At 40.3% G+C, this 255,506-nt stretch overlaps 5 protein-coding genes across 16 annotated transcripts; 1 reads left to right on the plus strand and 4 right to left on the minus strand.

Annotated features, from left to right (window-relative positions):
• Positions 1-5,436: 5,436 nt before the first annotated feature.
• cenpw (centromere protein W) lies at positions 5,437-6,592 on the minus strand. The gene is made up of 3 exons (XM_086061355.1): positions 6,392-6,592; positions 6,206-6,319; positions 5,437-5,644 (listed from the first exon to the last, which is right to left on the minus strand). The coding sequence occupies exons 1-3, from the start codon at positions 6,476-6,478 to the stop codon at positions 5,618-5,620; spliced, it is 228 nt and encodes a 75-aa protein (XP_085917481.1). The 5' UTR covers positions 6,479-6,592; the 3' UTR covers positions 5,437-5,617.
• A 175-nt stretch (positions 6,593-6,767) lies between these two features.
• Positions 6,768-8,616, plus strand: hddc2 (HD domain containing 2). The gene is made up of 6 exons (XM_086061421.1): positions 6,768-6,912; positions 7,273-7,394; positions 7,458-7,560; positions 7,620-7,688; positions 7,980-8,118; positions 8,212-8,616. Exons 1-6 carry the CDS (start codon positions 6,850-6,852, stop codon positions 8,316-8,318), a joined length of 603 nt encoding a protein of 200 aa, XP_085917547.1. The 5' UTR covers positions 6,768-6,849; the 3' UTR covers positions 8,319-8,616.
• On the minus strand, positions 8,193-18,881 carry tpd52l1 (tpd52 like 1). Of its 10 annotated transcripts, XM_086061420.1 has the most exons (10): positions 18,736-18,866; positions 14,734-14,751; positions 14,050-14,168; positions 13,798-13,946; positions 12,036-12,137; positions 11,186-11,200; positions 10,819-10,857; positions 10,198-10,258; positions 9,834-9,952; positions 8,193-8,250 (listed from the first exon to the last, which is right to left on the minus strand). In XM_086061420.1, the coding sequence occupies exons 1-10, from the start codon at positions 18,752-18,754 to the stop codon at positions 8,193-8,195; spliced, it is 699 nt and encodes a 232-aa protein (XP_085917546.1). In that variant the 5' UTR covers positions 18,755-18,866. The 10 variants fall into 10 exon arrangements, with proteins under 10 accessions (XP_085917546.1, XP_085917542.1, XP_085917538.1 ...); XM_086061416.1 differs by lacking the exons at positions 8,193-8,250; positions 11,186-11,200 and adding an exon at positions 11,589-11,621 and having other exon boundaries at positions 8,427-9,952; XM_086061412.1 differs by lacking the exons at positions 8,193-8,250; positions 18,736-18,866 and adding an exon at positions 15,288-15,354 and having other exon boundaries at positions 8,427-9,952.
• An 801-nt stretch (positions 18,882-19,682) lies between these two features.
• usta (uronyl 2-sulfotransferase a) lies at positions 19,683-76,121 on the minus strand. The gene is made up of 8 exons (XM_086061859.1): positions 75,567-76,121; positions 51,327-51,370; positions 45,129-45,284; positions 39,443-39,522; positions 39,212-39,365; positions 24,830-24,927; positions 24,593-24,750; positions 19,683-23,931 (listed from the first exon to the last, which is right to left on the minus strand). Exons 1-8 carry the CDS (start codon positions 75,805-75,807, stop codon positions 23,639-23,641), a joined length of 1,224 nt encoding a protein of 407 aa, XP_085917985.1. The 5' UTR covers positions 75,808-76,121; the 3' UTR covers positions 19,683-23,638.
• Positions 76,122-76,722: 601 nt separating this feature from the next.
• sash1a (SAM and SH3 domain containing 1a) lies at positions 76,723-240,108 on the minus strand. Of its 3 annotated transcripts, none has more exons than XM_086060755.1 (20): positions 238,962-240,108; positions 121,717-121,845; positions 114,314-114,364; positions 113,922-113,971; positions 107,081-107,121; positions 106,903-106,992; positions 106,719-106,831; positions 105,149-105,247; positions 98,509-98,647; positions 97,448-98,394; positions 94,956-95,030; positions 94,731-94,874; positions 92,784-92,916; positions 92,066-92,235; positions 91,139-91,348; positions 89,794-89,944; positions 87,294-87,422; positions 81,887-82,854; positions 79,805-79,936; positions 76,723-78,813 (listed from the first exon to the last, which is right to left on the minus strand). In XM_086060755.1, exons 1-20 carry the CDS (start codon positions 239,451-239,453, stop codon positions 78,559-78,561), a joined length of 4,518 nt encoding a protein of 1,505 aa, XP_085916881.1. In that variant the 5' UTR covers positions 239,454-240,108; the 3' UTR covers positions 76,723-78,558. The 3 variants fall into 3 exon arrangements, with proteins under 3 accessions (XP_085916881.1, XP_085916882.1, XP_085916883.1); XM_086060756.1 differs by having other exon boundaries at positions 98,000-98,394; positions 238,962-240,105; XM_086060757.1 differs by lacking the exon at positions 105,149-105,247 and having other exon boundaries at positions 98,000-98,394; positions 238,962-240,105.
• Between the last annotated feature and the right edge of the window lie 15,398 nt (positions 240,109-255,506).

Genomic DNA, 255,506 nt, shown 5'->3' on the forward strand with positions numbered 1-255,506 from the left:
TTTAGTTTGCGATTCTTCAATTTTGTTCAAAATGGTGAAAAGGTCCAAAATTAAAGCACTTCGTTATGTCGGACGCTCTCTTTATGACAGGTGCCATCATAAATTTCTCAATAATTTGAAATACACTAGGACAATTTTGGATGAAATGTCTTAAGGGTCAAGGTCTTTTTGGAATCTGTCGATTCCCCTCCATTTCCCATTCAAGTCGAGAATCACTGGTGTGGATTATTGGGATCGTTTTACATGACTGTTTTGCTGTGTATTACATCTACACTCACGACTAAGGACTGTTAACTACTACAGACTCCTAAAAGACCAGCTTCAGACCAAAAACAAGACAAACCGAGACACCGAGAAACCGGTTGCTGGTTTGTTGTTGAACAAGGTCAGCCTTAAAACCAATCACCAGAAAGATAACATCTTCTTCCTCCTCCAGTTGTACTGAATCATTTCATTGCCGGAGGCTCGGGTTCAAGTACTGAGACCTGCGCCAGGGACGGTGTCACCTTAATATGGTCTGTAATTCACTTTGGAAGTCGATGTTGGAGGCTCGTATTAAAGCTGACGTGCAGACGGATCAAGTCACACGACCTAGCTTGAGCCCCACTGATGGAATGATCAACACGAGCCCCTTTCACACGGCTGGCTACGAGTAGAGCTACAGATCTGCCAGCTTTGTATGCAGTATCAACCAAGCGGACACTCACATCATCTGCTCTGTTGCGTTAGGAGCAACCATTTTCCCCATGCATTCCGTCTCAGGCTCTCAGCAGTGTGAAAGTGGCAGTGCACACGTCGATGGCAATACACAGTTTCTCTGGGTTCTGCATGAGACGCTCAAGATCCCTAAACTTTAAGTGCTGAGAACAATCTATTTGTGTGTCGGAGACAATGGCGTCTTAATATGGTCTCTAAATCACTCAGCAAGTTGTTGGACGAATCGGGTGGCATCAACCGGTTTGAGTATGGCAAACAAGAACCCCTTTCATATGACATGTCGAGACACAGCAGATGTGTGATACAAAATCGAAGAAATCAGAAGAGGAACTCTCACCTATACTGCGGTATTTTATTTCACACATTGCGGGGATGATGAGGTTTCGCTCGATTTTGTGCGAAAGACTCGGGCTGATAAAAACACTGATATCGACTCATAAAGCTCCGATTAGCCAGTTTTCAACATGGCTTCTTTCAGGTCCAAATGACATATGTGGCTAATTATATTAGCGTTACCTACACTGAAAATGAATAAGAATAACGTATCATAGAAAGCAAATATAAGGCGGCGGAACCGGCGTGGGTTGTAACTCGATGATATCGGCACCACGTTGTTCTAAATCCAGTGGCTGTAAATACTCAGTTTGACAGATTGATGGGACTCATTAAAATACGACGCCGCCAAAGACACCCAGTTAGTGTCGCTTCGCCCCGGCCGAGCACTCCTGCCAAGGAACGGTTACACTATGTACCGATGCTACTAAACCAATAAGGCTTCTCATTAGTATATTTACATAACACATGAAAATGATCTGCTCTTTCTTGCGCTCAAAGAAAATAATACATTTTCACTTAGTTAAACTATGGGGAAAAAAATCAAAAATGGTAATTTTTTTTGCCGCCATAGATCGGAACTTAGTTGACTGGAATCCTCTTGGGAGTATTTTGCTGAATGTGGTTTTTACATACACAGTTAATTTTGTAGAGTGAATTTTACAAAATGTATTGTGTAGTGTTATTTTATATCCAAATGATTACACTAACAGAAGTCACGGCTTAGTTATTTAGAACTAGATTTAGCTCCTCAACGCACTTCCGCAGAGATCCTAGCTTCCGAGGACTTGCCGCTCGTGTTTTTTTGGGTTTACTGAAGTCATTCCCGAGCCGCACATCAGTGTCTTAGCCCACAGAACACACGTGGCCCAGAATACGTGTTGCCATCATCACTGTCCATTCTGTGAGTGCTATGCCCAGAATATCATCTTTAAGATTTTAGATGTCATCATAGCGGTGATACATCGGTGTTATAAATGGTTCGGTAGCGGCCGGCTTAGCCAGGCACGTCACCTGATAGGCGCCGATGCCGTTAGCTCGATGATAGTCACGGTGGCCACAGTGAGGTCATTCCTGGCTTCTGCAGGCGTGAGACAGAACCCCCACCGCCTTACCAACACCCTTGACATACATTTAACATACGCACACATTGTTTTTAAATGCTGCAGCGATGACAGACGTAAAGCAGTTGAAGCATTATGGCGGTCTATATATGTGCATAATGGTGCATGAATAAAGTCATAAATAATCCTGCACAATAAAGCTATATACAGTACACACGGGCCTCCAGGTGGCGAAAGACGCGTGACAGGACTATTTGTGGGACGTCTGGATATTCAATACTGTGGATTTTCTGCAGTGTGAAGCCTGTGACCACAACATGATGGCCCCTTGGCTTGTAAAATTGGAGAAAAATATGCCTTTAAAGTCACTTAAAAATTCTGTGGTAGGATTAAGTATCAACAGGTGCATCGCAATAATGGTGGAGAGTCAAGTTTATTTCAGTAATTCAACTAAAATTTACAACACCGAATAATTTGATTAAAAAGAAAAAACATTCAGAAATTAGAATATTAGAAGAAAATCAATTAAAACTCTGGGGGAGCCGTGCAGCATTATGTCACCTCAAATTTGAAGTCCGGATTTTATTTTGTTCAGACAGTAAGTAAAAACAAGTAGGTCAGACATTTGTGTAAGCCAGGTTTGTTAAAAAGGGTAATTGTAATACTTTAGTGCAAAAGGAAACACATCAGCCACGAAGGGAAATTTGTGTACAGATTAATTTCTGCCTGTTACTTTGCTTAATCAGCTCGTCATATTCAATTGGCTCATTCGTGGCACTTAAAAGTTAAATTTTTGGAAAGGACTTTGGAAAGATAATACGGCGACAATTACTCCCTAGAACGCTAAATCCTACAGCTTTTGTCAGTTTATTCAGTAAATATTTGCACTTGAAAAGAAAAATGCAGATACTATTTTTAAGAGTGATTGAGTGATATGATTTAGAAAAAGTGCAATGTTCCAAGTGGATTCAAATGAAGACTGTTATAAACATTTAGAGCTTTACTCACATTTTCAAACACACTGCATTTCAAACGCAACTTTATCGATTTCAACCCAAGATTCAAGATGAATGCAAATACAGTACTTATTATTCCACATGGTATTTTTTTTTTTTCAAAATCAAAAAAAAAAAGAAGACATGCTCAAACTTAAACATTGCACTGCACGCAGAGCGCAGACGTGGTTGTGATAGTATGCGTAAAATGTCCCCTGCCTGTCTGTGGATGTTGGCCTATCATATATTACTGTACTGTGAATATACCGACATACATCACATAGCATATAGTGCAGACTGGTGCACTCAGCTACCTCGCTTATCATTCCGCCATTTTGACTGGGCTAACCCATCATGTCTTTGTCCCTTCTTAAATACCCTGACATCACGTGTCTGCAGTCCTAACATGATACCCACCTCCCCACACCACTGACCCCCCCTGTCAATCCTCCTCCCAATACGTTCTTCATGCATGAAAGCATCTGTTTTTCCGTAGCCTATACGTGTCAAGCCACACAGCAGGGAGTTGCTGATGTCCTGGAGAAGAAGAAAAAAACTGCACACCCTTCACTCTCTGTGGTAGTGTATGTCTGCAGGTTTGCTTTCGCTTAAGAGCAGAAACCTGTTTAAACTTTAGCATTAAAAGTAGGAGATAAAGGAAAAGAAAATGATAGAATTTGATTTTGAATGTCTGACCACTTTACTATATTTTAAGACAATATGTATATAATTTTGTATACATTTATTATGTTGTTCTATGAATTAAAATGTAATTGGGGGAAATAGCCAATTTAAAGTTGAGTACTAGCAAGACATCCCCAACTAAAATGACAATTGACTGAGTTCAGGCCTCATGACCAAATGCTTCATTTGTTTAACGGCACCATCTAGTGGATACATAAATGTATTGCGTGTACTTAAATCTGAACGCATATGGTGGCGTTCTTGGTGAATTAAGACACAAAATCAATTAAATGTGAATAAACAGGACACTAGGCTAGTTTATTTGATGGCTATTGAAATTGATCCCACGCTATGATTGCGCAGTGAACAAATCCGCCTCAGAGCTCAAGTTCCGTGTTCAAAACTAAACTAAAAGATTTATGCTCTGTGTTTCTATGGGCATTACCCAGGTACACTGGCTTCTCTTCACATTCTCCATGCATGCATGTGATCATGGAAACAGTAAACCATGCTTTTCCATCACATCCTGGCTGTATGACTGAAATGCACTCAACCATTCCCCCTTGACTTACCCCAGCAAAGGAGGCCGCCTTCAGCTTTTGCTGACGTGGTAGTAGTGGCATAGAGGATCGCCGGACAATCTAGCTCTCCGCTGTCAAAACAACACACATACTGTCAGGACAAACGATAGCTGACAAAGCTGTGCACTTTGATTGAGCAAAAAATTACATATAATATAATTTGAATTACAGTATGAGAGAAAACATGTATTACTATTACCAGACGACAACATAAAAAATAAAGTTACAAAGAAAAAACATAATTACAAAAGCTACATTATACACAAATAGTCATATGAGTCATGTATTGTATGAGAAAGTTTTAATTTACAAGATTATATCATATGATGGGAGAAAATGTATTTTACGAGAATTCACAATACTACATGAGGGAATTGGAAACATCACTATATTACTTAAGATATAATTTTACACAAATTGACTTGAAAGTTTTATAAGAAATATTAAATTAATAAGGAAGACATACTGCGAGGATTTCCAGAAATCAAGGCACTCTGAGCAAAATAGTACTTTTAGATCTGACAATACTGTCAAAATGTAGTAATAATCTTTTTTTTTAAAGCTTAAATAAATGTAGGCTATTTCTGCAATTAAATCATACTCTGAGAAAGAAAACTGTAATACCAAAAATCTGAAAATTGCAAAAATGAAATTGAAATCTTAAGTGAAAATGCATTATTTACTACTTTAAAAAATGCTACGATATTAATAATTTAAAAGAGTCCGACAGCAACTTGATCTAAGCTAGCTACTAGTGTAAATCAGACATACATAAATAGATCCACATTAATCTGCACGCTTGTCTCAGTTACATATATTACAGTAAGCATATGTATATAAAATTACTCACATTGTAATCTAACTCAGTTGGGCTAACCTCAAAGCTCATTAATCGATGTCGCTATCATGCAACAAAATGTCGACTCACCCCATCATGGGAAACATCTTGACAAAGCTCCCAGCAGGCATTATTTGTGTTGGATAATAAATTCGGGCAAGTTCTCAAACATATCACCGGAAAACTTATTAAGTACAACAATAAAAGACACGACAGAAAACAGATGCATTTAGCAATTGAGGAACATAGAAATTCTATTCATGGTTTAAAAATATACACAAAATAAGAAAACAAGATAAGGAACAGATATGTTTTCTTGTGCAAAAAATAAGAATGCAATTTAAGAAAGGGGCTGGGTGGCCTCACGGTGCCTCAAAACTATGATCATAAATACACGAATGGTCATCATCCTCTGGCTTTTTTCAGCACTCTCTGCAGAAAAAGAACAAAGCACGAGTATGAGACTTAACATTCAGGCTGTGTTGCAATTTAGATGATCATTCTTTTTCTTATGCCAGATTTTCATCATGATTACTGATACTAGTAGTAAACATTAATTTTTCCTTTCCAAGTGGATATTTTGCTGTGACCGGCAACTCACCACTTCGTATGTTTGCCGTGAATCACACGAGAACTACAAGTACAAATTCTGCACCAGTGACAAGTACTGGCTTGTTGTACAATGGTTAAGGTAGTCACCCCATAAGTACGAGGTGACGGGTTTGAATTCTGATATGTATACTTTGTAATTATTTGTACTACAATATCTTGACTACAGCCAAATGCTCTGTGGGTTATTGTTACATTAGTAATGGCAATAGCAGCCCGTGTTCTGACGGTTATGGTTAGGATTATTGTTAGGCGGGTATATCCACTGCCTATTCCTTTTTTACTAAGTACATTTCAGTCTGTACTACATAAATGTACTTTTAGTCAAGTAGATAGTGAAAATCAGTATCCCTGAATAAAATGCATGGCTGAGTGCGAAATTACCTTGGCGACTGCTTTGACGTGATGAGGCCTGATTGTTGAAGATTTCTCCTCAAACGCTTTGGTTGTTGCCTCTTGGGCCAAATTGTTGAGGAAAATCAAAGTGAGGAGCTCCATCTACGAACACACAGTTACCTTAGCAAGCTAACCATTATAGCCCACGTAAAGCGGTCACAAATAGCGCCTTACCATTGCTTCGGACGCGGGCCTCACGTTCATGTTAGTTTTCATCTTTGATTTGACTCTTCCCTTGAGTCCCAACGGTTTGTTCAACATGACAGAAGATGTTTTGAAGGGCTGAAACCGCGAAAAGGGGCGAGTTTACGGTTTCAAACAGCCCGCTGCTGTCGACTTCCGGGGTGAGGCTTGCTATCTTTCTTCTTCTACGGTTTAAAAGACGTCCTGTTTTCTCTTTACCGCCATGCACCCCGTTCAAATTGAACATAATACATTAACTTACTATATATGATGATGTATTCTTAACAAAACGAAAGGCGATATAAATGAAGGTTGTATTTATACGTATACATTTTCAAATGGAGGCGAAATGTTTTTTTTTTTTAATTTAGTCCCTGTGGTTATGCTTACTTTTCATGGACGACGCTGTGCATTCTGTGCTCCACATTTAAAGCGTAGAAGAAGAAGTCATGGCGGCGCCCACAGACAACATGAAAATGCTCCAATTTTTTAAACTAATTGGCCAGCTTAAAGTAAGATAAGACAATAATAGTTAATAATTATTTACATTTGTTCCAATGAATGTATTTTAATGTGTTTGTATTTAACTGTGCAGTGATTGTTGTGTTTCAATCCTAGTTTTTGTACTTTTGAGTTTCTGCTACAACCTCATATACTTATATTAGTGTAATACCCACAATAAAATGACATTCTTAAATATAAATGTTTCTTTTAAATAAATTATTTAAGATACTACTAATATGTTAAAAATACATGTTTTTTAAAGGACACAAATGTCAGTCTAATCTGCCCAGACGCCAGTACTGTAGTGAAGGCTGTACGTGGCATAGTTGTATGCACAATCAACAACTGTAAGAATGTCTTTCTTGTAGAGGGTCCCACGAACAGGCTGGGTGTACAGAAATGTGAAGGACCCCGAGAGTGTGTCGGACCACATGTACCGCATGGCCTTGATGTCTCTGCTCATCACAGACCCCACAGTGGATAAAGACAAGTGGGTTCATTTGCCGTTTGTTTCCTGTCAGCAAGCTATCATTAATCTCCTCTTTGTTCTCAGGTGTATCAAGTTGGCTCTGGTTCATGACATGGCTGAGTGCATCGTGGGAGATATCGCACCGCCGGACAACGTCAGTAAAGCAGATAAACACCGGCGAGAGGAGGTGAGCGAGCACCAAAGCTTTACTGATGTTTGTTTTTATTAAAATGTATTTTCCTTCAGGCAGCCATGAGGCATCTATCAAGTCTCACACCAGATAGCCTCAGAAAGGAGATCTATGCACTATGGGAGGTAAAGTTTGATTTTTACTGGCTTAATCTTCACACTAGGTCCCTTTTTTTTTTTTTGCCAAGTGGGCAGAATAAATTAACGATAACGGATTACTAGACCGTTTAATTTTGAAAATACAGTATATCATGATTATTTCCTCTACATCACATCTAGTCAGATTTTACTTTTTTTTTTCGAGACTGAAGACAGACACACTATCAGCACTGTTGCCGATATTGATGCATCCTCAGCGGGTTAACATTCCCAACAATCGGTTAGTTCAAAATGGACAAAATCTTTTTGGGTGTTTAGGAATATGAGCTCCAAAGTAGCGCGGAGGCCAGGCTGGTAAAAGAGTTTGACCGTCTGGAGATGATCCTGCAGGCTCACGAGTATGAAGAGCTGGAGGGAACGCCAGGGAGACTGCAGGAGTTTTTTGACTCCACTCAGGGTGAGTTCAACATCTCTGCGCATAAAAGGAAGCATTTATTTGTCGAAGCGGATGAAATTATATGATTAAGGCAATCATTTTGTGTCTTTGCAGGTTGTTTCCAGCATCCTGATGTGCTCCAGCTGGTCAGGGCTTTGAACGATGAAAGGAGAAGTCACATGAGTGAAAAAAACAACTCTGGGAAGTCACAATCTACTTGACATGCATCATGACCACATTTTCCCACAAGTTTTAATATATCACAGCATCAACAGTCAGCAACGTCAAATGAACACTCGTCTGGCAAAACAACGCTCCATGCAATTAAGTGCTGTATTTGAATAATGTTTTATTATGAAACGGGACCTGAGATGTACTTGATTTCAGTTCAACATATGAGACCTTCATTGTTTTAAAGTTCTGACCACCACAAACAATATTAAATACAGAAATGACTTCAAAATTGGATTGTAGGCTTTAACAGGTTTAAATAAAAAATAAAAAAGTTCTTACAACCTATACCAATGCATAACATTACCTTTATCATGCCAAGAGTTCTTATTGTTATATTCTGTTATAGAATCATAATAAATATATATATATATATATATATATATATATATATATATATACACACTGTATCAATTTGAAATTGAAATATTAAGTTGACCAAGACCATTGTGTACAACTCTTTCCTTTTCAGCATTATCTAATTAGTTTGATGGCTTGATTAGATTCAGCGTTCTCATGGTGGCAGTCACGGGAAATCCTCTAAAAAACTTTAAATGACACTAGAGTAGCACAAAATGCTCACAATTAACTTCACATGGGCCATTAGGGAAGACTCAAACACCATCCAGCATTTGAAAATGGATTTTGTATGTGCATTGAGGTCTATTCGTTACCAAGAATACTGTATGTCGTATTAGAGCCAACACTGAACCATGAACGCTACAAGATTGAAGTCATACTCCTATGAGAGTAAAGTCATATTTTTGTGATAAAAGGTTATATCATTCTAAGAAAAGAAAAAAAATAATTTAGAAATAAAGTTGTAATATTATGAGAATAAAGTTTTTAATATTTATTCTTGTAATTTTATAACTTTAATCCTGATACACAATTTAATTCCTGTAAAAAAAAATCCAAGATCACCCCCCCCCCCCCCTTCTGAATGACATTTTATATCTCATGTGCATTTTTTTCTCTCAAATAGACTTTATTCTGTAATATTACAACTTTACTTACGTTATTCTTAATAATAATAATAATAATTAGAAATGGTATTTGTAATACACATACATTCTCAAAAAACTACAACTTTGTTGGTCCAAATAGCCATCTGTAGTTACCGAAAATGTACGCATGTTCAAAATGTGTTTTGCTGTCAAATATGATCAAACTCAGGTCATAACTGTGCTCGTCACATCATATCAGGCTATTTACAAAATTGTGCATTTTTCAGAGTTAGTCAACGTATACATTGATAAAACTTTTATAATAGCAGCCGATAAATGTTGCATGATAGTTTGTTTATTGTTTCTGTTCAAAAGAAAACAATTTGAAAAAGTGAGGAGACGACCACTGTAATGTGGCTTAGTGGGGAGGAGAATTGCTGACGGTACTGTATGATTATTATGCAAACCAATCATATGTACTATATGTATTTATATGTACTGAAACAGGTTCCTATAAAATGATGCAAACATGAATACTGTTAGTGCTACGACTCCTGCTACGGCCTTTCAGGTGTGTCCGTCAAGGTGTTAGTAGGCGTGTCCTGTGAGCTGGCCTTCGCCGTGGAGGAGAGGACGTCCTCAAAGCTTCCTCCTGCTCCGGGACCTCCAACTTTAGTCTGGGAAATGCATAAGAAAAACGTACAACTCTATTTTTCCTCCATCTGAGGTACAGTACGAGTGTCTTAACAAGTTAAATGTGTATAAAGCATGTGAAAGGGGTCAAACTATAAAAATGTTTTTATATCTCAGACTTTCACCTATTGCATGTCTTCTTGAACGCATCTGCTTTGGTAAATGTGGGTTCACGCTGCTATTATTATTATTTCTTTGATTGTTTTTCATATAATTTTAAAATGTTTACCTTGACGCTCGTCACTGTATTCTCAACTTTCTCCTCAAAAGTCCTGAAGCTGGGAGAGTTTCTGAAAAGAAAAACCCATATTAGTTCATTTTATTTACTCTAGCCTCCACCAATCAACAAAACATCTTGTTAAAATCCTGATAATGGCTGCTTAATTTAAAGCAACCGCATGTATTAATCTGATGCAAAACGTCGTCATTCTTACGTACATGCTACACTGCATCAATGTTACAACATTTAGTAGTCTACAATATTTGTGGACCAGCCAGGAAAGCCCTCGTGTCATTTGCCCTAGCATCACTGCTAAAATTACTGTTCAGAGTTGCAAGCGGTTCTTATAGAAACAAATACACTTTTCAAGATCAATCTCTCAATATTACAGCCACTAATGCTGTCTTCTTCAAGCAACTATGCGAAAAATGCTAGATCATCTTAATTGAAGCATAACTAGTTGCAATGTGTCAATGCTAAAACTACTGTACAGACTAGAGTATCCAGTGCTTGGATCAGATGCATGGAATTTGCTTTTGCATTCATTGTTTATAATTCAAAAGAGGATTTATTAGCTTATTCAGTTTCTTAAAAAATGGTAGCACACATACTGTACATTCATACAATTACCTCATGGCAGGCATGCTCATAGAGTGCGAGATGGAGTAGCTGTCCGCACAGAGAGGAGTTAATGATTAGCTGAGCTCACATCAGAGTTAGCAGTTAGCACACAAACACATGCACATGGAGGCAGATGAGGGGCCTAATATGTATACACACACAAAGTAGAAAGAGGAAGGAGTTTATACTAACAGTGAACAGTGGTACCTTGATTCGCCAATCATTGAAATGAATTGAAATCCCCCCCCCCCCCCCCCCCCTTCACATTTTACCCCCTCCATGGAACTTGCCAAGAAAACTAGCATTGTATTGTATAAAACATAGTAAACTAAAATGTACATGAAATAATTTGATGATAGCAGCTGCAGGTTCTTACCCTATGGAGCCAGACCTTGGGAGCATGCGGAGGAGGCAAAATGTCATTTAACAGTTGTAAATTAGACCATTATGGTGTTAATAATTATATTAGAGGTTTGTCCATTGTTAAATCAGCAAGATTATTATGGCATAAGAAATTAGGCTTGAAAAACACCAAGACAAAAATCACAACAAAGCTGAATCTCAGATGAGCACTGCAAGATGAAGTTGTGCCAGAATTGACAATTGCGCGCTCGCACGGACACACGGCGTTGAGAGACTTTTAATCACTTATTACGTCTTTGTGCTTATGCTAAATTAACTGTGTAAAATATGAAATGACCTTAAATCTGCAACACGTCAGGCAAAAACAAAAAAACAACACAGCAGAAGAGTTATCACACACGCACACACACACATACCTCCTAGGGAATAGTAACTGTAGACCAGCAATGCTGTATGAACAACATTAATACATTGGTTCTTTTATGATTGATTGACAGACAGACAGACATACGCTATTCTAGGTGTTAGCTAAACAATTAGGACAACCTGCTAATGCTAACTTGCAAAACGTTCATTAAAATTCTGTGAGGGCTGTGACATGCGGCGTGTACATTATGTGATGATTAGCAACTTAAGCTATCTTAGCATGCGCTTCAGTTATTTTGTTTGGGATGTTGAATGCCTTTGCTTGTCTTAAGTCATTTAATGCGTTTAGTAACTTACTGTAATGTTTATCAGTTTATTTATATATCAATGGCACCCATCTTAACGATCATTTAAAACAAGGCACCATCTTGAGTAGTTTATCACCTAAAATCTCTGCAGCTATGCAAGAAAGGAAGCCGATAAGTGTTGCACTGCACCTCATGTCTCCAAACTTCCTGTTGATGGCGCTGCCTAGCGTACTGAACGCCGCCGTGGTCTTCTGTCCTGCTGAGGTCAATGTCCCCGATGTTTTCTTGTACCTGGAAAGCACAAGAGAAGATGCTTTGTTTCCAACACAGCGAACCACATATTGGCGCAACCTTGGCACAGTGGGTGATGTAGATGACGATGAGTTGCTCAGCATGAGTTGTGGCTAGTGGCAGCTCTTTTAAGCATTAAATGATATACCAAACTTTAATCTGAGACTAGGGGTGTCAGGCGATTAAATTTATTTTCTTTTTTTAATAGTTAACTCACGATTAATCGCAAATTTTATATCTGTTAATAAAATGTACAATCAAATAAGTTGTCATACTCTTGTTAACATAAAAGTGGAAAACATGTTAAACTAAATATGGCTGCATCTTTTAGTCATTGGTGCAGTCATTTCATAATAATTCATAAAATTGAGTTAAAATTACAAAGATGTACTGTAAAAAAAAAAGAAGTGATATTGATTTGTGTTGGTCATTTTTCTGCCACGAGATGGCATAATTGCATTTGTAAGACATTGGTGACAGCTCAGTGCACTCTTCTTATCGTATTAACTCATTTGCTCCCAAAAATGAATAAACATGTTCTATTTTAAATGTCTAAGACATATTTATACGTTTAAAAAAAAACAACTTTATGCTAGATCATACAGAAGGCTTTGATGCCACCTCTGAACTGAAGAGAATACTTGAAGCAATGGTAGTTATTAAACAAACTGCCAGCAGGTGGCAGCATAGCTAAATAGATCAACTAGGCCCATGTTGAAAAAAAGCTCATTTACTAACAATTCTTAATAGATTTGTGAATAATGATGAAACTTAGCTATACTCCAATGCTAATTGCTGCAAAACAGAAACAGATAGAAATACACTTTTTTTTCCTGATGAAAGAAGTGACTAATCTTTCTTTTGGTAGGTTCCATGTTCTTATAGCAATAGAATAGAATATTCTGTGGGCCTTGCAAAATCAGTCAAAATCTAGTGCTCGAGTGAAAATGGCTGGGAGTGAACGAGTTCAGAGCCATCTCATCTTTAACATGAAGTAACTTGGGAAATTCTGCACATTTATAAAATTATAACTTACAACTTGACCCGAGTATCTACAAATATATGCATTATTATTATTAAATGTATTACTGCTAAATTTTGGCGTGGACGTGTCTGCTGCGCTGCGGCTGTTATTCCCCCAGTACAGGCTTTCCAAGTAAGGTGTGCCTGTGTTTTTAACCACTAGCGCTAGTGCTACCCTACACCCGTGTGGTCACTGTGCTTCATTATTGATGAGGATTTTGTGTGTGTGTGTGTGTGTGTGTGTGTGTGTGTGTGTGTGTGTGTGTGTGTGTGTGTGTGTGTGTGTAATCTGCAGGTCGGAGTGTAACCAGAGAATGGGAACACAGCTCTAATTCATTTACTGCTTGACAGGCTTCTTTTGGCTGCAAAATCAATTGGATTTACTGGACTTGTGCTGCACAGAAATTGTATTGTATTTTCCAGGTAGGCGTAGCCTTTAGCAGTCTATTATCTTACATTGATGGCTAAATCACAGCGTGCGTCAGTGTGTCATTAAAAATGGGTCGCATGAGAGACAGGTCAGAATTTGACGACAGTGTGAACAAACACGCCACACTTTAAAACAGATACAGTAGCAACACTGAGCAGCCGTAACTTTGTGAGTAGTGCATAATGACTTGGATCGGTTTGCTCTTACGCGGTGGAGCTCTGCATGTCGAGCCAGCCTCGACTTAAATTGTTGCGTAGCTCGCTGAGAGGAGTGATGCCCAGCTTGTGCTTCAGCTCGGTGTGCCGCTTCTCTTTGGATGCCAGCACCTGCCTCAGTGTACTGATCTCATCCTCCAGCTAGGCAGGGGCAAAATAAATCGAATGTTATAGTCCAAACAAATAATGAGACTCCCCCGTATGATGGCCCACAATGCAACATGATATATTTGTGTGTTAGTACTTTGGCTAACTCCAGTTGGATCTCCTCTCTCTCCTCCTCTGTCATGAGGGGGTTGCTGAGGTTGACGTCCGACGTCGTGTTTTCATCTGCTTCCCTCAGCGGCTCCGAGTCAAGAAAACCTGACATGCACACACAGTCGACATGTGTTAATGTGCCACCCAAAGGTGAATACCCCAAAAGTGGCCCAGTTTTGACAGTACTCCATTTCCAACAGTTGTTTACATTCCTATCTTTATGAACATTCTGATGTTGTGTTTCCCAGTGTTTGGATGTTTTCTGAATTCCCCCCGCAACAAACTGTTACATAATGTCCGACTGCAGCTCGCTGTGCTGTAATCCAGATTAACAGACGTGGATTACGTAGTTGACAGACACGTATAAAACGCCTTCAAACAGCTGTGTGCCAGTTGAATTTTGGACCTGGACTTTGTGAACCATTGAGGCCTCAGTTTAGCTCCATGTGGAGTCCCACATCATACTTAAAATAACGCTGAACATTTACACTTTTAACACTGATAATCTGAAATTGATGGTAAGAAAAAGCAGATTTATCATGACAAAAAAAAAAAAAGTAGGATCACATGACATCAAAAATATAATGGCACATACTGTACCTCTACAACACAAATACAACTGTCAAACTTACATTCACACTAACACTAAGATTTTGGTTTTAAAATATACCTGAGAGATGTCCTCCATCTTGAGGCAGCACAGTGTAGAGCATCAACATTAGTGGCACTTTTGAATACCGGTACCCACATTCACGTACAAACATCACTAGTGTGACAGTTGAAGTCGCCATTGAATTGACCACAAAAGAAGGCCACACACAGTAGACAAAGGACAACACAACAATGGAGGCCAGCCAAGTGAGCATTTGCATTGTGTCCTTTCCCCCCATTTTTGGTGCCATACCCCCAAAAGTGGTCTAACATCTTTCATTTGTGGACAACTTATATTTTACATTCTTCTTTTGTCCATAATGCTTGTTCTCATGGGTACCTGGACTGATTGCCATTCAATCATAGGGCAACCAATATTTACATTCAACACATCTAAGGACAATTTCGAGTCATCAATAAACCTATCATGCATGTCTTTGGAATGTGGAAGGAAACCAGACGGAGTCTCTGCAGGAAACACACACAAGCGGAGAAAGAACATGGAAACATCACAGAGGCAGGCCCAAGCCCGGATTCGAACCGCAAACCTCAGACCGGTCGAGGGTTTCTTACCCTGCTCCCCCTGGGACGAGGTTGAGTTAACCCATTCCTCCCCAGGGCCCATGCTGCCCCAGTCCACCACTACCTCGTGGGTCAGAGGGGACAAAACAAAAAACAGACAATACAGTACAATTTTCCATTGATCAAAAACACCTGACAAAAAAGGTGGCGGTTTTTTGGGGGAGCAAACAAACATTTTGAAGCTAATGACTGTTAGCATGGTCACACTCTTATTCAAGGAAAGGAAATCCTACTTTTTCCCCAGGAACGACCAAAGGAAACATCACACTTCTGAGACATTTAATTTGCTGGAATTGTCACGTTGGCGGTTTTAAACAAAGTCCCGTGTTGAAATGTCGAGAAGAGGAAGAGTTTAAGGTTTGCAGAAGCACAAATGTCAACTGTGTGACAATGTATTGCAAGCACTTCCAGGAAATGAAAGCTCCTAATTGCTTTCAAAGCAGAAAAGGTGCAAGTCTAGCGATTCCTGAGGATTTTTTTTAGAATGAAGTGATGATATTCTTCATTAAAAGACGACATCGTATGGAAAGTTGGCTTTATAGGTTTTTAAACAAATACAGCGGTACCTTGACTTAGAAGCGCCCCAATTTAAAGAGGAACTGAAGTTTAAAAAAAAATTAATAATAAATCCAGTCCAATAATGTTCAAAGCACCCCCACACGTTCATCCATCTCAGGGGGCAGACATTTTGACACTCTACCACCCACTGAAACTGACGTCCAAGCGCCCTCGGGCTCACATTGCGAAGGTCACGTGACCAAACCCAAAAAACAGATGAGCCCTAATGAAAGTAAAAAAGGCCAACAAATTATGATGTGGGCGTTAATGCTTTTGTTAGGTTTTTATTTTGAGCGCCAGAAGCGCGGCTGTCCTGTTAAGGGACCAATTAAGCACGGAAAGAAACCCTGTATACTGTTGTTTATTTAATGTACATGTGCTTTTTCTTTCTTTTCTTTTTTTCTGTAGATAAATGAACTCATGGTTCATTTGCTCATTTTCTTTTTTTTTTTTTTTGCGGAAGGCTAACCTAACCAAAACATTTATGTAGAATAATAATAATATTTTATTGTAATAAAGATTAATTTATTGCTTGTGTTTGTAAAAACAAAAATAAAACAAACAAATACATGGGAAGAGGACTTTGAAAAAAATAATTGTACATTAAATTGCAATTATAATATTAAGGGGAGAAAATTGCAATTAGATAATTTTTCTAAATCGTTCATCCCTACTATAGTCAAACCATATTCAAATTAAGCCTTAAATTTGTTCACTCCATCTGTGGCATATCTGAAGCTCCTTCGTAACTCAAATTTGGGCTTGCAAATCAAATTGTTCTTTAAAGGAAAAAAATAATCTACACAACAGCAATGGCTCCTAAGCTTAAATTTGTTTTTTGTTTTTTTGTTTTTTAACTCCCACGTTGGGGTAGTTGACTGGTTAGCATGTCCGCCTCCCAGTGCAGAGGACGTGAGATTGAGTCCGGGCTTCGGCCTTCCTGGGTGGAGTTTGCATGTTCTCCCCGTGCCGGTGTGGGTTTTCTCCGGGTGCTCCGGTTTCCACCCACATTCCAAAGACGAGCATGTCAGGTTAATTAAACACTCGAAATTGTCCCTAGGTGTGTTTGTGATTGGTTGTTCATCTCTTGGCTGGCAACCAGTTCAGGGTGTACCCCGCCAACTGCCCAAAGTCAGCACCCCCACGACCCTTGTGAGGATAAGCTGTTAAGAAAATGGATGCATGGATGGATGTTGGGGTACTTATAAGTCAAGCAAGCAAGTATGTCTCCTTTAATTTGAAAAGGCCAGATCGGGAGTCTTAAATGTAGCACTTTGAACCGTGTACAGTGCACTCATTTATTTCAACCTCCCTCCACATTCTTTTTTTCGTGGCCTCGGATACCTCGCTGGTCACAAGGTTCCTAACTGGGTCATGTGGTGAAGCTAAATCAGAGGCCTGGGGATGGTCATATGGCAACCGGAGTGCAAGACCAACATGTGCATATTTTAACCTAATAAAAATTGCCCATTCATCTCAGCGTGTGGAAAGTTTGAAAGCTGCGGCTCACAACCTTGTTGACAGACTGTTTGCCACCAAACAGGGAGTCACTTATAACTGGAATGCAATTACCTCACTGGATCAACAAATAGTGCCTTGCGTCCGACTGATTTGAACTAACCAAGGGGAGCAATAAGAAGGAAAGCAACACAGACTGAAGATTAAAATTATCCACTTGTTCCGGTTATGTTATCTATGCCAGCAATTTGTACAGTAGTGACAGATAGAACAAGGAAATGCTCATGCACTCAATGGCAGACGGTACACAATAAACCTGTCTATCAAGTTTTTGTGAACTCGCGGCACATCACCAAGCAAAAATGTCACAATTTACCTCGTTTCAATTTACTCACAAATGTATTTTGTGTCAATCCTGCCTGTGGCTGTAAGGTGCTGGCATAGATAGACAAAGATTTATCATATCATTATTATTTTTGCAGTAAACAAATCTTAGTTTCTGGAGCATATAAAATCCCCCAAAATGTATCTTCTTTGGATAGTCACTGGTGTGGCCAATTTAGAGCGCCGCATTTGTTGACATTAAGTGCTCACAGGTCATGCAGAGATGGTCGAAGAGAGAGAAGGGGAAAGAAAAAAATGTTCCCCAGTTTTCAAAATCGTAGAAAATGGCTTAGTTTTTCACAATTTTGAAGCCTCACTTCATACGCTTGTTTTTTATCTTAATCATTCAAATTTGACAGGCTTGTTAAATTTAGAAGACATTTATTTTCATTTTACAGATACATTAAGTGATACAGTGTTGGATCATTTCTCCAAGATTATTTTATAATCTAGAGAGTAGATTTATCTTGTTTTGTCTGTCAATACTGTATACGTTGCTGGCATTAACATTAACAGCTGAACTGAGTCACACAATCTGTAGTCAATATCCCGGGCAATTAGCCTACATGGAATTTGATTATTTCCTGCTGCGCACCTCCAGAACGCCACTAACTTAATCACGTTTACTTTGTAGAAAGAGGAAGAAGAAAAACAACTCTATACAATCACAAACGTTGCTTGATAATGACATAGCCTACAACGCAAACATGAGGTGAAGTGTTTTTTTTTTTTTTTTTAGCGATGACGTCACTTCCATTTCACCTGCACTCGGTTTAATTGAACGCCATTTCCAAACTGAATGAGGCATAATCTATGAAAAATTTAGTCGGTTTTAATAAGAAATACAGTCGTGAATATAAGACTTTTATCTTTTGTGTCGAACTCGTGGACAGCGTGGTGCGTTCACATTCCACGAGAAGTACTGCTAATCCGAGCAAGTTTATTCAAAACAAACAAATAATAAAATAAAAGGGGGCGGTAGGGGTTCTCTCCACTCAAATAAGCCATTAAAGTAATATATGCGCCAACATTGACTGACCTTGTTGTCTGGTCTCCATGGCTAACTTCCACTTGCGGTCCCGGACACGTCACGGTGTCGGCAGGAGATTGGCACCGGTATCCGGGTCAGTTTGCGGCCGTCGACTTCGCCACTGCCTTGCTTGCCTGCTTGTCACGAGGTTAGTCAGCCAAGGGGCGGGACGTAGCATATGCGCCAGCCAATGAGCTTGCGCGCTGCTGGAACGTACATCCAGTTATATCCGGGTACTGCTTTGAGCGTGAGGGCATCCTTTTTTTGTTTTGTTTTTGCTATTAACAATTTTCAAGTCCTTTTAAATAATAAGAATAATAATAATAATACATATTTCTACTGTATGCATTTTTTTAGGTGGTGAAAAGTTTGACAAAGGCTACTCCCGCACCGGATATAATTGTCTGTAGCTGCGGTGCTTTGCTGCTCTCTGCTGACTACTACTGTCATCACATAAACAAACTCCTGACGGGTCATCTCTTTGGTCAAGTTCATTTGTCTTCGGAATTTAAACTTTCTTCTATTTACTTCGAGCAACCACCATACTCTTTCACTATGTCGCAGTAAATAGGGTTACAACAGGGGGGGACTATTAGGTACATTTAGAAATGAATGAACGCTACAATTTTGAAACTATTCCAAAATGTTATCTTTTTATGGGATTTATAATGGGAACGATTATAATTTAATAACACAAATATCTCGTTTCGTCATAAGCAGACATCCATGCACAACAATACGATTAAAACAAAAATAATTTCAACAGATTATGAGTCAACGCTCAATTTTGTTTTGTCAATTTATTCGCATACGTTCCCTTTAATTAAAATGGCAAATATCCAATTTTGAAATTCCCCAGAATTTTGCAATCATAGCAGTAAGTTCCTTTTCATTCAAAAACACGCACGCACGCACACACAAAACAAAACAAAGAAAACGCACACAAGCTATTTTATTCTGAGGAAGTTTATTTTTGGAAGAAATACCAACACCAACTCAACCAAAGCTCCCCAATGGAACGCCAGGATATTTTTTTTATATCATAGCCGCCATTTTGGAAAGGATACAATTATTATTACAACAGTTTTGTCTTTCCTTCCTGAGAAATTGATGCGGAATGCATAGAAATGAATAGAAAATAAGAATAATAAATTAATATAAATGTGAACACAAAGCAGGACAACTTTGGGAGAGGACCGAGTAAGGTTATCGTATACATGAAGGAATACTTTGTTTAGCTGCTGGTGGAAGTCAATTTAGCTCAGATTTAACGCTGCAATAAACACATACAGTGTTTGCCCCGCTGTATCTAAATGGTTTCCAAGCGATATCTTTTTATGTGTTTTTTTTCTTTTTTACAGTATACAGGCACTGCCCTACTTATGAACATTTCGGATATACAAACAATTCTGCGTTAGTTCTAACTTTTTATATACTCCCCGACAGATACATTTTGAGACTAGCGCCTTCAGTGTAGTACCACGTTGTGCTGCAACATGCCAGGCAAACACTGAACTTTACTGGCAGAGATGCAGCGTAATTAACAGCAAGAAGAAGAGGCAAAGAAGGTCCCCTACTTCAGTAACAGTCGTTCCCACTTTGCAGAGATTATAAGACTGTGAGTATTGTTGTATTCACTGTTTGTGTTAAAGTAACAGTTGTTTGAAGGTTTATAATCACTATCTATGTTAATGTACGTTAGCCTGTCTATGGCATTTTGCATTATGTGTTAGCATCAAGCTAACAGACGTGTTAGACAACATTATTTTACAGTGAGCGAGTCTTCTTTTCATTTCTTCAAAGTGATGTTATACAATAGTCTCCCATTTCTTGACAGCAAGAGGCGCTAAGGAATACTTTTTTTTAATACTGCAGGTTGAAGAGTGTTTCAATAAGTTTAAATGTGTTTAAAGCCTGTGGGAGGGCTAAAACTATATATAAATATATATATATATTTTTTTTTTAATTTACATGGTCTATTGCAGACTATTTTCTTAAAAAATATAAATATCTGATTTTTCTTCATGTAACTGTCTGAATGTGATCTGAAGACTTGTTTTCTTGTAAAATCACAACTTCCTCCTGTAATATTTCAATGTTATCCTTGTCTTAATCCTCAAATTAGGAGATTAAAGCAAAAGCGTTATTTCGTTGCAGGAACTCTCAATTTAGGATTTTTTTTTTGGTTCTTTGTTGCAGTGAAATTACTTGTATCAATTGGACAATCTTTTATTTTTGACAAATAATTCTGGCCAACTTCAAGTCCCAACAAAGTGAAAGCAAACTATAAATCTCTGCTAAACTAATTCTCAGTCATACTTGCGCACTTTGCTGGAATTCTTTGAATTCATAATGGAGTGCATACGGTTTAACCCTCATTTATACCTTTTGTAACAAGAATAATATCTTTTAAGAAAACGCACGTATCACTCATAGCCACGTTTCCACCAAGCGGTACAGTTTGGTTTGGAATGGTATAGTTTGATTATCGTGTGTCCTGATTATGGCAATTTGAGTATTTCCTTGTCGGATGCCTAAGATTATCTTTAGCGATTATCCTGTGGTGTAGGGTGTGTTGAGAAAATGGACGAGGCTGACAATCGTAAATGTTAAACCTGTCCGATATTTACGATCACAGGCTTTACATGTCCCGACAATCAAGCCCAATTTAAGCATTTTCTTCCTTCTCAATTCAAAGTCAGCAAAGGCCCGATTGTTAAACTCTGAGCTTCAGGTACCGTATCACAACTGTTGGAAAAATATACCACATGGAACTGAACCAAATTGTGCTGCTCAGTGGAAACACGCTTACATACAGCTTTGGATCTCGGCAACGTTTGGCACTGATATACAATATTGTACACTACTCATAAAAAGCTCAGGATATTGGGGTGACATTTCAGGATGAACCTAATTTGACCTTGTGTAAACACTAAAATGCGCGTCCGACTTTTTTTACAAAAACTGATAATGATGAATGGCCAAATTTACAACAAGATAGTTAAGAGAAAGTCAAATCAGCTGTTAACATTTCATGCATTTTAGGTTCATCCTTAACCCTCCTGTTATGTTGTGACCGATTTGAAAGGGAACGTAAATGTTGAAAGTAGTTTTTCGGTATAGACTTTTGCTTAGCTTATTAAGTATAATCAACATATCCAATACAAATGGAATTTGTAAACATCTTTGTTTATGCATTTTTGTTACTTAAAAAAAATCTCTGAAGCGTGAAATCTTAAAGGGATACTTGACTCATTGAGCCATTTTCAGCAGCAAAAAGTTAATATAATATTATTTTTCATGTACAGTTAATACCTTTAAATACTAAATTTTGTCCAATCATGGCTCAGTTTGCTGACCAAAACCAGAAAACAGATGAGCTATGATTGGTCGTTACCTACTTCCTCAGCACATGTGATGTCTTCAGTCGACAGCAAGTGGAAACATTTGTTTTTAAAGGTATTAATTGTATATGAAATATATTGAAGTTATCAAATTCATCCATTCTTCCTTCCTTCCTTTAGTCTTTCCTCTGGTTTCTTGAGGTCTTCCTAATCTGTTGGAATTGAGATGTTTCTGGAGTTGGTGAAAGATTTTGGTTTTGTAACTCTGGGTGGTTGGTGCTGGATTTCACTTTGTTTCATCTTTCTTTCCTTTGATCCTTCCTCTGATCTCCGGTCAACTTCACGACTCTGGCGGAACTCTGAAGTATCCGGTTAAGGTGAAGGGTTTGGGATTTTTAACAGGTTTCAGGTGAATTAAAGAGCACAAAGTCACACGCACGCACGTATACACACGCAACCCCCCCCCCCTCCCAACACTTTTTACTGCTGAAAATGTCTCAATGAGTCAAGTATTCCTTTACGTGATGACGTTGAAGAGAGATTAAAAAAAAAAATGTGTGGGGGGGGGGGGGGTGATTTCCCTAACTTTTTTTTTTAAATGAAGCAAAACTCGGGTCAAAATGACCCAAGATTATTACAGCTGTTCCTGAGAAAATACAATAATTGGTAGAGTGTAAATGAAGTATTGATTTGGTTAGTTAAGCAGGATTACGCGCACAAAAATAAATCTGATACTTTTGGATAATTAGTTACACATGAACCTGGGCCAAATTGACCCAGGATGTTATTACTACTCCAGAGGAACTAAAGTAACACATGGGTTGAAATTAAGTTGTGGCTTCGTTATTAGTAAGTGTGTGTCCACAGGTTTCTGACACTTTTGGAAATTTAAATATGCCTCAGTGTAATTTTGACCCAGAAACATTATTGCTGTTCCAGAAAAATTTACATAACAGACTGGTTAAATGAAGGATTGAATTAAGATTGAACACATTGCTGATACGTTTGGATGACTAAACAGTAAACACGCTCCGGGTCAAAGTGAACATTATTGCTCCTCTTTTGATATTGTTCCTGTCAAGCAAACACAGCAGAAGGGTTCAATTGCACCCGCAAGCCTGACATCCTGAACTTTTTGTGGGTAGCGTAAAACAATTTTGGCACTCTTCTATTCGGTGATGTTTGGCTTCTCAGCTTACTATAATGTACCTTCCTATCCTTTAAGGCTACTCTGTGCAGCCGCAGTCCACAAGCCGATGCTTTATCTCTCCTGGAGAATACAGCAACAACCGCACCTGTGTTGAAGAACAAGCCGGGAAAACAAGCACAAAAAAGGAAAGCCTTGCTTCATGTAGAACCGAATTAAGCCTTATTCCGCGTGACTTTCAGTCAGCTTTGAAATAATCTCGTCCTTTCCCGTCCGAGCCGTCCCCAGGGCTGAGCCCGTCCACAAGTCCGGTATCCAAGTCCACCCTCACCTTCTATAAGGGCGCAACGGTCATCGCCCTCAGGCCGCCATCTCCACAACGAGAGGGGGCTGGTGTCCACCTGCTTTAAAAAAAAAGTTTTTATTGATGGATTAGCCAGTTGTTTGCGTCCTCCAGATCGGTGTCCAGCTCTTCGTCCTCGTCCAGGGGCTCGGGAGTCCGGAGGTCTAGCTCCCGAAGGAAGTCGGGCGTGTAGGCGGGCGGGTGGGCGTCCGATTTGAGGCCGATTTTCTTCTTCATCAGGTGGAACTGGTCCCGGATGAAGTTGTAGAATTCGTACTCGTAGCGCATGCGGTGATAGAGCACCTGCAGGGCCTCCAGGGTGGGCGTGTGCTTGCGTACCGTGCCCGTCATGTTGCCCATCTTCCTGTGGTCTGCATGCAAACACACTTGATCAATTTTTGATAAGAACTCGCAACGAAAAGCAATAATAAGTTAGACAAATTGAACCCTGTCCTCTTACATGCCAGTCATATGCTTTAATTACTGTACTACTGCGGATATAGAATTGTCAGTGAAATTATTCTTTTTTTGTCCGTGACATTGTATATAATTGTATTTTAGTAATAGAGTGCGGTAGAGCTGAAAAAAATTATTAATATAGCATAAAAGTTCATGTCAAATGACATTTATTAAAATGGGACATTTTTACCAGTAAGCTAAGTGACTTGTTCAAGGTCATGGCTAATGGCGTATGTCATCTGATTTTGAAGTATGCATTTAATAATTTCAGTGACATTATAATGCATTTCCTGATATGATAGTCAGTTGGTATACATGTATCTCACTTAGTATAACCGCCATGGCTATATTTGCAATGTCCAGTCGAAGGTGGGATTCGAACCCGCGGCCTCATGGTTACTGGACAGTGCACTCAACTGCATCACCGAGCAGTATGAGACACCCGGCAATGATGATCAGTTGTATGTATGGAAGTGGGCGTGGAGTACTTTCAAAGATTTCAGGCTGTCCCATTGAAAATGAATGATATTTAATGTTAAATTGTGCGAAAACTGTAAAAGGACTTTGGCCTACCCGGGCTTTTGTAAATGTTGATCACGCCGGTAAAATAGTGTGGTAGAAGCCTCTCCAACAGGAGCAGCACGTCTTCCAGCTCCTCCAAGATGCCCACCAGCAGGTAGTTCTCTAGTACATTCTGTTTGGCCCGTTCCAGTGCCCATGGGCCCGGCTCTCTGATAGACAGAGGAAAAAAATATTTAAGACTAGATGTTCCTGACAAGAAATGATTGAGTGTCTTGAGGCTGCGGATACCTGCATTTAGGGTGCTGCCCGCAAAAGTATGGGATGATGTAGAAGACTCTAGGGTTGGAGCACTCCGGGTAGTTCTCCAGAATGCACACATTTATGTCCTGGAATTAATAAAAACAAAATAAAAGTTGAAGTTTGTGTATTATCGTTGTGTGATGAAAACCTAAGAAGTTAGCAGCGTTCATATCATATCACCTTAAAGACAGCAAAATTTAACTGTAACGACTTATTTCGCCCACTAGAGGGAGCTCTGCACCAATGCTTGCTGCCATCTATTCAATCTCACCCGAGCTGCACTCTGGCCCTGGTAGGAAGCAAAGTAGCACCACACGCTGATGGTACAACCCCCCCAAATTTATATATATATATATATATATATATATATATAAAGCACAGTGAACTTTCAATCACGTGTGCTAGAAGTACACATTTGTGCTGCTATTTCTGTCCTTTTTTGAGTAAATAAAAACAGCTCTTTCTTTCATTCAACACAATCTATTAAATTATATAAATTAAGAAACGTGTAAAAAAAAAAGAAAAGAAGAAGACTTTTTTAATAAGTCAGCAACCCAAGGCCCAAGGCCAATGTTGTGTCTCATTCCTCCATGCCGACGTGATCGGAATAGTGAAAATAACCAAACTTGTGTTTGCTAGGTGACTTAACAACAATTGACTTACCACATAAACAATTTCAATCTATACTTGTAGCCCTTACTATCGCAAAAAAAACAATTCTTGTTAACTGGAAAAATAAACAAACTTTGAATATCGACCAATGGTCTAACCTCCTCATAAATCATATTTTAATGGAAAAAATATCTGCCTCAAATAAAAACCAAATGTCAAAATTTAAAGAAACATGGTCTACGTATATAGAATTTTTTAACCTAAACTTGGATTTTAATTCTGCCTGTTAGCGAGAGCCACAGCAGCGTTATAACTGGCATTGATGTTTCTGTATTAGGCAATTTGTAACTAATGGTTGTGTTTCCATAGTCAGGAACCCGGCTGCTGCCAGCGGGATCGAGCGGATTCACCTCCGATGGGCACCAGGGGTTGATATTCGGATTCACGGCATGCCAGTGGGTTAATTCTGTGGGTGCTGTCCCCCCTGGCGGGGAGTGGGCGGGTCTGCCCCTCTGTTGGCTGCTGGGTGGCGGCTGCGTCTTGGCCGTTCCCTGGGTCTCTTGGGGGGTGCTGCGTTGCGGGGCTTTCCCTGGTGTCGGGGGCGGCGCCGTTCCGGCGCGGTCCGTCGCTCTGGGCCCGGCGACGCGGTTCGGGGCCTGTGGGCCGCCGGGGTGCCCGGTGGTTCCCTCTCCCCTCCCCCTTCCTCCCCCTTGCTGCCTCTCCCTCCTCGCCTCTCCCCGCCCGTCCTCCGCCTCCCTGTCCCCTCTCCCTCGTCGCCCTTCCTCCTCCTCTCCCCCTCTCCTTGCGTCCCTGCCGCTGCCCCCTGCCCTTCTTGTCGTCCCCTTCCCTCCTCCCTTCCCCTTCCCCGGTACGCCTTCCTTCCCCTCCCCTGGGCCGGGGGCTCCATCCATGGCCCGGGTCTCGGTGCTATGGGGGCCGGCGGGGGTGGCTGGGGTTTGGTGTCGTGCCCGCCCCGCTCCGGTGGGCGTCCTGACACCTCGGGCGGGACCCAGTATCCGGGGGGCGAGCCCTATCGCCCCGCCGGACGGGTCCCATATGCCCGCCGGGGTCCTGGTGGGGTGGGTGGGGGCTTGGTGGGCCGGTGCGCCTCCTGCCCCCGCCCGGTTGGGGGGGGCCCCGCTGGTCACACCTCTTAACTCACTACACTAGGTTTGCACAATACACTTTTATAGACATATAGGGCACATAACACACTTTGGGGGGTGGGGTAGGGTGGAAACACCGTCTTCACCCTACAACTCCCCTCCAATTTTAATACACCACACAACTTGTGGGTGGGGGGGGGGGCTTGGGGGCTTGTGGGGGTGCCATCGGTTGGGGGCCGCAGTATAGAGCAGTGCTGCGGTCCCCTGTCCGTGTCGCCCCCCCCCCCCCCCCCCCCCCCCCCCCGCCCTATCTATTTTTTTTAATGCACCACATACACTCAGCAACATGCTTGGGTGGCGGGTGGATCGGAGCGTGGGAATATCATTTCCATCGGCTCCGGTTCACCTGCTCCTAATTTTAATGCACCACACACACACACTTGTATATACACTGGGTGGGGTCACATTCACGGTTTAGGGGTAGAGTTCGCCAGTCCGCGAGCTGGCGGACTCAGTAACAGGGGTTAATTTTCACAAAGAACGCTGGGGTGACGACCGGGGCCTTCCCCCGCTGGGCCTGGGGTTCGGGGGTGTCGGCCGCCCTCCGGTGCCCCCATCTCCCCCTTCTGCCCCCGGTGTTCCGTCCTTCCACACGGCGGGGGGTGGGGTGGGCGCGGCTGCCCTCTCCGCTCCGCTGTCCGGCCCCTCTTCGGCGCCGGTGCCTGGGTGCGGGTGGTCCCCGGGGGCTGGGGGTCGGGGGTTGGGGGGCTGCCGGTTGGTCGGGGTGGGGTCGGGGGGGGGCGGCTTTGTTGGGGGGGGGGGGGCGGTGGTGGGGGTTGCGGGGTGGGGGGGTGCTGGGGGTGGGGGGTGTCTGGGGGATTGGGGGCATGGGGGCGGCTGGGGCTGGGTTGGGGTGGGTGGCGGGGGGTGGATGGGGGGCGGGGGGTGGTGGGGGGGGCGGGGGTTGGGGGCCGGTGGGGTGCCTGGTGGGCCTGCAGTGCCCCGTCCTGCTGCGTTGGGCCGGGGGCGCGGGCCGTGTTGGGGCGGGGGGCGCTCCTGCTCCTGGGTTTGCTCTCCGGCCGGTGGCCCTGGTGGGGCCCGGGGGTCGTCCTTTGGCGCTGCCGCGGCCTGGGGGGCCCTGAGGTGTTGCGCTTGCTCTGTTCCGGCGGGGGTCGACGGCTCCCCTCTTTGGTGGAGATTTTCATGCATGCCAGATCCACCACACCAGCATCTACCGAAACTCAGACACAATCTGTTTCCTCCTCAGGTTATTGAATCGGTGGAGGCTGGTGTCTCGGATCTCACGCGGCTTCGTCTGTCCTTCCTTCCTTTTCTCGGTCTCTCCGTTGGTCTCTTGAGGCCTCCCTGACTTTATGTTTTTTGGATTTGTTGGGGTCTGGATGTTTCTTGGGCTGGGGAGGAGTTCTGGTGGGGGGTGTCTGGTCGGTGCTGGATTTCACCTTCCTTGGTTTTCTTCGGTCCCCTCGGGTCTCCTGGTGTTCGATTTAGGTGAACGGTATAAGATTTTTTTTTTTTCTAATAGGTTTTCTGGTGAGCTAACAAACACACGCACGCACGCACGCACACACACATACTCAAAAAAAAAAAAAAAAAAAAAAAAAAAAAAAAAAAAAAAAAAAAAAAAAAAAAGGAATAGTGAAAATAAATTGAAAGTGTGATGAATAAGAAGATGTATGCCCCGATAAGAAGGCAATGGCTGAATTAAACGGAGCCATTCGTCAACGCCAACACCAAGGCCCACATAGTCCATCACCCAGATTACAAGCAGGCAGACGGGCCTCAACCTTGGCGAGGGAGGCAAACACCAGGCACAATGTTCACCATGATGCTGTTTCTTTTTTTGTGGTATTCCCCTAGAGTTTTTTTGGTTAATTGAATTGTACGCATGCATGATTAAGAATGTAAAAAAAAATAATAAAAAAAACGAGAATAGTGATGGAGTTCAATGTAAGCGAACACACATACAAAATAGTGCAATTTGACTAGAGGTGTTGGTAATTTTTACACATGTATGTATAATATGTAGAAGTTCCCATAAGCAGCTAAAAGGTCTGAAATCCCTTTCATGTGTTTGGATTCTATGCAAAGACACTCTGTTGGGATGAGGGAATTCATCAGGAAGAGGAAGAGTTGCTACTGTCACATACTGTAGATGTGCCAGGTGCATCTGTGAGGATTATGTTCGTTGATTTTTCAATTAAATGTACAAACCCAATTCCCCAAAAGTTGGGACACTATGCAAATTGTGAATAAAAACTGAATTCAATTATGTGGACGTGCCAAATTTCAATATTTTGTTCAAAATAGAACATAGATGACAAAAGTTTAAACTGAGAAAATTAATTTTAAGGGAAAAATATGTTGATTGTGAATTTCATGGTGCCAACAAATCTCAAAAAAGTTGGGACAGGTAGTCAATTGCACTTATAAAAAAAAAAACAGCTGGAAGACCAGTTACCACTAATGAGGTCCATTGGCAACTTGATTGGAGTATAAAAAGAGCTTCTCGGAGTGGCCGTGTCTCTCAGAAGCGAAGATGGGCAGAGAATCACCAATTTACCAGCGAAAAATTGCAAAAAGGTCATCTACAGTGCATAACATCATCCAAAGATGCAGAGAATCTGGAACAATCTCTGTGTGTAAGGATCATACTGGATGCCCATGATCTTCGGGCCCTTGAACGGCACTGCACCGCAAACAGGAATGCTTACTGTAAGGGAAATCACAGAAAGGGCTCAGCAATACTTCCAGAAAACATTGTGGGTGAACACAACCCACCGTGCCAGCCGCCCTTGCCAGATGAAACCGACAGTACAAAGAAGAAGCCATTTCGAAAGCAGACCAAGAAGCGCAGGCGTTTCTTTGGGCCAGGGGTCATTTCAAATGGAGTGTGGCAAAGTGGAAATCTGTTTTGTGGTCCGACCAATCACGATTGGAAGTTCTTTGTGGAAAACTGGTACGCTATATCATACTGACTGAAGAGGACAAAGACAACCCAAGTTGTTATCAGCACTTAGTTTATAATCTTGCATCTGTGATGGTATAGGGTTGCATGAGTGCGTGTGGCATGGGCAGCTTCCACATCTGGAAAGGCATCGTCAATGCAGAAAGGTATATTCAGATTGGAGAACAACATATGCTCCCATCCGGGCATCATCACTTTCAGAGAAGATCTTGCGTTTCTCAACACGATAATGCCAGGACCACATCCAGCACCAATTACAACATCATGGCTGCGTAGGAAAAGGATCCGGGTATTGAAATGGCCAGCCTGGAGTCCACTTCTTTCACTTCTAGAGCACATTTGTATCATCATAAAGGGGAAGAAGCTACAAAGAAAGCCCAAGACAGTTGAACAGTTAGAGAGACGCGTGTTAGACAAGAATGGGACAGCGTTCCTATTTGTAAACTTGAGAAACTTGTTTCCTCGATCCCCAGACGTTTGCAGAGCGTTGTAAGAAGAAGAGGGGATGCCTCACAGTGGTGAAAATGGCCTTGTCCCAACTTTTTGGAGAGTTGTTGACACCATGGAATTTAAAATCAATATTGTTTTCCCTTAAAATGATGCATTTTCTCAGTTTAAACTTTTGACCTGTTCTCTATGTTCTATTTTGAACAAAATATTAAAATCTCCACATAGTTGCATTCAGTTTTTATTCACAATTTGTATAGTGTCGCAACTTTTTTGGAATTAGGTTTGTAACTCCCTCCCGCCTTATCTCCATGAAGAAAGGCAATGGGGGAGATCCCATTTGAAGTTCACTGTCAACACAAACTGCGCCGCAACAGATGGAGACAGACAATGTAATTTGTAATATTCATCTTTTTTTTTTTTATATCAGGTCTTTTTCTCATCATTTTTGATTTTCGAATTTTTCTGCATACAATTACAACTTTAGTCCTGGTGCGTTACACGGTGTGATAATAAATTTGGACGGTATAATAACCATGAGCAAAATATTGCAATATCACTGTATTAAAATTACAGTTCTAAAATGACCTTTAAAAAAAATAATGGCGTAAATAAAAACATTATTTTTTTATCCCCATAGAACTCAAACAATTTTATTTTTAACAAAATAAATAATATTAAGTGCAGAAGAAACAAACTTTATTTTGGTTTTTTTTATTGTTTTTTTTTAGCAAGTCATAGTGTCCAATCACTGGTAAGCTATTTTTAGAACAAGGCTACTCATGTTGTCCTTGGGAATAACTACTGGGTACCCGCTGGCACCGTTAAATAAATAAATAATCTAAAAAAGGCCAATGCACATTAATCAACAGAGCAAAACGATATCCGTGTTTGCTCTCCCTCCCTCCTCCTCCTCGTGTTAATGCTGACCGCTCCCCTCTCTAAGAACGAGAAAAATAGATAATTAAGGCAATTAACTTAAAAAAAAAGCGACTTGTTTACTCAACTCAGCAAACAGCCAATCATATTGTACCTCTTGAGTTCATTACAAGTGACATGCTACTCATGTTGTCCTTGGGGCTAACTCGTGCCCACTAACACAATTAGAAAAAAACAACACATTTTTTCGACTTCAATGTGACGCTTACTTTAATTATTTCTTGTGAAACTGGACAGGTTTTTTTTGTACAGTATTAGGCATTTATCTTGTAATTCTTAACTTCATTTAGACATTTGAACTCATGACAATTGTTTCCATTCCCCCCCATAATCCCATCCTGATTGTTGTAATTCAGTTTTTTTACGTCCTCAGACTCCTTCCTATCTTGGTGACACGTGACCCCATTCATAAAGAGAAGTACTTTGTGGACTTGATTGCTGCACATAGCTCTCGTGCTGCACTAAATGTACTTTTGAGGAATCCAGTTGGGGGCTCATTTATATACAGTCATGCACGTCAGTTGCGCACACACTCGCATGCAAACATAACACAAGACCCTTCAGAGAAGTCATTAGTATTTGGGGGAGAGTGCCAGTGTGCACACTCGGGCTCATTGTCACTGTTCTGTATGGATTAGGCCCACTGAAAAGTCTTTCAAAGTGGAGCAAAACAGGCGCTAATCTGTCAAACAGCCTCTCGTTGCACTTCGTGGAAATGCCAGTGTGTGGATGAACTAAACAAGCAGGGAGCAATAGTGGAAATATCTCCTTTTTTAATTTTATTTTTATAAGATTATTCCTTTTCGTTTTTTTTATTTTTTTTTACCTGAGGCAAAAAAAGATTAGATCGATGTCAATGGGAGGGAGGGAGTAAATGAGACATTGGAATTATATACTGCAATTCTGTTTGGATGAACAAGCAAAAAGAAAAGAAAAGAAACACATAAACAAAAAATTTTCATTTGTTAATATTCCATTCCTTTACAAAACTCGTCTTGTAATATTAAGGCTTTTATCTCGTATAATGAGGATTTTAACTGTACTTTGTACACACTGCGTCGTTCCAGTTTCAGTGTTGTACTTGTAATTTTGCATCATCATGTATTGATCTTATTCTCAACATTTCAACTCTTTTCTCATTATACATTGTTTTCACCTAATATTTATATATCATACAGTTTATGCATACTATCTCAAATAATATGTTTTTTTAGTAATATTACAGCTTCCCTTACATCATCTGCTTAAATTTAGAACTTGTACTACTATTACAGTCATATTATAAAAATGTGACTATAGAAGTTCTACTTTTTTTTGTATGACTGTAATATAATTTTCACCTGTTGAATATGGAGGACCAAAACTGCCAAAATAAAAAATAGACTAAAAGTGAAAACAACAAATATAATTAAAAAATTAAATAAAAAATAAATAATAAATATAATTGGAAATAAAAACACCAAAATATATATACTGTATATATCCATGAGTAAAAAAAAAAATTAAAGTACAAATAAATAAATCTAGATTAAAAAAATACAAATAAATATAAAAATAAAAATATAAATACAAATATAAATAAATATCAATCAATCAATAAAAACGCTCTGCTCTCACATTTATTTAATTCATGCTGCAGACGCTAAGCCAGGACGAAATGTTATTCAAATGACTTCGCCGTTGCAAACTGCCTTTCATTGGTCGAGTGAGCGGCTCGGCGAACAAGGAAGTCTCACCGACTTGCAAGGAGAGCTTCAGCAATGGACGACTATCTTGTCCACTGTCACCTCAACTTGCGACTTGAGCTGCTCGACAACAAGCTTTATATTTAGTTATTATTTTTTGAATAATTTTTTGAATACATTTTTGAATAATTCTTTGAATAATTATTTGAATAATTCTTTGAATAATTTTTTAAATAATTTTTAAATAATTTTTTGTATTTATTTTTTTTATTTATTTTTACTTTTTTATTTATTTATTTATTTATTTATTTATGTATATATATACAGTGGAACCTCGGAGATGTAACGTCTCGGAACTCGTACAATTCGGACTTCAACCCAAAAATCGGAGTAAAAAATGCCTCGGAGTTTAAACTCATTTTCAAAGTTCGAATACCCAAGCAAATGAAGCTAAGCCGAACATTCCTGGAAAACAGTTAGCCGAGTGAAGCCGAGCAAAGCTGAGCAATGTCGAAGGCTCACGTTGCTGTAGTTGAGACGACGCACTGCTCATTTCTAGTCAGGTCGTAAATACTCCCGGGGGTGCTCTATACTCGCGAGTGCATTTCGATTTTTCCACGACAATTGTCTTCGCCATGGGCTCAAAGAAAGACAACAGTTCCAGTGGCAGCAAAGAAAAACATACAGTGCTACGAACCACAGTGGAATTAGGAAGGAGATTATCGCGCCGTTGTAACTATTGTCACTACTTCTGTAAATACTGGCACGAGGACCCCCCTTAGCTGTTCAACAACGTGCCTGACGTTAAACAACAATATGCACAATGTAAGATAAACAAACTCAGCACTGAACTAAAGCTAGCATTAACATAGCATTTATCATCCACTGATGCCATCACACCACAACAAATAGGTAAGGTATTTTTTATTGTTTAAATACTGTACTGTACTGTAAATGTAAAAAACATAAATAGAAATCAAAATAGGAATTTTCTGTTTTGGGAGCTTGGGAACGGATTAATTGCATTTACATTATTTCCTGTGGGATTTTTTTTTTCAGAGGTTGAACAATTCTGACTTTGAACACTTTGCAGGAACGACTTATGTTCAAACTCCGAGGTACCACTGTATATATTTTGGTGTTTTTATTTCCATTTATCTATTCAGGTCTAATTTTTCAATTATATTTTTTATATCTGTTTTTATTTTCTCTTTTAGTCATTTGTTGTTAATTTTGGCAGTTTTGGTCCTCCATAGTTGAATGTGTAAATGGACTATTTATCTCATCAACTCATAGGCTGTAAAACAGGATGCATGAAGGGTAACACCCTGGTAAATCATTTTATGTATGCTAATGAGCTTTTTTTAATGCCCAATCATGTGTCGGACCTTGTATGGGCTGTGGGGCCTAGGAGACTGAGTTGTAATTCTTGTATGAAAAGCGCATTATAAATAAAGTTTTGATTGGATTTTTACAAATAGTGGATCTGGATGATATCCCTGCTATAAATGGGAGTTCACTGTATACTGATGACATAAACACACAACATCACACTCAGTAGAGTGCAGATCTGTGCCAAAGCAAAACAAACTCATTTGGATGAATTCCCAGACTTCCAGATTTGGATCAAGACCCACAGCTAATTAATTCACATTCAGTTCTTTCTGCACCACCGAAATCCGTTTTTGTGTTTGACGGGTAACAAACAAACAAGATTTGTGTGAGATGGTGTTTACATTCTTATGTGGCAGGTCCTACCGGGGTGTGTGCACAATATGCATCCAAATGCTGCGCACATGCTGTTGCAGTGAGCGGCCGGGGTAAAAATGCACGGCGACCGCAGGAATGTCTCGGGAACACGTGCGTTGGGTTCCTTGCGGTGCCGTTGAGACAGATGACAGCTTCTTTCGTTGACACCTCACGGGTGCTGCCTAATGCGGTCTGGACTTTTGGCATATGCCTTCAAGGACACTTCATATGTTGGATGATTTGGGATAGCAACGCTGATTAAGACGTGGACGTTGAAAAAAAAAATTCTTTAAAGGGCTCTTTATGGCAGGGGCCATCAAGGATATACTTCAGGATTACCTCACACACTGCTGAAACCCTCACAAACAGACAATTGAAATGTCTAACGAGAACCACTGAAACACTTTCACATAAACTACTAAAACACTCCCACCCACAACCAAAATGTTCTCACAGAAACTCATGAAACACTCTCACACATACAACTGAACCACTCTCTCACTTAAACACAACTGAAATATCTCGCCCAAACCAATGAAACACTTTCACTCACTTCAGAAAACACTAACACACACAACCTAAATGTTCTCACAAGCACTACTGAAACACTCTGACATGTACTACCGAAAACAATCTCACACACTACTGAAACACTCTTAATGCCACACAACTGAAATGTATCACCACAAAAACAGAAACACTTTCACACAATTCTGAAAACGCTCTCACACACAACCAAAATGCTCTCACAACACTACTGAAACACTGACATGAACTACCCAAACACTCTCACACAATACTGAAACACTCTCACACACAACCAAAATGTTCTCACAAACGCGACTAAAACATTTTGACATGTACTACAGAAACACTCTCATACACTACTGAAACACTCTCACCGCCACACAACTGAAATGTCTCACCAGAATCACAAAAACACTTTCACACAAACAAAATACTCTCACAAACAATACTAAAGCACTCTCAACATACAACTGAAACACTCTCACACAAAAACCTGAAATGTCTCACCAAAACCACCTAACACTTTCACACGCAATACTGAACCACTCTTAACGCCACACAACTGAAATGTCTCACCACAAAAACAGAAACACTTTCACACAATTCTGAAAACGCTCCCACACACAACCAAAATGCTCTCACAAACACTACTGAAACACTGACATGAACTACCCAAACACTCTCACGCAATGCTGAAACACTCTCACACACAACCAAAATGTTCTCACAAACACTACTAAAACATTTTGACATGTACTACAGAAACACTCTCATACACTACTTAAACACTCTCACCGCCACACAACTGAAATGTCTTACCAGAATCACAAAAACACTTTCACACACACTACTGAAACAACACTTTCACACCCAACCAAAATGTGCTCACAAACAATACTAAAGCACTCTCACATGTACAACTGAAACACTCTCACACAAAAAACTGAAATGTCTCACCAAAACCACTTAACACTTTCACACACAATACTGAAACAACACTTTCACACCCAACCAAAATGTGCTCACAAAACCTACTGAAACACTCTGACATTTACTACCGAAATGCTCTCACACACTACTGAAACACTCTCCCTGTTACACAACTAAAATGTCTCACCAGAACCACTAAAACACTTTCACACACACACACACGACTGTAACACTTCCATACACAACCAGTGTTCTCACAACCAGTATTGAAGCACTCTCACAACACGCTCACAATTGAAATATCTTACTAACAGTTTCACATTGAAATCCCATCAAAATGATCTCACAGGAAAAAACACTGGAAACACTCTCACACTACGGAAACACTCAACCACACTACTGAAACATATTGTATTTCATGAAAGCATTGTGTGAGATTATTTCAGTTTATGAGAGTGTTTTACTCATGTGTTGTGTTGTTCATTTTCTTGTGAGAACATTTGACTTGACTGTAAGAGTTTTACTTATGCATACAAAACTATTCAGTAGAGTCTGATAGTGTTTCAGTAATTTGTGAGAGAGCATTTGTGTGCGTGTGTGTGTGTTTCATTTATGCACGTTAACTCACGTTTATGTGTGAGTGAGAGCAGATTTAATTTGTGTGTGTGCGTGTGAGAGTGTTCTAAGTTGTATGTGTCATAGTGTTTCCGTGCTATGTGCGTGAAAACAATTTATTTGTGTGTGAGCATGAGAGCATTTCAGCAGAAACCACTCAAGTGCCTGGACAATTTTTCAGTCAAGTGTGTGAGAGAGTTTAATTCGTGTAAGTGTGAGACAGAGATTCTTTCATTTGTGTTGCAGTGGTTAGCATGACCCTAAAAAAATAAGTGTGAACAGGAAAAAAAAGTGTTACAGTAAAGTGTATGAGAGGTGATCGAGAATTCTGCCCCTGACAGCCTCTCATACATTTCGCTTTGCATTACTATTAACAATAAAAATGGTCAAAGTTGGCCTTAATTGTGCGCACTTCCTTACTTAAAAGAGGATTATATAGCGTTATAATCTATGTGACACTTGTCATCCACAGGTAAGCCGGTCCTGAACTACACGACCTTGACCTTTACCCCCTCAAATGTGCCACCCCGCTGGTCTGCATACTTTAATAACGTGACTCCGGACTTCCGAAACTCCGGAAAGAAAAGCAGCGCAATGTCCGAGCCAGGATGACAGTGTGTCAAGCCTCTCATTAATACAGCTTCAGATTATATAGTAAATGTGTCATCCCATAATATTAGGGCTGTAAAATTGCTAAGGATAAGAGACGCAAAGTCATTTCTGACACAAATGTATCCTGATACAGGTAACGAAAACAACAGTAGTGATATTTGATTTTAGCATATCGCAATAGATGCAGTACAATGTTTTGCCTTGTTGATAATTAGTACTGAAAATGAGCTTTATTAAAGCACTGCAAGCTTTATACTAAAATGTAACCACTCAACAAGATGACAGTTATTATGGGCAATTTTCTATTTCTTTGTCTGGTTCAGCAGCACAAAACGAGACCAAATGCCTTCTGAACAGGTCTGCAAGGCACATGTCGTCTGTGATGTGGTCAAACTCAAATCGGCTCTCTAATCGAAATCAAAGCCAATTTAATTATTGGGTTGACGTCGGGCGGCTTTGATGTCAGAACTACTCTTCTTTCAATCTTTAAAATAAACCAGGTTCTACTTGAGTTTGAATGCAGGAAGTGGCCATTATGCTGACAATGGGAACTCCCTTCACTTTTTATTTGTAAAAATTTTAAACATAAAATAAAATTAGGAAATAATGTTTTTTCTATTTACAGTAGTAAACTATTTACTTGCTTAGTTTAGCTTAACATGCTGATGACCTTGGAAGCCTCTCTGCGATTTTTATCAATTCTTGAAATGTTTAAAATTAACTCATTTGCTCCCAAAAACGCATAAATATGTTCTATTTTAAATATGACTATGCTCTATGATTTATTTATAAGTTGTTGTGTTTAAAAAAAAGAAGTTTTTATGCTAAAGCATACATACAGAAGGCTTTGATGCAGCCTCTGAACTGAAGAGAACGCTTGAAGCAATGGTAGTTATTACAAAAACGGCTAGTAGGTAGCAGCAGAGTATAAGAGATCAACCAGGGCCGTGTTGCAAAAAGCTCTTTTACCCACTGTTTTCAACAGATTTGAGAATAATGATGAAATTTAGATATATTCTGCTAATTCCTGCAAAATGGAGACAGATAGAAATATTATTTTTTCTTGATGAAAGACGAGACTCTAATCTTTCTTTTGGTAGGCTCCATGTTTTTATAGCAATAGAACACAATATTCTGTGGGCCTTGCAAAATCTGTCAAAATCCAGTAAACTGCCAGGAGTAAAGGGGGTTGCTTGAGTGAAAATGGCTGGGAGTGAATTAGTTACAGAAAAAGTATTTTTTTTAATTATTTTGTTGCTAATATTTTCTCTTTTGCTGCACATGAATATCAGCTCGGAATATCGGTTATCAATCTCCTTGTCTACTAATAATCGGTATTGGCCTTGAAAAAAACATATCGGCCTATCACTAGTAACATGTCAGCTAGCCTTCGTTGCTGACGACATCTCCTGAGAGGCTATTTATGTGCTTCGGTACTGCTGTTTTGATTAGCAACAGAGGTCAAATTGGCTCAGTGGAGCAAGAGTTTATGTAATGCGGTAAAGGGGGCATTTAGATGTGTTCGGGTGTCTATTAGAGCAGTGTTTCCCAACTTTTATATATATAATATAGACTGTCTGTCATGTGTACATGTGTTGCTGGACTGTGTTCGAGCAGTTGCTGAAAAGGATACAGCACCGCAACATAGATGCTACTTTGCGGTAGCATTAAGCTAGCCGACTGAAAGGCTAATCTATGTGCTTATTTTAAATACGCAGGGTGTAATTATCAGTTTGGTTTGACAGTAAATGGGAAATGGGAGTGGCCAATAAAATTAAAAAAAGTTTCAAGCCTCTTTTTGGAAGAATGGTATTTAGTGGTAGCATCAAGCTAGCCAACTGAAAGGGGTAAGCTATGTGCTTATTTTAAATATGCGGGGTGTAATTATCAGTTTGGTTTGACAGTAAAAAGCCTCTTTTTGGATTTTTAAATCTTTTTTATTGTGAAGTGACTTGAGTCGAGTTCACTACCACTCTACAGCATTCGTATCGCAACTATGAATTTGCAAGTCAAAGTAAAAAAAAAATCTACGGTGGCTAAACTGGTTTGTACCTTCTGACATTTAGTGGAAAGGCATTTAATTAGTCTAACTGACACAGAGAGGTGAACAAAGACATTATTTCCTGCGGCCCATCAACCTGATGATGTGGTTGGGACTTACCAGGTATCGCTCGTCATCTGTCATCTGAGGGGTGCGGATGAGGTGGTTCTGCTCGCCCCTCCAGTCGCCGAAGCGACGGAAGAAGTAGTTGGACAAGAAACGGTTGATGGGGTCGCGGATGATGTTGATGTAGACGGGCTCCTCGATCTTAAACCTAACCAAGATGTGTTCAAATGTAAATGAATAGCAGGAAGAACAACAAGAAAAGCACATGTTAGTGTATTTATTCACCTGGTAAAGTTGAGGAAGTGAACATGACGTGTGTAGAGGAACGGCTGAGGGATATTACTGATGTTCTTCATAAGATCCACCTGAGGATTGAAAAATAAAAAAAACAAGAAATGAAAAACTCTCCAAGAAGACCTCACAGATAAGGGCCAATTAGCTTAGCTCTAAGCTAATGCAAGCTAACTGAAACCACATGCATCCCACTAATAAGGGGCTTTATGAAAGACAAACACACACACAAGCGTTTTTATAAACTCAAAAAGTGACATCATAAGTGATTAATCAAATAGCAATTTGCTCTCAGGACTGACTTCAGTGCAATCTAACCCTCGAGTGCTTCATTATGTCACCGTTAGCTTCCTCTTACAATATTCATCACTGGTGAGCTTTGTGATTCATTTCTACGTAATATATATTTTTTAATGAATAAGGTTGGGTTCCTGTGAGGATATATTTTCTCTTTTGCTTTATAGGTGTACTTCTTAATACAATACACTTTCCTCTGTCATTTCAGTTGCGATGGCGCCATTCTTCCTATTTTAAAATAAAAAAATGGTACAGTCCAGTTGTCCTGTGCTAAACAGGAAGTAGTAAAATGCCGGATGGGCAGAAAAACACAAATGTGGCACAAAATAATAATGATTATTTTTTAAAATCTTTTATTAATTGAAATGTGCGTCAGTTCCGTCAAGAGAGAAAAATTCCCACACGTGAAGATTTAGTTAGAAGAACTTAGCTTCCAACTGTCCCAGAGAGAAAAATGGTACAGTCCAGTCGTCCTTCATGAACCAGGAAGTAGTCTGCTTATGTGAGAAAATCAATGTTGCAACTTTTGGCTTTCTCTGTCAATAATGATTTATTTCACTTTGGATAATGGAATTTGTTTTCTGGTTTTCTTATCATTATTCACATCCCGGAATAAAAGAATGGTACAAGTTGCCCACTAAACTATAAAAGGACAAACAGCGCAATAACGGCACTCTTTTTTCCCCCTCTTATTTTTGTCAACCTTGGCTGAGGTCTGCAACGCTGAGTGCCATTCTAACTTTCTTCCCTTCTATGTGAATGAAAGAACCTCCTGAAGGCTTTCAAGGTCTGCATGGAGCGTGCGCTAACGGCAGCCAAAGCAAACGTGAAATATGACAGTGATGTCATAGGCTGCACAAACGCCAACTGGAGGTTGTGCAAGTCAAATACTTGACTCGTTTTTTTAACGTTATCTCCTTCACACGTGTATGGCGAGAAATGGTTCACTTGCTCACAAGTTCTTGTTTAACTAGCCCACCACTGTAACTTGTCGGTACTTTTGTTTAATTACAATCACAACAATAAACATTCAAGATGTGACTGAATGCCAACTGTAAGCACCGCCCCTCTACGAGTGTGAGTCACTGGAAAAACAATGACCCTGTATTGGGTTTTGAGGCTCCACTGAACCGCAAAAACATAGCTTGATTGCCAACAAAGAAGTGGATAACCAGAAAAACAGGAAATGGGCGAGAATGAAGGAGAGTCGTGTGGATATTTTGAGAGGCAGTTGGCAATGATCGAACGCCTTGCATCGTCTTGTTAGGTGTAACCACGTCCACCTGTGTGTGTCTTCCCTTCCCCAGTTGTGTCTCATTAGTGTTGGTGTATTCAGGCCACGTCCAGACGGAAGCAAAGCCGGCTTCGTTCCTCAAACAAATCTCGTACACGCAGCCAAGTAACCATTGTCACAGCCAAGTCGTCTACGTCACAGCCAAGTCGTCTTCGTCACAGCCAAGTCGTCTTCGTCACAGCCAAGTCGTCTTCGTCACAGTCAAGTTGTCTTCGATAAAAGCCAAGTAACCATTGTCACAGCCAAGTCGCCTTCATCACAGCCAAGTCATAGTCACTCCACAGCAAGTCAAGTCAAGGCAAGGCAAATCAGGTCCCGTCACGCTCGTTCCAGTCATGGCGTCCAGTCTAGTCATGTCCTGTCCAGTCAAGGCGACCAGTCTAGTCATGTTCTGTCAGTCATGGCGACCAGTCTAGTCACGTCCTGCCCAGTCACGGCGACCAGTCTAGTCATGTCCTGCCCAGTCATGGCGACCAGTCTAGTCATGTCCTGTCAGTCATGGCGACCAGTCTAGTCACGTCCTTCCCAGTCATGTCAACCAGCCTACTCACGTCCCGTTTAGTCATGGCGACCAGTCCAGTCACGTCCCATCAAGTCATGGTTTGATTCCTATCCCACTGGCTTATTCTCCTGCACTTGAGTCCGCCATCCCACAATTACTCACGCCTCTCATGACATTATGGTTGAAAATAGGATTTTTTTTCTCCCAAAAGGATGAATAAATGTGAAATGCATTTGCACGCAGTTTATCAAAACTGTGAACAGAAACGTAACTTTCCAAATGTTGGCTTCTATGCAGGATTTTTTTTGAAATTTGACAGGTTAAATTATGTTTATCGAAGAAAAAAAACTCAATTATCTGGTATTCGTTAAAATGTTTCATTATATTAATTTAGTATGAAATAGTTTATAATGCAAAAAGAAAAAAAAATAGTACCTAAACAAGTCGGGCATTCAAATATCTTTCATATAAAAATATAGTCCAATACAAGAAATGTTGATTCATTGTTTGTATTGGATCTCATGAGATTAGGTGTACTTAATGTTGCCAGTGAGTGAGTGGATGTACAGCATGTTGACGTTTCCAACATATTAATAGCACTTTTAAAGCACCAACTCAGTAAAAGTGTACCCGGCTCTGGCACCACTCGCGCCATAAGCCGTTTTTTTCCCAAAACTGCAGCCAATTTTGGCTTTTATGGCTGCCTAGTTTGGCACAAAGAGCTAATATTCCGTCTTTTAAACCTGAATGAGTCTTCTTATGGGGAGCGTTCAGTGAAGGGCGGCGTTTATCTACCTGACTGTTTGAATGCACTGCTCTTATAAACTCACAGTTATGTCATAGCAGCGGCAAAATGTATACTTGTTTATGTACACAAGGCTCTTAATCTTGGGCCTCAGTCAGCTTTGGGCTTTTTACCCTCCCACTCAGTACATTTCCACTTGCTCTACTTCAACGTTTGGGAATCGTTTCCAACCTTCATTAAAAGATATATAATATTGAATTCCTTATCCTGAGGTATACTCAAGCGTCTGCATCGACTCCATAGTGAGTCCAGACCAATTAGCCCAAAGTTAACCCCTGACGTCCCCCTCCCCCCTGTTAAGTGCCAAAATCCCTTCCCTGGTTTATGTGTAGGCCCTAAGCACATTTGGCAGTGAGTGTGTCTGTTTGAGTGTGTGTGTTTTCTGACCTAACCCAAAGGCCGTCTGGCCAAAATGCGGAGAGATTCCAAGCATACCTGCACCACCTCCCCGCCCCTCCGCTCTTCCTGCGCCCCGTGGCGTCCTCGCAGGACTCATGAAGGGAAAAAGGGGAGCGGGGGTCTTATGTTTTTTGCTTTCAACTTCTTGAGTGGAAATCAAAGTTATTTTAGTTAACTAAAACTAACAAAAAAAGTATAATTCCCAAAACAATTTCGTTAACGAAAAAAAACAAAAAACGAAAATGCTTTAAAAAATATATTTTTTTAACTTAAACTACATTTTATGTTTACAAAAAAACTAAAACGAACTATAACGAAAATGTCCTTAGTTTTAGTCTTTGGTAATTCATTTAATACATGAGCCTTTGGGGATGATTTTAAATGTGATTTTAAGTAGATTTATTTCAACATGTGACCCGCTCCAGCAAAATGGTCCACATGTCGGAGAGTAACAAGTGGCATAATTAAGAAAAATAGAGCAGGAGGTCGATAATGTCGATTTTGAGATTTCTCCAAAAATAGCCTCCTTGAGGTCTCCATTTTCATTTCCCAGCAACACTAAGGTAAAACATGTAATAGAAGTATATGAAAATAAGCAATTATTAGACAGTGTACATCGTAACTAGGGAGTATTTTAGCCTAGCTGCTAGCTAGTGCCGTGTCTTAGCGATCTATTGAATAAAAACAGCATTTTTTAAATAACTTAAACTAATAAACAGAACTACCCTGAAAACTAATTAAAATGAGTTAAACAAAAACAAAATAAAAACTAACTAAAATGAAAATTCTCAAACTATAATAATTCGTTCAGTGGCACAATTTTGCTGTGTAGGAAATGTTTGTATTGTGGAAAAAGAAAAAGAAACAATAAAAAAAAAAGAATGTAAAGAAAGCGTTGCTTGCATAAGGTTGTGGCGTTGTTTAAAGGTTTTAGGGTTCAACTTTATTTTCTTCTCAAGTTTGTTTTTGGGCAAGTCGTCCACCCGTTGTCTGTTTCTGGAGTTTGGGCAGGAAGTGAGTTTCACGCACCCCGCCAATGAGTCCACTTGCCTGGATCCTAAACAGGACAAACGGGTCACTATACCGCAAGTCTACTGGCGCAAACCATAGGCAGACCCACTAGTGCACCACTGGGATTGGTTGGGAAAGGGGTCACCAGTGTCTCTAAACTTAGCTGGAATGGATGTGCGTAGCTTGATGACCACTCAAGTATGCACGCAACCACTGGACTTCGGTCGCCATCCTGCCGCTGGAATGCCCTAGATCTCGGCCGCCCAATCCCATCTAACCGATTGGTGTTTTGCCACCGTGTGTGCTGCCAGGCTTTCGGGGTTTGATGAATGAGTAAACAAGGAGCAGTTTCAATATTGACATTTGCATAGAATGGCTCGTAGCGAGCGCGCCTTGGGTTCTAGCGGCATGGTCATCATTTTCAAGCTCAGGTCTACAGAAATGAACTTACAGAACTTTTTTTTTTTTGGGCACATTCATCCAAACCTTTTCAGAAATTGTGTATAAATGGTTCAACCGGCAATAAATAACCCTCTCGATCTGCTCTGCAACCTTCTGGAAACTTCGGCATAATAAATCCTGCTAAAAGTCGAACTTTCAAAATAAAGACATGCTGTTTAATTATAATGTTTTGCCATACTTATTTGGGCCACAAGAATGATTATTTAATAAACAAGTGCAACACAGTTTGAACCTGACCAAAGAAAGTGCAGTGAAACTGTTATTATACTGGTGTGCCTTTATTTTGAAGGCCTGTCTTTTGACAGGATTTTATGCCAACATTGCCCCAACTTGTCTGAGTATTGCCGAGCAGACCGGGTGGGTTATTAATTCCTTGAGCTGTTAAAACCATGCATTGTAGAATATGGCTTGCTGACTGTTGAACGAGGGGTTTAGCCATTTGAGAAAGAAAGAAGCACGAAAGAATTGTATTTAAAAGAAACATATTTTTAGTTTAGCCTCTCTACATTGCAGATGTTCACCATTTGTTGATTGACATTTAATTAATTATATTTATTTTTGTATTTATTTCCCACATTTACTTTATTTATTTTTATTTCTTGAAACTAATTTTTTACTTTTGTTTATTTTTATTTAGTTATGCATATTTTGTGTTGTTGTCTTTTTGTCAATTTATGAATGATGTGTATTATATCCATTTTTATTTTCATTTTTATTTATTTATTTTTTATTTGGGATTTTTGTGGTGGGTGTGGAACGCATCCCCAGCAATAAACGCAGTGTTTCCCACACCCTATTAATACTTGGGCGCGCCACCCAAGTAAATTGGCCACCGCCCAAGTAGATTTCAAATCTGTGGGAAACACTGCGGCATTCACTGTACGCGGAAAAACAATATCATCATCATCACCTGCTCATGTTTGGTGAGTCGTGTTTTATTGTGGATGTCCGACGAGATCAAGTTGAACTGATGCTTCTCGGCCAGCAACCGCAGCAGGATGACTACTGTACGGCTGCCACATTTGCCTACGCGGTTGTACACCACCTGACTTGGGAACGGGAGCACCTGAAAACACACACAGAGCTTGTAGTTTGCAACGAGTCATACTGAGGGACGCGGAAATGACACGCTGATTATGACGCACCAATGAAGCAGCCATGAGGGACTCAGTGACTCAACAAGAGAAAAGCATGTCAACATAATCTAATGCAATTGAACCCAAGTGTCAGTTAAGCAGAAATACATGGAAGAATACGCACACTTCAGTCAATGATCATGTGTAGGAAAAAACACCACGGAAGCAAATGTAACAGTGAGAGTAACACAGATTGACAGGAAGTGAGCCAAAGATCAGGAAGAGATAAACAGTTCCATTAAAATGATGCCTTGGAGGAGTTAAAAAAAACTTAGATAGAGATCTAAAAACAAAGGACTAAAAAGTGTGTTCCCTGTATCTCCTTTTCCTGATGGGAAGAACATGTAGGGAGCGATGGATTCTTGTTAACATTCCCAGTCTGGAATTGTAATAATGTTGTCCTAAGAGAGGGGGTGGCGAGGAGGGGTGGTCTGTGTGTGTGTGTGTGTATCTCACAGTCAACCTACTCGAAAAAAAAACAATTCTAACGTTTTTCACCAAACACAGAAAACTCAGCTTTGATATTCTTCACATTTAGTTGATTAACTTATTCACTCACAGCCATTTTCACTGAAGCAATCCCCTTCTCTCCCGGCTGTTTTACTGGTTTTTGACTGATTTTGCAAGGCCCACAGAATATTGTGTTTGAATATTATAAAAACATGGAACCTACCAAAAGGAAGATTAGTCTCTTCTTTCATCAGGAAAAAAAGGACTTTTGCAGCAATTAGCATTAGAATATAACTAAGTTTCATCATTATTACAATTTTTGTTGAAAACACTGACAAAAAGAGCTTGTTGCAACATGGCCCTGGCTGATCTCTTATACTCTGCTGCCACCTGCTGGCCGTTTTTTGTAATAACTACCATTGCTTTAAGCAACCTCTTCATGTCAGAAGGTGCATCAACGCCTTCTGTATGCTCTAGCATAAAACAACAACAACAACAACAACAACAAACATATAAATGCGTCTTTGGGAGCAGGGTAATATTTGAAATAGAACGTATTTACATGTTTTTTGGGAGCAAATGAGTTAAATAAGCATATGGCAGGTAGCCAGTAGGCAGCAAAAATGTTAGTCAAGTTGACAATTTTACATGGTATACATTTTGTTAAATAATTGCTGAATGACTTTTAAGAAGACATATTATTTTTATAAATAGTCGGGCAGGCTTGTCTCATGGGAGAAGTACAGTACTCTGGTGCTGCAGACGCACTTACGTTCTAAACGGAATGTTTGCCAAATGAGAAGCTCGTGAAAGCAACAACAGGAGTGAAACAGCGAGGTGAACCATGACAAGGAAAAACACAGCCAAGTATTAGCGCACTTCTTATTTGTTGTTTTGACTGGCGTGTGTGGGCTAAAATCAAATTGCCTCCATGTGGGAGCAAGGTGTGAACGCGCGTCTGTGTAACTTGTAAAAAAGTGATTCACGGATCATGTCGGCACTTAAACAAGTTCACACACGTTTTGTCAAGCGTGGTGCTTCACTTCGAACTTGTTGCGACGTAGCAAAGTTTTTTAAACCTCTGTAATGACTGATATTTATTTGTAAATCAGCACAGCTCAGCTCAGGAGATAAGGAGGACAAAAATGCCAAAATTACAAATAAATAAGTAAAAGTAAACATATACAAATATAATTCAAAAATTAAATACAAAAAAATTAATATAAATCAAAATAAAAACAACAACAAAAATATATTTACATAAATAAATGAATACAAGTAAAAATTTAATAAAAATGACATTCAAAAAATAAATTAAAAAAATAAATACAAAAATACATATATAAATATAATTAAATGTCAATCAATGAATAAAAACACTCTGCTCTCATATTCATCTATTTCATGCTGCAGATGCTGTCAGCATGAACTGCATCATGAAATGGTATTCAAATGAGGGGGCGGTCCTAAGCGTCTTGGGTTGGACTCCGCCGTTGCAAACTGCTGCAGGTTGGCAAACAAGGAAGTCTCGATCACTTACATGGAGAGCACTAGCAATGGACGACAATCTTGTGCACTGTCACCACAACTTGCAACTTAAGTTGCTCGACAAGTTCCTGTAAAAGACTGTTGATCAACCAATAGGTGAATAGTTCAACCCAAGACACACTTTTGGACCACCCCCTCATTTGAATAACATTTCATGACGCATTTCATGCTGGCAGCGTCTGCAGCATGAAATAAATGAATATGAGAGCAGTTTTTATTCATTGATTGACATTATTTTCTATTCATATTTTAATCTTTGTATTTATTTCCACTTTTTTTATACCTATTTTTATTTTTTGAATCTCGTTTGTTTTAACTTGCATTTGTTTATTTATGTTAACATATAATTATTGTTGTTTTTATTTCAATTAAAATTTATTTTCTTATATTTAATTTTTGAATTGTATATTTTATATTTGTTTTTATTTTCACATTTATTTTTATATCAATTTTAATTTTTTGAATCTCGTTTTATAATTGTTTTTATTTTTTACTTGCATTTATTTATTTATAATACCATATAATTATTGTTGTTTTTATTTCGATTTCAATTTATTTTCTTATATTTAATTTTTGAATTATATATTTTATATTTGTTTTTATTTTGACTTTGACTTTGACTTATTTATGTTTTATTTTTGCATTTGTGGTCCTCAATAAAAGTAGAAGCTAGGGTTTGAACATGAAAACATATTTGTGTGGTAAAAAAAAAAAGAGCAATGATGATGACATTTCCGAATGAACAATACTGAGCTCTTAAAAAAAAAAAATATATATATATATATATATATATATTTGTGTGGTATATTTGGACAATAAAAAAAAAAATCTTGAAGATACATTCCTTTTCCAGTTATCGTTACTTTTACTAAAGACATGCTTAAAGATGTTAAGTGCAGTTTACGGCCTGCTTCCATATTTATCATCATCTTCCAGACAGTCACGTTAGCGGCGAACGCTGCATCCACCTCTGCGGGCATTTTGTCAACGCCCTGCTTAAATTAAGACTGATGGTTTGGTCGCATTGCAGTATGCATGCATGTGTGTCTCTATGTTTGTGTGCATGCAGATGTGTAGGGATTCAGGGTAAATGTAGCCAAAGATTATAACTTTCATACAACAGTTTTAAGCGCAATGTAAAAATGAGAGCGTATGGAAAAAACACGCAACGCTAAGAATATCATCTTTACGCGTAAGCAGGCATGACAAGAATGTGCCCCACCTTTGGTTTTGAAAATATTTCTTCATTGAGTACATTGTTTATAGTAAATGTTATAAAGTCATAAAAAAAAGAAATTAAAGTTTTGAGTTAAGTTATCCAACTTGGTGTTGTCCATTTGGGTAGTTCATGTAATTTAAATTCCGTAGCAAACTTACAAAATCTAGTTGAACAACCTGGAAATGGCCAAAAATGACCCTAAAATGGCCGCTTCAGCCCAAAATGGCTGCTATGTCGTTTTGGGCATGGATTTTGTGATTAAAAAAAAAAAAAAAAAATATATATATATATATATATATATATATATATATATATATATATATATATATATATATATATATAAATTCTACGTCTGCTATTGAGCAAGTCTGATTTTCAATCTCAACCAAACACAAAAGTTCACCAGGGTCAAAATTGTTGCAAAAATTTGTTTTGCCGAAAAAGCAATAACAAAGAGCACAAAGCCGTATTTATGACACACTTAGTGTAGTTGTGTGTCAAATGTTGGATGTGCTGATCACAGCTTTCCAACATTAAATGTGAATCCATCAAGACACTTGAATGGAGAAGTGGCCTGTCACGGCTGCTTGAAAATAAGTAAATCAAATCTTCCCCGGACGCGAGTCGAGCCAACTAACTTCATCTATGAAAATGTGTCAAAACATTGTGTGTGACTGTGTGTATTGTATAAATGTGTGCTGGCAAGAGTTCATGTTGAGGAAATGGCGAGTGTGTCTGTCAGAGCTGTAACGCAGCGCTGCGAGATAGAATTTGAAGGTGGGTGGAAAGCAGACGTGTTACGCAATACCTTTATTTTGTCACAATCATCTTCCTGGTAGTGTGTGATGGAATATTGACTTTCACTTTCTTGGGTGGTGCAAAATATTGCTGAATAGTAACGTAATCAAAAATATTCAATGGGTCCAGATAAAAAAAAATTGGGGGCTGTTGAAATTTTTTTTTGGGGCATTCCAATCAGATTTTACGACAATTTTATTTGGATCATGTTGAAACCTCGTTTTTGTAACGATACGGAAAATCGACGGTATCATTAATGATTGGAAGACACACCAGTTTTTATTCTACAGTATTTCAAGTTTTTGTTGAGGAGAATCACAGGATTCGTTAAATCGTCTTTTTCCTTCATGAACTTGTTGAATTTTATATATTAAATCTTTGTAAATAGAACACGCGGCAGTGTGTGGTTAAACACCATCTCCTTCCAGATTAGCATATTAACGTTTAAACACAAGCAAGCGCGGAATGTTCAAGAACTATATCAGCTGCTTATCAAGTCCTGCTTATCGGTCGTGTTCTCAAACACGTTCACTTCTCATTAACATGACACATTTCAGCCTTGAATGAAAGCCAGTGCGAGCCACAATTGCAGCCACGACGATGACCGGTGGAAAATATTACTAATTGCTCATTTTTCACTCAATTTGAGCTGGAGGTTTGACTTTGACGTTACTGCGTTGTAGTTCACAGATGTTGCAAATATCTTTAGACACAATCGGCAATAATGCAAATGTAATTCATGTTTTAAAGGGTCAAACTGTCGCCATCATGAAAACTTGAAAGTTATGAATCTATTTATGACGGGACACAAAGAGGTTTGGTCAAGGTCCGACCTTGTGGGGATATTAATTAAAGAGTTTTGTGATTCATGATGAGTCATGACATTTCAAAGCCATGCTTCACCGACACGGAATGACAACTAAAAAAAAAAGTTCAAAATTTAGCATCATTCATCTGTCTAGTACAAACATTTCAAATTTGGTTGTAATCTTAATTTCAAACACCCCTGGAAATGGCAAAAATCACCCTGGTTGCTTCTAACCAAATTGACAGACTTGCTATGTATTTTTAAGCATGGGATTTAGAGACTTTTGGGGGTCTACCCATGACAGACCCATGACATGACTTCCTGCATCTTTAAGATTAGGGTTCATGAGATCTTTTTTGTTATATTTTGCGGATGCCTCCCATATCTCATTTTTCTAACTGAAACTGTCTTTAGGGGCTGAATCATCAAAACATACCAAAACAATAATGAATAATAAATTAAGCAATCTAAAAATGGTTATATAACCTCTGGGTTAGTTGAAGTTTGAGGTAGGAAAGTAATTAGCTTAAGAAATTGTATAATTTTGAAAAGAAAGAAATGAAGGACATTTTGAGGGTTATAGGAATTCACAGTTACGCATAACACAAATATGTCCCCTTATGTCACAGGTATGTAAAAAAAAGAAGAAGTTTTTTGGGGGGATGAGAAACAAAATAGCAAACAAAACCTGTTTTTATTCATAGATATTAGCACTAGCAAGCACGCTAACTCTATCGGCAACAATGCTGACGCGGGATTAAGTTGTTTGACTCAGATTGCTCGTCTTCAAAGTAATCAAGACGGAACACTGGTTGTTTAGTTCGGGTGGATTTCTTCTGTAAACATGAACAAATGACACTTGCATACGACGGGCTATGTGGCTAATAAGTTAACTCGGTCAAAGTAGCTTGTATGGCTAGTGTTGCTACTATGGCTAACGTGGCTGGTGATGAACAAAGTGATGACTTGACGGGGAGATAATGAACAAGGAGCAGGAAGAAGCTGGCACAGAAACACACACAGCTGGACATGTACAAACCGTTAGCGCTAACATTCTGTGTATGAATACATGTGTTTATGAGTGTGTACAGATGCATAATAGAATAAACCAAAGAAGAATAAATACCAGGGGGAAAAAAAGTGACTCACTCTTGGAACAGGAGGTCCGTGGTCGTCCTCGTATGTTGATGACCCTGCAAAAAACAAAAACACAGACGTGCACACGTTAGCAGACAATTAGCATAAAAGAAGTAATCCCTTTGGCTGTGAGTTATTTAATATCAGTACAGATAATTATTTTGTCACTGTCCAATCGAAAGCATTTATCTCTAAATGTTGTCAATCCGAAACAGCAAAAACACATTTCCTTTGTGATACGGATAAAGATTCATGAATTTTGCCTAACAACAAGTGGCTATGCTAATGTCAGTTTTACAATAAATCACAAACATTCCATCAATGTCAAGTGAAATGCATACAATACAATATCTCCAAATGTTTATAAGTTTTGTCTTTTTCGAACAAAAAGACACAACTTTTGTTTGTTTCCTATCAAGAAAACTCAATTCTTGTTAGCAACAAGGTCAATGCTAACGTTCGTGTTTTTTAGAATGAGTCACAACAGTCAGTGTCCAATGAAAACATGCGTACCCAATCGTTGCATTTCCATGAATATGTTTTAAGACAAATAAATAAATGCTTTTCAGCGTTCTCCAAACACTCCTCCCAACGGCAGCAACATGGAGGCCTACGGTTTAGCAGCGTAAAGATGCTCAATGTGGGAACAATTGAGCTCTTTCAAAGCTTTTTCATCACCGCCTCTGAATGGAGGCGCTGACTTAAGACAGCAGCCTTTTCTTGTGGCCATTTTTTATTTTTTTCCGTGACATCCAGGTGGTGCGGCCCTGGAGGAACGGCGTGAGGGAATGAGGGAGACAAATTAAGAGTGAGCAAAGGGAATGAAAGCTGCGAGGCGAGGACATATTACATAACAGAACAATCTCTCCCTGTTTTTCTGAAACGAGATACACATAAACACACACGGTGCTTTACGCACAGCCAAAGTTTCCCCATTCGGCTTCTAATGCGAGTATGCTGGAGGTGCATTTTATGATAGCATCATGACTGACAGTAGGGGTGCACGGTATATTTCACCCCATGGTATCGATTTGGACTCCATTATATGAACTTTAGGCCATCTCACCCAGGCCTGACAGCGACCTTTTGATTTATTAGCAGTTCTGCTAAATTGGCCTGGTGACAGGAACACGCTGTTTGTTGTGTTAACGTCGTGTGAACAGCAACAGTCAGCCTTGTTGTACTTGAATTGTGGTTTGTAGAATGTTTCCACAGGGGGCTGCGTGGGAGTCCTTCCAAGGAGGGACCATCTTCAGTCACACGTACGAAATGTAACCCCGACCCCTCCACATGCACGTTCCCGCCATGTGGGCTTGTCATCAGGAACTGGGATTGAACGCATACTTTCTCGGGAAATAAAAATCCTTTAATCTCGACAGCTGACCAACTACCCACCTACTGGGAAACTTTAAAGGGACAATTGGTAATAAATGGACCTGAAAATAACAGACTGAATTCTGTGGAGGAAAAGTGTCCCTGTGGTTGTTGTAACTATGGATCACTTTCTTTAGTAATTTATAGTTGGGTGGACCAGCCAGGACATTACATACATTATTACTGGGAGAACATTTCCCCACTTTTTAATTTATACAGTTGCATAAAGGCAATATTAATTCAAAAATAGAGTTGTGCAATAATATGTATACAGTATATAGGCCTAAAATGTATTGTAGAGATGATATAAAATGTCCACCGTATGAACGGTATATTGTTTATATATAAAATGAATGCTATGTACTTGATATAAATCAAATCCATATTTTCTATGTTTCCATTTTCTACACAAATAACCCAATTATGGGTCAAAAATGGACAGCTCGTCTACTTGGTCAATTCGACTCAATTTTTATTTTTGAGACAAATGAACCAACAAAACACAAACAAACAATAACACAAGTTCATTTTGCATAAACCAACCCAGAAAATTCGGTCATACTCTACTCGGGTTAATTTTACCCAACTTTGGGTCAAAAATCAAGCCATATTGCATAAAACAACCCAATTTGGGTCAAATCCTCTACTTGGGTCAATTTGAACCAATTTTGCGTCAAAAACTAGGTATTTTTGTATGAAACAACCCATGAAGTTGGGTTAGATCCTCTTCTTGGGTTCATTTCACCCAACTCTGGGTCAAAAATGTATAAAAACAACAGAGACAATTGAGTCAAATTGACCCATAAAGTGGATCGGTCCAGTTTTGATCCATAATTGGGTTACTTTTGACCCAACTGTTTTTGGAGTGTATACAATAAAGTCTATTTCCAATAAAGTATAACCTCGAGACAAAGGTGAGACTATTTACGTTGGACGTCTGAATAAAACCCTTCAAACTAGGCATTGTCTTAAATAAAATGAATGTGTCTCATTCACTCAAAGTCACCTGATTCCACCTCGTTTGACAACCCCGGGGAGGAATTCAGAAATCCCGAGTTCACCAAAGGTCTCAGAACTTCCGAGTAATCGTCCAAAAAGACCCGATGGTGTTAACGTGATTTCTTCCCGTTGGGTTATCATCCGTAATAATGCTAGGGTCAAAGGTAAAAAGGGGAAAGGGCCGCAGGTTGGATAGCCTGCTGTTTAAAATTCCTGCTTGTTTCCTGGTTATCGCCGGGCAACTAATGAAGACAGATTGAGCCTCTTAGTATCTTTTTAAGGGGGGGAGACAAGTCAAACATAAACATATTTGTGTGTGTGTGAGAGTCAGGAAGTGACTGATGGCCGAGCTAAGTGGAATGTAGCAGCGCAAAGGCATGTAGCTAAATGCTTAATTGGATTATTGGGTCACAAGATCTGTGGCTTTGCTTCTGGCCTGCAGCTGCACGGCCCAATTAGTATCAATATGGCCACATAAACCACGACAGATCATCAAAAAATAAAATCAAAATGCAGTACATCATTTTTAAACTAGCCGTTAAATTCGATTAGTACAAATTCGGGAGTACTGCGGAAACAGCCAATCATGCGTGTTGCCAAACCGTCCTTTTCCTTCAGCCCGTGGAATGCTACGCTACGCTCGGGAACCGTAAACGTCTATGAGAGTTGGCGAGGCCACTAAGGACGACGCGGGGACATTTGATGATGAGCGTGATGAGGAGAGATGAAGCCAAAGGGACTCGGAAGGTCACCAGACTGCTGCCCTGGAATGTTCCGGTTATGTAAAAGTAGATTACAGGTTCAGTGAGTGTCAAGATCAGGGTGTGTGCACTCCCTGTTTAGATAGACAGACATGTGCGGAAGATCTTTTTCGGATTCTTGAGAACTATTTTTATGGCGGAAATGATAGCTTTCACGAATATTCATGCTCCAATGATCTGAGCTGTCTCCTAGTGCGCGCCAGCCACCATCCACTACTTTTTACTGAACAACAGTCATCAAACTATTTAATGAAAACACATTTAATCAGAATCTGTGTTTTTAGGCACTATTCTCGTGTCAATCTCACCTAACTTCTAACATAACTCATATTTTCTCTTATAAAATAAACAGATGCTAGCACAGCATGCTAGCTTTGCAAAGTTTAACTCCATTGGCAGCAAAAAATGAAAAAAAATACAATTAACGTCGGCAAAAGTTTTAAAAGTCAGTATTAGATTAAGTAGTACAGGATATTATGCAATATAGTGCTGTTTCCTGTAATCGTTTGACATTAAGCATCATATTAGAAAATTATATTTAAAGATATATCGTATATTTATTTCACTTGAACCCTTAAAAAAAACTTTTAGTCAGAGGTGGCAAATCGAGGTCTAGAAAGTAAAAACCCTGTCACAGTTTGGTTTTAGCCCCTGATGCTAGCTAGCTAGATCCCTAAAAGGTAAACAAACACCATGGGAGCTAGCTAGGAAGCTAGCTAGCTAGCACCTAACTGTGGCAGGGTTTTTACTTTCTGGACCTGGATTTGCCACCTCTGCTTTTAGTATATGTATATAGACTGTAAAGACACATGTAGCTTTATACACTTACGCAGTTAGACTTATAAACATGAACATATGCTTTTACTAAACATTTGGTCCACAAGTGACACCATATGAAAACACACTAATAATATACGAGCATGTGCATGTGTGTGTTGCCACCCCACCCATTGATTAGGTGCGTTGGAGAAGCGACCCAAAACTCCACCCATCTCCCTAATTACAGAAGGGTCCCGGTCTTGGCCTACTCCTCCCCGCTTTGCATCACCCCATTGCCATGTCAAGGGAAGTAAAAGTTAGATATAAATAAAATACACCGCGCCGCTCATTTGTTTTTGCAGGTGCTTGCGACCACAGTGTGGAACTGAGACTATGAACATTTAGGTTGGGGACATGGATGCAACCACCAAAACGGACCACCAGTCAAAGCTGTGAAATAAAATCTATGGGAATTCGAAAATAAAACTTCCATTTGAGGGACGTCAGACCATCCTAATATAGACACCCTCCTCCTCCATATGCCTATTTTCTCTTCTTTCTGAGTTCAGTCACAGACAGACTAGCATTTGGACGGCTAAAAGCACTGACGTTTTGCAAGTTTTCAACAAAATCTGGTCAGTAGTCTTGCTGACTATGACGTTTCCAATCATTAGCATCAAGCTAGCGAACATCTTGAAGCCTCTTTTTTGAAAAATTGTTCGAATCTAGGTCTTGTGAAATAAGTTTGTGTCTTATGTTTGAAGCGGCAAGTCAAAATAAACAATTAGCCAAACGACGGCACACATTTCTTAAAAACTAAAACGTTTCTATACTGGCGGCCTGAAGAAAAGTAACAACACTAGGGTGATTAGACATTCCGTTTAAATAGGACAGTCCCGTTTTGAGCCTTATGCTCGATTGCGAGCCTGGTGTAGCAATGTTTTGTCTCACTTTTATGCAGGTATATGTCCCAGCGTCCTTTTTTTTTTTGTTTTTTTGTCCAGTCAGCAAGCCAATTGTTGGGGCCATGTATATTTACGTTGTCATAGCAATTCATACGACTAATCTAACTACATCTAATCGCTAACAGGCGTGTTTTCATCATACCGCAATTAGAACCACTTTCTGTTTCCGTGTCAAAGAATCATGGGAAATGTTGTCCTACTAGCCTGATGCTGCAGTTGGCCGTCTGAGCTTTTCTTGTGGCATATTTCCAGAGGTGGCAAATCCCAGTCCAGAAAGTAAAAACCTTTCCACAGTTTGGCTTTAGCCCCAGGTGTTAACGAGCAAGCTCCCTAGCTAGCTGCCCGGGTGCTCGGTTACCTGCTAGGGAGCTAGCTAGCTAGCAGAAGGGGCTAAAGCCAAACTGTGGCAGGGTTTTTACTATCTGGACCTGGATTTGCCACCTCTGCTTATTTCCAATGTTACAAAGCGGGACCGGTGCGATGTACAGCTGCCGTGACCAAGCAAAAAAGGTTGGATAATGGCGGGTGCATTGCCTTGTTTATCGCTGTTAAACTGTCAACCAAGATAGCGTTCGTTTAGCATTAGCTAAAGCAATAACACTACCAGCGGTCAAAAGATTAACTAGCGATTACATTTGTTCTAAATAGTTACTTCCTGGTGAGAATTTATTGTATGTTTAATTTTCAGCCAAATTGTAGTCTCCCGGTTTTTAATTTGGAAGATGTTGTCATGCTAAACAAGACTAACTGCCACCTTACAAAATTTGGTTACATTTCTGTTCAAGCCATCATGGGGTAAAACAAATTTTTGCTCAGTCACTTTGATTTCCCCAAATTCAACGCTGAAGCCAAGTCATGCAAAAAGGATCAAATCAAGTGAGGTGTAAAGGAGGCATAAAATAATCGTCATTGGTTACAACCCGTAGCTCCAGTCACTGTGCATGCGTCAGAATGCAAAGCACTGAACCATTTGATAGGCAAACATGAAACAATCAATCGCAACTGAGCCGGAAAAATTCAGACAACAATTAAGTCAACAATAAAATCAATCGATTCTTGATTTGACATACGTCAGTATAATGGGGTTAAAATTATGTCCCTCCCTTGCAAGATGTGTCCTCATCTGTTTACTGGATCCAGCAGTTCTGCTGCAGAGTCACAAGCATTTTCAGATATGCCAAACAATACACGCACACGCTGGGGGCCATTTTTAGACTGTTGGTCAACCAAAATGTGCTTCATATGCTGGGAAGACTGAGCTTCATTAGCAACAGGGGGAAAAATAGAGAAGTAGCAGAATTCCCCCTCGGTTGATCACATGACAAGTCAGGAAGTGCCGTGAAAACACCGCGAGACCGACGGGGAAAACAAGGAGGGAAAAATCGTGTTATCGAATGGATTTGTGCGCTGACGTCAACATTAGACTAATTACTGGCAGCTTCGTCAGTGGCTTGACATTCCTCGAAGCGAGAAAAACACACACACACACACTTCACCAGAACATGGAAGACACACGGATAGGCACACTGAGTTAGAGCACTAAATAAGACATTCTCTCAATGTATTTGGTTGTGAAGTGTCACTTAAGAGTAACATGAACAATTAGTAACAGTCTTAAATCACATTAAACAGGGTGGGGAATTCAGTGGCTACAATCCCTAGCATCTCAATTGATTAGCATGTAGGCTATGCTAACACATACAAAAGCCAATCTAAAAAAACATATAGCTTAAAGAAAGAAAGAAAAAAATCGAGACTGCTGCAAAATTATGATCGTCTTTGTCAATTATTTGAGTCAAATGAACCTTCTTGTTCTGATTTATTTGATAAACTACTGACTACATAACTCCAAAAATCTAAATCCATACATGAATTTTATTCATCACTTCACCGCCATTGACATGAATAAACATCAATTGGAATCGAATCATTTACAAATATGGCAGCGGACATTTTGAAAGTCGTATAGGCTGCGTTTTGGCCCCACACACTGCAGGTAAGGATGTATGGCAGCAAAATACATCTTCGGAGTGAACAAAGTTGTTTTTGCAAAAATATCGGCCGATCTCGATACATCAGATTGCTGTGAAGTCTATTGTTAATATTAGATACATATTTTCTCATCCCATATTAAGGACTATTATGATGAAACCGAGTCATGTAGCTTCTAGGAACATACCGCACAAAAGCACACATGTTTTACATGTGTCCTGGTGCTGCTGTTTTGGTTAGCAAAGGAGTTCAAATGGGCTCAGAAGTTCCCGACTGTGACTGAGTCAATGCTATGTTCTTGTATTGCAGCCACTCTCCATCAGCAGTGATGGAAGACAAAAGAGAAGAAATGGGAAGACAAAGGGAGGAAAATATGAGCGGCCAGATGATGAAAAAATGGCAAAGGATAAAGGAGCAATGGGACACATTGCAATGATGGAATGCGATGACGGCATTGGAAGGGGGGGGGGGGGGGGGTAGTAGTTCTCCGGAATGGCTTTACAAAGAGCAGCATGCGCACATGTGAGTTCTTTTTGATATGTAGTCAAATCCATTGGCCTGTATAAGGTAGAATAAATCAAAGTTACACTAAAACAGCTTAATAAAGTCGTGCAGGCAATGAAGTGAAATGTCTGGGTACTAATATGCAATTGAGGTACGCTCATTTTGTGTAATGCTATGAAACATCAGCCTCAATTTATTGAATTGGGATCCATCAGCATGAATTGCAGTTTACACCAAAATGTCATCTTTATGTTGAATGATGGAAAATAAAATAGCTTTTAAATATTGAAAAAAGAAATGTAATTCCCTGTTGCCGTGGCACATTCAGCTAGTACACGCCAGCTAACCTATCTTGCATGCCTTAACTATAAATGCACTACTTCAAAAAAACATATCCTGGTGCACGTGTGTGTCAGCGTGAAAGCCCGCAGCGTTCGCTAATTACACGGTGCGTGGTGGCGCAGGCCTGGCTTCATCTGGTGCTTAAATTCACATTTGATGGAAAGTGCTGTCAGGCTCCATGTTGGCCGATGCCAGGTTAAACCGCCTTTGGAGCGAGAAGAAGACACGCCCTTGATTTTCGGCTGTGCTTCTTTAAGACCACGCTCAGGATAGCAGATTAGCATGTGCATTTTGTACAGGACTGTTAGAATATAAAGGAGTTTGCAGCGCACGTGCGCAGCACACCGCATTTCAACATCTCGTGGCTTGGTGCGGCTACTCAACTGCACAGAGAAACAGGCGACTATTCGTGGCAAGGCATTTGGTTTTAGAAAGGACTTTTCTCAAAAATAAATGATACGTCATCAAAATTATACACATTATTTACAATATAATTCTTGTTCTATAATTACTTGTCAGGTCAATGTTAAGAATGTATTTGAGGTAAAGCCTATATATTTTTTTGTTTTTGTAGTAATGTGGATAATTATTATTATTCCACAAATAGTTAATGACACTTAATCAAAATACAGACACGTTTATATGTATACTATAATACGTTATGTATTTTTTTCTCCAATCGCTTATATATATTTAGGTTATATGTTTTATTTAATATATTATTTTTTATAGGTTTTATATATGTTATTTAATTATGATAAGTGTATATATAACCTCTATTCATGAGGTTAGGCCTTCATTTTTCAAATTATTTTTATAACAATAATACAAAACAAAATATTAAACAACAATAAATAATGACATTTAATAAAAACAGTGATGATGATAATCTTCATCATTATCATAATAATTACAATAACAGCCATAAAATAACAATAATCATCATAATCATATATTTTAATAAATGGTAAGACAATTTAATGATGATCATTTACGATGTACTTGTGTTCGTCCAAATTAGATTATTTTTTTGTCTGAGCTTTTATTCTTGTCATATTAAAGTTTAAATTGTATTCAGGGTAAGGCTTTTATTTTTTTGAAAAATATCACATAGTATTTTGAATATTGATTTTTTATATTATTCCTTTATGGCATGTTCCACTCAATTTTTTACTGATCCCTTATTCTTAGTATTACAATTTTGTTTGGGGTATGGCCATAATTTTTTAATCATTTGAAATATATTATACAAAATATAATAGTAATTATATGGTATTCCTACATTAAATCCTCCACTCCATTTTTTTTTATTAATCCCTTATTCATAGTGTTAAAATTTAATTAGGAGTTCAGCACTTCATTTTTTAATCACTTTTATCATTTGTAAAATTTTGAAAAATATTTCAAATAATTATAAATTATGCTTAATTCCATTACGGGTAATATACAATTATATAAAAAATTATAAATTAAAAAAATTATAAATAAAAAAAATAAAATGACACTTACATGACAGCCAATAATTCTATTCCTCATATAATCTGCAGACATTGTGTCATTGTGCTATAGACGTGCTATTAGACTTAATTACATTCAGCCAGAAAGGTGGCCAGTATTTATTGAAGTGGAGGATGCAGCTGGCAATCAAGTGGGGCATGGCATCTAATAGAGCGGAGGCCATTATTTGAAGCAATACATTGAGCCTGTACCAGGAGCCCACAGGATGTGAACGTGTGTGCGTTTTCACCAGAAGCACCTCGTAACCCCCATGACTTCATCGGAAAGCCTCCTGAAAAAGGCCCACATTCACATTTTCCCGCCCCGTTATTTTCCTCATCTAGTGCATGTTCCACATGTGGAGCACATGTCCGTGTTGGGGGGGACACTTATTTTGGGGGAAAACATCCGAGTACTAACGAGTCAAGGACGAAACGGTCTCAATCGAAGATGGAAGGGAGACTGCAGACTTGAGAGCAAAAAAACAACATCACCAAAATAAAACAACAGATGGCAGCTCTCACTTCCAAGAACAGCAAGGACATATTTATAGACAAAGCCTTTGAAGAAGGGCTGCGAACGGTCAAAGTGTACACTGCACTTTGGAACATCCATCTGAATTAGAGGCGCAGGAGGCCGTCAACTTTGCAAACTATGCCCATAAACAAGGACGCTATCTCTGTTTTTAACGGACGATTAAATACGAATTGACAGTTGGCTCCAAAAAGACATCAATCAGGCATAAGCGTTTTTAGCAGTGCTCGACAAGAAATCCACTTGTGTGACATTAACAACACTATAATGCATACGCTTAAATTCATACAATGACATGACACAAGTTGGAAAGTGTAAATGCCTCAAAGAAACTTGGATATACAGTGGCGTCTTGGAATACAAGTTGAATTTGCTTTGTGACCACGCTCAACTCAAAATACTCAAATCTGTATCCCATATCTCAAATCATTTAAGCCCATTGGAATGGTAATGCCATTAATCCGTTCCAAAATATATATTTTTAATATACAGTATACAGGGGTGCCTTAAAAGTGCACTTTTTATTTTTTTATCACGTTGACCCAGGTAGTAATTTGGACCCTCCCCCTTTTTTTTTGTTACCCAACTATTTTTTTTAGAGGGAATTAACTCAATATCCATCTGTCTGACTCACTCAAAACACTCAAATCTGTATTTTTGCATCTCAAATCATTTTACTTTATTGGAATGAATGGTAATGCCATTAATCTGTTCCAGCTCCCCCCCAAATATATATATATATTTTTTAAATAAAATTGACCCAGGTAGGTAGTAATTGGCCCCCTTTTTTTGACCCATTATTTGGCTATTTTTAACCCAAATATTTTTAGAGTGAATTAACTCAATTCATCCCACTTCATAATAATCATCATTTTGTCAAATAGTGGAATTTTTTTCACAAAAAAAGGAGGAATCAGTGAATATGCAAATCTGTACTAATAGTTGTATATTAGCGCCTTACTGACGAGTTAATAGGGTTGAGACAGCTCAAAGACCAGAATATCCATCTGTCTGACTAATATTGCCCCCACATAGCCAAAGGTGAGCAGACTAGAAAGAGCAGAATTGGCCATTCAACTGATGCAGCGTAAGAAAAACTGTTCAATTATTTTTTAATTCAATTTAATTACTAATATTATTATTATTTAACTATTCTTTAATGAATGTATTATTAATATTATTATTATCATTATTATAGTATGTTTTTGAGGATAAGTTCAATAGAGAATGGATGGATTCTCGTATGCAAAATAAGAGGTTTCCTCCCCTTCACCCTGCACCTGACTGCATTATATTATTCAAAGAATGAAGCCAGGAAGGTACAAAAGGGGGCAAAAGGGAAAAAACAAAACAATAAACCAACAACACCACACAGAGCTAGACATCTGTGGAGATTCACACAATGTACAGCAGACACTCATTACGGAGTGAGAAAAGACAAAGTGTCGTAAAAAAAATCCTTCTCACTTTATTTTCCGTACTTAAAAACGAACAACACTTCTTGTCAAACCCGACATTTTCACATCAGCCCCTGGTCTTACTCAATAATCTTTCAGTAATTCAGACAAAACCGTGGCATTTCGCTAAACCTAATTTGAGGACGCCATGCCAGACCGCATGTACGAGGGAAGAAATATGACTCTATGGAGGGTCATGAGAAAGCTTAGTGTTGCGTTTAAAGCGCGACAGAACTCAACTGAGCTCTGTTTCGGGTCAAGGCCCAAGGTGCTAAATGTGCAGCCTCGACTGTGTTAGGGCAGGGTTTAACGCCGTACGTCACACGTGCACACTGACACACTGTACTGTAGGCACCACTGCTCTGACACAGGTGGCTTGCTCAGCCCGTATACGCGCGTGCAAAGCAATGGCAAACAAACACGGCTGTGGATTCATGCTAATGTAGCGCTAACAGATACTAGCACTGTTTTTACATACAGTGACAACTGTTTATCGCAGTGCTCCATTTCTACGGAAGAGGATTAGGGCCAGTAAAGAGGTAAAGAAGGGGGGGTGGATTCTGACTTTATTCTCAGAATTCTGACTTAAGTCTCAGAATTCTCACTTTTAAAATGAGAATAAGTCAGAATTCTGACTTTAAATTACGAATATTGACTTAAATCTCAGAATTCTGACTTTAAAGTGAGAATTCTGATTTAAATCTCAGAATTTAGACTTTAAAGTGACAATTCTCACTTTAATCTCAGAATTCTCACTTTAAAGTGGTAATTCTGATTTTGTGACGTAGAACTATGAAATGTGGGGGGAAGTCAGAATTCTGAAAATAAAGTGAGAATTCTGACTTTTAAGTCCGACTTTATAGTCAGAATTCTGACTTTTAAGTCAGAATTCTGAGAATAAAGTGAGAATTCTCAATTTAGAGTCAGAATTCTGAGAATAAAGTGAGAATTCTCAATTTAGAGTCAGAATTCTGAGAATAAAGTGAGAACTTTCACTTTAAAATTTGAATCCTGATATTAAAGTCAGAATTCTGACTTTAGAGTCAGAATGCTGAGAATAAAGTCATAATCCTTTTTTTTGCTCTTCACTGGCCCTAATCCTCTTCCGTACATTTCAATTAGTAGTACGCTTTATTTTTCTATATTTATGTCTGTTTCTACATACAAACAATAACTGCAAGCAAAAAATTTATAGAAGCTACCTGCTCTTTATGTTTAGTATATACTGTATAATTGTTCAACAACAACAATAGATACACGCCACGAGAGCTTACATGGCCTTGTGCCTCCCACAAGTTTTGATCCAGCGTCGACGCTCGCAGGGCTTGCGGCTTTCCTGCTTCTGGAAAAGTCAGGAAAGCCGCGGAATATTTGCGGTGATAATAACCCACGAGGGCCCCGTTCAGACTGATCCGACAAACCCTTTATTTACCTACCCCACTGGGAGCGCTCAGACCTAAAAAAAAAAGCTCGGGGATAAACTCAATGGAGGGTGATGACTACAAAGTACAGCGACTCACTCGAAAGCATTAAAGCTAAGTGGAATTGGAAGGCAATTTCTTACATATGTAACTTAGATCGGCATTCCAACTATTCAAAAGCTTGTAGAAAAAGAAAAAAAGTGTGTTAAAGACTTGAAGTGTTGCCTTCCAAAGACTTCTTGTTCTTTTGCTTTTCAGGGGGAGTAGCAGAGAGAGAGAAATCACAAAACAAAGAGCATGTTCAAAGTTATCTTCTTGGCATTCTGACGCACCAAAATGAATGTTTAATTTCCTCCAGGCATGCAGACAAAACAACATTTACAAGAAGGAATTGCTTCATTTTCTCAAGTATAGTATCTCAAATAGTGTTCCTCCACTATAGTGTACATAACCCAACATCCACGCTTATTTTTACTAGCACGTCTATGGTGTTTTACATTACATGGTAGCTTTAAGCTAGTGCACAATCGTTAGATGAAATGATATGGTCTGGCAGAACGTTTTGCTGATTAAATGTACAATGTTTGATTTGTTTTATGTTTTATGTGTCTAAAAAACAACAACCTTAACCTCGTATGTGGAGAAAAGCGTGAGCAATTGAATTGTCAAAGTGAAGTTATTGATATTCTCCCATTTCTTGGTAGCAAGAGAATGAACAGAGAACAGGCGACAAGGGATATGTTGCAAAGTGTATTTAAATAGGTTTTGTTGAAAGAGTGTGGGTTTGATACAACAATAAAACAATTAAAAAAGAATTGGTGACTATTTAGTGAAACAACATTTGGAGGGTAAAAATAAATTTTTGACAATGAAGACCAGATAGATGACATGTGTTGGTAGAGCCAACACCAAAAACTGATTATTATTAGTAATTAATAATTCAATGTCAATCTAGGGTGTTAATTAGCATTTTCCTTATGCCTACAAATAACTACATTTGAACCATGAAAATACATCGATCGAAAGCCTCAGGTGGCTGGAGCGTATCCCTTATGTGGCTTTTCCACACCACCACAACGAGGCGCTCGCTCTTAAGTGGTCATGCCAGGACATCTGGTCCTAATGCTGGCTGTCAAGTGAGACTTAAAAAAGAATAAAAGTCTCCATCCTTGCTATTCTCTGCAAAACACGCTCGCACTCACGGTTGACAACGAGGCACTCTAACGCGGCCACACCAGTGGACTATTCTGGCGCAAATATGCATTTGGTACGAGCGAAGGCATTCAAGTTCTTATACATCGGACGAGGAAGGACTAATGCCAGACTCCAAAGTGCGTCAAATATTTTCACATGTTCACTATGTATGATGTATTTAGAAATAAATCTAAATGCACTTTCCAGGGTCTAAAAGGAACTACATGTACTACATGGTCTCTCCAGATTGCACATTTTCACTAACAGTATCGATCAGGATTTTATCCACGGTTCTTCACTGCCTGCTAATTGATTGCAAAGAAACAATATTGCGCACATTGACAGACCTCAGGTTTCAGAGTGCTTGTTTTGGGTAAATCTTGCGGTTGTGAATGTAGTGGAAGTATAAGTAAGGATTAAAGAACAGCACTCGCGGGCTTTCCATCTAGGAAATGATCGACGTGAATATTTTGTTCTTGCAGCAAATTATTCCGAGGAATTGTGGGGATGGTGGAAGTAGAGTGGAAGGAGTGACAGATGGCTCTTGACCACAGCCAAGGTCTTAAAACCAGACGAGTGGAGCGAGGGGCTGCCAGGATGTTCTGGGACAGACCGCTGGAAACCCTCTAGAACTGTCAACCTGACACAAACTCGTGAAGCAATGCTGAAAAAAGCCAAACATGTCCTAGAGTGACCCTTGACTCCTTGCTTAGAAAAGATCAGTCTTGGAAGTGACCGCGTTTGTTAACTTTGGAATTGCATTGAAGACGTCTCCTCAGAACATCTGGAAAATGTGGTTTCCTCACAAGTGGAGCAGAAAAAAACAAACCCCAGTCACTTGTGAGCGTCAAACAGAAGGCGGGTAGGGAAAAAACATCTCCGTCCTGAAGCGTTCCTAAGTGTGACAAGTGATGGCCGGATGAGGATTTTAGCACTCACCCTTACATGGAATAGGTAATGATGTGTCAGGGACATTTTTTTCGTGCGTACCACAAAGGTTGGTTTCAGAGGAAGGGAGAGGATGCATTTTGAGACCGAGGTGCGAACTTTGCTTTCCACGGGGAACGTCCACATTCCTTCGGAAGAGTTAAAAAATGCACCTCGCTCCCTTCTGTCATAACACTCTGTCCCTGCACTTTCACACCAATGACTGTACTCCAGTAGAATGCTACGCAAATGGACAATATGAGTCATGATTGCCTCATTATGCAGTTTTTTTATGAATAAGGTGTTAAGTATTCGCTTTGCCTACTAAACGCATGGTTCTAGATGACCGGCAGACATCTTTTGTTTATATATAAAATGTAAGGCTGTAGTAAACCATAATGTATAACGTGAAAGCCAGGGTTGCAGATGGCCACAATGCATACGACCACATGTTAATGGTACTGCATGGAACATAAAACCTGTTCAACTAAACAATCATAAAATTCCATAATTGTGGTCATGAATAAAATGTAGCATAAAAGTTGTTCAACCAAACAATCAGAGTTGAGCCTTTATTTCTGTAATTAAAAAAATAAAAGAAAAAATAGAACTGCATGGTTGTCAACCACAATGTATCCCAAGAGGTGTCCTGAAATTGTTTAACATCCTGACCACCTAATTACGGTCGAGCCACTATTTTCATTTCGACAGAACATAAATGTTGGTCGTATACACACAATGTATCCCACAGTACTTCCTCCAAATGTGATATAGTATATGTACCATACAAAAACAAAACAACCTGAGAGTTGAACCTTTATTTTCTTATTCTACTGTCTTGAATAACTCGCTCAAAAGAGTGAGTAATAAGCAAGTTACCATGCTAGCTTGTCGTGCTAACCAAAAAATTAGGAGTCTCAGCATTTTTTTTTTTAATTAACAGCTTTGACTTTTGGATCGTCTATGATAGGACTGTTGTGCATTTCATTCCATCGGACTGTATGACAAAAGAACACCGAGTGAGAATGTAGACTACCATACCATGCTAGCTTATGCTGCTAGCTGCCAAAGTTTGACTTTCAGCCTGTCTAGTGCTGCTTTTTATCAACAAAAAACTTAATGATTTGGATCTTCTGCCACTGGTGTGAGGCCATTCGAGTCAATTTGAAGTATTGCTGAGTGAAGATGCCGTCTGTCACGTTAGCATATGCTAGCCGCATACGTTTGTGAGCAAAATACTCTGGTTTAGACATCCTGTTACTGGTGTCTTTCTTATGTTTGAGTCCATTCGATTGTGTTACTTGAGCAGAACAAGCAGGGACTAAAGATGTAATATGCTATTTTAGCTTATTGTGCTAGCCGCCGACCATTGTCATGGAATGGATTGTAGGGATACATTGTTGTTTACCCAGTTTCCTGGAAGGCGGTGTAAACGTTGCTCCAGTCACAACTCAGCTGAACTCACAAGGCATGTATGCTATATAAAAACTTAAAAGCCAGCGCCTTGTGGTTTTACCAACATGGGCGGGGCACCTTGGTTCCATCTGTATATTTAAGGCCGCTATAATGAAAACCACTACTTATTTCTCCGTGGTAAACTCAGCTGAAATAGAGACGGAATGACAACAAGGTATGCCCGCTGTGAGTGACCACCATGTAACACGCTCCAAAACACCGCCACCCTGCACTGTGAGAACCCAATTAAGGGAGAAATGAATGCCTTCAGACGTTTGATGCTCAAATAACAAACGGACAGAACGGAAACAAGCGGAAATGGCAACGTGTTGTCGGTGCTGCGAAGCAATAAACGGGAGGAATGTTGAAAAGGCAAACACAGAAAAGTGACGCTAACGTGCAAGAAGGAGCTGCAATTATTGGAAGTGTAAACGAAGCTGGATGGACATTAAAGGTCGGAGGAGGCCATGGCAGCGTACACTCAATTTACATGTTGTAAGCAAACACGCAATTTTCTCACAAGAACACTAGTTATCCTGGCTCTGATCTTCTAAATTATGGGCTATCTGTTTCATGCAGACATCCAGTCATGGTACCACCCCACGGTGGCCCGACCAGCCACCCACCAGTTTCACATCCCAGCCAGCTATGAACGGAAAGCCTTGAAAGCAACACTGCTTCTAAAAAAAATGTTTGGACAGATGTAGGCCAAGGGACAGGACCATACTATTATTTTATTTAAGGGTGGGGTGAATGGTTATGTTTATTAGGTGGTCCGTTCATTAGCTAGCAGGCTACTTCCTGGTTCACAGAGAATGATGATAGACGGCAGGGCAGTACGTACTAAGATTCTAGAGAGTGGAATTGTTGTTTGTTAGTATGCTAATTCATAGAGAATGACACAAACAGGAGCTTTGTTTTTTTTTTCAATCATGGGAAATGTTTGGTTTTCTATGGTCGACCCGTATGATAGTTAGCAGGTTACTTTTTGCCTCACAAAAAGTTACATAAGATGACAAAACTGTACCTTTTTTCTGGAATGGAGGGGCGAATGGTGTTCTGGTTCCTACTTCGTGGTTCATGGAGAATAATCTAAGAAAAGATGGGATGGTGGCTATGGTTCCGTGCATGGAGACATCAGACCAGTTTTTAGGTACTTGCATTTGTTAGTTAGCAGACTACTTCCTTGTTCATGGACAACAACAACAATTAATAGAACCATACCATAAGAAGGAATGTTTGGGTCTCTTGGTCTGCCCGTTTGATAATTAGCAGGCTACTTCTTGGTTCACGGAGAATGACGTAAACTAACAGGCATAAGGGAGACTGCCTGTTTGGGTTTCTTGGCCCACCCATTTGATAGTTAGCATGTTAAGTCCGGGCTAAGATGACAGGACTGTACCTTTTCTGGAATGGTCAAAGATTGTTGTTATTAGCTTGATAGTTAGCAGGCTACTTCCTGGTTCATGGAGGATGAAGGCAGGACCATACCATATTGTATTCTGGGGTGGTGGGTATGGTTCTGTAAGTTTGCCACTTTTTTTTATGTTAGAAGACTACTTCTAGGTACACAAAAAATAATGTAAGCCATGAGCTTTTTTTTTTTTTTTTACTTGGGGTAGGGGCCAATAGTGAACTTAAGCTAATTGCCCTTGGTGTTTGATATCAAATGATTGAGTGCACTTATTGTTTAATCAATCAAAGAATTATGGAAAAAAAACATTTTACCTCAAGCCCCATCAATCCTTCGCATCTCCAAATTAGTGCACAATGCTCAGTCACAGTCCATTAACCACTAATGCATCTGGGCTTTGTCCTTAATTCTAACCCATCAATGTGCATTCACTCTCTTTTTCCAAGAGGGGAAAACAAACATAATGGAGATCTAATTGCATCATTGTTGCTACTGGAGGGTAGCCCCTTCTCTGGCATGTTGATGCTGGACACAAGCGCTAATGGCAAAATGGAAATGCTATTTTACAAGTTTATTTGAAACTGCATGAGTTCCTTACACATGTTCTCATTGTGTTCATGCTAGTGACCCATTGTTTATCTATAGCAGACGTCGTTGACGTCTTTAGACAACAAATTGGCGAGTCAGTAAGTCAATTAAGCCAAGTGATGCACTCAGTTTATTTTTTATTTTTTTATGAGAAAAATAGCTCTCCATAATGTTATACCTCATAAAAACGTATTGACCCTTAAAATCCACTAACAACTGGAGAAAGCAGTACAAAAAAATGGAGGTATAGACCATAGCATAGGGGAGGGGGGGACGCGTGTTCTATCCACCCCGAAGATTTTTTATGAGCCGTCTGATTGTTTTGGCATTTGCAAAGGACGTGACGGCAACTAGTAACCTGTCGGTTCCATGTCGGGAAAATGGAGTCTGGAGTCTGACCGTGGCATGGCAGACTTCCATCCTTTACGACACCTCTGCTATAATCCACTAAACTAAAAGTGTCACTTGACTAATTCATTTGGACCGCTTTTTTTTTTTTTATATCCTTCAACAGGAAGTGGGTGTAGCGGTGTGTGAAAAAAGGCGTTTGCCAGTTTCGCTCCAAACGTGATTTCATATAGCGGTAAATGAAATGATATGGTTTGGTTGAACGTTACGACTAAAACGCAGTCAAAAGATGTCAGGTAGAAGCTTGTAGACGCGTCTGGATTGGAATGGGTTACTAAACTATCAGCAACTACCACCAACATTATTCCAATGTGAATACTTTTAAACGACCATCAGTTGATTTCAGTCTGGAGCTTCGTGTGCAGGAACTTGTTCATGAGATTAAGGCATTATGCGTCGTAATGAACTGAAATCTCGACGTGCCAGCCTGCTCACGATGCCATGTACAGGCCCGCCTGACGTTTGCTAGCGAACATGTAAATGACTCAGAGAAGGCTTGGGAGAAAATGTTGTGGTCAGATGAAACCAAAGTTGAGCTGTTTGGCATCAATTCCATCCATTCGTGCTTGGAGGTTGAAATAATAATCGGGAGTATAGGAATCAAATACTGCCCCAAGGTATCATCCATACTGATGATTGTCCACCTGCCAAGGGCTAGCTACAGTTTTATGAGTCGTTTGAAAGGCTACATGGTCGTGTTCTCTGCGAAACTGGCACTTGCGTCTTCTTCTTTTTACGACTTTTGGAAAGGCGAGTGGACAGTCCAACTTTCAAAAGGGTTTCTTGAAAATGTATTATGTTCGAAAATGATGAATGTTTTGCGTTTGCTGACCGGTTAGCGATCCCCGAGGGAGCTTCACCGAAATATTTTGGAAGGACAGAATTGTGGAGTTGATACTCTTTTATTGGTTTCATTATGAACTGTTTGGGCATGGAGTAGTAGTCAGATCAATTCCATATTTGTATGGATTTACAGCGTCTCTGATTCAAACTAAAGATTACACAATACCAATAAGTAACAGTTTCTCACTTGTACGGAGGGCCCGATCAAATTATTGTCTAACTGGTCAAATATTTGTCATCTGCAAAAACAATCAGCCTTTCGGCTTCCTTTTATTCCCTGAAGTAAATGTTAGCTTTTAGCTATCATGACCGCATTACAGTAAACATGTCAAGACTCAAACATGTTCTAATGCGAAATGAATGAATACCAATGTTAAAAAGGTATTTTTCCATGTTAAATTGTTCTATTGTGGTTCCAATTGGACAATAAATATAATTAGGATATGAAAAATGTCTTGCCAACACTCACGGTATCAAATCTTTCAAATGATTGCTTCCCAGAAGGTTTTTTGACATGCCCTAGGTAAAAACAAGTGTAGCTCGAACAAACTCAAAGAAGCCTGTCACATTTTATTTGACTTCTCTACAGACAATGAACCACAAAAAAATGTCCCCGCAGATTACTACTACTACTACTTGTGGCTAAAAAACAAACATAGCCGCTAACGCTAACTGACAATGTGCCACTTGCTTGTTTACATACAAACTAGGGTGAAGCACAATACTTCTTGAGAACGTAAATCTCAAACTGATGCGATTCATCACATTGATTAAGACTAGTTTGGCTAACCCATTAGCCTAGCGTTTGACATACTAAAGGCTCATTTTAACAGTGAAAAGAATACGAAGCATCCTGATTTCCTTTTATACGCAGATGTGTTGCTAAAATGCAAAACAATACAAACACGCGACTCGTTCACTAATTGTTATTACTCACACATTGTCTCGTTTAATCTCGTGGCTCATTGAATAATAATAACTGCCCTGGGTGTCGTTTCAGAGCAACTGGCAATGCCTCAGATCATCACAGATGAGAGTCGGTGAGGGACTTTTTATGGCAAACACACACAGACACAGACTGAGACACATGATGTCGTCATATTCTCTCCGTTTCAAGTTTATTCTCTTACAAAAAAGACTAAGACTATACAGCACTTGTTTTGTTTTTTGGGTTGTTTGTTTTACTCAAAGTTCCATACTTGATCATTTAGGTTTGGGTGAGTTATCTACTGAGGGAGGCATTTATTTTTGAGTGGATATTGACTAATTGAGACGTGGCATCTATTAGAGTAGGGATCACTAATTGAGGAAATATGCTTTGTGTTAAGTATGTCACTGTTTTTAGTTAGGCATCTATTTGAGGGAGGCGTTTATTTTTTTCCAAGTGGACAACACAAAAAAAATTAATTCATTATTATTAATTTATTAATTAAATAAATGCCCCCCTCAAATGATTATTTCTAATAGATCATGCACAAATGGACACTAATTGAAATGCAGCGTCCATTCGAGTAGGTGCTACTATTTTAAGTTTGTGTGACATATGATGCCGTTTTTAATCATCACTATTAAAAGTAAAGCATCTCTTTGATGGAGGTTTTTTTTTTTTTTTTTTTTCGAGTAGACAACTTTCACTTACAGCTATGTCTTTTGGACTACAGGCTACAGTTTGAGGAAATAAGAGTTTGTAAGATTTACAACAATATTTTCCGTCGTGACAACTAAAAGTGATGCATTCATTTGAGGGAGGCGCTTATTTTTTCAAGTGGTGATGCATCTGGAAACTACGTGAGACTTTCTTATTGGATGAGGAGCTATGCTTCGAGGAAATACAGTATGGTTTGTGAAACGATGACACTATCTTTAGCCATTACCTTTTGTCCTAACATCTATTCGAGGGAGGTATTTTTAGCACCTGGCGACTAATAGAAACTATGGAGACTAATAGAGCCACAACACTTTTATGACATATCACGTGTTTTTAGTTGTTACTACCTTTTCTGTCTTGTGGGGAAACTGTAGCATCTAATTGAGGGAGGCGTTTTTTTTTTTCACCAAATAGAGATGATTAGTTTAGAGAGGGGCTACATGAACTAAAAACAGAGTTCCCCTGCTTAATCTCAGTTTAACCTATCTCACATTTTCTAAGCAATCATTTAATTAAGTTTCTTTGCTGATCGTCTTACCCGAACCAAACACACTTTTTCTGCCGAGCAAATGGCCACTTGAGCACATACTCTCCTTTTCTAACAAAAGACAGACGTCCATACCACCAACAGCCGGGGTCAACAGTCAAACACTCCATCCGCCTTCACCCTAAAAGTCTGCTACCTTTCTCCCACTACACGTTGAGTGACATCCTCAAACCTCGGCCTCCCCTGGTCAAATGGAACAAAAAGGCCTCTGTTCCACTTTCCTTGCCGTCCCCGGCGAAACCAAGCCACTATTCTCTAGCGCTTACACACACACACACACATTCACATTTGCCGACCCTCGCCTTCATCTTGGCACGCTGCGGCCAAAAGTAACACGAGCTGGCAGAAGGCAAATAAATCATCTAATCACTGGATGGTCTTAAAAGACTGCTTGGCGTCCGTCCATCACATATACTGTATGTTTAGTGCTCATATTATATAATATTTTCATTTACTGGATCGTCTAATTGATAACACACTGCAGTCGTATATCAGTGCAAAAGTGACAGTTGTACACTCATATCAGTAGAAAAATGAAATGTGTTCACATAATAAATAAATAATAAATGAATATATAAATATAAAAAATATTATAAATACATATCAAAAATAAATAAATTAATATATAAATATAAGCAATGTAATAAATAACAAGTAATAAAAGTAAAATAAAAATAAATGTATAAATAAATAAAAATAAAATAATAAAAACAAATAAATTAATAAATACAAATAAAGTGGTAAAATAATATTTGTACAACTGACAATACTGCAAAATTGATAGTCGTGCATGCGTATCACTCATACACTTGTTACCAATCAGGATTTTATGTTAAAAATTCCAATCATTCATAAGTGAAATTGTCTCTAGTTGGCTGCAGACTGCAAAAAGTACAAGCTGCAGGTGATCATTTTAGGTGATAAGCAATAACAGGCATTGATCAAAATATGCCAATCAGGTACTTTTCCACAGAAATCACGATGGGTGGCAGAGCACCACGAGTAAAAGTGATCTTTGTTCAATCCCAATAGTTTTAAAGTGATGGTGGTACAATACACACATTGTGGGATACTATATATCAGGGGTGTCCAAATGTTTTCCTTCGAGGGCCACATTGAGAAAAATCAAAGAATGAATGGGCCATTTGATATATTTTTTTCACCTTAATTTTTCAAGCACACAAAAATCTGTGAATCAAGCAATTTAATATTGTTTATATCGTCAAAATAATTTTTGATTTGATAAGATTTGGGGAGGGTCAAGATCCTGTAGATAAAATCCATCTCTACATTTAGAACAGAAACAGGTGCAATCTATTGTAAACAGACCTTCTTTTTTTTCTTTTAAATAAAGCAGTTACATGGAAATAATTCATGTGATAATTTCACAAGTTGGTCCTGTACACGGAGGAGTTTTTTGCTTGTAAAAATGTATTATCTTTAATCATCACAGTCTTATGAAAAGAAATGTTAAATTGAAAACAGTTCATTTACACATTTAGAAAAGCTCGACAGTATATACAACAAAATGTATTAGTAGCAGATGTCATTTTTAATAGGTATGCCGTGGGCCGCTTAAAAATTGATGACGGGCCACAAATGTCTCACCGGGTCATAGTTTGGACACCACTCCTATACAGTGTCATGTTTGGGTTCTGTTTTTCCTTGTGTGTCTCCCTTGGTCTTGTTTAAGAGTAATCCTGCCCTTCCTCGTGTCAACCAATCAGTGCCATCAGCCACTTGTGTCTTGCCCCAGGTGTGTCTTGTTGTGTCATTAGCGTGTGTGTATTTAGTCTCCTGTCTCCCCTTTGTCCGTGTCGGTTCATTGTCATTTTCTCCCGTCATGCTACCAATTTTTGCCTTGTTGTCCCCCCCACGTTTTGTTTTCACTTGCCATTTGGAGTTAGCTTTTGTTTTGTAGTAATTAAAGTATTTTTTTTATACATCACCTTTGCCTCCTTGCCCTGCTTCACTGCTACTGGTTCATCCACCCATACTTCTTGACATACAGCATTTTGCACATAAAGTGAAAGTTGTAGATACAGAACAGAACTGTGTAAATTTGACAGCTGCAGATAACACGTGTACACACGTGATTTGTTTTACATTATGTGAACGCTATCATCACATAAAAGTGCAATGGTGAGATGTGTACGCATACGACAGTATAAAAGTGAAAGTTGCAGATCTAAATCAGTGTACATAAATGGAAGTACAGTATAAAATAATGCTTAGTAGCCTAATGTAAAGTGAAACTTGGAGACCTAGTATAGTGTAAAAGTTGGATAAATGCACACAAGTTACGGTATAAAGTGAAAGTTGGAGACAACAGTTAAAAATGGAAGGTTGTAGACCAGTCGTGCACGCGTGACAAAAGTGAAAGTTACCGATAAAGTGCAAAAGTGAGCATTGTACGCACGTGACAGTGCGTCAAATTGGAAGGCTTCAGCTCCAGCAAAGCGTCAAAGTAAAACTTTTTGACGTGAATCAGTGCAACGGTGAGTTTTACGCACAGCAGATATTTGACCTATCAGCCTTTACGCACGGAAGGCAGGCAGCCAGCCAGCCAGCCAGCCAGCAGAGCCCCCCCTAAAAGAGAGAAGAAGAAGAAAAACTCTCTTACCGAGATATTGTCGTATGTCCAGCAGGACTCTGGGGGGTCCTCCGTTGAGCTGGCAGAAGAGGGACGACAGGCAGAAGACGAAGAGCGCCGCCATGCAGAATCCATACGCTCGGAGGGGCAAGCGCCAAGGAATGGAGGCGAGCGAGCACAACTTGTGGTGGTTGCGGTGGTCCCTGAAGTGGACGAGATGGGGGCTCTGGCTGTTGCTGTGAGGCGGACTGCCGCTGTAATTCTTCATCATCTGCTCCTCACAAGGCGCCGTGCGAAGTCACCCATTGGAGAACCATCGGAAAGTCCGACTTTTGGAGGAGCGGAAGGGAAGAAAAAAAATCCCCCCCCACCCGTCACCGGCTCCTCTCCCGCGCTGCAGTCCGCTCGAGGTGGCTCCTCGCTCGGCTTGCCTTGCTGTGCACGCTACGGCTCGCCTGTCGCGGCTCTATGCAGGCTGCTTCAAGGGTCCATCCTTCTCCTTCTTCTAGGCCGGCTTCCTCTTTTTTTCTTTTTTCAAGGGTGTCAGATTACTGGACGTGGAAAGAGAGAGAGAGGATAGGAGGAGGGAGTTCCGTACAGTCAAAAAGTTTCAACTTGCATCATTTGCACTTTTCGCTGGGAAACAGCGCCATCAAGTGGTTCCCAAACGAAATACATAGTTGATCCCCGCATACTCGCGATTCGGTAACCGCGGATTAAAACATTTTTTGTTGTTACAATATTTTCTATTTAATATTTTTGTACTTTTTTGTAGAAAACATTTAAGTGAATACATGTATTTATCAGCATTTTTTGCATTTGAAAAAGCAAAACACAATGAATAAAATTAATACTAAAAGTACTAATGGTAGTGGTACTTTGTATTGCTATCGGTGACTAAGAGTTGAGTACTCGTACTGGTATTGTTCTGAAAAAAATATATCAAAATAAAACCATTGAAAAAAGGCTAGTAATGAGAATGTGAAAAGGAAAGCCCGTTACCTAAACAATTTGCTTACCTGGACGTCCATGTTCATAAATTGCAGATTTTTAAATTGTTCTGAAACAAAAAATGCCTTTTCACAAGGCTGATGTACATTAAAATCACAACTTTTACATGTATTTAAGCAAGCATTTTTTTGTTCATCTTTTGTGTATTTTGGCATTTCAAACCACATCAAAGGGGCTGCGTATGACAAGAAACATTTTATTATCATTATAGGTGTGAATGACAAATAGTTATGGACAAGTTTTTTTTATTATTTCAATACACAAGCAAATATGCATGGACAATCATAAAGTAGATGAAAAGCAGATAAAACAATCATATGTACACATATGTTACAAACTGTATGCAGCTCCTCACTTGCTAAAGCAATATGCATTATGCAGAAAGGTATTGCTATTCGTATAGTACAGCTAATTACAGTCCATATGGAAAGGAAAAGAAAAGGGAGAAAAATAACTTATTTAAATATCAATTACATATATAGAATGTGCAAGGCCTGCATAGCATTTCATATATGTAATTAAGATGGTGCAAACAAAGTGGGAGTGATTATAGGAAAAAAAAGGTGTATTACTCATTTACACTTGCCATTCATTAAGGAGCCACTAAAAACTTTCACAAAAACAGCCAATGTCGCAGCTAGATTAAGTCACCCTCTAAAGTGCATTTACAGTGTCAGTATCTTTATTTTTACTTAACACTTGTCTCGCCTCTCCCAGAGCACCAGCATCATGCCGTCTTCATAAAGAATAAGACCAAAAAAATAGTTGGCGTGAAATCACAAGTGTGCCCTCAGTTTATCCCTGATTTTTTTTTTGTTTTGTTGCTTCACACTTCATGTCATTTGTTGTTATCTGCTAATTTGTTTAACGTATATTGGCAATATATTTGATATATAGTGGAACCTCCAAAATTAAGAATTCTCCTCCCGAAATAATTGAACCGCATGTCATATATTTTATTTTATTTTCAATTATTTTTATTAATATTGAAACTGCTTACATCAAGCAAACAATTTTTTTTTTCATCAAGGATGGCCCGTAATGGAAGCTAAATGAAAAAATCTTGTAAACTTAACTTAAAGATGACTTAAATTGTCAACCAGTTGTACACAATTCTGTTTTGTTGTACCATTAAACTATTGAGTCTACTTAAATAAATAAAAAATTCACATGGCATGTGTATATTCTTGAATAATTACATTTTTATCCCAAATTTTGCCCGTTTTCTAAATTGCACAATCTCAAGGTTAGTCAATTTAGAGGTTCCACAGTTTATAAAATAGTGCTTCATTCCAAACAAACATCAGCTCCGGCCGTCTCTTTGGATATTGTAACCAAGATCTTAATGATGTGTTTTTAGTCCGTAAAATTAAAACAAATTAGCTTTGCGTAGTTGAAATAAACGGGTTGTATTCACCTGTCCACATTATCCACTCATCTGGCTAAGGGAAAATATATAAAAATGTGCGTGGGTACGTCGGGAATGCTGATTGGTAATGACCCGACGGCAACTTTCAGTACACACATGAACAAAATGAAGCTATAATACAGAAAATACAGTCTCATAAAAGTAAGCCACGTATCACGTCTTGGTGTATTGGTATGCATCGAGTGTCACTTTGGCGGCGTAAAATACACGACTCACAAAAGTGTTCCCAAAATTGGCCTCTGGGGTGAAATTTCACGATGAGCTAAAAATGCAGCTGTGTGAAATTTCAACTCAAAGTTTTATGAGTTGTGTACCCGAGAAACAAAAAGCCACTTTTCACAAGCGAAGCACTTGTGAAGCGTCCATTTTACAAAATGGTGGTGTGCTTTCTTCTGCAAAGGCAGTCTTTAGTTGAACCAATAGGAGGCGTATTTATTTATTTTTTAAAAGGCATCCTTTTAGCATCCAGGATCGACTCCAAGTTGCCGTAAACATTAGAGAAAAGAGTGCTGGAAAAACGTCTTGACAAACGGGAAGTACTCGCAAATACTTTTGAAAACACCTGACCACGGCGAAGCGGGTTCACGCGTCCCGGCGCTCGGCGACCAGCTGGGCCTCGCCGATTAAGCGACGGGCGTGTCCGCGGTCGCGCACGCCCGCCTCCCAAGCGGCGCTCTCCGTTAGCGAGGCCACGCCGCTCAGCGAGTCCACACCGCCCGCCGCCAGGGCGGACGCGTACATAGGCAGGCCGATGGACACCAGCCAGTCCGAGACGGTGTGGACGGTGCCTGACGGCGCCGGTCTGCGGCACATTTCTGTCAGGCCGCCCGAAGGGATCTGGGGACAAAAAAAATCTCCGTTAGGCTATGCTTTTTGATAAACATATTTTAAGAACCTGCAAAGTGAATTTGAGAGCAGTAAAACCGATTTGTATGGAATGAGCCGCCTCTCCCACACTATGTAAGAACTGCTTTAGAGCGCCTCGTTGTCAGCCATGAGTGTATGCACATCTTGGAGAGAATAACAAAAGGGATAATTTTTATCTTTAAAACAAAAAAAAAGCCAAACAAATGCGGCTTGACAGCCACCATGTGGACCGATGCTTCAGGATGGTGTGGCCACTGCTCACTTTAGAGTGCCTTGTTGTTGGCCGTGAGCGTGCGTATGTCATGTAGAGAAAGGCAAAAAAGCAAAAAAGGAGGGGGAAAAACTTACTTGGCAGCAAAATTTGACTTCACAGCAAGCATGTGGGCAGTGGCTTCAAGCTGGTCGAACTACTTTGGAGTGCCTCGTTGCTGGCCATGAGTGCATGCATTATGGAGAGAATAAGAAAAGGGATTTTTTTCCTTTTTTTTTTAAATAAGGCAAATCAAATTCACCTGATGTCAATAAAGCAAAACAAAAGCTTGACAGCCACAATGTGGGAGGCTTCAGGATGGTGTGGCCACTGCCCACTTTAGAGTGCTCGTTGTTGGCCGTGAGCGTGCGTACGTCATGTAGTGACGGCGGAAGAGCAGGGAGGGAAAGAAAAAAATAATTGCACTTGAGAGACAGCATGTCGACAGGGGCTTCTTGCTGGTGTGGCCGCTTTAGAGTGCCTCGTTGTTGCGGCGTAGAACATGTGAAAGCATTAGATGCTAGACTAAGCAGCATCCAGTCAGAGACATTTCTATTTATTTTTTCCTGGTTGTGAAGCCTCATTCAAATTGGCTGAGTTGTTCACAACACTCTTCTGTGTGGTGTGTCAAATTTTCAAGACATTATTTTCACTTCAGGGTCTTTAAATGACTATTTGAGAAGCAACACAATTCTAGCTGTGCGTCCTTACGGCCATTCGGTGTTGTTTGCGCAGCTCTCGGACTCGGAGCTGGTCCATGGTGGAGGCCACCTCCTTGACGGGCTGCTGCAAGTCTTCAGAGTAGCGCTGCATCAGAGGCTGGGGGATGCCACAGCGGCCGTGCTGGGGGAATAAAGACAGGACAGATGATTACGAAAGAAAACATTTCCTCATGGCAAGAAACAAACCACTGAGCTGTGTCTTGTGTTATTTATATAAACACATTTGGTATGTAAATGAAATGATTTCCAACAGGTATTCTTGTTTTGGTTGGCTCCTTTTAAAAGCTTCGAGGGGAGAGAAAGCCAAAATACAAATAAATATTAGCTGCACTCTCGAGAACTAGTAAATGGCCGAAATGACCTTAAAATGGACGCTTCAAATCAAAATGGCAGACTTCCTGTGTTTTTTCAGCTGATCATTTTTTGGGTGGGTCAACTCATAATAGACAAATCTACCAAATTTTTTGTTTTCTCCATCACGCCTGAGGTCTGACGGGTGGTACATAGTTTTATAACCCGTCTGGCCAAAGTGCAATTCCCCAATAAACTTAACAGTCTGTACCACATTACAGTCAGCCTCTAGTCTTCACCCTGCAGCTTTTTATTGCCGTGTGCATTCACACTCAACGCCCGCGGCATGATGTATACCAACAAGCCATCACTTCTCTATTTTTGTACATCAAAGCAAAGTTGATGTTTTTGGCCTCCTAACTAAAGGCAGGAAAAAAATACGAGTTAAATACGATTTGTCACCGAGAGGATGACGTGTTTTTGTTGGCACAGATATGATTGTATTTAGAATCCCATACCTCATTTATTTACCTTATTTGGAGTTTGCATAATTAAATTAGTAGTTCAAAACAAAATCTACAGTGTCTATATATTAGGGGTGTCAAAATTAGTATGTTAACAGATTAACTCATCACATTTACACGACACATTCTTTAATGCCAAGTAAGACACACCCCTTATTTGGAAACCTCACCTCAGTACAAATTTGGGAATTTCGGTGATGCAGGCGGCACGTCCACCTATCCATTACCCTCTAGAAATGCTGCACAATGTTTAAAGAAGCTACAGCAGAGGAGCCATTTGGACCGTGAAGCACCACCACCTCTTTCCTGACACACTTTGTAGGCTGCCGGTAAAACGTTAGAACCCAGAAAGGTTGCTAAACTTTCAAAGGGGTCTGCATGGGCACTGCCAGACCCCTTTGAGAGCCAAGTGTCTTGTCTCTTGGAGTGACTCAAAGTCACTTGCTCTTGAGACATGGGGCATATTTTATTCAGAATATAGCTCATCTTCAACAACACCAACAACATCGTCTGTATTATTTGCAGGACAGCTGCATCATAATGACATTGCACCATACTATCACCAATGTTCAACATAAAACGCTCACGCCACCCAGTGGCAGAAAAAAAAAAACTCATTGCAAATCTATGACTGAGTAGTATTGCACACACCTCTTAACAACGTACAGAGTTTTATGAATGAGTATAAAAATTACTAGGACAAAAAGACAGATTAATCCCAGGGGATTAAACGTGCCTAGGACATAGGTTAATCTATCCTGGAAGGGTTTAATCTGTCCTAGGACACTTTGTCCTAGGGCAGATTCTAGGTTAATCTACCCTAGAGGGGTATTAATCTTTCCTAGGACCCTTTAATCCCCAGGGATTAATCTGTCTGTCTGACAATATGTCCTAGGACGCTTTAACAGATTAATCCCCAGAGGTTAAAGGGTCCTAGGATAGATGATTATATATTATTCTGTTAAAGCGTCCTAGGACAAAATATCCTAGAACAGATTAATCCCCGGGGGTTAAAGGGTCCTAGGACAGATTATACCCCTCAAGAACAGATTAATCTATCCTAGAGGGGTATAATCTGAAAGACGAATCTATCATAGAGGGGTATAATCTGTCCCAGGACCCTTTAACCCCCGGGGATTAATTTTTCCTTGGACACTTTGTCCTAGGACTCCTTAATCCCCCGGGTTAAAGCGTCGGGTAATCTGTCCTGTGTTATGTTGATTACAGGTTTTTGCTCTCTGTCAGATTTAGACTACCTTGTCCGAGTAAGGCTCCTCCGTGAGATCGATGCCCTCAGCCTCCAGCCGTTGCTCCAGCAAGGTGAGCAGGTCAGGACCCATCTTGGAATGCGAAGCCTTCCTCGTCACGGCCACCTTGCCACCCAGGTCAGACAGCCACGGGGGTGCCACCGATGTGCCCGTCTCTTCCCCGGTGGACGAGGCTGACGAGGAGTTGCGGGGGCTGCTGAGGGTGCTCGGAGTCTTGGCGGGAAGGGGTGGGGCGGGACTGGTACCGCACCGTGTCATGGGGCTGCTCGGGTGAGAACGTGTGAGTGAGTGCGTCGGTGAAGGGGTGGGAGACGGTGAAGAGGGCCCGGAGAGTGGGGAGTGGCAGACCCCGTTGGCGAGTCTTTCTCTGGACTTCTTGGCAGGAACGGGAGGTGGTACCGGCGGCTTCTTGGCATGAGTCCGTATGACCCTCTCACCACGTGCGTTGGATTCCGGGGGACTTGGGGCTTGGGTTGTGGGACAAGGGGGTCTCAGAGGCAGCTGCGAGGGTACAGGTGGTCTGTCAAATCTGGGTTTCGGACTCACTGGTGGACTTTTAATACAAATTGAAGAACTCTCCTTAATAGGTCTATTTTTGTCCAAACTGGGCTCTTCTTTTGTTAGTTTAACCTCCTCATTTTCATCCTCTCTCTGCTCCCAGTGCAGGTCTCCCAGGGAATGGGAGCGTTTCCAGGACCCAGTGGGTTGGAAGGGCTCATCCAGGTCCTCGCAGCTACGACTGGCCGGGATGGGGGAACGTCTATGGGTTTTGCGGCGCCCCAGCAGGTGGAATCCCTTCAAGGAGGGCTTGCTGAATACGTTTTTGGGGAATTTGGAGCGCTGGTTCTTAGCATTCTGCTGCAAGGCCTCACTGGAGATGGTCATGGGAAGCGTAGGATAGTCCGGAGATTGTCCTGCGGAAGAGCGACCTGAGGAGGAGGACTTCTTGCTCTTGCCTGCAAAATAAAAATAGTTTCACTTATTTTTGATATTTTTTTTTTTATACTCTCCCCGCGAACAGGCTTGGGGAGTAACGGAATACATGTACCGCCGTTATGCAATCAGATTACAAAAAAAAAGTAACTATTCCGTTACAGTTACAGGAAAAAATCAGATTACAGGTACCTTTATTAAAAATGGGGATTACAATTTCTACGATGAGTGCGAGGGCATCATCGGATGACTATCCATCTATCTGTCTGTCTAAACTGTGAGGTGTGGTTGCTTTCAGTTGAAAGCAACCACACCTGCTTTCAGTGACAGTTCGAAAACAGCATATGGCCTTCAATCAATCAATCGCCTACATGCTTTTTAATTACACATAGATTTTTGCTATTTGTAGGCTGCCCGGGTCCCTATCACCCTCCGCAAATAACGGGCACATTGTATAGGATATATATTGTGGTGATTTTTATTTTGTCTTCATGATCATACTCGGTATTGGAGTAATCCAAAATAACATTACTTTAATATGGTACTTGGATTGAGTTACTAACTAAATTTTTTAGCAGGTAAATTGTAACTGTAACGGAATACATTTTAAGAGTAACCCTCCTAACCCTGCCTGCGAATAAGCTACAATTCGCCTTAAAATGGTGCCAAAGTACTACTTTTCTATGAGACAGGGCTTTGGGAATGTTTATTAGAAGCTCCTCCCTTCACATCAACATCATTGCCGCTAAGATTCCACAAGACGGTGTCAAAACACTCATTATGCGTTAGGACAAATCGGGTGGGTGAACACTACTACTGTCATAATACCTAACTACATTAAAATGAAGTTACAGTCGATTAGCTGAGTTTTGTTCTTTCCTTTTCACAAATGTGATGTAATGGCATCAAGCATGGTGGAATGAAAAGCAGAAGCAACTTACCGTCTTGTCCTCTGGCTTACAAAGCATGATGGTGAAAACGGGTGAGAACAGCCAGAGATAAGTTTTAATGGGATGGACAGATAAATTCTATAGATGGAATGCGATGAAATGTCACCGCAGCACCGAAAATGTAGAAATATTATGTTATTTAGATATAATTCATATTACAACATTAACAGTGTTGTAATGTTAAATGATCAGGCTTAAAAAGAGATGAAAACATCTCAATGTGTGCAGTTTGATATTGCTTGGAACGTCGTTAATATCACACAAAAAAAATACTTATAATTATGTTACTAATAAAATAATAATTTTTTTATTGTACAGGTTGAAAAAAAATATAATTTATAAAAACAAGATGTAAAAAGAGCTTTAAGGTGTTAATGTTATGAGTATAGGAATAAAGATTTTTTTTACAAAAATAGTCATGAAAGGCTTAATTATTTGAGACTATAGTTGAAATATTACAGGAGGAAAAAAGTTATAATAGTTTTTAAGAGAATAGTTTGGTGAGGTCAGTTGTAATTTATTAACACGACTACAAATTAAATGTCACAGGGATGAAGATTCAATTTGATGAGAAAGCTGTTAAGAAAGTAGTAATACTATGAGCATAAAAGTAAATTGTTGAGGATCTTAACATGTTACAAGTTGAATTTTGTTATTATTTTTTAATTTATTTACAATTTTCTATTATTTTTATTTTACTGTAATGTCACAATATAAATCTCTTAAGATTATGACTTCCAGGCTTAACATTTCATTTTTTGAGTATCTTATTCTCATTCAATTAAAATAGGCTGCTTGATGACAAGTGGAAGACCAACACTCCGCAGGCACAAGATATATATAACATGAATTTGTCCTGATTAGAGCATTCAGGGATCAACAGTATTAATGTTGTACAAAAGTACATGTACAGTATAACGGATAATTTTACAAATATATATATTTACATATATTACTGTGTATCCCTGAATTTGAAAAAGAACATGCAGAAAATGCAGAATGTTTTCTAAATAAGCAGGAAGTTTGTGAATAGTTTAAAGGCGTGAAAAGTAAAACAAGAGACGAAACATAAAAAAGCAAGCAGCAGTCTTTATTTTTTTGGGTGGGGTGGGGTGGGACTTTTTTTTTGGTTTCTTTTTAATTCCACAACTTCAATCTCTATTGTGGCACACAATGACTGCGGCCAATTCCAACCACCCCCACCACACACACACACACACACACACACACACCAAGTTAAGGCCAGTATTTATACTGGAAACCAGCAATCAGAAAGAAAAGTGTTTTTTGACAGAACAGTGATTTATGGGTTATGGATGTTAAAAATATGTAGGAGAAAGAAGACATACAGGGAGCTCGAGCACGCTCAAAAATTAAGATCACAAGAACCGTAAAAAGATTAATAAAGCACAATTCTCTTAGTTAAAAATATGCAGATTTCCGTCATGTGTAGGCACATCATGCAAGATGGTTGTTGTGCAATACAGTCTCTATGAAACAGCCAATCAGCACTGCAGACATGTCTTAATAATGTCACTGTAATCTGCTGCATTTAGCAGAAATATTCATAATCATCCCCTTTGTACACTGTCAATGTGGAATCCACAGGCGGGGTTTGAGCTTGGAATCCTTTGATTGGCAGTGAGTTTGTTCTCATGAGAACTCTCGTGCGCATTGGGGAGGCTCTCTCCCTTTGGCCATAGGCTCCCAGCACTGTGGGGTAGACCAGGCTTAGTGGTCTGGGGCCCGGTTCCTTCCCGGTTACATGCAGACTTCGGTACTGAGGGCACACAAGGCCTACAAGGATGGAAAGAGTGATGAAGAGAGGGAAAGGAGAAGGAAAGGTATGTCATGAGGCGGTTTCTCGAGAGCAGGGGGTTCCCAAACTGTGGCTCGGGAAACAAAATGGGCTGCGTGAGAATTGTTATTGGGTCGCCCATTGACTGAGTAAAATGTTACTGACTCATGTTTAACATGTATTTCATGTTCTTGTATCGTATACATAATGTTATGAAGTATTTTTGTATGTTAGGAATTATATTAGAGGTGCAAAGATTAATCAATTGACAACTGATTCTTTTTTTTATAATTGATTAATTTTCTAGAGAGCTTGTTTGTTTTAAAACTCTATAAATCCTGTGAAAGCATACTTATTATTTTTCTGTTGAATCAAAACAAGACATTTGCAAAATTTTGCTTTTACTTTTGAAAACAATGATCAACCCTTTTGTCTACTTTTTGACATCTTATGATCCAAACCAGTAACTAGCCGATAGCTTATTTTGTTTGTACATTTTCTGTACTGTCAATTTGAAATAATGTTCTGTTTTTTTTTACATTGTTAAAAACATATTACATATTAAAATAATGTTAATATATTATATCATTAAAAAATTAAGCTGCAAGAACAAAGACCTAACACGAGACAAAGTTTTATTATTAGCAGAATAATTTGATAAAAATTAAAAATGTGTCGCAAACTTTTGAGAATAGTTTTACTACTTTTTTTCCAGGGGGTGTCCACAAGTTATGTGTCAAGTGCAACTTCCTGAGGAAAAATTGTCTGAATTTTTGAAGAAAAAAATAATACATTAACAGTAACAGTGTGACACCATTTAAAATGTTCATTACATTAGGAAAAAGCCAACATAATTCTAATAATTTCACAAAAACATTTTTTACAAGGTCTATCGTTTGGAGAGTAAAAGAAAATCCCCACTTTTTAAGAGAAAGTACTAATTTACACAAATAGTTATATGATGAGGAATAAAGTTAAAATATTCCCAATATGAACAAAGATAATTTTTCAAAACAAAAGTCAGAATTTAAGGCATATGATCCATCAATTTTCTATACCGCTTATCCTCACTCAGTAGGGTCGAGAGTCTACTGGATCCTATCCCAGCTGAATTTAGGAGCAAGGCTGGGTGCACCTTGGACCGGTCGACAGCCAATCACAGGGCAGATATAGCCAAACAACTATTCACACACACATTCACACCTATGGACAATTTGGAGTCCTTAATTAACCTAAACATGCTTTAGGAACGTGCGAGCAAACTGGAGTACCAGCAGAAAACCCCGCAAGCACCAGGCGGACATGCAAACTCCACACAGGAAGTCAGGAAGGCCGAATTTGAACCGTCAACCTCAGTGAAGCGTACGTGCTAACCACTTTTCCACCATGCAACCGAAAGTAAATAAAAAAGAAAGTAAATATTTTTTGTATTTTGTATCCATGTCCAGTATATACTGATGTAATGGCAATAACATACTTTTATAAAATTTATCAATGTTGTTGAGCTGAAACGGTTTGAGAAAGCCGGCTCTGGAGGGACAAAGGTGGGAGACAGCAGGATAGAATGAGAGCCTACAATAAGCAAGAAAAGCTGGTTGATTATCAGACACCATTCCAGAGGATTCTGACGAGTGGAGTTAGAATGCTGAAGCGTGAGGAGATGGAGTGCATACGTTTCCCCCATTAGACCAAATCCCAGTCATGCCATTATTACCGTTCTCCAAGTTCTCGTTGCTCTCGTAGCAACCAGAGTCCCGCGGGGAGTCTCCGATTAGACCTCGGCCCCCGGATAGCAGCTTCTCCTGAGAGCTCGACAGACCGCCGCGCTCCGGATCGCTGCTGCCTGGACACAGAGAAAAAAATATACATTTAACATTTATATATGTGGTTTTACATTTATATATGTTTATTTTTTCCTTTCCAGTAAATCGACAGTTACGCCATCTGGCGGTTGAGAGGGACGAAATAGAAACACTCAGGTGTGGACTAGAGTCATGTGACTTGGACTCGAGTCGGACTTGAGTCATGAATTTTCCGACTTTAGACTCGACTTGACAAAATGTTAAAAGACTTGCAACTCGACTTGGACTTGACCAACAATGACTTTTGATTTCACTTGGACTTGAGCCCTTTGACTTGAAAAGACTTCTTCTTCCACCAAAACAAATGTATGTTAACGAGTAAGTTCCTCTCGGTGTGTGTGTGCGCGCGTGTACGTGTGCAAACTGGGCTGACAGCGCCGTCATTCAGACATGTCAAGGAAGCTGCAAAGGCACAAGCACACGCTGCCTACGCTAAGGCAAACTTCTAAATAAAGCTGACCAAATAATACATTGACGCCAATGCAACAGCCGTGGCGGATTTTACTTTGAAGTCTGCCTACATGGTGGCGTGAACGCTGGTTTGACTACTTCCCTTTGACATTTTGGCTTGCATTATCGACGTTTTTATTGAAATTACATTATTCTCTACCACCATTATCATAATGCCACCCAGAAAGTATATTAAATAGCTAATTTAGGACGCAAAGAAACCGCAAGTTACTTAAGCCGTCATTGCACGATACGGGACAAGTCTCCAGCGTCCGTGGCTAGTAGCTAACTGTTAGCGTTAACATCGGGTGCCTGGCTGGCAAGTTGCAACAGTAGTTTGACAGCTGTTGCTTGGCTCGCTTGCTTTTCTTATTCAATATTGTGGACCTATGCTACTTTGTAATCCACTCTCCCTGTTCAAACGAAGGGAATGTTCCATAAATTGCACTTAGATGTATTTTTCATTATTAAAAATAAATGAATAGAACTTTTACTTTATTTATAATTATTTTATAAAACACTATCTTAAAAAAAATAAATAAAAAAAACATTCAAAATGTCCAATATGGCCATTTGGATTTTAGGAACACAAGTTCAAGTGCATTGCAAGTGCAATATAACGTAAGGCAGGATACCATGTTATTTTATACATGGACCGTGCATAAAATAATTATGCATCTTGCCTTATATTGCACTTAAAGTTGTGTTCCTAAATCCTAACGGCCATATTAGACATTTTGTTTTTATATATATATTTTTTTATTTTTATTTAATGGGCAAAAACATTTTTTTTATAAAATAAATTAAGACAAAGTTCTATTTATCTGATTTAATTTTGTTTTTTGAAAAACAATCCGATCCGTGACTTTTGTGATCCGTTGCACCACTAGTTGTTTGGGTACAAAAACTATGAGGTGGTCAACAAAAAATGAATTGCAGTATGTCCAAGATTAGATCACTGGCAACAACTTTAAACTTCGTTCAACATCTGAAGTTGCACAAAGAACGGTAAGTAAGCTAATGTCAGTTGTTTATCGGTTAATTATTGTTGCTAGCTGCGTAGTTAATGAAACTGTAAACTCACTGGTAACACATTGTTAACACGGCAATCTGTTGCACCACTCTGGGTTCCCTCCCTGAGTCTCCTACTTTGATGGTCAGCCAAAATAATATAATCTACAATTTTGTTAAAATGACTCGAAAGGACTTGAAACTCACAAGCGTAGGACTTGTGAATCGCTTGAGACTTGTCAGTCTTGACTCGGGACTTGAGGGCAAAGACTTGAGACTTACTTGTGACTTGCAAAACAATGACTTACTCCCGCCTCTGGAAACACTACTAGCTCAGTGGTAGAGTGTCTACCCTCAGACTGGAAGGTTGTGGGTTCAATCCCAGGCTGGGTCATACCAATGGCAATAAAAGTGGGACCTGTTACCTCCCTGCGTGACACTCTGGTCAAATGCAAATCATTATGTATATAATTTAAGAAAATAGTTCTATATATTACAGCTTGAAAAAAGTCAATATTAAAAAACAAATTAGTCTAAAAATACTATTTTCAAGACTGCTGTGGTTGATATGGGCCTAGTATTTTCTTATTTTTCAAAATCTTACAGGGGAATGCAAGTAATTTTTTCTTGTTCTGTTGGCAGATAATTTTGCTTATTTTAAGTAATAATTCTCTTATTTTACTATTGATTTTTTCTTGAATTTTTTTCCGTCCTTTTTTCCAGTGGTCGCTAACCAAAACAGCAGTACCAACCGAAGCACTTCTCTCTGATGTAACACAGCACCATATGAGAGCCAATCTTACATTATGTTATTAGATTAACTGATGTGCAGTCACTCCACAAAAGCAGATCATAAATGTAAGACAAATAACATAATTAAGTCCTTCTTACTGTCGTATTCCTGCAGAAGCTCCACGGCTGTGAGCAACACTGCTCGGTGCTGGGGGTCTTTGATGTTAAGCTCGTCCAGGTCCTCCTCTTCTAGCAGCTTGAATGTGTCCAGGTCCTCGTAGCCGTTGAACAAGAACGTGGGCATGTGCTCCTGTGTGGAAATGTAGGTATGTGTAATATGAATTAAACAGCAAAAAAACACCCGTTTTTATCCATCTGATTTGCCACATGTTGACTGAAAATGGCATCACAGTGCCGATGGGCTCAGCTTGCCAACGTCACATGACCAAACCCAGAAAAAAGGTGAGCCATGATTTGGTCGTTACCTGAGCCCGTAGGCACTGAAATGTAATTTCTAGTTGACAGCAAGTGACAGAAGAAGGCAAAATGGCCGCCCAATGAGATGATAGAAAAGGGTGGATTTTTCTGCTTAATTTGTATTCTACAAATGCAATTATTAATCATATAACGTGTTTTAGATTAATGGGAGCGTCTAGAACATATTCTTGTAAAGAAATATTCTGAATTAACGTACTTTTTAGAAATGTCAATGGAAAAAAAAAAACTAATAAATAAATGAATACATTTTTACAAGCTTTCTCTGTGCTCTTTAATGCTTTTCCCCCTATGATAACGGAAAAAATTATCTTAACTCAAAAGTATAATTTGTTCCATGAATGAGTTTATAACAATTTACTTTTTAATTTTCCCCACTGAAATGCCATTAATCTTTTGTAGACCCCTCCCCATTTACATTAGGTGTTTTTAATTATTTTACGAAAACTATCACTGGATTGTATTGTAATAAAATATAAAAGACAGTTAAGAAATACAATAGTTTTATAGTGTTTTAATGTATGTACTTTGCATACATGTGCTTCCTGATCGTTTCTTTTCCCACAACAGTGATATATGAAAACTTTTCAGATGTCTTCAAATAAAGTGAAAACCTCACATATCTGAACATGAGCTAGACATTTTAGTGCGACTATGATCCAGCGGTGTAGCCACGATTTAAACAGCCTGTAAAATACGTTACCACGAGGCTTGTTTAAAGGCCCGGGGCTCACCTTTTACCGCACCGTTTCGGTTTGGAAGATGGAAGTTAAATGTGGTTGTGACCGAGTGGGTGTGAATGTTTACGTGAAAAACTATTATATAGCCTGTAATTTTCTGCACTAAATTTAGCTCTGCTTGTCTGTAATTTCTTTCATTTTATCCGAAACAATGTTTTCTTTTAAGATTTGTTCCCGTGACCCATTTGAGGATGGGGCGACGATACCATGTCAAATATTTGGGGACAGTATTTAGCCTTGGTGGGGTTTGGCAGGTGGTGTTTTCCCACCTTGAGGTTGATGCGTTCCAAGAGCTCCTCCACGGATGTTGGCTTGGGTGGTCGGCCCTTCCTCCGCCGCCGCACCGGCCGCTTAGGCTTCTCTTCTTCCTCACACAGCACGTCCACGTAGATGAACTTGAAGGTGCCCACCTTGTTGTTGAGCAGGCCCATCCAGGTGCCCATGGGCGGCTTGCTGATGATGTCGATCACGTCTCCACGCTATACGATGAGAATTGATAAGTTACATTTTTTGTAAATGTACTGTTATAGGAGAAGTTACAGACATTTGTTACAGCAAATGCTGCCATTACTACCAGTATTTTACATTGACTATAAAATGTAAGCCAATGTAGTGATGCATCGGAACCAAATCAAATCGAATCGTAGGCCTTTGAATCGGAATTGGATCGAATTGTGGGCCTCTGAATCGTGAGGTACCCATAGATTCCCACCCCTAGCAAAAACCATGCATAACTATACAAGTCATCAATAAGCACAACACATCCCACAAGGTAGTCTCCTATTTCTTGTTTATGATATATAATGTAATATATTTATGCAAAAAGTGGCCTTACTCCACTGAAGCTTCTATTAACCAGGTAGGCTCAAGCAAATTTTTTGAAACAAAACAATGTCACTGGTATAGCACAATTTATGTAAGTAAACGTGCAGTTGCAAACAAAATTACTATTATGAGGTAATGCAGATTCCCAGATCATAAATACGGATGCATGTGTATTGGAACAGCAACAGCTGTTAAAGATACCATCGCCACATAACACAATGAGTACATTTAATTACAGACACACTATGAGTAAGGTACATTGTCAGTTTGTTCAACAAGACAACCTGATTCCATTACAGACATCTCACAAATTAAACTTTTACTTTAGCTGTCATGTTAGAAAAACATTGAACCCGTGAGGGGGTTGTCACCTTCAATTTGAGAGAGTCCGAGTCGTAGGGGCTTGGTGTGAAGTCCGTGTGCACTCGTGCGCGACCGCAGAACGGTCCTCGGTACGGCGGCTCCTCGTCGTCGCCGTCCTCCGATTTGACGCTTTCTCTGTTGCTGGTCGAGGAGTCGGTGGTGCTCACCGTCTGACCACCTGGACACAAACACGGAAATCAATTTAGCTAAAATGAATGAGCGTTTACTATGATCAAACTGTGATGTAAATTTGATCCAAAAAAAGTTAAAACTCATGTAAATTTGATCCCAAAAAAGTTATTTCTTTAGTCAAGATGAAAATGTTTTTATGTACTTGTGACAAATCCTTGGAAAAACTGAGTTAGAGTGTCTCACTGTTTTTAAAGGTGGCTCCTCAACATCTTCCTGTTCCATTTATAATCATAACCGTATGTCTGCCAGTGTGCCTGCACATTCCGAACCCAACAACAGTTAAACCCAAGGTTGGAAAATAGCGGTGTTTGATCATACAAATGTGACAGGGAGGACAGGTTGAAGTAATCCCGAGTTGTAAGTGGAAAAATGACATGAGAGGTCAGGCTGTTCTCCAAAAGTTCCATTCAAGAGGAAAAAACAAAAGCTGCTCTCTAGTTGCTTGCTTGAGGCACGCACCATTATTGCTACTGCATGGTAATATTGAATGTTGAAGGTAAAATCAAAGAGTTAGCTTGAGAATAAACAACTTACTCATTGAGCTTTGTCCGCTCAGTGAACTTCGGAGACTTTCCACTGAGCCTCCTGCCTTCAGTTTGGGCTTCTCCAGGGAGTCGCTGTCAGGCTGAGAGGACTGTGGAGAACCAGGTGTTCCATCTGGACTTGACTGAAAGGTGGAAAATACAAAACTAAATACACCAAAAAATAAAATGTGACTTGATTTGACAGGCCGTGTCGTAACAATAAAAAAAAATAACACATTGCCATGTACACTCATATTTGCAATACTTAAATATTGCAATGGTAATGCATTGCTCTACCTGCTACAATAACAGACATATTGTTATAGTGACTATTTACATTAATGACTTTTTTTATTTAAAGTATTACATGAAATCCCATTACCTCATAAAGTGTCTACATGTCCATTGATTTTTAAATCCTTAATTAGTACCGATTAAGTAATTTAATGGCATAGAACAGCTGACACTTAAGAAAAAGATAAATGTTTAAAAATACTTTGACTACATAATTTCATTGGCACGTATAAAATTATATTTACCGTGATAATCTTATTTTTGTAATTACACAATGACATCATTGCAACACAGGATAAACAAACAATGCAAAAGTGTGTTTCAGTGATACACTAGGGGGCACTGTGGTCTACAAAAAAAAACATGCTTAGCCATTCTGATCACATTTTTTTTTTTTTTGTGTGTGTTTAGTTTTTGTTTTGTTTTCTACAAGCAACAGCTGCATGACGCCGGCCTGGAAATGTGGGTCATGGTGTTGCGATGAGACCACCACGATGGACAGATGCTTTGGCCGCAGTGCAGAGCTTGGACAGTGTAAACCACTGGTGAAGTGGACGGCAATGGCTACTAAACTTCAGCCAAGTACGCAAAAGTGTACACACACACACACACACACATACACCCCCCCCCCCCCCCCCCCCACACACACACTGGTCCTTGAGAGCAAGCCCAAGGGAGACTTGCATCACTCAAATGGGCTCTGCAAGAAGCACACACCCAATACAACCGGATCCCGCAGTGACAATTCCAGTGTTTCCAAGCTGTGTTTATTCTGTAACTAACAAAAATACTCCCACCCACCAACACACTCTGCGGGCTAATGATGTGGCTAACACAGTACAACATCCTGTAAATGTGAAAAGAAAAGAAAGGGGAGACCATTTCTTTGTAACTAGACTGCTCTGTGTTTTGGACATTAAAAGAAAATATGGACAACTTTGGATTCAACCTTTTAAAATCAGGTGTGGAAGAGGAAAAATAATTCAGAACACTGACAAAATAATTACAATAAAGTTGACTGATTTACTGTATATTCTCAAGATTCTTATCACATTTGGTACATTCATTCTTTGATACATTTAATTGTAATTAAAAAACAATGCACTTGTACTACTATTTTAAAGTGGACGTCAACCTTAAAACATTTGACAATAATATGTTAAATGTGACCTCACTAGTCTAAACATGACATTCCGGTTAATATTACATTTTTGCAACATGAGTTATGAAGCAAAATCCAGCCTTTTTTTTATCCATCTCAGGGAAAGGCCATTTTGCCATTTACTGTCCACTGAAGATTACAATGTTGCTCAGGGCTCAGGCAACAACCAATCAGAGCTCACTTATTTTCTGAAGTTGCGCTGTGATTGGTTGTTACCTGAACAACATTGATAGCATCTTCAGTTAACAGCAAGTGGCAAAATGGCTGCCCCATGAGATGGATAAAAATGGCTGGATTTTGCTGCTTAAACTCATATTCCACTAACACAGTATTATCCAGAATACCGTATTTAGACTAGTGGGTCTGCATAGAACATATTATTGTAAAAAGAAAAAAGGGGTTGACTTACCATTTAAACTTAATTTACAAATGGCTTGGATGAATCTATCCATTTCATAATGGTGTAGTGTGTACAGGACCGCAGTTCAATAAATGTCTAACCTGTTCGGTCACAGAGCTGCTGTATTTCTTGGACATGCGCTTCCTCATGGTCTCCTTGACCGACTTGACCTTCTTGCCCAGTGAGATCCTTGAAGTCGCGGGGGACTTGACCACTTCTCTGTATATGGCCTCCTGCTCTTTATTCTGTTGAATCAGGAATACAAAAAGCTATGTATGAAAAGTCAGTTTGGTGTTTCCATACTGTTCTTGTCATTGTATACTTACATAAGCGTCTGAGCCTGTGTTGAGCACATGGAGGGATCGGTTCGACAGGTCAAAGCCACCAAAGCTGCACGTTCTCTGCGAAGGGGGCAGAGCCAAGACATACAGACCCACTTTAACACCGGTTGCTCATTCGCACCGGACAATGGGATTTAAGGCACTGTGATTCATGCATGACACTGATGGTTGGGGGACATGATGTCAAACGAGATTGAGGGTGGGATGGAACACTTCATGTGCTTTTTCTCTCAAAATTTCAATGAGCTGTTTTATGGAGCCCAAAAAGCGTAAAAATTGGTTCCAACATGTGGCTCAAAATGGAGTCTCTTGATGTGGCCACATAAAACGCTTCAAGGACTGAACGCACATTGAGGGCGCCCTCGGCTGGTGGAGCTTGGACTGTGAGACATGCAGGAGTAAGGGGCTTAGGTATGCGAACACACATACACAGAACCAACTATGTGTTCGAAACATTCAGAGTTGTTTCTGATGAGGGAAGTCTCACTCTCGATTTTAATGGGAATCTATGAAATGAAAGAACTGCAGGGAGATCCACTCTTATCGCCTATCTGTTTTTTTTATGGATCCTCCCAAAGCTATGAGGACACACATGCACATCAAAGTTCAACTTCTAAAATTACCCCACATAATCTCAACACAAACCCCAGCATGAAGATCCCTCAAAAGCGATATGGGCTTCTTGCATATTTAGCATCCACAGCTGCGGGACACATTGTAGATTTCCCAGCGAAGGGTTTTTGCAGAACAAAACACGTTTGAAGCGGCGTCCAAGAAAAATGTGATGGCGATGTTCGGTGGAATGGACATGCACCCAAGATTAAAAAATATATATAAAAAAATTGGGAGATAATTACAAAGAAAGAAGCAACCCATCCAGAAAAATTACATCGAGGCTCGGGCCCCTTAAAAAAACAAAAACAAAAAAAAACACAAAAAGCAACAACAGAAAAAAGTGGAGTCCAAAAAGTTGTTTGGATGAGAACGACCTCACTGGTACACGACAGGATTCAGGTAGCATCAAAGCTGCAGGATAGCCCCCCTCACTTTTAACACATCTATTGGATATAACCTGCACTGTGCTAACAGTTAAAACCACAGAGTTATTCAAATTATGAAATAAACATTCATTGCTTTACTATTCAAGTGCAGCTACAGTAAATCTCTCATACCAGTGTGCCAGAATAAGATATATACACAGAAAACCTGTTAAAAAACTAACGTGATCCTTTCATATTGCGTTATGAAGCTTTGAAGCAGAAGGACAACCTTTAGGTCATACAAAATGATCTGGCTCAAGTCTGTGAAAGATACAGTGGAATCTCTTGAGTCAAACTCCTGGAAAATTGCAATCAATTTGAAAAAAAATTACTTTATAGGGTTTTGAAACATCAAAAGAAGTTATCTTATGTTTTCTTGAACACTAACGATCAGACACCTGGGCTGAAATCAGAGTGAAAATATCAGCTAAACAATAATCCATTATCAAAATAGTTTTCAATTAATATAATGATTGATTCATTTTGACACCTCTAGTTAATATGTTACTGTAATCGCTATTACACGTGGCTCTGGCCTGTCTAAAGAAGTGTCTCTTGTTATTTCAACTTAGTTCTTTGGCATCAAAAGACCACAAAGGCTTTGGCCTGAGCACAAATACAATAAACAGGGGCCAGGGTTGTTGTTTTTTTTTGACGAAATAATGGCGGATAGGTTCACCCCCTCAAAAAAATACTGTAGGCTCCTCTTTTTGTCATGAGGAGAACGTTTCAAATCTGAACAATTGAACGGTTTTAGAACAAAATGTTAACATTAGAGGTTTCACTGTTTCTACAACAATCCACTCGCTTCAAAAACAACACTAATGATATTTTAACTCATTCACTCCCAGCCATTTTCACTGAAGCAACCCCCTTCGCTCCTAGCTGTTTTACTGGATTTTGACTGATTTTGCCAGGCTCACAGAATATTGTGTTCTATTGCTATGAAAAACATGAAACCTACCAAAAGAAAGATTAGAGTCTCTTTTTTTCAACAGGAAAATAATAATAATATATATTTGTATGTGTTTCCGTTTTGCGGAAGTTAGCATTAGAATATAGCTATAATAATTTTTCACAAATCTGTTGAAAACAGCTTCTTGCAACATGGCCCTGGATGATCTCTTATACTCTCCTGTCACCCGCTGGCCATTGTTTGTAATAGCTACCATTGCTTTAAGTGACCTCTTCATGTCAGAAGCTGTATCAAACCCTTCTGTATGCTCTAGCATTAAAAAAAACAAAACATAAAAAACATCTAAATACATTTTTGGGACCATGGCAAATATTACAAATGGGAGCAAATTAGTTAATATTTCAGACTTTGTCTTATTCCTGTTCCTGCTAGTTTTTTCAAAACGTTATTCTGCAGCTTTGACGTACGCCGGGTCCTGATCACACGAGGCGGCCGACTTGAACCTCACGGTCTAAACTCACAGACTTCTGCTGGATGCGTAAGAGCACGCGCTTGGTGCAGCGGTCCACGCTGGCCGCCCACTTCCTGTCCGCCTCGCGGTCCTCGTCCAACAGACAACGCCGCTCAGCTCGGCTGAGGGTGACCGGGCGGACCAGCTGGGCCCAGTTGAGGTGACCGTACAGGCTCCGCTCTACCACGTAGGTGATGTTCAGCTCACTGACTGCGCTGCGACCCCGCAGCCGGCGAGAGGGGAACACCCAGCCCCCTCCCACGCCGAAACCTTTCGATTTGGCTATGTCGCTGCGGGCGGGGGAGGACGGGGTGACACACAAAGGGGAGGCCGTGGTCTTGGTGTTGCGCGAACGCTGGTACAGAAGGTGTTTAGTGGAGTATGAATAGTTGGGGTCAGGCTTTCTGAGCGTCCAGCCGCCGCCATGGTGCCGGGTGGCAGTGTGAAATTTGTGGCTGCCTTGAGAGAGGTCATCGTCCAGGGGGATAAGGTGGCGGGATTGGGCTTTGGGGCGGGGTTTGGTTAGGCCGTAAAAGGCGTACAGGGCCTCGTTGTTACTTACCCCGTGGGAGATGGAGCTCAGGGCCTTCCGCATCTCGCCGTCGGTTGTGGAGCGCGGCAACTTCCCTTCGTCGTCCAATCCGCAGCCATCCAGCTCCGAGAAGGATGAGCCGCTACCTCCGACGCCGGAGACCGAGCCGACCGGGGTTCTCCTGGGTGGTCGGATGAGGCCGTGGGTACTGGAAGACTTGTTGAAGGTCTTCACCAGACGGTGGCCGGACCAAGTGTCCAAGCTACTGGAGGAAGGGGAGGTGGTCAGGCTGTCGGTGTCTCCGTCCACAGAGAGCTGATCCTGGCTGAGGGACGTCTCCTGGGGCAACGAGTGCTTCTTCAGAACCCCCGTGTACAACGCTGTGTTGTCGTCACAGGTGGGCACTGACTCTACGTTCAGGAAATCTAAAAGAAAAACAGAAGAGTGGCAGATTTATATATATTTGTTTTTCTGAGCCTCAGAATGTCTGTAAGACTGCTGACAACTCCCAAATGCTTTCTTCTTAACAGTTTACAAACCATCGGATCCATGCTTCTTGCACTCCTCCACCTTAATGAGCTTTTTCCTGACCCGCCGGGTGGAATTAACCAGCTTGTGGAGTCGCTTGAACTTCACAGAATCCTCTGATTGCTCGTCGTCGGACTGTTCGCGAGATTGCTGCAATAAAGGGAGAGAGAGGGGAAGCGGGTTGATGTTCCACTGGATGCCAGTATTCTTAAGTAGGCCTGATGAATGTAGCATGAAAGAACGCAGAAATGGAAGGGGATAAAAATCACAGATGAACAAGAATTTGGCAATGAAACAGCTAAGTGAGACAAATACATTTTGTGATCCTTGCATGCCTTCAATGGGAGCATTGTTGAAGATGGAGTCAAAGTTAGTGTGGTGAGAAATGCAGGCCAGACACTGCGGAGACTACAATTAATTCACCACAAAATGGACTGTAACACAATGAAGGGACCAGACATGAATCAGTGAAACGATCAGCGGGGCTGCGTCGCCTTCCGAGGACGTTTATTCTCAGGGGGGATGTGATGGGGTGGCAAGGACACTCCATTATGGGTGACAACACCAAGTGTTTTCTCTCTCCATTTATGGTCGTTGCATTTAAATGCTTGGTGAAGCAGTAGTGGAGTGGAAAAGAGATGCTCCCAAAAGGTTCATCACTCATGTAAGCACACTGTGAAGCCAGTCTCTCAGAGAGTCAGAGAGACAATAAATTACAATCCTAAAATTCACTTTTTAAAAAAAAAATATTACAGAGATACCTCAAGTTACAAGCTAACAGACTTGCAAATTTTTCAAGCTACGAGCCTTTGCTTCGCTGATTAAAATTGGACGATTTTTGAATATTTTTATCTTTTATTAATTTGGACAAATACTTAAGGACAAAGTAATGCAAAAGAGAGACATAAACATACCTTTATTGTTGTAAGCATTAAGCAAAGCAAAAAGTTATTTTGTTCATGAACTATTTTTTAATTAATCGGCCGATTAATTCGTCAATTACAATTATTATTAACAAAATCAGAAACAAAAATAAAAGATTGGTAATACAAATTTTTTGTTGTTTAAATGTATATATTTGCACCTTTATTATTTTAAAATGACATATTTAATAAATCTCGTTTGGTCCAAAAGGAACTTGCATAATTATAGTGTTTCAAATAAATTTGTCTTAATATTTTTTTTTTTACATGTTTAAATATTTTTTTGTTTTGTACCATAAAAATAAATGATTGTCCTAATCGTGATTGCCATTATTACCAAATTAATCAGGATAATTTTTTTCTTCAGAATCGAGCAGCCCCTACCAAATATGCTGAGGAACACTATATTCCTTTTTCTTTTTTAAACATAGTACACATTTCCTTCCTATTTATTTGCTGTTCTGATTTTTTCTTAGTTTTATGTGGTCTCACTGGTCTGCGTTAGTTGCTCCCTCTGCTGATTGCTATTATGCAATCTAATAAGGTTTCATTGCTTCAGTGAGTAACATAACATTATAGCAACATATGAAAATAATATGAAATTATACGTGATCCACTAAATTGTTGTTGATTTATCGTGCCCATACCGTGCTCTTTGAGAGGGCAAAGATGATGACCTAGAAGAGGGAGCACCGTCACGGACATTAAGTACCATCGGCTTCACTTGTTTCCAATGGTTTCCATGGCAACATCGCATTACGGTTCACCGAGGTTGACTACGCGTCTTACAAAGAAGAACACATGCACGCTCATGCGCACAAAATGATAGACAGAGCCAGCCTGTCCGAGTCCGCCTCGTCGTGCTGCTGGAGGCTGACGAGCCATGAAGAAATAGCTTAATTGCTTCTTTTTTTTTTCTCTCCCTCAGTTTTGACCACAAGCCTGGCTCGGTGGCAGCTGACATACAGCGAGGATGATGTAAACAACTGTGGCTTGGAAGGCACTCGCAGGCACGCACACGTGATGTTTCGATGGCAACGCATCACCGAAGCAACATTCCAAGTTTCCAGCGCCTCCGAGCGCTGTCTAGTTAAACCTTATTAATCTCCGACAAGTTGGAAAACACATTAATCAGCAGTCCTTTCCTAAACTCCCCTTACTCCAAAACACCATTTAACCTTTCACAAACCACACAAAACCAAACGTCCACTGTCTCTATTTGCAAACCACACAATTCTTGCTGAGGTCTTCAACTTTTGCATTTCCCTCAGAGCCGTAACATAAGATTTGGCATTTATCTACCTTTGCCGTTTACACAGAACCCAGCCAAAGCGGGATATTGCCTCTCTCAGTGTCTAACAGACAATTTTTTTATCTAAATCATTAAAACTAGGTATAGACTGATTATCGGTGCCAATATTTGGCATTTTGACAAATATCGGCATCGGTCTTTTTACGAATCTGAAGTCTGATTAAGCTGGTATGTAATAGTATCTCACTGAGCAGTGAATGCTTGCAAACGTAGCAAGTTTAGGGTTTTCATCACGATTTGTAAAATGTTCACAGACAGTTTTGACTTGTCGCAAAGACCTTTACATATTCAGACAATTTTTCACTGTATGCGAATATCTTTTAAAACCCTGACGAAAGCCCCAAATTAGCTACATTAGCAATCATTTGTCACTCAGTAAGATACAGGGAACTTGTCATTTATGGATTTATTTAAATTTCCACTTCATAATAATCATGCTGATACTGGCAACTCCCTACACTTTTTATTTTTTTAAATAAATAATAATAATAATAAAATTAAGAAATTATGTTGAAATTTTGGAAAACTTTATTTACAGTAGAAAAATATTTACTTGCTTAGTCTTTAATTTAGCTTAACACATGCTGATGACCCTGGAAGCTCCCTACAATTTGTGTTATATTTTTTTTAACAAATCTGTCAATTCAATGTTTAAAATTAAAATATATTTTTTAATTTCTTTTTTACTTTAATAGTTTCTCTTTTGCTGCAAATGAATATCGGCTATCTGTCTCCTTGACTAATAATAATCTGTATCGGCCTTGAAAAATACATATCGGTCTCCCACTAGTCAAAACAAAACGGCACCTTCCAACCTCTGTTTTAGCTCTGAAATTAGACTTCACTCCCCAACATAAACATCCAAACCGCGCAGAGAAGACAGTTGTATGTGGATGAAGACATGATAAGAAAATGCATTCAATTCTGTGCTGATGCAAACCACTACAGATAAATGACTCCTGTGCAAAGAAAGCCATGAATCAAAACAGCTCTCAACTGCCATAAGGTCAATGCAATAACCTATACCTTTCCATTCACCAACATTTTTTTAAGAACACAATTACATCAGTCCCAATTTGCTCACGCTGTTGACTGATACTCACCAGCTTGTTATGACTATCGAGGCTTCGTATCCCACAATAGCAATCCGCACAGCACAGTCACCCATGCAAATGCAAGGTCCAAAATCATATCCGAGATCTCGTTTGCACGCTGGCGCGCGCGCAAACCGTCGCTGGATTCTGCTCCGGAATAAGGGGCGGTCGGGATGTGCCATGAAGCACTCGCAGCAGAGAAATGCGTGTGTTGTGCACTGAGAACAATCCCCGCATTTGAGCCCCCCGTGACCCTGCCGTGGCCCCCACATCCCTAATGGCCCATCCTGGAATGTGTGGCTCAGATGGCCAAAAAGGAAGACGGGCCCATGAGTGAAGACAGCATGAATGTGGTGTATTAACGAATGTGTCATTATATAGCGTAATGACTTGAGAAACAGGCATGCACTGTGCAGACATGTCTACATATATAGTACGCAGGCACAGACGGCTGTTGGGAATGACCTTAACCCCATTCAAGCAGCGGTTGACATCATGGAGGCCCCGGAAAGAGTTAAAATAATATGCAGCATTGCCAAATGTAAGACTTCCGCTTTATTGTTTGCCTGTTTTTAGATCCTGCATCTAGTCATGCTTTATGATCCTCAAAGTAATAATTCTTCAGTAACACTTCGTTTGCTTTACAAAAATCAATTGATCCGTTCTTGGACAGGAAGTGAGATGATTGCAGATGTTTTGGAAAGGGCTCTTTGGTGCAGATGAATTGAACGATTGACTTTGAAGTTTGAACCACACTAACCACATCTGACATATTCATATTTGACTTGTTTTCACATGCTGTACTTTTGATTTCCAGGTGTCTAAGACCCATGCTGCTATATTTTTAACACTTCCCATTATACTTTCTACAAAGATTAGTCAATTACTGGCTGACACCAGATTACATTTCTTTTTCAGTAATGTACACAAACTGCTAGTTTAGGCAATACAAATAAGCCAAGATTCAGACTATTTACCGTTCACAACAAGAAACAAAGCAGCCGCTTGCTTTCAGTCGCATGAAGAAGATCGGATGTCGCTCAGTGTTTTCAATAGCGGCAGAAAATAGAAACATTACTTATGTGAAACTTGGATTTTGGAATCAACTCACATCCTGCTGCAAAAACTGGGTCGGCGCGCTGGGCTAAATTGCACGTTTCACCCATATGATACCATACTGCGTGAGGCTAATGAAAATCATCTGTGACCTAGATTATAAATGAGAAAAGCCAACCAAGACAGACATGCACAAAAAAAAGAGACAATTACTAATGACTAATAGTTAAAAGGCCACATTGTTCTGTGGTTTGGGCAGTTTCAGTCAGCCGCCTGAAAATCTACCAGCTCGTTGTGATCGAACAAAGCAGGACGGTTCAGAAGTCAGCAAGAGAAAAACCCTGATCCAGTTGAATTAACGGATATGTGGTGCTAATTACGCTTTGTTTATCTGAATACATCCTCATTAACACATCATGCCTAATTTGTTCTCGGTCATTTGGCCCACTCTTCACTCACACAGACAAATTCACTAGTCTGTGTTTATCTATGTAATAAGTATTGGCAATGCCCTACCCCTCTGCTCACCATGCATACCACCACCCACACACTCTTGCTTCTTGTCTATGTATTTGCTTTTATTTTGTTTGACGTTACTGTTCTGTCCTGCTGCCAGGTGTCATGTTTCCATTACAATCTACAGACAGCAATGGTTCAAGCTTCAAAATCCTATTCAGTATCGAACCGCTTCTATTGCTACATCATAGGGGGGGATAAGTGCAATGTATGCACTTACAACTTTTAACAGTAGAAACAACTAGCAGTTTACAATATACAAGGGGAACTTAAGATCATCGCATAATTTTGTTTTCTAACCAAGTTTGGACTTGCCAAACATAAGGATGGGACAAAATATTGATGCAAGAACCCATTTTGACATGGATGTGCATATAGGGGAAATCAACTTTAGTTGCTTGAGTGCCCCGGAATAATAATGGCGGCGCCCACATGTTTGTCTTCCTTCATTAACAATTTTTCTGGCAATGACAAGAATTCTCGTCGCGTAAAAGCATGATTGTCACGTGCCGGTGACGAGTCTTCTCGTCAACTACGTTTATTTTTTATGAATGGCTGGATTAGACTCTTTGGCATTTCTCCTCCTTATATAAAGCCCGGGAGGCAATGTAATGGTTAATGGTGACCACTTGATGGCAGCCGTCTCTCTTTGCATATAAACAGGAAGCATAAGAAGAATGTGTGCAGATCATGCAATGTTCCTTTGCACACAAGACTGTGCTTCACTCTATATTGAGTTTAAAACACACGTGCACACACACACGAAAACATTCCTGATAATTTGCCAAACGTTTTGTAATTTACCAAATGTTTGTTAACACACATCTGCAAATAAGTTATTTTGCCATCGAATACAAATTGTCCTTGTTTTTATTCTTGTTCGATGAAAGGAAGGACTGTTGAGATGTCACAAAACCCAAAAATATTAGTCTCAAAGTCACGCATTTTTACAAAAAGCTAATTTTCTCCTTATTTTGTGAGAGAATGGTGAATTCAGTGAAACCAAGCTATCTTGAAATGATGTTTATTAAATAACGAAATAACCAACCTTTTTTTTTTCCTAACGAAAGAGCACAATCCAATCTTTAATATGGTACCCACCATGTATATTTAGTCATAACACACAATATTCTGGTCAGCCTTGGAAATGAGTGAAAATGCTCAAAATCGGCTGGGGTTTTCTTTTAGGAAAACACTTGGCAATGAAAGAGTTAAGCAAGATGGAGCACACGAGCCAACAATGCTAACAAACAGAAATTTAGGATGTTCCCGAGGATTCCCACACCTACTTGGAACCACAGCAAAAACACAACATAACAAGCTTATCACACGAGAAGCCACAATTTACTCACTGGAGACCAAGAATAAAACATTTCTGTAAGGTTATCAACCTGATGGATTAAAACCGCCAAACATGCGTTCACACAATCCCAAACCAATATGTAATGATCCAAATGACATGGTGGAGAGAAGGTACAGTATGTTCAAATAGGACATATGGACCTGTTGTTTGGCCAGTAGTGGAGTGTAGGAAAAGATTGGCAGCAGGAGGAAAAGCATCGGCAAGATTGAAGCGGAGCAGTTTTGTAAATAGTATAAAAGTAAACATGCACTGGGTAACAAAAGTCTATCTTTGGGAATCACACTCGGCTGTTCAACATATTGAATGTCGAGTAGTGGAGGACAGAATGTGAAGGGATTTTGGGTGGTCGAGGGTGAAGGGAGTGAGTGGGAGGTGGGGTGTACTTACGTTGCAGTTTGAGGACTGGCTTAGACTGGCTGCAGATCCGTCAGTCCACTCTGCAGTGTCAGTACTGCCGGACTGTCTGTTGCTCTCATACTCCTTTAGCTACGTGGAGGAAGAAGAGTTTAGAGAGGCAGAGGTAGAGGGCGGGGCCGCCGCGCTCTCACCGAGCTCCTCGTGCGCTCACGGGCAGCTGCAGCGTGCATTCAAAGTGATCGAGTGGTCAGTAATTATGCTCTTTGGCCAAATTACTGAACCGAGTTGTATTTTTACTTAAAAGTTTGCAGCATCCGCTCTTCTGAGCAAAAATACTACTGTACAAATGTCTTTGACCACCTAGCCCTTGGTTGTTTATGATGATGATGATTTTTGGGGCAATAACCACTTATGCAGTTTACAAGATTATGGAAAAGCTACTGTTAAGATACTACTTTCTATGCTATGGTTAAGTATCAGTGGGCAAAAATGAAATAAAGAAGCGCATGGAATGCAGCATACAAGGTTTTCTAATTCACATGATAGCCACTGAGCTGCATTGTGATCAATGTTATACACTTGTTTAGTTATTCTAAAGAGCACATTCAAAATGACCTTAATAATGAGCAACATGTTCTGTGTCTAAAAACAGTCTCTTTTTTTTTTTACTATTACTTTGCAAAATTGATTTGCACTGAACATTGTAAAGAGGTGCATGAACACAAATATTAAAATGTGGAGACATTTATACTCATCACCTTTCATGGCTTCAGTAGTATAAGTTTGGATTTATTTACTTTTGTTAAAATCTCTGCCTTGGTGGAGATGTCCACTCTGCTTTGTGACATTGTAGTTATCGCATATGCTTTGTGACATTATACTGTCATTAAATCAGAGCTAAAACAAAATGGTGGCCAAAAATATTTGCACAGTACCTCACTTTTTTTTTTTTTTTTTTTTTTTAAACAATCATTTCAACAGTATTAGACACCAACGTTATGCTGATTGGTTGGTCAGTGATTCTACGAGGAAACGCAATCCACAAAGATTCCTCATTGATTGGTTTATGTCTTCATGTCAGCCAATAGATAATTTTAAGAAATAAAGTTGAAGATCCACATTTTGGACAGCAATCCAGCACTAAGATGCTGCCGGGTGGTTGACGCGCCAATGAGCAAGGCATTCGAGGAGGTGAGTGACAGGAGGAAGTGAAGGAAAAGGAGGAAGAAGTAAGGGAACGTGCCAATTGTTCAAGTTGGCATCAATGTGAAGGCTAAATCAAAAGGGAGGGGAAGCCAAATGAGAATCCACCATGTCCAGCTACTATGCACCCAAGTCCTCCACCTTACCAAATGGTACACCAACTTCTGCACACCCATACTCCAATAAATCACTCACCCCCACAAAAAACAAACAAAAAAACCCTATCAGAATTCCAAGTGTCTGGAGTTTGTGTGTACATAAAAATAATACAATGCATGATTTTTGCCACAGTTAGTACCAGTCAGTCATTTTAGTAAGATGGTAGTTAGCGACTAGTCTCTGATAAAATGCGGTTTTGAAAGGCGGAGGCGGCAGGACGTTCTTTGAAAGTTCCTACCCGAGCCAGCGCTTCTTCGACGGTGATCATCTTCTCTTTTACCATCATCATCAGCTGGATTCGCTCTTCGTCGCTCATGGTGATCTCACTGGCCACGTAGCCAATGTCCTCACCTGAAGAAAGAGCAGGGGGGTCAAACGGTGGCTTAAGATCCAAAGCAGAAAAAAAAAAGCAATACACTAACCTTTAGAAGTCTGTCGCACGACCGGCTTGAGCTGGGGCTTGCGGAAATTCTGCCAGAAGGACTTGTTCTTTTTCTTGTTGTCCCATTTCCCTAAAGAGAGGATTTACATTGATAAGATTCTAATTCCAAACACGTAGTTTGTAACTTCTTGAACAGAGCAGGCTTATTAACACATTACCTCCAGATCCATCTTCAGAGCTGGATTTGTGCAGGGACATCCTAAGGGTAAATAAGTCAAGTTTAATATTAAGGTATTTTTTATAGGCAAGGCAGGACAAGACTTCATTTATACAGCACATTTCATACGCAAGGTGCACACAATGTGCGTCACCTAATTAAAAGTGCAATGTTGAAAAGCATTTACAAACACAACTATTAAATACATTTAAAAGCAAAGTAGAGACATACAAAGTAGCATTTGCGTGCAGCATAACAGATAAATGCTACTTCACCATGTTAGCTTTGAACTTGGGGCTCCAGTAATTGACCAGATTGTGCAGACCTTAGAGCCCGACTGAGTTAATGTCCATTAGCATTGTTTTTTAATTCCTATATACCACTTATGTTCAGAGTCGAAGGGAAAAACTGTACTTTAATATTCATTTGTTTATTCAGGTACAGAGTACAACATTGTCAATATCCTCCCTCTTCACAGAAACACCAATTTGCATGCCGACCCAGTAGCCTGCCACATGCCTTGTCAATTTGACATCCTAGTCAATCTACAAAGTTGTTTTTTTCCCTCCATGGAATGATAACGCAATCGTTTTGTTGTCAAAGGACTCCAAAACAATCCAGTCTCCAAAACATTACTAACGTACCATCATTTTTAGCTCGGCAGGATTTCCAAGACATTTCCCAGAAGTTCCTACAGCATGCAATTAGTTGTTTTAGCAATGTTGTAATTGGCACATACAAATAGAATGTCATTCAGTTGACCTCCAGCAAAGCTAAACTTGGAAGAAGAAAAAAAAAACGGATGTCGTGTTCTTTTTTTATTCACTTGTTGGTTTAAATATTAAGCAACTTCATGGATGGGCTATGCCATTATGATTCTGTGGCGTGGACTGTTGTCATTGTACAGAACATATCCTTGACCAGCACCTTCATCCAGATGCTGAACATCATTATATGGGCTCCTCTTTGACCCATGCATCCTCACTATTTACGGTGTCTAAAAGATGGCTGTGAAAATGCATGGTGGACTAATTGTTGCAGCCTCTTTGCATACATGCAACTGCAGTTTCATCTCCTCTCCACATGAGGTCAGAAGTGGTTCTAAAAAAAATTGTGCTCCGACCAGGCTTAGACTCAGGAGGCAAGAGATAGACAAAATATGGGAAGAAATGGGAAAGGAGGGCAATTAGGGGGTTGGGGAAAAAAATGAAAGAGGGCAGACTCAGCCTGTTTGTGTTTCCACTTCCCACCGCCAGTCACAAGTGTGACATGGGATGATGTTACGACATGGAAAGCACTAAGCAGAAAAAGTCCTGACAGATCTATGAACTGTCCAAAGTAATCAAAATTAAGAGAAAAAAAATAACAACTGAGAGGCACACGAAAGCCTTTTTCCACCATTACTGGCTCCAAGTTAGACAACTTTTTTAAGAGATGTGAGAAATGGCATCATTAGAAAATTATTTCTTCACATTAAAACCAGGACCAGAAAAAACATCTGCTACTCAAAAATTACTTTTCAGGCCATCATTACTTACTGCTTCCATAGGAAAAACAAAAGCCATGTTGAGATACAGTACCTGTGTTACGATTTGGACTCCCTACAGGAGATTGAAACTATGGTGTCGTAATGAGATGCTAATTGAATGGACACCTCAACTCATTTGCCTGCTTGCAGATAAACTAAAGCTAACGTGAAAGCACCAACTCAATGGGACCTTTTCTGAGACAGTGCACCCCCCTCCCCCCCAACTAACCAAGCTTCTTCCTTCATGCTCTATAAATTAGCCTGTGCAGCGCGCACACACATCTGTGGCTGCTCACATACTTAAAAAAGAGCCTGAATATCTTTTCAGAGTGTCAATCCAGGCATTGTGCAGCCTGGCAACTTAATTGGTTTAACCCCCCATCTATTGCATCCCCCCTTTTTAATTCAATCCGATGTGTTGAATGGAAAACGCTTATTGCTTAAAACCTAACTTTCCAATTAAGGCATACGGTAAAATGTGAATCTCAACTTAAGTTGGTGCTACATAGGGTAAGCTGTACACTTTTCCGGAATAGCTCTTCATCATGATTCTGTCTCGCTTTCATCAACATCGATTAGTATGCTGCCCCACTCGTTCTGTAACAATACCCTTAACAGGAAGTCCCTTGCTTGAACTCCCCGGCAGTCATCACCATACTGCAATGCATCCTGACAAGTGTGCCCACCTCCTGCCAACAAGGAGTGACATTGATTGGGTAGGTGTGGTGGTGGCGGTGTGAGGTGCAGCCAAAGATCAAGTGTGGGTCAATCCCTCTGGGTGCCATTGTCCTGCACGCGGGTGATGACGGGTATCCATGTGTGGTCGAAATGTTGGGATTCTGACTAGGTTCGACATTTGCTGTACCTGAAAACCATTCACTATAACGGATGGTGAGGAATAGAAAAGCCAATGAAAATGTTGCAGCATGGTCAATAAACTCACGTTTGGCATATTTAATAACATTCATCTACATTATTTTTTTCTAACAGTAATATAATAATGCACACCCTCTTTTCGATACATTAGACGACATGGGGCATGGCTCAGTGGTCGTCTCCCATTCAGGAGGTTGTGGGTTTGATCCTCACCCCTGGTGACCATGTCGAAGTGTCCTTGAGCAAGACACTGAACCCCAATTTGCTCCCAGTGGACCCGGCAGTGGCCTGCGGGCAGCAGTCCACCAGTGATATGTGAATGTGTGTGTGAATGGGTGAATGCGAGGCATTGTAAAGCGCTTTTGGCACCATATGGTGTAGTTAAAGCACTATATAAAAAGCAGTCCAGCCCATTTAGACCCATGAGTTATGTTTCTAATAAACTCAGAATGAATCTGTTGAGCACATAGTGTAATAATTTGTTATTCAAGAAAGTCAGTTCAATTAATTTTTCCTCAGAAGATATAATGGAAATAGTGTATTTTAGTACATTCTGGTCAAAATAATTTGGGTCTTGCACTGAACAGGCATATTCTACTTTCTCAGACTTTAAAGCAACAAGACAAAAAAGTATTTAAAAAAAAAAGTCAACAAACTACCATACAACAGCTCTCCATACATTTCAACTATGGCCCGACTGACAGGATTTCTTTGACTGACCAATATAGATTTTTTTTTGTTGGGGGGGACACTAATATGGCAGAAGAAAATTCCGATAACCGATTAATAGGATGATGAAATATAGAAAATGTAAAATGAATAAACTAACTTTTTTATCCCAGTCAAATATAAAGATGTTTGATGAAATTTTATTGTTTTAGCCCCCCACCCCCCCACCCCAAAAGTGCTAAAACCGTACAATTGTTTTTACTCTACTGTGTTTCTTTGTGTAAAATAAATTCTAAATCCCCCAAAATCAGATTTTTATGATGATTATTTTTTAAAAGGTATATTTTAAAAGAGCTAATATTGGCCCAAGCTTTTAGTTATAACAGTGGCATTTTGCTTGGGATAAGCAAAGGCAATTCATCATGCAATATTTAAACGACTAGCGTCAAACCAAGCATAAGAAACCAAACTGACAGGAAGACGAACAGTACAGCAGCAGAGGGGCGACGTCATTCCAAATCATTTGGCATCTGGTTCCCATTATGTTCGGGCTTTTGTCAGCGCAACATATACATCTACGAGAGAGGCCACTCTGTGGTATGCGCTTCCTCTGCTGCACATGCTTGTCAAGTGAACAGTGCAAGCCCATGGAGGGTCATGCAGGGGTGAAAATCTCCCCTAAAATATGAGAGGAATTACCTTTTTTGTGCTATGTTAGGTATTTCTATAACCAAGTATGGCACATGAAGCATCCACTCAGCAAGGGTGGCCAAGCTGCCTGTACCAAAGTCAAATGAAACACTGCACTGTCACTCAAATGAAGTCTGCAGGTATACCTAATGTTATTACAAAGGAGTGAACGAGGGGGCATTAGGTTTTTTTCTTCTTCTTCCTGACCCATTTCTATGGCGTGAGCTCATACACTTTGTGTTACAGGAACCACACCCAAACCCGGTTCAATAAAGCTCCTTGGTCTGTGCTCTTTGGGCTGTAATCATCTGGCCATCGCCCTCTAAAAGGTACCTTCCTCACCCTCCTACCCCCGTCTGGACACAAAGGCAGGAAGGAAAGGAGAAAGCCTACTGGAACGAGCGGGTCTGCAGGAGGAAGCAGCCAGCTGTTTTCCTGTCAGCGCCCCAACGATGTGGCCAAAGGACACAAAGTACGAGTCACACAGCTTAAGTATAATATAGTAATACAACACAATTAACACTGCGTTATACAATATAAATCATTATCACAACTAGGGGTGGACACAGCTGGTTCGCATATGGCAGGACATGTTGGAATCTTAAGGTTCCTTCAAACCTGAACTGTGGAAATTTGGGTGAAGTCAGTGCCAGGCAAGACGACTAAGTGGGGGTAGCTACTAGGGATGTAGCGATAACGGAAATATCGTGATAACGTGATATTAAAACTGCCACAATATTGTCGTCATGTCCCGATATTAAAAGCAGCACATCTGTTAAAAAAGAAAGGTAGATTTCCATTTGTGCAGTTGTAGCACCCTCTGGTGGCTAGTTTTTAGTGCAGTTTAATTTTCACAAGGCATGTTTTGGCCCTTCTATGTTTAAAATCCACGCTAATGGTCAGATAAAAGGGAAGGTAATATGCTTGTGAACCGAGTGAATATGAGGAGGAACTCAATATGTGCGACGTGCGTGTATTATCAAGTAAGTACCTCAATATTAAGTGTTATTAAAGTACCACTGATTGTAGGTTGTTTATATGCATTGCTGTTATGTACAAAAGCACAATATTGTGTGTGTTTTTTTAGTATGAGCTCTTTTCTTCTTTTTTTTACAATATTGTGACCTTTTTTTAATATCGGCAACCTCCCCACAATATTGTGATCATTATCATATCGTGAACTTCATATTGTGATAATATCGTATCGTGATGTTTGGATATCCTTACATTCCTAGTAGTTACAGATTGAAACAAAATCAGTTTACTGCTCCTATATATTTCTGCCAGTAGGGGTCACCTATGAATGACAGATTAATTTTTAGTGTTTTATGTAGCATCATCAAACTTCAATGCCACACATTTTTTTGCAACTTGGTATCGACCATTGATCTAGATGTGGTTAAGAAACACAAATATGATTTTTTGTTGTTGTTGTTATTAACAGTTGGCTTACATTGCATTGTATGAGTCTGTTTGTCTCAGTAAATCAGTGTTTTCAAGTATCTACATGCTCGTCGGCTCGGGCCAAACACAGCATCGTGTCCTCTTTCGCACGCCTGGCTGCACTCATCTATTAAGTGGCAGCTTTCCACCCGAGGAGGTGACCTCGACTGCCTGCGGGCGCGCTTCTGTGACCTTTCCTTGAAGCCCCTTGCCGTGAAGCTCCATCAATCACAAGAGTAGCAGATTGGAAGTGCGTTTGTGCGTGGAGAAGCTAAATGTGACGCAATGTGATGTTTGACACTCTGGTTTGCACGGAGTATTGTGCTTAGGGATGGGATGCTCCGATCCACTTTTTTCATTACCGATTCGATACCGATACCTTGGGTTCAGCATCTGCCGATACCGATCCATACTAAATTGTCTGCACTAGATTCCCCCAATAATATTCAATATATTTCCACAAAAAAAACCTCAAATGCTTTTAGATGTTCTTTAATGTCTTTGAAATATTTTTTGAACATTTATTTGAGCATGATTTTCATTCAATATTTTCAATACATGTAATTAATGTATATTGAAAGAATGTAATCATTACCGAAGTGACGGTACACTTTTATTTTCTCACATTCAAGCAGTGTCAATGTTTCAACTGTGCATAATGTGGCCAAGGCTCGTCTGATTCCAAGCGCTTCTGTTTACAAAATGAGTTTGATGTGGCCAAGGCTCCTGCGCCACTTGCTTCTGTCTACACACTGTCTGTCATGTCTGCACGTAAAGAAATATTCATAGGCTACATGCTTTTTTTGCTCTTCATAGTTTAAGAAAATAGATTATCACCAAATGCCACCTTTATGCACAAAATGCCAATACAACAGGCATAATGAATTACATTATTCGCAGTCTCGCCCGCCTCGGCAAACTTTGTTGCCGCTTCCCACACGGCCGTCCTTCCATGGAGCCTGCTGGCTCGCCACTCGCGGCAGCAGCGAGGCAGGCCCCGATCAGGCAGCGGTGGACCTTCGCGAGAGAAAGAGCGGAGGTCCCCGCTTGGCCGGCGGTGAGTCCAGCCAGTCCCCGCTCTCTCTTGCGAAGGTCCCCCGACGGCGGTGCGAGGGCTGCTTTCGTGAGCCAGCGGAGCGGGGCCCGCCTTGATGCCGAAAGGCTTCCGCGAGCCGGCAACAGCAAGGCAGGCCCCGCTTGGCCGGCGGTGAGACCAACCAGCCCCCAATCTCTCTCGCGAAGGTCCCAGACGGCGGCGAGGCAGCGACCCGGTGGCAAGGAGGCTGCTTCTCGCTGCCGAACGGCTTCCGCTAGCTGGCGACACGGGGCCCGCCTTCCTGCCAAATGGCTTCCGATTTAGACAGACATTGTCAACGTAGCAAATGGGAAATATTTACCTCACCATTGCCCGTTACATCTCGTCATTGGAGACGTGAACGTGCGCGCGCCCAGGAGATAAGCCTCTGTGGATCGGGGTGTGGATTGGGACCATTTTGACAGATACCAGATCTATTTTTTTCCTAATATCTGGGGCGAAACCCGATCCACGTATCGGATCGGAGCATCCCTAATTGTGCCGACATGCTACAGACTATACAATTTCAAGGGCTTATTGCGTGTTGGACGGTGAACTTACTTTCTGTCTGTTTCTGGAGTAGAAACTTCACTGCTGAATCCCAGTGACTCCTGAGGAGAAGAGAAAGGTTAGTTAAACTTGTTTAAAGCTAATGTAAAGCTCCCTCTGTGCAGTAGCTGTCCACGCAATACGCTTTGTATACATTCCCATGTCCTAACTGCATACAGGGCAAGTTCAACAAGAAGTGAAATTTGGGTGTTCAGACAATAATGGTGAACTTCTCTTTGGACAAATATGTTACTTAAAACACCGCCTGTAGGGTTAATAAATGTTATATGATAGTGACAGTCTAACCCAGGAATACATTATCTTACATTAGTTTTCCATGGGAAAATGTGTTCTGTACCTAATGAAGTGGCTGGGGAAGTGCACTGTGTGTGTCATCTTCATACCTGGATCTCACTGCGGAGCTGCAAAGAGATATTGTTTGGATCCTGTTTCTCCTACGGGAGAGAAAAAAATGAGGTGAGTCAACATCATGATCACGGGGTATATTACAAAGATGTATAAGACACCATGCATGAGCACTTTTGTGTTTTTACAAAGGGAGAAAAGGGGTCAAGTGACTGCAGACCGATTAGAAGGGCATATTTACTGATAATATTACCCGCATGTGGGACCACGAGTGGCAAACACACGGAGACGTGCGAGCACCCTGCTTAACCCAACCCTTCATTTACTCAACAAGTAGAGCCTTGCAAAAAGCAGCATTAGCATTTTGAATCACCCTTGAACAAAATATTGGATGGATCTCGACTTTTCCAAAGCAGGAGCGACACATGCTATTAAAAAAACCTCACGTCCATTTCACACAGAACTCCACATTTGAGCTGCTAAAATGACAATGATGTGTTGAGCAGGTGTTATAGTACAAGCCGTAACTCCTCACTTATAATTTTCTCTGAGTCACAAATGCCAAGAATATCCTCCAAGACAACTTCTTGTTTCTATTTTCAGACTGAAAGAAAGCACCAGAATCGAATGTGATGTAATCCAATTTGCAAAACATAAGTATTTAAGTAAGCTCCCCCATTTCTGACATAAATGGTGAATTACATCAATTAATATAAAGTTCCTATGAATACTTTACATGGTTTTAGTTGCCAATTTTTGAAACAATGGACACATAAATGGAGCTCACTAATGGGCAAAAACAGAATAGCACAATTACTTTCCTGCCTTCGTAGGTTGCAAAAGATTCAAGTGCAAAGAGAAAGACATTCAAGTTAATTATGATGTAATTTTTGAAGAGAAAAAAAAGACTGAAATCTAAAGTAGAAACAGAAAATGTAGATGGTCTTTAAACAGAATCATTACTGTAGAATACAATATAATTTGACATTAGCGTAACAATGGAGGCAGCACGTTAATCGCTCTAAAGAGAGCAATGTGCCCGCATAAAGAAAGCGACATCCGTCATGTTGGGAGGCTGGTAGTTGACCTTTTATCACAAAAGAGGAATTAAGTCATCCTAAAAGAACAGGAAAAGACAAATTATTATTTTCTCCCAGATGAATCACGGCAGAACATTCACAGGAAATTGAACCTAATATCACCTTCCTAAATATGCTCTGTTGCACTTCCTGATCACTGTGACCTTGGATTTGATCGTTTTTCCTCCTTTGTGACAAAATATTCGGCAGAGAGTCAGTTCATAAGTGAATAATGCTTACAGGACTAGGCCAGGAGTGAAATAGCCTAATGAACCTGTGGGCATTGGGTCAGAAAAAGAGAAGCTCTACAAAATATGCTATCGTGGCTAAAAGCCTCAAGGGTTGTTTATCAGAAAGGACCAGTTCCACATTGATTCCTTCAGACCCATTAGTCTGTTAATCAGTTTCTCAATTTCAGCCTTACACAGTTATTTTTTTCTTTCCTAGATACAAACTAGGTCATGTGAAAACAGCCCACAAACAACTTGTCCTGACTGGGAAGGATGGAATATTCCCATAAGTGAGATGGCAGGTATCTGGCTCAGGCCATAAAAAAATTATTGTAATGCGCCAGCAGAGGAACAGGAAGTGACTTTATTAGATTGCCAGGATGCATGTCAGGAAGCTTTGGGATAATGTTTTACCCTGCTAAGAGTCAAAGTAGTAGGACAAAAAACCAATACTAGCAAAACAGTGCCAACGTGCTTCTCGTAGAATAATGCTGCCCATGGGAGCATAATATCAACTTCATGCTTCGTTCATTAGGGAACAAACTAATCTAAAGTGCGATTAACCAACAATCCGTTCCATACATTTGCATAATTATGAAAAAAATAATGAAGTGAGCCTGCACCGTTTTAGAAGCAGAACTTTATAGAAACTTACAACAAATCTATCCTTTAAACAACCTTGGCAGCCCGCTGAGTTTAAATTACTGAGCTGCGTACAATGATGTAACTGAACAAAGAAAGTGAGCCACCGTGAACAAGGTGAGCGCTCGGTGGAAGTTGAACGTCACAGCGTTTCGCAGAAAGTGGCAGGAGATTGCTTTGGCTATCAGATCCTCTTTCATGGTTGCATGACAGTCTCACCAACTGAAGGCAAAATCTATTTTTAAAACGTCCTGCCGTTAGTTGGCCAGTCAACATGCCGCACATTAAAAGCACACCATTTGACGAAAATTCATACATTTCACCGTGGAGGACAGATTCAGACAAAGAGCTCCTCCCACTTCAATCTTTGACACAGAGGGAGGCTTTGAAAATGCGAAACGAGAAAGATCAGTGAAAAAAAGATCTGTGAGTGAGTAGCGCGGGGCGATGTTGAAAATTTCATGCAAAAGCTTACAGGGGTAAAATTCGGATTTCTGTCAGAAGCTTTGCTGACAGAGAAAATCAATGTTTTTGCCAGATTTGTATGTGGGCGTGTGAAGGATAGTTCACACAAACCAATCCCACGGGAGGCGACGCTATCCTTTACATGAACTTGGCAGCATCAGCTCCTGATGTTGCCCCACTTACCTCGGCGTGAACCGGTGTACATGTTCGTAAATGTGGAGATCAGTCAGTGGGGTTGTTTGTGATGCTGGGGTTGTTTGTGATGCTGGCGTTGATGGCTTACGTGTGACTGAATTGAATCAAAGATCAGGTGAGGAGCATAGCAAAGGCATGTTTGGCTTAATGCAGATCACGCTCTGCTGACAGATGCTGAGAAGCAATTTAGGCAACCAGTATGCCTTTAACTACCAAGTCAAACTTGCAGAGGCATATTTTAGAAAGAAAAACCACACAAAGACTACGGCTGCATTTCTAGAATGTCTAAGAAAGGGAGAAGACCCTGTGTGAGTGTTAAATAGTAACTGTCGGTCCAAGCATAGCTGCTAAACCCACCGTCAGCAGTAGATACCGCAGTGCAGCCGGTGCCAAGCTTCGAAGTGAAAGGTAGGCGGCTATGCGGCAAAACCCGAAAGACCAGGTGGCTTGGTGGAGGTATGCCAGCTGGCGTGGCCTGACGAGTATGGGTGGGCGAGCGTGAGGGCGATAGTTAGTGCTGCAAGAAGAACAGGCACCAACTGGAAAGCCTGGTGCAAGCCCAAAAAAAGACGTTAAGCTGTGGGACCAGTGTGGCGTGATCCAAGTATGCGGAACTGTACGTACACATAAAAACACACCAGTATAACATATCAGTAGCGTAAAAAGCAGCATCAACCCACTCTATCCAAAAAGTGTGTTAGTGAGAATGGCCACACTTGCTGCATAGGCATGCTTGTGTCTACAGTGTCAAGCATTCCAAATACTTTTGGATCAACGTTATTTTTGCTATTCAAACAGCAAATACCAGAGTTATTACGAATTCCAATGACATAGTCACCTTCTGTAGGCCGACAAATAAATCATGCAGTAAGATTTACAAATCTAACACCTGCTGGCGGGTTATCTCAACATTGAAGGAGTGCCGACATTATTTGAAGGAAATCTTAACGTAACAAAAGAGCTGCAAGCTACGTTTCGATGCTAATGCCCGAAGGTGGAAAGAACAAACAAGCACCTGGTGTTTACATTTCTTTCTTCTCCTCTGTAGTCGTAACCTCAATGATCTGACCCACTTTTGACAAACAACTTGGCCCCAATGGTGCTTGCCTCGTGGCCAAGTAAAATATTTCAAAGTCTCGACCACCAAGCTCAAAACCAATCACTGAAAATTCAGAGGTTATTCCAGAGGCTTGAGCAGTGTCATCACTAAATAAAGAATTGTCTTCTTCTTCTTCAAAAAAAAAGTATCAACGGAACTTTTGAATACTCCAAAGCTTTGAAATTACATTTATAAGACACCTTATTAATATTTCACGCTGCTGTTTGTTTAATAGCACAATCTTAAAAGGCTCAACTTGAAGCCAAATTACCCATCAGTTTTTGACCGTAATACACCCGCTCCATATTTTGGATGCAATTACTCGCCTTTGTTCTGTAGAAAATCACCCATCCACCCACTAGTCTTGGTACGCTTAAGGGATTCCACCTGTGGCTACCACTGTATAAGGAATACCACAGTCTACAAGAGAACTGATGTGATCAACACAAACATAAATTACAACAACAACAAAAATAATAAAATAAATACATCGCTGGAGTTGGGCCAAAACCTCTTAAGTCACAATTTGCCCCCCCCCCCCCCAAAAAAAATATCTATACAATACTTGGATCTATCCGCAAAGGTGGAAGTCATTTTTACAAATTATTAACCAATATAAGGTGTTGAAAATGGCTGACTCTCTTTGTTGCCATTTTGGGGTTGTCCTGAAAAGTGACAATTTTGGAGGTACAAAGTTTTAGTCGACAGCGAAATGAAAAATCGTGAAAATGCTTAAATTACAATGCATCCACAAATTTTTCTCTAAAACTTCAAAGAAAATAGTGTCAAAAAACAAAATCTAGAACCCAAAGAAAATCAGGAGGAGACAAATCTGGTCTCATCATGGTCGCTCTCTTTTCAGCATTTTGACTTTGTCCCGTATACACAAAGCTATTAGTAATATCAAACAGATGATAGAATCGTCAATCATTGGTAATTAGAGAAGGGTAAGCTTTACAGCACATCTTTATTGTTTCAAGTTATTTGATCAACAATGCTTTCTTGGACAACTTTTTGATAAACAATTCTGCTAAAAAGTACTCTTAAACACACAAATACGAAACATGAACAACTGAAATTGTTGTCAATTTATAAGATGTGCAGTTATTACAATTTGTTAGTGTCTACATCGTTATATTAGAATATTACTGGATTAGCATACCAATGAGATTCTCATCTATAAGACTGCTGGGAAACGTTGCATGGTGGTAGCGCTAAGCCCTGGGTCCCCATTCCCTCAGGGGATGTTGATTTACCCCCTTTGTTACCAAGCTAACATGAAGATACAGAGAAACAACACGCTGGGGGGGCCAGCAGGAAGTGGATAGTGATCTATGAGAGCCTCCGTCGTCAGCTCCAAATAGGAGAAGAGACATGTTTTACTTAAACAGCCATTGCTGTATTAATGGGAGGCCCCTAAAAGGCCTAGTCGACATATTGTGTGAAAACAAAGCAAAAACAATGTTCAAATGCAACCACCAAAAACATCAATGGAAGATCAGTGACTTCCACCCATCCATTTTCCATACCTCTTATCGTATTATCGCTGACAACGCCCTGATTCCCAGTCAGTCTAAGGGCCCTTGTATCAACTACGTTAACCACTAACTCACTACCAATGGCCAAGAACAGCAACTGAATAAGATTAATTTATTCTTTGCAGCGAACATGGCGATTACAATGACAGATTAAGGTTTTACAGCTGTCAATTTTCTACCAGTAGACAGAGGAACTCAGTAGTCAACAGATTTAACTGATTAGACATATTTGGCAATTTAGCAGACAGCACATTTCTTTATTGTAATCTTCTGAATGACAGAAACAGTCCACTCAGTCCAATCCAAAAGTTGCATACATGTGCTATGGGGGAGTTTATTTGCATACTTGCTTGATGGCCTCACTCGGGAAAATTTAATTAAGCAATATGTATTCTGACGTGAAAGGATCATGCCTACCGGTGATTTCATTTAAATGAGACCAAAATAAGGACAATAACCGGAAAGTTAGTCAGTGTTGTTGAGACCGATCTTCCAGTACCCTTTACAAAACTTTGGCCTTTCATATAAAGGCCTCGTCCCTCTAGAGAGCCACTTTCTAAATGCCTCGCCATTACCAGATTCCCAACATCGATTGTGACCTTCTTCATCGCCATCAATCCACAGGCAGACAGGTGTATGGCATTAAAGCCAATTCTCTCTTTGTTTTAATTAGATTGCAATAGCCCAAAAGTAAGCACTTGAAACTTTCTGAGCTATGTATTGTATGACAGATTTGTCATATTCTGGTATTAGTTTTACCAAAAAATTGTTAGGCTATATGCAAATGCTTTTTTAAGACAATTTTAGAAAGGGCATAAAGTAAATTCTATACAGCGTGGGTTTAGTCTGCGCCTTTTGAGAGAACCTCAATGAGGTGTTGTCTCTCCTGTGTTCCCTCCTATGTTTTTCCCTCCTCTCCTCTATATTTTGCTGCCAAACTTTGCAGAGTGGTGCGACAGCTGCAGGCTCTCAAATTCAACTCTCCTGCTCTTTATTCCCCTCATCCCTTCTCTCCAGTCCACATCCTCCTTCAGCTCTCGCCTCCTCGGCACTGATTGCTTCCTATTCCCCGGTTTGTCCACCAAAGATGAGACCGATTCAAATTATCTTTAGGCAATTTACAATAAGTGACAAATATTATATTTAAGCTTCGTGCCACACAGCGAGAAAACTCAAACAGATGCATAACTGTTTTTACTGTAAACGACTTGGATGTGTCATTAAAAGGACACATTCGATAAATCAGCAATCCTTTTGGACCTGACCTTGTTGTACGCCCCAGCCGAATCCACATCAAAAGCAAGCGCCCTTATACAGAGTGGAAAAACAGTGACCATATGAGTGAAGAAGGAAATGTACAAGGTTGCGGATCAACCAATTCTGAATGCACGTGCAGCATGTGTGAGCAATAACTGAATCCTATGTTGCGTCACGCGATCAGCATCTGGAGGTCGGGCCTACACACATTTTTATAATTTTACCACGGACCTCAAACTTTGGCAGATCACTTTTTTTTTTAGTTTGTCCCTGCAACACCAACACGACTTCAGCATTTTCCACTTAAATGTAATTCAAAATGGGGCTTCCCAGCTTTCACACAATGGAGGAGAGCCAGCATGGGTCATGGATGGAACGTGACCATCATAATAAAATCATGATGATAATTCAATTCTTTGGCCAGAGTGCTGGGAGCAGTCTTTCAGTCATGTACACTTGATTACACCTCTTAATATGACATCAGTGTGAATAGAATTTATAGGGTTTTGTTTTCACTTCAGATACTCTACAAACCAAGTTCCAAAGTAATTTTTAAGGATGAATTCACCGAGAATGCAAACATAAAGCCACTATGATCTCCATTATTTCGTGGGACAAAATGCATTCTAAATTGTGATAGAGTTAGAGGATCAGCTGTGCTTGTTTTGTTTACATGTGGGCCTACTGGCTAGAGGACTATCACACTAACAACCTTTGCGAAACCTGCATTCCTTCATAAGTTTACTTGCAGCTAGGCAACTAAAGAGGTGCCCCACTATCCTACATTCATGTGAAAGGGACAACCCGAACCTCTGTAAATTTCCACAAATGGCACTCTCCCTTTGGACATAATGAGTCTCGTAATACTCCAGATATAGCAGCTTCAGATATAGCAGCTAACTCATATGTATCAGAAATGAGTGCCTGTTTGTTTACCATATCAAGCTCTTGGGATACTCGTCTTTTGCGGAGCTCCTCCATACGGTCGCTGACGTCGCTGAAGCAGGTGTTGTAGTATTCTGAGTATTCCTGAGCAAGGTCATCTATGTTGCCCAGTGAACCATCCTGTAGAGAGAGAGACAGAGGAAATGTTTAGCCTCAGAACATCCAGGAAGGAATAGAAAATGCTGTCATTGCAAAACTCCATTCCGATTTTTTTTATGGTGGTGCCATTTTGTCGGACATGTCCAGCTTGGGTTGAAGAAATGAAATACTGGTCTTTGGAAGTGGTGGCAACCATGCCATGCAGGGTGATGTAGAGTTCATTCCATAATTAGTGTACGTTTTCCGCAGATATAAATATTTTGGGAAGTGCAGCTGTTGTTTTACGCATCATTTAAACAGTTTCATCCAAACCAAACATGAGAAGCACGCACACGAGATGATGCATTGTTCCTGTTGCATTATCACGGCACATGCAATATAAACAGCAAAGTTATGAATACATTTCAATAAAAGGTCTGCATTGTTTGAACTTTCATTAATTTTTATCGGGCATCTTTGTGAGGCTGAGGTTTATTTCTGGTCTTTGTCCCGTTATACACCGCATGCCCTTTCCCTCTTCACACGTTTACTAAACCCAAAAGCAAAAACACAGTCTTCCGCTCGCTGCAGTTCAGATCAGCACAGTTCCTGTCTTTGTCTGGTGGACTTGCATTTTGGGTCAAGGGAAGAAAGGGTTCCATCACTAGGACTGAAAAATTACGTGTCAGTTATGTTAACGACTAGAGAGTCTGAGAGAAATTGCAGGGATCAGTTTAATGACACCCTTTCTTTTTCAGGATCTTGACTTTTTTTCAGATGGAGGGTAAAGAAAGGGTTCTTGGAGTCTAGTCTTAGTAAAAATCTAGGCCACCCTCGCAATGATAGCCCGATAAATATTCATCAGTGTTGATCTAATCTGTGCCAGGCAGACAACTAGCATTGGGTCCGAACAGTCCCTCTTAGACATTCTCAACTGGACTCCCTATGTGGGTGCCAGGCCACAGATGAATGGATCACTGTGAGTGGAAGTGAGGGTTGCCAGTGACACATGCAAACACAGGCATGGGGTCTTCTTTGGGGATGTGTGTGTATGTCATTGTGAGAGAGTACACACATTAACATGCAGGAGATTCCAAAACAATCCGAGGCAGACGGAGAGTGGCCTGAAAAGAACTTTGCCATCACAACGTACATGTCAACTAAGTCAACAAATTACTGACTGGAGTACCTATTGAAAATCATTAATATAATTTTAAGGCTAGACTCATCCACCCCAAGACCTGAACTATTTGAGGGTTGCACAAGATATACTTCGACAGACTTCTAAAACACATGTTCCCTCTCAAACATCCAGTATGACTGGCTGCAAGCCAGCTTCCCATTCCCTTTGGATGACAAAACCACGTGCGTCCAAACACATGGTTCCAGCTGACGGACGATCTCAATACAAGCGGTTTTGCTCTTCCTAGCATACACTAGCGTGTATTAATTGGCTGAATTATGAAACGTGCATCTCCTGCCGTTAGAGATTCTCCTGGTTAGCTGCAGGCAAGCGGTGTTAACCGTGATGAATTAGGTTGCTCATGCCAACAGAAGTAAAAACTCTAGCTGCGCCATAACCCTGGCTGAGCTAACTAAGCATCGCATGTACATTCGATCCGGTCAGTCCCCGTGTGTGAATGCAGAAAACCAAAAATCCGCTAATGGATTGGATTGTAGGGGTTTTAAGTATGGGAACTTTGGTAATGTTTGGTCTACATCCGTTGGTATGGCCAGGCTATGATAAAACAAACACAGTCTGAGCTGAGAACAGCCAAGGTCTACAAATCTTGACTCTCATTGCATGCTAAAAACCAGAGGATGACAAATTTAAATTCATGTGAAACTGCTGGCGAAAAAGTGAGAAAGAGTCAAACTAGGCACTCTGGATGACGTAACTGCTCCTCCACCCGTAATGAAAAGGGAGGGACCAACTCCCAATATTGACTTGGAACAAAAAAAAACAACACCCAAGAAGTAACACGTAGGAATGCTTGTGTGTATCCAGTCAGAACCATGTGTCATATGCTTGTGAAGTAAGGCGGGGCCATAAAGCAAAAAAATATTTTTATTTTATTTTTTGTTACGAGATGTTGCTGCAAGACAAGTGAAAGTCTGACAAGTTTGACAATATCTGCAAGCCCCACTTTTGACAGTCATAGAAATGAATGACATTATCTGAGCTATATTGTCCATATACACCCATATACTGTAGCTGCAATTTTGAGAATGGAAACATTCAGAAGGCCAAGTCACCTCGCCTCGCTTAATCAATTGGCCATGGAATTCCTCACATAGCATTCCAGCAACCATGAAAGCTTGCCTCAAAAGTCTGCTTGCCTCTTTCTATGTAGTATGTAGGTAAATTCAAGAAGTTCCACATCTTTTTAAAGCCTCATTAACATACAAGAACAAGTTACGGCTTATTTAGGCAGCCCAGCAACTCTTATTGGTTCAAACTGCACACTGTAGTTTTTGGTTGCAGTTTGAATACACTACACTTCAAGATTGACTTATCCTTTAAATGAGGGATCAATGTAACCTTTACAACATTAAGCTCCAATAACTTTAGGTCCCATTTGAAATTTTCTATGCTAGGCTAATGCTAATACGGGAGCTTTTTTATACTCGAGACACTCAAAGCCATTGCAGAGTTTAAAAGTACTTTTTTTCGGACAAGAAAACTAATCCCCACATGTTAAAATGCTAGCTATAAAGCTAGCATGCTTTTTCTCGTCAATTATTTGGACTTGCATTCCTGACTGCGCCGGGGTTCAGTGACGTTGAATGGTGGTATCCGTGGCATTGTTACCAAACTAGCCTCGCGACGGTGCACTTTTGGGAAAGAACAATGACAAAGTGTTTACAATGGAGCCAGGTGTCACATGCCATTTCAGGAGAACGACAGTGGCCTGATCACTTTCGCACGCTATGTAACTTTGAGACTGGCTCAGTCAGTTAAAATTACAGACGGCTGACTTGTTTTGTGTTGTATTGTACTAATGTTTTGTTTAGAGATGAATGGTGCGAACATGCTGTCATGGATACACCCAAGCTTAAACGTCATGCGACACTGTGTTACCAGATGTGGGCATTCCGTCAGTCATAATTTTGACTAATTTTCCCCTAAAGAAAACAATTTATATTACTGGTGTCAGGCGGATTGCTTGTACTGTACCTCCAAAATCACTACTTTTACCCCAAAAAATTGCATCGTCAAAGAGGGCAAGCCATTTCCGCCACTTTGTCTTAGTGTATAATTTGTAAAAAATAACACCCACACGTGTGGATTGTCTATTTGTGGATTTGTGGAAAAAAAATCTTCCCCCAAAAAAATTTAGAAAAAAATAATTCTACAAAATGCAGTTGATGAGTAGTCAAAGAGAAGTAAGGTGAGGCATGAGTTCCCAGCCCAGTCATTTAGCTTCCTGAGGATATCCGTGGCTTGAGCAGCAAAGCAGCAGGGGAAGCCTGCAGGAACTGAATGATCATGAGACCAATCCAGGGAGGGGCACTTATTGAGAAGTGAGCTGGCTTGGCTACCGTCCATGGTTTAGTCTACCAATCAGTGCAGTTAATTAAGCTTGGTACAGAATGCATTTCATTTAAGACAAACGTTGTAAATGTAACTAAACTACTGTTATCGACACCGTTCTGTAGCGGTTCTAACCCAAGCGTTGTTTAAATGATCAGGTCAATACTTGGAGGGTTCCAGGCAATTTACGTAATGCAGCTATCGCCATCCAATACATGAATCCAATTCAGGGTTTACTATTTTGACTTGATGATCACCTGGTGAAAACAAGCATCTTGGAAATCCCAAATAATGACTCATCCACTACGATGCTACGTTTGCATGGGAGGAATCACATAGGGATCACACCTTGTCTGGCACATCCCAGACACAATCAATATTAATGTCTCCAGAGTGCTATTATATTCTCGAGTTTACATAGAAAAAACACACTCCCAGTTACAAGGTATGCAATACCACACATCTCTATTCAAACAGGAGGATTCCCTCCAGGCAAGTGGTTTTTTTCAGAAGGCTTAGGCTGTGGAGATTTCTGACATTATAACTGGATTGAAAGGTTTTTGTCTCAGAGGAACTAGGGAAGCAAAATCTGATGACTTTAGTGTTAGCCATCCAGGTTGCAGGCGAACAACAGACAGGGAAGGTATCGTAACTTACTTGACTCTTATTAATGTACTAAAAAGCGTCTTCGTTGGCATCAAACACTAAGCAACAACTAACATGTCGGCACACTTGTACTCACATTCCACCACCATCTGGACCTCTACACAGCATGCACGCAAAAATGTTTGCACATTTCATAAACAAATAAACGGAATGTATAGAAAGGATGACGTTTTAAATCATTAGTTGCAGGCCGTGGGAGAGCTTCGAAGTGAACTGTCGGAAAGAGGAAGAGCTTAGCATGCATGGAGATGTCTATCTCCACAAGTATGAAGGCTCAGTGCATGCGTGTGGTGGGGATGAACCAAAACTAAACACATTTGCGACACTGAGTTAAGTCAGGTCAACAGGCTTGTTGCTAAATTAAAAAGATCAAAAGGTTGCTCCCATGGAGACTTTTGAGAAGTGGAAATATAAGACAAGTGATAATGTGGTCTTCCCTCAGGCGAAGGGTCCCAGTTTATCTGCATTAATAACAATGTTAGGCTAGCATTACATGATGACCGAAACGTGTTTATCTTATGATAGTCTCTCCTATGTTTTTTTTAAGTAGAGATTCAGAAAAAGAAAATCCAGCAACAGCGCTTGAGTGAATGCAAGATGGAGAAACACAGTACAGAGGAAAAAAAATGGTTACAAACTCTTATGCTTAAGTGAACTAATACATTGAATGAATTATAAAACAATTTCAAGTGTTCTTTTGTCAGCCATTTTGCACTGCTTTAACTGATTTTTGAAGTTTTTGCTAAGGTATTTAAGTACAAACTATCGAGGTACTTTACGCAGGTATATTATGGAAGTCACAATTTTGGCATTGCAACAACAATAGTCTCCTTAACACTAAATAAATAAGTTTACAAATGTTTCTGTCTCCAAAATTGAAACACGCTGCCACATCAACACTGTATCTGCTTTCAAAATGTTTAAAGCTTGATCAAGCCCAGCCACGATGGAAACTACAAAATGCTGGTTTCTGTTGAGTTTGTTTGTGTATGAGCTGGCCGGCAACAGGAGGAGGAAAAACGTCAAAAGATGAGCACATCCTTTGCAGACATCTGCCTCAGGGGCAATAAATCTAAATAAATTGGCCAGGTGGGAGACACCAGAGTCAGAGGGCAGGACAGCATCACCCCCACCCTCTTTCGCAACACAAACAACACTACATTTACACACCATTCACATCTTCAGAGCCAGACCAAACCAAATTAACACCTCTTGTCTTGACACAGAGTGGAAGTGGCTAAAAACACATTTGGTGGGCATATCAAACGGATGCTCCAAAACAATAGAGTAGTGTTTTGGCGTAGCTACAAGTACATGGATGTCCTTCCTATGCAAACACATACTAGTACACTTTGTCCTCAAACAAGCACAATTTCACAATGTTACTAGTAGTACAAGATATTCCACAGCTGTCAACCAGTGCAGTTTCAGCTCACTAGGAGTAACAAGTCGTTTTCCTACTTGTACACCAAAGTTGCACTACTATACTAGTGAGCAGAAAGGTCATATAGTAGTGGAAAGCAGTAACGTTCCAAGGCAGTCATCCAGTTAGTGTGCCTTAGTAATTCGAATAGTAGACAGTCGCAAACTAGAATGCTGACCTTGAGCTGTATATATCAAGGAATTAATACTCTATAGCTTTATTAATTCAATATCCTTGATACCAAGCTCAGTGTAATACAAGTAGTGTTTACATGTACTGTACACTCTTTCATATGTGTAAGAACTGCTTCACGGATGTCACCATGTAGTAACTTGTCCTTTTACAAGAATGCCAAAGTTACTAGTACTAATACTTTATCTTTTTGTATGGTCTTTGTCCTTACAAGTAGGACAACTTTGGTATTCAAGGTGGACGGCTGCATGCTCCTTGAATTACACATAAAAAATAATTCTAGTGTTTCACTAGTAGCAGACCTACTAGTGTGCTGAATGTTACTAATGGACATGCTTGATATCAAGGATAAATAAGTAAACGCTCAAACAGTTTTCCATAGCATTTGGCTTAAAACTGCCATGTTGGTGGATTTTTTTCCCCCACCCACGTGTAACAAAAGAATCCACGCGTGGAATTGGAACAATGCAAGCGCATGCAAAACACTTAAGTACTGTATTGACACACTACTTTACATACTAGTATTTGAGGGCTTTCCCAGTCTGTAAACGAGACACCTGGCGGATTCCACGCGCTTTCAACCCCACGTAATAGAGACAACAAACTTTACTACTAAAAAAAATAATAATTCAACTTTCAAAGCCAGTTAAAAGTCACACACGCTTGTGAAGCGATCCCTTATTGTATCTTATTTTGAACCTACCAGCATCCCCATCACGTCGGTCCAAAGTTGTGAGAAACTGTCGGACCCAGTCGCGCTGTCGGCCCGGGCGGGCTCCTCCGAAGGGGGTCCGGTCCCCTGGTCGCCTTCCATGGGAGCCGGGAGGCACGATAATAAACGATAAGCGAAAAAGCGGGGTTGAAAGGCCAAAACGTGTGTGTTTACAACACCGGTGGAACACTCTGAGGTGACAAGGTTCGGTCCAACGAGCGGAGCGTAAATGTCCAACGAAACATGGCGACGAAATGGACCCCGAAAGAACCTCCGAAAAAGATGCAGGTAAACACTTGTTGATTCGTTGTGTTCTCAACGCAAGGTCAGGCGGTGCTCTGTGAAAACTCGAACTTCCCAAGTTTTAAAAAGGGGGTAAAAAACAACAAAAAAAACAACGTTCGTTTTCGGAGGGGATGTTCACAGTCCAACGGGTGTCAAAAAAAGGTAAAGAGTGGCAAAAAGTATCAGAGCAGAGCACACATGGTTGGAAAGTTTCGACAACACAGCGTGAGAGAGGCTAATCCTCCAAACACTGCGCCTCCCTCTGCAGCTCTTCTCATTAGCTTGCTGCACTCCCTCCCTCCGTCGGTCCTTCACACGCACGCGCAACTAAATGCAAATCAGTCATGTCCCGCACCCGGACAGTTCATTAGGTACAACTAGTAGCACTATCCAATGAGAGATTTTGTATTTAAAAATATCTAGTAATAGTAATGGTCACATTTGACAAAAGACCTATTGCGCCCCCACTGGTCTAAACACTGCATCCTGAAAAAGATCGTGTTTGTGAAATATGAATTAAGCAGCAAAATCCACTAACTTTAATCCAGCTCAGGGGGCAGCCATTTTGCCATTTGCTGTCGATTTAAAAAAATAACATCACAAATTCTCAGAGCTCAGTTAACGACCAATCACCGCTCACCTTGCGAATGTCACATGACCAAACTTAAAAACGGTGAGAGCCTCATTTTTATTTGACAGCAAGTGGCAAAATGGCCGCCAATCAAGATGGATACAAACAGTGGATTTTGTTGTTTAATTCATATACCACAAACACAATATTAACTAGTGTAGTGGAGCTGCATAGAACATATTAATGTTGACTTTCCTTTTAAGTCCTTACTGTAACGCAAAAAATAAATGTGCTGTAAATTTGACACTGAAAATCCTATTCCACCTTTCTGGTTTGCGATGTGTGTGTTCACGGCTAACAAAGTAAAAGTGAAAAATATTCGCTTTTAAAAGAGAATAAAGCATTTTTTTAAATTGACATTCAAAGAGAAAAAACAAAATACTGTAATCTAAAAATATGTTTATCAAGCAGTATTGGAGAAATACATTGCTTCATATTGAAGACTGGTTCCAATATTTTTGAGCCAATGACCATTTTTCGCCAGATTCTCTTATTTTGCCCGACGACAACAGCCGCCGAGTCATGTGACAAACCGGTAGTACTTCCCAGTCAAATTTACAATCCCAGTTTTAGTCATCCCTCGACTTCAACTGCTTGTGCGCAACAGGATCAATCTACGGCATGGAGACACATTTAAAAGTACCATAACAGAAGGAGCAGATGAGAGAGAAAAAAGAAAACGTTTACCCGCACATTCTTTCCAGTAGCCATGCAAAAATCATCAAATCCTGCGGTATGAAACTCAGTGACAAACACGCACACTCTGCTTTTATGATCTCTGCTAAGGAGGTCAGACTTTAGCAACTATTGTTACTAGGGGTGGGAATCTTTGATTGTCTCACGATTCGATTCCGATGTTTGGTTGCGCGATTCAATTCAGAATAAATTTCCGACTAAGAACGATTTTTGATTCAAAATGATTTGATTGACAATGATTTTTGCTTCAATTTATAGATGTTTAAGGAATCATAATGATCTACTCCAGTCTGACTCGCTAATGCTAATTAGTGCTCTACTCGCGGGACTTTTATCACTCGCTCTACGCTGCAAAAAAAACAACTTTTATTGGAATAACTTGATCGTGCCTTTTTCCTTCCACTCTCGAATGTGGCTACAACTTAACAGTGTATCAGACTGCGTGGAACCACACTGCCCCTAAGTGGCCAAAATCGGGTACAACATGAACAGCGCTGCCAATAAAAGGCAAACGCAAACACAAGCAAAGGGAAGACAGTATAAAATAATTTAAATAAAATCGATTTTGGGACATTTAAAATTGATTCTGAATCGTACTAAATGAGAATCGCGATTCTTATGAGAAGCGATTTTTTTGGGCCGCACCCCTAATTGTTACCTCCGCCAAGCACAAACACAAGAATGACGAGGTTACCTTCTTTTGACCGTGCGTTTATTCATGTTTATACAGCACAGGGATGTGAAAAACCCTAATATATATACATATATGTAGATATTTTAGTTTGAGAGGGGCTCGAGGCGTTCTTTCAAGTCTGAATTTTTTATTTTATTTTTTATCAACGTACAAGTAGGCTTTTCTCCTTCTATATTTATTTTCTTCTGAAATTGAGCTCCCAGGGCAACCTCGCCATCAGTGAGTTGAATTAGCATACAGTTCAAAAGCTGGAAAACCCCATTTATAATTTCCTCTCGTCTGACAACATGACACCTCGGTGTGTGTGCTCAGTGTGAAGAGAAGGACACACACTTGCACGCACACACACACACACGCATACAGACTGGTGTTTGATGAGTCAACAGGCTTGCTCCCGTCCTCGTTACCAGTCTGACCTCTCTGTTTGGGACTCTGCAGGTGGGGTGACACTTTCTTGTAATTTGGGTTTGGGGGGTGGGGGGGGGGTGACTTCAAGTCCTTTCGTGTCTTTTGGGGGGGGGGGGGTAGTGCGGACCACGGGTCGTGTCTGACAAGTTAAGGGTAGATGTAATGATGTCATGGAAACACACACACTAGCGGCCAGTGCTACATTGAGCTTGTAGATTCAACAAAACCTCTACTGTGTGACCATTAAGAGTCATTTATAACTCTTAATGAGTGCATAACTTGCGTTATAAAGCGTTTTTCAGATGTAAAAGCAAAACACATGGATAGATGTCATGCGCACACACATTATTCACCATCACACTGTTATTTTTTTAAAACAGAAATAGAAATGATGCACACATTACTCATACCATTATCCCCATCGCGCGTCCATGTACACGTAATTGGGATCTCAGCATTTCCTTATCATTAATTCAGTTTGATCAATGGGTCAAAAGCCTGTTGGTCCAGACATGGGCGCGAGCGTCCCGACACGCATGCATGCATGCATGCATGCATGCATGCATGCATCAGTGCGTACGACCGTGCTTCCCGCGCGGAATTAGCATGACAACTCATCGCCATTTTCCGCTGACCCCTTCCCTGCAGCGACGTGGCGCTGTTTTTATCAAGAAAGGGGTCGGATGATTATGTGGAATATGAATACACAAGTTTGATGTTAAATATGGTGTTCCACAGGGTTCAATTCTGGGGCCTCTGCTGTTTTCATTGGTGTACTAAGGAAATAAGGAACTATAAAGTGAGTTGAGGAGCTTCATTGTGACAAATATAGTTTTGCCGCCATCTTGTGGCATCTATAGTAAAGAGGCAGCTAACCAATATTGGGAGCTAATATTCATTTTCAGTTTAAAAAAGGAAAAATGGAAATATTGATGCAAAAAAACTCCAACTTATCCATTTGTTGAAATGCCTTTGTATTTTAATTAAAACTTTTTAGATTTGCAAAAATGTTTTTTTTTTTAAATCTTAGACTACAGACATCTTTGTTTAATAATAATAATAATAATACAGTTAATTTAATATGCACTGTAGTGTTATAACATTCTAACAAAGTTCAGGGAGCTGATAGAGTCATCAGCATGTCTTAAAAAGTTAAATGAATACTGAAAAACAAAAAATAAAGCTTTCAAAAATATCAAAATTACTGAAATTTCAAACTTTCACTTAGTTCCCAGGGTCAGCCGAATCTCTTACTGTCTATCCCTACAGACTTTTGTTAACCTTTTGTGTGCGTGTGTGTGTGTGTGTGTGGGGGGGGGGGGGGGGTTATTATGTTTTATAATGAGGATAAAATATTCACAGGCATATATATTCTTTATCCTCTGCGAAAAAAGACTATGAATCTTACTTGGTTTATGAACTGTCAAGAAAATAAGGTAGCCAAGGCACGTACACTAAAAAAAAGCAGCACAATATGCATTGATTTAACAAAGAAAGTGTGACAAAAACTATTCCAAAAGCTTTAGAAATACCCCCTTTCATGCCCTTTTGTGCATCCATGCTGCAAATACACAACAAAGCATAACTTCTGCTCACCGCCGCATTGCATCGCCACATTCGCCACACAGTGCACACATACACGTCTGTTGGGCCACGTGTTCACTGATTGTGTTACGCCATTGTGAGTGCGAGAGAGCCCAGATACCAGAGCGCTTCCATCACCCGCGACCGAGGGGGACAGATGTTGTTTTGGGTGTAAGCGAGATCGCAGGAGGAATGAGTCGCCGGAATTCTTGCCCAATCGAAAGAAAGAAAAGTCTTGGAACTGCAACTTTGGATGACTGAAAATGTTCCCTATAGAAAATAATGGAAATAGAAGTGCCATGTTCCACTTATAAAACCTCCATTACCTGCACAAACTACTCACACTTGTGATGTCATCGAGGACCAATGAGGTTATGAGGTTAAGTTATTTATCACCTTAAAATATGTCCACACTGATATCTTATCACTCCCTTTCGAAATAGTTCCTTCCACTTTGCTGACAGTCTGCACAGGGAAATTGCACACAGTGGCACCCCCTGCTGGTGTCATGCACACTTGCAGGCCAAAGAACAGAGGGGAAAAAAGAAAAAGAAAGAAAAAAGCCTGATGTTATTGATGTCCATGCATGCTGTGAACTGCACAATTACACCCTGCAGTTTTACCCCCAGGATTACATTTTATTATAGTATTTGCCTGAGGTTGATTTAACACAAGAATACACAGTGAGAGTTAGTTAATCAAGCACATGGAGACATAGCTTTTCATTTAATACAATTTATGAGTAACCTAAGACAAAACCCACTAAAAGATCACAGATGAGTAAAAAGAGCAAAGAATAGTAAATATAATGCTCGTTCTCCACTAGAGGGCGGGAGTAAAGCTTGCCAGGTCGTACCTGGAATATCTATTTAACTCATTCATTCCCAGCCATTTTCACTGAAGCAACCCCCTTTGCTCCCGGCTGGACTTTGACTGATTTTGCAATGCCCACAGAATATTGTGTTCTATTAGAGTCTCTTCTTTCATTAGGGAAAAAAAAGTATATTTGTATCTGTTTCCATTTTGCAGCAATTAGCATTAGAATATAGCTAAGTTTGATAATTATTCACAAACCTGTAGAAAACACTGGGGAAAATAGCTTGTTGCAACGTGGCCGAGGCTGCTCTCTTATACTCTGCTGCTACCTGCTGGCCGTTTTTTGTAATAACTACCATTGCTTTAAGCGACCTCAGGTCAGAGGCTGCATCAAAGCCTTCTGTATGCACTAGCATAAAAAAACATTTAAAAAAACAACAACATTTTGGGACCATGGCACTATTAAAGATGACTTGACTTAAAATAGAATGTTTTTATTAGTGCTGTCAAAGTTAAAGCGTTAACTAATTAATTAATCACCAAAAAATTATCGCATTAATCATGAATTAACGCAGATTAATCACACACTTAATTTTTTACCATAGATGATCCTTTAGCGTGACAGTGGATGGCTACTTTAAAGGGAGCACAGGTTGTCTTTGAGCAAGAAACATAATTACATGCGTTAAATAAAGCAAAGCATTTAATAAATGTTTGCATATCACATTTAGAATTTTGTAAAAATGTGTTCATGTCAAAATATTGGGGTAATTTTTTTTCCATTTTCAATTATGCAAGTAATCAACTGATTAGAAAAAGAGGAGGATGAGTTAACACATAACTGGTGCTCTTCAAATTTGGCGGGAAAGAAATGTTGATAAAAAAAAAGGCTTTTTTATTAAGCGATTAATCGTGATTAATCAAAATTCTAAGATGTGATTAATCAGATTTAAAAAATGTAATCGTTTGACAGTTCTAGTTTTTATACGTTTTTGGGAGCAAATGAGTTAAAGGCAGTAGCTTCCATCTTACAATTTATGCAAATAGCCACAGTAGTTTCCCTGATTATAACGAAAACAAACAAACATTCATTTGGCAGACTTCACTCGGTCTGCTGCGAGCCAGATTGCTTTTTTCAGGCGTCCACATCATGCCTGCCGCACGTCCCGCATCCGGTGTACAGGCAGGAAGAGCACTCGCGCCCGCTCTTTTCACACAGACGATAAATCACATCTAAAAATACATTCAACCAGACCTAATCTACCTCACGTTGCAATTCTGATGATGGCAAATCATAATTTTAAGCAGATGGGCCACCATTGTGACTGGAATAGATAATTTAATTTCAAGAAATATTAGACAAAGTTGTAAATATAGGTCAGTGCTTCTGCTGGCCTTGAGATCTCACCACTGCTGTCCACAGACAGAAAGAGAACTCGTTCGCACTTTGTACGCAGCCTGTAAATCACATCTAAAAATATCATTAACCCACATTGATAACTAGTTTGGTGGAGCGCTCGTCTTCAGCCTGCCTTGGCTTGGGGCAAATATGCACAAATACGGGCGACGTTGGGTTATAAATGAGACGTTATGCAAACCCGAGGGCTGCCGCCGGCTGCTGTGTGGCGCAGCTCTCTGTAATTAGTGGTGTATCTTGCACACAAGCGGCAACACACACACGTGATATGTCACACTCGTATGCTGCAATAAACAAATAACCTCAAAGGACCCTTGATCGCATATGCATCACCAGAAAAGTTGGGCCTTGAGACACAAGTGACCCAACTTTGAAAAATACAATATAATTGAATGCAAATCCCGGGTTAAAATTTACTGTCAAACTAAATATAAATTAAATTGATTTTTTTTGTCACGATTAATGGGGAGATGAATTAAAAAATATATATACATAATGCATGAAATAACTTTTTTTTGGTCCTTTAACACAACCATAAAAATATGGCAGAACATTTGACTGTAACATTACTTTGTAATTTAGTATTTTAACTTGATAACGGAGATAAAAATAGACCAAAGTAAAAAAATAAAAAAAATCTTTGGATAAGGGACGTTTGAATGTCATTATAATGTGTAAAATAAAAAATTGGCAACAGACAAAAATATATATTTATTTATTTTTTACACATTCTAGGCTAAATGTAATAATATCAGTCAATTAAATTGGACAGCCAATTAATCAGTCTGACCTTACAAAGAATTACATTTAAAACATCACATAACTTTGCTTTAAGTCAGTACTTCTCAATAATTTTTTTGATACACTCCCCCTCAGGAAGAAGAAAATACTCATGTTTTTTTTTCATTTACTCTCCACCACGACTATAAATAGTATAATTTATCTATACATTTGTTGTACGTTACCTCTGCAAAGGAGCTAATCCTCCTTGCACACTCTGATGAGAACGACAATGCCACCTACTGTAGTGGATGTACAATTACACTTTATTCTAGCACGGGAAAAAAAAGCATGCTTCCTGTTGTCACGCAACACAGCGCACCCCACACCCTATTTGAGGACTGCTTTAAGTGTGCTAGCTTAATGCTAACACATAATGGAAAACACCATTCACCGGCTAACGAACAGCATTTTGAAAAACGTGTTGAGGAAGTGCAATTAGTCAAGACAGTGCTCCTCATTGACGTGATGGAAAAACTCATTTAGATTGTCAGCTGCGGGACAAGATTCATCATTTTTACAACCTCACACTCCACAACATGTCAGCCGAAATAATAAATGGAAGCGTTCATTACGAACGACAACAAACCAGTGTGGCAGCGAAAACTCGATCGATCAGTCTGTCCGTCAGTTTGCATGAGCGTCAACCACACACAACACACAAACAAAGTTGCAAGCTCAGCCCAATGCAGCCCTCCGCTTTCACAGGAATGTACACCCCCACGCTCCAGTTCCAGGCCAGACCGTCCCTGCTTACACTGACAAAATATGAACCCGGTGGCATGGCGTTGAGCCGAGAAAAAAAAAACACAAAACCAAACAATTTTCCTAATTGTGTGTATGAGTTCCCATGGTAACATAATTTAAGTAAGACTGTCTTTTCTCAGTTTAGAACATTCAGAGAATATTCCTATCAAGATAAATCGACAAAGAGAAGCAACTGATTAACGCACCTTTCTGACACTGTTATTTTTTGTCAGAGCCTGCGCTAACATGTAATCAAACACAAAAAAAAGCCTATCAAGAGACCACAACACATGGAGCCGTCTGTGGTCATTAGCGCTGCGTGTCTAATTACTGTCCTTCCTGTTTGGATCTGAGGCCAACCCAATGCACCAAATAAATGAGCCTTGTCTTTACCAAATCGTCCCGCCCCCACCACCTCGTTGGAAGAGCAGAGCCTGTCTGCAGCCAAGACGACTCAGCGGGACCAGCAGCCGTATAAAAGCTAATAAGGCCAGTGAGATTAAATGCAGGTTGACAGAAGGCTGGGCGCCTGAGGTTGGAGAGGAATATCAAGTTTGAAAACAGACTGGACAGGACCAAAAAAGTGCAGATTTTTCCATTTTTCAAATGACGCCTTATACTGGACTGTGAACCTCTGCTTAGTGTTGGGATGTGTCCCATACCCACCCTCAAAAGGTGAACCTCTGCATTATAGAGAGACGAGATCAGGTTCTAACTAATTATCTTTATATTATTTCCGAACTTGGAAGTCAACCAGCATTCGGGAATGCTTTGAGTTCCACTTTGAAGGCTCCATTGGTACATTAAGAAGTATCCTTTGAAAACACTTATACAAAACATGTTTGCTCAAGATGATCTGAAAAACCAAAAACAAAAAAACGGATAACATATGGGCCATCAATCATCATCAAAGACTTTGGAAGGCTGAGATAAAAATAAGTGATAGCAGCCCAGAAACTATTAAAGACTTCATTCCATAGGTTATTTTAGATGTCTGATGATCTTGCGTTCTTCCATGAGCATTCAAATATCAAGCCAGCGGGGACAAGGCCACTCTTTTTTATGTCTTTACAGAAAAATAACCTATCAGTACTGGGTAAAAGACAAAGGCATTAGTCACTCCACACGAAGGGTCAACAAGGCCTACAGGGTTGGAAAGCCGTGGGCGAGCTGCAGCGCAACAACACATCCGCGCTTTGCAGTCAGTCCAGGCGAGACGTTGTTTCGTTCCAGAGCTGGAGCTCAGTCATAACTTTAACAAGATTCCCGTTCGGGAAAAGAGGCACATGTGTTGCTAACAGGTTTATAGCTTGCGGCGGTGACGCGACGGCAAAACAGAAGCCGACAGTCAGCCGTGAGGCCTGAAGACAAAACGGGGGATCATGGCGATGGATGGTCCATGTGGTCCAGAGTGCAAGATCAGAGGTGGAGGTGCGAGGGCACAGGGGACCAGAAGGCGTGAGTGGATTTTACAGTCCACAGCTGGAGCAACAGCTCCCCCTGGGGCAAAGTTGGGAAAACACTACAGCTGCACTACATTTGGCCTTGTAACCCTCACACACTGTTAAGTGTTTCTGGTAAAGTTGACCAACCATGTCTGAAAGACTGCAGTTGACTGTAAGAACGTTAAAGAATTCAATTTGGTGTAAAAACAGACTGCAATTATTTGTCCCGTGCCCCCACACAGACTCTGCTCTCACTTTGGCACTTTTATGTGTTTACCAGCCTTTACTTTTACAATAGCCATTAAACACCCACCTCTGAGTGAGATGTTAATGCACGGCCGAGGCAGGAAAGAAAAAAATAATTCAACCATCTATGATTCATTCCATGCTGGCAGGCTCTCCATCTTTTACCACCTCACTAGAGTCCATAACTTATCCTGACACATGAACAGGTTCGTGCCCACGAGTGTGCATGTGGGCTGGCACTTGTTGGCGCCCACACAGGCACACACACACACATTCTTGATCCGTGTTCACGGATGTGGATTATTTTATTCATCCGTGACTGGTAACGCAGCTGTCCTGAGATGCACTGACTCTTCATTTATGGATCAATAGCTGCTTGAATCAGAGACAAAAAATGAGATGGTGTTCAGTGGCCTGGATTGAGGCCGCCGTCGTCAAAAAGGTGGTAGAAGGGTGTGAGGGACTCTATCTCAAATGGTATGAATTGCCAGCTGCATTTCGGGTTGTGATGCAAGGATTTATTAAAACACGAAGGCTTAACCAAAATCTGTCCTAAAACTTACTCCCATGTCCACAAGCTTGTGGGCAACTGTCTCAAGATTATTCATTGCAGATTGTGCATTTTCAGCTCTGAAAGGCGCTATTCCACAGAATTCTTTGAAAATTGGTGAGATATTTCTAGCTGTGAGACCATCTGTGGCTCTAATTGACTTGGAGGAAGCCACCAGGGTGTGAATTGAAACCAAACTATGGCCTGACCAAAAGCAGTCCCTTCAAACGCTTAGTCCCATGTTCACACATGACTATTTGATTCTTGGTCAACTGTCTCAACAAGATTATTCTCTCGATTGGGCATTTTCATCTCTGGAAGGTGCTTATCCACAGAGTTCTTTGAAAATTACTTCGAGCTGTGAGGCAAACTGTGGCACTCAGTGGGTTGGATTGAGGGAACCACCTTCAAGACCTGGTGGAAGGGTCTGAATTGATTCTATTGCCAAAACTGACAACAAAACTTCGGCCTAACCAAAATCAGTCTTTTAAACCCTTACTCCCATGTTCACAGACATGACTAACGTCTCAACAAGATTATGGGGTAGATGCCACGGATTTCCGACTTCCGGGTTTTACACATCAGCGCCGTTTCCGGCCACTGCTGGCCGCGTTCCAACACTCACGCCCACACCCCTGCGGCCCCCCCAACCGCACGCTCTCGCTCATCGTCGGCAGGGCGTCTCGGCTATCTGAAATGTTTCGGACACTGAGACAGACACTACACACTCGCAGCCTCGCACCGGTTGACGGGAACGCGCAACCGAGGGGCACAAAGGCGGAAGCAAAAGTACTGGGACACTGCGGGGCCCGGGGGTTGTGCCTTGGCGCTGCCGTGACCTGGGGGGCCCTGGGGGGTTGCGCTTGCTCTGTTCTGGCCGGAGTCGACTGCTCCCCTCTTTGGTGGAGGTTTTCATGCATGCCAGATCCACCACACCAGCATCTATCAAAACTCAAACACAATCTGCTTCTTCCTCTGGTCGTTGAATCGGTGGAAGCTGATGTCTGTGGGTCTCACTCTGCTTCGTCTGTCCTTCCTTCCTTTCCTCAGTCTCTCCTTTGGTCTCTTGAGGTCTCCCTAATTTGTTGGAATTGAGATGTTTCTGGGGTTGGTGAAAGACTGTGGTTGGTAACCCGGTGGGTAGTAGGTGATGTCTGGTCGGTGCTGGATTTCACTTTCCATTATTTTCTTTGATCCTTCCTCAATCTCCTGACAACCTCACGACTCTAGCTGGATATAGGTTTTAGGTGAATTGATGAGTACACACTCACACACACGCACATACAAAAAAAAAAAGAGCAATGATGATGACATGTCGAATTTGTAAAATTACCGAATGAACAATACTGAGCTCTCAGAAAAAAAACAAAAAGTACTGGGACGCGGCCCACACGTCGCAAACAAGAAACGGAAACAAAGTTGATGGGTGAAAACCCGGAAGTCAGAAGTCCCGCCTCCTCCGTGGCATATAGTCCATTCTCTCCATTTAGCATTTTCAAGTTATTTTAAAATTGGTTTTAGAAGCAGGATGCTTCGAGCTTTGAGGCAAACCATGGCACTCAGTGGCTTGGACGAGGTCTGAATTGACTATCACCAAGACTGACAACAAAACTGACTATGACTATTTTGTTCTTGGTCAACTCTCAGTAAGTTTGTTTTCGCCCTTGAAAATTGTTTTTCAGCTCGAGGGTGCTACTCCAGACTTCTTCGAAAATTGTTTTTGGAAGGATACTTCCATCTGTGAGGCCTTCAGTGGCACTCGGGTATAGAATCAGACTAACATCTCTCCAACAACTAGTTGTCTTTTTTTGTTTTGTCAGCAGCAGGACTTGAACCGTGAGCATCCGGGTGGCAACTGCCATTTTTGAGTTTTGATACCAAGACAAGCTGCAAGATTTCTATTGCTCAATTCGACTGGGTGACCAGTTCTTAAGAAATATGTGAAAATTGGTGTCAGTCGTGGGATGTTTCTAGCTGTGAGGACATCTGTGGGACCCACAAGATAGGAGATCATCTTCACACTAGTAGTAGCCCCTTTCACACTGCCCTTCCCCAGCCCAGCTGCCATTTGATTCAACATTGGTACCTCAGTGAGTTGTGAAAATGGCTATTAACTGTGTGGCGCAATAGGATGACATATCCAGTAGAGCATTTGAGGTAACGGTAGTCGACACAATGATACAGTCAGTGTTGGTTAACAAATCATCATAGAAGGATAAAAGTGTGCGAAACAAACCTCACGCTTGTTCTGCTCCCGAGAGCAACAATGACATGGTGTGGTGTCGACACGCGTCTACAATAAAAACTGAGATGGAACACGACCAAGACGACTTGGGATGACGTAGGAAGTGTTCCAGTGAAACAACGCGTGCCACTGTCCAGCTTCTTTAGAAGCGTGCATGTATATGAAGGCCAACCATTGTGTTCGAGGTTGAGGCTTCGGGTACTTATAAATGTTTCTCAATTACATTTGAGAGACAAGAAAATGCGTGGAGAAAGTATGTTAATGAATTGATATCAGCATTCAACCATTATAAAGTTGTCTGCTTTACAGTTAATCGATTGTTATTTTTTAATTTCATATTCATCTCTATAAAGCCTTTCTCAATTGGGGCGATCTTGCAAGGTCGCTGGCAAAGCCATCAGCTGGGTGATACTGCCCTCTAATGGATTATCTGTGCAATGCATGTGTCAGATCATATACGTCAGGAATAAAAATTACGCTCATGAAATAGAGGGTTCGAAATGTCTTGTATTGAATATGAAACGTTTGGCTTTATAGGGTTACATGAAAAGTTTCGACTTTTTAATTCTGCAGTGAGGAAATTTGTGATTTCTAAAATATTAATTAGTCGAGTCCTTCATGCTTGTGGATATTCTCAGTCATCCAGGTAATTTCAATCTCAGGGCATTGAATCATTGAATCGATCGCAGAAGATGTTGCAAAGAGGTCTGACGTTTGGTGGACTTAAGTTCCTGAGAAATTGAAATTCAATAACTACTGATGTTTTAGTCTCTACGTATTTGACGTAACTGAAATATTTTCTTTTGAACATGTTCTATTAAGTCAATTCACTTTAAACCGCGAGTTTTGTTCATTGCTTAGCTGTTCAGAACTCAAGAGCATTAACGTCAAATCCAACTCAAATCAAATTGTCCAAATAAATGTTTAGTGTTTGTTTCCTTATAAATAACAATCACAAATGCAAATGTTCCCAGCTGAGTCCTGAAAACGAGTCAAAATGCTGCAGTCTCATTTTCCTCTCCCCATGTTATGCATCATATTGAAAGAGCTGGATTACAGCTATTATTGGTGGGAGGGGGAGGCAAGCTGGCTCTTTGTGCGAATACAAAACACACTTGTGATTACTGCTGGCTCTGCTGCTTCCCCGGATAGCAGCCATTGGCTAGCGCAGCGGGCAAACAGGAAACACTAACGGCGTGAAAAAAAAAACACACACATGAAGACATGTTTTACGAATACTTAGGTATTTAATGTGTAGACTATTTGCATCTTTTGAAGTAGTACGTGCGATAGAAAGTTAGTGCTGTCATATGCTTCACCTTGTAAACGTAGATGAGTGTGTTTTGTCTTAGCGGCCAAGTCTCAATATTATTTTATATTTTTATTCTTGTCTTTCCTGCCCAGCATGGAGACTGTTCAAGCAGACAACATGCATTGCAGCAACATGGCACCGCCTGACTATAAATCAAAGTGACGTTGGCTTGTTACAGTCAGGAGTCGAGTGAGACGCGAGCAGCTGCGCTGACAGCAGGGAAGCAGTGAATTACACTTGCGCATATGGCACCGCTGCACCGCCAAAGCATTCCTCGCAGCCAGAGATGTTTCATTACCGACACCGTCGCACAACGTGGATCTTTCACAAGTATTAGCCATGCAAGGTCCAAGTCATCAAAAGGTTTTCATATTCCGTAATCGTCTGAAAGTACATCAGTGACTGTGGCTCTCCTTGCCCACATGTAAGGGTGAAGGCCCAACCGATTAATCGGCCGCCGTAATCGGCCGATTATTGGCCTTCGAGCATCGGCCAATTGGGCCAAATGGCTGATTATTTTTCCCATAAAACGTTATCAAAGAAAACTGAAGTTTCCGACGCTGTGAAAGTACCCTAAATGCACCATTTTGCTTGGGTATCATTAGCAACTAGCAAGTGTGTAGCGTATGCTGTTCTGGTTATTCTGCTGTCCCTAAGTGTCCTTTAAGTTGTTTAAAGACACCCCAGTTGGAGTTAACTGTAAAACTAAACACACAACGATACGAATTACATCCACTGTATATTTAAATTGAAAACATGCTTCGTTTTTAAAACATCGCTAGCCTAGCACTAATGTTAAAAGCGAAGGGAGGATCCCAATCAAATGCTAACAGGAAGTCATCATCGACTTCAGGAGTGTTTCTCCTTCAAATAACGAATATCCACACACAAATACTGCGGGAACACATACCCACAGGTGAGATAACACTACGCAGAGGCACAAATTCTTCCCAATGTGTGAAAAACAAGTTATTTTAATAGAATTCAATCACAACTTTCTTCTGTACTCACTAAGTGTGTACATCATTGATGCACGGCACCACACTGCCCCCAAGAGACCAAAACGCACAGGAACAGTCAATATTTTTTCTTACTGTTTTTTTGAGTTGCTATCATTTTAGTTTATTCTATTCTTATTGTTTTATTTTGTCATTGTCCTTTCAAGTTTTTTTTTTGTCTTAACACACATTTCCCCGTCATGGCACGAAACACAATCCCCGAGGTCCCAGGTTAGCCCAGTAAGTCCTTAGACTTGTGAAAAAGAAAAGGTTAATGCTTTACAGCAGCTTGAAACAAGTAAGAATGGTTTTATTATTGACACATAAATCTATAAAATAACCTTGTATACTTCATGAAATTTGTTGATAAGGTCTTACTATGGACTTGTCATTCAAAGCAGAGAATCTTAATAGCGAAAGTTTGTGCGTAACTGACACCCATTGAAAAGGAATTGGGGAGGGGGGTAATTTTATGTATTATATATATTTTATTTATTATTTATCGGTAATCTGTATATTTGTCTGCCAAAAATCCGTATAGGCCTCAAAAAATGCATTTCGGTCGGGCCCTAGTAATTGCTCCATTTCTTTTTTTCTTTTTTAAAAGAATTGCTCCATATTCGAGGGAGTGAATAAGGTCAGTGTGCAAACAAACTAGTCATTTACAGTATAATTGCTTAGAACCCTAAACTAACTGTGCCTTGGGGGTAAACAATGATTTGCCTAACTGAATGAGCCAGGTGTGAAAACACCTTGTGTGTGTGTGTCTTTTCTCCCACGTTGCATTTTCGCAAGGACATTGTTCTTGCACAAAAAGTCCACCAAAGGAACAGCGGCCCCCTTTCCGAACATTTGTATGCATCCCTCCCCACTCTTTCTCTATCCCATCCGCTCCCTTGTTCCCAGTCAGCTGGTGGGCCAATCCAGATGTGGTAGGAGGAGGGAGGGGACTGGGGGTTGGCGGGGGTAACGGGAAGAGGAGTCGGGACAATGATGTGAAGCAAACAATGCACTCCCTCTAGACGAAAAGGCGCAAGTGTTTGTGTGGTGTCAAAGCAAATGAACATCTTGCAGTAGTTTCAGTGCTGCTATTTAGCTTAGTTTTATTACTGGACATGAACATTTTTAAGACATATTTGAACATTAATAAGAGATTTTAGGGACATTCTGTGGCATTACACTTCTTAATTTAGCTGAAAATGATAAAAAGAGACAAAAAACGACAAAGAGGTCACAGGCTTTGCTTTAACCTCTACATGTCCGTATGCACTCCCTAGCGCTTCTTAATTTCAGATTCAAACTTCAAATCAAAAAGGATCAATAGCATCATAGCCTGATGTAACTTCCACAGTTCTACAAATTAAAGTTCAATAGCGAAGCATGCCTCATTGGATCAATGGGCTCATAGGCTGATCAGACTTTTGTGAATTTTCTCGAGATAGCTCCATCGTGTGTATGGCCTCCACATGCCTGTATGCACTCCCAACAAAATCTGAATTCATACTCAAACTCTTAAAGTAGAACTTTGAGCTCACAAGTTGATCCAACAACTGGGAATTTCCACATCACAGGTCAGCAGAGACGTATAGCCTCCATGTGCCTGCATGCACTCCCTTCAACGTCTCAATTGGAAATCATACTCAAAATGAAGGTGGAACATTCTCATCCAATTTCTGTTCATTTCTCACAGGGCAACCCAGTAGTGTGTATGGCCTCCAAATGCCGGTATTCGCTTCCCACGTACCTGTATGGACTCCCTACAATGAGAAGTTGAAACTGCTCCACAGTGCATTAGAGTTTAACAACAAAAAGGTTACAACCACCGCTTGACAGATTAACCAGCCAATCAAATTAATTGGTTGACATGAGCTCATTTTAAAGTTAATGTTGTCGTTAAGGAACCCAAAAAAGTATATGCTTTTTTTTTTCTTTTTCTTTTTTTATTAATCGTCCGATTACTCGGTTATCGCAATTTGATTCTGCTAAGTTTCGGAAACAGCATCTGCCTAAAAAAAAATATGGGCCGGGCTGTTAAAATACCCATAATATAAAACATAATTGATATGTATCGTGTATTTGATCAGGCTGTGGTAGTGAACTCAAATGTACCACACCAGGGCTGGACAAAAGTAATCAGATACTGTTTGGTGTCACTTACGACATATCTCCAAATGTTAGGGTGCTTTATAGGTTTCCGAGGTGCCACCGTAACACAGTTAACGAAGGAGTAGTGAGTCAGCAAAAAGACGCTGAAGAGCTGACACACGAGCTCAGCATTTTTGTCAAAGAACTTTTCAAAAGCCAACACTCACCGCAACGCAGCTCTTTCCCGGCCCGACGTCCCGCACAGGAGTTCAACGCGGACCAACTGTGTGTGCGTGCGAGCTTTGGCAGCAACAAGTAGCTCGGAAAACAATGCACGCCAGCCGGAGCGCAGCAACGCGTCAGCAGAGCGGGGACAGACGGGGCCAGTCATCGTCAGGCTGACGCTCACATGGGACGGGGAGTGGAAGATGAGGGAAGGGGAGGTTGCGGCATTGTGTATAGATTTGGAAATGGGAGGGATTCTTCTCAATTCCCCTCTTACCCTAAAATGTCTTACACGCCATGTCTCGTAGAACTTGTTAAACCCCGTTTATCACAGAACATTAAAAAAAAAAAAAATCCTACAGTCTTGCCCCTCTCACACACATTCAAAGACCCTGTATGGTGAAGTCAGACATTTGTTTTCTAAATACAATACATCTTACATGTTTGAAGATAATTCCTGAAAACAGTTTTCCCCCTTTTTTGGGCGTGGTAAAAATGGCACCGCATGACACATGTACTTTACTGCCCGGCATGTGGTTTGCATCAGCATATTCTGCACAACTGTGATGTCCAAAATTTGATCCTCCCTTTGGATAGTCCACTAGCATGGATTCTTTAGAGAGCCTCGTTGTCAACCATGAGTGCACGTATGTCATGGTGAGAAAGGTGCAAGTGTCAGGAAGGGGGGTTTACTATTTTTTTTTTTTTATAGTCCAAATTGACAGTCAGCATGTGGACCGACCGGGGTTTGGGAATGGAATGGGCACTTTAGAGCGCCTCACCGTTGTGGCATAGAAAAGTCCTGTGTTGACCAGGTGGGATATATTTCAGGCATTGGTGGATTTAAGTGGTCATATTTTTGAAGCGCAAATTATGCTACTGGTCTATAAATTACTGAATGGTTTAGATTATGAATACATTAAAGAAATGCTGATTGAATATAACCCAGGATGGCTCTAAGGTCTGCAAACCCGGGCCAATTAGTGGAGCTTAGGGATCAAAGCAAACATGGTGAATTAACATTTAGTTGTTATGCTGCATGCACATGGAATGAGATGCCAACAGATGTTAAGTCAGCCCCAATTCTCCAGAAAAAAATAAAAAACTCAGTCCCAATTCAAATCCAGGTTAAAACTAAGGACTAGAGTTATAAAGGGAGGGGCAACTAATGCCAGTCTCCAAGTGTGTCACGGTTTTAGCTACTCCCCACCCCAAATTTTTTTTGAAAAATAAAATGGTGAAAAAACAGTTTAAAGCTCCCCACAAGTGAGGATTACATATCGTATGTCTGTCTCTTTGCACATTTTCAGCAATTATCTTCAGACACAGAAAATTTGAAACTAATTTCAAGTGAGGCGGTCCACTCAAAGATAACTAAACCAACTACTGTACTTCAAAATCCTTCCTTAAAAACACTGTTATTATCCTGTCAGAGCGTAATCCCGTAATAAGTGACTGCAGACAAATTTGACATATCAGAACGTAAAACAAGCTGCGCTGGATTCCCTTCTTTTTTTACTCATATTTTTTTGCCCTTAAGCCCAAAATACCAAAGTGCCTCAGACACCACACTGTACGAGGCAAAAGGAAGACCAGGGAAAACAAAAAGAGAAACCGGATACCTCTCTCTCTCAAAGCAACAATCATCTGCATGAGTCACTCTTCGATGAGGTTTGGGTTTGCCTCTGTTTCATTTGCGAGGGGGATGGGGTGGGGGAAACGACGGTATTCTGGAACGTTGCGCATCTAGAGGAATCCCTGAGGTCATGGGAGAGGAGGAAGAAATGGAACAGCACGAGACATAAAACGAGAGAGGGTAATGATAAGGGGGCAGAGTTGAGGGTTTTGGATTCTCCTCGTCCCGCATCCATCATCCAGCCCATTGATTCCAACTGTGATGATGAACAGAAACCAGCATGGAATCAAACAGGAAGTCACAAACATGATGCGGAAACCTCACTGACAGTTGAACCTACTTGTGTGGCTCAGCAGTGTGTATGGCCCCCACATGTCTGTATGCGCTCCCTACAGTGCCTCGATTCAGAATTCCGCTCATAATCGAAGGAGATCTATGGTATCATAGGATGATCCAATTTATATGAATGTTCACAAGACAGCTCACTAGCGTGTGTAGCCTACTACATGTCTGTATGCACTCCCTACCACAACTGGATTCAGAATTACACTCAAAGTTTAAGTGGTACAGTGAAATTATATGATGATCCAACTATTGTAAAAGTACACAATACAGCTCAATTGTGTGTATGAGCTCCAGATGCTCGTATGCGCTCCCAACAACATCCACTCAAAATAAAGGCAGAATATCATGAGTGCAGGCTGATCCAACTTGTGTGGTACAATCAATCATTCTTTATTTGTATAGCACTTTTCATACAAAAAAATGCAACTCAAAGTCAAATCCCCAGCCCACCGACCCCCACAATACCGACCCATTAAAAAAAAAAGTGCATAAACAAACATTCAAAACAAAACAAAACAGATGATCTAAGGCTCAACAAAGGGCAACCTAGCAACAAAAACACTATCTCAGGGAGCACTTTGCGCCAGAAGAGGGCCGAAAGCTGCAGCTGCAGACCCAACCCCAGCTTCTGCCGCAGAGGGCACTTGAAACACTGGAAAAGTAAGATTAACATGCTCTATTCTTTTTTCATTCTTGTATGCGTTCCCTACAATGTCTCAATTCATAATCACACTCATATTCAAAGTGGAACAATGACATCATACGCTGATCCATATTCCATGTATTAACATAAGTCAGCTCAGTAATGTTTATGGGCTCCATGTGCTTGTATGCACTCCCCTTGCCATGTTTGTATCCAGAATCACACACAAAAAAAAGGTAGAATAATGAGATCACATTGAATCAATTTCTGTAGATTTCAACAAGACAACTCTGCACCGTGTATGGTCTCCATTTGCCCGTATAGCCTCCCTAAACATCTGCATTCAGAATCACACTCCAAATCAAATAAGAGCCAGCTTGTATGAACTTCCTCAACCGGCTAGGTACTGTACTGTGCAGGGCCTCCACGTACTCCCTACAATGTTTCAATTTAGCATCATAATTATATTCATAATCAAATAGAGACAATTACATTCTATGCTGGCCTTAAATCTGTCGCGTGTATGGCTTCCAGATGCCCCTATACGTTCGATAATAAAAAAGTCCAAAATAGCATGATTATATGACTTTTTAGCATATTAGCAAATGTTAGCATATTAGCATAGATGTTGCACGTCTAATGTTAGCAATCTGCAAATTATGTGCCTGAACAGTATACTTAGGCTAGTCAGCCAGAGTTTATTGTATAAACTAATACCGCAGCATCCTGCATCCTGTTTAAATGTGCCGTCACAACTTTCCAACAGAGCCAAATTCCATGTAAGCCCAAATTTATACACACACTCACACACACAGATGCGCTGGGAAAAGGAGGTCCACATTCTTCGGTCAAGTGTTTCAGGCAACACGACTTCCTGTTTGAGGTGAAGCAAAACACGATGACTTGAGCCTCAAGCATCAGTTCACTTTTTCGCAGTGTCACAGTGTTAGTTTGCCACCAGAGGGACGCATTAAAACTACAGTGGACACTTGCACACCAAACACTCACTAGCAGAAATGTTAAATGTTTATTGCGGCCATCTGTGCCGTTCAAACACAGTTCAGGCTGGTTAAGCAAGCCAAATGTAAGATTTTTTAGGCCAAATAGGTTCTGTTTACATGGAATGAGCTCATAACACATTTTAAATTGAAAATTCCCAAAAGAAGATGAAGACATTTCCCACACACATTTATCATAATAAACATTAATCTATTGCCTCCTATTTTGTAGTTATGCCATTCTATGCTTTTATTTCCGACAAATTCTTTACAGACGTAACTGTATGCACTCCCTACAACGTCTGGATTCAGACTCACACTCAAAGTTACATTGGCACAGTAAGACCACAGGCTGAGCCAACTGTTTCTAGCAAGTGCTGGTAAAATGTCTCAGTATTAACTCCCAATGTCTGTATGCACTCCTTACGTATGCATTCAGACAAACATTTAAAATGAAAGTGGTACAGTGACTTCATAAGATAACGCAACTTCTGCAAATGTGTAAAATGCATCTCTTGTGTGTATGGCCTCCATGCGCCTGTATGCACCCCCTATAATGTCTGGACTTATAATCACACTTAAGATCAATGTAAACAAAGACAATATGGGCTCATCTAACTTTAATTGACCTGTATGCGCTCCCCTGCTCATCCAGATCCAGAATTATACTAAACGTCTAAGTAGACCAATGGGATCACTGGCTGACCCAAGTTGCGTGGACTTCCACAAGACAAGCTGATAGTGTGGTTCAGGAGTGTGTGCTGCTTCCACCTACGTATGCACCCCCTAAAATGTCCGGTTCCGAAATCGTATCGATGCCTTCTTAAAATAATCACGTAAATCAAGCAATTGTTTTCAGATTTTTCAGGAAACACAAAAAAATTAACCACTTGCATCATGAGATGATTTAGGCAAAAATAATATTTTTTGCAAAAAAATTTACTTAGGCAATCATTTTAAGAGTGTGACGATATTCTGATCCAACTTGTATAATTTAACACAAGACATCTCAGTTGTATGCACTCTGTATAGCAGCTGGATTCAGTATCCCACTAAAAAGTACAGTCGAACAATGCAATCGCATGTTGATCCAACTTCTGTAGACTTGGCTCAGTAGTGTTTATGGCCTCATGGCGCTTGTATACACTCCCTAAAATGTTAGTTTGTGAACACGGCGCCAATTATACCATTATACAGTTTTAATTCTACTTCCAAAAAAATTGATTTATTGTATTTTAGACCAGAGATTTTAATTTTAAGTGCTACTTCCTAAGGATAGTTAAAAGCCTTAATATAGGGAACAAATACTATTTAAGAATCCCTGGAAACATCATCGCATCATTATTCCATATGTTTAATTGTGAAATTAATTGAGCAACTGAATCAATTATTCCACATATCACGCAATCTTTCAACTTCAAAATCATTTATATTGGTGCTGCAATCCTTTGTGTTAATAAACATTTTGCTCCCCCCCAACACATCACACAAAAGCGCCCCAGAATCTATTAGCGGTGCGTTAAAAAGGCGATTCAATTACTGACAGCGTCAAGCCTCAATTCTCCTGAGGCAAACACTAAACCGGCACACACACACACACACGCACACATGCACAAATTAACACTGAATAAGAGCGCTTGTCTAAAAGTCTGATCCTCCCATCTCCGGCTAGAAATTGCTGTTATTGAGGATTCATGTTCAGTGACTTTGAACATCCACAACTGGACTATTCTACATAGTTTTACAAGCACGTTTTCCCCATCCACTAGATGGCAGGAGAAAGCTGGTTTGCCCTGACCCACTACTCCTCTCTGTCACACACACACACACACAGGATGGGGTGTGTGTGTGTGTGTGTGCCAAAACAGACAGCGAACATGACGAAAGATCACAGCTGAAAGCAGACGAGCAGACCCCACCGCAAGGCACGTACACGTGAAAAAAAAAATCTCTCTATACAACCACAATGTTAAAGGCTGAAGCGCATTCCGTCTATCTTATACACATAATGTACTGAAAAGCATTCAATTGAGCCAAACAAATATTGTGTGTCACATTGGTCGATGCGCACTGCAAGCTATGAGCGGCTGCCGCTTGTGCGTTGATGAATAAAGACAGTGGGTCCAAATGACACACCACTCCATTAAATGTGGCCTGGAGGCAACAGAAAGCTTGGGTGCATGCCTCATCATCATGCAGCCACCCACCACGTCCTTAGAAAGTTTTTATCCGTTTGTACGCAGTAGAGGCTGACAGCATCCAGCTCAGTAAACCAATGGAGATCGATATGAATCTCGACTTTACCTGACAACTTGGAGAAGCTCCAAAGGAGTCACGTTTCAAAGGCAGCACTGCCTGTTAAAAGTTGCTATTTTGCTCGCCTTTTTTTCATCTGTTAAAGTTGCGGATGAACGGCACTGACACCGAATGGGGTACAAAGTCGACTTGGTGATTTGCCCTTTTTGAATGGAGAATGAGAGCCGCAATACTGTAGAAGCAAGATCACACCAGTGTGTCAACTGGGTTGTAGCGGACCTGCTAGCCCAGTTAGCATTGGCCATAAGCGGCCTGCTAACCGCAGTGAGCCTGTTCAGGCGCATAACAGATTTAGCCTGTTAGCTTGCACTACTTCACCTCAGTCTACTGGCTCCCCCGCATTTAGTTATAAGGTGACTCCATCACTCGTAACATTTGTCATCCGTTCGGGAAAGGGGGGACTTGCTGTACAATACTTCGAGCTGATTGGACGATGCGGCATCTTGTGCACGTTTGTTTTGACCAATCACGGCAGCGGATGAAAATGTCGTTTTCGGTCTCATCTTAGGGAGAAAAAAAAAAGCATGAACATCTTTACCAGATAAAAATGCACGAAGCGCCTCTCACTGTTCAACATTCAACAAGGAAACGGTGAGTAATTCTGTGAGAATATAATTAATTGCAGCATCCATTCGTCTATGTTAGGTTGGTATGTTTCCAACGGCGTCAGCGCTTCCTGGTTTCATCACAGCTGCATGTCCCGCCCTAAACAACGCCTGATCGGTCTGACCTAAAAATAAGGTCGGTTGCGAACATAGCAGCGGGAGCAGTGCAAGATGTATTTTCGTACTATTTGTGAACAAACCGCGAGAATTCAGCTTGCTGGCAAGGTTATAATTTTTCTGATTGCAGGATCTTTTTGTGTTAGAAACTGCACCGACAGAGCCCTGGAACAAAGTTGTACTGGTTATATTCAGCCTGCAGACAACGTATGAGAGCCAGAAAAAAGGCACGGTGGCGCCTTTGTGTAAAGGCAATTCCGAAATGCCGTATCTAGTTGTGGTAATATCCCACCTTTACTAGGTACTTGTTACGGAGGCAGAAGTGAGTTCGTGTCACATTCAATGCTCTGATACAGCAATCAAGTGACTTTAAAAGGTGAAAAGGACAATTGAGGGACGAAGACCATCCGGTATCTGCGGAGGTAGAAAGTAGTGATGGGAAAATGAAGCTTCATGAAGCACTTGTAATATTTTTTGACTCCTCTAGATGCCACTCTTGGTTGAAAGATGCAGTGGACATGTAATCAATTTCCTTTGCACTAGCCTTTATATTTAAACCAAGAGCACCATCTAGGGGAGTCAAAAAATATCACAAGTGCTTCATGAAGCTTCATTTTCCCATCACTAGTAGAAAGTAACAGTGCCTGGAAAGGTGGAACAGGAGTGGGAAGCTAGACAACCAAGACTCAAAATCGACTTTAAACCTCTACACCATGCACGCCGTATTGAATTCAGCGAGTGTTTGTGCGTTTAGTTTTTCTTTGACTTCTCTACTGATTCCAAAAGAAGGCGGAAGAAATATGACGGGGACAGAGATGCCGGGCAAAGGGGCAGGAGGAAGACCCAAGAGAAAGTCGATAAATGTAGTAAGTAAAGACATCATGGCACTTGGTGTTAAAGAGGAGGATGCAGATGATAGGTTTAAATGGAAAAAAGTACGAGGCGTGTGGCGACTTTTAACGGTAGAAGCCGAAAGGAAAAGAAGTTTCCATTCGTTCCAATGATGAAAATGGATTCAAAATCAGCACAAGGGACAAGTCCTTAAAGCGTACCTAAATTGATTATGTTCGACCTTAGTAGTTGATTAAAAAGTATACAAATTAGTGACAACATGTTAAACTCCCACTTGCAACTAATGCTACAATCCAGAACTGATTTAGGCTTTTGTACTAGCCGGACACAGCACAATTGTAGGCTATTTTAAAACCCCCGAGTCCTTGTCCACTCGTCAGCACACAAGCTCCGCCATCTCAAACGATAGCAATCATTTTTTCAATCCGTCCAGGCTGAGTCGTAAAAGCCCAGTATCCTGCGATACAGTAAGGACACTGTGCTGTTTGCTTTGCTCTTGTTATAAATAATCATTGTCATCATCCCTTTATCTCTCTCTCTCTCTCTCTCTTTCTCTCCAGCTCACGGCTCAAATGACAGCTCTCAGGCCAGCCAGGTCAGGCCAGAAATCCACTAAAGGCTGGTGATTGCCTGTGATTACAGCCTGCATCCTCCCGGATGCCTCCTGCCGACCATCTCCTCTGGGCTCATCTGGTCGGGCCTGCCTGAGGTAACAGCTCTGCGCACTCGAACATTAACCGGAGGGAGGAAAATCTCTGGCGATGGTGGCACAGACACGTTCCCCACCCCCCTCCCTCCCCCCCAACACACACACACCTTGACATCGCCTGGAGGTGACGCCATTCATTTTCAGAGTGAAGTACAGCTCTCCGAGGTGAGAGGTGTGCGAATTAAAAGGCTCTGGGGGTATATATGAACGGGTCACAGGAAAAGGGGAGTGAGGGAGTCTACTACTCCCTTGGGGGTATGCTCGTGCACCGAGTGTTGGAATTTGTCAATTTATGCACACGGATGATCATTGAGCCACATAAAGATAATCTCCTGTCGTTGATTGGGAAGAAGGTGATCGGCCAATTTCCCGGCTTCCGAGTTAGTATTAGAGGCGTAATAGAAGTCGAACCACAACCCTAGGGCTTTGATCACATGCCATTGTGACCCTGTTGAAGTATCCTTGAGCAAGATACTGAACCCCCTGTTGCCCCTGATGCTGCGTCATGAGTAGTTGAATGTAAAGCGCTTTGAGAGGCTTGTCATTTGGAAAAGCGCGATATAAACTCGACACATTTCTGGACAAATTGTGTGTGAATGCTAAGCTGAATGCTTATGAAGTCAATTGAAAGATAAATAATGTGAAAATTACAAATAATTAATTGTCGTTGAAAAATAAATGAAAAATAAAAAATAAAAAAACACTTGAGCTGCAATCTGTCTAAGGCGGGATTCGTACCATCACTTCCTGTTTACCGGTCAAAGAGTTGTCCCCTGCTATATTGCAAGAATTTTTTATGGGTTTTAACAGCATTATAGCAAATCCAAATTTCGAGTTGCGTGCCTTTAGTGTAGTCCCACCATCGTCTTCATACACTCTGTCACTGTTTTGTGTGAAAGTTACTAACACATTAAAACAGTATTAAACAAAACAAAAAAAATCACCGCCTCTGAGTGGAAAAAAAAAAGCATGACCAATGACTGACAGCCGCCCGTGGCTCTTGTAAATTCTCCTTCTGAATTAACCCCAGATTGCCCCCTTCTGATGTCCACGTCATCCTCCCACTCTCGCGGTCACCTCCCCTGAGGCTGTTTAGGTAGGCTAATGTCGAGCTGCCATCCAGCAGAGTGGCGGCTGGTACTGAAGTCTCACTCTCGCTCTGGGGACTTGCGGGGGCCGCCCAGCGCCGTGTAATTAAAAGAGCATAAAGACAGATCAAGCTCGTGACGCTTCCAGGCCCTAAGCCAAGACGCTCCGTCGTGCTCTGTCAGGTCAAGGGATGCTCTTTGATTAAAAAGTCAATGGGATGTTTTTCACAATCAAAAGCTGTGATCGGAAAATTCATTAAAAAGGTTGATCTTATCAATTAATTTATACTCTAGTATTGACAATGCCTTCTGAAAGGTGAAATATAAAGCAAAAAGGCATACAAATCAATTAATTGATGTGGAAGTGATGGAGGATTAATTGCACTATTGGTTTAGTCTCAACTAGTTTGCTGTTATAATAATATTTACTTTGTATTTATGGAACAAATCCTCCCGAGAAGCATAGTCCTGTTCAATACAATTTGATCGACAAACTCCCTTCTGTAACTGATAATGTGTTAGCATGTTGAGCTATGGACAGTTTGTATTGAAGGTTGTCAAATAAGGGCAGTAAAAAATGGGGATAACGGGTCCTTGGTTTTGTGTGTCTATTTATATGACATCTTTAAAACTGTCTCAGGCAAGCCTTCAAGGTATAAATATAATTCACGTCTTTTTGTTTTCGCATTTTTCAACAACAACAAAATCGAAGCATATCAGCCCAAGGATGCAATCAATGTTTATTTATGAGCGCAACGCCATCGCCATTTAAAATAATCAATTCCCTACTGATGGCTCCTGACCACATGTTTACGGTAGCTCAAGCCGTGCCCTTGAGGCTCAGTCGAGAGCTTTTTTTGTCCTCAGCCTTGAGTGCACACACTTGTGTCGAAGATTTCACACACACACGCCCGACTGTCTGCGGGTTGGAGACCCCCATTACTGCGACAGGCTGCAATCTTGTCCAATAGTAGTCGCCGGTGTGGGCATCAGGTATGAGGTCAACCACTGGGGAAACACTGCAGCGTTAAAACACCTCAGGAGTCGACATTTAGAGGTGGCGAAATGACTCAAACTTTGTACTTGAGTAAAGTAAAATGTACTGATTTAACCCCAACATAAAGTCCATGCAGAGCAGGGGTAGGCAAGTTCGATCCAAGAGAGCCGCAGTCCTGCATGTTTTTGATGTCTCTCTCCCTCCAACACAGCTGAGAGGCTCCTGCAGAGCGTAATTATGAGCTGATGATTTGAAATACCTGGGTTGGAGGCAGGAGACACCGAAAACATGCAGGACTGCGGCTCTCTAGGACCGAACTTGCCTATCCCTCTGATGTAGAGTGAATTTAAATATCTTCTAAATTTGACACACCACAGGAAAAACCTTGCCATTTTTTTTTTATCTTTTTAAATCGCCAAGTGTAGAAAATGGCGCCTCAAAATAGTGAAAAATCAAGCTGTTGTCCCACATGCTAGCTTGCGAGCTAACAGGCTTCCGGGCACTCTTGTCTGAATTGGGAATTTAAACGACAACGCTAAGCTGTTCTGTAATTTTTGGCATCCCGGGAACCTGTTCAGAGTGTAGGCATAGCTAGCTAGCTAGCGAGCTGCACACTGTAGTGTTACAAATGGTCCTAGTAATAATAAATAACTTTAAACTATCTCTGATAAATACAAACTAGAGGTTTTATTGTGGGGGAGGTGCAACTTCATGCCTGATGCCCAAATGCATCACTGGGCACCGTTTTAGCCAAGCCCCTTCAGAAAAAATTTAATCTGAAATGGTGAAAGTCAGTCTAGCGCTATATCGCCACAATTCACTACTATATAGTTCTCAAGCGAATAAAGATTTAGAAACAATTTTCTTACTTCAATACGAGGACAAGTAGAAAGTATTTCTACTTTATTACTTCCCACTTTTGTCAACAATGTTGGGGGCAGTTGTGAATGGGAATGTTTGAGGTTTGTGACAGGAGTGCCGAGTGGGCGCGCTAGCGTCTGCGGGCAGGTTGGAAGCGCCGTCCTCTTTATTCACACCCCCACAAATTTAACTCACAGGAGGGGCAGACTTCTACAGGTTTACCAAAGAAAGAAGGTGGGTTGTTGATGCAGAGCTCAACCACATAAACATAGCATGGAGCTCACAAAAACGAATTCATCAGCACATTTTCTTGGTAAATTATAAACAAAGTTAGTTAAATCACCATTGTGCGCGCTCGCTGGTTCTTTGGCTGTTGATAAGTAATTTTGACATTAATGTAGAGAGGACCCTGTATTGGGACTGGTGGAACACCGGTAGTATTTTGACTGAAAAGGAAGGCAATTTTGACATTCATGTTGCATGCATCTCAACACCAACCCATGTTGAAAGTAGGGCTGGGCAATAAATCAAATTAATTCGATACATCGTCAGTTTAAAAATTGAATCGTTGAAAATTTGCAAAATCGTGAAATCTAATTTTGTCTTAGATATTATTAAAAGCTTTTGTTCTTATGTTCTGTTACATCCAGATGTTATTGTGAGTTGTAATTTTGCACAAGTGCTGAATGGGTGGTAGGGCTGTGAAAATAATTGAAATTTAATTACAATTTCAATTATTACACTCCACAATTACAAAATCAACATAATTTTAAAAATATTGTTAATACTAATTTTTGAGTTCTTTGAATTTATACATTTGCACCTTTTTTTAATTTTAAAATAAGTAATTTAATACATTTTGTTAATTATACAGTTTCTAACAATTGTCTTAATATTTTTAGTTTTTTACATTTAAACATTTTCTTAATTTGTACCAAAAAAATAAATGATTGTCCTCCTGGACAGTGCACATGCTGCACCTCAACTTAAATAAATAAATATATATTATAAATATATATGATTATATATTCAGTTTGGTCCAAAATGATCTTATATAATTATAGTGTTTATTTTTTTAAATTTGTCTTTATATTTTTAAATGCATAACATTTTCTTGTTATGTACCAAAAAGGAAATAATCGTTGAATAATCGTGATTTCAATTATTGCCAAAATAATCGTGATTGTTATTTTTTACATATTTGAGCGGCCCTAATGGGTGATTTAAAAGACATGTTTACAATAAACTACTTAATTGTGACAGTAAACACAAACTATGAATGTTAAATCTGATTTAGAATCAGTATTCAGTATTTTTTTCTGAACGTTTTGCACAGGAATTACTTTTGAATAAATGAAACATTTAAATAAATGTTTGTAGGATTAAAATCGTAATCGTCCTGAATGACTAAAAATCGACAATTTATTTTGAATAATTGTGTGCCCATGATAGAGCCTTGTGGAACACCAACAGAAACTATCTACGGGGAACCCTCGGCTTATGTTAGAGTTCTGTTCCTTTGGCGGCAACTTTTAAGTTGGAATATGCCATAGTCTAATTCTAGTAGTAAAGAAACGACATACTTTTTTTAAATAAAAACACTTCTCTGTCATAAATCTAATTCTTGTGCCATGTGGAACTACGCTGAAATGATGAGTCATAAATACTGAAGAAATACAAGTGAAAAAGTAATTTCGCAAAGCACTCCAATAACTGTCTAGAGTTGAATTACAAAAGGTGAATACCCAGTAAAGGGTTGAGGACATGTTTGTATAAGGACATATTTTATTAGTCCGCTTGGTCCTGGCTGCCAGCAGGCTTTCCATGTGAAATATGGACACCTACCCTGAGTCGCTCCCCTCAGTTCCTCTTGGCTGCTTTTAATTACACAGAGAAGGATAAGAGAAGAACTGCTGGAAAAAGGGAAAACGGTGGCGGTCAGGGGGAACCAGCAGAGTGTTGAAATTAGGATTCAACCCCGCTCCCTCTCGTTCTTAACACCCACTGACACAAGGTCTGAAAATGACGGATTGCCACGTCTATAAGATGGCACCAGGTCGGGAACCCACCCCGGAACCAGCGTGCCGAATGAGATGAATAGACCTTTGCTCGGCGTTATCCGGAGAACAGGTGAAAGGGGCTAAATATTAATTAGGCGGCAGACCCCGTGACCCTGGCATTATTCCGGCGCGCTCTCTTCCCTCGGATTCCCAAGGTTAATTGACGAGAAATTAGCAATCGTTGGTCGTAGGTGTGAAATTTCCTAACCAGGGCCCGAAGCCACCCAGTGGCCTAGAAATTCCATTTAATAAAGATTAGCTCGTCTTTGGCGCAGACCTCATTCAAAATTCTTAATTAAAAGATGAAGATAAAAAATGGTGTGCTTCTTGACGGAAAATATCCTTGAGACGCAGCCACATGAAAGACTGATGCATATTTAATGCCAATGAGAAACCGCTTAGATCAGTTCCTTTGCTTCCGAGCATTGGGGGGGTGCAGTCAAAATATGGTTTCTATATCAACCTTGGCTCCTGTAGGCATGTGTGCGGATCACAAGGAACAACAACACGACCGCACGCAAACACACTTTGGAGCATTCACTTTAAACCAAAGCCTTGGAATGAAATCACTTTCAGCGCATAATTTATAGGGTCTCGCTTTTTACGCCCACAAACGGCAAAGGGGAACGCATGCTAGTAAAGTAGAAGTTCTCTTACTGCACCCGAGGGAGCGTTAGCGTTTGTCTTACGTTAAAATATGACGCTGCTGTTAGTTCAACCAGAGGCCAAATTTACGCCGTCTTTTCCGAGACGGAGGCAAATGTTAATGAAGGGGGAGCGTTATGATAATGTCACATACTTTGTTAAATGTAATACATGTACATTTTCTCACTGTGGCAATATTTATTATTTTATTACGGTAAATACACCAAGAGGTTCTCATTTATTACGTACAGGCTGCTGTGTTCTGTAAAATGTCTTCTCTATTGCAAGATTCTATTTAAAGAAGACAACTCGCGTTGTTTCCAAGTGTTTGACAGTGAAATAGAAAAAAATATCGCCACACGTCGCAGTATTTTTTTTTCTCGACTGTGTTTACATTGAAATGACAGCGGTGCTTTGAGATGTAACGTTCGGATAAGTTGGGGAATTTAGATGTTCATATTGACACACTGAGAAGTGAATAGCGCTCCACCTCTTTGTTCACATTGCGAAATCGGTGCAGCATTATGTTTCCTCAAGATTGAAAGCTTGGATTTTTTTTTAGGCAATAACTACCATAGTTAATTTACCGTATTTTCATGACTATTAGGCATACTTAAAAGTCCTACATTTAAAAAAAAATATATCAATGGTGTGCCTTATAGTGAGGTGCACCATTTCTGAGGAGCCGCATGAGAACGAGACTGACTCTGACAATACTACAATGGCGAGAGGGAACACTGGCGTGTTTGATGAAGAACTAGCCCAGCCGTTTGTTTCAGATACAGAAGATGGAGGCTTTGAGGGATTTGTGAATGAGGATTGATCAATGCTTCAATAAAGTACAACCGAACTCAGTTTTGCTCCGCTGCTTTTTTTTTTTTTTTTTTTTAAACATACGCTAACATGCATGCTAGTGAAAGCATGCTACCATATGTTTTGAGCTAGCGTATGTTTAACCATGCCTGAGCCCAATAGTGCCTTATGTGTGTGTTAAATACAGAAATAGCACCCGCAACTGATACTGCGTCTTTTAATACGATGCGCCTTATGGTCGTAAAAATACGGTAGTTAGTTTAGATATATTTATATATGAGTACGCCTGTTTATGTTTTTTAAAGGATTGCTGTAAAGACTTTTTGACTGGTCAGGGGGTCGGCATGAAGGCAGTCTTGTTGCTGATGTGGACAATTGGCACTGGCAAAATGTCCTACTATTTTATCAGAGGTGGCAAATCCAGGCTTTAGCCCCAGGCGCTAGCTAGCTCGTTTACCTGCTAGGGAGCTAGCTAAAGCCGAACTGTGGTTTCTACTTTCTAGTCCAGGATTTGCTACCTCTGCATTTTATGCATGGTTATAGTATACATTATCCATCGATGATATTTACATTTTTAACACTTTTTTGTCCACTCACTAGCTATCAAATAGGGTAGCGCATTTGCTATTTAGCGCTCTAAGTAAGTGATGAAATGACAAAGCCGCCGCGAGGCACAGCTGTATATTCCGAAGCTCGTTTTGCATCCACTGGAGGGGAGCGGTGGGGGTGGAGATCTTCAAGCCACTTGTACTCCAAAGAGCATCACCAACTCAATTTTGGACGCATCAAGAGCCACGCGGAGCAAATAAAGACAAGCAAGCGGCTGTGCCGACTCGGGGCTCATTTGATTAAGTGTGAGAAAACAAGCTGCGCTCACTGCATCAGTGCGCCGTAATGACCGTCTGAGCGAATGCAAATCACACGGGAGAGGACTCGCTGACCTCCTTTCCCAGAGTTGAAGACACGCTTGAAGCATGACACAGAAAGAAAAGGGAAGCGCATGTGTTGCATCACCTGCACAATCTGGCTAGAAAACAAGCTCTGTCCCAATTTTGTTTGATCAGTTATGGGAATGCTGTAGCAAGTACTCAACTAAATATAAAGTTGTTTGTGATATACAGACTGAATTTACAAAATGAGAGTGCAGTTGTACCTTGACTATTTAGTTTTGAGATTGGGCGATGCTTTTGAAATGATATTGAAGTGTTTTGGGGGTATGTTTAGGGTTTCAAGTTGGCAAGTCTAAGCATTTTATAAGGGTTAGAATTGTGAGGGTTCACTGCAGTTGATAAATCCATCTTGTGTGCACCCACTCGAGGTGATAAGGACAATATACCCTCCCCCAATTCCCAACACAAATCCCTCAAACTCTATGTTAATTATTTAAAAATAGAAACTCGTTAACTCAGTAAATATTGTGACCTAATTTCATCCATAGTGGGAAACACCGTGGGAACATGTATATAAATCAATGTCATATTCTGATTGTATTTTAGTAAAGTGTTTTTTTTTTTTTTAATGCAAAACGTTTATAGTAAGCAAGCATTGCTCTGAATGCTAATAGTGATAATTAGAAAACTCATTAAATTTGAATTATCGCTAATACTATAATTCTCTTGTGGTTTTGCGTTAAACAATTTGATTCCCCTTTTAACTCATTCACTCCCAGCCATTTTCACTGAAGCAACCCCCTTTGCTCCTGGATGTTTTACTCGATTTTGAATGATTTTGCCCACAGAATATTGTGTTCTATTGCTATAAAAACATGGAACCTACCAAAAGAAAGATTAGAGTCTCTTCTTTCACCAGGAAAAAAAGTATAATTGTATGTTTCCGTTTTGCAGCAATTAGTATTAGAATATAGCTAAGTTTCATCATTATTCACACATCTGTTTAGAACTGTGGGTAAATGAGCTTGTTTGCAACATGGCCCTGCTGGCCGTTTTTGTAATTACTACCATTGCTTTGCCCGTTCTCTGCAGTTCAGAGGCTGAATCAAAGCCTTCAGTATGCTCTAGCATAAATAAACACACGTCTTTGGGACACTTAATACATTTAAAATAAAACATATTTATACGTTTTTGGGAGCAAATGAATTAAATATGCTACATATGTTCTGAGTTTTTGCCCCCCTTTGTATGCACAGCAGCCTCATTGACAACATGGCACTAAACAACGACTTCCCTTTCTGAAAGTATTAGCTCATTAGTAGTTATTAATTAAAGCTACATTTTGCATGACAGGACCATGATGTCATTAGCTAGATAGTAAGACGAGCTAATGTAGCAGTCTATATCTAATAACAGATGGCTTCAAATACAGAAATAATTCAACATCAGTCACAGAAGATGCGATCCGAGTGCTTTGTTAAAAATAAAAGAAAAGCTGATCAATAGGCATAATGTGAACAAAAATAGGAGGCAGAAACTAGCTTAACAGAGGGAACACTTGAAAATGAGCCTTTCACGTAAAAAGTCGCTAAAAAAGTACAACAATGCTGCATGAAATGAAGTTCTGTGAGGTTTATATGAAAATTGTGGCATTCCACAAGGCTCACACTCAGACCACTGATTTATTTAATTTTTTTACACAGTATACTCAATTTGAATGTCATAATTACTTGCCACTCCTGTAGAAAAGAAGTGGTCTCGATACTAGGCCCTCTACATAAATGTGAAAAAATACTTGTTGGGAAGCAAGATAAGACAATTCCGACTAACATACAAATTTGGATTATGTGCCAGATGTCTTCACAAAAGACAATGCTTTTGTATACTTTGGCACGTGTAGACTAGAGAGATGTGCAGTTCTTTTTTTTTTGCTGCAGTGGATAGTGGAGGCCGTAATGAGAGGCGGTGGAGCTGGTTTGCCATGCACTGCCACGCTGGGGACGGTCTATTGATCTGCTACACCAATGGGAGGACTGTAGCGCTATAACGATGTGATTTCTTCCTTCTGCCTTCCATCTCGGCAGTGTCTCCGTTTAAAAAAAAAAAAACACACTAAACTGTATTTAATAATATTTTTTGCGCCGCTGTTATTTTTCTGTGCCTCACCAGAGGATGTTACGGGCGTCGCATGGATATGTAATCACAGGTTGGTGCACGATATTAGATTATTCCATGCTTCTAAGCGGGTTTCTCCTGTCAAAACTCCTGACTTTAATCCGGTTCCCAGAAGCAGTTTTATAGTCCTGATACATCGCGTCGCTTCTCAAATGTGCCAAATGGCTTTTACGACCGCATCAACCAGACTAGTGGAAGACATTTTTTTATGTCCCGTATAAGCAGCCAGCCATTCCTGAAACTACTCATTAATATTTTCTGTGGCATTCAGTCACATGTCAAACCAATCTAAGTCCTATGGACCACAAAGAGGCACAATGAAGGCTAAAAACAAAGAAAACCTTGTTATGACCCGAGACATCAAATCATTAAAAAATATTATTCGCTCTACCTCTAATAAAAGCTCATTCAACCCCAAAACGGATACACAGCCACGGATTTCACAACGTTGACTGTATTTGCCTGATTATGGACTCAACATAACCCTAACTACCTACCTGACACTACCGTGTCTGCTTCTGACACCATATTTGTTAAATTCAGATAAGGAAAATTCAAAACGTTGATCTAGACCAGCAGCCAATCTCAAACTTTTCTTTATCTTCCTTGTTTTTTGTTTGTTTGTTTTTTGGTCTCCGATTTTGGAGCACAGAGCGCTACCAATGAGCTGAAATTCTGGGCCGCTGACACAGCACAGCACGTTATCTGAACACCTATTCGGATGATAGGCTGATGTCTTTTTTTTTTTTTTTTATGTCATGTAATCTACCAATACTACCTCTTTGTGATCAACTGGTCGATTGCCAGACTCTTTGGCAAGTGTGCAACTGTAATGATCTCTATAAAACAAACAACCCTTTTCTGGTACTGGTGTCTTAAAAATCCCAATTGATTTCTAGAGGCAAAACTGTCACACTTGGGACACTTTTCACTGACCTATGAGGAGGTTTAAGTTTAAGGTTTAAGGAGGTCTGCCCGACAACAAGTGACAGGGCAGAACGTGTGGTTTGCCCAAATACAACCAACAAGAAGTAACAATGTGCACTAAATTCCAAGAATGTGTTGGTCGAAATAGTTCATGGCCAGATTACTTACGTTGACAACTGAAAAAAAAAATTGTATCATTAAGATAACAACTTGCCCGGGAGCCACTACTGTTTTATAGCATCATTTGATTTCTATGGGAACAGTCTTTCAACCTTGGTTGTTGTTTTTTGCTTTCTCCAGAAACATAAATTCTTGTCCAAATCAAATGGCATCAAGGTGAATTTGTCGATTGGTTAGGGAGGATGAAGTGAGGATACTTGACTTTTACGAGTGGGCAGGTTCTCTGAGTAGACTCTGACGCATGTCAAGATTGGACCAGTGTGTCCTCGGTCGGGATCAATCGCACTCCGAGACAGCTTCAAGATGACAAATCAATTCAAGCACTGATCAATAGTCCCTTTCAAATCAAAAGCAATACAAATGCATGAAATGCAAAGGTGTATTTGATCGGGGAAGAGCCCCCCAACTTTCATTTCAAAGGTGCTTTACATCACTTCCTTTCACTCGCAAGGGGACATTATTCAATCGGACACAGCGCTTATGAATTAGACGAGACAGCAGCTTGATGAGAAACACGTTCTGCTCATTTGTCCGCCACATCTGCAGCCTGTTGACAGCATGCTCAAATAGTCCTTCTCCTCTTTTGCCACCTCGTCACCCGCAACTGCCGCTCTAATGTGCCCATCATGTCTACGCCATGGTTGGCTGGAGCCGTCATTAATGGCCGGAATCCAACGATGATTGGGTGAATAAATGTGTACCGGAAGCCAATCGGGGCCTACTGAGCATATCACGCAAGTTGATTCCAATGCACAGCAAATGGCGTTACCTCTTTGTCGCGTATTTACATTTTTGGATAGGAAATGAGACATAGATGGTTTTAGACCGTCATGTTCAGAGGCGTAGTTTGCCATTAGGCAAGGCAGGCAATTGCAGGCAACGGATTTGACACAAACCGCATATTCTTCACTTTCGCAGTGCAGCAATGCCAACTGACCGTCTCAAATTCCCTGAGTCAGGTGTTTTTTTTTTTTCTTTAAATAAAACAACAACCATGTATTGTATATAGTAAGGCTTTAAAAAAGCAACCATGTATTTAGAAAGGCTGATTATTTTTATTTATTTTTTGGATATGATAATAATTAGTAGAGAAGCTTTTATTTAAGAACAAAAAAATGAAAAAATGACGTACGGCATAAGGCGTCTTTTTTTATTATTATTTTTAAACAACCATGTAAGGCGTTTTGGATTAAAAGGACCATGTATATAGTGAGGCTTTTTTATTTGTTAACGACCGTGTATAGTAGAGTGTTTAAAAAAAAAGACCATGTAAGGCTTTTTAAAAAATTTATTACAATGAGGACTTTTTGTTTGAAAGGACCATGTGTATAGTAAGGCGTCTTATTTATTTATTATTATTTTATTTTTTTAACACGACCATGTATAGTAAGGCTGATTTGTTGTTGTTGTAAATGACCATGTATATTAAGGCTTTTGTTTTTTAAACGACCATGCAATTAGTCATTTTATTTTCCTGTTTTCTGACTCACTTTTTTGCTAAAGTTTATGTGAAACAAAACAAGTCATTTGAATGAAGCACAATTAATGGTGATTGTTAATTGAAGATGCAGATGTGCAATTTTAAAATGACGTACCCCATCCCTTCTTGCTTGGGGCTCCTGGGGGATGTTGCAATGGGCATTCATTCATTGTTTTGGCTTTTCTTAGTGCAATTGGACCTATTGTAACAAAAAATCCTAAGTATCTGTTATTCTATTTTTATTAAACTAATTTTAATGCCCGAAGGTAAATGTGCTTTTCACGCTGCTGCCCATTTTGTATTTTGCATGCATTACACAAGGCCATCAATGTTATTACCGTCACTCCAATTAAAAAACGCTTCTCGCAAGTAACCAAGCACGGAGCAAAGTATGTGGAAGCAGCTGGGCAGAAAATGGCAAATTAAAAGTGAACACTCTTATGCTAATTTATAAATAATCCACCTGGACGTGTACGCCGACTCTCGCGGGCTCCTTTTGCGAGATGAAGAGAGCGAGAGAAAAAGCCAGCGCTTGAAGCGACGCGTGGAGCGACGGCGGAAGTTTGTCCTTGGGGACGAGGGCTCGCGTTATTAGAGGAAGTAATCTCGGGAGGAAATGGAATATTCATGAGCGCCGCGTTGCCCTTAAAACAAAGACGACGGTGGCTCATGCAGACGTTAAATGCGGATTTAAAAAAAGTGGCCTTGGAGTTAAATCAATTGAAACATTCCACATGCATAAGCACAAATAAGTGTGTCAATTTGACAAAGAAAGCGCAAAAAAAACATGCTAGTTTTTTAAAATAGCACTTTTCAATTGAGAACGACAAGTTGGGTATTTAAAACTACATAGAGTAGCCTCCATTAGCTTAATGCTAACATAAAATGGGCCAAATATCAGCATCTACTGTTATGTGGTGGTGTCACCCTTTAAGCAACTGATAACACAAACTAAAGCACATGCAGAAACATTACAATTTTCACAGGCATATATTCTTTATCCTCTGAGAAGAAGAACTAATATCAGTGCACGGAGGAGCTGACTTGTATACCAGTTTGCCTTCTACTCTCCCCAGGCATCCAAGGCACATACCGAAATAAGCAGCAAAATAACAATAACAATAATAATAATAATTATTATTATTATAATTTGTATTTTTGTTTTTTTTTTAAGGGGAAATGTATTGTAATGTATTATTTTATTTTATTTATAAAAAATAAAATAAAAAGGTCAATCAAAGAGTGTCCCAGAATAGATTGCTTTTCGTAACAACAACGGCGGGAATGATGGCTCTTCCATAAAGATTAACAGCAGACAATTTTTTTTACGTTTCCGACATGTCATGTTTTCTCGTCCTCATCGTCTCGCTCACAAACACACGCCAAAAGCACCTCCGCAATTACCCCCGAAATAACCTTCTTGATTGATATCTCAATTACGCCGTTCTCGGCCGTTATCTCACACACTCGCTCGTCATTGGTAAAATACTGCTCTGAACTTTCATGAAGACGACTGAGATGACCTTGTTGCGGGTTTTCTTCTTCATCTTTATCACTGACTGTTGGCACCTGTCTCGCTCAATGGATTTCATTTAAAAAAACAACCCACAGTGTGTTTTATTAATTCACATTAGTTGTATCTTCGTATAAGACTGATAACAAAAACAATCGTGAACATTTTGGAAAAGGAAGACTTTTTTGTATTTTCTTACCTGGAGGAGACGATTCAATGAAGGCCACAAAGCATCGTGGAGACAGAAACATAGAAGAAGAAAAAAAAAGTGTGATTGTACTATATCATTAAGACAATTACCCAATCATTAGCGTAGCATTAACAATTAACACAAACCCGTAAATTAGTGATGGTGTGTGCGCTAAAAGTGTGAGCGGCTAATGACGCCACAGATTGCTAATTGATTTAAGGGGCACGCGTCAATGACTGAAGTCGATGAGGGGGTGCGCTTTGGAAAATTTCATTTCACAAGGAGTTCATTACAACAGCCACCACCAAACAGGTAAGGCAGCATAATGCAGTAATACACAACATCCAACATTTAGTAAAATGTAACCAGGTTACATTCAAGACATGCACCTCCTTCAATACCTCGACAAAGTTTGCGCGCCACTGCCCATTTACCAACCGCCAACAACAAGAACAATATCCAAACAAACCGTCGTCATTTCATGAACAATAGACACGGAAGGAAGACAAGAGACTTTGATAATTTTTTTCTCGCGAGGAGAACGGACATAGATGTGCTCAGTTACAATCTCCGACCCGCTCTGAGCCACACGCTCCCGAGCCCTCTCTCTTTTTTTACAGGGCGTTCCAACAACAAAATGTTTTGGTCCTTCTCTTGTGATAAGGTACACTTCCTGTCCTGCATTAGCCATGCTTTGCAATACTATAAGAGTAAATCTGGGATAACTTATGTACATTTATTCTAACATTTCATGTATAGTGACAACGATTTTACGTATTGCAACAGTCTTTCATAAATGTTTAAAGCAGGGGTGTCAAACATACGGCCCGCGGGCCGGATCAGGTCCGCAAAGGGGGTATAATCTGGTCCGCGAGATGATTTGGGAAAATGAAAAAAATAGCAATGTTGGACCAAATAATCAGCCATCCACAACCAAAACATATACATTTGTAATTTCACAAGCATTGCTCATCTGAGGATTGCTTGTGAAATTACGAATGGAATTGCCCTCGATGAGTTATGATTTGTTTAAAAAAATAAAATAAAATAAAATCATAGACTGACATAAACGTATTAAATAAGACAAAATTTAAATTACTGGTAACATAAACACATGACAAGGACTAACGACCTTATAACTTCATTAACTGCGCCACAGTGCATTCTGGGAACAATATATATGCAAAACGGGTAGATATAACATGTCCTGAGCTCATACAGGAAAAGTGTTGCCGCATTCTATTTGCAATCGTGTTATTTTTAGGAACAATTTAAGTCCCGTAATTTAGGGTTGGCACACAAAAAGTGAAAATCTGCGTATAATTTAGGCCAAATGTTTTAAAATTATATACCATGATTTTACCGATCCGGCCCACTTGGTAATATATTTTCCTCCATGTGGCCCCTGAGCTAATATGAGTTTCACACCCCTGGTTTATAGCAACAATAAGGAACTTTTAGTTTGCGTTGATTATGGCGCCACCATATGGACAAAATCGGTATTGTTATGTCTGAAAGAAGACCACATTTCCTACGAGGACAAGCGCATTGCGTCGTTTTTTTTTTATTTTTATGTTTTTTTTTAGCTCACTCCAGAGAGTGAAATCCGGGCCAATATTGATCCTTGACTGTCCTTTCATCCGGGGTTTTGACGTAGGCCATAAAGCAGTCAACACATTTGTATTTTTTTGTGTGGCAGTGTTCTTACCATCTTCCTCAATGTTGCTTAGTGCCAGTAACAATTATACAGACCCCCTCAGGCCATGGCAAAGGTATCATTCAACAAGATTTAAGTCGGTGTTTCATCAGAAGAGTTATGAAAATATTTTATTAAGGTTGAAAAGTTCCTTAGTGCTACTTTAAGCTTCGCACCCCTTTCCACACTCTTCCATATTTGGCACACCCCTCTGCTGTATGTGGCATGGTAAAGATGGAAGCATTGAGATCAATTGTATTGAGCCCATGTCACAGTGTGGTCACACTTTTACGAGCCGCCCTCCCTCCTCCCAACACCAATGTGACACCTTCAGTCATACACATTCTCCACAAGGCTCTCAGTCACTGTAATAATATTCCTATTTAAATGCATGGTGCACCATTTTGGCCTGTGTGTGTGTGTGTGTGTGTGTGTGTGTGGGTGTGTGGGTGCGGTGTGGACAGGTGGGAATTTTTCCTCCTCTAGATTCCTCACAGGTCATGGCACTTTTCACACAAACTGGTATGAAGTCATTTGTTTCCCATGTCGCTATAGTAACAGCTGTCTGACTGAATTCTAACACAATTGTGGGAGTGCACAACAGAATTCCAAATAAAGACAATGATAAAATAATTGTAGTTGTCAACATTGAGTTTTACAGGTCACAGCCATGTTTGAAAAAGATGTGAAATGATTTATCCTGGTCTCATTTTGTCAAATGACACAAACCTGGCATTTAAACTGGGGGGTGTAGACTTTTTCAAATCCACTGTAAATTGCCTTCCCAGCAGGCAATACTGTATGTCAGCTTCCCTGACAGGGTGGACAACCTTTGCCAGTGTGCCACCACTGAGCAGGCCAAGCATATGGCAGAAGCTTTGTTGCTGTAATGTTGTGTTTCAAGCGGCTTGAGGGTTGGGCGACACAGTGGGGCGAGTACCCGAGTCCGAATGACCTTCACACCTCCATGAACAAAGGCGACTTATGCGTGGGATGATGCCCAAAAACTACGGATGCTGAGAGCTAATTTTCCAGGCCATTGTGTGTCGGACTGGACAAATAGAAAATTCCTTGACAACTAACGGGACTTTTTATTACATCTAGTTCTGTCACTATTGAATATTTTTTAGAATCGATTAATTTATCGATTATTCAATCGACTAATCAGATTAATTTTAATTTTGCATTAAAGTGTATTACAAAAGCATGTTTCCCCGATTACTGTTTATTAAGCAGTAATAAAGCAGTAAAGTATTTATGTTGTACTTTGTATTTGTAAAGTGATAAAAAAAAAAAGAAGGGGGATTGATGTACTACGTTACTGGTTAAGTAAAAACAGATGTTTGCAAATGTCTTCTTTTGTTTAAACACAGAAGATAATCAGTCTTTCATGAAAGAAATGCATGAACAATTACTCTTGATAAGCTGAAATAATACGATTCGGACAATTTTCAATAAAAAATGGCTCCAAAAACAATTACTCGATTATTAACTCACTCCCAGCCATTTTCACTGAAGCAACCCCCTTCGCTCCCGGCTGTTTTAAATGGATTTTGACTGATTTTGCAAGGCCTATAATATATTATGTTCTATTGCTATAAAAACATGGACCTACCAAAAGAAAGTCTAGAGTCTCTCCTTTCATCAGGAAAAAAGTATATTTGTATCTGTTTCCGTTTTGCAGTAATTAGCATTCGAATATAGCTTATAGTTTCATCATTATTCACAAACCTGTTGAAAACACTGAGAAAAAGAGCTTGCAACATGGCCCTGACTGATCACTTATACTATGCTGCTACCTGCTGGCCATTTTTTTGTTATAACTACCATTGCTTTAAGCGACCTCTTCATGTCAGAAGCCGTATTAAAGCCTTCTAGATGCTCTAGCATAAAAAAAAAATAAAAAAAAAATTTGTGAGTGCAAAGTATTAAAAAACGTATTTATACGTTTTTAGGTTTGAATTGAGTTAAAATAGTTGTCGGTTAATCGATTAATTTTGACAGCTTTAATTACATCTAGTAAACATATTTATGTTTTCTAGAAACTTTCTTCAGGCTTCTTAATTGTCAAAAAAATATATTAAAAAGTAATGTTAGGTTAATTTAAGACATTTATTATTGAAGAACCCCTGCCAATCAGTTTCAAAACAAAAATGGAAACTTCATGTATCTTTTCAAGCTCAGCTTCATGGGACCTTTTAGTATTTTGGTGTGACGACTAGTGATAGTTGCGGCTATCAAATTCCATGGTGCTAGCTTCTTCAAACTTTTTTGTAGGTCAAAGTGAATTCTCTAAGATGGAACCCTGCAATGTCTAAAATAATTTAACAATTTTGCATTTAACAAAATGCCTGTAAGACTTCATTCTCGGTCTACTTATATTTATGTACTTATGTACAAATTTCATGTTGCGAAGTGAAATTTCTTTAAGGACAAACTTTTCAAAAAAAATAGCAGGGGTGCATGACGGGGACAATTTTTGAAGGTTGTAGATTTTCCCTAAGATGAATACAAAATTGGTGTCTTTTTGAACTTGGGAGAGCCCTCAAAAAGATTTCTCCATGAATCATTTATTGCGGCCATCCGTGCTCTGCATGAGTTTTTCCTTCCAAGCATGCCAAGCTTTAAATCAAATCACATCAAAGCATACGACTGCATTGAATGACAGAAACAACAAACTGCTTCATTGTCCACCGCTGCATAATCAGTGGATGTCTTTTTCTTTCCGTCACACATTCGAGTCAGCGCGGAGGTTTCTGCGGTTCCAGACTGGGTGGAGAAAGACAAGGACCATCATGTTCCCGCTTGTTACAGTGACACATCAAAAGACGTGGCGGTGGCACCCACCCCAAAGAATGAAAAAAAAAAAAGCCAAGAAGCTGTCAGATTGTATATCACCGCCTAACACACGTTTCAACATGCAAATACATCTTCATCTGATCCGATTTTAGCAGTGAAAGAGCCAAATTGGACACACACGCACACACAAAAAAAAGGAAAATGGCCATCTTTGCAACAGAAAGCAACAAAGAGGCTAACGTGTATAGCCAGGCTGGCAGAGGAAGCGTGTCGGGCGAGTGAGAGACAAGCTGGCAATACAAGACGCCCGTAGCATTTTACAAACTAAAAACTGCTCAGCCATGAAGTAATTGTTTAGCTATCCATTAATCCATGTGTTTATGAACCTTTATGGGATAAGGCCTCATTTATTGTTAGCAAAATCTCATGGCACACTGCCAATGTTCTCGTTTATGGTGTTAGTTTAATACAGGGATTTTATTAAATGTTGTTCCGGTAGCTGCTTGTTTATCTAACAACTGGAAGAAGTATGAGTGCTACTGATAGCAAGAAAGCTAATTATACATATGCCTTGCTATAAATTGTTTCCCTGTATTATTTTATGTTTACTGCACATGAGAAAATGTTTACTTACTGTAGCTAACACGAGATAACATTAACACATTCGCTAAGCTAATGTAGCATTACCATTCAATTGACCACAGAATGATATTAGCATTAAGCTTGCTTTATATAACTTTGAATAAGCTAAAGTTATGTTTGTATGTGAATGTGTTCTGTTGTAAATCATCTTATGTGATAGAAAATGTATCTATCTTGTACTTTTACAAAATGAAAAGGAAACTGTTAGCTATGTGCTGAGCTGTTTAGCATGCTAGGAGACGCCACACCCACAAGCAGGAACATGATCTTGTCTCATTTAACTCACAATTTAAAAAGTCGGACCACCTTGCTCAGGTGAGATACGGGACAATAATTGTTCTGTAATTCAAACTTCTACCCCTTTCAATAGTGATAAGTAAAAAAAAAAATACTTTAATACTTTACTTTTAAGAAGGTTTTTTTTTCTATATTGTGCATATTCAGCTATCGCTTGTATCCCTTGTTACAAACATGACTCATTGTATTATATAGAGTTCAAAATGTCATGATGGCAAACCTGAAACAACCAAGCAATGCGCTGTACCGTATATCCGAATGCACTTTCTTCTCCCTTCCTAAACAGCAAGAAGACCCACACAGCAATAATTCCTGAATATTACAATCGAAATACCCGGAGGCCTGGCCTTTGTTTTGTTGACATTCAACACTGATGGTTATTAGACAGGACGGCAGCGCAACTGCGGTTGATTCAGGGTCAACGGCGGCGGCTGTATGATATAGGCCATTGAAATAAAAATAAGGCTGCTTATGTGGAAGGCCTAGAAAATGTCCTCATACAATTTACAGTGCCGCGACAGTGTAAACAGCACCATAAAACAATTACTACCGCCAAGCCGTTCCTCTTATTCGCGATGCCCTCCGGTTTACACTGTACATTTTTCGGGAGATTAAACTTCCAGTTATGGTCGACTGTGATCAATATTTCATTGAGAACATTTTTCTCTTCATCTCAGCACCGAAGGAGGATGCTGGCGAAGAAGGGGTCAAGACGTCAAAATACGGAACAAAGAGAATGCCTGATTACAAAGAATGAAAAAAAGGCAGTCAGCGATATATGTTGCACGTTGTTGTAATTGCAATCTTCTATTCATTAAACCCTGATGACGCTTTAATTTTTATGCAAATGAGGGAGCTGAACTGACGACAACCCCTGCCAAACATGTGAAAAGCTTACACTGACTTACAGATTGAGCTGTCTATTTTGAAATCATTTAAATCAAATAATACCTGAATTAATGAAGGGGGGGAAAAAAGCAAAATAATTGGATTACACTTCTTTGGTCAGCAAAGGAGACAATTAACAAACCTTTAATTCATTTTCAATTTTTTAAATATTTTTCACGCTTATTTCGATGGCAAACATTGATCACAGTCTTAGTTTATGACGGATAAATTTTTAATGAAAATCACATGAAATACTTTAAGATAAAAGGAAAGAAAATCTTGTATAAATAGTTATATATTTATTTTGGACTTTTGCGGGCCAATCAAAAATGCTCACTATAAATTAAAAATAACATAAAATTACTCAATAGACAATTAGGAAAATCTAATAAACTTAAAGTCACATTTAAAATGGTAAGAAATAAATAATTTAGTTATTTACTAAATGTCATCTACAAATCTATTCTGATGGCAAAAAACAAACACGGATTGCTCTCTTAATTGGACCGTTTCTGTTTGATAGACAATTAAGTCCAATGAAAAGACATAAGGCTAAAAAGTCACATTAAAAAAAATATACACTTCCAGTAAGTTTGAGAGCAAAAAAAGCATCTCTCATTAATGAGTGTAACTATTCAATAAAGTTTCAAATAAGGAAACAATATTTTTCTATGTTCATTTTATTGGCAAAACCCCCCAAAGAAAGTTTAGTATAGTTCTCAATTCATGCCCACTAAAATATAATTATTACTACACTATGCACATAAGCAACAATAATGGCAGTGTGCATTATTAAACCTATTAAATGATTAAACGTATCCGAGCCAATAATGATACGTTCGTGTTTGATCATCTATGCGGCAAGAATCAAAGAGTAACCAGAGACGCATTCCTCAGCTTTTTTAGGGGATTAATCATGCATTGCTTGTTGTGTGCCGGCTTTCCGTTCCCTGGAGTGTTCCTCGCTTCAGGGTACTTTTTTTTTTTTCTTCACTCCTCTTCCTTAGGTAAAATCATTTTGGCTGTGCGGTAATTAAAACGAGGTGTAATAACATCGCCTCGTATTTAACCGCCAAACGCTGGGCGACTGTAAAAAAAAGTATGTGCAATTATTTTCGTGTCGCTGCCAAACTGTAAAACATCGTTTCAGCGTGACGAGCATTCGACTTGTTAGCGCAGCTCCCTGGATAACAATGGCAGCGCATGCGATGACATTTTCGGGTGAGATATTTGAACACAAACGGTGCAGCATTACAACACACGTAGAAAGACAAGATAACAATACTCACAGGCATATATTCTTTATCCTCTGCGAAAAATGGACTATGACTGCAGTTTATATTTACTTACAATAGTTGTGAAACTCTGTGGATGACTATTATGCTGCCCCCGGTGGCCAATCTGTGCACTACAATGAATGACCTACGATGCACAAACTGTTTAATTCTTTACATGAATTTTTTTTATTACATGTTTCTATGAAGTAAAATATTATAGAGTCAAATTCTCCTTATTCTTTTATTTTTATTTTTTTTGGACAAATGTCTTTCTCCTGTACTGTGACCAACCCATAACCGGTCTCGAGCCACCAGTTAAGAATCACTGCTTTAAACTATCCAATTGCAAAGCTAATGACCTGCTAATAAGGGAAGCTACTGTCCACCGAATTAAAAACCCATTCGGCGTCCCAAGTAGCGTCTGTGGGAACATTTTCAGGGGCCGAGCGAGTGGGATTGTTTTTTCACGGATAATCGCAGATGCCACTTAGCGTATTTGCCGATTGCTGAAAGAAACCCTTGTGTCTAATAATGACACTCTTAAAGGGGGAAAGTACAAATAGGCACGAACTTGTACTGCGGTTAAATGACTCCAGGGGAACATTGAGAGGTTTGCAGCCCAGTGTATTCAGATTTAAGTGCTATTCATGTACAGTACAGTGAATTCCTGTTTATCGTAAGGGTACTTTCCATACCCACTCGTGTTACACAGAAACCTAATCATATTAATAAGAAATCAGTATTAAAAAAAAAAGCCTAATAATTGCATTTTGGCACAAAAAGTAGCATTGTCTTAGCACCGGTAATTGTTTCATTTTTTACATCATATAAAATACATATATATATATTTATTTTTTCTTCTAAACTGTCTTAGCTGTTACGCTCTGGCACAGAGGTCAGAACACTCTGCAGTATCCACTCAAGCCCACAAATCAACGTGTAGTTGGCCCAAGGCCCCTGCTGCCATGTTTCAGCTCTTCCAGCTCAGGCAGCGACAGAGAAACAAAATAAACAAGCAAGTAAATAAAAAGTCTTTTCATTTATGCCTTGCAGGCACTTTGACAGACATCCGTGCTCCGGTAACAACCAACTCGACGGCGGTCGTTGTTAGTGTGCTGTTGTGTTAGTACTAAACTGGATGGATTCTAAAATGATGAGAAACACTAAGCAAATAGACAAAAATGCACCATGTATATTTGTGAGTTTACAGTTAAAGTCATTTAAATGAGCCTTTTAACTCATTCACTCCCAGCCATTTTCAATTACGCAACCCCCTTCGCTCCCGGCTGTTTTACTGGATTTTGACTGATTTTGCAAGGCCCACAGAATATTGTGTTCTATTGCTATAAAAAACAAAAGATTAGATTAGAGTATCTTCTTTCACCAGGAAATAAAGTCTATTTCTATCAGTTTCCGTTTTGCAACAATTAGCATTAGAATGTAGCTAAGTTTCATCATTATTCACAAATCTGTTGAAAACAATGGGGAAAAGAGCTTTTTACAACATGGCCCTGCTTGATCTCTTATACTCTGCTGCCACCTGCTGGACGTTTTTTGTAATAACTACCATTGCTTTAAGCGACCTCTTCAGGTCAGAAGCCGCATCAAAGCCTTCTGTATGTTCTTGCATTAAAAAACATAACGTATAAATAGGTTTTTGAGAGTGAAGGACAAAGTATAGAAAATGTATTTATACGTTTTTTGTTTTTAATGTGTAAAGACTTATTCTTTTATATGATAAGGAGCTATATAAATAAAGTTGACTTGACTCATCAGGAGCAACTGGGTTCAGTATCTTGCTGAAGGACACTTTGGGTGGTCACAAGGGTTGAGAATCGAACCCACAACCTTCACGATACCAACTGCCCGCCCCCTACCTATTGTGAATCTACACTTCCCATTAAACATAGTTTATTTTGTAACAGTCCAAACGACTGGCAACAAAAGTGAGAACACCCCTAAAATATAAAAATGTGTCCAATTAAAATCATGTCCAAAAATATCTACAAACGTTTTATTTTAGTCAAATCCACAAAGATGCTAAAAAGTTTAAATAATTCTCCTTTTATTCTTCTTCTTATTTCATTTTTAGGAATGTTGCAGCTAAGCTTTGCAAATAAAGTAAAATCAATGAGAAACTTAAAAAAAAAGATAAGATATGCATATAGCAACATTTTGTTACTTTCCAATTAAAAAAGAAAAATTTTCATATGGATATTAGTATTTCCCAAATTATTACTATTGGTATTTATTTATTTATTTATTTGCTAAAAAAGCAAATACAAATTCAAATTTGGCGATTCACAAACTTCATTAGTTGGCAATAAAATATTATATAAACATTTATAAATGCAAATTTTTGCTCACATAATGGCAGCTTTGAAGTCATACTTTTATGTAAATGGTGTTCATGTCGGATAACTGTTTTTTGTCTTACAAAAACTCAAATAAAAATTTAAATTCGTCTTTTTTATAACTCAGCAAGATAAATTTATGTTTCATGGCACACAAGCTTTGAATTTACACATTTTTGGACCCCACAATGCGCACGATTTAATAAAATACCAGTGCGGCAAATAAAAGGCTGCCTCCGAACAACCTCTAACTACACTTTGCACATTCATACAAGCCCGCTCGTCATTGTTGTGTAAAGCTAGGTGATGGCGGTATCGGAATGGCGCAGGAAACAAAGCATGATCGCAATTACCAGGAAGTCATGAATAATAAGCAGGTCCAAAGCAGGGAGACTGGGTATATGTCACGGATGACTGCTAAGCTCATTAAAAGTGTAATGCAGGCATTCACATTCTCTGGGGAGGGATGGTACAATGCTGACGAATGAAGTCTGGTTTCAAAAAGTCAAAAAAAAAAAAATCTGAAAGAGGGCACTGGATTGCCCCGCCCACCCCCCAAAAATGTGAACAACTGCTGAAAGACTTGATTAGGAATAAAATTATCTCACGCTTGATGCCCACGGGAGGATTCTAAAATATCATTAAAATTCCTCAGATGAGACTTCAGGTCAACGCCAGTTTGGAGAAGAGGAAGTAAGACAAAAAGTCGCATTGAAGCGTCATTGAAGGCAAATAGTTTTATATCTAGGAGGCAGATTTCGTCCTAGTGCTTAGGAAGAGGAAGTCACGCCCAAGAAAGATATAATCGGGTGGTATTACTATTCACAATCAGTGCTGCCACAATTGCCCTGAAAAAGTTACTTAGTTACTTTACTAATTACTTAACTTCCTTTCAAAAGTAACTTATTTTACTTATAAATGTACATATAAATGTAACTAACAGACGCCGATAACCTCGGTAACATCGGTTCGGCCATTCATTCACTGCCATTGACGTCAAAAATTAATTTGAACAATTTCTATTAGTTTAACATTTTTCCACTTTTGTTAACAAGAGTATGAAAACATAGAAAAAAAAATATTGTACATTTAGAACAGATATAACATTTACGATTAACCGTGAATTAACTATTGAAGTAATTGCATGACTTCACTTTTATATCTGTTCTAAATGTACAATAAAAAAATCTAGGTTTTCATACTCTTTTTAACAAAAGTGGGAAAAAATAAACTAATAGAAATAGTTCAAATGAATATTTGACGTCTATAACCGTCAATGGCAGTGACTGAGTCAATTGTAAGCACATTTTTAACAGTGCCGTTTAATAATATAGTTGTTTTTTTAAAATTAGAAATATATGAAAGAAAAAAACAAAATGTGGTTGACTTAATATAAGTAATTATTATTATTATTTTTGAAATGACCTTTTATGGATTTCGCTTAAAAACTAGGGGCGTCAGGCTATTATATATTTTTTAAATCGGAATTAATCACATGACTTCAATAGTTTACTCATGATTAATCACAAATTTAATCTGTTCCAAATGTAAAATAAAAAGTACAATAAAATAGTTTTCATACTCTTGTTAACATAAAAGTGGAAAAAGTGTTAAACTAATAGAAATATGGCTACATGCACTTAGGATTTTTTTTTGTTTTGGCCTGACATATTTAACTGTTAATATTATCAGTAGATGCTTTTGAAGCTAGATAACACTTTGTCAAAAGCACATAGTGTGCAACTTGAGTATTTGCTTAGGTGCCACACTAAATAGTGACTTGATTTCCAACTTGAAAACCCAAAACTCTCTCCTTTCTACATTGTTATTGTGCATGTGGCCGAAACGTTACAATGTCACTCCCCAGATGGGAATGTTAAACGTGAAATCTCAGAATGCTTCAAGCTGTAAACACTGTAGTTTAGCTTGTTCTAATGTATTGTATACTGTACAGTTAATTGCTGCGTCTTTATTGTCCCCCTTCTTGTTTTATTTTAAATATTTTTTTATTTGTTTATTATTAATTTTGTTCTACATACATGTTTAAGGGAAGACCATCACACAAAAAGTGGGTATTTTTGAGTAACACTTTACTTTCTAACGTCTTACCAGCATCACTGTTCACAATAAGCAGCAGGTTGGCAAATAGTGGACAACTCTTAAAAACAAAAAAACTTTAGGCTGTTTAATGCCACTCCCAGTTAACATTTACTGTCAAAATAAACATAAACTAAGAGAATTACACATTGTGTATTTACAGCAACACGTATACCTGTAGCTGGACAATATAACAATAGTCAGATGCATATATTCTTTATCCTCTGCAAAGAGCAACTCATATGATTGCCGCTTACAGAGTACTGTATATTGTAATTCTGTGTTCTCCAGCATGTATTGTGTTGCTAAATAGCCAACGAAAATGTTTGATGGCACTAGCATTTCCATTGGCTGTCCATCAAAACACTTAAGATTCCTTTTCAGACCACACATGACTATTAAACACAAAACAATTGTTTCATTTTTCTTTTGCCAAATCTAAAATGAACTCAACCACAATTAATGCCATGCTCAAATATGATCGGACCCCTCACATTGATTCTGATGGCTGCGGTCCGGTTCTGCGCGTTAATTGCCTCCAGGGCTGGAAACAGACAATGTGTGAACATTGGGTTCACACGTAAAGGCAACACTTATTGACCGGACCCCTCCGCGCCCCTCAACCCCAACGTGCTGCCATTTCAGATTTTCGGTGTAATTACAGATTCACAGCATCGACCACCTTCCTCCAAACGAGCAATTCCCACTTGGCCGCCGTTGCTTGGGTGTCATTGAATTAATCATCCTTCATCTCTGCAGCAAATTTCCGTTTCACCAACTCTGGAACTCTTTAGAAAAAAAACGTCCATTCTTCTTTAAAAAGATCTGTTTGACTGATATCCCTATTTCAAAAATCCATTCCTCCAAGATACAAAGAAAAAAAAACTTTGCTGCCTTCAAATTTCAGTCTTGTATGTACCTTTCGGTGGAGGGAGGGGGGGGGGGATCTTACCTTAACGGGGCACAAACCAGAGTCACCTAATGAGCTGAGCTCAGGGCTGTTTGGCTTCTCTATCAAAGAGTACAGGAAGAGACAGAAAGAAACATGACAGCATGGACATGCCTGATGCGTCTAATGAATGCCTGGCAGAGTGCTCGCTTGGTGTCCTATGACCTTACCGAGGCTTTGATATTGGATGTACTAATAGGTTTGAATGGAGAACTTTGGTTTATACAAGGGGTACGGGACCTTTTCCATTTCCGGGGCCATACTAAATGAGACACATCACCATTTTGAGGGCTTCCACATTCTCAACCACTCAACTAATGTTGGATGCGTGGTCATAATAGTCGAAATGTACATGGGTCGAACATGCAACCCCCACAAATTTGGCTGCGCAGGGCCCGATGGAAGAAGAAATAAATGTCTGACTTTGTCACATGAAATTTGGCAAGTATGTATATCGTAAGTAGACCCGCAAAAAAGTTATATATATATATTTATATATATACTTGCCTGAAAAGACATCGGCCAAAGGAAATCGGCCATTTTAGTTTGAAGCGGCCATTTTATGGTCACTTATGACATTTCTCTTTCGCCGAAATAAATTTTGATTGTTCCTGTTCGCTACATGGAATTTCGTAGACATGTCTATCATGAGTAGACACTCAAAAAAAAAGTCTCAAATACAGCCTGACAATTTGGTTTGAGATGGCCAATTTTTTTATGCTAGAGCATACAGAAAGCTTTGATGCAGCCTCTGAACTGAAGAGAGCGCTTGAAGCAATGGGAGTTATGACAGAAACGGCCTAAAGGTGGCAGCAGAGTATAAGAGATCAGCCAGAGCCATGTTGCAAAAAGGTCTTTTCCCCTCTATATTAAACAGATTTGTGAATAATGATGAAACTTATCGATATTCTCATGCTATTTGCTGCAAAACGGAAACAGATAGAAATATACTTAATTTTTCCTGATCCTAATCTTTCTTTTGGTAGGTTCCATATTTTATAGAATAATAGAACACAATATTCTGTGGGCCATGAGTGAATAGTTAAAATAAAATAAAAATTCAACCCACTAAGCCCGTTACAGTAAGGTACTGTACGTGGAATTTGGTGAGCATGTCTATCATGAGTAGACCCACAAAAAAAGTCTCAAAAACCCATGGCCAAATAAGACAAAGGAAGGCAGTGAATATGGTAGCAATCATCCATCTTAGCATTAAAATTGGTCCTTTCCTGACGTCCTTGTCATTTTAATAGCATCTAAATTTGAAGCACGTATGCAGCACAGATTACCGATACCAAAAGATGTTGTACTGCATGACTTTTCTCAGAAAATGCTGTTACAACAGAACTAGCTATAAAAATGACAGCAAATGAAAAAGACTGACTGCGATAGTTACAACATTTTTGCAGCAAAAAAATGGCCATAAAATCTCCCAAATAAAATGCAATAAATGTTGATCCAGGGAATGAAAACCCATGGCGTGTCGTCCCATTTCGAGCCCATTGTGGCAAAATGAATGGATTTGTGAAGCCTTTCATCGTGCTCACTAGTGGAAACGCTCACATTATTGGGAGCACTGATGCTTCTGTCTGAACTGCCTCACTCAGCACATTGTGGCACAGGGAAGAATTGTGCTGTCCACAAAAAACAAAAAAAGCTGTTTCTGGGAGAAGAAAAATTATGACAGAGGTTGGGAAATCAGACGATCGCGAGCAGTATACATTGGACTGGAAAAGTTGCATTTCCACACCTCGGGTAAATTGAATCTCTCCTGTCTTACGAAATGGTTCACAGGCAGAGACAGAGGAGCCTTGCAAAGAACCACATAATAACATGGTGGCCTGTTTCTGGGAGGGAATGCTTCAATCGGCGAAAAACTCCTCGAGTCTAGGACAGCCCATCTGGGACATGTTACTTACGGTTTTTCAGTAGATTTATTTTTCGAAAGCAAAAGACTGTAATGGTAATTAACTCGGTTGATTCTCACATGCCGTAACACTGTTTAAATGCGTTCCAAAATAGCCTCATTCCCAATAAACGTTTCTCACCACCAACACCCACAGCTACAACAAGGTATTTTAATGAGTCCAAAACTTAAAACAGTGAGGCTGTATGTGGATCGATTATTACTTATTCCCAAAACGGTCTGCTCACCCAGTTAACACCGACAAAACAAACAGGTCGCTGTTTTCTGACAGCCATTAACCAGCCGAGGTGGCCGGTGATGGAGGGACCGTGGGGTGGCGGGGGTTGGTGGGGGCACCGGGAAGATGAAGATCTCCCACTGGGAGAGACATGACTTCCAAGCAGCTGGGATCAATGAATGCCGTTTGCCTATCGATCGCCTGCGCCTCCCGGGAGACAGCCGTCGATCGACTGTCTTGAGCTGAGGGCTGGAGAGGGATTAGGCACTCGGCCTTAATCAAAGTCCCCTTGACTACATTTTGTGTAAATACTCTGTAATGAGATGGATGCATTCAAGGGTTCGAGTTTGAGATCCTCGTTTTACTATTGCGGGTCCTAATCAAAAGGTGACTTGGTGCTCAGATGAGGTTACCCAGCAGGGTAGAAACTAACGGTAGTGATCTTAACTCAAAATCTAAGTATTAAGTAACAGCAAAAAAAAAAATCTAATTCACTACGCAATGTTTGGTTTCCTGTTGGCTATAATGTTTTAAGTCTTACATCAAGGTATCCGTGGGTTTAAGGAAGACACATTTAAATAGCTTTTCAAGCAGAGCAAATCCAGGTCCAGAAAGTAAAAGCCCTGCTTCAGTTTGGCTTTAGCCCCAGGTGCTAGCTAGCTTGGAATTAGGGTTTGAAGCCTGGTTTGGGGTTTCAAATAAGCTTTGGGACCACTTCAATCTAACCTCCCAATCAATCAACCCACCAGGAGTGGCTCAATGTTATACCACAGTAGGTTAACAAATAGAGATATTGCATGCTTGTTACGTGAAGTCGTCCTGATTGTACTGTCTCCCTGGAAAGTTCCTCCAGTTGGCTCTCCATCTGTTTGCCAGTGGCTCTTTCAGAAAGCAAACTCTCCACTGGATACGACTGAACTCTACTTGCCCCAGTAATGAGGCATATGCTATAGATTACTTTGGAAGTGGCAGCTGCCACGAGAATGTGGGCATGTTTTGACAGTGTTCTGGAAAGAAGGCAAGTAAACTGGCACATTGGAGGATGGGGGGCATTTTCAGTTTTAGGGAAAACATCTAACAAGTGATTCATTATGAGTATGCGCACTCCAGCGCATGGTGAGGAGTACACAAAGTTCAGTTGAATCCTAGAGGCTCTGTTAGTCATCAGCCTTTGGTGCACTTTGGGAGGAGGAGACCACAAAGAAGAAGAGCACATGGCTCTTGTGTGAAATGGGGGAGTCGGGGCTGGACGGCAGCCTGCTGCCTTGGCGTCTTTTATTGATCAGACTAGGAAGGGGCCTGCAATTGCCAGGAATAGAAGTTGATTGCAGCAGTTATTAGCAACACCAAAAGACTACTGAAGAAAAACGGTAGGTGATAATGGGTGGGGGTGGTTTGGGACACCAAGTAACAGCTTGTCACTTGAAAACTCATAAGCTGGGGCATTGGCAAATCAAGGTACCACTGACTGTGCTCCAAATATCAGAGTTGTGATGATAGTAAAATGTGTCAAGAAAAAAGCCAACGTCTTAGGACTTCAGGCAGACTTCAAAAACCCTGAAGCATGGGCAAGACTCTCTACTTGCGACCTTTGCCTTTTGCCCAGTCTGCTTAGGCTTGGGTGCTAGCCCACAAAGACCCTGAACAGGACTCAGCGAGCTTGAAACTCTGGAAGACCATAAATAGTACCTCGTACATGCTTTTACTAACGGAAAAGCGTCTACAGTGACAGAAGAGCAATGGGTTATCACTTGACTACTTCTCAACATAATGATTGCGGTGTAAGGTTAATAGTTCCAGTTTTTATCAACTGTGGCCTCTCTGAAACCATTAACCATGTTCTTCCCTATGCTTGCATTGGTTTCCTCTTAAATCCCCAGCAGTATTAACGGTCATCTGATTCTTAAGTGTCAAGCCTGTGAGTGACAGTTGATATGAGGGTGGCACCATGTTTCTGAACCAAATCCACCTTGGGACCAAGCTCAAACCACTGTCCTTCATGGGATAAGTGGTATACTGTAAATAATAAATGAAGGCCTTCAGTCTTCCTCAGAAGTACTCCCTCAGTCCACACAAGATGCTTTTACACCTGTAGTTTGCTTGTCCTGGTCCGAATCACATTTACATTCACATTTTTGGGGAACCAGTAAAGGCCGTCTGCAAAATTGTTCAGTTTAGCTGGTGTTTGAAATGTATATATTGAATTGTGTAGGAGAAGCAGGACTTATTTTGAAGTCTCTGGATCAGGGTTCACCAACACGGTGACCGCGGGTCTCCAAGGGCAATAAGAGGAGCCTGCGGGCCAGTTCTAAAAATAGCTCGCTGGTGATGGGACAGGAATTCCTAGGAATGTTGTATAATTGATCATTTGAAAATGTACTTACTTGAGATTTAAGAAAGTGTTGCATATATGGTTCCTGCCTTGTTAAACCATTTCTGTAAATCATTGTGTGAAATCATTAACAAGATTCTCAGGAAATGTAGTTGTTCTGTCCTCACAAGGGAGTTTTGCAGACATCTCACTCTTTTTTCATTCAGTCGCACAAAAAGAAAAGGGGAAAAAATGCAGGCTTCCAGTTCCAGTGGCTTTTCCAGCTGCCAGCCGCTGATAACAAAAAAGCCATTGGATGCTGAGGAGCACTCGTCCTCGCCACAACCAATGGCTGTCATCCAGCGTGTCATCTAATTAGCATCACAAAAGGTGTTTTATCTGTGAGATTTCAGACACTTTTTTTCTTTTCTTTTCTTTCTGACATCCTCTTCATCAAAACAAGGCCTTGCGCTGCTCCCACACAATTTAATATTTACATTTCAACATCGATTGAACTTAACAACTGTGTCAGTTTGGACAGGTGTTAGATGTGTGAATGCTAATGTTCCCAAGTCCTAAGATGTTTCTCTACAACGGGTGATCACAATTATATTTAGAGCTGTCAGACAAGAAGTCCGTGTTTGCTGGCGCACGTGCAGTCTGCGCTATTAAAAGCGCATACAAAGGCAAATAGTTTATCAGTTTCCCAAGCTAGACAGCCAGTGTTTAACACAGTAGGGTAAAAATGACTTAATGAACCGCACGTCTGAGGGGAAACGGCCTTGACATGCCAGCCTCACCGCGTCGACGCGGATGCCAAAGCCATAATGAAGGATGGCCCGACGTCAAGAGCGAAGTGTGGCTTTCTGTGGTTCTCCCGCATTGAACATTCCCAGTTTAAATCAAGACGATCCCGCGTGCCAAGGCAAATCCACAAAGCGAATGGTCTGGGTTGCGGCGTGGGCCAGCAGATACCGATATGGAGCTATGACCTATCCTTTGAATCTGAACGGTTTCTAACTGCCGCGAATGTCAAGATGTCAAGACTGCATGTATTAGCCACCGATTTATGCCTTTTGAAACTGCACTGTGACTGACAAACGGAGCCAACAAGGCGGGTCCTGGGAGAAACGGATCATCACATTTGCATATGTGGGTCACCGGCGGATCCGTCAAGACCTGCTGAGGCAGATGTGCCTGACAGCACGCCGGGCAGAACGGAGCGAGGCTGACAACTTAAGGCTCTACATTTCCCCGTCCAATTGCTGATTCGTACGCTCTCAACTTTCAGAGTTTCGAGGTTATAAAACGCGAGCAATGAATTAGTTTGCGGGCAGCGTGAGAATATGTGGTCACGTGGCATAATTCTCAATTACTTTGGGGTTTTTTCCACGTTCATTACCTCTGAACCATTGCCAGAAGGTTTGAGAGCTGATGCGGCAAAAACCTCATTTTATCTTGTGAATTTTGGGGGTTGGGTTCTTTATCTGTATACCGCTTTATTTTTTCTCTAATGTTATATTTGATGACATGAACATTGTCCTTTTTGTTTGTACTTCTACTAATTAAGACAACCTGCACGTCAGACTAATATATCAGGTTTTGTTCACACTCAAGATCATTAACAACACAATTCCCAAACGCTTTTGATATTTAGATAGATCTGGTTAAAACTTTGCTCTAACTTCCTTAGTCAGACTATTAAGTCTGTTTCGACTTCTGGATATATTGCCCCCGTATTAACGGAACTTTGTCGTAAAGAAAAACTGTAAAGTACATATTAAGGGTACCCTGTAGAGTACTCTAGTCTCAAGCGTCATATTTTAGCTTGTCTGTATGGTTAGCCGTTAACTCGCTAGTAAAGACAAAACTAGCAAAAAGTGATCAACTAAAGTAGATTTGCCCCAAAAATGAATTGACCACTTCACCACGTGTCCACGACAGTATGTAGAAATTGTTGTTTTTCTACAATGATTAACACAAGACCACCTTATATCAATCAACCTATCAATCTATGAACCATACAGGAAAATCTACAACAGGAAAAACTCATTTATTCATGCAACAGTTTCATCAAAAGCACAACATATAAGAAGATTATGAGCATTTAGGAATATCAACGCCTCCCCATCATTACTCAAGTCATACCTCATACCTCATTAACTATTTCATTACTCAAAAGTGACATTTTTCACAGATATTACATTACGCCTTGCTAAATTTTTCATCCAAGCAATGGGACCACAGTGGGTGCACTACTGCTCCAGCGAGCTACAGCCACACAGAGCGCACATGGAGCCCCAAAGTTATCCAGACTGTTTTAGACTTAACATTTACTTTTTTTTTTTTTTTTTTGGTGGAAATTCATTTCTCAAGCGCCAATAGGCAGCCAAAGGCGATAAACAAAGTTGACCTTTGGAAAATCAGCCTGCTTGTGCATAATCCCTAAACAGCGCTATCACGAATTATGCTTTGGGTAATCACTGAGAGACGCATTAATGTGATTGGAATATCTAGCGAGTGGAAAGCTGATATTATTATTATTTTTTTTTTTTGGTGCACTGCACGCAGCCTTAGACCATGTCCACACAACACGGCAGCCCCCTAAAGAGGCTTAGTGAAGTGTCGTGTCGAGCTGTAGGCCAGGGGAACATGATACGCGCACAACCCTCGGTGGGGCGCAACTCAATGTGTGCTTCGACAGATTTGTTGTCACAAAGCTTCGCCTCTTGTAATCCCCGTTGGATTTCCCTTCAATAGGACTGGTACCACCTGTGCTAATCTTTATTCTATCAGATTCAAAAAGTTCTTGGGAAGAGATACTATATCTCAGATGTTCACCTACCGACGGTGGGTCTGGAATTTAATCACCTGTGATACTCTGGGGTTCATTGTACATAATTGTCACTGGTTAGATGGAAGCTTTTTTTACTCCACCCCCCAGATCAAGAGCCAGTGACTCTACTAGATCTAATTTGGCCCTTGTGACCTCTCTTGGTAGCGCGTTCAACCAACCAGTTCATTCATTCACTATACACACACACACACACACACACACGTGTGAAAGCGACTACAGCAAATGTAATTACTGAGATGAACAAGAATGGCATGGAACAAACGCGAGAAGAAGAAAATGAGACTTTGGAGACAGTGCATCAAAAAGTCATGGAGATTAATTAATGTGATATGGTGCATTTCTTCCTATCTAATGAGGGAGATGAATTCTGAATAATAGAGCAGATTAAGGTTAACCTTTTCCTGGAAGATCTTGATATGTTCGTCTTCCCAAAGGGGATGAAGCACGAATCGTCGTGTGCAGAGTTAATCATACCTGATACTGTTGTGCTAAACCTCAAGGATGAAGCATACAAACCACTTGCACAAAGTGGAAGTAGTACTGAAACTTGGATTTTGGGGAGTATGGCGGGTGGGTGGTTGAAACCAACTATTTCACCCATGTATATTTATTATTTATTTTTTCCAATTTGGTAGTACCCTTGCCTGAATTTTGGGGGTGGTTAGGGTGTGCTGATCCTCATGTTAGAAATCAGAAGATCAGTAGACTATACATAGCTAAAACCACATTCTCCGCACATTAGTAGGGGTGAGCCATTAGTTGAAAACACCCAAATCCCGCTATGATGTTCGGAATTACCCGTATGGATTTGTGGGTGCGTTGGTCATGTTGTTTGATCTAACGTTTGATCACGTTTGGTCATACATGGATGACCCTGACTTCCACCCCGACATTTTAGGGGTAAGCTTTCCAATTCCATCACCCATGTTATTTTGTGATGTCAGGAAGTACCCAAACTTGCATTGGGTCCTGATAGAGAGGTTTGAAATCGGTTTTTCGACAGAAGGTTGTAAAGAGATAATGCTGACCTTTTAGCTTTCATCGGTATTACCTCCATTCTTTGGATGATTCAAAATCTACATGCATAATTTTAGGGTGAGCCATACAATGGTACCACCTGAGTCTTTCGACTAATTCTGTATTTAAAAGTTTTGGGGGGCATGGATTGAGCTGTTTGAACAGAAGGTCGCATATGGATAACACTAACTTCTAAAGTAAAGCTCAAACAAACCTCCTGTGCTTGTATTAACTCCAGCATTAATTCTATCACCCTGCCCGTGATCAAATATGTACGCAACTGTTAAACATTTACTTTATAGTCATTCTGTGTGTGTCTGTCACGGTGAAACATGAGCAGCCAGGACACAAACCGAGCCTTGAACAGATGCGAGGCCACGCGCGTACGGCGATCCGTCCACAGCGTGACCTTTTCAAATTTGCAGGACATGTGTGTTTTTCTTTTGGCGTCTACCTGCAGAGAGGTTTAGCTTTTGTCCACACTGTGCTGCGTTAGGTCTCCATGGACCGCCGGTAGATCTGCTGAATAAACATTCAGCATGAGGATAGCTTTGCTCTTTGGTTAAATTAATTTAAAAAAGACCAACACAGTGATGCTGCACAAACATGCATCCACTGTCCAGGCAGTTTTTAAAAAAAAATTAATTAATTCAAATCCAACCTGACAAAAGCTTATGTCTCTCACGCGCTGATCAAATAAAAACCCACAATGCATTAATTGGCCGTCTCCTGCTTTGTCTTACTTGTCTGCGTTACACAATTATTTTACATTTGCTTTGCCGCACACTTTGTCCACCGTGTCACTCGCTCGCCCAAGTGGAGGCGTAAAGTCGTTAGCTTTATTCTGCTCTCCGGTTTTTAAGGCTTCAATAGCGTTTCAAGGGAGATAGATTGACATTAATCCTGGGAGACAAAGACAAAGAGCGTGGCGGGAAGTAATTGCAGCCTTAAAGTGCAGTGAATGGGGAGCCATGAAGCCACGTTATTGAATATAAAATGTCACTTTTAATAAGGGTAATTTGTATGATTATGTTATATAAAAAAGATGCTTCCTAAATTGTGCCTGGGGGGTCTTAGCTAAGATGCAGGTGCTCTCCATTGAAAGTTGAATCAGTCTTGTTTGCTTAGGTAACAGAAACTAGCAGCTTTGGACATGCACATTTTTTTGTGCCCTGATTATAATCAACTGCCAATTAATATGATCACATGAGATTATACTGTACATGCAGTAGTAGCTTCAGTTCCGAGTGACCCGACGACCAAGTTTTTCTAAATACGAACCGTAGTTAAGCCAATTTTCTGCTTTGACTAGCAAGTTCAAACTTGAGATACAAGCGCTGTTAACTCCATTCAACTCCATTCAAGAAAGCGCAGCATTTTGGCTAATACAATAGAACCTGAAAGCTCATAATGAATAGCAACAATGCTAACCCAACACGAGGTTTCTCAGCCTGTCCAACGATCCACACCAAAAGCGGTTATTTTGGTGGTGCTAACGATACCAGTCAGTGCATCAACAATCCTCCATTTGTACCCTTTTCACTTGGAAATATCCGTTTATGTGACGCTCCTCGATTCAGTGGCCGGACGTAAATGAAAACGATTGCATGACCTTTTAGGAGAGCAGGGACTGGGACTGCGTTGACAAATGAGACAGTGTTCAGCGTGGCACTGCACGTAGTGATGATCCCTCAGAAACCCCTGCGATGCACGACACTGCCACTTACCTACAGGGACAAGAAAAATCAATGAGTTCACACTGTGTTATATCACGCTTTTGTTTGTGAAGTATAGCTCGTCGCGATGTCTGTACAAGGTTTTCACTTCTCACAAGTCCGTTTACTCGCTTAGAATTATTAGTGTGCCCAAAATTGGGTACCTAAAATGAGGAAATTGGTTGAGCGATAAATGACAGATCAGGTTTAAGACAGAAATGACCGATCAGTGGCCATCCAATGATTGAATTGAACAGTGACTAAAAAGCTGGCTTTAACATATATAACAGTTTATAGAAGAAAACTAACAATGCCACAGATGAATACATGCAGACGCCGTACGTAAGTCTTACGTTTGTTCTTTCGGCTACCATAAGTGAAGTCAGCTTAGCCCTGGTTGACCCCAACTACAGAAGCCATGGGAGAATTTGCCCAGTGACAATAACAGGACATGGTAATAATTGGCAATAATTCACATGAAACAAAAGTCTAATCACAAGGGCACACAAACTATTGTCTGTTGATGTATGGCAACAATCACGAAGGTCAACAACAGGTTAAAGGAGCCAGGAGTGATCCTGGACAGGTTTCTGTAATGAACCATTTAGAGACTGCTAAAGAAGCACTAACAGTAGCAAGAGATTATACTTAATAACAAAGGACATAAACTACTGGTGTGTGAGTATACAGTGATTAAGAGCAGTCGCAGTCAGTGCCCAGCGGGGAAGAAGCACAATGTCCCCGATGCCCCGCATGAGGTCTTTAGTGAGTGACATATCTTCGCATAGCTAATCAAGAATTAAACGTTGGGCTCGCTCTAACGAGGGATAATACGCTGTTGGTAAGATAACACCCCTGCGAAAGGTAGCGGGCCCCGACTCTTCATTTACAGTCACTCATCGGCCTATTAGGAAGTGTCACTCAGTTGATTTACGGACTCGTCTACGTTTAGAAACGGTCATTCCTGTCTCCTTCGCCATAATCCACCACTGCATTTCGGTTGGGCTGGAGGTGAGATTGTTGTGCACAGTACCTACTCGGCTAGGCACATCTTCTATCAGTGAGGCTTTTCCACTGACAAAACCAGGTAAGACAGAGTCATATCTGGTTCCAAGTGAGGAGCCATTTGAGGATACACAGACAGAAGTGACTAACGTAAACGTCCCAAATGTTAGCTGACCCTGTTGCCTTAGTTCTGGATGCTACAATAACACACTCCACACTGTCTGCTTTGCTGCAGCTATCCATATTTATCAACTAGTTTACTAGAAAATCAAACAGACCTTATTGGCCACTGTACGACATCTACAAGCATAATCATGTCTGTACTCACTATTCACTAATGCTATTTCATTGGGGTTCTAAGTACGCTAAAATGATTCAATGCATCCTGTATTCCACTGGGAGCGCTTCCGTCAAGGTTTGTTCAAGATTTGCAAACTTGTCGCAAGGATAACCATTAAAACTCTACTGTAGGCCAACATCTGGTGAGCGTTAGCGAACTTGAGCGAACCCTGATGAGAAATCAACATTCACTAGCCCCTCAGTAGGATAAGGGCGTAAAAGTGATATCAACTGCTGCTTATACTACACAGTCTGCCAGTTTTCTTGTTACCCTTTGTCTGCTTTTGGATACATTTCTCGGACCAAACTTGAGCATTTTCCATTCCTTGCAATCAAAGTCCGCAAGGGATAATTGATTGTCTCAAAAAGACGATCCTGTGAGTTTGCCTCACCAATCTACTCATTAAATGGCTGGTAGAGACAATCGGAAATGTTCAACCTATTCAATAGTTACAATTAAAAAATCCTTGGTTAGACTAGCTTCTTCTGTTACTACTTCTACGACTACTGTACTATGTTACTACTTCTGCAACTATTGTACTCTTCTCGGTATTTCCCGGCAGTCTGGATTCTGCCCTGCGGCACCTTGCTACCTCTCACAAGTCAGCCTTGGCATTACACCAGACATCTAGTTTTTGGGAGAAGACTCATGAGAAGAGCAGTAAGAACACATTTGAATTTGGTTTCCTCTTCCTGAGTGAGTCTCCATTTTTTATTATTTTTTTTTAAAGAATTTTAATACAGAAGACCACCGTTGAGCAGCAGCACGACTTTCACAATTTCCCCAACAGACTAAAGCAGAGTGGGAGAGCTGTATTAAATACTCCCTGTCAACTTTCCCCTTTTTTTTCCTGCTTGTGCAACATGAAGCAAGAGCGCTGCAACCCTTTGTGCTAGCCCATCAATACGTCTGAAAATGCTCTATGACACGTGCGGTAAAGACCATCCCCGAAGTCATCCATCAGCGACAGGACAAGCCCTCACCCATCCCCTTCCCAGCAAGTCCAACCGTCTGCCTCTTTCCACAAGCCACGTCCTGCAGAAGGTGTTTAATAGGGCCCATTCGTCAGATGGGCTTGTCTAAAACAATGCGGTCCGCAATCTAGAAAGGAGAGGCTAATCCTTGAGGATGTCTGCATCTGTGAAAATAAGGCAGGGCCCTTACTGAAGCAAGCATGTGGCAGGAACATTTATTTGATTTGTTGCGCCTTGGCCTGTAAGAATGTACGGTTTTGGTGGGTTAAAGGTTCAAATGTATGTATGGTAATTGGGGCTGGTTGTTGGATTATAAATGAGATTCAAAGAGCAAGATTACATTGCTCAACAACCAATGAGAACATGTTTTATAATACTGCGTTTTTGATTAACGTCATCTCAAGCCAGAATTGTTCCTCTCAAAACTACACCACGGAAATGTGAGATGGTGAAATTAAAAGCTTAACACCCTTACTTTGTGAGACGTAATTAGTAAAATTTCAGGTTGGAAACGTCCGCCATAGGAAAGAATAGTTAGCCATTACAGTGGATCCTCAGTTCTTCGATGTCAACCTAAACATTTGACACATGAATACCGTTCATTACTTTAATAAACACTGACACCACCCATCATTACGAGCTGAAATAAGTAAGAATGTGCTTTTCATATCCATTCATCACGAAAAGTCTACTTTCCTGAGAGCTGATTATATTTTCCACTTTTGTGATTTCCCTCAGGGATTACAATTTGTATTAAAAGTAAGTAATACGAATTTCAAAGTTCAAAGTCTTGATGTCTTTGTGATGTTGTCTAATTGAAACATTGATCAAGTCTGACAACGGCAGGTGATAAATGTCGGCTCTGGTGTTGTTAGTGGTTTGCCAGCAGAAGGCAGGTACTGATAACGGTCTACGACTGCTCTGCCTTTCAATAGCAACTCTCCAGGGGCCCATTAGAAAGGAGAGAGATGGATGCGTGTATGTGATGTTTGTAGCCAGCGCGGGACTGCATGACTGAGAGGCAAAGACACGAGCAAACAAAATAGTGGAGTTCATCTCGAGCGAAAAGCAAGCTTCATTCCGCTGACTTTCATCGAAGCCAGGACCCCGAGTTTCGGGAAGATACCTTAAGCCTTTTCCGGTGCCATCTGCTACTCCGGTATCGCCACTATCTCGCTGATTGAGCGCCAGTTGGCAACGGATCTGAGTACTGCAAGACTCGAGAGGCAAAAAGACAACTCGAGCTGGCCAGGTTTTGCAGTCTTGTTGTCCAAAGGGGAAACAAATCCAGGTTCTGTCTATGCAGGTGCTTGCCAAAGATGTATCCTTTGACAGCGTGCTATTTGCAGCTCACAACATCTGCCAATAGTCGTATTTCACCTGTAACGTTAGATGACCTTAAAACCGTCCCCTCTCGCTCCAGCCTCAGGCAGGACACACCGAAAGCGAAGCAGCGGTGGAAAGTTCTGCCTTTGGTGGCAATAAATCATTTGAAGCGCATCCACTTCCACCAGCATGCACCCCCAGATCATACATAAACAACAATTGAATACATCTGTCAGGGAGCGCGGTCCCCGGACGAGAATGCTTATGAAGACAGACGATCACGCCTTCAATAATTAAAACAGATGTATTTCCTATTAGCCATGGTGGAAGGCTCATTAATAATTAATGTGCTCGCCGTGTACCCCGCCCAGCTTCCTCTTGATTTTTCACCTCCGCACCGCTTCTGCTCCTCACCCGTTTCATCGCAGTTCCCACGATTTATGACTAAATGTCACACACGCGGTTAGTAGGAGTGTCTACTTAGACTTTAAACCCTGACAGGGGTGAACAGCAGCTGTGTAGGCAAGAGGAAGTGTGAAGTAGAGGAAAAACATTGTTGAGAGGTTACAGTTAAGTTTCATGTGAGGAGTGCAATCGGCTAACTGCAACGTTCTCTCAGAAGTTGCAATTGAACACAAGCAACTTTTCACAATCTTTACGGGGCAAATTAGCTTTCAGACATCTCATCGAAGCTACCGTTTTGTTCATGGTGCTTATTCACACAGCGACAAACCTGATAATGTCATCTGACAAAAGTCTGCTCGCTTAATACTATCATAAAATAAGATACACCATTGACATCATAATGCTAATTAGCATAGAAGTTACGGTAGTTATAAGCCTTCAGAAAATTGCTACTTTAACACACACGGAGCAGCAACACATACAAACAGATCAACAAGACTCACAGTCATGTTTTCATCACTTCCAGCAGACCTCACTGATGGCCGGCATGTTGCCACACAACGTGGCATGCAAATGTAAATTCAGACTTGCCTGCATACTAAGTCAACCCCCCAAAAAATTCTTGATAATATCTTTTATGCTTCCCCACTCGTCTAAATACGGCATTTTGGATAATATTGCGTTAGTGGTATATGAGTTAAGCAGCAAAATCCAGCAATTTATATCAGTATCAGCGGCCATTTTGTCACTTTCTGTTGAATGAAAATGACATCACAGTTGCTCAGGTGTCAGGTAACAACCAATCACAGCTCAGCTTCAGAAAACAGGTGAGCTGTGATTGGCCTTTGCCTGAGCAACTGTGATGTCATCTTCAGTTGACAGCAAGTGACAAGACGGCCGCCCCCTGAAATGGATAAAAATAAATGGATTTTGCCGCATAACTCATATTCCACAAATCTAATATTAATCAGTGTCATGTTTAGACCGGTGAGGTCACATATAACATATTATTGCCAAGAAATGTTTAAGGTTGACTTCCCTTTTAAACCATAAAAATAAAACAATTGCTGTGAACAGCGATAAAGCGGGGTTCAGTTTAGGAATTGTAACTGAAAATGGTTGCGACAATACCCCATTTTTATTGTTAATGCTCCATTTCCAATATTCCACAAACCTATTTTATTTGTCAGACAATAACATTAACGAGAATCTACCGGCAAAGTTAGACGAGACATCTTTATGCGGCCCCTGCATGATGAATCGCCGCAAGAATGCAGAGTGGGCGGCTGAAATTGAAACAGCCGCCTGCTGATGTCACCCCATCCGTCACCGCATGTCCCCTATTAATCCATCCCCTCGCTGCCTTTGTCCCCCCCCACCATCCCGGCCCGTTAAAAAGAGCCGAAGCGACAACCACTGTTCATCCATCTCTTTGATGATACAGACCGCAGAGCCAAACGCAGAGTCCAGCCTCGGGCAGGATCAGCAAAACAACACTAAAAAGTTTGAAATTAATATTACTTTGATAAATGGCACAGAAGCCATAATTCATGATCAGAACTGAGATTAAAATGCCAAATTGGCAGCAGTTAATTGCTATGTTTATTTAGAATCAGTGTGATCTCAAAACATATTCTCTTATTAATAGTGTGTTGTTGGTTTTTTTACATTCAAACACATTCATTATGTACTGAATGTTTGTTCCAGAACATGTGGATGGTGATTTTTAGTTATTTCGTTTTTTTGTCCAATCAGATTTCACATTTCATGTGTTGCCATGTCAATCTAATCTGCCCAGGGCCTTCAGAATTTAGTAGTGCAGGTACTAACTTGTAACTTAAACTATAGAGCACAGTATTAGCAATTGGAATGTCTCTTTAACCCAGTGGTGCCCAAACTACGGCCCCGGATCCGGGACATATACTAAAAATGGCAAGGTTAAAAACAATTTTGGGAGATGGTCAAAGTAAGAAGGGAGGGTGTCAAAAAAAATAGGTGCCACTATTACAAATAAATTGGTTTATATACATTAGCCTTTTTCTACACTCTAAAAACAGTTGGGTCAAAAATGGACTGATCCTCTACTTGGGTCAATTTGACCCAACTTTGAGTCAAGAAATTTGTGTTTTCGTGTAAAACAACTCATAAATATTGGTCCTTTACTTGGGTCAAAAAGTTGGGTCATTTTGTATAAAACTTCCCAGAAAGTTGGATCAAATTGACTCAACTTGGAAAGTTGGATCGGTCAAGTGGATCGGCCCATTTTTGATCCATAATTGGGTTACTTTTGACGCGACTGTTTTTAGAGAGTAGATATGCAAAAACACAAATTCATTATTTGTAAAAAAAAAAAAATAATAATAATTTAGGACTAAACACAATTTCTCTTTATAACATTATGTGGCCCTTGGTCCTGATTTTCTGTAAGTGGCCCTCAAACGAAAAACTTTAGACACCCCTGCCTTCGACGATTTCCGCATTTTTCTGTCCTTTGGCTGTTTAGTGCAATCAAAACCAGTTTGAACAAACTTTGAAAAGCAAAACACAACTGTAGTTATCTGCACACATAATACATTGCTGTGTTACTTTTGCATAGCATTGATGGTTTCTATGATTGTGGTATTTGTCAGAAGCAAATTATGTTGGGTAAGACCCAGCTACCAAATTTACTTCCCACCAAAAAGTACAGTACAATCAAACTGAAATTGCACTTGAAATATTGAAATATTAAAACTAATAAAGCAAATGACCAAAGTCAGCATGACGGGCACTCCAGGTACCCACTTGCTCTGCCCACAACATTTGCACTGCTCGGGAGAGTCTCTAAAGAAGCCGAAGACTCATCCATCAATCTTTCAAAGGGGGCGAGTGCTATACATCAATCTGTCAACAGCCGCCGCAAGACCGACACTCCCTCCTCGGCCTGCCGCTGTGCATTCCGCGCCAAGACTCAGCGCTGCGCGGAAACCACGCTCGGGTTCGGGTGACCGGTGCTCGTTATGTGACGGATGAGCTTTGAAATGAAAGCACAGCAATAACTATAATAAAGCCAGTCGGAGTCGAGGCATCGGTTGGACGTCCGCTAGCTTTTGATAAATCGGATGTCAAGAATCACAGTTCGACCCATCCTCAAAATGTCTAGTCAGGTTCCGTCAAGTTTGGTGAATCTAAAATCTTATTGGTTTAGAAAAAAAGCTATACTGCAAAAAGTGAAATCTTAAGATATAATTTCTTAAATTTGACCTAAATTGGCTTATTTTGCTGTGACACGGTTTTTTTTTCTACTTTAAGATAGCCAGACAAGATCATTTTGCTTATTTTAAGATACTCATTACCTAATTATCTTATTTGATCAAGCAGTTTTAGCCTTGAGTGTAAACAGCCAATTTTAAGTACTGTGAGGCTTAAAACAAACATTTTCCACATTTTAAGATGACTTACCAACATTAAAGGCCCTGAACTGGGGTTTCATAAGTGGAATTTTCTTATTTTAAGGATTTTGCATAATTTCGTGATAAAAATAAAAATGGTGGTTTTGTTATATTTAGATAATTTTTCATCTTTCCAGTAAATATGGTACCAGCACAGTGGTCCACTGGTAGAGAGTCTACACTCAGACTGTGAGGTTGTGGGTTCAATCCCTGGCTGGATCATACCGAATGCAATTAAAATTGTTACCAGTTACCTCCCTGCTGGACACTCAGGCTAAGTTGGCCTAACATAAATGAGTACGTATTAATTTTAAGAAAATAGTTGTATATTTTTTTAGCTTGCAAAAAAGTCAATATTACTTGGTTTTAGTCTAAAAATAAAAATAAATCAAGATTGCTGTGGTTGATATGAGCCTAGTATTATTTTCTTATTTTTCAAAATCTCGCAGGTAAATTTCAGTAAGTAATATTTTGTAAAATTTTGAGAAATACTTTTCTTATTTTACTATATTTTTTTCTTAAATTTTCTACTGTCTTTTTTATTTATTTTTTTATTTTTTTACTCTATATAGAGTACTTGTAATAGGCCAGCAGACCTTTGACAGATTACATGGACATGGCAACACATACAAATTGAAATGTGGGACGAGTCATTTTAGGAAGTTGTCCAGTTAACGTTTTCCTTTAAAATTGGGAGTGTGATGCAGTTTGTTTGCCACTTCACACCCTTAAATAAGACAATTTTGGTCAAGTGTCCAACAGACACTGACACTGACACGGTGAGACAAGCTATTCTAAGGAAGGAAGCCATGACGGATGACCTTTAAGTGCACGCGACTTGCCATCTTTCTATCTATCTAGAGGGTGGACGACATCAAACCTAGTTCAGAAAGTCAGACCCCTCTCCTGTGCTGAATTACACTTTAATACGATTTGATTATAATGAGCCTTGACAGATCAGGTTAGGTCAGGATGATGTACATGTCTATACGTATAGCGCTGGTCTGATTTTGAAGGATAATGATGATTGTTTAAATCGCCAATCATCTACCCGCTCCATAAGAGGAACAGCAATCAGATCATCCATCGCTGGCTTTGCACTGAAATGTCGAGATTAAAAGACCGGCCTGATTCGGGCCTGTGTTCCCTTCACCTTCTTCTTTTAAAAGCTCTTGTCACAGCGATAAGAGCTGGGTGTTGAAAAGCAGCTAAGATACGGCGCGATAGCGCGAGGGCACTCCAAGTGGGAGTATTAACTGTAATGACTCCTGCCCATAAGGCATGGTTAGTGCAGAGATGCTAGCATGCGGAAGGGTAGGTTGGAAAAGAGAGAGAGATTTACAAACCGATGCATGCAGGTGGTGCACAGATGAAAAGTAATATTTTGTTTATTTTGTATACATAATTTTTTTGTTGTTTAAAAAAAAAAATAATAATAATAATTGCTGTTTGGTAGCATAATTAAAAAAAATTCATCGATTGTAATTTTTCACAAAATAGCTTAAAAATTTGCATTTCGACTATTAAATGTATTGTTAAATACAAAAAACCAAAATGATAATGAAGCTCAAAATGTTAGTAAAGTCAAAATAGCTAATCTTAAAATTTCATTCAACTATCCAAATCTGTCTGGAGTAAAAAAATAATAATAAAAAAAGCATTAAAAAAATTTTTTGTCGCGTCTTTATCATGTTTAAAAGGAACCCCCGCTGTAATGACAAGTTTGCTCTATATTATTCATTTGGTTGTTACTAACATACCTATGAGTTTCATTTTTCAAAAATCCTTTCCAGTTGAATACATTTTGTAGAAACTTTATTTGGACGTACGCCGCCATTGTTATTTACATCGCAACGTATTCAGTGCGTAGTGACTTGGAATGGCGGCTGTCTCTCTGCCGAGCAATGTGAAACCCCTCTAAAGAAAGCAAGGTAAGCCTCGTTGCATCCCTACATATTCAAAACTCTTGAATGCGTCTGATGAATGACGAGCGCGCGGCGTGGGGGAGGGTGACTCTCCCGATCGCATTTTGTTTCTTTAGTAACGCTACGAGGCTTACTTTGCTTTCTTTAGAGGCGTTTCACATTGCTCGGCAGAGAGACAGCCGCCATTCCAAGTCACTACGCACTGAAAACGTAAATAACAATGGTGGCCTATGTCCAAATCAAGTTTCTACAAAAGGTATGAAACTGGAAATGATAAAAAAAAAAATTAAACTCAAGAGTTATGTTAGTAACAACCAAATAAATAATAAAGAGCAAACTTGTCATTACAGTCGGGGTTCCTTTTAAATGTGCATTGTGCCCTTTAAAAAGGTCATATTAAAGCTTTTCTACATCATGCATGCTCCACCTACGCCGAGATGAGTACGAAGAGCCCTGACTGTTTTACTCTGACTGCATCTGTCAGCTTTTATCTTCCCTTTATAGTAGAGTGTGTGGACCCGCAGACTCCACAGTTTCTTTGGGGAGGGGCGGAGTTTTTCTTACCTCATTTGAAGTCCTGTCTTCGTTTAGCGCAACTGTGGCTGTCGCTTTAAGATTATGTACATACTCGCACGTGCACCATTAACGAGCCTGACACAGATGCTGCAATTACGCTTTGGGCCAGAGGTGGCAATCGTGAGTAAAAAAGTGACAAACTGCGCAAATATCCTTTAACAATTTCATTTGCTATATCGGGGCTGTTTGAGCCTTTTATCTTCATTGGGGAATGTGCAGTGGGAAATTGAAGGGGCTACAAAAATTTGTTAACGTTGCTAACACACCACCACCCTTGTCCTAAAAATGTCACATTCTCTATATTGGCTGGTCATTAAAATGTTAACTTATTAAAACCTTTGATTCCCTAACACTCAGTCAGTATGAAAAGAATGTAGTCGTCTAATATATTCCCAACAATGCAAATACCATCTTCGCAGTGATTTTGCAACAACTACCTCATCATAACAAAAAAAAAGTGCTGCAGTTCTAACCAGCCTTTCTTCCTCTTTGGCTCAGTGGTACATTGTGTGGGTGTGTGAGGTTTGGAGGATCACAACTATTGTTTTTGTTGGCGTCGGAAGGGCTCACAGAAACATTTGCACCCGAAGGGCTGCGCTAAATTTAATCTTGTATAAAGAACCGGATTGAATCATTCTAATCCAACGTGTTTGAGAACAGAGTTTGGGAGTTTGTGGACAAACGGCAGAACAAGATATGTTAAACCGGTCTTGGCATTAGGCTCGCATGAGAACATGGCCAATGACACATCTGAAACCAGACAGATTAACGCTCAGATAAACATACTTTAAGAGGTTGGGTGTCTGCTGCACAAGCAAGCACGGGTTTGTCTTTTGCATAACTCCGCCTTCACTTCAAGAGCAGGCAGTGAGTCACTTCGTCCTAATCGATTGATTGATCTAATTAAAATGATCCAGTTTTGGATTACGGTACAATGGCAAAGGATTTGGGAATTTGTAGTAAGCCGTCCTTTTTTTCCTCTTTTTTTAAGAGAGCTCAGTATTTTTCATTCGATAATCTTACCGATTCAACATGTCATCATCATTGCTCTCTTTTTTTTTTTGTGTGTGCGTGAATGTGTGTGTGTGTGCTCATTAATTCACCTGAAACCTATTAAAAATCCCATACCCTTCACCTAAACCAAATACTTCAGAATCCCGCTAGAGTCGTGAAGTTGTCAGGAGATCCGAGGAAGGATCAAAGAAAGAAAAGTGAAATCCAGCACCGACCAGACACCACCTACTACCCACAGGGTTACAAACCAGAATCTTTCACCAACCCCAGAAACCTCTAAATTCCAACAAATTAGGGAGACCTCAAGAGACCAAAGGAAAGACTGAAAAAAAGAAGGAAGGATAGATAAAGCAGAGTGAGATCGACAGACATCAGCCTCCACCAATTCAGCGACTAGAGGAAGAAGCAGATTGTGTTTGAATTTCGGTAGATGCTGGTGTGGTGGATCTGGCATGCATGAAAACCTCCACCAAAGAAGGGAGCCGCCGACACAAACCCCCCACACCATAGAGATGTAGTCCACTAGTAATTTAAAAGAAGAAGAACAGGAAGCGACTTGGCTGTGCAATGATGTCATATTAGTTCCCTTGATAAACCGTAGCGTTTCTTTGCTGTTTTCCATCTAAAATTGCATTAATATTCACTTCTTCAATTAATTCCCCAAAGATTTTTGCTTCAAATTTCCATTCAGTTGTATTTCGCATTTCTTGAAAATTCAAATAAAAACGGGTGGATTGAAACCCCACTACTGAGACCACGAATAATCAAAACCGCCCTCACTTCTCTATTCCCAGACATCTCCCAACTATGTATACGCAAGCATGTGACGTGGCTTCAGGTTGGCGCTGACATTTGGCACCTCCCATTTATCTTGCAAAAGGTCACGGACGGTAGCAGGTTCTATAATGAGTCGTACGCAGCGAGCGGATCAAAGTTCGCGCCGCCACCGGAAAAGGTCAGCGGACGGGGATACGCGCGCCCCAGGCACCGTGTTACCAGTCGCTCATCAATAAGTGAAATGTCGAGAGGTTTTGAGGGGAATTTAAGCGCAACCATCGGTCATCTGGCATTGATCAGGGCACAAAAATCAGTCAGAGTGCTACCTTGACTTGGGACTTTAATTTCTACCAAGCTGGTAACTTAATTCTGAGATCTTGATTTGGCATGCAACACAAAAAAAAAAAAAAAGTGAACTGGAAAAACTCAAGTTATGTGTACCACTGTATGGGGTTTTCAAAGTTTCAGTGACATCGGTGATCTCTTCTGGATGATTGGACACACAATCCCAAAGACACGCTCCAGTAAAACTCTCAGAAGACCAGAAATTGTAAAAGCTGCAAACACCCGCACCATCGACTTGACTAAGTACCTCCCGACAGTGTTCCCGATACACACGCCGCTGTTCTGCCAGGCTTACTGATGAGATAAGGAGCGGTCCATGTCTGTGCCACCGGTGCCGGCTGATAAGCAGCGCTCGAGGTCCGCTGGTGTGCTCGCAGCTCACTGTCCAAAGCAGGTTTTCGGCAGCTGATAAGACTATAAATCCCCGCAAAGCCGCAGAGGGAGAAACGGGGAGGTGAATAGTAAACTCACGACCATCTCGTAGTGGCTATTTAAGGTGAAGGGCATTGTTTGCGTAGAAGTAACTGTACTGGTTATTGCAAAATAGTATAGCTCAGACGTCACAGGAAGATCGTTAAAAAAAAAAACAACGGACATTTCAGAATAGCTCTCTCACTGACATTTTCGGAATTCAGTAGCCCACTTAGTTGTTTCATTTCAGGCACTCCAGAGACCCAACAAATTGTACACAAACAATTCAAAAGTCAATTTTCCTGGTCCACTTACTGATTTCCATCTAATGGCAAATGAGCCACGACACACACTAAATGATATAATCTACCAAAGTACTCGAGTCCAACTCATGCAATTAAACTAAAACCGAGAAGTAACTGGAGCCAATTTTGATCAAACCCCAATCTTTTTCCCCAGCAGCTGTCCGGCGGCAACCCAATGCACAGCGCAATAATTGCCCGGGTCTCATCAGAAGAAGAATACCGGCGCGTTGAAATTGGCGGCCCATGAGCCGAGGTAAGGATTGTATTTGGAGAGTATAAATATTAGAACCGCGGGGCGTGAAACTACAACAGATGGCGTGCTGTGGAATTTCCGGCACCAATCCCAGGCACCTTTAGCATCACATAATTGGAAATTCATTCAAATGAAGCATGCTTAACGGCAGGGCCTTCATGACAAACAGCAAATAGTGTGCCCATTACGGTAAATTTAGACAAATGGCCGTAACACACGAGAAAGCGCCCAACCAACACACCTATACACCCTTTAATTGCAAGCTGTTATTTTATGCATTATTACCTGCTCTGTGGTTAATCTATTTATAAATAATGTGCTATTTTTGGTGATACATAAGAAATATTGGTAATTAAGAATTGCCCTTCCATCGTCCAACATAGAATCCCATCCCTGCCGTCTTTCCCCTTTTTGCTTCTGCATCTGTTGTAGACTCCGAGGCAGATGTTGCAATGAGGTGAGGCAGCAGGTAGCCCGCCTCCCCCGCACCCGTCTTCACCCTCTCTCACTTCCCTCCCTCCATACAAATACCTCTCCATCCATCTTACTGCAACAATGCTTTCCCTCCCAATGCCGCCGCGTCTCCCTGCAGCAGACCTTTCTATGGACTTCATTGACCCTCATCTCCAGATAATTAGGAGGGATGACGAAGGTTGCGATGGGGCCTAACGTATAAGGCTCTCAACTGGAAGGCGAAATTGATGGATACAAATGTCAGATTTCCCCCCCGAAAGACACTAAAAAAACATTTTGACCGTAGTCAGGTTTCCATCCAATTGTTTCAAATTTTTTAAAGCGAACTTACTGAAAATGCGCAAAAGGGACATGCGACTTATGCCCGTTTCCATCTGTTCTTCTTTTGTGAATATTGAGAGGGGACTCCGCCGCTGTCGGTGGCGGTATACACCATAGAGATGTGATCAACCAGTAATTTAAAAGAAAAGGACCAAGAAGCGACTGCGCCGTGCAATGACGTCGTATGAGTTTGCTTTTGTAATTCTTGATAAACCGTAGCGGTTATTTGCTATTTTCTATCTAAAATTGCATTAATATTCGCTTCTTTAATTAATTCCAAAAATATTTCTGTTTCGTCATCCTCCCAAACATACCTTACTTTATCGTCCGACATTGCTTTGGGATTACAAATGTACGTCATGCGTGACATAATATCCAGTCAAAACGTGCAACGTGTATCCGATCTTTCCATAGCCAAAATTCGGTTTTTTTGCAAATTTTGGGCCCTTTTTCAAATTTCTAGTGTTTCCATTTGGTTTTATTTTCGCATTTCTTGAAAATTCTAATAAAAATGGGCGGATGGAAACCCAACTACTGACAAATTTGACTTGGAAAAAACAAACAAACATGTAATATAAAAGGTCTTCATTGGCCACTACCCAAATGGCGCATAACACAATCACACCAAGTTAAAATGAGTATTTTACATTTTTTTTAAATGATAATGTAAAGGCTATGCATCCTATTTTGACCTGCGTGAATCAGCAAAAGATGACAATTGGAGTACAACTACTCAAAACGTTCAACATCAAGATATGTTGCAAACTCGATTCAGTAAAACAAAGTAAACAAGATTAGCTCTTATCGATTATTTTCAAGTTGCTTTGCTCCAGCAAGAATACAAACTTGTGACAATACACAATACAATGTGCAGTTTTAACTCAAAACGGGTAACAGAGCACATTTTTATTGATTGTTTAGCTGTCCAATAGTAGAAAATACAATCATACCGAGTTAAAACATTAAAATCGTACAATGTTTCAAAACAGACAATATGATGTTATTGATTAAATGCGGCTGTTAAAATTCAGGTCTGAGTCCAATATTGCTCCTAGGTTTCTAACTTTATTAGATTTTAGAGCGAGTCTCAAGGTGACTGATAACACGTTCTTTGTTTCTGTCGGCCACAGACAACGATTTCAGATTTATCGGAGTTGAGCTGGAAAACATTTTATTTTGCATCCACACACTGATCTGCTCCATGCACTGACAGAGTGACTTGCCCAAATTGAATCATAAATCTGAGTGTCATCTGCAGAGCCGTGTTAGGACACTTTATAACTGCTAATTAACTGGGCAAATGGAAGCATGTACAGACTGAACAATAGGGATCCCAAATTGACTCCTGAGGAACATATATAAAATAGAAATGTTTTTATTGGTTGCTCAGCCATGCAAAATGAGAATATGGATGGTATGTTAACAATTAAGCGGACTTCGGAGTCAACGGAGTGTAAATAATATTATCCTATTTGTGGGTTTTCAGATAAAAGCAAAACGATTGGAGCTTCTCATCAGACAGACACCATAAGTTATGTGGGCCCCTTTTACAGAACATTAAAACATCCATTTAAATGTAATCTTCTTTTTAACTGTTGCACTAGTCCGAGTCGCAGATGCTCTAAAACATAACAGGAGGTGTCTGTTTGGCAGCAGCGCTGTAGGCCCAGGGCCATACGCGCCTGCCATTAGGGAGAATAATGACGGATATCGGAGTTGCCATTAATCTTGGTCAGGTGTGTGCGAGGAGGGCCAAGCGTGTCCTCTGTCATGCCGCCTTCCCCCCCCCACGGGAGCCAGGTGGCCACCAGACAGCACAAGGTCAGCGAGTAAGGTCGAGTCTGGCCCCACTAGGTCGGCCACGCTGAATTACTACTGATTACCACACTGAAACGGGAGAACCCACAAAGAAAATGCAAAGTATGATTTGAGTTTTTAAATCTTTTTTTCAGTTGGACATGTAGTGGTAACTTGACTTATGTGCTACTCGAGGCCGTAACTCACACCCAGGCATTCACGTGTAGACTAACCGGCCTAGCCGGCCAAACTCCAGCTCTTCATATCAAGCACTAGGCCACGCCCCTTAAAGGCACACGTCTAACACCAAATACTACAGTATGGGCAGTCAGTACTTGTTTCTTTACATTCTATTCAATTGTTTTTAGAAAATGCAGAGCTAAGCTAATTGTCTATTGAAAACAAGAAGAATTATGTTTTGAGGTGGATAGTGACATGCTGCATTCAGTTAGACTTACTTAGGAATTACTTTTTCTTTTTAGTCCATTAGATAGAGCTACATTCCACTTTCTACTTTTATTTTAAAATCTTAAATCTAATATTGCTGGCACAATCATACATTTTTGACTTGTCCATTTGACCAATCAATTGCAGCCAGATAGTCATGTGACTGCAGTGACTAATTTTCATGAAACTGGGTCAAATGTTTGCAACTTTACTACTACAATCTGGACAATCTAGTTGAAAATCTAGTTGAAAAAGTCGTATTAGCCCTATTGTGCTGCTCATGAGTCTAAACAATGAAAGGTAAATTTAGATGATTTATTGTGGCAAACTTTGCCTTAAATTGTTATTTTTATAAATACAACATTTATTATCTATGTCTTTGTCTATGATGAAATGCATCGAAGACATCGAACAGTCCAAAAAATGGACAAATTCTGCCCAAGGGTAGTAGTATTGCTGGTGCAATAAATTTGTATCTCCCAATCTAGTTTAATAAAGCAAAAGTTACTCAACACTACTTAAGTAATTATTTGGAGGGCTACTTGTTACTTTTACTCGATTACTGCAAAACAACAATAGTCTTAATACCACCATTGTACTACGAATACTGCCCCGTATTTCTGCAAACAGTGGAAAAAATATTTACTCAACTGCCGATGTCTGTAAATTATTATTTTTTATATAGGAGAGTGCTCATGTTTAACAGAGTTGGTTCACCCCCTCTCCTTGGGACACACACCGTTAAAAAAAATAAAAAAAATAAAAAGTCCAAAAAAAAGCCTGTTGATGCTGTTCACTTATTGCTCACATTTTTTTCTAATGGGAAAAATTGGGTGTTGAGTTGATGACTAATTTGGACACACCATCCACTGTTCAAGGAAGAAAAGCAGGAAACCCTGACAACATGAATAGGTTTCATTTTCTATTGATTACAATGGACAGCTAAATACGTCCTGTCATACTGACACTGAATTCACAGTGAGATGTGTCACCGCGAAAAGCTTTCACTCCCCGCTGTCTGCCTGGTGCAAAGCTGCTTGGCGCACAACATGTGTGAACGCACCCCCCCCCCCCCCCCCCCCCGCAGAAACACTTTCAAATTCACAAACACACATGAATGCGCACGCCCACACGGGACAAATCAAAGCCACCGCCGAGCGTTCTGGTTTTGCTCATTTACATTTTTCCGCGGCACTATTCCTGGCCACGCGGGCCCCGTCAGTGTGGATTTGAGAGGATTGATAATTCTCTTTGTTAAGTGACGGGCCCCGCAGCCTCAGTGTAATCCCACCCTGAACTCTACGTAACCCTCCAATACTGCAAAATGGAACAAAGTAACCCCAAAAGCAAGGATGCCAACTGGCTGCCTGAATTTGTGTCGTCCGGGGGGAAGGCGTCCACAGGGCACTGATAACCTCGTTCAAGATACGCTATTGGCGATCAAGATGCTGGTAGCACACGCCACAGTGTTGATGGTGTGTCGCAGAAGATTAGAATTAAACACTGTGCCAGAAATGACACATTTTGAGCCTCAAGCAGTATTGTTACTTTGATGACTGCATGGCACTGAACATTTATTGGGAAAATCCCACAATAAATTCCATTGGGGGTACACCATCAAAAATCCCCAGGAATATCCTAACATAATCAAGAAAAATCTATCTATTGCAGCACACTTGGCGCACCCCCTTTCGACTGTACACTACACACCCTTAAAAAAAACAGCAAAACAAAAACTGTTATTTTTTATAAAATTGTTAATTTTACAGTTTAAAAAATATTTTAAAGAGGATACGTTCCTGTTTGATAAGACCTGGCGCACCCTCTTTCCACATAACACCCTAAAAAAATTTCAAATAGTGGCTGTTTTTATTTTTTATGATTCATTCATTTTTTTATATGAATTTTATTTTACAAAGCAAAGGTTCATTGTTCAACGCAGATAGCACCCCCCCCCCCCCCCCTCTCCATTAACGCCATAAAAATGTCAAAATAAAGCCTGTAGAGGCTACTATTTCAATGAAATCACAAATTTTAATTTGATAGAGGAAATGTTCAGGATTACCAAAGCTGGTGCACCCCCTCTCCACTGCATACCATTAAAAGGAAATATATAACAATGTTTTTTTAATGAAATTATTTTTAAGACTGTTTTTAATTTTATATCAGAAATTGTCATATCCAAGACAAACAAAACATGAATTATTTCTTTATAAGTGCAGGAAAGGAGTTTTGATTTGGTGCCCACCACTCACACCCTTCAAAAATGCAAAGCCCACCAAATCCCTTAAAAAACCAAACCTAAGAAGTCCTAAAGTTTCCACAGCAAATTCATTATTTAAATGTTTTCTTTTTACATTACACAAGTTGGCGCACCTTAGCTATCCCACATACCCTCAATTAAATAAATAAATAAAACAAGGTGTTGGTACTGGTGAGTTTTTTTAAAATTAAAATTAAAATTTATAGCACTATTGTTAATGTTTAACAAAGGTGGTGCACCCCAGCTCTCTGACACGCACCCTAAAAAACACAATATGAAATTGTTCATGTTTCAGACTAGGTTTTTTTTTTAGGAAAAAAAAGGGATCATTCTTGGGGAGAAAAAAAAACTCGATTTTGAATTCTAGATTTTATTTTATTATATTAGCCACGCACCACTTTCAACATCTGCGCACACCCTAAACCCCCCAACCCCCCAGCCCGTTTTAATGATATTGTTAATACATTTGAGCAAACATAAATGTTTAGCCAGTCTATTTTGTGACAATCTAAATCACTCCTGGCCACTGGCGTACCTTTGCACCTCCTGGGATTGCCTGATCGACAGAGCAAAAACAGAAGGTGTTTAGCAGTGATGGAATTTAACGCCTCCTGATCTCCTCTTGAATTCTTTTTAATTTCATACAGTTAGTGAGGGACTGTGTGTGTATATATGTGTGTGTGTGTGTAGCCCCCAACCACCTGCTTCAATGTGCTCTGCATGCTAACAAAGTAGAGCAGGCACACACACAGAACACCAAATATATGCAAACGGCAAGGACATGGACCAGTTATCCCTCAAGGAGGAGATAATAGGACAAAGCGGAGAGAGTACAATTTTAATAGACATTCCCTGACTCTCTTCACTTTCCCCATCTGATGGCTAGAATATCAATGGCGGTGGCAAGAGTGTAAACAAAGCCTGAGAAGTTGGCTAAACCATACCAAGAGAATTTATTTATTTATATTTTTATATAGCTTGGTTGTATTTGTCTTTGACTGTTATTACTAAGTATTTCTTTTGACGTTTTATAACCAAACCTTCCTGTTCAATTTCAGTAGGCTACTGAAGGGCGTACAACAAGTTCATGAAACTGGCTTTCTAAAAAAAAAAAAAATAGAGTTTAACGCAACGTTTCTCAGTGTGGAAGTCACAATTAGCAGTTAACGTCATCCTAACAAGCAGTTCTCTTGCCGTTTAGAAATAAACCTAAAACCTTTGAAAAAATGTGTTTGTTTTACTGTCGGTTTGGTGGTGGCGGTTTTACACTGTGGCAGTCAAACATGCATCTGGAGGCGGCTTTTTATATCTTCACAGTGGCGCACTGTCATTATGAAAGCTTAAAATTGTAACGGCAGGTTTAACGTTCATTAGTCGAGCTGGTCACAAGAAACACTATATTCTGTGATTTGTGCTCTGTTGTAGTGTGATGTGGTCAAGCAAAAACGAGACTGCATTTATACTTGCCAATATTTTCCAAGAGCTGTAGCTGGTTACTAAAGTAAAAATATTCGTCCTGAAAAACTTATTCTGCAAATACAGTCAGAAAAATACAATTCTCAGGTTTAGCATAAACACTAAAAAATTATTTTTTTATTTTATTTTATTAGGAGCCCTTGAACAATTCAATTAAAAAAAATAGTCATGGATAATTTTGTGTAGTGTTGGTTACAAACAATTTTATTTGTTTTTTGTTTTAGTTCTAAGCTCTAAATTGTCTCCTAAGCACCTCAACATAGATGCTAATTAGCGTTAGCATTAAGCTAGCAAACTTAAAGATGGCTGTTTTAGTTCTAAACTCAAAATTTTCTCCTAAGCACCACAACATAGATGCTTATTAGCGTTAGCATTAAGCTAGCAAACAAACATGGTTGTTTAAATAGACAGGGTGTAATTCTTTGTTTTCTGTTTAGCCTGCCAGTAAAGTTTAACTCCAAAGGCCGAAAATTGCTCTTTCGACTTGACCTTCCAACAATTCGCTGTCATTTATAAAGTGCAGTGACACAGACAAAAGGCGTGAAAAAGTCCGCGTTCACAGGCAGTGTGAAAGCGGCTACTTCGGCTAGTAACAACTCTTCGCCTCACTGTATTCCACAGCTGCGGTTTTTGGTCGATGAGGCCAACCGTGTTAGCATTGCAGATGGCCATCACGTGAAAGGTATCATGCAGGAAATCAATCAAGGCCGGCCCGAAACATTTGAGCTCGGGAGAGAGATTCCGCTGGGACGCGGTACGCTCAGATCTGACGTGGCCGGGATTAGGCACAGGCAGCTCGGCTTGTCACAATATTGATTTAGAAATAATTACCCAGACTGCTTAGCGATTCCTCACATGCGCTCTGTCAGCTTCCTATATGAAGGGGCGAACGGGCCCCTTATTTCTGATTAAATGTGCGGGAGAGCTTTAAAATACAATTGAAGCTGTCAACCCCGTCACCTGCAGCAGCGGCTAACGGATAGTAATTGCTGCAAAAATAAATAAATAATAATAATAATAATCTGCTTGGGTAGCACACAAAGGCCGAGTGACAGCTATAAGTATATATATAGAGCAAGGTGTCCAAACTACGGCCCGCAAGCATATGCTAAAAACTGCTTTTGACACACATAATGCAATTTAAAAAAGTGGGTGGGCACTGGGCAGCATTACAAGTGTAGCTGACAAAATAGTGTGGGGCAATTTGAGTAATTTAACAGCTAAAAATAAAACTATTTATCTTCATAACACTGGAGAATCAAGATATTTCCTCCACTTGCTAAGTGTCAAGGTCCGATTTGTGACATACCACATGGTTCTAAAGTCTGGTCATTTTAATACAGATTGCTCTTATTTTGGAGAAGGGAATCAGCTGTCACTCAGTGAGCTAAACTTTACTAGTGGGATATTAGTTTTAAAGTGTTTAACTCATTTGCTCCCAAAAACATATACAAATGTTCTATTTTAAACATTGCCATGGTCCCAAAAACGTACTCATAGATTTTTTATTTTAATGCTTTAAGGCTTTGATGCAGCCTCTGGCCTGAAGAGGTCGCTTAAAGCAATGGTAGTTATTACAAAAACGGCCAGAAGGTGGCAGCAGAGTATACGAGATCAACCAGGGCTATGTTGCAAAAAAGCTCTTTTCCCCAGTGTTTTCAACAGATTTGTGAATAATAATGAAACTTAGCTATATCCTAATGTTAATTGCTACAAAATGGAAGCAGATAGAAATAAACGTGTTTTCCTGATGAAAGAAGCGACTCTAATCTTTGTTTTGGTAGGTTCCATGTTTTTACAGCAAGAGAACACAATATTCTATAGGCCTTGCAAAATCTGCCAAAATCCAGTAAAACAACCGGGAGCGAAGGGGGTTGCTTCAGTGAAAATGGCTGAGAGTGAATGAGTTAAAGTAAAAAAAAAAAAAGTCTAAATGGCCCTTGTATCTTTCTATTTTCTGTACGCAGTCCTTGAAAGAGAACGCCTAGACACCCCTGGCCAAGACCATCTTTATGTGGCGCAAAAATTCTTAGTGTATTCAGTTTTGTTGCCAACCTCACACCCTTCACACTGCTCCTTTGTAAGCATTACCAAGGTCGCAAGTAATTTTTTAAATGCACTCCAAAACGGAAATAAAATGAAAAGAGGTTTTATTAAGAAGCAGAGGAGAGAAGCAGTACGCTGTAAATCTTTTCTCAGGCAACCGTGCTTAACCTTGCGCAAGCTAACAATTTGATGATGTCAAGCGATGACAACATGTGGTGAGGCCGCTCCAGTGTAGGAGGAATAAAACAAAAAAAAAAATGTGGTGTTTGCATTTCTTTCATTATTCTGCAAGCTGAAGTCGTTTCCTTAATCATTAACTTATTGGATCAACGATTAACAGACATTTTCGTGTGGGTGTGAGCGCTTCTCTCTCCTTTGTTACTTTAAATGATTCCCATCATTGGAGTTCATTTGAGGCGCAATGACTTGAATGTAGTATTGAAGGGTCATTAATATGCTTCTAAAAGATTCAATACATATAATGAGGGGCTCAAACAAAATTCCATAATGATAGCTTTTGCCACCTATTGCTTGTAATTACTTATTGATTTGAACCAATAACAATTGCAACTAACAAATACCTCCAGACAACTTTAGGTTAAGCAGCCATCTGCTCGCCTTGCCGAGTCTCATTTTCTACAGAGAAGAGCCGTCAAGTAAATTAGCCCGTTGCACGTGGCCATTGGGCGAGTTGGTGTTTGCGCGCAGACGCTCATTTGCGCCGGCGAGAAGTCACCGGGGCGAGGAACGAGATGCCGCTCCGCTCCGAGGCTTGTTAGTGGGCTTTCATGTTGCATGACGGGTGACCAATGGAAGGTTGATTACTGTACGGAGCTACACTCAATTGTGGGGACCCCCGGCTTTCGCAGTGATGTAAAAATGAGTGACATACAGTATGTATTTAGCGACTTTACTTCATTAAGTGCAAACTCTAAAATGTACTATTAGAACCTGTAGGTGGAAAAAACGAAAAAAGACTGAGGACTATATTGTACGCATTGTGATATCGTTCATCAATTTTTTGCCATTTCAGTTTTGCAAATTTTTGAGGCGTGGCTAAAATGGCGCTACGAGACGCACTTTGTAGTCCAGATTGTGTTTATAATGTAGAACTTGATTGTTCATGTCAGTGGTTAACAGAGGTGGCAAATCCAAGTGCTGGCTAGCTAGCTCCCTAGCTAGCCCCCGGGTGCTTGTTTACCTGATGGGGAGCTAGCTAGCTAGCACCTGGACCTAAAGCCAAACTGTGGCAGGGATTTTACTTTCTGGACATGAATTTGGTTAACCAGTACTACAGCTAACTATAACTGCACACTGTAAATTAATCTTCCTTTCAGGTAGTTTTCCGGTGTGGCCGCTTTAGAGCGCCTTGTTGTTGGCAGCGAGTGAACGCACATCACGCAGAGTAAGGTGGAATACAGACGGGTGCGGGTGTATGGGGATTATTATTATTATTTTTATTTTTTTAAAGACGTCTGACAGCCAGCGTATGGACCGCGGCTTCAGGCTAACGTGGCTGCTTTAGAGTGCCTCGTTGTTTTTTGTTTTTGTGTCACCCTTCCAATACAGTATGCAAATGTAATTCTGTTATGTAACCAGGTATTTTGTTTTTTTCCCCTGTTCTAGTTCAAATTCAGACCTCTTGTTCCATCTATCTTTTTGAGGTCGTTTTCTACTGATACCTCGTTAATCGCCTCCATTATCTGATCACATGTATTACCCCTGCTCTGGTCAATTTCCATGACAGCAACTCAATTACTTTTTAGGGTGATATTTTTATCATGCATGCCCTCTGATGACTTAATGATCCGTCCGTATCCATTATTTTCCGCACCAAGAGCATGTGGGCAGCGTCTGCCCGGTATAAACCCAGCAGTTGGTGTCTTTATGAGAACACGTGGTTGACAAAGATCGCCGCGGTGGCATTTGCGGAGCCCTCGCAGTCGAGACGAAGGCTAATGAAGAGTTCTGCATGAGGACGTCCATTCAGACGAGATAATGATGATGGCATTTTATGGCGCGGTGGATGTCATTAGCTCTGAATGTGGGCCAATAACAGGAGGGAAAATAAATCAAGTCGTGTTCTTTTATAGTTTTAAAAGAAGAATAGCAAATGGATTATTTGAAAAAAATGTGTTTTTACTATTTCATGAAAAAACTATCTGTCCGACAAGCAAAGTCATTAGAAAAAGCCCATTTTCTATTAACTCCCAGCCATTTTCACTGAAGTAACCCCCTTCGCTCCCGGCTGTTTTTACTGGATTTTGACTGATTTTGCAAGGCCCACAGAATATTTTGTTCTGTTGCTATAAAAACATGGAACCTACCAAAAGAAAGATTAGAGTCTTCTTCACACATTCTCTGCAGTTCAGAGGCTACATCAAAGCTCTAGCATAAAAACAACAACATTAAAACCATTTGGGGAAAAAAAATGGATATTCAAACACACAACACATTTAGATAGGTAGTAAAACAAAACTCACAGGCATATTTTCTTTATCCTCTGCAGAGAGTGACTAATATTGTCGTACTGAACTGGGTCCATCTGCATGTACAGTATGAACCGTATGTTGGTACTATACCGCTCCCAGGTGGCCAAGACGTTATCTGCGATATAGCAGAAGTTCACCGTACAGTATTTGCTTTTCAGTCTGATGTTTTGAGTGGATGCTCTGTTGTCGTTGCGCACAGCATCGTGCACGCATTTGCATTAATGCGGCCCATTGCGAATCACGGCAAATCAATTGTGTGCTGAGCCGCATCCGCAGGAGATGTACTGCGCCCCATGCAGTTTACCTTAAACAGGAGACGCCCGCTACCAGCGCTGGCTAATACCATATCCCATTAGTTGAAAGCAAACACAATGAGAGCAGACAGTACGTGCGCATCGCCGCTGAAGCAAACGCGAAGCGGAGAGAGGTTGTCACAAAGTAATAAAGGGAAGCCACGGGGCGCTGCCTTGCGTGCAGACACCAGCAGCGTGCTTTTCTCAAGATGAACTGATACTGGGAGTAAAGCTTGGCCTGAATTCATCTCCGTGGAACCAGTGCATTTGGTAACAAACATGGCAGAGTCGTGAAAGCGTACAGCCATCCAACTGGATGTTGCACACGTTTACAAAATATCGTCAGGCCTGGGCGGCGGGTGCCGGGTTCACGGACGAGGTCAAGAGTGGATTTGAATGTGGTACCGCATCGATGACCTTTCCTATAGGATTCCAATGAACGCTAATCTTGCCGGATGACCCCTGTCCCAATGCAGCTACATCACTAGCCAACATTCAAAAAGTGCACGAGTCAGCAGGTTTCCCCGATGCTGACTGACGCAATAGAGAAGACTGCTCAGGCGTAAGGACATGGAAGCAAATCAAGTCCAGTTTGCCATATTTCACCAAACTAAAAACTTCAACAGTCAGACTCAGAGCAGATCCTATTTTACTAAGCTAGATGAAGACAAATATTACAAAGACTTAGAGCAGAACCTTGAAATATATACGATATCCGTTATTGGTACTCATCTATTCTAGTGACTGGCCGGGGAAACATTCATTCAGATAAATCCCTATATTAAAAATATATTCGTAAGCAACATAAAACTCATATGCTGTAAATTAAATAAATTAATAAAATGAATAGCTAAAGTATAAATTACAAAAAAAGGGTTTAAATACAGTACCTACATTAAAAAGTGTCTAATACAAATTCTAAAACAATTCAAATAACTAGATTTACAAATGTAAGTAAAAAAAAAAAAAATGGAAATAAATTAATTGAAGTAAATAGCTACAATATTTAATTTTCTAATCAAATAACTACATAAAAAATTGAATAAAATAAAATATTTAATGTATATTTTTTTAAATTAACATTTGACTGGGAAAAAAAACAAATAATAAATTTGTTTAAATGAAATGGAATGAAATATTCTAAATGTATGGAGTAATTAAATTAATTTTAAAATGTAAAAGTAAAAAAAAACTTTTTTTTTTAAGTTGCACAAAATAATAAAAAAATGCCCAAACTAAAAAAAACTATATTAGAGTTGTGTTGTAAGTTACAACTTAAAAGTCGTGTATCCTGCTTACCTTCTCACATTAATTTAGCGACTAAAGACATCATGGATCGTGTTTTTCAATGTCCAACAATACAATACGAGTAGTGCTGTCACAATCGAATATTTTTAGAATCAATTAATCTAACGATTATTCAATTATTATATTACAATTTTTTTCGCCCTGATTAATGTTTATTAATCAGTGATTGTTTTTTTTATTTCATAATTTGTATAGTGATTTTTAAAAATTGGGGATTGATTTCGGTCATTGTTTTCCAAAATAAAAACAGATGTTTGCAAATGTCTTATTTTGATTAAACAGAAGATAATCCGTCTTCTTTCATGAAGGACTACAGAAATCAGTGAACAATTATTGTTGATATGATGAAATCGGAGGATTTGGCCAATTTTAAATAAAAAAACGTCTACAAACGATTACTTTGGACAATATGAGTATAAGGTCTCTCTTACCTTCAGGTGAGAAACCATTTTCAAACGTCAAGTGTACCCAAAAGAGAAAGAAAGATGTTTTATTACAGGTTTCATGTATTAATATAACCACAAGCAGTACATTCCACACCCAACAAATAATTGTGCGCATTGTGATAACTTCTGCCAAATGACTTCTGTGTCAAGCGAGCAGCTGCCCTGTAGAGGGGGCACAACAACAGAGATGCCTCGGATTAGCATCTTGAACCCCGAGTTGGAAACGGGAGCTTGGCACGCTGCCGCGGCCCGAGCGACACGAGCCCCTACTCGACCTCCGACACGCTGCCGCTTGGGATACACGACGTGTAGTTAGGAGTCACTTAGCAGCTGAGGCTGAGTAAGCGGGATTACAAAACGTGGTATGCCGGCGGCGGCAAGAGCCTCCAGGATTAATGGCCGCGGAGAGTCTTCATCTATGGTAACGCATTCCTCTGGGGCCTCGCTATTCGGCCGTTTTATGGACGGACGCTTATAGAATATTCTGGCATCCTAAGCTTCTACAGTCCATACACACAGTCTTTCAACACACTGACCTATTTTGTCAGCTTTCGCTTGCAAAGTGGAGGTCAATCAAGGAAATCAAATACAGTTTTTTGCCCTCCTTAATCACAACTTCGTACTACTACTTATGAACATGTCACCAATGTGAAAATTTCAGTTTCAAATTCACACAAAACGTTTGCTAATTTCCTTTAGTCTAACTGCAGTGTTTCACATGATATGCTAGCAATAGCATTAAGCTAGCAGTTGTTTGTTACCATGTGTCAGTTTTGAGAGTGACAAATGAACACATACTACTCACTATGATCACATTTCTCATTGACCTACATTAAAATCCCATACATATGACAAGGAACTAGTAACCTCCACACACACAGTCAACACACTGACCTATTTTGTCAGCTTTAGCTTGCAAAGTTGAGGTCAATCAAGGAAATCAAATACAATTTTTCGCCCTGCTCAATCACAATTTTAACTGCTACTTACGCAGTATTTCAGTTTCAGATGAACACAAAATGTTTGCTAATTTCCATTAGTCTAACTGCAGTGTTTCGTATTACATGCTAGCAATAGCATTAAGCTGGCATATTTGTTACCATGTTTAATCTTTTGTTTCATGTGTCAGTTCAACTGGGAGTGACAAAATGAACACACACTACTCACTATGATCACATTTCTCATTGGCCTACGTTAAAATCCCATTCCTATGACAAGGAACTGGTAAACGTCTGTCAAGCTCATGTAACCCAGCAGCGACATTTGATCGATGTTATCACGATTACCACAACAGACAACATCAGCAGCACCTTGTGCAAACCCCTTTTGTCCACGGGATCACAGTTTAACATGTTTCCTTGGTAACCTTTTTACCAGACAAAAAGCGCACACACTCGCACTCTCAAGGTTTGGAAACAAGGAAGGAGGTAGCAGACGTGACATCCCATAATGAGACGACTGTGAATGTGGCTCAGTGGCTGCTGGTGGGGGGGTGCGAGGAGCGTCAACATAAATGTTTTATGCTCCCCGTCAGTGAGGAAAGGAAACGCCAGGAGAGAAAACTGTCGCTGCCAAATATGAAGACCTCGAACACTGCCGGCTCACTTTGATATATTTTTTTCTTTCTTTGGCCTAAGGGCAATTTTGTCAATGGCAAACACAGACGCAGAATGTAGGTGTGATAAGTTCAGGGGGGAGACTGAAAAAAATTCTAGGATGACACAAATCAAACTGACTGTTGTGAGTGAAAAAAAAATCAAATCAAAAGCTTTGTTACTCTTTGGCTGGTTTTACTTGCCAAGGTTGTCTCTAGTTCCAGTGAATCAAGACAGGAAGTTTCTTTGGACTGGAATACAAAAGGCAAAGAGCAGCCTGAACACTTCAAAAATACCGTTAGCCCAAAATTTGATTTTCAATTTGACATCAATTTAAATCCATTTAGCGACAGACGACCAGATCTATCACATGTAACATGCACACCCCGGTGGCCACATGCGTGCAGGAAGAAGGGATGCCGTTTCCTTTGATGGAAATAAACAACATGTGGATCACGCCAAAGCCCCACCTACTAACCACAGAGCACACAAAATACAGACAACATGTTTGATGATGGTATACGTTGGGTTATATAAAGACAGACAAACTACTGGTGGCAAGGAATCATTGAGTCATTTCATGCAATGGACATAAGAATTGAGGTGTACCTCTTAAATAAGCAAAAATGGGATGGGTAAGACCTTCTTCAACACAGCATTGTATGCTTTCAACATTGTGGGAACAGTTTTGGGGGAAGACCCCTTTCCAGCCTTCAGAGTCTTGACCCTCAACCGCATCTCAACACCTTCGGGATCAACCGGAACGACAATAGAAGCAGGCCCTCTGCTCCAATAAATGCTAGCCCAGATGAAAAATTCCCACAGAAAACATTCCCAGGCGTGACACTGTGAATAAGGCAGATTCTCTGAGCTTTAAAAATGCATATTTATTATACATTTGCATGTAAATATGCCAGAAAGGCTCGTTTCCATCTCTTCTCTTGGCAGATTGATGTAAGAATTTGAATATGAACACAGAAAAATAGGGTAAAAAAAAAATCAAGACATTTGCAATACAAGAACAATTTGTAGTTTTTCCTCATGCCAACATGCTAGAATGGAATCTTTTACAAACTCTTTTCTTAGACTTCAGTCGTAGAGAATTACTTAACAAGTCGTTGATTGTGTGAGAATTTTACACAAACACCATTTTTTTGACGCAGTGTTAATTTTGACAAGAACCTTTTAATTTAGTTTTAGTTATAGTCTTTTGCCTAAAATTAATAAAAGTTTTAGTCATCTGAATGTATTTTAGTTTTATTCCAAATTTAGTCGACAAAATAAAGAGCAATTTTAGTCTTTTCCTTCAGCAGCATACATTTAAACTTTTTTAACAGCTATTTGTAACTGTAGTTTAACACTCAAGACACATTTAACACAACCGGTGTCTTTATTAAAATTTGTATGTTTGTATATTAAAACTTAGTTTTCAAGATTTTTTTTTTAATAAAGTGCAATGAACAGTTTGAGCGGTTCTTTCTCCCACCTGCGTTTCATTCTTTCTTCTGATTGAATTTTGTGAATTTTCGGCACTGTAGTTTTTGATTTCGTTGCCAATTGTCGGTCAATTTAGTTATTGCCAGCGTCTCAATGAATGGCTTCTATTTTAGTTTTCGGTTCATTTTTGTCTGGAAAAAAAATTGCGACGAAAAATGTTACATCACTGTTTTGACGGAGTAAAAATGACAAAATCACCCAGTTAAATTTGACAATTAATATCACAGCAAATGTCAGGTAGATCATTAATACACAAAGAGAATCAAATTGGTCTAAAGATTGAACCTTGTGGAACACCAAAAAAACACTAACCATCCTTTAAAGTAGCACTAAGGAACTTTTTAACCTCAATAAAATATTGTCATAACTCTTCTGATGAAACAACTTAAAACTCGTTGAATGGTACCTTTGCCATGGCCTGAGGGGGTTTGTATCATTTTTACTGGCATTGAGCAACTTTGAGGAGGATGGTAGGAACACTGCCACACAAAAAACTACAAATGTGCTGACTGCTTTATGGCATACGTCACTTCCCCCTTTACCCATCCGTTACAGAGACAGAAATCAATTTGAATGTCAACGCTCAAAAACGACGCAATGCGCTTGTCCTCATGGTAAATGTGGTCTTCATTCAGGCATAACATTACCCCTTTTGTCCATAATCAACGTAAACTGAAAGTTCCTTAGTGTTGCTCAAAGTGATGTTATACGATAGTCTTCTATTTCGTGACAATGAAAGCATGAGAACGGATGCTAAGGAATGCAGTACTTCAAAAAATGTGTTTTTAATAAGTTTCAATGTGTTTAAATCACGTGAGATTGGTGAAGTACAAAAAATTAACAAAGCTGCAACAAAAGCCATCATCAGTCTCCTGAACAAGTGAAAAGGGTTCGTCAACATAATCCTGATTGGGATCATGCTCATCAACAGCACTCGACAAACATATTTAAAAGATGAGATGCTTGCAGTTGCCCTACATGCGCTGAAAGAAGAACCCGCCATAATACATCATGATTAATGGCAAATAATGAGAGGAAGGGTTGGTTTGTACACACGGCGTGCGCGGATCTCAAACAGTCTTCCTATCCTCTTGAATTACTTCCACACAGTGTCAAAATATGAAGGGCCACTTTACATAACAATGTGTATAAAGCCTTGCTGTGGGATTCCTGCATGACAAAAGAGAAGCCTCGCCTCACATAATCGCCGCCCTCCAACTTGGAAAGGGCGACACGCCGAAACTCTGCCTAGCGCTTTCGGCCTCGCCGTTAATGGCGCGAGTTACGCCTTTTGTCATCTTAGGGGAAATATTAGCGAGGTAATCCAATCGGACTCCGCTATTCCGGTCACCCTCGAGGATCTGTGGGGGATGTACGCTTACCAGCTGGTACATATTTAAGGTCACCGTGTGCAGTTTGAGGAATGTGGCGGTGAGGCGGGGTGGTGAGCAGAGGAGGGAGGGGGGGGGGGGGGGGGCGGATTTTGGAGTGGGGGCTTTGAGCGCCACTGTTCCATAAATGGAGTGGACAGGGATCGCTGCACACAAGGAGAAGCGGCTCGCTCCTGCGGGCCATTGTTGTGGGCTGACAGTGTGTTCTCATGGTAAAGTGACCATCAGCAAGACTTACTGCACAATACCGTCTTCCTGGGGGAAGCTCATGGCAAGCTTTCCCATGCCTTCCACTTGATGTGCCATTCAGAAAGACTCACGCAGGCCACGGCTCCATTGGCCGGCCGATTGAATTAGCAATTACTATAAATATATGTATATATTTTTACACAAACACATTACAGTACAAGACAAAGATAATTGAAACATTCTCCATTGCCTAAAACAATTGGCAAAACACAGCCATATTTGTATCTGTTTCCGTTTTGCAGCAATTAGCATTAGAATATAGCTAAGTTTTATCATTATTCTCAAATATCTTTAAAACACTGGGGAAAAGAGCTTGTTGCAACATGGCCCTGGTTGAACTCTTATACTCTGCTTCCACCTGATGGCCGTTTTTTGTAATAACTACCATTGCTTTAAATGACCTCTTCAGGTCAGAGGCTGCATCAAAGTCTTCTGTATGCGTATGCACTAGCATAAAAAACAACAACTTAAAAACATATAAATACGTTTTTGGGACCATTGCACTATTTAAAATAGAACATTTTATACGTATTTGGGAGCAAATGAGTTAATGATCTTCAACAAACTGTTTTTAAAAAATAGTCAGTTTGTGCCAGTGTTGGTTCTGAATGTGGCGATGGGCTTCGGCTGCTACTAGAAAACATAAAAATGATTTTAGGGTGTTTACTACATTAAAATCAAATAATTTTGAAGTGGCCCTTGCATCCCTCCATTTTCCTGTATGCGGCCTTCAAACAACCCAAAAAATGTGGACACTGCTCTGTGCAATTAACATCTTTATTGTTGTAAGAATTAAGAGACCAAAAAAGAAGCTATGTTATTCATTTGATTCGTCCGATTAATTGGTCATCTGGATTTTATCCTACCCAATTTGGGATTCAGCATCAGTCTGGGCTGACCACAGTCATACTGCAGAATTGCTGTAAATGCAACAGGAAAGCGTATCAGCTTATCTTTTATTTTAAAGTGATGCTGTTTATACAGAACATTAACATGTAAAAAAGGCTGTAAAATGCCGTCTTTCGCTAACCGAAGATGATCCATTTTTAAAAAGTGATATTCAGGTATGACATTTAATCTGCATATTTCCCCCTCCACGGTATAAACCCAGCGATCCTCCACGCATGCTTTATGAACTGATTTATGATCTAATGATCCGCATATTAATTATTCACACTTTAAATGCTTGGGTGTATACAGTGTATAGTATTAGGAAGTGCTCGGCACGCAAGGCTGCAAAGTGCCAGCATGCATGCAGATGAGACGAGACGATCTTGAAGAGAGAAGATTTTATCATGTCCTAAATGAATCTGCCACTCTAGATCTACCTGGCTGTTTTTTTTTGTTGTTGTTTTTTTTCCCACCAGTCTCTGCTTGGCTGGACAGGCCTGCCAGTCTGTTTGTTTGTTTTCCCAGCCTGTCTTTCCAGTGCGTGAGCGGGCGAGAATGAAGTGAAACTGGGCGAGGATGTTTGGCGGAGCGCAGACAAAAATTCCAGATGCATGACCCCCGCCTCGTCTCGCTTGCTCAGCTCCGGCCGGCGAGCTGTCAGTAAGCCAGTTTATTGTTTCAAGCTTTTGTGCGCCGCTGCAGCTTTAGACACCCGGATTCACGCCGGAAAAGATGAGATTTAGCAGATTAGCGGTATGACCACGGCAGAACATTTCCTTGGTCCCTGCGTCGATTTCTACTGGGTCGCACATTAGAAAATGCAAAAAATTATTTACAATTCTTGGCAAATGGATATTTAAGTTATTAGTTATAATAAAATCACAGTATAGTATATGTACTGTACAGCAAAAACTACTTGTCTTGTACAGTTGCGTATTTTGGTTTAACGCCTTTATACTGGGTGTAATTCCATGGAAGCACACTATTTAGTTTGAGATTAAAATTGAAAGCCCGAAAACAGGAAGTATTTCAGCACAGCCTATTTTTTGTTCAAAATGATTCAAATGTCATCTGTAATCCTGCTTTTTACGCCTACAAAAAGTGATTCATGTATTTGTATGTGTATTAAATAGTTTTGTTGTCTTGCTCTCAGTATGTTACATTATGTTTACATGTATTTCTATTATTTTTAAAAAGGTGGTGACGTAACTGCTATAAAAACATGCCTAGAGAGTAGTTCAATCGGGTATTTCTATATCGCAGATTTCACGGTTTGGATCGTAATACCTGTGGTGAATGAAGGTGGGATTTCTTTAAATGCAGATGTCAAATGCAAATAAGAATATCTTACTTGGGCCAAGTGCATGAGCCAAACGTCCGATTCAGATAGTCCGAGTCTACGATTATTATTTTTTTTAAAGACATTTCAATGAATTCAACCAAAAAAGTAGACGATCCACGCCAAAGAAACCCGGAAAGATCCGATGAACAAAGTTAAAGAACAAGTTGCAAAGAAGGAGGCAGTAGACATTGTGTGACATTATGGATAAAAGCAGAAAAACAGTTATGCAATCACATTAGGTATCTTTGGTTGATTTGAATATTCTTGTTTGGATGCCAAATCTATTTTGATGCCTTTCCCGACTGAAAAGTTTATTTTAAAAGTGCGTTCGTCTGGCCGTTCCTCTCACGCCCTCGCAACAAAACGTTCGTATTCAATTGCTCATAATAACCCTCTATTGTTCAAACGTTTCCTCACGTAGAAATGAGTAAGCACTTTAGGCGTAATCCTCTTAAAGCAAACCGATCATTAAAACTGAAAGTCACCAGGGCGGTTGCGCAAGTCAACATCACGTCAGGTCAGACGAAACCTTGCCGAATGTTTCCCCGCGATCATGACCATCAAAGTCACCCAGTAAATTATAGGTGACATGTCAGCTCGCAGTGTAATGCGATCTCATACTCGCTAAAGGTAACTGAAGAAATCTAACATGGGCGTTGCATAAAACTCTTAAATCAAGTCACTTGTATCTTAAGGCACCACTGTAGCAACCTCAGAGAGAAGACAACCCCCCCCCCCCCTCTCTCTCTCGGAGATCTAAATTCTGAGGCAGAATTGTGGGGTGCTATTAAAGTAAACAAGGCTTGGTTTGGCACAAGCAGATTTGCTGACATGACAATTGCGGGTTCTTCGCGGTTGATGGAGGGACGACGAAGCGAAGCGCGAGAAGAGAGGACCTTTCGGCCAATCAAGATCACAACCTTAGATGGAAGCTGGAAAGCGCTTGTTTCTATATATAGTCACCTTCTTTCGATCTCCTAAGGCCTGGTCTTCTTGAACTAGTGCTACAAAGCATGTCCAAGTTCATAAGAACTTAATAACAGTGCATGTTGCAGCTTGACCAGACGTGTCTTGGCAGAAGCCGCGGGGACTCTAAACCCCTGCCGACGTTCCTGATGTTGTGTTCTGGGTTGTTGTTTTTTTCCTGCAGGCTAAGCACATGCAAGCTCTTCTCCGTCGCTGCGTGGAGCAGTTAACGTCTAATGAAAAGAATGATTAAGTCGAGCACGCAGCCAGGTCAAATGGCTGCAATTAGTGCGATGAACTTTAACCTTTCCTACTGTGGGTGTCGAGATGGATCGCCTAATGGTTTGTTTGACTCTGGCGGTGGACCAACTGGATGGAACTTCATTGGTTAGCGTAACCATGACGTTCTTTTTTTACCTCCACAAACGAACAAGGTTACATTTTTAGTAGGGGTGTCAAAATTTGTGTGTTCATTTTGAGTTAATTTAAAGTTCCTTTAACGCTACTCGTTTTTAAAAATATATATATATATTATATTCATATATTTATGGAGACTGGGGTCAATTTAAAAAATGTGCAGAATTTCACAAGTTACTTCATTGCTCTTAATAATAAAAATGCACTGAGCTGTCACCAACGTCCTACAAATGCAATAATGCCATCTAGTGGCAGAAAAAAAGTTAAGTCAACACAAATCAATATCACACTCAAGTACATATTTTCTATTTTAAATCAATGTTATGAATGATTAGTTAAAAAAAATAGTTTTTATAGTAACAAGAGTATGAAAATCTTATTGTGCTTTTGGAACAGATATTAACTATTGAGTTAACTATTGAAGTTATGCGATGAAGTACGATTAAAAAAAATTAAACACCTGACACCCCTAATTTTTATATTTACTATCAGAACAAGGTTTTGTATCTTATTTATTTATGGAATAACTGAGAAATGGATGGTCCTCACAAAACATGGTCCGGCCGAGGGCTGTGAATGATGACCCAGTTCGAGAGCCAATTTGTTTTCCCTTTAAAATCAATCACTTAATTTGACAGTTTACAGTATTTCATATACAGTACTGCAGGGTAGTGCCTTGAGAGACGACTGAGCAGTCATTGGGTCACATTTTTTGCTTTGGGTCAAATAAGGTTAACCAGCATCCCGGAATGTGCTCAACCTTGGATTTCACTATATTAAATATGACGTTTACGATATATCACATTCATGTATTTCTGTCAAGGTAGACATTTACAGTATAATAGATCACTAAATTAAAAAAAATGCTGGCTTTTACATGACAACACGTGCAATCGTCAGCATGCGCGAGTGCGCTGTGCATGGGCGTGTTTGGAGGAATGCAGCGACTGCCACGTAATTAGACTTCACATTCAGGTATGCAGAGCCAGAGGGAGGCGGGCAGGCAGACACTCAGCAGGTTCCGTACGGTTTTATCTCCTGCCAGGAACACTGACAGTAAAAGCGCTCGGGTAGCGACGTTGACACCGGTGTGGTCTCCCGGATCAAAGTTTTCAACGAGGCCCCGCCCTCATACTTTGGACATGGGCCAATTAGGCTTAAGGGAGGAGGTGTTGAATGTTGGCGTGCCTCGCAGCCAGCTGACAGCGCTTTGGAGACGAAGTAATTATACGCACGCTACGTGTCTGTCTCACACTCATGCCTGGCTTAAGCACGGGTGGGTAACTTAAGGCATGTGGGCCATAAAGACAAGTGCTGAGCGATGAATCAATATTAATCCCGTTATGAAAACAGACAAGAGGAGAATAATTTTTTCATAAAGAAACAAGTTAGTGTTGAGGGACAAAATGTCAATCGTTTAGTAGACGAGTGCAATTTCTGCAGCAATTGCGTGGGAATGCTGAAAGCTGAATGCTAAAAAAAAGCATGTGGAATGCTTATGAAATGCTTATAAAGTAAATCAAAAGATAAATTACGTGAAAATGACTCATTATTAATTGTTGTCGGATGATAAATTAAAAAGAAAAAGAAAACTGCAATAACACTAAGGAGCTTCAAGCGGGAATCAATTCCCGCGACCTTCTGGTTCAATGTCAGTCCCATTGGAAATGAATGGGGCAAAGTTGATATTTAACGTTAAATTGTGCGAAGACTGAAAGTAATGTGGAATCAGATGATGCATACCCAGGATGGCGTGAATTTTTAAGCAAGTTGAAATTTGAACGTGTAAATTGGAGGAATTATGTGGGAGTTATTGCATGGCAAAAAAGTGTGCAGAATAAAAAATCACAATAACATATGTGGGAATGATGAAAGTGGCAGGACTCAGATGATTGAAATTGGGAAAAGGTTCTAGTAAAGGATTTCCCTTTTGCTATTTCAATTGCTTTTCTGGCACACTGCGACTTGTTATGACATGTTGATCGCCATCAACAGAGGTTAAATAATTTTAACACAAACAAAGCATGCCTTTTACAAGTCAGTGTTTCAAAACGGACTGACACCAGCCAAATAATTGCATTCGCTCGTCAAGTTTTAACCACCCCTTAAAAAAGAAATCCTAAACTAAACCAAACATTCGGATACAAATTTCCAGGTAACGGTGGTGATTTACGTGAGTTTGTGTTCTCGGGAAAATAATCAATGGCATCTTCCCCTGGAAAAAGAGGATTACTCCCTCCAGTTGGGGCTGCACTCTGGAAACAAGGCTTTAAAAAGGAAATTCCAACAATGTGCTTGGTCAGGTTTTTATTTTTTTTCGGAAGGCCAAAGTTCCGCTTATGAAAGGGGAGCTTACAAGTAGAGAGCATTTACATATGTAATGCCTGTGAGAGCTCCGGAAACAGATGGGTCATAAGGAAATAAGAGGGTTTTTTTTTTTAATGGAAATGTGAGGCAAGTATTATGTAAAACATAACTGCCATTGCCAATTCTTTGAATTAGCGTTTTGTCATTAAATTCACTTTTAGAGATGTTATGCAGGCTAATGGTGAAATTGTGTCAATGAGAGGTAAGGCCACCATATTAGTTATTTTTGGCTTGAATTAAAGAACTGCTATTCTGGACAACATGTCCACTCAAAGCAAGCAATTATTCATGAGAATAGTGTATAATGATCCCACAGTGTGAAATATTTCTAAGCTCAAGGATCAAATCCTTTTGTCTGAGCCCTCAACAGCGTGATATAACCTTGCATAAGTAGCTGTGGTTGAACCTTTGTCTTAATGGAAAAATTGCTTTTGAGCAATAATGAATGGGAGGGGGACACCAGATGCCATATTAATCAACACCAACAAAAACTCACAGAAGCTAAGACTTTTTTTTTTTATGGCAATAACATTTGTTGTATAAATATGCCAGTTTCCATGGCGACTGTTTGATCCAAACACCTGCAGTACGTGTGTGCGTTTATGACCTCCCTGCTCGGAGACTCAGAGGCAATTATGACCACACTCGAGGTCACAAGACCTCCTCGAGGCGCCGCAGAATACTGAATACAGTATGAAAAAGAAAATCAGTTTCTATTTATAAAAGATCATTCTCCAGAGTAATCAGAGTAATGAGCACGGCGAGTCTGAGTGGTAGAAACTGAAAGCGTGCGCCGATGTGTTGATTCGCTAGCTTGTCAGCAATCTGCATTGTGACACCGGCAGATGGTCACACCTGCTTGCTTGTCACTTTTGCTCCCCTTTGGGGCGGAGACTGAGACAGGAACGTCTTCGTTTCGCAACATGTTCAAAGGCCGCGGTAAGGTCGAGGATCAAAACGAAACAAAAAGGAATGACAGTTCGAAGTATGGCTGGGGGAAACTTTTGACCTGATTACAGCTGAAATGATGAATTGAATAACTCTCATTTCTAGATTGAAGCTTCACAGTGATTATTTTTCCACACGAATTACTCGGCGTGCTTAAAACAGCCAAATCGACACTCTCGTTCGACGACTCCAATGCCACTCACCAGGCCAGGCTCCGCCTTTTAAAGCCACACACATGCAAAGTCACAGAGACTCAAGTGTATGGATGATGACCTTAAGTGGACAACAATAATATCTGCACCTCACATGCTCATGTTGTTTGATAATACGTACTTTTCCACAGAAATCACGATCGGTGGCCAATTGATCAGATTCAGAGCACCACTAAACGCAAGCAAATTAATATTTATTTATTTATTTATTTGTAAACGCTTCTCATGTTAATAGTCAACAGTAAAAGATAAAGTCAAATTTTACACTACTGTATAGACATCTAGTTTCAATGTTGCCCTACATTCTGCAAATCTTCACTGGAATGTTTTGCAGAATGACATACGAACCCCCCAATGAATTACCATACCATTAAAGTGCTGCTTTTTTTTTGAGTAAACATTGTTCCTGGTAACAGGGAGACCATTTTTCCATTCTGGTTTGTGGTTGGTGAACCAACAGTACATGCAGTTGCCTGAGGTTCACGTATGAATATTTTAAACGGCGTATAAAACGAATGTTACGCGTTTGGGGAAACCATTGCCACAAACGGTTTACAGGTAACATTGCTGGACAGCAACATGCATTCGTTTTTAAAGTGGCGCATGCAGCCCATTCATTTTTTCATGTTAAACATGCTCACTCACACACTGTGGTTATGCAGACAGGCTGTCTGGAAGCCTTGAACCAGAATAGCTCTGATAATGCATCTGTCATGAACGTGCGTGTGTGATCAGGACGTGTTCCTCTGCAAACTGCGGAAAACAGAACAACTGTGCAAACTACTCTCTGGCCTGCTTTATTTAACGTTAAACACAACTGAGGAAATTGTTTATGCTGCAACATTGTCGCAAAAATCTTCTTCATTTTCTGGTCGTCAAACGAGTCCGGGAAATGGTCACATTTAGTCTTTCGGGGTCTTTTTCAGACAAAAGGTTCTGAGACTTTTTTTGTGGGTCTGCTCATTGTAGAGATGCCTCGTAAATTGAAAGCAAAAAAGATTATTATTTTTTATGACAATAATAATAATAATAATGCCTAAGAATGCTTGGGCCGTAAAACTGTTAAAACATGTACTCTATATGGGGCTGTCATCACAAGTATTGTATTTTTAAAAGCTTGTGACATACAATATGTAATCGCTCTCATGCTGTTTAAGTACATTTCAGCGACATTTATGCTGCGGTGTGCATACCCATCTCTTATCATGTCTATGACTCATATGACATGGGAGAACGCACAGCGAATTGTAAACTTGAGGCCTGTGAAATGTCTTCCCCCGCTAACGGGATTCACATGTCCGCAGACTCTGAGTCACCTGATCATGTGAAAAACAGAGCAAGCACCTCTCACCCTGCTCAGAGTTGAGTAAGGCAGCTGCAAACACACTATATGCAAGTTTCCCCACATTTTAAATGCTCTCTCGAGATGTTTGGTTTCTTCAGGCGGAAAACAAACTGTCTCAAAGTCGGTATGAAGTGAAGTGAGATCTATGTAGTAATTATTTGTGGAGATAGAGCGTGAAACTGTTTTTCACCATTTTAGAGAGCCTCGTTGTAGGCCGCGAGTGTGTGCATGTCACGAATTGCGGAAGAGCAAGGTAAAACTATTGAAATAGTCTGACATGACTTCTCACTAGCGTGGCCGCTTTAGAGCGCCTCATAGCAGCGTGAGAACGCCCTGTGACAACTCGGAGGGATATACAGTATATTTCCAGCCACTGAAGGCTTTATGCTAATATATTTTGGCGGCTGAAATAGTAGCAGTAATAAGCAGCATCCATTTTTCCAGGACGTAGAAGTGGAATTTGATTGACAGTTGATAGTTAAGCAGGGACGGAGCGGAGAGAACAGCTTCAATTTTCACCATTTTCAAGCCTCATTTTATAGCCTTGACAATTGGCAGAGTTGTTAGCGACACTAGAATTTATTTTTCACTTTCCAGGGACCTACAGTAAATCATTTCAGTTGACCAACAGGGTCAAGCACCAAGCATAAGGTTAAGGTTTAAAGTTCAGCGTGATAGCCATCAGACCCCTGCACTCGCACTGGTTCGACAAAGCTCTTAACACGGGGCACATGTCATTAATGCCTCACTAAAGGCTTTTAAGAGGCCCTAAACTTGGTTTGTTTAAAGCAGAGTCCTTTAAGTGAGTGGATGCACTTCTTTTAGCACAACCTGTCACTTTGAAGTGGTCCATATAACCCAAGACCAACGGAATGGCACTATTATTAGGACCCGAATAGCTGTTTGTTATTCTTCCTTTTGGGGGGGCTTCAACATACCGAAAAACTCACCCTTTCTTTGCAAGCATGCATCCTGATGAAAGTCAATGTATTTTAAACAAAAGCTCCAAACCTCACTCAGTAAGTAGCGTCCGATGGAAAGTTTGGGGGAAAAAAAAAAGGTCTAATTTTTTTTTCACCATTAACTTCCTGCGGAAGGAGAAAAAAACAGGTCACTTTGCTAATTGACTTTCTCCATCCATGCAGTACAATAGAGAAGTGATCCTTGGCTTTCTTTATGACTTCCCCCTTTATATGACTTCTGGGTTGTATGTTTAAGAAACCCTTAATAAAGACTAAGCAAACAAAGCTTTCAGCAGAATGTTGGATTGGGGGAGGGAGGGGGCAGACAGTGGGGCTGTTGTTAACCGTTTTCCCATTCTCCTTCGTGGCCACATGCCAGCTGTATACTTTGGGATAAAGTATGGCGAGGAACATTTTCCCCAAAAAATTGAACGCTTCAGTGCGATATTCAGCTGTAGTAATAGAACATATATGCAAATTCTTCCTTATTTTGCAACTGGTTAAAGAAATAGACTTTCCCTTCAACATGTCAAATGTTTTTTTTAAAAAACAGGAAAATGTGTTAAAGGGTGAAACGGCTGACATCACACTAAAAGTCTTGGCAGCGGCCCAACGGAGCCTGAGGGTCCTCAACGACTGCCAGTGAAAGAAAAAGAAAAAACATGCCATATTCAAAGAAATCGTAATATCCTGCTTGGTCAGAATGCAAAGGCTGTCGATCAAGACAGAAATTTGATCATTTGAAGTGATTTATTTATCTTTCATTCTCAACTAGTTTGGCATCCAAAGACACCCAACATCAGCTACGGGAAGTTTGAGTTCCATTCACGCCAAGGATGTACACGAGAGGCAGCATTATTTGTATTGTAATGTATCTGATCAATACAACAACGGCATGGAAACCAGTCAATGACTAACGTTTACATGCAGTCAATATTCGAGTTAAGGTCAAAATTGCAGTTTTTGAAACATTCAAAATAACCCGTTAACATGAGTGGGCGGACAACGTTACCCCCGTATGCATGGTCATCACACTCAATTGGGCTTTCAAAACCCAAATATTACCAATATTCGTTTTTTTAAAAGGGTTATTAAATGCATGTAAACATACTTTTTTCTTTAGAAAAAAGTATGTAAACATACTTAACGCGTACATTTCCACTCGTCATGGCAGAGCTCAGTCCAACACTGTATTACAAATGTCATATCGCCAACTAGTGGCCTGGCAGGTGTACTACAGCGTTCCTGTAGGAAGCATGGAGACCAGTTGGGCAACATCTGTACATAAAAAGAAACCGTCGTCACGAACGTACCCTGACAAGCGGCGCTTCCTTTTTTTTTTTCAATGGAGGCTCGCAAAGAGATTAAAAGACCGCTTTTTCTTTCGATGTACGTGCGGCAGGAACATGACAATGTTGTGCGCGTGGGTCAGACAAAGGACACGAGGCGACTTCCCTTCATCACCACATGGACCATTCTCCACCTTATCACCAGCCAGAGCTTGTCTGGACAATAAATGACAAGGTGCCCATCTATTTACAACCGCTCCCTGTCTCTCTTTACGAGACGGCCACCTCAGTCTCATCATCATCCTCCGCCGCCGCCTTCGGTACAATGCTGGACACTTGCCTTGGCTGTCTGCTTGAATGGACGGAAATTGGGTATGCAAAACAGGCGACGCGGTGAAAGGACACACGGCTCCATCAGCCTCTTCGCAAACAATGGAGAAGCCCCTGGTGTTTAGCGTCCACTTCCCCCCCAGACACACTGCACTAACAATGATGGCTTGACATGACTCAACCTGTCCGTGTGCCAATGCCGACATCAGATTTGGGGGATTTGATTTACGGACCCCCCCCCCCTATACCTCGGTTCATCCGAACCCAGAGCTTGTGAGTGAGAAGCGCTATCCATGACACTACCGTGCTGCCGTTCTTCAAAACAAAGAGGCTAAATATGATACACTGGTATTTGACGTTTGAACATCCAAAAAGTTGCACAATCATGAGTTGGAAACTGTCAATGGAGTTCAGTTTTAAAGAGTTTCAGTGTTTTGATCATTTGTGATAATCGGCAGTTATGTGGATGACTCAGTGTGATGCTTTTGTTAAGTTTTACGATTGGTTGGTTATTGACAGGGCGCTCACTCGAAAACAGAACTGACCATGTATTTGTGAACAAAAGCTTAGTGATAAACCCATATGTTTTTTTCATGGCCGATACAGATACCGATTATTAGTAAGTCAAGGAGGCCGATAACTGATATATCAAGCCAATATTCATTCTCGGTAAAAAAAAAAAAAAGAGAAAATATTGGAGTCAAAATTTAAAAAAATTATCTATGTTGAAATGCATTTAACTTGTTTGCTCCCCAAAACGTATAAATACGTTCTATTTTAAATATTGCCACACTCCCAAAGACGTATTTATACGTTTTTATGTTTGTTTTTTATGCTAGAGCATACAGAAGGCTTTGATGCAGCCTCTGAACTGAAGAGAATGCTTGAAGCAATGGTAGTTACTATAAAAAATAAAACAGCCAGCATGTGGCAGCAGAGTGTACGAGATCAACCAGGTCCATGTTGCAAAAAAGCTATTTTCCCCAGTGCTGTAAACAGATTTGAGAATGAAGATGAAACTTAGCTATATTCCAATGCAAATTGCTGCAAAACGGAAAGACATAGAAAAAAAAATCCTGATCAAAGTAATCTTTCTTTTGGTAGGTTCTATGTTTTTATAGCAAGAGATACAATATTCCGTGGGCCTTGCAAAATCAGTCAAAACCCAATAAACCAGCCGAGAGCAAAGGGGGTTACTTCAGTGAAAATGGCTGGGAGTGAATGAGTTAAGTATCAAATTTTCAACACTTTGAAGGTTTTTCTTTTAATTTTAAACATAGGAAGAGACAGCTGCGTTTAAAAATTGTAACAAAAATTGCAGGGAGTTTCCAGGGTCATCAGCATGTTTTAAGCTAAATTTAAAAGCAGGCAAGTAAATAATTCCCTCAACTTTTCTACTGTAAATAAAGTTTGCCAAAATGTCAACATAATTTCTTAAATTTAATATATATTTTTTTTAATAAAAGTGTAGGGAGTTCCCATCTTTTCTCAAATAAAATGGAAATTTTAATAAATAAGTAACTGAAACGTTACCTAACTTTCACTAAGCGACAAATGCATGCTAATGTAGCTAATACAGGGTTTTCATCAGGCTTAGTAAAAGGTTTTAAAAGGCCTTCACAGACAGCAAAAAAATGGTCTGAACATGTTCAAAATGTCTTTGCGACAGGTAAAAACTGTCTGTGAACATCTTACAAATCCTGATGAAAATGCAAAATGTGCAACGTTCGCAAGCATTCACCGCTCAGTGCGATACCAGCTTTAGCGGCCTTCTGATTCGTAAAAAGGCAGATAACTGATAATTGGCCCAGCTGATAATCGGTCTTTCCCTACAAAAGATTGTAAAGTGGCTCTTCTGTGACTGGTGTTTAGTAAACACTGCTACATTTGAGCTAACCATAAGCAAGACATATGCTAGTCACGTGTAAACATAAGGTTGAGTTTTCCGTGTGTGGTTTGGCTTTCTTTGGTTGTAAAATACAAGAATGCTTTTCAAACACGCCTGCGACTTCAGTCAGCCTCGTGTGCCGATATTGTTCTCGAATGACAGATTTAGAAACGTACAAGTGTTTATTTACGCCGGAAGAAATCATCCTCGCTCGCAGACAAGTGCTCTCCGCGGCCTTGATAAGGATCATGGGTACTTATTTTACCCAGCTGAGCTCTGCCGGTGAATTGTTTGGTAATGGCTTGTCTCACAAGGCACCAATGGCGAGTATCTGTTTTTTTTTCCTTCTGTTTTTTTGCATGACAAAGACGAGTCGCATTAGAAGTAAAGAAGACGTTGGGATGCGGTTGTGGTATACAATGGGCGTCCCTTGTGACTGACATTGTGTGTCCTGTAATTGCCCTCTCCTCTGTGAAAAGGATAGAGGAGGTGGCATCTCATCTTATCACGAGACCAATCACAGGCCAGTTGGTCAGAGCGCCATCGGCTGGTCACGGCTTTATCTTTCAGACTTGGGGGAGAAAAAGCACTGGGCTGGAGCCAATTCAAATCTACTGACAGAAAACCTTGACATCCCCAGGGGCCCAGTGGTGCCGAAGCTTTGGCTGTAAATGAATGCTGCCCTCAACTGAAAAACAAAATGGGAGTTGTTTGTTTCGGCCTTGGTTTGACAGATAATCCCTCACACAAATCCTGAATCTCTGTAGGATTCATTTATCCAAAGTGGCAGAAATGTATGAAGCATGCACATTTGAATCCAAGGTGGCGTCCCCTTGAGAAGCTGACATTGGCAAATCGGGGTTGATTGAGTTGAGTCGACTCAAATACCTCTGCCACTATACCGCTCTTTTCCGGACAGTTTTACATCATTTTGTCATCGAGATTGCTTTCGTAGTCTCAATAAACTGGTTTTGTTAGTGTGTTCCAACACTGTAAGAATAAAATGAAAAAAACGAGTTAAGTTTTTATAAACTCAGAAATTCGAAGTAAATTTTACAAGAAGAGTTTTGAGTACATTTTACCAGTTTATTAAAAAAAAAAAAGTTACTCAAGTATTGAGGACCAAACTCATGACCTTCAGCTTGGGAGACAGCCAGTCTACCACCTGAGCCATGACACTCTTGCTGTTTACCACTATACTGCATTGCCGGTGTGTCCAAAATGAGACCAAAACTGGTCACATCAATATCAATATACTAACACATTGTAGGAATAGCATGGCTCAGGTGGTAGACTGGCTGTCTCTCAACCTGAAGGTTGTGGGTTAGTTCCTCAACGCTTGTGTAACTTTTTTTTTTTTTTTTTTTAAGAGTAAATCAACCTTAAACATTTCTTGACAATAATGTGTGATTTCACTAGTCTAAACATGACACTCTGATTAATATTACATTTGTGGAATATGAGTTATGAAGCAAAATTCTGCTGTTTTTGTCCATATCAGGGGGCGGCCATTTTGCCACTTGCTGTCGGCTGCATAGGACATCACTGTTGCTCTGGGCTCAGGCAACCACCAATCACAGCTCAGCTTCAGAAAACAGGTGAGCTGTGATTGGTCACTGCCTGAGCCCTGAGCAACTGCGATGTCATCTTCCGCCGACAGCAAGTGGCAAAATGGCTGCCCCCTGATATGGATAAAAACGGCTGGATCTTGCTGCTCAACTCATTCCACCAACACAATATCAACCAGAATACCATATTTAGACTAGTGGGGCTGCATAGAACACATTATTGCAAAAAGATAATTAATAAACTGGTAAAAGCTACTTAAAACTCTCCTTGTAAAATTTACTTGGAATTTCTGTGTGAAAAAACTTTACTAGTTGGGTTTTTTTCTCAAGTTTTTTCATTTTTTTCTTACAGTGTTGGAACACAAGTTTTTTCAAGTAAATATCACTCTTTTTTTTTTCTTTTACAGTGAACCTTGACCCAACTGCAAAGGAATCAATCAGGTTTGACTCTTAATGACATCATTGTGACGCAACTACAAGTAGGAAGCGGAACAAACAACTGATTTACTGATTAATTATTTGATTAAGGCACATTTTTGCTCTTATTCTGTAACATGGTACTGGCTGTACAAACACAAATACATTTTTTTAACAATGTGCGAAAGTATCCTAAAATTCATGCATTATCCATCGATAAGTGAAATATGCTGTTAGTTCCTGGAAAAGAACTACCCATGTCCTACGTATAACTCTCAACAAAGTTTGTTCTCATCCTGCAAACTAACAACCATAACAAGCTTCCTCCTGGCAGTCTCGGATGGCATCAAGACATTGTTGTCACTCAACAGGAAGAGGAGTGGCAACCACAGAAGTCGAACGAGAGTCTAAACTTTGAGTGGCGTGGCTGAGGCGGGAGCGGAGAAAGCTGATGAATGACAGATAGGAAATACAGGAAGAGGGAAACCCAGGTAACGCGAGGTTGGAATGTCATTTGGGCGACTTCGGGTTGACAAAGCGACAGCCGCCAGACTTTGTGCGCCGACAAGACTTCGGGCTCAGTCAGCCGCAGCAAAGAACTTCATCAAAAAGCGCTGAAGTGGGCAGCAGCTTCAGAACCATACCACACACAAAAAAAGCACTTCTCCAAGGCAGTCTTAAGAACACAGCGACTTTTAAAAACAATCTCTGGGCATTTTTCTTAGAGATGTGTGAACTGACCGGAAAACAAGACGCAACAAGGCCTGACTGACTAACTAAGACACTAACTGAGCAAAATAGCTCCATGTTAGCCCACGAGCAACATTGGCACCACGTGGTCGATGATTTCTTTTGAAAAATTCCAAAGGATTCCACATTTTAGCTTTTTTAAAAAGCGCTAAGGCCTCATGCAGCTATGCTCTGACCTTGCTTTGAGCCGGGGTCTCGTTGCACAGATTGCGTGTCAAGTTCGGTTGTGAATCAACCACTTTTAAAGCACGGCCAAGAGAAGGCCACTGTAGCCTGTAGACGTAGAAATAAAAGGCATCTTTGTCAGTAAATGCTAGCGGCTTTGTTCAGACACTTGAGCTCATAACTGGCCGCTTGTCATTTACGAAGCATGCCGTCGAAATGCTTGGAGCCGTCAATCGAAAATGTTAAATCTGTTTAATATTTAGGGTCGCAATGTGGTCAACACAGCCATGGGCTCTGCGGTTACGATGTGAAATGGAACATTAGCAATTAGGAAGTAATTTAAAGCATTCCTTTGTTGCCGCACTCAAATGGAGGAGTATCGAGAAAAAGGCATTCCCTATAATACAAATGATAAGAAGAGTTCGCAATAGGGACAGGAGTGGTCGGAAGCGGATTAATAATAAAACGGCATATTCTTGCCCCACCCACTTACATCTCATAGGAAATCTCAGTCATGATGAAAGCTCCTTGGGAGATCCTCGGTGTCCTTATTGATCTGCACCAACTGCTTTCCCATCAGTCACAATGACAGCCACTCGCCGGTCACGTTGGCGCGAAGTGTGGCGACACTTCAACACGCTGACATTTACCTTAACTTATGTGTATTTGATGTTGAGGGCAGAATGTTGGGCTGTTTTCAGAGCCAAGAAGCAAGTATCAGCCGAAAAGACGGCACTTTTATGAGTCGGTGTTCTTGGGATGCACGGAGTAAACTTAGCTATTTATTTGATTTATTTGTTTATATTTTTATTTTAAAGCATAATAAAGATTGGCCTTCTATGCTGGCCTAAATATTGTCAGAAACATTGACAAATTCTGATATTTGTTACATGAAGTTGTATTTATTTATTCCCCGCAGTTGATTCTCATCATTTTGTATATCTTGGCTGCACTAGTTTCAGTACAGTATATGTGCATGTTCAGTTATTTTGTCCAATCAGATTTCAGCCTCTATGTGTTGCCATGTCAATCTAAACTGCCTACGGGAATGATTAGTGCTGGCCCAAATTTATACTGTACTAATGGGAGTATTTCTTTAACCAATCAGACTAAACGCTTGCCCTCTGAATCAGCATTTTTTTCCCCATCATTTTGGTAAAACATTTTTATATATATATATATTTTTTCTACATTATAAAATTTATTCTGAGTTATATCTTCTGATGTTGTGTTTTTGCTTTGTGTTTGCATTTTTTCCAATGGATGGGTTCTGTAATTGTGACGTCATAGTGTTGAAGATGTGTTTGTGCCCCCCCCCCCTGCGTGGGTCCTAGTCCCTCCTACCTTATTGGAGTAGGGCGCCCTTGCCAGATTGATGCCGTCCCTGATGAGTTTATCCCGGATCGTGATCTTGAGTTTGAGCTTGGGGTAGATGACCACCTCCCTCCTGCTGTTGCCCAGGGTCAGGTTCCTGTGCGCGCCCAAGTAACCCACGCCGCGCGCCGGTTCGGTCCACGACTTGGACGCGCGCATCTTGGACTCGTACTGGTCCACCATGTGGCCGGTGTAGACATCCGCGGAGGGCGGCATGGGCTCCAGGGTGAAGTAGAGCCCGCTCGCCGCGTCCCTCGCTTCCTCCTTGAGACGCCGCACCGCGTCGTGGATCCGGTGGCGGTGGTGCGCGACGTACACCCCAATGGCGTCCAGGTCCGGGTCGCCGATCTGCTTGCACACCTCCAGGTCGTCGTAGCCATTATCTACGAAGGCTTCCACGTACTGGGCCAACTGCAGAGTCTTGAGCCACTCGTAGACGATGACAGGTCCGTTGCTTGTCATGGTTTTTGGGTTGTTGCCTTCAGGCAAGACGTAAAAAGTGGCGCTCACTTTCCTACCCGGCGTCTTGAACGCATCATGAAATCTCTCCTCGTTAGTCAATTAAAACACTACAAGTGATACGAGTGCGCACATATCCGAGAGAAAAAAAAGAGAGAAGAGGCGTTGTAGTCCGCCCAGGGCGAGTTGGTGAAAGTGCGTGTGAACGCAACACCTGCCAATGTTGACACTAGATAGATCCTTACTTTAGAATCCAAACAGCCGTCCTCAATGCTCCCCCCAAAAAAGGGAGGAGGGGGGGGGGGGGGTATTTCCAGAACAAGCGTTTCAAATACTCGCGAAACTAGAAAAGCCAACACTCCGGAATAGATGCCAAACGTGGATTTGTAGCGAGCGACTCCGACAAAAGCAGCCGCGGTCCACGCGTGCTCCTCCGGCGCGCACTCACACACGCCACGCTGAAACTGCAGCCAAGGGGGAACATGCACGATGCAGCTCCTCCGACGTCCACGCCCCCCTTCTAAGAAACGCACACGCGGATTGTGACACGTTCACACAACTTGTGTAAAGTTCCGCGGGAGCTGCTTACTGGAGATTTGAATGCTAAATGTTCATCTTTAGGCCTCGGTGCATTGTGCTGTGATTTTTGTCTCCGTCTCTCTCTCGCCCTCTCATATCCACGCTCACACACTCACTCACTCACTCATTCAAACATTTCCACACGCTCGTGTGTTAATCACCTCAGCGCTTCCCCCACACGGCGACAAGAGGAATTGCACTCTACAGATGTATTAAAAAGGGGCATCATTATGGGAAGTTTTAAATTGCTACTGCACACTGGTACCTTAATTACCTTGAGTTTAATTCGTTCAGTGACCGAGCTCGTAATCCACTTTCCTCAATTAAGTGAATTGAAAGGCTATTAGTCCATTCCACTCCCCCACGTTTGTAAAACTAAAGAAAATAGCACTGCATTGTATAGAAACACAAAAACACAAAAGTCACAAACTATAAAATTATTTAGTTTGTAATTTTGAGTCATGCATTGAATGTTACAATGAAGAATCCATTCAGCATACTCAGAACTGGATCATGTTAAATATTACCAGGTAGTATTTTTGACAATAAAAAGGTTAACAGTGAGTCTGTATCACTGTTCATTGTTGAACAAAGTCTTCAGTCCACAGTTATTGTTTTGCCAAATAGTGCCTGTGGAGTCTATAAATATCGCAAATATAGACTTAAATATCTGAGAGCACGAGTTCACATTTCTTGGCATACTGCGGCAGCGCTCAGCAATATCTTCATTAATACGAACACGGTCCAAAAAGTGTGTGATGTTTGAACAAGGAACTGTCCAATCTGTCCAAACGGACGCCAAGTTGGCGAGTGCTGATGCATGCTTTATGAAATATGAGCTGACAGCTTGTTAGGGATCGGTTTGATGCAACAGCGACTGTCTCAGCTCTTGGCTGGATGAGAGTTAAAGAACATGACGGAGAACAAACATGCTACTCCCAGACTTGCGGGGTAGAATATCAAACAGGAAAAATGTCAGAAACATCATCCGAGTTGGGTATGTTAAATGTTTTAAGGAAATTTTAATATTTTTCCACTGCATTTACTGGAATTAATTGCTCAACCGTCAATCAAAAAACACTACTACGATTTGTAAAATGAATCAGACAGCGTCTAGCATCTTTCTTATTTCTAAACATAACTACATGTTTGAAAATGTAACCGCTCAAAGCCACTGCGTTATCACGGGGCTTTTACACGCCGTGACAATGAGGCACTCTAAAGCGGCCAAACCAGCAGGAAGCCACTATCCACATGCTGGATGTCAAGTTGCAATTAAAAAAATAATAATAATAATAAAAATGCCCCCCTGCTTGCTCTTCCCTCCCTGCGTGATGTGCATGCACTTATGGCTGACAACGAGGCACTCTAAAGCAGCCTCACCAGCCCAAAACTGCGCTGCACACTGGTTGTCAAGTCAGATTTATTTTATTTTTTTCTGACCCTCCTTGCTATACCATCTTTTTCTGTGTGACGTGTGTGCACTCACGGCAGACAATGAGGAACTCTAGTGGTTTAAATGTGAGTGTGGCAGAGTTAAGTGCAGTGATGAAAAATGGTTCCTCGTTTGGAAAGTCTGCATTTAGCTGAATTTCCTGTGTGCCAGAAATCCATCCAATGTCGTAAGACCAGGTCGGGAGCTGCCGCCTGTGGCTCTTTGTTCCCAGCATACGACGTCTGACCAGACTTCAAAACGGCCCAGATTGAAAAGTGAGCTGGCCAACTCAGAATCTGTCTGAAAACGAGCTTCGTTTAGGTAAAGATTAATGAGCTTGACAGAAGCGTTCAATGTGATTCATTATTTCTGTTCAGCCATTTAGGAACAAAAAGCGCAGGTTTCCCTTCTGTTTATTAGTTAGGGTTACTTAATATAACACAAATAAATCTCGCAATGGCATAACATAAAGAAAACGAGCTCCACTGACTACTAGCATGTGTTGGGTCTGACCGCTGAGTTATGATATGAGCTCTATTTGGGCCCACTGTAAACAGAGTAAAATTTATACTTAGAAGAGAGGAAAATAAAACATAAAAATAAGTCACTCAAGGGTTGAGGAACAAACCCGCAACTTCAGGTTGGGAAACCATGTAGCTCTTGCTTTATGTTAGTAGATCACTCGTCAGCTATAATCTTTGCAACTCCAACAGATTTGGATAAAAGCAAACAGTAAGAGTGGCATAGCTCAGGTGGTGGAGTAGCAGTCTCCCAAGCTGAAGGTCGTGAGCAGTGTTGGGCAGTAGCTAGTTACTAGTAATGCGTTGCTGTAACTTAGTAACTTTGTGCAATAACTAATACTCTAACGCATTACCTTTTTAAATACAGTAACTCAGTTACAATATAGTGCGTTAGTCAGTTACCTGATAAATTATTTAATTTAATAATTTAATTGTGCGACACTCGTGAAGATAAGCGGTTCAGAATCAAATAATAAATGGATGGCTGCTGTGTACTGTACTACTTACTGTTTACAATGGTTTGCCGCTGCCGTGCTAACGAAGAAGATGCATTGTGGGCGGGTATCGGATTCGGCAGTCATGGAGAGTCGAGACGAGCGCAAGATGAGTTTTTCGACGTGAAAATACGCTCATTGCTTTACTTTAGGTTAGCATGAAGGATCAGTAAAGAGTTACTTTTAATAGTAACACATTACTTTTTGGTTTAAATAATCATCAGACTAATTGAGTTACTTTTAACATGGAGTAACTAACTAGTTACTATTTTTTAGTAACGAGCACAACACTGGTCATGAGTTCGAACTCTTGTGTAACTTATTTTTAAAATAAATAAACTAGTCAAATTTAGTCAAAATCTCTCCTTGCAAAATTTACTTAGAAATTCTGTGTGAAAAATCTTTAATCGTGTTTTTTCATGGAAAAGGCAAAGTCTCTATACCATTTTGAGTAAAAATTTACTCTGAATATTTGACTCTCTTCCAAGTGTTAATTTGACTATGTTTAGAGTACAATTTACTCTCCAGAATTGACTGTGTTGTTTTCTTTCGCCTTGTATCAGACCCATTTGCTCTTCCTCGTGACGGCATAAGACGCTGGCAGCCAAACAACTGCTGCTACATCAACGGCATTTTTAATAAAACTCGGTCTCCTGCAGACCATTAGCGCGGGTGAAAATGAATCTGAGAGTGCAAAGTGTATGCCGCGTTGAATGTTGATTGAAAGACTGAAAGGTTGGGAGTAGACCGAGCTGCAAGGGGGTGCGAGACAGGCAGACAATAGCGGCAGCTCCACCTCCAGCCAAGATACAGTCTGGGCTGCACGCCTCTGTAGCAAGAAAAGCTGGGTATTAGTATTGGAGGGCGGAGATTTTTTTAGCAGAGTGAAATTTTGGCTTCGCAGGTCTCCATTGCACCTTTCCAGACCTCAATTTGAAAAGCCTTTGAAGCGGGGAATGGCTTCTGCCCACCGCCATGCAGAGGCTTTTGTCAAAGGGAGAGGAGGTGGGGGGCAGTCTGTCAGACCCCGATAGAAATGGAGCTTCTTCTCTTGGCGGATGGAGAAAAACACAAATGGCAGTTTGCATTTTTGAGTCCATGCGGTTGGCTGATCGATGCGATGATATAATCGCGTTACAATTACAAATCAGGATATGACCCATGACCACGGTGGAGACTCAGAAAAAACAGTAACAATGGAAGTGGAAGAATTCATCTGTTCTAGTGATTCCATATAAAACTATAATGAATCCATTCAGACTTTTTGTTTGTTACTATGGACTTATTGTACTGAGCAGCCAAGTGGAAAGTGGCTTCTTCTTATACTTATGTTACGTTTCACATTATTTTTCCCTGTTCGGCCATGTCAGTGGATCGCGTGATGTAACGCGATTCTGTACGCAAGTTGGAATTTTTGGTCGGTGCCGCTGTTTTGGTTATCAAGGAAATTCAAACAGTTCCTGTCAAATTATGTTCATCACAGAAATGATTTATTTCTATTTAAGGAAGGTGTTGGATGACAACCAGCAACCACTTGGGGTATATTGCGAGTTAGAACAGTGACTAAGTTTGCATACAGTCAAAACCCGAATATGCTCTTATTCAGGTTTTTAAAAAGACCCTTGGGTTACCCCTTTTCGAACACGAATATTTGATCACATAAACGCATATCAGGGTACTCCTTTGAACGGAACTTTGCTTTGGCTTCTGCGCATGCTCTATTCGCAAGGAATATTGGTCTGAATCGCATGTATGTGCGGCGGCCATCTTACGTTGCCACTCCCTGATTTCTCTGCGCTATTTTTACGTTTTCTGTCTGTACGCTGAAAATGCCACAGTATGTGTGTGTATACACGCGAATATAAATCCGTGCGTCTGGCACACAACCCACCAGAAATAAAAAGCCGAGGTAAACAAAAATGACGAAACATGGTGATGCATGACAGAACCATACTTTTAGAGCGAGGCATCGTTTAATTGATCGTAGAAATTTTAACTTGGAAATGACGTCTATTTGATGTTATCGGTGTGTCACAGTTTTGCTTGGAATATGTATCCGGGATTAACTTATCATTTGGAAATGATCCATATTCACGTAATTGGTCTGAATGTTATCTTCTAACTACAAATGTGGCTTTATCTGTTTAAGCCATTGACCTGTAGTCAGGGGAATCCAAGTCCAGAAAGAAAAGACCTTGAAAGAGTTTGGCTTTAGCCACAGGTGCTTCTAATCAACTGGCAGGTCAACAAGCTCGTCTGCACCTATTGATTAGAAGCACCTGTGGCAGGGTTCACTTTCCGTACCTAGATTCCCCAACCCTGCGTATAGTAAGGTAGAACCATTGCGTTGTTGTTACACTTCCATTTTTTGCTAAGCCTCAGCTCACTAAAGGTTGGGAACCACCAATTTTACCACCAATTGTTTTGCCCTTTCGCACGAAAGCAAAGCCGGCTTCGTTTCTCAAAGGAATCTTGTACACACAGAAACGTTTCAAGACATGCATGTGGCCAAAAGAAGACACTGAGGACGTTTAAAGGCTGTAATGTATATGCCAAGTCTGGAGTGGTGCTGCAGCGCAGCCATAGGGAGTTAACGGAAAGCTTAGAAGAAGAATCAGTGAAGAAGACAAATCACTATATATATATATATACATATATACATATATATATATATATATATATATATATATATATATATATATATATACACACACTAGCCTACGAGCTGTACATGTCTAATCTGTATGTATGTATCGTTTATACAGTAGTCTGCTCGCGAGATGGGAGGAGTAAGATGGCCGCCCTGTCGCTTCAACGGCTTGCACGGGTGCGTGTATGGGCTCTTGGCTATCCAGTAGTATATACAGATCAGTGAGACGAACACAGGAGAAATGACAATGGCAGGTGAAGTACAACAACGTCACGCAAAATATTTAGCTGTAAAAGCTAAGTAGGTTGCGCAAAAAGGACTACGACATGGCTATCCGCCATTGTTGACAGACTGCCGGTTCACGCGCAGTCACGCGAGAATTGGAGCATATGTCACCACGCTGACGGAGTATCCCGCATCTGGTGTCCACATTGGAACGTACGGGGCGTGTTTTGAAATCTTTCCACTCTGGAGCCCGGTTCCAAAAGCGATCGGTTTCAAGCTCCGAAACGGCGCCGCCGTGTGGACGAACTGCCCAAATGGTAGGAAACATGTCCAGATACATTGAAACGGGCTTTCGTGTCGACGGGGCCTAAGACATGTCAAAAAGTGCAGAAAGTATCAATTAAATATTTGTTGCACTGTTTGCATAAATTCAATCAGGGTGGAAGTACTGGCGGTTTTGTTTGGTCAAATCGTGCCTGTTACAGATTTGAGGCTTGGCTGGAGTCGACCGCTCTTAGGAACAGCCAAGACGAGAGGAAACAATCCCGAAGTGAACCGAGGGTTGCCCGTAATGACTGCACACGTCACTCGGCCTCATCTGTTTTCCGTGGCTAACGTCGCTTTCCTCGGGATGGGGAACATTCGCAACCATGGATTAATACCCATGGCTTGCTTTGACAGAATAAACTTGGCTTGAACCTGAGTCAGGAAATGGTAAATAAACATCTTGAGATGCAATAAAAGGCAAGTTAAAAATTTGGGAACACTCCCTGGAGGATGATGAGCTGGATCCCATTTCAGCCTGCTGATACAGAGAGAAAAGAAAAGGGGACTTGAGCCGCCTTCATGCACTTTTAATTACAAATGGCTGGCTGGGCTTCAATCTCTGGAGAGCAGAGGTGAAGCAAACATATCAGGGCCCAGACGCCATTCTGCTGGCAGTCTAATGTCAACCTAAACAAGCTTCAAGTCTGTAGGGAGGCTGAGGGTGCTGGTTTAGGGTTCACGCGAGGACTTGGACAGACAGCCCGGGCACCTGCCAATCATTCCGTGGATTCAATCATCCGGGCAACAGGTCTCTTGTCTGTGTTAGCGTTCGCTCTGAAGTGACGCGAGCTGCGAAGCCATCAATCAAACAACAGTTTCAACGGGAGCCAACGTCTCAACCTGTGCGTTCGTCTGGAATGGATAAGACGGTCACGGACGGATCACCGTCAGTCAAACGTGACTTCTCTGTTCTTATCATCATTTGTAGAGCATTTTATTGGATCCCAAACTCATCAAAGACTCTGTTTATTAACTCATTCACTGCCATTGACGGCTATAGACGTCAAAAATTCATTTAAACTATTTCTATTAGTTTACAAATGTTTTCCCACTTTTGCTAACAAGAGTATGAAAACCTAGAAAAAAAATATTGTAAATTTAGAACAGATATAAAATTTGTGATTAATCGTTAGTTAACTAGTGAAGTCATGTGATAATTACAATTAAAAATTGTAATCGCCTGACGGGCCAAATTAAAAATATATATAAAAAATAAGGGCCGTTTAATTGTAATTAATCGCATGATAATTTAATATCTGTTATAAATGTACAGTAAAAAAAATTATAGGATTTCATAACAAATGAAATAGTTCATATTAATTTTTGACGTCTATAGTCGTCAATGGCAGTACATTTAGAAGTTGAAGTTAATTTGACAAGCTTTTGAATATTTAATCTCAATATCCTGTTCCCTCCATGCTTTATTTTTTTGAGTCGTAAATTTTATGTCATGTGCTTTTATTTTGTCGCACTTCCAGCAGTCCAGGAAGCGCCATCCACTGGAGTTGTCTTCACACCTACCAGAAAGACGCTAACAGAAAAAAGAAAAAGGTCCGTGATTCAACATGTTGTTGACTGGAACGGTGATTCGTTCCAAAAAACTACTACTAAAGCGAAGGATGCGTTCCAGATTGCCTTTTCGGTTTTGGTATGAATGCAGCTAAATTAGTCCTATGTTTCTAAGAGTACTTGAGATCAAGCCCAAAACAATCGTATCTCTTTCTGCGGTTTTGACCAAATTGTGACAATTTTGTTGATCAAATCTGACATTACATAAAGTAGACTGCGCTTCAAAACACACATCCTCTTTAGAATAAATCTCCTTCAGTTGACTTTATTCTGGGCGAGTTAGATGCGCTGTAGCGGAAAGCCGATTGCCGTCCACCACATTGGATTATAAATATTTTCAGGAGATGATTCACAATAAAATCTATGCATATTTTGTTGAAATGAGTCTGATTGGTGCATACAAGTCAAAAAAGAGAGACGGTGATGTCTGTTTACCTCGCTAGCTATTGTAGCAATTATGAACAACGCATACAACCTATTTTGGTTTGGTTCTTACTCGATCTAGAAATGATCCAAATCTATGTTTCTGCTTATTGACAGTAATTTGCTGTGTTTTACTGAATATGTTGCCGTTTTTTATCGTTCTTGAAAACACAAAATGACGCGAGGATTTACAATATCAAACATTTGTAGGATGCCGATTGCAAATACATTGCCGTTATTTGCAGTTCAGACTCGCTGTCTTGCATCTGTGACAGAATGTCAGCATCTTGTTGCTTCCTGTTTACGATCCGCTTATGAAATAGTACCGTGCGTTCACAGCCAAAGCCTTTCCCAAAGAATAAAACACGGGCACACGCGGGAGAGAGAGAAAAATAAAGAGATTCCTAATTAAAATCACTCGTGGGACAAAGCAAGAGTTAAAAGGGAATGTATTTATTGTGCTGTGAAAAGAAAGCTCACAAGGCCCACTGGCTTAATGAACCGAGAAGATTTGCGTACAAAGAGACAGCTCAGTAAACACATAATAAAGTAATTTTCGTAAATGGGTCAGACGGTGGTCAGAAAATTTACTTCTATGGTTTGAAATGTGTTAAAACCACCGGCAGCCTCAATCGTCTTATTCCCACCCTGAGAACGCAGTAAGCGGCTGCTTAGTAGCGGGAAGCAGTTATCGTGGAAACCTCGGCTTTCCTGACGAGAGAATTATCCGGCAATACGACTCCCATTATTGCCTTCAGCTGCACTTTAATAAGACCCGCCTAACCTCTGACCTTAGAGCGCGGCAGCTGAGGTACTTGCCGGCAGAGATTTGGTGGCTCAAAGGGCACCGACGTGCTCCAAGGACAGCCGTTTAATTCCCCGGGCAAGAGCGCTAATACGCCATCACGGTGAACCGGAGCCTGCATAATTAATATGTATGATAGCACTGAGCTTCCGCATCTGGGCCCCGTGTGTGTATGCGTACACAAACTTGACACATGGCTGCCGGCCATTGCCGCCATGTTCATCGTGAGTCATGCAACCAAAGGAGTCCGTTATTGTTATTTGACTTGTGAGTGGAAGGATGCATCACGTTGAGGATGGCAGCTGTGCGCCAAATATATCTTAATACCACCAATTATGCTGTTGAATCAACACAACCACACAATTTTAAATAAGGCATCAGGAAGGAGCAGTAGGGTTGTAACAAAAACCGATTGGAATCTGAAAATCGGTTTTGACTTGTGGGTGGCATTGAATACGTGATAAAATATACCATTCTTGAATCGTATGGCATCCAGTGTATCGAGATGCGCATCAAAGTATCTTTTATGAGATATAAATCGGTTCGACGTTGCTGATGATTTGTTGTTTCTTTACGTTACAAAATGACAAGATTTACAACATTACAAACTTGGATTGTTTGGTCTTTGGAAATTCATAAACACGATTGTTGCATCCTTGAATCATATCGTATGGAGGTAAATATGGTGCAAAAGTAACTTGTACCTGTAAAAAAAAAAGAAAGAAAAAAAAGATTGTTGCTGTAGAAAAATATATACATTTGTATCGATAAAAGTTGGGAAATGTGTATCTGTAATAAACATTTTTTACCTGTAGATAAAAAAAAGTGTAAATTTGTATCTGTAAAAGTCGTGATCAACCCACCATCGTTCGCTGAAGTACAAAAACAAGTTTTGCACCATCTTTAGCGAGATTTTTGGTGAAAAAGTCACGTGACTGGACAGCAACAGAAAAAATACTTGTGACTCCTAGTGGCGACTTCTTTGACATCAAGTTATCATTTCCACGGATACAAGTTAACTCTTTTTTTTTTTTTTTTTTTTACAGGTACATTTTTTTAAAACTATTATTACAGGTAAAAAATTGTTTTTACAGATTACAAATCAAGACTTTTACAGATACAAATGTATAATGTTTTCAACAGGTACAAATTATTATTTGTTGCTACAGCATTTTTTTTTATAGGTACAAGTTACTTTTGCACCATATTTACCTCCATATTATCGTACCCCATTCATCTACAATCGTATCGAGATGCACACCCCTAATATAAATACATATACTGTGCATACATATATTCTTTATACAAAAAAACACTAGTTGATGCCGGATTGATCAACCTCACATCTGCGATATAAAATATAATTGCAAAAGTTATCCTTGTGCATCGTATCCACACTCCGGAATACAAACGCAAGCCCTCTCCACAGACGTTGATTAAGATCAATGATAAGCAGCTGTGAATTAGTTTCGCGTGTCCGCTGACGAGGGGCCAAGCAGAGCCCCTCAACTGCATTTAATTACATGTTATAGCGTTAATCTAAGCAGGGGTCGCAGGCTGGCTGCAGGGGCTCAGACGGGCGTTATTGACCCGAGGCCTCACCACCGCGTGATCTACGACTCACCCAGGAAGATAATGAGAGTGTTCCAATATTTTATACCTAAATTTAATTGCAGTGGACTTGTAATCAAGTTCTGAGGAAAGTAACTAAAGGACAGATAGAGGATTCGAGGGAAAAGGACTCTTTCAAGGACTGTTCAATTTCCATGCACTATAACTGGACCCCGGGTAAAGTGAGTTGAGTTCAATACCACCATTATTTTTGTGTCGTAGTTTTTGGGTCATCAAATTTCAGGATGAAAGAATAACATTTACAGTATTTTTATTGCCGTCAACAGCAGGGTCTTAAAGCTAATGTTGTTTTTTTCAGCAATTCCCTACAGAAAGCATTGCAGCAGTAAGCACAATTAACAGGTCAGCTCCCCGTGGCTCCCGATGATGACTGGTGCAGGAAACACATCGGGACCTTCCGCGGCCAAACAGGCAAGCTGGCAGAGGCAAGGCCAACAGCAACAAACACTGAATTATAGAATTAATACTGTACTGCCACACTGGATTTGTCACTCGGCAGCCTTTTCCCAGTGTCGGAACCTCGGGAGAAGCGAGGACAAAAGAGCAATTAGACACGGCAACCGTGTAATAAATCCTGTCTCAAATGGATGGGAAAATGATGGCTGCCAGCCCAGTTTTGTGAACATGTTATATTAATGAATAGGGCTCAGAGCATTTTGACCTATCTGCTAGGTCCACTGGGTTTCGGTAATGGGGAGGATGTTGCAGTGGAGAGGGAAGTGCTCGTTAAATCGCTTGGTGGACAAAAGACGGTGGATTAAATGATATGCTGTAATACCCAATAAAAGGAAATAATGTCATCACTTTCACTCTAAAGGTTCATTTATGCTCCCAGTACTTATAAAAATAGATACGGTTGTATTTTAAACTGTACAGACGTCAGTGTCGCAGCAGTTCAATGCGGTTTCCAGCAGTATTGCAACACGGAATCTGTAACAGTGAGTTTATAGGAGAGTGATGAAGTTGTGCTACATTGATTTTTTGTTGTTGTTGTGCTAAGCTAACACGTGTGTTCGATTAAGGTAGTGCAACTGGAATTTATTTTTAGAAGAATTTAGACACAAATGTATTAATGGCTCACTGCCACTAATTTAGCTAATGCTAAATGCTTTTTTTTGGTGACAGTTCAACAGTGCTAAATAAGACAATGCACTTACCATGCTACTTTTTTTTTTTTTTTTTTTGCTGCTCCGTTCCGGTATCTATTGGAAGCTGGCTGTGCCGTGTACCTCGCTCCGGTCCCGCATTGTAACATTGGAAATATGCCGGCAGAAAAGTTCAACTCGCGTTAAGTCTGACCGGCGACAGCAGTAATAGTAGGACTAGATTTTCCATGATTCTTAGACATGGAAGCAGGAAGTAGTTCTCGTTCCGGTATGGCGAAAATATGCCAATTAGCGATCAGTCACGGAGGGGAAAGAGAACGCAAACTGAATGTGAAACTAAATAGGAAGGAATTTAACATTTAAAATAATTTTTAATTGGTTTGTTATGTGTCACTGACATACACACGGCCCAAAACGGGACTGTCTGGTCTAATATGGACGTCTGGTCACCCTACCATAATGTAGCATTAAAAATGTGGTGTTTCAGTTTTACTCATCGATGCTAGCTTCAGTTCAATCTGTCTGAAATTTTAGTGTTTAAAAAATTATTCCAAGCGAATGCTAGGGGTTGACGTGTCTTGTTGAAAGTTTGTTGGGCTTGGCCACAGTAGCCTCTAGGTCTGGACTTAACGAATGGTAAACAGCTGGTTTGGGCTCTTAGCGGACAGATTGTAAATATACCACAAAGGCACAACAACATTTTTTTAAATCATCATTTGTGGGCTTGCATCACGTCTTTCTCAAAGTGAAAAACAAAACGAAAATGTGAGGCAAATTGGATATCGAACCCAAGGTTCAATGGATGGCTTCATCTTTGCATCTGGCGGTTCATTTTTCTTGGGGAGTCATTATGGCGGAGATGATGACGGCTATGGATAAAGAATCCATTATAAGCTAATGATTTTCCAACAGGAGAATGACAAATCTACCACACTCCCTTTCAGACGAGGTTGACAACCGGCTTTTAGTGGGATCAGCTCATCAACTCAACATGAACAGTATGTGTAAAAAAATACAATAAAAAATGTTCCACATTCATATGAGCCTGCATAACCGCAGCTAGCTTATCACGCTGAACACACTTTTGTGCCCAGAACGTTTAGACAAGATTTCCATTTGTGGGTTGTTAGCCGCAACGGACACATACCCCCTCCAGTCCTTCAAGATTACTGACAAATGCAAGACTGAGCATCGGAAATGACCTGTGATGGTGAGGGTCCTCGAGCAAATACAGCATGAAGTCACCAGTCTGCCCTACCACTTCTCAGCAAATAAGAGACTTCCCCAATTAGATCTTTCTACAGTACATTAAAAACCATAAAAAATAAATTTTCCTCCAAATAATTCAGCGTAGGACGTCAGTGAAATTTCAGATTCAGCACTTTGGGAGCATTAGCAAGCGCTTGGGTTTGGGGAGGGGGAGGAGGGTTCGGTGTTCTGGCAGCGTTGCAGGAAATTTTATTTTGTCCGCTCCAAAGGAAAAAATAAGTTTACCAGATGCTGCATCCAAGAAAAACAAACCTGGATTTAAGATTACGCTCACAGCAGGAGATGCTGATATTATTACACATGAGAGGGTTGCTTGAGACTGAAGAACCTCACATTTACATATTTATTCAAATGACGAGAGCGCCGCACTACTCCAAAATGATGTCCTCTCGACTCAAACCATGTAAAAAAAAACAACAACAATTTGTTGCCTTTACCTGAAAGTGGTCTACATTCTCTTGCGCTTCAATGAGCTCCTTCAAACATGCAACAATCAAGCGTTTCACTTGCCCCCGAGACCGCAAGTCCAATCTTATGCGCAGGAAGCACACGCTCATCCATCCGTGTGCGGCGTGCACTTCACCGCTGCTTCCACCTGCGAGCGTCCACGCTGGGGCTATTCATGTTTGGCTTAGATGTGGAGCTGAACAGGTGTTGTTTGATCTTCGCAAGTCGAGACTTTTTTTTTCCTTATTAGCGAAAAAGGTTTCCAAGAGTTCGCAGACGAAAGAATGCCAAGCGTATGCAAAAAAAGTAACCAGAGCAAAGGATGGCTATTTTGAAGAATCTATATTATAAAACATGTTTACAGTTATTTCACCTTTTTTTTTTGTTCGGTACATAACTCCACATCAGATGTCTTCAGTGAGAATCTACAAAGTAACCAGTCATGAGAATAAAGTAAATGCATTGAATAAGAAAGTGTGTCCAAACTTTTTGGCCTGTACTGTATATATCTGCAACGTCATTTTGCATAAGGAAAATGATGTCACTTCCTGCTATGTGATCTCTACAATTGTAGAGATCTGTAACTCCAAATTGAGATACATCTGCAATTGGATTCTGATGAGTCATACGTAAGCCATGACTCATGATTCCAGTTGAAGAAATCTTTATTTTAACCTCAATTTAGGATCTGCACTTTTTAGATAGGCGTAATACCGGTGTAGATATCTGTAACTGGAATTCAGACTAATCTAGTGGAGCTCCAGATTCGAGATATACTGATATATATTTTTTTTTCAGGGCCGATACCGATAGCGATTATTAGTCGTCAAAGAGGCCAATAACCAATAAAAGGGAAAATATCGGTGTAAAAAAAACACATACACAAAAATTCCAGGTCTTTGTCAAAATGTTTTTAAGCATGTGTTTTTTGAACAATTTTTCAGATTTGCAAAATGTTAAATTATTGTTATTTTTTTTTCTGGGAGCTCCTAGGGCCATTGACATGTCTTTAAAAGGTAAATGAAAATTTAAACAAGCAAATAGTTAGCAAGTACAATAAATACAATTTTACAAAATGTCCAAATATGTGAAATGCAATTTTTCAAATTTCAAATAAATCAGAAGGTGCAGGTGAGGAGCATTTCTTAGAAAGTTAACTGAAAATTTAAATAAACAGTTCCCTGAAGTTAACACGGTTTTAACGTGATCTATTACGGGTCGTAGGATTTTTTTTTTTTTTTAAGGCAGATGCCGATATTGGTCAAAATGCTGAATATCGGCATTGATGATCGGCCGTGTGTCTATCCCTATTCCAGATATCTATAATTTGGTTTGTAATTCACTAGCAGACAAGAATATACAGTATATAAATCAATTCGTCATTTAAAAAAAAAAACTTTCCATCAAGCTAAAAAACAGTTTTTAATCTCGAAAGGAATCCAAGTGACAAAAATTGACCTATTTTTTCTTATAATAGAAGATCCTCTCATTCCGTGTGACAAAAATAAAACGATGTGCAAGATGCTTTTTCAAGAGCGCATAGATGGCCTGCAGCGTCGAGCAGGCCAACATGCAATAAAAAATGACAACTTTATTACGCTGATGTTTATTAGATCTAACCTTTCTGAGGTTGACCATTTTCAATGTCTTTCTGCGCTGCCGCTGACAAATTAGTGTGAAGATTTATCCACTTTGTCAAATGAAAGTTTACAGCCACCCGTGCGGCAGTTATGAAGATATATCGGCGTTCCGCAGGTGCCGGGCCAGGCCGCGAGTCATTCCGCAAACCTTTTTTGCAGACGAAAGCAAATTTATTCTTCAGCGTAGATTTATGATTCGGTATGTGGCCAGATATATGCACAGCAGGTTTCATGATGCACTACTACTATTTAGGAGCTTAAGCCCCTTTTGTTTTTCAGAACCTGTGAGGGCATTTTGGCTACCATTTTGTACAACAAGACAGCCGTAAATTGGCCGTTTGTCAAAGAGCCAACACGAACAGGAGATTGAATGTTGAGTCGACTACAGTCGAGAAGGAGGTCAAATGTTTGAAAAAAAAAAAAAACTCTCCACAGACCTCTCAATCCAATTACAGGCAAGGTGGAAGCATTAAGAGAGCGAAAGAATAGCAAAACCCTCTCGACGTCACTGCCGTCTCGGTAATATTTCTATTTAAATGCATGCAGCAAGTGTGGCATTTACGAGACACTTTGAGAGCGCCGCATCCTTAATAGAGATTCTCTAAAATGCAGAAGGTTGTCAATATTTCAAGAGATTGCATCAACTGGAAACGCACGCCTTCTTTAAAAACAGCAGCACACAATTATGGGGGCACAAAAATGATTTACTGCGATGCTAAAAAGAACATTTGGGCCACAAAGTTACTTGATGACGGCGACCTATATCACATGGAAGGCAAAGAAAACACAGGAAATATTTTCACCCAACACTTTTTATGCTCACATTAATTAATTCCAGATGCTGAAACATATTATACATGTCTCTGCCCCCCGGAAAAAAAAAAGAAGCCTGTTTCATGTTCACCTGCTGAGATCACTTAAACACCTTCTGCAA

This window comes from Leptonotus elevatus, chromosome 18 (assembly GCF_054856555.1).
Source record: "Leptonotus elevatus isolate MCC_2025b chromosome 18, RoL_Lele_1.0, whole genome shotgun sequence".
In the NCBI taxonomy this organism is placed as follows: Eukaryota; Metazoa; Chordata; class Actinopteri; order Syngnathiformes; family Syngnathidae; genus Leptonotus; species Leptonotus elevatus.

Excerpts from the sequence above, each read along its gene's own strand:
- sash1a (XM_086060755.1), bottom strand. The coding sequence starts at position 239,453 with ATGACAAGCAACGGACCTGTCATCGTCTACGAGTGGCTCAAGACTCTG. Across the intron at positions 92,917-94,730 it reads GCAGCTCTGTGACCGAACAG|TCAAGTCCAGATGGAACACC; the intron begins GTTAGACATTTA and ends TCCACCTTTCAG. Across the intron at positions 79,937-81,886 it reads AGGAGCCTTACTCGGACAAG|CACGGCCGCTGTGGCATCCC; the intron begins GTAGTCTAAATC and ends TTATTCCCCCAG.
- cenpw (XM_086061355.1), bottom strand. The coding sequence starts at position 6,478 with ATGTTGAACAAACCGTTGGGACTCAAGGGAAGAGTCAAATCAAAGATG. Across the intron at positions 6,320-6,391 it reads GGCCCGCGTCCGAAGCAATG|ATGGAGCTCCTCACTTTGAT; the intron begins GTAAGGCGCTAT and ends GTGTGTTCGTAG. Across the intron at positions 5,645-6,205 it reads ACGTCAAAGCAGTCGCCAAG|AGAGTGCTGAAAAAAGCCAG; the intron begins GTAATTTCGCAC and ends CTTTTTCTGCAG.
- hddc2 (XM_086061421.1), top strand. The coding sequence starts at position 6,850 with ATGGCGGCGCCCACAGACAACATGAAAATGCTCCAATTTTTTAAACTA. Across the intron at positions 6,913-7,272 it reads AACTAATTGGCCAGCTTAAA|AGGGTCCCACGAACAGGCTG; the intron begins GTAAGATAAGAC and ends TCTTTCTTGTAG. Across the intron at positions 7,561-7,619 it reads ATAAACACCGGCGAGAGGAG|GCAGCCATGAGGCATCTATC; the intron begins GTGAGCGAGCAC and ends ATTTTCCTTCAG.
- tpd52l1 (XM_086061420.1), bottom strand. Across the intron at positions 12,138-13,797 it reads GACATGCAGAGCTCCACCGC|GTACAAGAAAACATCGGGGA; the intron begins GTAAGAGCAAAC and ends TGTGCTTTCCAG. Across the intron at positions 10,259-10,818 it reads ATGAGCATGCCTGCCATGAG|AAACTCTCCCAGCTTCAGGA; the intron begins GTAATTGTATGA and ends TTTTCTTTTCAG.
- usta (XM_086061859.1), bottom strand. The coding sequence starts at position 75,807 with ATGATGAAGAATTACAGCGGCAGTCCGCCTCACAGCAACAGCCAGAGC. Across the intron at positions 45,285-51,326 it reads ACGGACCTCCTGTTCCAAGA|GTGCTCCCGTTCCCAAGTCA; the intron begins GTGAGTCACTTT and ends GTGTGTTTTCAG. Across the intron at positions 24,928-39,211 it reads CAGATGACGAGCGATACCTG|GACATAAATGTGTGCATTCT; the intron begins GTAAGTCCCAAC and ends TATTAATTCCAG.